Below are 247,533 nucleotides of genomic sequence, written 5' to 3'. Positions count from 1 at the left end.
GAAATTCATGGTGAAGAAGAAGAAGTTTTTAAAAAATAACTGACTGATGCATAACAGCAAAAACTACTAGAGAATCACGATGAAAGTATTTTTGTAAAATTCAGCTTTTGAAGAAAATGAAAAGTAAAATGTATGAAAGTATATTTAAAGGGTCAGGAATAACAAAAATAACAATTATTTAAAACATACTCATTTTAACATGAAAATGGAACCGACTTCAAAGTCGGTATCTTCGTGGTCCAAGATCTAATGTCAATGAAAATGAAATAGGTGAAATAGGGTTGATATTGGTATATTATTTAAATCCGAGTTAGGAATCAGAAATCTAATTCAGGACATTTGTACAAAAAACTAACGGTAAACTAAAGGTAATTTGAAATGTTAATAATTCCAAACTCTGTCATAGAGTGATAATCTTTTTAACATTAAAATGGAACATACTTCAAAGACGTATTTCATTTATTTTAATTTTAACACAAAATTAACCGATTTTCATGAAAATGAAATGAACCAGTCTGGAATCTCTTTCAACCAAAACAAGAATTTTCAAAATTGGTTAATAAATGACGAAGTTATGATATGATATACGCATCTAATTGGAAACCTACTTTTTTTAAGTCGGTTAAAATACATAATATATTGTTCTAACTGGCGCCGCGCGGTTTCACCCGCATGGTTCCCGTTCTCGTAGAAATATGGGGCTAATATATAGCCTATAGCCTTCCTCGGTAAATGGGCTATCTAACACTGAAAGAATTTTTCAAATCTGACCAGTAGTTCCAGAGATTAGCGCGTTCAATCAAACAAACAAACTCTTCAGCTTTTTAATATTAGTATAGATTATATCGCTTTCACAATATTATCTGCTTATCTTATGATTTAGAACCGGAAGTGTTATATTTTTTCGTACCTACTCGTATGTACCTACTTAAACTTATTTTCAGTAATTCCCTACAATCTTCGTTTATCGCATGATTGAACAGTACTTTTCTACTATCAGCGTATTTGAATGATAGCTTGTATCTAATCTTTTAATACTTACTATATGTCTTTTTGGACATCTTAAGATAATATTGCCTCTGTAAGTGTAGGTCAGGAAGTTCAAGAATTCTCTAGATACCGTACACCGTTGAATATGCCCGAAACATTCGCGACTTTGTACACGTGGAAATTAATGTAACTTTCAACCCCTGTTTCACCACTTTAGGGGTTGAATATTTAAAATTCTTGAATTATATTCTACTTTATTTTATAATTTATAAAAGTTTTAAAACTGTAACTCTAAAAATTAAGAACTTTCAATGCTAACTTTCAAACCCTATTTCACCCCATTAAATTTTTATTTTAGGGTCATAAAGTAAAGCAGTGTTTTGCTCCAAGGTCCCATTTACCATTAAACCGTGAAAAGGTAACAGACAGACAGACTTAATTTCGCTTATACAATATTGGTAGGTATAGATTGTACCTACTATGGTTTTATAGCTTAGTCTGAAAACTGATATATTTCTTTGAAGAAATAATGGCAACCCTAATACCACTAATAAAATTTTCCCGACGTTATATCTGGTACTAAATAATTAACACAATTATATTTTAATTTTTATGCTATTCAATACATTAGCGCAGTCTAGCTAAATACGTTGCAAGTGTTAAGAGTTCTGTATCATCATCATGTCATCTGATGTTTGTTGACTGCCTACTGTCCAATAGTGGGCAACCAGTTTTTCCTTATGCCTTTCCTATTAAAATAAAAAAATCCTTCTTCGTCTCATTGCAGGCCTATCTCAATTCTTCCGCTGCGCTCTAAGGTTCTTGAACGTATTGTCCATCAGCAACTTCGACATTTTCATTCTAAATAATATATCCTATATATCAATATATAATCAATCAGTTTTTCAACCCACAGCGACACACACATAGCGACATCAGGCACAATATGGATAACCAACTACTGAGCGTTTTGTCGTTACTTGACTTTAGTAATGCGTTCGACACTGTTCATTTACATATTTTTTTAGGCATAGGTACTGAAGTCAATTATAATTTCCAGCAGTGCTTGGGTTGGGGTTATAAGTTTGTCGTGTCGGTCTCTATATAATCTGTACCATTGTAGCTTTTAAATAAATGGACTGGCTATGTCGCGTTTATTTGGTTTGATAACTAATAAAAATAAGAAAATTCGAAAATATCAGTGTTTTCATTCGAAAGTATCTTTTATGATTCGTGACTTAAAGTTGTTATTCCAAGTAGGTACCTACTTGGAATACTTGGAATAATGGAATCTCGAGGAAGAATCACAGTTGCTCAGTTTGCCTCCCTGGCCTACGATTAACAAGAATAATTCACAAAATTACAGAAAAAGTAACAAAAAACTACGTACATATAACAAAAATGTAAAAAATGAATTTAAATTACTCTCACAAAAATTGTACAAGCTACGATGTAAATCATGATATTGACTATTCATTTTATCTTGAAACTCATCGGAGGTCTTCTTCTTGTTCTTCAACCTAACATAATTATACAAAATTCATATTTTGTATAATTATGTTAGGTTAAGACATAAACTATTATACAAATCGTTGACTGATGATGATGACTGCAGCAAAAAATATTAAAACGATATCATCCCAATGGATCACAAACACAAACCGCGACCCTCTCATAATATCTCTGAACAATACGGCTAAACCACTGAGGATAAACCCATAATCTCTCACAGTCACTGGATGCAAATCACCGTGAACACGCTTAGAAACTGTAAAGAACCTCTTCCTAAAGACCATTCATAACAGATTGATTGAGACTTTCCGTCCTTTATGCCTACATACAACAAAAAAGAGAAAACTGAGTGTCTGTATATTCTAGTATTACTATGAGTGTAGAAGTTTGTGCTTTTATATTACCGGCTTCCAAAAAAGAGGAGGTTCTGTTTTTAACTGTATGTACCTACCTATGTGTTTCCTGAATTAATTTCTTTTAAGCATTTATTTTAATGGATATGTTCTAATTTTTATGACATCGGTATGATCAATAGTCTATTAATTGATTATAAAACACGGCTAAAACTCACGTAATATTAGGTCGGAGTATGCCCGACTAGTTTCGAACCCATACGGGGCCCTCAGTCATGAGCTGGTTCTTGCATCGCGGCACGATCCCAACTCAAATCAATTGTCTAGTTCCGCTCCAGTTAGTCGAAAGGAGGTGTTAGGAGTCCGAGGTACTAGTAAGTATGCAATAGTCAAACAACACTGTATCGAGCCTTCAGAATCCAGCGGCTCCCTGCAACCCGCTTGATGACCTCAGTCCACGTTCATCGGCTCTTCGAAAATTATTCTCATATAATCTCAGTAATTTTAGTTCTTCTGCGGATCTCCTAATTTCTGGTTCGATTACGCAGAGATACTCTAACCATAGCTCGCCCCATCGCCCGCTGGATAACTTTCAGCCTTTTAATGAAATGAATAAAGTTAGCCACCGAGTCTCAGATCCGTATGTCAGTACTGGCAATACGCACTGTTCGAAAAGTTTCATACTTTGTTTTCATGAATATTTGAATGTTTGATACTAAGATTTTTTCTATATTTATAATCTTAGTTACATACAAGGAATCTCGTTATTTCTTTCTAATATTAAAGTCGCAGAAAATCTTACTGTATAGATTTTATTCTATTTGTACTGGTATAGTGTTCAGCTTGTCAAATCTAAAGCCTTCAAACAATCTCTACATCACAGGAAATTTTTATCGCAAAAATCTAAATTCCATGTGGAAAATAGCGCTGGCGATAGCTGCTAAAAATTGGAATACAAAATTTGTAAAAAACATTGTCATACAATAAGTCTCGCTGCGTAAAAAGTTATATGTATTTTAAAAACGGAAACTACTTCCATAAAAATGAACTACGAATAACTATTCAACTGAATAAAACTGTTTCCGGGTAGTTTGTAACATTTCTAGCAATTTATAATCTAACCAACTAAACTTACTAACTAAATCAAATCATTTACTTCAAGCAGACTTGGTAGTTAGTTAACAAGTGCTTTTGTATCTTCTCAATAACCTTCATCGATCTCTCCTCAGAACTCGAAACTCAGAAGTTGTAAAATATTATTAACCGTGAACTGTGAAAACTGTATGTTTTAACTCATTGTTTTTTTTGGCAAGTCCATGATTAATTTAAAAATATCCAAATAAAAATCTTATCACCCATCCATCTAATTTTTCAAACATTAATAATAAAGCGTTAAAGGAGATGATCCAATTCAGGTTCACTCTTGTACCTCGTATCATTAACATATAAAAAATACAAGGATTTTATTACAATCTAAATGAGTGAATAAGTCTAACTAAATAAAAGGAAATAAATAAAATTAAAACGCAAGTGAATTGTGAATAAGTATTTAACTACCTATAAATAAGTATTTAAACTCAGTTATTCTAATATTTGCACTATAATTTTCAGAGTTTACTCCGATTTTTTTTTAATTTGCCGGGCGATTTCAGTCTCTATTAGCCAAACTTCATAATGTTATGAAGTTTGGCTTACGTTGGCTTCCTAATAAATAAAATTAATGAAATTTCTAACAATAGTAAGTGGACGAAATCGATTTTTTATAGTATATTACAAAAAAGGGAATATATGCAGACAAAGCCGAGAAAAACACTAGAGTATTGTAAATGAAGCTACATGGCATTTACCATAAGTGATTCCCCTTTAAATAACAACAGTTTATGGACAAGAATGAAAATAAACTAGGAAAACTTACGTAATATGCAATGCAATATTACATTTATCAAAATACCGCAAACCGTTTTCAAACTGGAGCTACACACGATTGGGTATTTTGTCGAGACCGGAAAGTAAGTAAGTAATTTAACGCTAAGTGAGCTATTTCGGCTGAGAGTACTTTCTAAGAATTTGCGTGAAAACGGAAATTATTTTTATATAAATAATCCATATCTTTAGGATTTAGAATATACCAGGATCTTCATGGTTACATTACCTACCAAAGGTAGTTTTTTGTGTTCTCGACGATTGTATTACATTTAATTTTTTGTATTTATTTCACTTTTTAACATACAATGTGATGTAGTATTAGTTTAACTATATTTCATATTTTTACTTATTTTACCTGGAGGAGACAATTCTGACTGCAGCATCCAATTGTTTTTACCAGAACAGAACAAGTATGCAAACGTCATAAGTTTAAAAGAAAGTGGTTCAAGTTTACAAGATTAACTGAACTGAAGGCGAGCCTACTTTGTCTTTCCGTTACGTTACGTGTGAATGCTCTCTAATAGGTGCAGGGTAAAGGTCAGAGAGATGCTAATCTCGACCTTGCTGATCTGAGATCTCCGCTAACGTCAAACGTATCAAATCTACAACAGGTGTAAACACATTATAGTCATTGTTATCAACGTAAACAACGTAATGGGATTAATTGTATTTGTGTTGACGTGCAGTCTATGGCCTTTGCACGTTCGTAGGTTATCTTCCTAATTAGTTCTTCGCATTAAATTGTGTGAGAGAGCCAGTTTAGCTCTGTGGATAGAACCTCTGCCTACGATTCCGGAAGGTGTGGGTTCAAATCAGGGCATGCACCTCCAACTTTTCAGTTGTGAGCATTTTAAGAAATTAAATAACACGTGTCTCAAAACGGTAAAGGATAAACATCTTGAGGAGACCTGCATACCAGAGAATTTTCTTAATTATCTGCGTGTGTGAAGTCTACCAATCCGCATTGGGCCAGCGTGGTGGACTATTGGCCTAACCCCTCTCATTCTGAGAGGAGACTCGAGCTCAGCAGTGAGCCGAATGTGGATTGATAATGATGATGATTAAATTGTGCCTTGTTGTGAGTTCTTTCTAAGAAATTAATAAACCGTATCTTAGAAGTTTAATTTTTTTTTTTTACAGCGTACTTGGTTTTAATTTCAACTCGAGAGCATTGCCGAGATAAAAACAGATATACAGATAGATAGACAGATTGACATTTCGTATTCAGAGATTTTCTCATTTCCTTAAAAAATTACAAATAACAACAGCCAAGAGACCGACAAGCTTCTGAAAGCCAAACTGTTGTTCGCGTCAAACAACTTTAGTAATTCAACACTCCAGCGATTTCCTGAGTGACGTACTGTTCACGGTGGGTGCCTGTAAACAACAGTTTTCACGAGGAAACACACAAAAGGGAAAGAGATTGATACCTCGAGCAAAAACTTTGGTCAAAAACTTTTTTGTTTCGTTAAACATGTGAATTAGGATGTAATGTGGTTTATATTAAGGTCTAAAAGCCTGTCAGTGCCAGATCTTTGTGATTTAAAAAACAAAAATACCTTGGATACAATATTATGCCAATAAACACAATATCTACTAATTATACAGGGTGCTCGGGAGTATTTCCCAAACCTCTAGGTTTATATTCTTTAAGGAAAATTAATTAACTATGTCAAAGGAACGTGTGTTCTAAAATGAATATTTTCGCAGTAAATAATATTTGTTTTACAAAATGTGTCCCATCATTATAATAATAACGTAGCGAAACTTATTCATTGATAAAATATATCACGAAGTAGCTAACTAGTGGAGTGCCAGTTACAACTATTCTCTCGTCAAAATGTAGTCTAGCATTGTCATCATCGACTTAACTTGTCATTAAATGAAAAAATATTTCTTTTAATTTTACCTAAAGGCGTGGCGTGAAAACATCGAACAGTGCGTGTTGCCAGTGATGACCTATGGTTCCGAGACTTGGTTGCTAACTATGGGCCTCATAAGAAGGCTCAGAGTCACACAACGGGCGATGGAACGAGCTATGTTAGGAGTATCTCTGCGTGATCGAATCAGAAATGAGGAGAGCGCCCGAGCACTCTATATATAGAAGTATATAGATTTATGATAATGTTAGTTTCATGTCATTGAAACGGATGTGTCTTTCGCATTATCTATAACTACTATTTTCCACATCCTTTTTCGTTAGGTAAATGAAAATATTTGATGGATGTAGTGTCATATCTGCATATTTCCGGTACCGAGGTGACCGACCGGAGATGATATTGGTACGAAATCTTTGATAAAGACATAATAACTAAACGAAAATAACTTCAACAAATATAAATATTCACCCGTGCCTTGGCATGTTGAGCCGATTGCCCCGGTCATTGTTATGTACGTCTGATAGTAAAAGAGTTCAACATTATCATCCTAGAGCCGTGATAGCCCAGTGGATATGACCTCTGCCTCCGATTCCGGAGGGTGTGAGTTCGAATTCGGTCCGGGGCATGCACCTCCAATTTTTCAGTTGTGCTTTTTATGAAATTAAATGTCACGTGTCTTAAACGGTGAAGGAAAAACATCGTGAGGAAACCTGCATACTAGAAAATTTTCTTAATTCTCTGCGTGTCTGCCAATCCGCATTGGGCCAGCGTGGTGGACTTTGGCCTAACCCCTCTCATTCTGAGAGAAGACTCGAGCTTAGCAGTGAGCCGAATATGGGTTGATAATGATGATAAGTTTATTATTGTATTTTTTTTTTTTTTATATAATTGGAAAAGAAATTTTATTAAATTAAGAAAATACTCAAATACATTTTAGTCACGTTTAAAAACGCATGGCTACTTTTAAAATACCAAAAGTAAGGTAAGGTAAGGTAACATATTATTATGATCACGTTACGCCAAACGTGTTAAAATAACGCACATGATTGTCCAATATTTTGATTTGTTTATTTTTAAAATGATTTAACACTTCCCGTGATAACAAATATTTGCTTTTGATCGATCGTTTAATTCATTGTAAGTGATTTCTTAGTGTTAGGTATATAGTAGGATTTGTTGTAGGTATATAGGTCTATAGTATAGGCTATGACAATGGTTATATACCGCCACCATAAATCAATGAAAAGATCTCTCAGAGTTTCCCGAGAAGGTAAACTCTTTTCTTCCGAAATTCCTCAGAGCCTGAAGACGAAAGTCTTCGAACAGTGCGTGTTGCCAGTGATGACCTACAGATCCGAAACTTGGTCGCTGTCTATATGGCTCAAAGTCACTCAAGAGGCGATGGAGCGAGCTGTGCTTGGAGTTTCTATGCATAATCGAATCAGAAATGAAGAGAATAAATCTGCAGACGAACCAAAGTCACTGACATAGCTCAACGAGTCGTGATTTGGCAATAGTTCAAACGGCGGGCCACATAGCTCGAAGAGCGAATTTTAAGAAAATAAGTAGCGCCACCTGACTTCATATCCGTCTCAGACTACTATTTCCTACATTAGATATTTAGTTTAAAATTGCAGCGCCCATTTTCAACTGATACTTTATTTAGTTTTAGCTTTTTGGCATATCGATATATTTGCCTTAGGCAGCCATAGACTTTGTGACTTGAGGTCATAAGAGAAACTTAGGAAGTGACTTTGTCGACTATAAATAACTCAAATAATCAATATTAGTATGTACCAATGAAACTCGATAATGTAGGTCAGGTTATCTCCAAACCCTGACTGTATCCCCGACCTGAGGCCTTCGATATTGACCAAGTGAGGCCAAGTTATCAAACGTAATAAATTTCCATTTTGTCTGTTATGCCTTTATATTTTGATTTCATACAAATATTTGATACTAGCGGATGCTCGCGACTTCGTCCGCCCTTAGACCTCTTTAACCCAGCGCTTACAGTAGTATCGCTGTAAAAATGGAGTAACTCCTCCCGTTTTCCCAACATTTTCCTTCACTGCTCTGCTCCTATTCAGCATGATGAAAAGTAAACTATAACCTGTCCAGGAGTATGAAGAATAATTGTACCAAGGTTCGTTAAAATTCGTCGAGTAGTTTTTATTTCTATAACGAACATACAGACAGACAGTCAGACAAAAATTTTACTCATTACACTTTTGACATCATTATCGATCACTAATCAGCCGCTGATAGTTATTTTGGAAATATATTTCATGTACAGAATTGACCTCTCTACAGATTTAATATAAGTATAGAAGATTAAACCTCAGACCAATTACCTTCTATAAACTTGTATCGCAGTCAAATTCGCCAACGAAATTGTCTGTCGTTTTTTGAGGGGGACGAAGTTAACTCACACATCAAAAAATTTAACACCAATAAATATATCCAGTGTCCTTACCATTATACACAACTATAAAATTTTAAATCACACACGTGTAATTTGAACACAGTGAAACATCGAAGACGTTGTTTCTATGAAAACGTTTGATCATGATCTAATAGTTTTGACAGAGGGGTAACCTCTAGCGAGGCAGGTCCTGTAGAAGGTGATTGGTCTGAGACGAAAACGGATAAGTATAATTTTTTAATGTTATTACAATGAGTAAAGCACTCTTAAATAATTAACATAAAATATTTAATTTAAAAAAACTATTAAGTTAATCGTTCAAGTATAACTAAAAACTCTGGAATTCGTCATCATGTAATTTACTGCTCAGTAACAGAATTTATATTTTCATATTTATCTTTAAGTTCCCTCATTTCCCATATCTCACGACCGAGTGGTGCAGTGGGTTTTGAGCCTGCCTTCTGTATCCATGGCCGTGAGTTCGATTTCCTCAACTGAGAAATATCTGTATGATGAGAGTGGGTGTTTACCAGTGCAGTGACTAAACTTACACGACAACCCATGTATAGTCTTCTCATGATGAGTCAATTAGCAAATGGTAAAAACGTAGTAATTTGTATTCAGTACGTCGAAATAGTTTTTCCAAATTCCATCACGTATTAAATAAAACTTGTTACACTTATATTAAACAATCTTTTTTTTATTCGTTACAAGTTAACCCTTGACTATAAATGGTGAAACAATCTAAGATGGAAGAGGACTAACACACACCCTTTTTGGTTTGTACAGTCATCGTATCGCAAGCCATAATGATGATCAAAGCCTCCCACCAGCCACACCTGGATCAACGAAAACCTCAATCAACCCAGCCGGGGATCGAACCCAGGACCTCTGTCTTGTAAATCCACCACGCGTACTATTGCGATTATCAAAATCAACATCATTATCAGCCTATTGAAATGGCCCATTACAGAGCCAGGTCAGGTCTTCTTCCTTACAGAAGAAGGGTTACCAACCACGTTGCTCCAATTCGGATTGGCGTTCTTGGGTGATAAAGGTAAATTAATTAATGACCCCTATCAGATGTTAATGATAATGCCCACGACCTACGGCTTAACGTGCTCTTCGAGGCACGGAGCTATAACATCAGCAACTTAACAACTCTGGGCTGAGAAGTTGATCTGAAAATTTCTTAGAACAAAGAAAACCTCGGATCTCATAGCTTTCATAGTCCCAGAAATCGTACCCAGGACCTCGTGATCCGATAGCTCATAAGTTAACCATTGACCAAGGCCGTGATAGCCTAGTGGTTAACACCTCTACCTTCAATTTGGAGGGCGTAAGATCGAATCCGGCCGGAGCATGCACTTCCAACTTTTCAATTAATTAAAAAATTAAATATCACGTCTCAAACAGTAAAGGAAAAACATCCTAAGGAAACCTGCATACTTATATGAGAATTTTCTTGATTCTCTACATGTGTTAAGTTTGCCAATCCGCATTGGCCCAGCGTGGTGGACTACTGGCCTAAACCCTCTCATTCTGAGAGGAGACTCACGCTTAGCAGTGAGCCGAATGTGGGTTGTTAATGAGATATTGATTTTGATTTATATATCTGTTAAAGTATGTGAATACCTACTAGAAATAAACTATGTATACTTAACATTTAAAGGTAAAAGTAGGTATATTTCTTTCTTTCCTTATTACTAACAACACCCATATCCAAGTACCCGGCGAATCATTAATAAATTATTTTTGTTTTAACTACGTGATATTGTTCACGAACTAATTACTGTACTCTTTTTATTTATACTTTGTACTTGTTCATTAAGATACATACAATAATCCTTTAAATATTGATATTGGCTAAGTAATTAATTATTGTAATTAAGTTTATCGAAATGAGACTAATGTTTTAAACGATCTTTTTGTTATTATAATTGAGGATATTATAATAAAGGCTTGGTCGTTATCTTAGAACTAATTGATAATTCGTACCTATTAGTATTTTCCTATGTACCTACTTTTTGATAAGTACTAGTGTTGTACTGTAGTGTTTGAAAATTAAATGCATACAAGAAAAAACAAACAATTAATGAAAGCCGAAATTGTAAAAACTTCTTCTAAAAATGTTATCAGAGAATGATCCTCTGGTACCAATAATGGAATTCCATAAAATAATTCCCGATTTTAAAAAAAATATATTACTAAGTATTTTTAAACATAATAATTATAGAATAAACATCTCCGAAAGATGCCCCGGGTTGGTAGTAAAATGTACGAAAAGCGGCTTTTGTCGTATCTTGGAGGCTTTTGTCGGGTTTTCCCGAAAGAAATTAAAATTAAAACCAAATATTAAATTTTCATATTTTTATTTTTGCAAAATATTTTATGCTTTTATAAATTATATCCTCATGTGTTATTTATTGGTGATAAGATCTAAAATCTACACTAATATTATAAAGCTATAAAGTTTGTTTGTTTGCTTGTTTGAACACTGTAATCTCAGGATCTTCTGGTCCGATTTAAAAATTATTTCAATGTTATATAGGCCATTTATCGAGGAAGGCTATAGGCTATATTTTATCCCCGATTCCTACGGGACCGCAAACCACGCGGGTGAAACCGCACGGCGTCAGCTAGTGATAGATAATATTCACAGTGGCACATTGCATACAAAATCTAGGGAACCATGATCTAGATGAAGTTTAAGACTGTAGTGTTTGAAAGCCCATGTTATGATGATGATGATGATGATGAAGATGATGATGAAGATGATGGTGACGATGATGATGACGATGATGATGATGCTGATGATGTAACTACACTTTACGGGTACAATACACTGTGTAAAGCACATCATAACTCTAATCTTAAACTCATTCTTGTGATGTTTTGTATAACTAGCAAGTGCGAGTTTCGAATTCACCGCTATCTTTCTCATTCTCTGGTATTGTGTTAAACAGAGAGAGATATAGGTGAATTAGAAACTCGCACTTGCAAGTTTTAAAATATCGTTACAGAATAGCCTAGCTGCTGTAAGCGTCTACATTATGACCATAGGTCGTTGCACTTGCTCTACGAGTATCATTCACCCATCCTTGTCGGAAACTGATAAACATGTCACAACAAACTATCTCAGCTAATGGCGTTCGACAGATTGATAAAATAAGTCTTTTTCATTGAAATATTAAGTATTTTATAAATATTTTATTACTATTAGTGATAGTGATAGCCCAGTGGATATGACCTCTGCCTCCGATTTCGGAGGGCGTGGGTTCGAATCCGGTCCTGGGCATGCACCTCCAACTTTCCAGGTGTGTGCATTTTAGTTAATTAAATATCACTTGTCTCAAACGGTGAAGGAATAACATCGTGAGGAAACCTGCATACCAGAGAATTTTCTTGATTCTCTGCGTGTGTGAAGTCTGCCAATCCGCATTGGGCCAGCGTGGTGGACTATTGGCCTAACCCCTCTCATTCTGAGAGGAGACTCGAGCTCAGCAGTGAGCCGAATATGGGTTGATAACGTTATTACTATTACGTACTATTTTTTAAATAAACAACTCTACAATTATACCTTTAATTCATTTACATATTTCAATTATGACTTTTTCTAGATGTACAGAAAATAAATAGCTGATGTCTTTTAAAATAGGTAGGTCATTTTCAAATTTATATAATTCTGTCTGATGGCCAGAAGCAAGAAGAGCCATTTTTGGAGTTCTTTTTAAATCTTGATCATAATATCTTGTAAAATATACCTCAATCTAAAAACTTTATTAAATCTATTAATAGTCTGATTTGAAAGACAGAATTCTTTGATAAAATACCTTTTATTAATTGAAATTGCTACCTAATATACTTATTGTAATTTCATTAATCAAAGTATTAAAGTTGACAATTTATAAAAACTTTGTAATTTGTTAACACAATGAAAAACATTATAAATATAAAAAAATGACACATCATTTTACTATATTTAGAGATATCGATTAGGTATTCATATTTTAAAATTTATTCAAATGTTTAGCTAAATACGTAAACAACTGATGTACGATTTTAGCAAAGTTTCCTGTTTCCAACGATATGAATAAACTTAACCCTAGTCTAAACATAGTAAAAGATCACGAAAGTTATTCGCGTAAAGGACCGAGAGAAAAAACACATCAATAATACGAATTGACACCGATTTACAACAGGTAGGTATGGACGGACAAAAAATAATGACGTACGTAGACATGTTGACCTGCGTATGCGCACACGTGGATATATTTAAGGAGTGGGAGGTACCGGCTACCATCACACTGTTTCTAGCGCTCAGAGAGAACGCACGCGTGTTGAAATAACAAATAAAATTTATATCGATAAAGATGTTTTCAAACCCGTTCGAAAGGAAGCACTCCGCGCTGAGGCAAGCTTTGGACAAGCTTATACGAGGGGAGACAAGACTCAGTTTTACGAGGAAGACCAAACTTTCGAAGAGTATCAGCAGCAATTCATCCATGTCTTCTTCAAGCAATGATAGTGTGCTCAAGTTTTTTGGGAAACGATGAAAATCGTGGTGTGCAGTGTCTGTGATAATTTGCCATGGCCCGCTCAAGAAAAAGGTTGGTATCTTCTTTAGTCCATACAGTTAGTATTCGAAAGAAGTCTAAAATTATAGATTCTATAAAGTTTGTTACCTTAATCTAATAAAAGGAAAGATAATTTATTCTGGACCCATTAATAGGTATCGTTAATTAACAAAGTAAAATTGAAAAGCTTGTTCATTTACAGGAATCTTAACGAACCTTTAATTAGAACATTTCCTTTGATATCAATTCGTTTTATATTGAAGGAATTATTCTTTATATAAGCGCGTGCTTCAATATTTCCTTACACCAATGAATAAAGTATTGAAGACATATAACATTTTGTGAAACACGAGGCATTTTAGGTCAGATTAATCAATATTGACAAGTGGATGATGAAACAGTAAATCTACACACACACAACTACAAATAGACCGCACAAATACTGTTGTAACATTCCTATTAGATATCATTACTTTTAATACCGTGTCAATTACAATGATTGATACAATCAATGAATGAAACTTATACACCGAAGTTACATTTAAGTAGCCGTAAGACATTTTGTCGATAATTATATTACAATAAAGGTTTATAACCCAATTAGGTAGATATTTAATTTTAAAGTTTGACTCAGTTCATAAAAACGATGCCGGTCACATTGTTGATTATTTTTATTCAGTTATAATTTTTGTAAGAATAATGTTTAAAATAATGATGCCGATCAAAATATTGATTATTCTATTCTTAAACTTGTGTTGAACTTGTTAATTTTTTACTAAACGTACTTATTTAGTGCGCATTTTAAAAGATGACTTTGCGAAGTTTTAGACTTTATCGTAAAGACAAGAAAATATCACATTGCATGCAGGATCATAAAGCTTATCTGATGCATTGATAAATAATAATATATTTTACTTATCCTACTTAAACATGTGTATAAACAGGTTAACTTGAACAATGGTTTTATTTAATTATATTTTCGCTAATCAACTTAAATAAAACAGAATGTATATGTTAATACATACAAAACCGGATGGAAACATTCGTTGGTTTGCAAAAAAAATTATACTTAACATATATTTGCACACAATGTACAATGGACATGTTCGGAAATTTTAATTCAAGTTAATTTCGATTGTGGGGTCAATGTCGAACAATTACTATGCTTTAGTTTTAATATTATATATCTATATAGTCAGCGCCGTCCCGAAGTAAATTTTAAAATGGAGCGAGATCCTATTATGGGGACTCTCCTGTTTGCTCCTAATAATATGGAGATACCTATACCAAATTATGAGTTTAAAGTAAGAATGGAACGCGAAGATCTCGATCATACTCTGGGGTGACCAATTGAAAATCAGGCGCAGTACCGTCTATGGTTGAGTAGGATTATCATTTAGGCGCTCTCTAGGATTTGGCGTCTGGAGCGACTGCTCCGTTCGCCGTATGAACAAGTCGGCCCTGTATATATTTATATGTATTAAATACTGAAGGCGACATTAAAACTTAAATTATGAGTTACTTCCCCATTCACTAAATACCATGGTTAGTTACTGTAAAAGAACTTGATTAATAAGTTCTTATTTGAAACTGCAACTTTATCTGCTACTTGATATAATTGCAGCATTAGCTTCATCTAAAAGTGCTCGTCGCGTTTATAGCTCACGGGTACTTGGCAAATATTTATAACTGCACATTCTAAACCTCTTTTTCTCTTGTCCACAGGTCGAGTCGGGTCATTTGAACTGGTTGCGTGACGTCAATGCCAAGTGTAGTTGTAGGTACATCTATTCGTATCGGTGTTATTAGTCGGCGCATTACAAAAAATGTGATAGACATGAGGTTATCAAATAAAATAATACTTTGATAATATTTTTTGTTGTTTCATTTATCAATAAGTCTTTGAAATATAGATATAGTATTTATTAAAATACAAAAGATTCAACTTAACTATTATAAACAATTTAAACGGCAGAGACGTAAATGGGTGGATGATATTAAGGAGTGGACCAAGAGTAATTAAAGCCAGCTGAAAAATATTTCAAGCAAAAGGAAAAGTTTTCTCCATCTGACCGCCAAACTCCAGTTTGAAGAGTGCACCTGATGATGATGATATTTTCAGACATTCGGTTATTCTTCCCCGCTTTCACCCCCCACAACTTTTAAACGGCTCAACCAATTTTCATCAAACATATCTAAGAACACTCGCACATAAGTCGCCTTTAAAATCTATATTTTAAAAATTTATTATTAAATTTATTTATTAAAATAAAACTAAAATTTTAAAATCGCTTCATCTGTTCGGCAGCTATGGTGCCACAGACATACTGACAGACCCATAGACACGTCAAACTTACTAGTATAACACTCCTCTTTTTGCGTCAGGGGTTAAAAATAGACACATTGTAATAAATTGAAACTAATTGTGAAAAATACTTGCCAAAATTTGGCCGCCCTTGGTAACTGCCCATCACGCAGGCAGCTTTCCCGCGTTGTATTGAGATTGGAATTCTTTGCGCGAGAAAGCTGCCTGCCCGATGGTCGCCTTTTGCTTTCCTGAAGCGTTTGCTAATCTTATACTCTTTGAAATAATATATGTAGTTCCATAATTATAGTATAAATGCGAAAGTGAGTTTGTTTGTTTGGTTTTTACGCTTTCACTCCCAAACTACCAAGCCGATTTTTTAAATTCTTTCACTAATAGAAAGCAACATTATTAGCCAGTAGCATAGGCTATGTTTTATCTCAGTATTCCCATGGGAACAGAAAATACATGGGTGACAAGATGGATGTTTGGTGCTCAAACACGGCCCAAGGATTGAACAGATCTAAATAATATGTTGTACAAATATTTATTATATAAGTACAGTAGATAATTTAAATTTTATCTCAATTTTCTCTGGGGAAAGGAAACTAGGCGAATGATTTCAAAGGGGCTAGGCTAGTTAAATATAAATAAAAAAAACACTAATTCGAAGATACAGCTTTTTATTGTGCTAATTTTAATTATGTCGTTTAGTATTTTTTTTTTCGTACAGTAGGCATTAATTAAATTTCTGAAGTCTGGAAGGGCTTTATTATAAGCTGTTACCGCCAGGCAGGACCATCGATTCTGAACTGATTATTATTAATTTTACGTTCTTATTAATTAAGTAGGTACAAATGATATAAAATAAATAAATGAATATTTCAAATGTGTGTGTATATTCAAATTAGTTATACGACCAATTTTGTCAAAAAATAAAATAACATTATTTCAAATGCTAATATATTTTTTGCTTTGTCGCACACAAGTGAAAAATAACAGAAAGATTAATATATTAATTACTTTACACAAAAAGATATCAGAAGCGACTTAAGCTTTTGACAAATAAGACAAAAACATAAGGAAATCCCACAATTCCAAATCAGAAGCACAAAAACTTCGGTTTGTAATCTTAGGATCTTATTCAAATACTTGGAAAAGTATACTTTTCAGAGATAAACACGAAAATGAAACGTAATACGGTAATAGCTGAGTAACTCGCGTCTGACATTGACTATCTATTCTCTTACCTTAATCTCTAAACTTATCTCTTTCAACAAAGTACTCGATAAAAGAAATCGCAAAGTAAAGACACCCGTCGGCAATAAACTTTATCACAACATTCTTTTTATCTTGATGATATTCTTATCAAAACCTCGTTTACATCGAAAGTTTATAACGAAACAATTATTGAAGTTATATAGCTATAGAACATTCGAGATTGTGGCCTATTTATAAGTGACCTCTTTAATCCAATCTTTACACTAGTATTGCTGTAAAAATAGAGTAACTTCTGCCGTTTTCTCAACATTTCCCTTCACTGCTCAGCTCCTATTGATTGTAGCGTAATGATAAGTATACTCAAACCTGCCTAGAAGTATAAAAAATAATTGTACCAAGTTTCGTTAAACTCCGTTGAGTAGTTTTTGTTTCAATAACGAACATACCACGCGGCGATAGCTTAAAAAATTGAGTAACATCTCCCGTTTTCCCAAATTTTTCCTTCACTGCTCTGCTCCTGTTAATCCTAGCGTGATGAAAAGTATAGTATAACCTGCCCAGGAGTATGAAGAATAATTGTAGCAAGTTTCGTTAAAATCCGTCTTGTAGTTTTTATATGACGAACTTACAGACAGACAGATAAAAATTTTACTGATTGCATTTTTGGCATCAATATCGATCATTATATTGATTAATATATTTCCAAAATAACTATTAGAGGGTGATCCCTCTAATAGTTATTTTGGAAATATATTTCATGTACATAATTGACCTCTCTACAGATTTATTATAAGTAGGTATAGAAGATAGGTAAAGTCCGTGGTAATGTAGAAGGTACTGCACCGATTTTAAAAAGCCAGGCCTTATAACGCGTCATTTGTTAATGTCATAGGCTATTTTTTATCACCGTATTCTGGCGGGAACGAAAACTACACGGGTGAAACCAAGGGGCGTCGACTAGTAATATTATTATTATTCATTACATAGTCGAATGAAGTCGCTTCCGCTGTTTGTTCGCAATAAACCTTTTAAACTATTCAACGGATTTTTTTACAGGGTCAGCAATAATTATATTTAACGGAACGCTAAATAGCTTGGTGGTACGCCATTGCCGCTAGGCTAACTAGCCACGGCTGAAGCCTCTCACCAGGCAGATCTGGACCAATTAAGTAAACCTCTATCGGCCCAACCGGGGTCGAACCTAGGACCTCCGCCTTGTAAATCCACCGCGCATACCTCTGCGCTACGGAGGCCGTCTACTAACAATAATCTTAATATATATTTGCGAAAGGTCGTTCATCACGAAATCACGAAATAACCTCTTTACGTACAAATATGAAATTTGGCAGGGATGTAGTTTACAGTTTGTAGACGCCCATTAAGAACGGATTTTGGAAGAGGGCTGAATTATCTAAAGGCGGACGAAGTTATGGGCGTCACTACATTTCCGTGCGAAGCCGGGGCGGGTCGGTAATCTATACTAATATTATTATAAAGCTAAAGAGTTTGTTTGTTTGATTGATTGAACGCGCTAATCTCAGGAACTACTGGTCCGATTTAAAAAATTCGTTTAGTGTTAGATAGCCCATTTATCGAGGAAGGGTACAGGCTATATATTATCCCCATATTTCTACAGGAACGGGAACCACGCGGGTAAAACCGCGCGGCGGCAACTAGTTATTACTATAAAATGCAAAAGGCTATATTGCGATACACCGTGTGCCAAATAGGTCATCAGAATATTTCCTAAATTATAATTATTATTGGTCATTATTTTGATTGGATTATTAATTAAACTAATTCTGTTGACATTCATCAGCAGATCAATATTGATCATGATGTGGTTTAAATCTGATTATAATAGTATTTACAATGGAAAATTTTAATTGTTTTACAGTTTAACTATTATCTGCATTCTTTACTAGCTATGCAGTAGATACGTGTAGGTATTTACATATGAATATGCATTATTATTAATTCTTAGTAGGTACATATTTGTGTGTGTCTGCGTGATTGAATCAGAAATGAGGAGATCCGCAGAAGAACCAAAGTCATTGACATAGCTCAGCGAGTCGCGAAGCTAAACTGGCAATGGGCAAGCCACATTCGAAGAGCCCATGGGTCCCAAGGTGCTGGAATGGCGACCCCACACTGGAAAACGCAGTGTTGGTCGAACCCCCCACTAGATGGATCGAGGACATCAAGTGGGTTGCTGGATGCTGGCGGCTCGAGACCGTTGTATTTGGAAATCCATCCAAAAGGCCTATGTCCAGCAATGGACGTCCATCGGCTGTTATGATGATGATGATGACTTAGTGTTTTAAGTACTTGTCCTGTCCAATCCTGTATTGAGTATTCGTAGGTTCCAATGAAACTCAAAAACATCAAGCTTTTTTTTTATTCTTTACAAGTTAACCCTTGAGTACAATCTCACCTGGTGGTAAGTGATGATGCAGTCTAAGATGGTAGCGGGCTAACTTGTTAGGAGGAGGATGAGAATCCACACACCTTTCGGCTTCTACACGACATCGCACCGGAACGCTAAATCGCTTGGCGGTACGTCTTTAGCGGTAGGGTGGTAACTAGCCACAGCCGAAGCCTACCACCAGCCAGACCTGAACCAATTAAGAAAATCTCAATCGGCCCAGCCGGGGATCGAACCCAGGACCTCCGTTATGTAAATCCACTGCGCATACCACTGCGCCACGGAGGCCGTCAAAGCCTTAATAATTAATGTTAATCCTACTACTACAATGTTTAAAAAAATAATAACGATTCTCATACTTACCTACCAAAATATATCTATTCAACATATTTTGTACCAGCGGACGCCCGCGCGGAATTCAGTTTTTCGAAAATCTTGCAAAAAAAAAATTTTCCGGATAAAAAGTAGTCTTTGTCTTAATCCAGGGTAGATATATCTATCTTCAGCCAGTTCCGGTGTAAAAATACTGTGAAACACCCATAGTAACTAATGATATTAAACTTATTTCGTGGTTGTTCATTACGAATATGAAACTGGGTCGAAATATCGACATTAAAATCTCGTCGGATTATCGTGGTATGTACCCGTTTAAATAATAGCCATAGAAACGTTCGCGTTTATAATATTAGTAGGTTTGTGCTCCTGAAACGCTCGAATGTCCTCCCCATAAGTGAGGTAAAATAGGTAGGTAGGTAAGGTATTTGCGCGTAACATATTACATACAGTAAGAATTTCTTAATAAAATGTACTCGTATGTATTCTGTGATAAAATCCGCTTTACCTTTTTCCTGGAACCCCAGAAGGTTCTTTATTAACAAACTAGCAGACGCCCCGCGGTTTCACCCGCGTAGTTCCCGTTCCCGTAGGAATACAGAGATAAAAAATACCCTATTGCACTCACAGATAACGTGGCTTTCATTTTATAAAGGATTTTTTTAAATCGGTTCAGTAGATCCAGAGATTACTTTGTTTTTTATTCTCTACAAGTTACCTAGCCCTTGACTACAATCTCACCTGATAGTAAGTGATGATGCAATCTAAGATGGAAGCGGGCGAACTTGTTAGGAGTGGGATTAAATCCACCCACTCCCACCACACCTCCCTATAATTGGTGTGCATAGATATAGTGAGGAAGGGTTAGTCACATAAAGTTGTAAATTACCTACTGCTTACAAGTTGGTTATTTTTATCTAACCGTTAAAACCCCTATATCCTTATAAGGGTTCAATTAGCAGACCTTGCAACCTCTAAGTAATGCTAGGACAAAAAGAAGGTTACAACTTTGTTTAAAAAGGAAATTCTACATATACGTACCTTATAAGGCAGATTTTCTAGTCTACAGAAGTCAACGGGTATTTTGTCTCCGGAAAGGATGCCCTTTATTACCTACCTGTTCAATAGAAGTTAATGTGTTTATTATTTTTTTGTAATTATCGGTATCAACTCATATTCGGCTCTCTGCATAGCTCGAGTCTACTCTCAGAGTGAGAGGGGTTAGGCCAATAGTCCACCACGCTGGCCCAATGGATTGGCAGACTTCACACACTAAGAAAATTCTCTGGTATGCAGGTTTACTCACGTTTTCCTTCACTGTTTGGGACAATATACTCTTAGGTAATATAAGTATTAAATCCAACGATATTTTTTATATGATAGACAGGTTACGTCCCTACAAAATCACCGCAAAAAGTGATCCGAATTAAGCTAATCCACTTAGCGCACGTATGCAAAATAATTTTTGTGTTTACTTACATTATATATGTATTAGCGACGAACTAACTATGGGCCTCATTAGAAGGCTCATCACTCAGCGGGCGATGGAGCTATCTATCTATGCTTGGAGTTTCTCTGCGTGATCGAATCAAAAATGAGGAGATCCGCAGACGAACTAAAGTCACCGACATAGCTCAGCGAGTCGCGAAGCTGAAGTGGCAATGGGCAGGCCACATAGTTCGAAGAGCCGATGGACGTTGGGGTCCCAAGGTGTTAGAATATCGACCCCGCACCGGAAAGAGCAGTGTTGGTCGACCCCCCACTAGGTGGACCGAGGACATCAAGCGGATTGCAGGAAACCGCTGGATGCTGGCGGCTCGAGATCGTTATGCTTGGAGGTCTATGCAAGAGGCCTATGTCCAGCAGTGGACGTCCATCGGCTGAAATGATGATGATATGTATTTAGGTATATATAGTTTTTACACTTCCACACACAACTCGACATTTTCGACAATGTTTGACGACCTCCGCAGTGGTATGCGCGGTGGATTTACTAGATCCTTCCAGAATTTGTCCAGGTCTGGCTGGTGGGGGGCTTCGGCAAAGACGTACCGCCAAGGGATTTAGCGTTCCGGTCGTGTAGAAACCGATGGTTTTTTTTCCTACTACTAACAAGTTAACAACAAATAGAAGCGTATTTTTCTTATTTCGTCGTCATCAACCCATATTCGGCTCACTGCTGAGCTCGAGTCTCCTCTCAAAATGAGAGGGGTTAGGCCAATAGTCCACCACGCTGGCCCAATGCGGATTGGCAGACTTCACACACGCAGAGAATTAAGATAATTCTCTGGTATGCAGGTTTCCTCACGATGTTTTCCTTCACCGTTTGAGACACGTGATATTTAATTTCTTATTTCTTTTTCTTATTTATTACTTGGAATTTTGTATGTCACCAAAAAAAATGTTGTGTATACCACCTGCTTATTCTGTCAACTTTGAAAAATGTTCTGCCTCTAAACGCTACGAAAATCAAATTAGGAACATTAATTAAGTCAAGCGATTTACCAGCCTAAAATCTAAATAATATTTTTGTTAGAATAACAGCACTATTTCCGGTCAAGTGATGATTAAATAACCCAGAGGCCTATGTATGACTGACACAGTAGCCCACAAATTGTTTTGTTTGGTCGAGAGAGTCAATATTGATTTATAGAAATATCTGTGACGCAGACTTGTTTATCTACTCATCGTGAGCTTTAGGACATAAATACACCTGATTATAATACTTATGGCTTTTTTAACCGACTTCAAAAAGGAGGAGGTTCTCAATTCGGTCGGTATTTTTTTTTTTATGTATGTTCACCGATTACTTGAAGACGCCTGGACCGATTTCAAAAACTGTTTTTTTATTTCAATCGGTATACTCCCTATTTGGTCCCATTGCCGTCATGTCAAGATCTGATGATGGAATCCTGGAGAGCCGGTGCTGGATTAATTTCTGACAGGACCACATGAAACAACACTGTCTGCAAAATCTAAATCTATAAGATATTCTCACATGGCTTGAATTAATACATCACCGGCTTAGCACCGCCTTCATACTGATCAGCAGGTAGAACATATTATGATGTTATTTTTCACTTTTTAGTTTAATGGGTACGTTTTTAAGTTTTGAAGTCGGTTGTATTTTTATTATTATTATTTACATCCATCAGGTGAGATTAAATAATAGTGGTAAACAAAAAAAATAAACCTTGGCTGAATTTGTTGTGGGCTCTTCTCGGACCAAGGCGCGTTTGGAACCCTCGTAACTTTAATTTTAAGTTTTCGACTATTATTACCACCACTATTATTAGATAAAAAAAAATATGACATAATCCTGACCTTTCAAAAGTGCTTGTAAACTAAGCCTAATTGAAAAAAAAGAATTTTTTAATTTTGATTGTAGTCAAGGGCTAACTGCCCTTGATGTGTTAGCCCCCTTTCATCTTAGATTGCATCATCACTAACTTGTAAAGAATAAAAAAAACATAGTAGGAACGTACGTTATGTTCATACACATAACTTGAAAATTGTGAAAACTTTCCACAGAGATAATTACACTTACCCAAATAAGAGTGGTTTCTGTATATCATTCATATTTACTATCTGGCGCCTGGGACTAATTATAAGTAAGTTAAATAAAACGCTAATTACGCCTCACTTACTTGTTTGCCGAAAGATAGCCAAGAATATCTTACTTGATAACAAGAACATATGAATAACAAACTCATTGCTAATTATAGAGCATAAGTAATTAATAAAGTTCAGACACGTGCTTTGTCCACCCAGTTTTGTAGATTTTTTAATCAGTTCTAGAGCACGCCCGCTTTCTTTTTACATTATTATGCACGCCATTGACGATCAATTATTCTCACGTTTCTGCAGCACCCACGACTATAACTGATCGTGTATTGGACGCTGCGTGCAAGACGGCTCGACGTATGAAACGTCTTCGCTGACGTTTGCGCTGCAGAAACGTGAAAATAATTGATCGTCAATGGCTGACTTTATAGGCGAGCGCTTGGCTGCAATTGACAGTAAGTAATGATGCATCCTATGGTGGAACGCGCTTGCCTAAAACATGACTATTCACCCACCAACGAAAAGAGTCAAACTAACACCTAAACCCCACCAACCCGCATTCGAGCATCAGGTTGGTCTCCATCTATTCTAATACTATAAAGCTGAAGCGTTTGTTTGTTTGATTGAACGCGCTAATCTCAGGAACTACTGGTCCGGTTTGAAAAATTATTTCAGTGTTAGATAGCCCATTTATTGAGGAAGGCTATATATTATCCCCATAATCATACGGAAACAGGAACCACGCGGTTAAAATCGCGCGCCGTCAGCTAGTATCCTATAAGGAGGGTGGCCTATAATGGGCTGTAAAATAGACAGATATATAATCAGTTTACCTATTTTTAATAGCACAAACACAGACTTGTTTCTGATCTATAGAGTTGGAGCTTAGACCCACCACGTTGATCCAGGCAGTTCAGTGACTTTGTGAGGATGATAAAGTGCCCATAAGGACTGTTATCAAATGTTAAAATGGTAATAATGACCGGAACCAATGGTTAGTTTTAAACGCTCTCCGAGGCAGTTTATGTAATACGAGTATACCTGTGTTTTATAAATACTTGAACAATTAATTGCTTAATATAATAACAAATATTTTTTCCCTATACATATACATATAAATGGTGCCTTTTTAAGTAAAATTTATGCAAAATAACAGTTATTAATAACTGAAAACCATTTTTATTTGTGTGAGAACTGATTTTTTAATAAACGTTGGTCATTATAATGTTTATAATAACAAAGTAAAACTGTGATAATAACCAATATTTTTTTATTTTCAACTTTGTAGGTACTCGTCAATCTTGTGTCTACCGTAAAGTGTAGAAACCGAAAGGGGTGTGGATTTTCATCCTCCTCCTAACAAGTTAGCCTGCTTCCATCTAAGTCTACATCATCACTTACCATCAGGTGAGATTGTAGTCAAGTCTTTTTTTTATTATTAATTACAAGTTATGTAATTAATAAAAAAAAAAAGATAGGTTAGAGCGCTCCACTTTAACTGCTTTCCATCAGGTATAATAGTAGTCAAGCGAACCTTTCTTTCATAAAAAAAAATAAAAAAAAACATTCATAGAGCGCAGATATAGGAGGATGAAGCTATCGCAGGCTACGATTGAAATCCGATAAACCAATCCGAAGACCCTTCCGTATTAGGTTTCGATTAGGATCGATTCATCAATTAAATAAACCTAATAGTGAGTGAAATCGTAAACGTAAAGCCGTTAAAGCTAAATTTGTGAGAGTCGAAGAATATTCAATCTTTACGTTGTCACTTTGAAACTGAATACGACATGCGTTGTAACCTTAATGGATTGGAAATATGAGCGTTATTAACCTTACGATACCTAAATAGTTTTGACGCAGGCATGATAGATGAAAAAAATATAAAACCAGTTCCAAACCACATTTGTTTAACTGCAAATAATATAATTAATTGACCGCATCATTACCTGTAGAAATCTCTAGCAATTGACACAAAATTCTTGATTAGCACATTATATTACGGATATAGATGAAATGCAATTCTATATTAAACAGGACAGATTAAAGGTTATAACTCATTAGTCATAACTCATCTAAAGCGGTTTGTATTCTTTGTATGAAATTCTGACTTTTACATATACCGTGAAAACCATGAATTGTACCGGGATAAAAAGTAGTCTGAGGATTCAACTATCGCCTTTAGGATTCCTAAAATCAATAAGACCTGATGCTGCATCACAAACTGTAGGTGACTTATATTGGCTAGTTGATTATGTTTTGTTAGTAATCGGTATAAGCAAGATGTGTACACTCGAGACACAATATATGCCTGAGGGATTCCCATGACTATGACATTTTTTCATAATAAATGTCTAGACTACCCTCTCTAATATAGTAGGGGAGCCGAAGAGTACTTACTTAGTAGGTAATCACAATCAAAAGGACTATCTTACTTACTGCATTGTTTTAATGATTGATTTACAAACAATTGAAGTCGTTTATAAAAAAATATATTCTTCCACATAAATATCATGCAAACAATAGCATTTTCTTCCAGTGTTTAAAATAATGTCTTCTTACCTAAGCGTTTTATAGCATATAATTACTTTATAATAGTGTTTTTATGGTTGTATGGTTACAAGTAGACAGTTCACCTGATGACAAGTAAAATCATCGCCCATTTATAGAAACACTTTGTAGATCATACAAAGAAAATGAGACATATATGTTAAGCTTTATGTTCATGCAATTTGGCCGGTGGGAGGCTTCGGCTGTGGCTAGTTACCACCCTACCGATAAAGACGTACCGCCAAGCGATTTAGCAAGCAAGATTTAGCGTTCCGGTACGATGTCGTGCAGAAACCGTAAGGGGTGTGAATCCATATCAAACCTTTAAATTCCTTATGTTGCCCAGCAGCAGAAACAAGAATAATGGTTGTTGGTACTTCCCCGGACGTGCTCTATCAGAAATCCTCTTCTACTCCTATTAATGCTAGCCACTCACCATCTGATAAACTCACATGCCTGCAGCGATATCAGCTTGACGTCCGATAAAACTGATCATGTGTTGGTTGCGATTGGCATGTTGTCATGCCGATCAAATTGTTATCGCTCCCAGTTAGCATACCTAATTATGTACTCAATAAATTTCGTAGGTACTCAATAAAATTACGATATAACCTATTTAATTAGTAATTTTACATTAACCTAAACTTATAATTATTATACTAAGGTATCGTCTAATAATTTAATCTAATTTTAACTAACAAATCTAATCTGATTTTAATAAAATCTAATCTAATTTTTATATTTTTTTAATAAAATATTAAAATGACCTTTATACCAACACAATTAATTAGCATTTCACTTGATACTCGTAGTGAAAAAAAATAGACTTAGAGGAAAAAGTTATTCTAAAAATATCTAATTCTAAAGACTCAGACACCTACTATTATTCAGTACAGTGGATGTGACATCTTCTATATTTAGTACATGATTCAGTATTCCATGGGTTCTTTAGACCGCCGTACTGTGAGGTAACCCAACAGTTTAGCAATCGATCATGAACTTGACCTTACCATTTTGCAAGCCGTCCCCCCTATGAGCTATCGAGCGATCACGCCACTCACTTCAACAACGCGGCACCACCCGCACGAAAGTGAAGTGTGAAGTGAATGCAAAGTGTTTAAAAGTGCACGCAATGTTCCCAAATCCGTTCGACAGAAAGCATTCGAGAATAAGACAAGTGTTCGACAGATTTTTGGAAAGTAGAAAAAGTGCGCGCAAGAATGTATTGTCGCGGAAGGACAGTAAGTGCAGCAATTCGTCGAGTTCGTCGTGTTCGTCGGATTCGTCGGTTTCGTCGGGCTCGTCGTGTTCGTCGTCGGTCAGCAGGGGGTTCTTCAGATTCGCTATACGCTCGTGAATGAGCTTCGTCGAATCGTTTCGTTGTCACAAATAGAACGGTGTCCGGTACTCGAAAATTTGGTGAGTGTTGTATTGAATTTAAGCCTATTTTAAAGGCCCACACCTGGGCTATGCCTTTCTCAAATTATATGGAGCTTAGACCCACCGCGGCTTAAAGTGTTCAGCGAGATGTTTAACTTCCCAGTTCTAGGCTGAGAATTTTACCTGAAAATTTCTTAGAAGAAAAGTTTTAGTATCTCATAGTCTAACTCAGGATTCGACTCCAAGATCTCGTAGGCCGAAATCACATAGGTTAATTACTAGACCGCAGAGGCAGTGTTACAATTAGATCGGCGGAACTTTGTGTCTCATATACAGAAAGGGGCCTCCTTAATCCAATCCTCTCGAAATGCGTGCTTATGCTGCTAGATAGTAGATCTATAAACTACCTCCCTGCCAGATCTCATCTTTGTACGTCAAGGTTTTTAAGATTTCGTGATGAATGACCTTTCGCATTTATATAATAAGATACAAAACGTGCTTAGCTATACATAAATCGTTTATAAACTAAACTTAAACTTAATTGTTGTTAAATTATTGACTAACTAATCCGGCTTAATTAATTGAAATAAAATATTGAATGAATGAAATTAATTGAATTGGCGAAATTCGTGAAAAGTTTTGAATTTGTATTATCTTTGTAGATATCACGTAGATAGAAGTAAATAAAACTTGCATTTTTAATTATCTATCTATCCTTACAATCTAGGTTTCAAAATTCGTTTATTAGGCTTAGTATACAAGCACTTTTGAAATGTCAGGATTACACCACAGGTTAAGTTTCTTAGCAACATACACACAACAACCTACCTACAAATAACAAACATAAAGATTGTTATCTTTATGCTACTAGACTAGGATTATCCGCCCTCGCAGTAAAGCTGTCTAAGCTAGCAAATTATATAGCAGTATAAATTCTCAGCCTGAAATTGGTACGTTAGTTCACAGCCCCCTCGGAGAGCACGTTAATGGTAGGCGTCCACTGATCCGCATCGTACAGTATCGGACGCTTCGCGACAAACGGATTTTTAATTTTACCATAGATAAAATCCGATCGATGGAGATCTGTGGACGCCTACCATTAGCTATCGCTCGTTCCTGGTTAATATTATTAATTCTGATCAGTGGCGGATACCCGAAGTCCCAGTAGGCCCGGGCCTAGAGCGGCTAGGTATTAGGGCCCTATTCGTGACAAAAATTTGCTAATGAGCAATGAAAAACAAATATTAACCAATTTTCACCAATTACACTAATTTTGAATTTTATCACTTTCTTTTTATAAACTTCAAACCGTGTATATTTTATTATATTTCAAAGATTATAGCTTATACCTATAATCTTTGAAATATAATAATCATTTATGCATAAACCCTCGGAAAATATTACAAAATCTATTGATTTTGATAGAAGGCAACAAAATGTTTTTTTTTAAGAATCATTACATTTAATGCTTGCTTGCTAGCAGTTAATTTTAATTTCTAGTTATTAGTTTATTTTTATTTTATTATGTACCATTAATGAGAATCCACTGGCTTCCATCAAGATACAGTGAAAGCTAGTTTGGAAGCTATCAAAATTTATTTTGATACAATAATTGAGTAGTTAAAGAAAACCAAATTACTGCGAGTTTAAATTTATTTATTTAAACATACATACACACAGTATATACACACGCACAGTATACACGCATTAATTTGACTTTTTTTTTAATGCAACTGCAATTAAATTGCATCATCAATTCTACATGGGTTCTGACTTCTAAGAGAAGGGCGGTTGGTACTTTGGTGCCTAGTGCGGCCAAGACTTCAAATCCGCCACTGCTTTTGATAATGTTGATAAAGGTTATCACCCTAACACCGCCAATACGCATTGGAGCAGCATGGTGAGTCTCGCTCCATATCCCCTCTCTTATAAAAAGAGTAGAGTAGTAGAATTCACTTTAGTCATAGTTAAAGTCAAAATCAAAGTTCATTTATTTCAATAAGACTTAGTTTACAAACATTTTCGAAACATCGGGAATAATATTATTAGATAATGGTGATACCTAATGATAATAATTGGTCGAACTTGCTCTTCAGTATGGCCTTATTGATTCTGAGATGCCTCACTATAGGTACGACCCAGCGTCAGTTCTAGAAAATAGCAGTGCATTGCTCTACTGGGACCAAACGATTATCACTGACAGGTAAATTGTTGCCAATAGACCTGATATAGTGCTAGTCGATCGGTCGGTACGCCGTGCAATAATTGTTGATATTACTATTCCACATGACGATAATCTGGTTAAAGCCGAATAGGAAAAAGTATCAAAATACTTGGACCTTGCTTACGAGATTATCGCCACGTTGAGTCCTATTATTTTTCGGATTTCCGATTTCCGAAAAGCTTTGACCAACATCTTAAGAAGCTTTCACTTAAATCCAGAGTCGGATACAGAAGGCAGTGATTCTTGAGACAGCGCGTATTGTGAGGAGGTTCCTCACCCTGGAGGTTGCGTTGTAATTAAAGTTACTAGGGTTCCAAACGCGCCTTGATCCGAGAAGAGCTCACAGCAAGCTCAGCCAGGGTTAATTTTTTGTTTATCATTATTCTAAAAGTTTATCTACAACTAAGTACCTACACAATCGCATACGATAACCCAAACTTGGCCATTACTTATTAAAACTTGTACATCATGTCACGTTTACATTATTAGCTCGTGTGGGAATTGCGAAATTATCTTGTTTAAATTTACCAATGATTTTTCAAGTAAAACTCGGCTCTCGTATTTCAACGCGGCTCGCAACGATTTTGTAAGAACGACATTTGCTCAAACCTACTTAGGTATGAGCGAATGTGATTAGATTCAACTGCCTCGGTCCAACGGTTAGCGGGAGGCTTTGGATTCTGGAGTCCTCAGATCAAATCCTGTAGCTCTAAGCGTTCACATTTGGCCAGCGTGGTGGACTAAGGAGGCATTCTGATAGGAGACTCGTGCTCAGTAGCGAGCCAAATATGGGTTATTAATGATGATAAACTCTGGCAAAACAGTATTATTAATATTCGCATGCACTCGTAGTACTTTTTCAATAGGGAAACTATAAAAGCGTATTCCATATACAACTTAAAAAATCCCTTAACATAACTTAAGTCAGCCTTACTCGTACATCCTTTTAATGAAGGTTCTATAGATCATAAATTGACCATAAAAAACTCGTTTTACTTGATACATCGAAATATCTCATTCTTGATATATAAATATATATCGCATCTCCAAGTGGTAATTCAAGTTTTACTTTCATTCATAATTCATAACTATTGGAATATCGTGCGGTTCGGATTCTGTGTCTAATGTGCGAACAGCTTATGGCTACGATTTCAGCAGCTGCACAGTAGATAAAATCTACTTAATAGATGTTTTATTGATGAAATATCTGGGTTAATGCTATTGGTGTACATTCTACTTTCTAAGACGCTTAGTCTTTGTTATAGTAGTAAAGTGTTTGATAGACGAATGTGTGTAACTGAAGCAGCATCAATCAATCATCATGTCAGCTGATGGACGTCCACTGCAGGACATAGGCATTTTGTAGGGACTTCCAAACATCACGACTCTGAGCCGCCTGCATCCAGCGAATCCCTGCGACTAGCTTGTTGTCGTCAGTCCTCCAGATGGAAGATCAATCAACACTGCGATTTCTAGTACGGGGTCGCCATTCCACCTTTGGGACAACGTTTATCGGCTCTTCGAACTATGTGCCCCGCCCATTGCCACTTCAGCTTGGCGACTCGTTGAGCAATTTCGGTGATTTTAGTTCTTCTGCGGATCTCCTCATTTCTGATTCGATCACCCAGAGATACTCCGAGCACAGCTCGGTCCATCGCCTGTGTGACTCTGAGCCTTCTTATGAGACCCATAGTTAGCGACCAAGTCTCGGAACCATAGGTCATCACTGGCAACACGCAGTGTTTGAAGACGTTTGTCTTCAGGCACTAAGGAATTTAAATAAAGAACTATGCTTAGAGAATCTTCGTGATCGAATCGAAAATGAGGTGACCCGCAATGATCCGATGGACGTTGTGGTCCCAAGACGCTGGCATGGCGACCCGCACTAGAAAGCACGACATCAAGCGAGTCGCAGGAATTCGCTGGATGCAGGCGGCTCAAGATCGTAATGTTTAGAAGTCCCTACAAAAAGCCTATACCCAAATGTGGACGTCCATCGGCGATGTTATGATGATGGTGATTAAATTATCTGCCTGTAAATGGTCCGTTTGAATCCACTAGAAATCATAAATTTCATTCTAAGACACTGACGAGTATGTCCAGCAATGAAAGTCCATCGGTTGAGACAGCGAAAGCAACGAAATTGAATAAATTACACTTATTTCTACACTGCACTATAAGTAAGTCAAGAATGGTATCAAAATGTTCTGGAAACATTCACGTATCATTGTTGCCTCAGCGCGCTGTCGAAACAGTGCGTTTCCTGCATACATATTAGACGCATTAAATACGCGTTTATGATTTATGCGTGATAATTTTCAGTAAAAGTCATAGCTGGTCTGATGAGCTACTACCACCCTACTTATATATTTCTGTCGGCAAGCATCAATGCTGTATTCCAGTTTGAAAGGCATGGTTGTCGGCGAAACAGGAAAACTCCTGTCACACAGACCTTCGTGACACAAGGAGTGAAGTCCTGGGTTCTGAGTCCAGGTCTGCCTGGTGGTAGGCTTCGGCCGTGGCTAGTTACCACCCTACCGGCAAAGACGTACCAAGCGATTTAGCGTTCCCGTACGATGTCGTGTAGTAACCGAAAGGGGTGTGGATTTTCATCCTACTCTTAACAAGTCAATTATCATCACTTACAATCAGATGAGATTTTTTATCTTTTACAAGTTAGCCCTTGACTTGTTAAAGAGGACGTGTTTCTAGCGTCCTGTAAAGTAATGTTTAACTGAGCACGGAGTCAACACACGATTATTCATTTTCACGTCAGTCTGTCACTGATGATGATAAATAAATAACCAAGCGACAAGATAACCAAGCGAATATAAAATGGTGAGGTCATAGTCAAGGGCTGACTTGTAAATTAAAAAAAAAAACAAAAAAGCTCAAGAAAAAACTCTCTCAAAAAGTACGTTGTATGTATTTTGAATCCTGTGCCATAGAGACAATAAAAACGAACGGCCATTGAACTCAATAAACGTCATTGAATAAAAAAAAATTGAAAAAAAATCCCAAGAAAAACTCTCAAAAAGTCCATATACTCGTATGTATTCTGAATCCTGTAGCATAGAGACAATAAAAACGTTCGGCCATTGAACTCAATAAACCTAAACATTGCATCGAAAACTGGTCTGGAAATTTCATATGCAATCGCTCGGCTTCGCCTGTCGAAACGGCACTTTCTCATATGTTTCGTTCGCGGCCGCTCGCCCGGACACGCGCCCTTGGCACACGTAACAGTTTCAAATAAAGCCGATTGATGCGCGATTTCGACGTAATAACTTAAATATTATTGCTAAATTAGAAGCAGTCACAGATACGGCTTTGTTTTTAGGGTACCGTAGTTCAGACGGAAACAACGGAGCCGTTAAACGATCACTGTATGTCGGGAATGCGTGCAGGTGTGCAATGAATATGATAACTTTTTTTATTTATTTTTTATTGTTTACAAATTAACCCTTGACTACAATCTCACCTGATGGTAAGTGATGATGTAGTCTTAGATGGAAGCGGGCTAACTTGTAAGGAGGAGGATGAAAATCCACACCCCTTTCGGTTTCTACGCGGCATCGTACTGGAACGCTAAATTGCTTGGCGGTACGTCTTTGCCGGTAGGGTAACTAGCTACGGCCGAAGCCTCCCACCAGCCAGACCTTCGTTTTGTAGATCCACCGCGCATACCACTGCACCACGGAGGCCGTCAAAACTAGAGACTAGCATTGAATATATTGATTAGAGACATTCGGGTATATTAGGTCAATGTTAACTAATTTATACGTAAAAAGCAGGATTGTTTGGATGTTTGCAAAATAAAAATTTCAAAATCTATTAAATATCTTTTATCTATCAGTTTTAGCTTCCTCACATTAAACGTGACATTTTCCAATATTTGAACTATAAATATAAACGCACAAATAACAAAGATATTTGTAATTTTGTTCAAACGCCCATACAAATCTAACGATCTTTATAATCTACGACGTCATTAATTCATGCCATTTTGTATGAGGCGTTTTTCAGGGATCCGTGGCAGTGCCGCAAATCTGACCCTTTAAATCCTTGTAGCTCTGAAAGTAATGATCGCTGATAGCATACTACTAATTTATATACAATTTAATAAACTGTCATCATCCCTATTGTACTGTTTTACGTTCATCGACGAACTTTTAGCTTTTAACACGTCTTATTCGAATTTGAACTTTATGTTTATAGGATGCTAAAATTATAAAGTACTTTTTCGTCACTAACAATGAAGTTGTCATGGAAATAAACGATGTCTCAACGCTGTAACTTAACAAAATGCAGGGGCAGGTGTTGAGCTGAAATTTAAACCTTTACTCAGGTCAGAAAAAATCAAACTTAGAAGTTATATAAGATTTTTTTTTTATTGAAATGACATAACTATTATGTTGGGATATTCTCTCGCTAAACTGTATAAGCAGATACAGTCGTCTATGTTGAAAAAGGTAAGGAAATTCTAGGAAATTAAAATTTATAGGATAATTTCCATTGACATTGAATTATCAAAAAAATTGGCAAGTAAAATAATCTTACACTATGAGCTTGAGAAAATATGTATTGTAGTAAAAGATATAGTCTTTATTTAGGTACACTATCAAGTACCTACAAAGTACGGAACCATCGGCAGGCGCGTCAGACTCGTATGTATCCGGTTTTTTAAGTTAAACTTCTTAGATAGCGCTACGGTGATGAAAATTAACATCTTAATTACAGAGATGCGTATAGGCAATCAAATAAGATTTCCTATTATAATTTTATTTATGTTACTTATGAATTAGCTACATGATTATTTATGAAAAACATATAGAAATCGTCATCTAGAATCTATACCTTTAATACGAATTCTGTACATTTTTTACATTCTGTACATTGAAGATATTTTAAAAACTTTTGTTGATTTTGCATTTGCATTTGCAATTTTGCATTATACAATCGATACTGAAGCCAAAAATATATTTTTTTGATTTTTTGTCTGTCTCTCTGTCTGTCTGTCCATGTGTTTCGGCTTCGGCCGTGGCTAGTTACCACCCTACCGACAAAGACGTACCGCCAAGCGATTTAGCGTTCCGGTACCATGTCGTGTAAAGTAACCTCCTCCTAACAAGTTAGCCCGCTTCCATCTAGATTGCATTATCACTTACCATCAGGTGAGATTGTAGTCAAGGGCTAACTTATACAGAATAAAAAAAATAGCTAAATAAATATCATGGTTAATGTTCAATTAAACATCTGTAACTGATTTGTTTAATTATTAGATATAAATTCTATTTACGTTGGAAATTCAATTATCGGATGATTTGTTGTCTAAAATCTATACTAATATTATAAAGCTGAAGAGTTTGTTTGTTTGATTGAACGCGCTAATCTCAGGAACTACAGGTCCGATTTGAATAATTCTTTCAGTGTAAGATGGCCCATTTATCGAGGAAGGCTGTAGGCTATATATTATCCCCGTATTTTTACGGGAACGGGAACCACGCGGGTAAAACCGCGCGGTGTCAGCTAGTTAATGAGAATAAAATTTCACAACGCTTTCGTTATTGAAATGTATGTATTCAATTCACATTTTAGTGTGGTTGTAAATAATTTTATGTAGAACGTTGCACGCCCTAAACCTAAATTAGGTTAAAATGCTGGCTTCCACAGCACCACAGCTTTAGCTATTTTTATGACATATAAATTTGTTATTCAATAAATTTTCAACCACTTTACTTTATTGATTTTGGATACTCACGTAAACGGTGACTTTTACATGATTTTTCCTTTTATTAGCTTTTATTACCTGGTACACAACAAAATTAAAGTACATAGTTAGGGTAGACACAGATATACACACATGTAACACACGTGTGACATTAATTGTTGATGAGAATGTCCTCTACATTTTTTGTCATATAAACTTTAATGTAAAATTCATAGTTTAGCAGAAAAACGCAATCCAAAAACTTTTTGAGTTTCTGTGTTTGTGCTCCAAGGTATGAGGCGGTCGATGTTCTGGGTTATTGCCCAGCGAAGGTTAAAAAATCTCGAGTCACATTGTAATTCTAGTAGTCATGCTTCCTAGATTTCCTGTCCAAATCGGTTCAGTAGGTGCGGCGTTAAAGAGTAACAAACATCCGAACATACAAACTTTCGCGTTTATAATATTCATCATTATCAACCCATATTCGGCTCACTGCTGAGCTCGAGTCTCCTCTCAGAATGAGAGGGGTCCAATAGTCCACCACGCCGGCCCGGCGCCGGATTTGCAGACTTCACACACGATTGAATTAAGAAAATTCTCTGGTATGGAGGTTTCCTCGCGATGTTTTTCCTTTGCCGTTTGAGACACGTAATATTTAATTTCTTAAAATGCACACAACTGAAAAGTTGGAGGTGCATGCCCGGACTGCTTCGAATCCAGACCCTCCGGAATCGGAGGCAGAAGTCATATCCACTGGGCTATCACGGCTCTTATAATATTAGTAGGATTTAGTTGTTGTTCTAATGTAATTTTAATTAATAGAAAAGTGACGGAGGAACTTGATTAAACAATTTCGAAGTATGTCTTGTATAACAATTAGTCAATTACTTTAAGTTTGTACTTACTCAGCTTTCCTTTTGCTTGCAGGTACATGGAAATCGCTGCTCGATGGGGCCTCCAAGACAATAGAGGGTCAACGACCTTGGTTACACGAATTTTTCATGTGAATTTATATTGTTTTGAATTCTAGCATGAACCAGTCTATAGTTTATTATGTTAATACACGTTAAACGTCCTTGGTTACGCGTTAATTTTTCACGAAAATAAGTATTATAATTATAGACTAAACCAGTGTATTCTCGTAGTTTAGACATGCCTATTACCTACGCTTTAAACTATTGTAAAACATCCTGTAGATTGTATTGTATTAATAAGCATACCTTACCTTAATAAGCATACATGAGACGTGATAGCCCAGTGGATATGACCTCTGCTTCCGATTCCGGAGGGTGTGGGTTCGAATCCGGTCCTGGGCATGCACCTCCAACTTTTCAGTTGTGTGCATTTTAAGAAATTAAATATCACGTGTCTCAAACGGTGAAGGAAAACATCGTGAGGAAACCTGCACATCAGATAATTTTCTTAATTCTCTGCGTGTGTGAAGTCTGCCAATCCGCATTAGGCCAGCGTGGTGGACTATTGGCCTAACCCCTTATTCTTAGAGGAGACTGGAGTTCAGCAGTGAGTCGAATATGGGTTGATAATGATGAATAAGCATACTACAGTCCACACAACTAATGGTTGACTTTAAATTGTAATCCTTGCTAGAAAATATAAATATTTGTAAAGATACACCTAGGCATTAAAATTCAAAGGTTGTTGAGAGACAGGATGTTTTTTTTTTTAAATAAATATATCTCAAGTAAGAAAATAAACATTAATCATATCGATTGATTTAAGCTGGTAAAATAAATGTATACTAAAAGATAGACATCTTTGCTATGGTTAATAACAGGAACTGGCGCACCTTGTCTTTTGCAATCAAGTCCATAGGTTCGATTCCCACACCTGAAAAATATTTGTGTGATGAACATTGATGGATTTATTCCAGTGAGTTGCTGTGGTGTGAAAAAAAGATAAAAAAAATAAAAAACTGATGATTTTTAAGATTCTCTAATTTATTTATTTCTCCTTTTTTATTTTTTTACAATGTTAATTATTCTTAGAAATAATAATTGATACATATTTATTTTATGGGAATAGAACTAAAATCACTGATATATAAATACAAAAAACATTTTTTAAAGATTATAGCATTATTGTTTTAAAACTATAATAACTACTTATAATTACTTAATTTCTTGTTCAAGTAATTGTACCTAATCAGTGATTTGTGTATTGTAAGGTTTTTTAATTGGTTTTCACAATAATATAGGTTGCAGCTTATACGTATATCTATTTTAACACGTGTAACCTGTAAGTGGTATGATTTCCTTGTAAACAGACATAATTGTAACATAAAAACAGTTGTTACGAGTAAATTCAAGATCATGATTAATTATTTAGTTGTAAAATAATCTTGCATAATAATAATTAATTATTAACTAGCGGACACACGCAACTTCGTCCGCGTGGAATTCTGTTTTTCACAAATCCCGCGGGAACCATGGATTTTTCCGGGATGAAAAGTAACCTATGTTTTAATAAGAAATCTATTTCCATTCTTAAATTTCAGCCAAATCGCTTCAGTAGCCACATAGCAAAGAAGGAACAAACATACACACATACACAAACTTTCGCGTTACCTAATAATATTAATGTGATTATAAATTATTATACTCTTATATCAAACAATCAATCATAGTACTGGTCAAAGATGAACCTCTTACAGAAGGTACGTAGATGGAAATAATACCTAGTAGGTATGATTTAAAATTTGGACAATTTTCTCTCCTATTTTAGAGGGATAAAGGGTCATAGATTTAGCATTATGAAGCTATATTAACGACCCGTGATTTGGTCGCTAACTGTAGCCCACATATGAAGACTCAAAGTCGCTCAGCAGACGATGGAGAGAGTATGCTTGGAGTATCTCTGCGTGATCAAATCAGAAATGAGGAGATCCGCAGAAGAACCAAAGTCACTGATGTAGCGCAGCGAATCGCGAAGCTGTAGTTGCAATGGGAGGGCACAGTTCGAAGAGACAATGGACATTGAGGTCCCAAGGTGCTGGAATGGCGACCCCGCACTAGAAAGCGCAGTGTTGGTCGACCTCCCATTAGGTGGGCTGTAGATATCAAGCGGGTTGTAGAGAGCCGCTGAATGCTGGCGACTTGAGACCGTTTTGTTTGAAAATCCATGCAAGAGACATATGTCCAGCCGTGGACTTTGATGATGATGATAATTAACGACCATCTACAGATGCAGGTTCTTTTCTTTATAGGAGAGGAGATATGGATTTTTTTTTATTCTTTACAAGTTAGCTCTTGACTACAATCTCACCTGATGGTAAGTGATGATGCAGTGTAAGATGGAAGTGGACTAACTTGTCAGGAGGAGGATGAAAACCCACACCTCTTTTCGGTTTCTACACGACATCGTATCGGAACGCTAAATCGCTGGGCGGTACGTCTTTATCGGTAGGGTGGTAACTAGCCACGGCCGAATCTTGGATTCACCACGTTGCATCAGTGTGGGTTGACGGGCTTAAAACGATAATGTCAAACTCTTTCACGAAACTCCACCAACTTCTCCAATCCGGGCTGATAGTTTTCGATGAAAATTTAAAAAAGAATAGTTGTTAATGCTGTAAAAGAAGGATAAGTTACTAAATAATAACGGTGAAGGAAAACATCGTGAGAAAACCTGCACACCAGAGAATTTTCTTAATTTTCTGCGTGTGAAGTCTGCCAATCCGCATTGGGCCAGGCGTGGTGGACTATTGGCCTAACCCCTCTCTCATTCTGAGAGGAGACTCGAGCTCAGCAGTGAGTCGAATATGGGTTGATAATCGAATAGTAAATAATATCGAGCCAGTGTACCACTTACGATTGTTGTAAATATTAATTTACTGTTTTCCATACAAAATGTACGTGTAAATATGTGTATAGTTTTAGTTATTAAATACTTAAGTTTAAGCCATTTTCCAGCTTTAATTATAGGTAATTATTATATCAAATAGGTAACACATGTTAAATTTTCAATTATACAATTCCGTTCCATGTGTTATTTTTAATTCAATTATTTTTTACCTCTTCCAAGTTTTTGGCTATTTCACCAGATGGCTGCAACAAATATAAATTTAATCTTAATAGCAAAATATAATCTTCAAATACTTTTTTAAAAGTAATTTAAATTTTTAAATTAAAAGCAGCCAGCCATTTCCTCCATCTTTAATTAGTCGTAAAGACTAGAAATTTCAAAGAAAATTGTAAATGTTCGCTACTTGGTAAAAAAAGTTAGACTACATATTACATTTAAATATTATTTTTTTGACGGCCTCCGTGGCGCAGTGGTATGCCCGATTTACAAGACGGAGGTCCTGGGTTCGTTCCCCGGCTGAGCCGATTGAGGTTTTCTTAATTGGTCCAGGTCTGGCGGGAGGAACAAGTTAGCCCGCTTCCATCTTAGATTGCATCATCACTTACCATCAGGTAAGATTGTAGTCAAGGGCTAACTTGTAAAGAATAAAAAAAAAAAACATTTAAATACATATATGTGTAGTAGATTAGATCGATAGTTATAATAAAATATTTATATTAAGTAGGTAATAACATTGAGTTGTAAACGGTATTTTTGTCAGCAAAGGGTTGGTTGAAATGGATTTTCTCAGCAGAATTTACCGAGTGGAAAATAGTCACAGAGCACTGTGAGTGACGTGTTTCTAATTATAGTTTTCAGTATTCCGTTCGTCCTTTAGGAACCCTTATACAATACTGACTACAATCTATAATTATAATAAATCTGTAGAGAGGTCAATTCTGTACATGAAATATATTATCGAAATAACTATCAGGGGGTGATTAGTGGTCGATACTGATGCCAAAAATGCAATCAGTAAAATTTTTGTCTGTCTGTCTGTCTGTATGTTCTTTATAGAAACAAAAACTACTCGACGGATGTTAACGAAACTTGGTACAATTATTTTTCATACTCCTGGGCAGTTTATAGTATACTTTTCATCACGCTACGATCAATAGAAGCAGAGCAGTGAAGGGAAATGTTGAGAAAACGGGAGAAGATACTCCATTTTTAAACTTCCGTCACCTTCGCGTGGTAGGGTAGGGGTAGGGTAGGGTTAGGTTAGGTTAGGTTAGGGCGTCCGCTAGTACTAAATAATTGAATATTTAGTACTGTTTGACTTTATAGTCTGATCCACATGTGCTCTTTAGTACAAGAAAGTTCTCCATCTCCTATAAAAATGGTTGAGGAGTCTTTCGAATCGGCATTTAATGTAGATGAGTATTTCAATTAATATTTAGGATCAGACTATTAGCCAATGTAAGGTGTAAAGACAGACAGACGTTGGAAAAGTTTGTATGAACGGACGGAGCATTTGGAGTCGTGCTGTGAAATTTCGCGTTTACCAATGCATACTAGACCAGGCGCTGTGAGGAATTGAGTGTGCATAATTCGACCGCGTTCGGTTTACGGTATTGAACTCAGAAATGCATTCAGATTGCGATTCTGCAAGTTCCCAGGAGGTATGTTTGTCCATTCTTCGTCGTCCGTCGAACATTAACACCTTAGAGCGGAGACACACGAGCGGTGCGGCGCCGCAACGTTGTTATGTCGTAGCGATGCCGTAGCAGCGTTGGACAGTCTGTTAATAAAGTAATGTTGTGACGCAAAGACAACTGAGTGGTGCCGCTCCGACGTCGTAACGAATTTACCCCTCCCCGTCTCGTCTCGGTTGTTGCAAGTCCGGTGCAGCGCCGCACCGTCACCGCAACGCATCGTGTGCACTTAACACATTCACTGCGATACGAGGTCAATTAACCTCGTACCACACCACAGTTTTAGTGCGAGGTCAAAAAACCCCGTATTGCGCGGGACGAGGTCAATTAACCTTGTACTAAACCACAAAAGTTTTAGTGCGAGGTCAAAAAACCTCGTATTGTACGGTACGAGGTCAATTAATCTCGTACCACGCCACAAAAAGTTTTAGTACGAGGTCGAAAAACCTCGTATTGTATTGGTAAAGTACTGAAAAATCAGTGCCGCAGCGAACGTAAAAACGCCAAACCGCATTGGAACAGCTCGGTGGATTTAAGATACTATAGGCATATCCTCTCTCTTATAAAGAGAAAGTCCGTGCTTGGGTTTTTGCTTTTTTTATTATTTACAAGTTAGCCCTCGACTACAATCTCACCTGATAGTAAGTAATGATGCAATCTATGATGGTAGCGGGCTAAGTTAAGAGTGGGATGAAAATCCACACCCCTCTCGGTTTCTATACGGCATCGTACCGGTAATGCTAAATCGCTTGGGGTTCATCTTTGCCGGCAGGGTTACTGGCCACTGCTGAAAAATATGCTGATAATCTATGTCTTATAATAAATTTGTAGAGAGGTTAATTCTGTACATGAAATATATTTCCAAAATAACTATCAGGGGATGATTAGTGATCGATACTGATGCCAAAAATGTAATCAGTAAAACTTTTGTCTGTCTGTCTGTATGTTCGTTATAGAAACAAAAAATACTCGACGGATTCTAACCAAAATTGGTGCAATTATTCTTCATACTCCTGGGCAGGTTATAGTGTACTTTTTATCACGCTAAGATCAATAGGAGCAGAGCAGTGAAGGGAAGTGTTGGGAAAACGGGAAAAGTTACTCCATTTTTACAGCGATACTACTGTAAGAGCTGGATTACAGAGGTCTAAGGGCGGACGAAGTCGCGAGCATCCGCTAGTGCTAAATATGTTTTTCAAAAGTCCTTGTAATACCTATACACCTATTTAAGTCGAAGTCCGGACACCCACGGTCAAGACTACAAGTTCATGGTTGCATTGTTAACGACTTCTAATAATATTTAAAAAACAGTGTACTTACGTCTTTGGATTCAAATAACAATACCTAGATATTATTAAGTTTCCCACTTCATTAGTAACATAATCATATACTCGTACCTATACCTACGAAAATACGAACATTTTATACCTTCTTACTCGCATTGTAGCTCCGAATCCTGCAATGGAGCCCGGGCCTTGCAGTGGTAAATTATTAATAGCGATAATGATAAAAATAATTTTCAAAATTGGTTAATAAATGACGAAGTTATGAGTTAACAAACATAAATAATATAATAGTTTAAAAAACAAAAACGCACGCACAAAACCTACAAGTATTTTCGTATTCCTGACAGCAAACCCTTTCATTTGATACCCATATCATGTTGGTGCATTTTAAATAGCCTGTCCACCATCTTGGACGTCCGCCATATTGGATTTAAGTCACGTAACATTTTTTTCGTATTTCTGACAGCAAACCCATTCATTTGATACCCATATCATGGGGGTGCATTTCAAACAGCCAGTCCGCCATCTTGTCATATTGGATTTGCAATGACGTTTTTTAGCCAGTCTTGTATTGTCATCAGAACTCAGAGCGTGAGTAAAATTTCTTTCTAATCGAAAACCGAGAAGTGGGTCAAATTAAGATTTCAAGATTATACATAGTTAGTTATGAGCCGTGATAGCAAAGTGGATATAACCTCTGCCTCCGATTCCGGGGGTGTGGCTACGAATCCGGTCCGGGGCATGCACGTCCAACTATTTAGTTGTGTGCCCTTTAAGAAATTAAAATATCACGTGTCTCAAACGGTGAGGGAAAACATCGTGAGGAAACCTGCATATTTTTCTTAATTCTCTGCGTGAGTGAAGTCTGCCAATCCGCATTGGGTCAGCGTGGTGGACTATTGGCCTAACCCTAAAAGGAGACTCGGGCTCTGTAGTGAGCCGTATATGGGTTGATAATGATGTTGATGATGAAGCTAATTTATGCTTGTTAAAGACATACGTATCGATTCGAGAACTTCTTCCTTTTTTGAAATCGGTTAACAATATTTCTCAAAAATAAGTTTCCTTTTAAGCTACGGAACCTTCTGCGGTACTCAGACTCTCACTTGCCTGGTAATCTTCTTTTACTTTTTGTATCTTTCCTTCAAGAGCAAAGCGTAGGTAGCGTTTAGGTATGCTATTTTACTCGATCAAAGACCTTAACTTCCAGACTGCATAATTCAGTGAATCTTATTTCATTTTCCTTTAGCTTCGTGAAAATCCTCCGTTATTTAGTGTCTCGATACTGTTAAGATTTATGGCATGGAAAATTTAGATTTTAATGAGGTTTTGCACCAGACGTTTAGGATTTCATATTTTTGTTCAATATAATCTAGAAATGATTTCTTGAGGTCTAGGTAGAATAGACTTAGTTGTTATATTTGTATATATCAGCGGACAAGACTAAATTCCACCTCTGATAACGGGGAATGATAACTTACTAACACAGACCGCTTAACTTACTAACACAGTTCTACGCTCTAACTTCAATATTGATAAAGTATAGCGCTTATACTATCAGATGTAAACCAGGATTGTAATTTTTTAATTGGATGTAAACCAGGACTTGGAGGCCGTTGGATCAGCTTCCACCTTCACACAGGAAGTAAAACTATAAGAAATTGTAATTGTTATCAATTGTAAATTATAATACTGCATGACTTTTTCATTTCAAAAGAGCAACTGTTGAGTTTCTTGTCGGTATCTTCTCAGCAGAACCTGCCTTCCGAACCGGTGGTAGAATCTTTACAAATAGTCAACTGACGTGTCAAAAGTGCTTGTAAACTGAGCCTACATGAAATAAATGATTTTTGATTTTGATTTTCATTTGATTAACTAGCGTATGGCAGTAAGGCTGTCACGAGTGTAATTACGGGCTGACAACCGCCAGTGGCAGGGTCAAAAGGCCCTTTTACAGTTATTTGATGTAAAAAATAATAGGAAACTAAAATATGTTAATGGAAACCTCTAAAGCTATGATAAGGAGCCGGATGTAATTTAGAAAGGCTTAGAAAGGTTTTCAGCCCGCCCAATTTCAACCGACGAAAAACGTGTAAAATCAACGCTTAAGTAGTTTTTCAAAAAAAACACATGAAAGAAAAATAATGTCTGAGAAACAAAAATAGTTATGTAAGGTACGCTTTAAATTAATAGACCTCCTTCAAAGTTATCAGTAGGTAGAAAATATTATAATGTTATTTTTAGCTTTTTAGTTTCATTGGTACGTATATGTTCTGAAGTCGGATGTAATTTTTTTTTAAATAATTATCATAACTTGTTACCACTCTTATAGTACAAGATTTTCATTTAGTTGAAAGGGAAATTGAATATTTATTTGTATTAAATAAATATTATTTTATATAAAAAAACTTAATAACGTAAATGCAGTGAGAGCCATGATAGACCTCAGCCTCCGATTCCGCAGGGTGTGGGTTCGAATCTGAGGGCATGCACCTACAACTTTTCAGTTGTGGGCATTTAAAGAAATTAAATATCACGTGTCTCAAACGGTGAAGGAAAACATCGTGAGGAAGTCTGCATACCAGAGAATTCTCTTAATTCTCTGCATGTGTGAAGTTCGCCAATCCGCATTGGGCCAGTGTGGTGGACTATTGGCCTAATCCCTCTCATTCTGAGAGGAGACTCGAGCTCAGCAGTGACCCGAATATGGGTTGATAACGAAACGAACGAAGTCAAGCGCTAGCCTGTCTATATTTATATAAAGCTTATAATTTCTAAGAAAGAAATCCGCGACAATATATTATTATTTATTATCATATATCTATAAGGTAATTAAGAGTATCCACGCAGTTGAAGTCGCAGGCCTCCTATTATAAATATATATATACAAGGTATTGATCGATACTGATGTATAGGTACTTACTCGTAACCTTGCTACGTCAGATTCAACAGAAACCATTAAATCGAAGGCAAGTAGGGTGTGTTATTCATGTATGTATTTACGTAGGACATTCAATGAATCATTCATCTCTCCTTCAATGCGGGAATGTCCACATAAATACCGAAAAGCAATTTGTGACAACATCATGGGAACGACTGATCCATAACTTTTTACGCAGTCATCACCAAGGCTATATGAATGTACGCCTCCATTATGACTTACTAATGAATTATTTTGATGTATAAGTAATCGTAAAATAACTTGTATATTTTGCTTGCAGGTTATTTCCCTTCTCCGTGTGTTGTTTTTTTTAATCCGGAATAATGCTTTCATTATTGCAAGACTGTCGATGGGTTTCTTTTATCGATTGCCAGCGACCTGCCCCGGCTTCGAACGGGTGTTATGTTAATACCAACATGCGAATATGTTAATACACAGCGACGAAATCCAAGACGTCCCCTACCGATAACTTTTATACCTCACTTCTCACATAGTAACCTAGGCAGGAATTCTCCAATAAATCGGTTTATTAACGGATACAACAGTCAGACTGTTGTATTGATATTGATATCTTTCAGGTCACTTTGTTTAGTTTTAAAAGGAAATTGACATCATTTCTGTAAATATTATTATTATTGTTATTTTTATTAATTAATTCTATTATTGCTTATTTTTTTTTTTAACTTGAAGTGACATTTATTTTAAATTTTAACTTTAGCTTATGTAATGACATCCCTTTCTTAAACTCAATTATTTGATTTTGACACTTTAATTAGTATTGTAAACTTTCTTGATTTTGACATTTTAATTATTTTATTATTATTGTAAATTATTTTAGATTTTAGGTTAATCTTTTACTTTAAGTTTTTAACCGGACTCTGCAGTGCTGTGAATGCCTGTAAAAGATGGCTGCAGTAGTTCAAGAATTTTGTAACTGACTTATATATAATGTTGTCTGCTGTCATTGTTGGCATTACAAATAAATAAACATGGGGTAGTGTGAATTGATTAATAATATTATTAATCGACGAGTATACTATAGTCTGCAAGATAACTTTATGGCTCACCTGCACCCGACGACCTCCAAACGGAGCGAAACGTACGACCCGTCAGTGCCTTCGCTAGGAATATATTAAACCTTCCCCTTTTATCACTGTATCTATTGCTGAAATTGCATTAAAATCTGTTGAGTAGTTCAAAAGATCTACACGAACATCCAGCGGAAGCGACTCTATTTTATACTATGTACTTAATGATAATGATGACTAGCAAACCTCCCGCGGATTTACCTACATTACATTGTTCCCATCCCTTGGAAATATAATAAAACTAGCGGACGCCCGCGACTTCGTCCGCGTAAATTTCGATGTCAACTTTACTACTACCCCTACCCTACCCTACCCCTACCCTACCACTACCCCAACCCTACCCTACCCCTACCCTACCCCAAACCTACCCATACCTTACCTACACCCTACCCCATCCTACCCCTACCCTCCCCGTACCCTATCCCTTTCCTACCCCTATCCCACCCGTACCCCTATCTCACGCCTATCCTACCCCTACCCTACCACTTCCCTATCCTACCCGTACCTCTACCCTACTACTACCCTACCTCTACCCCTACCCTACCACTACCCTAAACCCGGCCCTAAACCTACCCTACCACTACCCTAAACCCGGCCCTAAACCTACCCTACCCCTACACTACCCCTACGCTTCCCTACCCGTACCCTACCCTACCCTGTAACTTCTCTATTTTACTCCTACCCTTAGCAAAATCGGTCCAGTCCTTCGAGAGTGGTGGTATGACCAAGAGAAATAGAGACTTCTATGCTAATAATATAAAGAGGTAAAGTTCGTGTGGTTGTAGGAGGTAATCTCTGGATCTACTGGACCGATTTGGAAAATAGTTTTACCAATAGAAAGCTACGTTATTTGCGAGTGTCATAGGCTATGTTTGATCCCCATATTCACACGGGAACGGGAACTACGTAAATGAAAGCGCCGGGCATCATATAGCGGAATTTCTGCGTCTTTTAGAAATTTTGTATTATCTCCGAAACTATTTAAGTAATTAACATACTGTGAAGGGCAAATCTTATCTCCATAATATCCTTGTGATTATTAAATAATTTAGTTTAATAAGGATTAAAGTTTAGTTGTATAAATAATGACGTAAACCTAAGTATATAAAATTAATAATTTTTAAAACACAATAGGTACTATATCTGCTAATATATAGAAGATAGATATATGGTGTCGCGGACTTTTTTGTAGAACTTTTAAAGATACATAAAGTCTCTGTACATTAATTTCAATTTTACACAATAGTTAAGGCAGCGCATGCGAATAAGTCTGTTTAAGAGGATTTTCAGACCGACCTGTATGACAAAAACTGTGATAACTCGGCTAATATATATGATACCAATATAAAATATAGCCTATAGCACTCCCCGATAATGTAGCATCCTACTGGTGAAAGAATTTTTAAAATCGGACCAGTAGTTCCGAAGATTACCCCATTTAAAAAATGTGACAAACTTACAAACTTACAAACTTTACCTCTTTATAATATTAGTATAGATTAGTATAGATATAGCCTATGTCACTTGCTAATAATATAGAGCACAAAACATAAAACACATAAATGTTATATCCGTGATTTAGACATTGGGAAAAGAACTTTTATAGACTTTTATACCCAGAAGTTTCGAAGCCTATTCGTCACCTAAGCAAACAAAAAATCTTACCCCTTTATAATATTACTTTAGATAAGTGTCCGACCGATACTAGTTGTCTCTCTGCTCAATAGAATCCCTGGCCAGTGAAGAAGAACTTGGAATATTTTGGTTTTATTTTCATATTAATCTTTGAAGATAAATTATATTGACGTCACGAATTTTCGAAAGGTGTACGTAACATAAAAAGTTTCGTTTTTTTAGACCGCATAATCCTAATTAAAATATCCTCCATAGAAATCGATTTACGATATAACTTAACATAAATATAAAAAAAACTAATTTGATTTTCGTTCATAAACATAGTGAAGCTGTTTCCGGTTTAATATGGCGTGATATGCCATGCCAGTATTTCAAAATGACTCATGACTTTGTCAATGACTAAAGCAAAAATTATAGATAGCCACCAGGCTAGCGTCTCGTAAGGATTAGTTTATTATAATAGTTTTGAAGTTAAGTATGTATGCTTTTTATTTTATTTATTGCACAAAAATAAACAATTACAAAGAAAATAATAGAAAACATAGAGTGCACGTGTAGAGGCGGTCTTATTGTTTTTAGGAATTTCTGCCAACCTTTGGATAAAGGTAAAACCCACCGGCAAAGACACTATAACAAATCGCTTACAAACGGAGCGCTTGACAAAAATATTAGTTAATAACAATTAGTTTGACGTTTAGTACATCAAGTAATATTGTGATGTCACAAAATGGACGACAGCGTTTTTGACGTTTGGAAAATTTGAATAAAATGCATGATTTTTAAATTAAGTTTTTTATGAAATCTTTAGCTTTATTATATCCTTAATAAATTAATAGCGATATAAATTTCGGACCCTTATTCCATGTACTACACGAAATTAATATTGTTTATATTAAATTTGTCTGTTAAACTTGTCAATGAGTCAACTACCTTATCATTGTTGATTTGTGTTGATTGTCTTTCTTACACAATAGTTTATTTTAAAGGTCTAAACAAGTTTCTCCTAGTCTTTGGCCTTTGAATGAATGCGAGAATGATGGACGGTTAAATTTCAAATATTATTTTATGTCATCTGTTCACGTATTCTCCATGTTTGTTCGTGTTAAACTCAGAATAAAATATTTTATGTTCTTTAAATAACTCAATGGAAAGTGTTTCAAGCAATTCATCGTGATTTATTAAAAAAAAATATAACTTGAATTTCTTTTTATAAGTACGCGTGCAATTATCATTATCATCATCATCATCATCATCATGATCATCATCATAATCATCATCATCATCATCCAAGGATGGACATAGGAGACAAACTCCACGGACCCGTGACTCATTTCTTCCTCTTCATTCGATTTCTTTGTCATCGGAAAGCGCAGTATTGGTCGACCCTCAACTAAGTGGTAGTTGGGGGGTCGACCAACACTGAGAGGTCGTCATTCCACGTGTACGATAACATAATACGAGTGTACTTATAATAAACAGCAATGGTCATGGGAATCGCATTTGAGACAACAATAGTCAATTACTGATTTTAATATAATACCAATTATTATGTTTTTTTTTTATAAAAACAGTTTTGGAGCGCTATTCTATAATGATGTTTTTATAACTCTACAGTTTTTCGAATTCGTGTCTAATTATAGTATGTCTTTTGAGAGAGAGAGATAAATGTAGATAGAGGCGAATTCGAAACTGTTTAGTTGATAAACTTCGTTACAGAATAGTGCTATTGACTTACCTACATCTTTAGGTCGACGATGTCTCTACGATTGTGGAAAAAAGTATGAGAAGTAATATTCTCTCCTGTTAAACTCGCTAAGTCTCTAACATTAAGTGACGAGACAGTCTAAGAGGTTCATTAAGTACTAAGTAGTGAGAATTATTAAGATGCAGTTATCTTTTACTAAATGCTATTTTAGGAGTATATAGTATACATGGCATATCATTTTAACTGACTTCAAAAAAAGGAGGAGGCTATCAATTCGTTGGAATCGATTTTTTTATATATTCGGCGTATAAAGACCCCGTAATAGTGGCTCCATAACTGAGGTATTCGATCATGACTACCCAGAAAAGTGAGCCCATAATATTGCCGGTGGATGGAATTGCCTTAATTTTTTAGGAGTTGGAGATGATGGTCTCTTTCAGGTTATGGACTGTTGTTTCGTTTCAAGATCGTAATGGTGAAGTCAAGTTTTATCCATAGATGTGAATCGAGCCAAAAATCGGTTAGGATATGATTGTAACAAAGCTAAACAGTTTTGTGAATTTCTTAGTCTGGTTTGTTTCTGCGCGTTCGTAAACATTCTAGGCCAAATGGTCGTGTCTAATATTATGGAATATCGATATCTTTACTTCATCAACTATAAAACGAACAGTAACACGACGATCGGTTAAAATAAAATTGACAACTGTCTTAACCATTTGTTATGTAACTATTCTAATTTTAAAATTGTACTTATTTGTTTATTTTATTAGGAAAATCAACGGCTAATACATTAATTTCGTGCTTATAACTATGTACATTATTAGAGTAAGTGAATGCTTAGCTACTTATAGATCTCACAACGTTCACAATTTTTAGTATATGTCATTATATTCGTTAGCTATGTAGTCGTTTCCAATAATTCTGTTACAGTATAATATAAGATTTTTAGTATTTACAACAATATAAAAAACAATTATAAGCTAATTTACATAATTAATAATTAATTTAGAGGTAAACTATATTACGGGTATAATTAAGATTAATAAAAGTCATATGAATATTAAGAAAAAATACAAAATTACTTAATACCTGACCTGGGAGTCGAACCCAAGACCTATCTATTGAAAGCTACAGCATTACCAACTGAGTCAAGCAATGAAAATCTATCGATCACAATCAGAAATGACAATGATTGCTTATATGGATGCACGTGCCACATATTCGTAATACTTGACCAAGACCTTGACAACAATCTCGCATTAAAATACAAGATTCTCCTAAAACCTTAACCGATATATTACCAATTGACATCATTTAGACCTGGGATTTCAAATCTGACCTAATCAATTAACAAGTTAAAGTCTTTTTATAGCCGTTAATAAAGTGGGACCTTAAAATTCTGTTAAGGCTATATTTAAAGTGCTAATTGAAATATTGACATATTTTTCCTATGATAGGCACTTATGAAAAGTTACGATAGGTACTCTATGATGTTTATTAGTTATAAATTACATTTTCTCTCTCATTCAATTCATGAAATAATAATGGATGTAGGTTATGGTGGTAGGTACTCGTAGTAGGATTATTCATGAATAAGAAGACGCCTTGCGGTATCACTGGTGTAGTTCCTGTTCCCGTAACAATCATCATCATCATCATTATCGGCCGATGGACGTCCACAGCTGGACAGGCCTCTTGCATGGACTTCCAAACATAACGTTCTCGAGCCGCCAGCATCCAGCGGTTTTCTGCAACCCGCTTGATGTCTTCGGTCCACCTAGTGGGAGGTCGACCAACACTGCCCTTTCCGGTGCGGGGTCGCCATTCCAGCATCTTGGAACCCCAATGTCCATCGGCTCTTCGAACTATGTGGCCTGCCCATTGCCACTTCAGCTTCGCGACTCGCTGAGCTACGTCAGTGACTTTGGTTTGTCTGCGGATCTCCTCATTTCTGAATATAATTTCATTAAATTTCAAGGGTCATATCCTTTAAACCTGTTCAAAGCCACTACAGTTCAAACTCCATAATTAGTTACCGTAGGTACTTACCTATAGTAGGAACTGACACTGACAGTCTTCCTAAAATGAAACCTAAAGGGGTGAGGATTTTAATCCTACTTCTAACAAGTTAGCCCGCTTCCATCCTAGATCGCATCATCACTTATCATCAGGTGATATTGTGATCAAGGGCTAACTTGTAAAGAATATAAAAAAAATTATGTTTCCGGTTATCTCTGAGCCAGACGTAACCGGAAGTTGTATGATCATCGTTACTGCGAAGTGTTTATAGGCTTTGATTTTCCACTTAACATTGCCTGTAGCCAAATAGCACGTCGACTCTCTTTCTACAAACGCTAACGCTTCGAAAATTTAAAAAATGGTCAAACAGGTCACGTAATCAAGTTATCGATCGGAGGGCCTAGTGGCAGTTTGATACTGTTACTATCGCGTTAACGTAAACGCTGATTTCCATGGAATTGAAACAGCGCCATCTAGTGGTAATTATGTGGTACATTCCATATAAATTCGCGTTTACCTTAACGCGATAGCAACAGTATGAAAATATTGAAAATTCCCACTAGGCACTGTCATTGGCATACTTTTTTTTGAGTTTTCGAAGCGTTAGCATTTGTAGCATTAGCGTTCGCGATTGTAGAAAGAGAATCCACGTGCCACATGGCTACAGCCCTTGCTTACTCCGTAAGAAATCTCACGTCATCCACACAAACGGTTGTTTGGTGTAAAAATATCTATGTATTGACCGTCGCGTGGTCAGAGGAATCTTCCGTTGTCGCAGCTTAACACAAACACTGGGAAAACCCGTCATATTACTGAGTATGCATTTAATTATTGTTACGACTTACGAGTAGGTACCAATAGAACAGTCCACACTACGTAAAACGTAATGCTTTAAAAAAAAAGCATGAAAAAGTGTGTGTCAGATCCTTTGACTATTTAGCCTATGGACCTGTTTCGCACCCAAATTCACTATCAAAAATGTCTGTCGTTTTTTCGGGGGGACGAGGTAAACTTACACATCGAAAATATTTATGTATTCTGTGTTCATACACAACAATAAATTTGACTCGCTATACACAAACGCGTAATTTTTACACAGCTAATAAACACATCGCTAAGACTATCCACAGATTAAATACATAGAATATTGGATTACTTGATCGATTTTTTGCTGTTCCATCAAAAGAATCGATTCTTTTTAGAAATTGTTTATAATACTAATTTGCTAAAATTAAGGTAGAAATACTTACAAATGAAACGTTACTTCATCTTTTACTAAACTACAAGTTTTCGGCCGTTTTTGTGCCATTTAACTACACAAACCGGCATTTTTAGGGAGCTCTTTACACGACGAAAACGATTACAAGAATGAAACATCGATTCTGTAGCAACAGTTTTTATAGACGCGTTAGATCATAGATTTTGATCTTTGCCAGAGGGGTAACGGTTAGCGAGGCAGGTCCTGTTAGTAACTTTCGATCTTCGATCGAACTTTACTGCCCATATTTTTTTCATACCGGGGGCTACACATGAAAAATCGATTTTAAAGAGGAATTTACTCCAATAAACTCCAAAAACAAAGTTAATAATGCTTTTGTGTGTAACAAAGAGGTCGGATTTGAACTTGGACCAGATAAATAATAAAAATAAAATAAAAATCGTTTATTTCACTTTCTAAATTTACATAAATTAGTGCGAGTTTGGAACCTTCTTTTAGGAGTAGTAAAACTACTTCTGTATTAGAAGGCTCCGCTCTTCCATAGCTAGTAGATAAAGGTATAAAGTTCCTTTCACCTTTATCTGGCCATCATTCTCATATTACTGATACCATCTTAAATGGATGGCCACTTATCATTAGATGAGATCGCTTCAGGGACGTAGCTACCGCCGTATAAGCCGTATCAATGATACAGGGTCCCTGGACCCTGTAGTGTGAAAGCAAAAATTTGTAAAATGTAATCTACAATATCACTTAACCTGGTGCTTCCCGAAAAAAAAACTATGAAAAACTGCCTATAGGGTTTAATTTTAGAAATGACAAAAGTCAAAAAAACAATCCCTATTTTTTCCGGATTAAGTTTAAAAGTTGGAAACACCATACATCGTAATATTTACCTACCTATTTTATGCAAGCATTTTTGTTTCTTTTGTGAGAAATTTTACCCATCAAGGGCCCTAAGTTTTAAATTATTTTATTTATTGTCCTTACCCTTGTGAGTTTATGTTAGTAGACGCGTACTGACTTGCCACTAATCGTAATTCGAAGGTTGGCCAAAGGTAAACATTCTTTCTAATTAGTTCAATGTGGTATCAATTAAATTTATATATCAACAACATATTTGTTAGGATATTATGTTGCTTTATTACCTTGTTGTTGACATAATTAGGTAAATAACACTGATAAGAAAAGGTTCCTCGAAATTTTAATGAAAAATAACAGATATTATTTGAATAGAATTATAGTGTCTTCCTACTTCTTTAATGTGATTTGTTTTTTTTTCTCTTTATTACCGACAGATGTACAAATGTTAAATTAATTAAAAATAAAAGCAAAGAACAATGATCAAATGTAATTATTAGTCTAAAGTAGGTAAATCTTTTTGTATTGTTTTATGTCCAGTATGGGTACAACAATAGTCTAACGGGCGGTGATCGAACTGACCTCTTTGAGTTGAGTTGAGTTGAGTCGGCGCTTTAACTGCTAAGCTATTGAGGTTCCCGTTCATTCAATTAGAGCATGCCCCGGACTATTCTAGGACTGAGGACTAAATATAAAACTACACGTACTTAACTATATCTACTGTCAATCAACATCATTAACAACCCATATTCGGCTCACTGTTGAGCACGAATCTCCTCTTAGAATGCGAGCGGTTAAGCCACAGTCTGCCAAGCCCATGGCAGACTTCACACACGTAGAGAATTCAGAAAAATCTTGCAGGATTACTCACCATGTTTTTCCTTCACATGATTTTTAATTTCTTAAAATGCACTTTTTTATGAGGTTACAGGTGCATGCCCCGGACCGGATTCGAAGGCAGAGGCCATATCCACTGAGCTAACACGTCTCAACTATACTGTAGGTACAAGAAAGTCGATAAACTGCGTTACGATCTACGTTGCAGGACGTATCCGGTTTCTGGTATTTTTTATCTGTCATCGTCTTAACCACAATATGACGCAGGTAACTGTTATTGTGTAGATGTATAAGCAGTCGTAAACAATCCGGGTGTATCTATTTATCGTGGTCTAATTGATTTTAACTAACGAACGCCTGCGATTTCGTCCGCGAGTTTTTCATAAATCCCGTCGGAACAATTGATTTTCCCAGGACAAAGTGGCATTATATTGCTCAATAAACTGATGAAGTGCCAGCTGCATTAGAACAGGCTCAGCTGTTCCAATGATTAGCACAAAGAATCATCATCATCCTATCAGCCGATGGACGTCCACTGCAGGTCTTTTGTATGGACTTCCAAACATCACGATACTGAGCCGCCTGCGAATCCCTGCGATTCGCTTGATGTTGTCAATCCATTGGTGGGAGGTCGAATAACACTGCAGGGTCGCCATTCCTGCACCTTGGGACCCCAACGTCTATCTGCTCTTGGAACTATGTAACCCTCCCATTGCCACTTCAGCTTCGCAACTCGTTGACTTTGGTTCTTCTGGCTACTTACTATAGGCTGATGATGATTAATAAATCTCAGTCGCTTCTGAAGCGGTATTGTATAACGATGATTTTATAACTCGCTAGTCATCATCATCGTCATTATCAGCCGATAGACGTCCACTGCTGGACACAAAGCACAATGGTCTCGAGCCGGCAGCATCCAGCGACTTCCTGTAATCCGCTTGATGTCCTTGGTCCACGTAGTGAGGGGTCGACCAACTCTGCGCTTTCCGGTGCGGAGTCGCCATTTCAGCAACCATGGGACCCCAACGTCCCGCGTATGTGGCCCGGCCCGCCCATTGCCACTTCAGCTTCGCGACCCGTTGAGCTATGTCAGTGACTTTTGTTCGTCTGCGGATCTCCTTACTTCTGATTCGATCACGAAGATAAACTCTGAGCATAGCTTTACCTCTTTCACTCTCTATCTAACACGATACCGAAACAGAAAGATAGATATATATTCGAAACTCGCACTTGCGAGTCATCAAGTCATCGTTACTGAATAGCGCTTCGCTACTGATGCGCAGAAGATAATCTTAATTTGGTTTGTTGAGTAATAAAATGAATTGCATCTAGTTATTTTCCTCTATCCGCATTTAAAATTACGTTGTTTACTTAGATCATATATAAATGTAGGTATAGATGTTCTGAGCTTGTTTACGTTACTTAAAGCTACCTACTTCCTAGAGAACACAATTAGCATACTTCTTATTTATACCTATGTATTTAAAAACTGTCATCATCCCTAATGATTTAGTAGTAGGTAGTCTTTATAACTACCCTCAAATTGGTGATTAATCAGCCTAGCCACATTAAGGAACTGTTAGAAGAAATAATTGGAAATAAGTTGAAGGTTGAGTCAACTGTTATTGTTCCGATATTCGTTTCAGTCAATGGTCTTACAGCGAAAAGGTTCGACCAACACCAACACCTTAGAAGAAGCTCGCTTACCTAACTGTTGGATTATGGGCGGATACAGAAGGCAGTGATACTTGAGATATTTGAGAGGAGTAGAGCATTCATAGAGGATGAAATACTATAAATAAACCGATTTCAACACGAACGAAGTCGTGTGAATCTACTTGTCTAACTAAAACAACTTCTTTGGGCAGATACGTAGGGTATGTTATTAATAGGAAGTTAGGAAGCATTTACCGACGAAGGCTGTTCAGAAATTTGTCTAAACCGGCGCAAAAGTTATATTTGGATTTAATAAAGTTGATAGGAAGTCCATTATTACTTGTACCTACCTATTTTAAGCGACAGAGTTATCTATTTAGGATATAGTTTAGAAACAAGTTTTGAAGCGACGAAGGTTTAAAGGTAAACTTGTAGGTGGCAATAGGTATTTTAAATGTGAAAGCTTTGTGTGTTAATTACAACAATATGAAAGAAAGAAAGAAAGATCTTTATAAGAGTATGTTTCCGTGATCGAATCAGAAAGGAGGAGATCCGCAGAAGAACCAAAGTCACCGACATAGCTCAACGAGTTGCGAAACTGAAGTGGCAATGGGCGGGGCACATAGTTCGAAGAGCCGATGGACTTTGGGGTCCCAAAGTGCTGGAATGGCGACCCCCCCACCAGGTGGACTGACGACATCAAGCGAGTCGCAGGGATTCGCTGGATGCAGGTGGCTCAGTATCGTGATGTTTGGAAGTCCTTACAAAAGGCCAATGTCCTTCAGTGGACGTCCATCGGCTGATATGATGATGATGATGATGGTGCCTTACAATATGTGGCATAACCTAGAGAAGGGCCCTAACTCAGCATTTTGCCGCATACTTCCTACACAAAAAAGAAGTATGCAGCACTGATTTTCAGTTAGGACCCAGTTCAGGTGCCGCCACGTACACAGTCCAACATCCTATGTTAACTATTATAAAATAAGAACCAAATTAAAACTAATTAGGTAGATAAGTACATTGATTAAAGTTAAAATGTGCACGACTGATACTACAAGGGCTCGGTTCTGCACTACGTACGTTCGGAACCCTAATAAAAAAACACAGAAAAATAAAAATTTATTTGATTAAACAATTAAATGTAGGTACATCAAAACAAAACAAACAGGGACTTCCGGCTTCCAATTTTATTGATAATTAATACATTTAAATATATAATTACTAAATCGAACCATAATTTTAAAAAATACAGGAAACCACTTAGCTGAGTCACCCTTTTCTTATGTAGGTAAACTTGTCGATGTCGTAGAACATTTTATAGAAAGGTATACTTTATACGTTCGTCCAGGGAAATTGCTACCGCCATGCCTATTCCTACTTATAAGTATTAATTTTTCCCATAAACTTACCTATCATGGTTGAGATTTTTTTCTATGTAGGCTTATCATCATCATAATTTCAGCCAATAGACGTCCACTGCAGGTCATAGGCCTTTTGTAGCGACTTCCAAACATCACGATCCTGAACCGCCTGCATTCAGCGAATCCCTGCGACTCGCGTGATGTCGTCAGACCACATGGGTCGACCAAAACTACGCTTTTTAACGCGGGGTCGCCATTCCAGCGCCTTGGGACTCCAACGTCCATTGCTACTACAAATTTGCGACTCGTTGAGCTAAGTAGTGCAATATTCAGATAATATAAGGGACTTTGATTCTTCTGCGAATCTACTCATTCCTGATTCGATCACGAAGACTTACTCCGAGCATAGCTCGTTTCATCGATTCGATCGATTTTCTTAATCAAAAATTTCAGAGTTTTAAAGTTTTCCGGAAATCTTCAAGTAGAAAGCTAGCTTTTGTATTTTTTTCTAAATTTTCAATCTTATATTAGCTAACTAATAAGAGATATGGGAGATGCAGTTTGCTTAAGATTTTTTTCAAGTTTACATCTTACTTAAGTGCCCCCAATACTCAGATTTCATCTATTCACGGTACACCTCTGTGTTTGGGTCATAGAAATTGATATGTGTACCAAACGAATTGGACCAATAGATTCGCAGATAACAGACAGACTTTAAAATGTGTGAGAATTATGTATATTAGGTAGGTATATAGGTTTCGTTTTTGTACTACGTACGTTCGGATCCCTGAAAATTATGCTTTATGTACGGCTCCATACCAACGCATTGGTTAAAAATTCCCAAGATTTAAAGTAGGTATTCCAAAAATAATTATTATTTAAGCATTTTTAAATAAAATCATAGGTCAGTTTGATAAAATAGACAGTGTAGTTTCATATACCACCACTGCGCCATCTACTAGCTAGTGCCAAAATAATATCACGACTAGAACGCGTTGAGTTGTTAAAAGCGCCATCTAGTACGGCAGTACAAAACAGAAAAAAATAATATGATTTAATCTGAATTTTTTGATTCAAATTTAAACAAGATCTTTATTAACATTAAAAAATTGTTAAAATACTTAACGTTTTTAATTGTAACTGTACCAACGTTCTATGTTTTAAGTCAAAATTGCTAGTGTTGAGTAGTAGTAGTGTTACTAATGCGTTGTTAGATGACACCACAAGTCGTTAACATCGCAGTAACGTTTTGTGTTTTTCAAACTATATAGTCCCTGCTTGGAAAACTTTATTCGAACCGATTTTGATGAAATTTTTGTATTTTTGGATATCATTCTACTTCGTCAGAAGACTGAGTGATCAGAATTCAGATTTCAGACTCAGAGTAAACTGTAAGTGGTAAGTGGTGATCTTAAATATGATTCGTGAATCGTGATCGCGAATTCTGTTGCTGCCGGCTGGCTAAGTGGCTACGCTTTAAGACATATGTATTATGTTATGACTAGTGACTATGAATGACTACATTACATATTAATAAGTTACGAGTATGATTATGATATTTAATGAATACGTTATGCGTCAGTGTTACCAACTCTCCAAAATATTTATCCCTAAAGTTTGTGCAGTGTTACCAACTCTCCCAAATATTTATCCCTAAAGTTTGTGTCAAAAACCCCTAAAATCGCCTAAATTATTGAGTTGTCCCCCTAAAAAATATAAATTCATATTAATATGCTGTAATATGTTTCAAAAGTCTATATTTAATACAGACAAAATATTACGTCTCTATCTGAAGATTCAGATTTTTGAAATCATACATGTTGACAATGAATAAACTTAACAATTCTTTTTATTCGATGAAAATTGCCGCCAGTTGCCTCAGAGTGGTTGTAGAATAATGTATTATATGTCGTTATAAGTCGCTAGGCCAAGAAAGAAATTAAAATTATCATCAATTTAAAAATATTAAAGAGTCAAAAAATCCCTGAAAATACCCCTAAAAATATCCCATTTCACTTATTTGCCCCCTAAATCTGGGGGTTCCCTAAGTTGGGAACCCTGAGTTTGTGTTAAAAACACCTAAAATCGCCTTAATTATTGAGTTGTCCCCCTAAAAAATATAAATTCGTAATAATTTAGAAATAATATGCTGTAATTTGTTTCAAAAATCTATATTTAATACAGACAAAATATTACGTCTCTATCTGAAGATTCAAATTTTTTGAAATCATACATGTTGACAATGAATAAATTTAACATTTTTTTTTATTCGATGAAAATTGTCGCCAGTTGCCTCAGAGTGGTTATAGAATGACGTATTATATGTCGTTATAAGTCGCTAGGTCAAGAAAGAAATTAAAATTATCATCAATTTAAAAATATTAAAGAGTCAAAAAATCCCTGAAAATACCCCTAAAAATTTCAGACTTTGGGGAAAACCCCTAAGTTGGGAACCCTGTTATGCGTATTGCGTACGTACTACGTGTATTTTCTATTTTGTGTAAGGTGTAGTGTATGTCTACAGCCTGTGTAGTAACTACTCATAGTAGACATAAGCATGGCATAAGTAGATATAACATTTTGTTTGGGCGTTAAATAATTAAATACGTCACTGATACTACAGTAGGTATCTATTAATATTATAAAGCTGATGAGTTTGTGTGTTTGTTTGAATGCGCTTATCTCTATATTTGTGTGGATGTTTGTTACTCTTTAACCGCGCAACTACTAAACTGATTTAGCTGAAATTTGAAATGGAACTAGATTTTACTCCTGATAAACACATAGGCTATTTGTGAAAAACTAAATTTCACGCGGATGAAGTCGCGGGCGTCCGCTAGTGCAATATTCAGATCTCCATTCGTATACTATGTACATTGTGTGGATTCAATGGAAGAACCATAGTTAAAGCAGTACAAAAAATACATAATATTTCATTAACTTTCCAGTAGGTATAAAGCGAACACTCCAGTCCGCATTATCCACGAGGCAACTCACCGGAATTGACAGTAGGTAACTGCCGCGCTGCCCCAAAGCAGGATAGCGAGCAATAACAGTCCGCGCGGGGTGCTTTGGAATGAATGGGGTTGAAAAAACAAAACCGGGGAAGAAAGTTCCCCGCAACGTACGCAAGGAGAGGATGCAATGCCTCGTGGCTAGTACTCCCACCCGCATTTTCATCAGGGAGGAAATGACTCTACTATAAAATAGGTACCCAGCCACCAGGTATTTTATTAACTCTTTTATAAAATAAGTATAATGGCCCTACGGGCAAGACCTTGCTGTTAATACCCTGCCGTCTTCTTTTTCATTACTACAATCTCACCTGATGGCAAATGATGCAATCTAAGATGGAAGCGGGCTAACTTGTTAGAAGTAGAATGAAAATCCACACCCCTTTTGGTTTCTACACGACATAGTGCCGGAACGCTAAATAGCTTGGCGGTACGTCTTTGTCGGTAGGGTGGTTACTAGCCACGGCCGAAGCCTCCCACCAGCCGAACTATGCGCGTACAGTCCTTGATAGTCTTGTTTTATGCAGCCTAAAAATTTCGAAGGGTAGAGAAAGCCTCGTAAAAAACACGTAAAAAATACGTAGCGAGTTCTTTCATACTGAAAATATTGTAATTATAGTTAAATCACTACAATCTAATAGAGATGAACATAAAAAAATTCAAAAGGTTTTTATTTCAAAATAAAACAGGTTTTATTAACTATTTACACACTTACAAATAAGGTATGAATGCGAAAACCAGTGGTGTCGGGCGGGATACGCAAGGGCGCCGCGGTAATCGATATAGTCAATACAAAAATAACAAAAAAAACGGTTGTCTGTAAAGTCGGTTTACTGACGATAGTTGAACGTGACAACGTCTTAAGAAAATACTGATGGAATGGTTGCATTTTTCAAAAGAAAATGTCAGTTTTCTTAAAATACTGTTTATTAATTTTAATAGACCAGAATATACTTTATTTCTTGTAAAAAGATGGCAACCCTAGAGCGAGGGAATGACGCATGACGTCATCTTCTTCGAGCGTGCAGCCGGCTCCATCGAATTATAAGACGTTGTCACGTCAAAATAAAAATTCATTAAGAAATGTAGCATAAAAAATGCCTCTTTAAAATCTACTAATGCCAAATTATTTCGGATTCGCTTGGTTAGCCCAGTAGTAGGCTTAAAACGTACGCGCCACTAAATATCTCGTGACGAGAAATTGACAAAATTCAACCAATAGCGGCACAACTTTGCTTTCTCTTTCATTGCATTGGGACGAAAGAAACAGGACTGGGACAACTGGCGACACTAGCCCCTGTAACCAAGTGGCACTCTTTCTACGATCGCAAAGGCTTCGAAAACTAGAAAAACAATTATAGTGAATCGTGGCAAAAAAAAGCGATACTTTACGAGCAAATGTGTTATAAACAAAACTAATTTGTAGTTTTTAATAATTCTTGTAATGCTTTAACCTATACAAGTAAGCAGCGCCTGTATTATTTCCCAGTGCCATATAACCACTGTTTGGTGAAAAACTGGTGGTTTCGACTTGCTGAACATTTCGTTGCGGAAAGTTACTGAACACATGATACGAGGGTATGTGGACAAGTTTTATTGCGTTAGGATAAAAACTTGACGATGCACACAATATTTCTGTAGTCGGATTGAATTTTAAATTTGTAATCTTTGTCGTAAGGTTTGATATTACCTTCAAAGGCAGCGGATCACGAGTTGTCAACTTCTGTGTTTCGTAGACATTGACTATGCCTTCAGCACTACCGGTAGCCAATAACTGACCACAAGCACTAATATCCATACACGACGCGGTCACACATCCATTATCCACAAACTTGTTAATTGCTCTGTAAGTCGATAGATCCCAAATGGTAACTTCCCCACTAATACCATATGAATACAATTTCTCAGAATTGTGATCGAATGCCAGAGACTCAATATTAGTACTAGTTTTTAGTACTTTCAGTAACTCTTTTGATTTCGCACATATTATGTATATCTCACTGAACGTGTCGCTTGCAGCTAAAAGTTTTCCGTTAGGTGATAATCTGAAGCTTGTAGCTCTTTTAATAGCTTGTGGTAGTTGTACTGCTTTAGCTTCAGCTTTAACAAGATTGTAAACGTAGTAGTCATGGCTTGTTTTTGAGGTTATGAAAGCCTCTGTTCCGTCAGGGTCAAACTGAGCAGCTGAGACTCTCCAGCGATTTAATTGGAAGCTGTGGAGCTTGTTTTTGTCTTCACCGCCTATTGAAAATAACGATACAACACCAGATTGGCCTGCTACCAATGCAACACTCAGTTTCGGGTGAAATTCCACTGCAGTTATTAGCCGACCCTCATTTCTGCTTTTAGAATTTATTCTAGGAAAATTATGGATTTCTAAAATCCCCTTTTTTAAACCTCTTGATTTAGTTTTTTTCAAGTGTCCCACAGTTTTTGTCAATTTATTGCTGTCATCCTTTTGGTTTGTAATTTTTGCCCACTTTGGTGTACCAACCAAGACTTCATATTTCTGTTTGAGTTTCTGAGTATAAAGTCCATCACTTTTCACTTTGGTAATAATGTCAGCAGCCAACTGGTGGTCATCTTCATCAACCCATGCTGGTTTTATATCAACATCAATTTCATTTTCTTGGGATGAGATGTTTTCTGTGAACTTTTTTGATTTATTGAAGAGAAGTGATGAGACTCTGAAATTCAGAAAAGTCATAATTAAATGATTTGGAATGCCAAACAACATTCTTTCAAAAGCCTGTCACAATTTTAAAGTAAAGGCTAGACTTACTGATAGTCTAGGTCAAGAGACAAAAGTATTAGTAAGTCTCAGTTTAAGAGAAATTTACTGTAAATATTAACAGTTAGGTTAACCACTGGACCGAAATTGGCCTGGGTTTGGCGTCTGGGTAGGCTGTGAAAAAACATATCTTTTGTCCTTTTAAGAAATATGCAGTAAAATTTCTAAGATCAGAGTTTGGAAGTTGGTGGTGTTACACAGCGCTGGCCCGCCCATAGGGTGAACAGAACAGGTAGAATAACACAAGTGGAGAAGGGGAATGGAATCTGCCATACGATGGACCCGAAACTAGCATGTAAATCCATAGAATGCATAGGTATTTGTCTCATAATTAATTATTTTTGAGCTCTAGCTACATGACAGGCTCCATCATGATGGTGCGAGTACAAAACCCTGTCCAGGAGCACGTTGTATCCATCCGGTGGACATCATACAGTAGATGACATTTTTCAATTGATATATATTTTAATAGATTGATGATAAATACCAAAATAGTGAATAGGTCATTTGAAAGGCATTATAAAAAACATTTTAAAAAAATGCTAGAAGTAATAGATCAGTTCAGAAGTGTGCTAAACCACACATAGATAGAAGTGTACCTGCTAAGGGAGGGTATGCTTAAAGTTATTTGTGATACATTTCAGTTGCAGCATATCATCGTTATGGGAACTGCATGTGTCGTTTATGCAAAAAAACATGTCACAAGTTAATATTTACCTATTCTCTTCTTCGTCTAAGCTAGTATTTTTACGTTTCATTTTTGTTATAGGTTAAATATTATAGGGCTAAAAACAATCTTTAATTATTGTAACGATGATAGTAACGAACTAAAACTCAATAACACAAACTATAATGCACTTGAATTTTTAATCAATTTCCATTTTAACTACAACATTTTAATAATTACAAAAATAAACGTGGTAAAATCAACTTTGAAAACAACATTTTTGACTTGTGAAGTTTTGACTTTTGAGTGATTTTTGATTTTGATTTGAGCATGAGTTTTTTGACCAATGGCAATGGGTCAATCACAAACGACAAATGTAAGGGCCAATGGCGGATAAAATACAAATAGACCATAGATACTCTAGACAAAGATTGCTTCGAACACAGACTCCTAAAGATGGAGTTTGTTTTTTAACATGATTATTAAAAAAGCGTTTCGAAGATTATTCAATATTTGAAGATTATTCATTTGGCATTTATAAATTTAATCGACGAAATGTTTATGAAATTAATAACTTTCTATGAAGAATCTTTAGATTTCAAAACGATAGTACCATGTATTCTCAGACCAAATACCTATGGACTTGTATTGCGTCCAAATTTACCAAAAAAATGTCTGTCGTTTTTTAAAGGGAAACAAGGTAAACTCACAAAAGTATCGAAGAAAAGTTGTAAGTATAGACAAATCCTACTAATACTCTAAAAGCGATAGTCTGTATGGATGTTTGTTACTCTTTAATGCCGCAACTACTGAACCGATTGGACTGAAATTTGGAATGAGAATAGATTTACTCTGGATTAACAAATAGGCTACTTTTCATCTCGGAAAAATCCATGGTTTCCGACGGGTTTGTGAAAAGCTAAATTTCACGCGAATGAAGTCGCGGGCGTCCGCTACTTTAATATATTATGTGTCCTTACACTACACTCAAATATAAAATTGATTCACAAACACACACGCATACAATTTATACACAGTCGTTTAGATTCGTTACACAGAATACTCATTTACTTGATCGATGTTTTGCTGTTCTGTTTGAAGAATCGATTGTTTTTAGCTGATATTTTGATTAGCTGCTCCCTACGGTATTAGCCATTAAAAATATTAATGTTCACGTAATTTAATTTTAAATCCCGATTTCAATAATTGCTCGTAGTTATCAACTCAATAAAAATCAAAATGTAAGTTTATTTCTTTTTTGGCAGCGTTTATTACCCTATAGCTTGGTAATTTATCAAAATATATTTATCTACGCCTCGCGATGTTACCCGCGAAGAATAAGAATAATATACACGTAATTTAATTTTACTACCAACTGCAAAAAAGGAGTAGATTATCATTTCAACGCGCAGGTTTCTCTTGTTATAGCTCCACGCACTCTTTCTCACGGGACTCATTTTGCGATTTCCAGATCTGACAAAAAACCTTCACCTGCTTTGAAATCCCAAACCGGGGCAATTGTTAAAAAATACTATAAATATTGGTAAAAAAACATTACGTAGATAATGCAATGAAACAAAAATATAATTTAATTTGTCAACTCTATAGAAATAAATATAATTGAAATGTCTGTTTATTCTGGCTAATCTCTGGGACGGCTGGACCTACTTTGATGGGACTTTCACTGACACATGCCTAATGTTATAAGGAGTAACATAGACATAGATAATTTATCCCCATATTTCCAAGAGAACGGGGACTAAGCAAGTGAAACCGCGGGGGGTTCGCTATTAGTAAATAAATTAACATAAAAGTTAAAGTCACTAAAAACGATGTTATTACAAATCAATTAAACAATTGAATGTTATTAATTGATTATGAAACACAGCTAAAACTCACGTGATATTCTCACGATTTCTCACTATATACTCACAATTCAAACTGATGATCATGTTTGGATCGTGCCGCGGTGCAAGAACCAGCTCATGACTAAGGGCCCCGTATGGGTTCAAAACTAGTCGGGCATACTCTGACCTAATATCACGTGAGTTTTGGCCGTGTTTCATAATCAATTAATATGAATAACACTCACGTTAGTTTAAATTCTAAAATAGTCGAACGTTAATTCAGTATTTTCTAAAGATAACAAATTGATTTAAAATCAAATACTCATAAGTAAAATATTTTTACGATGAAGGGTCTTTTGACCGTTACCCGTCCTTCTTGGTAAGAATTTTTTCTTTCTTTCTAGTGTTAAATAATAACATACATCTTTTTTTTTTTATTTGATATAATTGAATTAGAAATACAAAAGAAGCTTAACTTCATTTTTTAATAAACTAGATTTTGACCTTTTTTATGCCATTCAACTACACAAATTGGCATTTTTAAGAAGCTTTATAAACGACGAAAACTATTACAATAGTAAAACATCGATTCCAAACAGTTTCCATATCCGTGTTAGATCGTTGATCTTATACTTTGCCAAAGGGGTAGCGTCTAGCAAGGCAGGTCCATAAATAATTAGTCTGCGGTGTGTTCTGTTCATGCTCTTTAATCTATATCGAGTCGGTAAAGCAGTTCGTGAATTGTCAAATTTTAGAGTTTACATTCGATAGTAGATGGCGCAGAACTGGATACTTTTATCGTTTTCTCTCTTGTGGTAGTTTCACTCTATTGTTGGCACTTTTGAGTGAAACAGTAAATTTGACCAATCGGATACAAGACAGCGACAATATTTAGAGGATTTTATTGGTCGTTTTGTGCGTACGAGGTAGCCATAACTTTATTATAACCCAACTGATCGTAAAGCATACAGAGGAACACTCAAAGAAATAGTTTTGACTACCTTTATCGGTTAGTCGTATATCACAGTCGGGGTGATTTCATTTGTCGTACTTTCAGTGTTTCATTTGGATGGCATCGCATTGCGAAAACAAGATATTATTTTTTTGTGTTTCTAGTGTTAATGAAAAACAACATAATCCATAATATTATTAAAAACGACAAGCAAAAGGACTATTGTAAAGTTGGTGATACTCATCTCACTATGAAGATGAAGAAAATATTTTTCATTCTGTGACCTTTTTACATTCTTAAATGTCAATATGGATCTTATTCGAACGAATTGAAATCCAGTAGTGCAAAAGTGATCTCGAAGCAATTTACAGCCTGGCGTGTTAAACAATGGGGCCGAAAAAGGCTCCGCCATAAAAGTATTGAATAGACCCATCGCCGTCCATATACCAGTCATTGATGATTGATGACATCGATACATAAAAAAGACGCGCGAGGATGGTGCAGCGCCTCGGTCATGCAGTGAGGGGCTCGAGCGATGGTCAGCGGGCGGCGCGCGATGCTCGGTGGCAGACCGTCGGGCGGGCCGGCAGGTCGGCTGAGCGCAGCTAGTGATGAGCCGCGATGTCCGGCAAGCCGGCGAGCGTGGCCGCGCCGCGAGCGGGCGTGGCAGGCGCGCCGCGCGTGCTGGTCTACGTGGCGGAGGCGCGCCAGCTAGAGGCGGCCGCCGCGGGCCCCGCGCCGCGCGCCGCGTACGACCGCCACTCCGACCCGCCCGCGTACTACAAGCCCTTCGGTGACTCTGAGCCCAGGATTAACTCGTTCGAATCAGACGCCGCGGCTCAGCGGGAAGACTTCTTCCCCGCCCAGTTGATAAAAGAAAACTGTATACGGACCGACGAGAAAGACAGGCAGAGTGCAGTGAAAAGGGATTGTGATACCCAGTGGAGTAATGATACGTACGTTAGGATACCTTTGCCGCTGGGTGAGTTCGGGTACCAGCGATGTGCCACTAGTGTAGATAATAGTATGCCCATGGTGCCGGTGGTGCATCCAAGCCAGTTCAACGAGAGTGCTGTGCAGAGTGATATGAACTGTGCCGACAGGGAGGTGGTGGGCAAGAGTTTTGTGAACTACCAGTTACTGGAGCAGAGCGTGTCGCACCAGTCCATAGTGAACCAGAGCATCAACATTCTGAACCAGCAGGTGGGAGTGGGCAGGGCTCTGAGCGAGGAGGGGCCGCAGCTGGTGCGCACAGCTGACGGAGTGGTGCTCGCTGTGCTACCTTCTGTGTTATCTCAGTCGGAAGCCGAACTGAGGACTGTGCATAGTGAATTCTCACAAACAATTACTGTGCCATTGGGATGGAGGAGAATTGTTAATGGGACCTCTGTTTTGTATGTTAGGTAAGTGACCTTTATTTACTTGTTGTTGTCATACTTTGTAAGAATCTTTTTAACTGACTTCAAAAAGGAAGAGGTTCTCAATTTGATCAGTATTTTTTATACAAATAATGTGGTCTTCAAATTACTACATAGCTAATATTAATGTTCTTATTAATTTATTTTATGATTTAATTTATCATATCTAATTCATAACAAATCTGTAAAACCATCATTTGATCACAAAGAGAGATACACCCTAACATAGCTTGTTTCATCGCCCACTGTGTGCCCATAGTTAGCGACCAAGTCAAGTTAGACTTGGTCACTTGGATATTCGAGTAGGTCAAGCCAAATGAAGGGTGAACAGAGAGAGTCTTCTGGTGTAGCTACATCATAAATAATCAGTTGTTTTGTTGACCTATGGCATGTTACTATCCTGTGAAACCCAGTTTTTTTATGCATATAGGCTCATGTTTAACCATAATCTAACCTGATGGTAAGTGTAGATACATTCTAAGATGGGACACGCTTGCCTATAGTCAGATCGGGTAGGTATTTTAAACAATGTAAATAAACAAAAACATATGATTCAGGGGTGCTCAACATTTTACTAAAGAATTATTCACGAATATTGTCATGAAATAAAACTTCCTTTGATAGACATTTTTTTTTATATTTTATGTTCCTATAAACTGTTATTTATCGAACAGATAATGTATTTAGGGTTCCGTGGTCAATAAAGAACCCTTATAGTTTTGTTTTTTTATTATGTATAAGCAAGCACCGCTTAGCTGTACGCTTGATTGTAAGCTATGAGGCAGCCTTTGGTAGAACGTGCTTGCCTAGAAGATGCCTATTCACTCTTGACTTGAAGATACCCATACCCATGTCCGTCTGTCCTTCTATCTGTAACTCAATTACTATTAAAAAATTGTAGCTTGACTATGAAAATTATGTACGCTATTATAGGCGTAAATTAAAAACTTGACAAGTAGTTTTTACTCGTTTTCTCGTAGTGTGGGTTATTGTTAGATATACGTTTTTATGTAGAATTTGATGAGTTTGTTAAGACACTACTTTTCAATTTAGGCCTCTATTTGTAAAATATTAAGATTTAAAGTGCTAATTTAATTTCGTACTAAACTAAATAAAATTAAAAACAGTAAACGAACAACAAATAACAATAATAAACAATAACAACGAAACGAGAACAAAACGAAATAACAAAAATTATAAGGGAAGAAAATACGCACAACAAACTGGATTTAGTTAACGAATACTGTGAAGTAGGAGTATTAGTCACAGACAAAAAATAAAGTAGTGTTCTGTGCTGTGAAGTGTGAACTGTCAAATCTTCTTTTGATATGATAATACGATAATACGATTTATAAAATTAATTAAAGCTCTTATTTAATTTTATAAATGCATATTAATACCCATAAAACTCAATCTTTGTTTTTCAAAATGGTTTGTGACTCATGTCTGCTTGGGGTATTTAAGGTTCTTTTTATGTCGTTTGTGTTGTATTTCTGCAAACTCTATTTAATTAACATAGAGGAATTAGACATGGAAATGCATCGCACCCAAATGCGGCAACAAAATTGTCTGTCGTTTTTAGAGGGGGACGAGGTAAACTCACACATCGAAAAAATTTAACAAGAATAAATAATAATTATAATCTGTACACAGAATATTCAATTAATGGATCAATGTTTAGCTGTTCGTTCGTTCGTTAGAAGAATAGAATCGATTTTTCTTTTATATATTGTTTTAATTTATTATTAATTATAATTATGTTTTTGACGACCTCCGTGGCGTAGTGGTATGCGCGGTGGATTTACAAGACGGAGGTCCTGGGTTGGATTCCCGGCTGGGCCGATTGAGGTTTTCTTAATTGGTTCAGGTCTGGCTGGTAGAAGGCTTCGACCGCGAAGGCGTACCGACAAGCGATTTAGCGTTCCGGTACGATGTCGTGTAGAAACTGAAAGGGGTGTGGATTTTCATCCTCCTCCTAACAAGTTAGCCCGCTTCGATCTTAGATTGCATCATCAGTTACTGACTGAACATCAGTTACTGAGTGAGACTGAAATCAAGGGCTACCATGTAAAGAATAACAAAAATAAAATAGAAATATTTTCAAATTAAACGTCACGTCATCTTTTAGTGAATTAGAAGTTGTTGACCGTTTTTCATGCCATTGACTGACTGACTACTTACTACACAAACCGGAATTATTAGGGAGCTTTTTAGACGACGAAAACGATTACAACAATGAAACATCGATACAATCGATAACGCGTTAGATCGTTGGTTGTTTGACAGAGAGGTAACGTCTTGCGGGGCAGGTCTTTCTATAATTGGTCTGTGATAATTAATTTGTTGTATGTGAATCCGGACTCAAAAGGGCTAGAACTCAGAGCCGTAAAGCTTATTATTAAAAATAAAATGTATGTGAATCGAAACGAAAAGTGTCGCTTAAAAGAACCTTTTTGAGTAGTATTATTGTTGTGTAAAAAACCTAAAGTTGTGGACTATAGAAGGTGCCTATTCACTCTTGTTTTGAAGTTACTTAAAAGAAACTTATCACTGCTGTCTGCAGTAGCAATATTATGATTTTAATACCCCTCCTACTTCATTTTCACCCTAACAAAACATTGAAAAGTATGGGTATTGTAAGGTTATTAATTCTATTTTACCCAGGGTTGTTTGTCTTGGGTTGAGTGGAACTCATTGGTTACCTTAGCTCTGCTCTGGTATCTACAAATGGTAGATTCTGATAAGCTAGATTTTTAAATGTTGACTGATTATAGTCCATTTCCCTCTTGGCCTTTTTCACATTTCATTGTATGCTAGGGTTAAATCAGCAGCTCAGGCATCCTTTTAGGTGGCCAATTCAACCCGATGGCTGAAATATATATGTATACAAATGATTGATTAAATAAAAAACCTGTGCATTGAGATTTGTGAAAATTTCACCCCTACAGGCTTAAACAGTGATTGAAACTTTCAAGAAAGTTTTTAATTTATGTTCACTGAAACAATATCTTAGCAATTCATGGATTCACAGTGTGAATGCCGGGTCCATCGCGTGGTAGAGAGATAAACTCAGATCATAGTCCAGGACTTGTGATCTGGATGTAGGTAAAGGGATTCCTTGATTATTGGTCAACACACCCATCCTCGGCTTGTGTTGTTCTCCCTGTCTAGCCAAATTTCGTAAGATCCTATTAGAGCAGCTTTGGATACATATTCTAATATAGAAATTGTTGCAGTTCTAGAGAGGCCAAGGTCTTTAAGCAAGTTATAGAAAGATTTTGCTGGTAATCCTCTAGCTGGTAATCCTACTTCTACAGTGTACAGACTAACTATACAGTAATTTTTTCTAGTTAGTTCATTTGTTAGGTCATAATATTTATTCACTTTTATACTGTGGCACAGAAAACATACAACTGTGGTCCTTCGGAATGTTAGTCTCCTACAGCATAGTACTATATGCTTAGTTTGTTTGGAAAAATGTTTATTCTAAAAATATAATAAAATGTCTAATAATAACACTTGAAAAATGACAAAAATCAATTTTATTTATATCCAAGGACAGACTGCTTTCTGTCTGGCAACTCATGATTTAATACATCGACTATAAGTATAGTTGAAATGTAATGTAATGATAGGGTTAAAAAGAAGATGAAAGCTTACACTGATTTTCTCACAGACAAAGTCACTATATGTATGTAAATTATGCAATAACTAAGTTTTCAATGTGACTGAATTCTACAAAACAATATAAATATGTCAGATAAAACATATTGTGGATTATTTTGGGGGTTGAGTCATCAAAATGTTTTCAACAAAATAAAAAAGGATTATCTACTTAATATCTATTTAAGGTTTTGATTCTATTTTGAAAAATTTTTAAAAATGAAGTTTAAAGAGAGTGAGATTTAGAAAAAAAGTTTTATTAATAAAAAATTAGTGGCTTTATCTCCTAGTCCTAACATTTGCTACTGATCAGAGAAAGGCCAGGAATATGTATCTTTGACTTAGGGTTCATTTACACGAGCGGCAACTGCTACGGACGACCGCAGTCGAATGCAGTCGCCGACCGCTGTCGACCGCCGCTGACAGTCGCCGACTGCAGTCGTCGGTAGCTGCTGCCGCTCGTGTAATTGAACACTAAATAATTTAATGATTAAACCAATAAAGTAAAGTTATACTTTACTTTAGTAGTTAGTAGTAGTAGTTGAAAAGATAAATACTTTTTCAACTCAAGCAAATAAAATATTACCTATTACTCAAATATATACAAATCTATGTATATGTTTGTACATAAAGCGTTCAAATTATTTGTCCAATGGTAATGACAACACTCTGGTCGGCCCGACAAGGCTCGTGACCCCAAAAAGAAACATTTTATAAATTCTTCCCTTTTGAAGCACTGCAATGCAACAGCTAGTTTTCAATAAAAAAAAGTACATAATAATAATAATTAACGTTAATAATATCGATGACTTTTAAATCGATAATGAAGTACCAGGCGAGCATGAAGACGAAAGAGGTTGAGATCGTTGCGTTTACTTTAAATCAATCCGGCGCAAGTGGACAAACCAGTCGGGCAGCTGTACGGACGTTGGTATTGGCGCAAGTGATAAGAGACGTGATTCTTACCGCAGCTATGACAACCGATACTTTAGTGCACATACCTACGCTAGAATGACTTCATTCCTTGTCAGAGTTCATCAGATCACGGAGAATACCCTTTGTGTGATAAAACGTTAAAGAAAATCTTTCGTGTTTCGTAGTTTTCACGGTGATTTAATTAATCCTTGAAGTTAATTAGTAACCTTAGTAAGAGAGAAACATTTCAACAAAATCAATATTATTGCAATGTACGAGTAATCGCTTCACCAGAGTAGCTGTTTAAATTAATAAAGGTTCAGTTCAATACTCCTGTTCTTACCACAATAGCTGATAATGACATATAATTTCTTACTGTATAATTATAAAGATTTATGTAGTTTTGTAATAGTACTTACCTAAATGTAGGTAATAGTACTTACCTACATTTATTTTAGTATTTAATAGAAAAATTAGATGCACTTAAAATGTTTCGCCGTTTCACGAGGCTTAAGAAACAGTTTGTGATTAGTAAGTATTTAGGGGATTAATAACAGTTGAGTGATATTTTTGCATTTTGAATTTACTTTGTGATATCTGACAAAAGGTGATAGACCCTCTCGAATAAATAATGTTAATGTTTTCAGGTGTCACGAAGAGAATCTAGGTAGCGTAGATGTAGTATTTGAAGACTAGCTACAGCTAGCTAGTGAACAGTGTATGAGTAATTTATAATTAGTGTTTGGGGATTTTAATACAGCTGTGTTGTCTACTCGCATTTTCAATATAGAACGAGAGTTGGATTAATGTTAAACTATCGTGGAATCGACTTTAGTTATTGGTATCTGAATTCACGATTGGTATCTGATTGACGAACGTGCTAAAGCACTATAGATACGAACTCCTACAACTTGATGGTAAATGTTGCTGACAGAAGAGGCGTTGGTCGCAGAAAAAAGTCTTAGATGAGGAACATCAGAGAGACGACCGGGATCGCGAGCGCCGGATTATAAGCATTACGAAAAATAAAGAAGAATTTACAAAGCTTACTGACTAACCTTCGCTTGTCGGAGAGGCATTCGAAGAGGGAGATCTGAAAGCAGATGAACACCAATCGTATAAGTAAACTAATCAACCGTCCAAAACGGTCGTCAATTAGTGAAACAACGTCCTCTTAATTAATATTGGTATATTTGATAGCCCTAATACGTTCGCGCTTATAAATTACATTGCTTATTATCACCAGAGCTGTATTTCTTTTGAGTTGTAAAGATTCATGGTTGGCAAGTTTATCCGCCGATGATTCAAGCGCCTTAAACATGCACGTTGATTTATAAAAGAGAAACTGCGAGTACATTTACACAAACATTCGTCCGCCGATTTCCACGCTCAACAGGAACTTGCTAATTTGAACAGATTATCCTCCCACTATTTGATTTTGTGTGGGTTTATTTGGTCCGCTCGTTGCGTTGTTTGGAAAATCAAATCTGGACTTGATTGCTCGAGTCCACGATCAATCTCTATTGTTTAAAAGATAATTTTAAAAATATATCTTTGAGAGCTTAACAATACAAATGGGTGGTTTAAGGCTGCGCTAGCCTATCGTTTTTTATTAGAGTAGTCACTTTGTTATTTATGGTTATCTAAAATATAGATGAAGTGTATTCATTTGACGCCTCTTTGTCTTTTTCTTTGCGATGATGGTTATCATACTTTCGAAATTGCACAAAATAAAATAATATCGGTTTAGTTTATTTCCTATTCATATGATAGATGACATTATTTTTTAAATACTTATTTGAATTATTTTTGTCATAACTACTTTTGCACTAAACATTGCTTTATAATCGTAAAATCGCACGTCTGTTCTAGGCTCTGTACCTGTAGCTTTTAAATCTATGTGAAATGTGAATAGTATGTTTCTCTAAGCTCCCTATCTAATGCTATTACAGTATGTAATACATTTTCATCACATAATTTGACAATTAAGATGACTGTACGATGCTAGATAAATAAATCATTTCAAACCAATCAGTGACAGGTTATAGATGGATTGGACAGCAATTAGTGGAACACACGCGCTACTAAGAGCAAACCGTTAAGCGTTATCTTAATAGTTTTGCATTGTTAAATGTTTTTATTTGAATTGTGCTGCCGGCGCGCATTGGGCACTGCTAGTGAGATTCCATTGTAGGTCGCTGTGCTCATTACAGGGCCTCTTATCTGTCATTGGCAGCACAATGCTTTGCCGAACAATACTGTAATGTAACTGACGCATCTTGGGATTAATTTAATGGTTTGAATGTTAACAAACGAGGTCTTAGATAGCTTATAACAGACTTATGCATAGCATTGTTTATAAATTGTAATACTTAGCCTCTTTGTGTATTTTAACTAGCAGATGCCACGCGGTTTCACCCGCTTTGTTCTTATGGAGTTTCAGAGCCTGTACAAAGCAAACAATAAAAAAATTGCCTCTATATAATATTATTGTAGATTTTATAACTTAAATTTGATTTTTCTTTTGCTTGCATCAGTGTACATTTAAGGTTCAGGATCAATGCTTATTTTCTTGATGTAAGGTTCCCTAAGTACTTTTCTGTCTTTTAATATGTAAGCGAAATTACTTATGTAATGGTGATTTAGTAGCCATGCCGTAAAATCGTAAAAAACAAACAAACTCGTTTTTATATTAACATATATATTCTTTATAAATGTGTTAGTATGACAATTAAATTTTTAGTCTGTTTTATGACGTCTCTATAATATTCCTTGGATCCGATAAATCTTAAAGTTATTTCAAACTTTACCAAAATCAAATAAAGTCTTAACAGATTGTAGTCTCAGGAGATTCTAAGGAATACTTGCCGAGCTTTTATGATCCAGTAATAAAATAAAATATTATTCGTCTTCTTAGACTTATGAATAAAATAATCTACCTAATACTTCTTATGACTAAGCGATATCCTATAATGTGGCCCGGCCATTTCTCAGTCTGTCATCTGTCTTCTAAGTAAGCTTCTGATATTTTGTTTTTGAATTAGGTATTTTTACAGGCTGGTGGATTTTTTATGGCTTCATTTGTATATGGTATTCGAGTACAGTATTTGACCATCGCTTCGTAATTTAAATGGCAAATGAAGAACCAAATTGGGTACTTTAAAATAAAATTTACCAATTAGTGGTTGTATACTTAACTAAGGGATATCCTACAACGTCGGATCGTTTTGTCTTTGCCTTTTATGTAAGCTTTCAATTTTTGGTTTGACTCAGGTATTTTATAGGTTCGTGGTTTTTTTGATTGTTGCGTCATTTATGGCAAGGAATCTGTAACCATCGTTTCGAAATTTAAATAACTACCCAGTGACGTGCACTTCATTGGTGCAAAAATTCCTCTCAGAGGAATTTTTCATTTTGTACAATTCGTGCGTATCGTACCCTGTTTAAATACCTTGTGCATGCCACGGACCTTACCTTTGGTGAAGTTTACCAACTTCTTCCAAACAGCTGTCTGGTGATAAATACTTGCCAGTTATCTTTTCTCTCGTTGACTTCCATTGCACAATTGATTTACGGGTACCTGAAATGGGAGGTCGCATCTTTTTAAAATGGAGGATTTATTTATTAAGCGCTATAGAATTTTTGGAATCTCTTGTGAGGGCACACACAATCTGGACTGCATTCAATAACCACACCGGGGCATCGATTGTTTCGACGTATGCGATGGGCGTCACCCGGCTCTCTGATCCGATTTACAATTCGTTCCGGACTTTCTTTATAACACTCACAATGGTCTGCGTCGGCAATTCCATTGCATTTGTCACCACCCGTCGTGTGAACAATTTCAGTGCTCTTTGTTTTTTGCACAAAGTAAGCGATTGTGATTTTCTTTTTACTAAACACGATGTTCGGCGCAATCTCATTTTTGTCTACTACACCTTTTGTGCATTGTTGCTTAGCTAGGTACATATTTTTTAATTCGTTTAGTTGTGTCCGAAAATGATCTAAAAAGGCTTGTGACGGTCACTATAATTAACATCATCATCTTGTAGATAAACTATCTTCATACAACTTAGTAATAAATGAATTGGATGTGTAAAGTCTTAGAGCTTAATTTGAGGAAAAAAATATATTATAATTTTTATATTGGCGGTATAAAACGTTTGTGTTTTCCTCGTCAATGTTGTTAAAACGAGATCAATAACAATAATATCAAGAACAAACAAATAGTGTAAAGTTTTAATCTCACCAAATACATGTAGTGTATAGTTTCAATTTCACAAGTTAATACATAGCCCTACAATTTTCGGATCCAATGGTATCTAGAATGTCAATATTACACAAATCAACGTTACATTACCATAATTTATCGGATATAATATATACGATTAGACATGTCTTGTATGATATAGGTACATATTGATGCAAGTAGAACATTATGCATTTGGAACGACATAAATCACACGTTGAACTAAAAAAAAAACCACAACCATTTTGGCCTATTGTATTTCCCCGAGAAATATGAGCTTACCTGAGGTCGTTAGAAGTCAGTAAAACTTTACAATGTTCCTAATTTGAGATTTACGGTCCTGGCTCCTGATGAATGGCTATTGTGAAATACAATATCGTGACAATAAAACAAAGGCCGAATAACCTTTGGAATACATTGTTAAAGCGACCTTATTAGTCTTTGGTAGACTTTAATCATAAAAAGATCCGGTTTCACCTGTCGTGTCCATATCCAAGCAAAATAAATTTTACTATTGATGTTCATTCGAATGCAATCACTTAATCGTAATATTATCTTGAATGGCATTGTCGACTACAATTAAGAGAGTTTTAAGTAGTCCTATTTGTACCCGACTGCAAGAAGGGTTATGTTTACTTCCTTGTATTTGCCTCTCCTTGTTGTGGCAGGAATTGTACAACCACTTTAGACTTACTGAGCTATGTCAGTGACTTTGGTTCTTCTGCGGATCTCCTCATTTCTGATTTTCGCTCGCTTAGCTCGCTTCATCGCCCGCTAAGTGACGAAGCCCGCCTTTTTAACAGGGCCACAGTTATCAAACAATTTTCAATATATGCCTTAATAACATATACATTTTTCAGAAAACAAAGTCGTAATCCCATTTAGAGGAGCTTCTTGCTCGTTTTCTAAGAAGGTTGATTGATATTTATGGCTGTTTGATTCTGAAATCTATTCAAGAATACTTATCGTCGAATACAAGTCACTCGTTTTATTTTATTGAATAGATTCTAAAGAGAGACTAGACATTCAATAGAATAAATATTTCTATTCGCAGGTGTCTAGTTTTGTTACATAATTTAATAAGATGGAATAAAAAATATGCTCTCAAGGTTAACAACGCAATTGTGAATGGCTGTTAATACTAAGCACTTTCAAGGTCTAATTTATTAGTTATACTTTTAATTTTTAAAGATATTTGTTAATGAATTATTCATGTGTAAATTTTTTTCGTGTAGATTCAAAATATCTTGATTATCGAAGATAAAATCCATCAATTTAGAAAACAGAAGCATCTCCATCAATTGTAAAATTTAAACATTTTTTACATAATTGTTTTCATTTAACTGCAAATTATTGAAATTAGTTTAGTAATATGATTAGATGCAGATTTCTTGCGAATGTATTGCACTAAATGTAGGTACTATTATGGAAATCTATTACTACCTACTGTTGTGAAACTTGAAGAAACGTAGTTTTTGTCGATAATTCTCACGTGTTGGTAATTATACTATTACGACGATTCATAGAAAAGCATAAAACGATTTACATAAAATTTTGCATTTCTATTCCTCTCTCATTGATTAGAAAAGCGAAAAGCAACGTTCTTTTTGATCACAAAATCTCAAAATCGGCAATAACAATAGGCAATGCCATTCCAGCAAATACTACATCATCTACATCATCTACATCATCGGTTACAATCACGGGTGATTTCAGCCAAGCGCCAACCTCAATCGTTTAAAAACAAGTTTGTACTTTGTATTGGTTAATCCTTATCATTGCTAATCCTACGTTACCAGATGAGTTACATGATCATACGCACATTGACCTCCGTGGCAGCTCAGACGCGGAAATATCACTAGTTACTTACGTAAGCGAGTCGAACATTTTTTATTGCCACATTAAATGAGGCACACCGCCTACGCTGGGTGGATACTGGAGACTTGGAGAGCAAAATGTACGATACAAGCATTACGTTACGGCTATTCGTTCCCCTGCTAATTGCAACATATATTGCGACGAATTTTTAACATGTTAATGACTTTATTGCAAACAAAATTTCGATCATAACTGGTTGTGTTTTATCAAACCAGTTTTGGCTTGAGACGACTATTTCAGTCTGAACAAACGTTTATTTATAGATTCTATGAGTTGTATCTAAAACAAGTGTTTGTTAAAGATATATAAGTATACACCAAATTTTATAATATAAGACCATTATGAATCTATCTCAAAGGAACGCCAAAAATCGAATTGTACAGTTTTCGTCTTAAGCGAATTTAATAGTGAAATGTTTGACTTGTAAAAGTTTTCAAGTTATGTTTCACAGCACTGATGTCTGTGTAATCAGAATATAATTAGTGTTTTAATAATAATTGTGTATTTTGCGAGAATTTGCTTTTGATAATATAGAGTTGTGGAGGTCCTCCTATCGAGGTTTGACACAAAGAGGTCCTACTGTAATAAGGTTTATTTTTTATTTTACCAATGTTATGACACTTTTCCAATTAGGTCTGACTCAACAGAATGTTATATTTTCTATTATCCGTAAAGCCCGCACAAAGAGTTTTTTATAAAAATATCTTTTAATCAACTAAACTGGTCCCCCGAGATATCTTTGAGCGCGCTAAACTCTTAAGTTTATTTGGGGTTTTATTTTTCTTTTTGCATCGACACTGGTATTAAATTCGGATGTGCTGATTGAATCGGCAAGTATGGCTCATATTGTATGGGTTTTATCGATTTCATTACAGAAATTTTCGTTTCTGTACCTATTCTTCATTGTATTGGACGATCCTTTTGTTCAATTATATCAACACCTCCCTGGTTTCCTTAATTCAGTATTTTCGAGTAGGTACGGTACGGTTGGTTATTTTTTAATTTCTATTTTTTTATTATTTATGGTAATTTCCAGATTGCTTACTGCATTTCATAAATACATTTAAGCATAATGCGAATATATTTTTCATTTTCGCTTGCATTCTTAGCTGCCTCGATGGTTCAGTGTTTAGCCCACTTGGTTTCGGATTAGGAAGTTCTGGGTGTGAGCCCTGGGCCAGGCTTTGAAGTTATTAAGTATTTTTTTTTAATTCTCAGATTCAGATTACCTTCTAGTCAAGATATTTCCAATGCAAATTAAGAGCCCGGAGTTGGTGTCTCGGGGAGAACCGTTCTTCTCGGTCATTATCCTTGATATCTGATACATCATCACCTTAAGGCCGCAAATCCGCATTTGAACATGGTTGGTTAATTTAAGCTCTCTATAGACTCTACTATTTGGGGAGAAGCCTAGCCTAGTGGACCATTAAAATAGGCTGCTAGTGAAAGTTATTTTATAATTAAATACATAAGCATTCTACCAGTGAACCACCGATGCACCGAGTGCCGTTATAGCCCAGTAGATATGACCTCTGCCTCCGATTCCGGAGAGTGTGGGCTTGAATCTGGTCCGGGGCATGTCACGTATCTCAAACGGTGAAGGAAAACATCGTGAGGAAACCTTCATACCAGGGATGAAATTTTCTTAATTATCTGCGTGTGTGAAGTCTGCCAATCCGTATTGGGCCAGCGAGGTGGACTATTGGTGTAATCCCTCACATTCTGGCAGGAGACTCGAGCTAAGCAGTGAGCCGAATATGGGTTGATAACGACGAAATAAATACTACAATACTAAATGTCTAAAGTTATTTCGATGCATATGAATCATAAAAACATTTGTTTAAGATTTAGAGGCATGTTGCATGAAACATTCGGGTATAGCCCTCATTAATCATGTAGCATATAACAAAGGCTGATAAATAAACACTCGATAATGTCAAGCTACAATGTGAGATGTCTGCCGGATGCGTACGGAGTCACATGCGCCGCAGACGGGCAGAACAAAACAAAACGTTCCCACAGACGTTGCTAAGGGTCCTGCCAAGGCGAACCTTAACAAAAACGTATTACGAGTATTACTGAACTGGCTTTTTCCCACTGATAGCTGGAGAGCTGGTCGACATTTTTGGGTAGGTATTTAAGGCGAACTGTAACTTGTCCTTTACTATCCTACCACAACTGTAGACCTGACTGGAGGAGTATTGGGGTTAAATCAAATCGGATGCTCTGCAGACTGCTAGAACAAAACAAAACGTTCCCACAGACAGTTCCTAAGAATCTTGCCAAACTTTAACAAAAACGTGTTACGAGTAATACTGAACTGGCATTTCCCCACTGATAGCTGGAGAGCTGGTCGACATTTTTGGAGAGCTACTTGAGGTAACCTATCAACTTTTCCTGTACCTCTATAGTATACTAATATAGACAACACAGAACTGGAAACTTTCCTGATGGAGAGTTCGTTATCAGCCCATATTCGGCTCACTGCTGAGTCCACCACGCTGTCCCAATGCGGATTGGCAGACTTCACACACAAAGAGAATTAAGAAAATTCTCTGGTATGCAGGTTTCCTCACAATGTTTTCCTTCACCTTTTGAGACACGTGATATTTTGTATCTTAAAATGCACACAACTGAGGAGGTGTATGCCCCGGACAGGATTCGAACTAACACCCTCCAGAATCGGAGGCAGAGGTCATAACCACTGGGCTATCACAGCTCTGGGAGTAGAGAGATTAAATCAACCTCTCCAGTGTTTATACCATTCAACTGTAATATTTAAAGTTTTACAAGTTGTTTAAGAAAATAATAGACCAGAATTATTTATTCTTTATTTCTATTCCTATCTTATTACCAAAACAAAACAAAAACTGGAACTAGTTTTCCAGTCAAAGATTACGGGAACTTCATATTGTGTGTACCAACAAATAAAGGGAATTCTTTACACATTGCAATTCGCACTTATTTTGTTTTTATATTTCAAACTCGAGTTTTGTTAGAGAACATCTCTAGCTCAAAATGTGCACCTTGGAGAATCATCAAATAATAATACATAATAGATCAATTACACAAGTATCCTTTTTCTATTTCTATCTCATAAACAACCTAATCGCTAGAGGTTCTTAACTTACAGCAGTCAAAGTCACTTTTGTATGCCATATTTTTCTGAATAAAAACCGTTCGTAAATTAAAATGGCCAATACCGACTGCAAGTGCAAGTGCGTTCCGGAGCGTAGCAGGTGTTTGCTCAAGACCTGAACTTGACTAGGCAACATTTTGTATGCCGTTCTAGTTCTTGGTTTGCGCATTTATTATAATTTTGCAGCGCCTAAGCCACGGGTAACTTGTTTACACAATGTCGACCTTGAAATAAATTGTAATGGATTATTATTATGAAGCGTATCGTTCATCACAAAACATAAGATATTTTTTTTATTAATATTCAAGTATGGATATTCAAGTAGGTACATTGTTGATTGTTGTTATAAAAACACGAAGCTTGTTTAACCGCTTTGAATACTAAACATGCGTAGTAGTTATATGAAGTACCTAATCGGTTGTAATAGACATTTCTGATATAAGTACGAGCAGATATAGGAAAGTAAGTGTTCTCTACGGACATAAATAGATTAAGAGTGTATTTAGAACTTTACGTATTAAAGTCTTGATCGCACCTACAAATCCGTGTGACAACCTAACTAACAGACAGATTAATGATTAAGAATCTTGTGAAATCATAAAATGATGCTATTTCACCAGCCCCTTCAAAAATATACTAATTTTCAGTATTTTAGTTAGTTCTAAAATGTTTTTTTGGGATCTCCTGTGTCCAATTTGCCGATTGCTTTCATATGTCTTTGTTGTTGTGAAATACATTCTGTAGCAGCTACGACTTAATAAAACGACTGTTAATGATATTGATTGATTGTTTTAAAGTACCTAAAGAGGCGATGTTTACCGTTAAATGTAATTTTGATCGTATTTTAATTGAATTTTGTTCACTAAGTTTAGTTGGCCGCAGTTTTATAATAGCTCTTTCATATATGATATAATTAGCAGTCGGAGGCAGGTAACCCATCTAGCTTGCATAGTTCGTGTGCCTCGTGCAGGCCGTTCACCCTTACCTACGATAACTGACGTGTTTATTAGCTATGTAACCGTATTGTGCGGTTATTACTCCATATTTGATATCCTGCCTTAACCATTTGTTAACTTAAAACCTTAAATTATTAACTCTCTTCGATATAATAGAATTGAAAGAGTTTAATGTGAAGACAGCTTCATCTATAGTGTATGATTTTGCACATATCATTCCAGAGCATACTAACTAGAAACTAGATGAGTTTCTAGTTAGTGTGCCCCGGAATGATATTCTATTCAACTTTATCAGTTCGAGGATATACCTGAACCTGAAGTTGAGCTAGATGTTCAACTTCATGTGCTTGTAATATCTCTGGCGACTAGACAAAAAGACGTAGTTTGGCAACAAGTATGAAGTAGACAGTACTTGTTGCAAACTCTACAAATGCCCTACTACTTACAAACATATACTAAGCACCTTGCAGGCAATTCCTAGACAAAAGTGACTCAAGAGCGTAGTGTTTGGAAATACCTGCAAAAGACCATGTTTAGCAGTAGACGTCTAACAGTTGAACGATGAAATTCCAAAGCAAAATTATTCTGAAACACGCCTGGTAATTAACATAATAACTTAGTAAGACTTGTTTGCATTTTAAAGTACAATACTAGTTATAATTATATCTTTAAGCGCATTGTTCTTAGTAACTATTATTATTTTGTTTGCGTCTCACAATTATTAGATTTAATTTATGCGGTATAATGTTACTTGAGGCACTCATTAACATAACTTGCTAAGCATCAAAAATAAATAATGTCTGTTGTACTTTGAGGATCATTTTGTGATTTCAGATTTCAAGTTTTCCATAAAATGAAAACCTCGGCTACTCAAACTCTGCAATAAACATACTTTTTGTATCTGTGTAATGTTTGCCTTATTGATCTTTTTGACAATTTTACAACCTTGAGTAATCTAGCAATTAAGACATGATGTAACTTAATAATACTTTAATAAGACCTATCAATCCACCCTCTCATTGAAACTTAGCTTCATACAGAAAAATGTTGTAGATTAGCGATTTCAATTGTACATGAAAGTAAAATGTGAGCAAATATTTTTTAGATATGTAATGATTTTATTTTTGAAATAAATATAACCCCTTTGATTACTGTGTGATAAGAATAGATCGATTTCTTTCTGCTCTACTAGGGCGACTTGGTGTAATGCGATAATCCTTAAACAGAGCTAATGATATAGGATTATGTCCCCTAACAGATTCTATGTTGCTGGTGTCACTCCAATTGTTTGTTGACGGCATTCAATTTGTAAAGATCTCCCACCTTCCGATCCTCTTGACTTGTTGCCATACCAAGTGGCAATCCCTATACGTTGTCACCCTTATAACGTAAGGCATTTGTTTTAGTAATTCTATTGACTGTTTCCTCTTCCATATTAAATTGATATGTTTCTTATATTTTTTAATGTCATGGAGAAAGCTCTATTTATGAGAGCTGGTTGAATGATAATACTATATCATTCATATTTTTACAGTGACTATTTCTACAGTGTTTTATCGAATGCGTAACCATTTGATTAATAATATACGCATACGCAATAATTTGTTATTGATGCATTGATTGATTATTATTTATTTTATCATAATAAGTACCTATTATTCAATTGGTTCTAATCACTAAAGTGTTTCAAGGTATCAAAAATATTACAGTCACTGTGCAAGTTGTATCGTATAATGGAGTCAATTCGTCGCCTAGAGCGGGATTACATTCGCCCCCTCCTGTTGAAGTGTCAAATTACCTGTTTGTGGTGTACTATCAATTGTTTATTGACGCAACATTTGTGTGGGCCTATTACGTTTCGATCCTGTTGACAGTCTGTCGTGTGAAATGCCATTATTGACTCCCCTGTAAACCTCTTGGCACGTTTTGACTATTCCATTAGTAGCCGGGTTGCCCTCATTTATTCTATAGCTTCCTGTTTGTTGAGTGAGAGCGGAATTTTGAAAACTCCTTTAAGATAATAGACATTTAGCGTGTGTCTTTGTTAAAATTTTATTTCAGTACTTATTGATACACTCTATCAAATGCTCTTTAGGAATCATTATATTTTATAATACTGAAATTAAATGAGTTAATTTATTGCGTCTTAACATAGTTCTATGCTAAACGTGTGTCATGTTTTTAATTTTTTTTATCTGAAAAAGTAATTAACAAATAATTATATTTTTGTACCTAGGCATTCATTTCTACTTAGCGTATAATTAATTAAATTTATGTCCAACCGTTATTTTGTGAAGTCTATATTTGTATGTCTGTTTGTAAAAGCTCTTATTAAATAATGGTCGAGTTTCATTGAATTTTCAATGTTTTAAATATAGATTCGTTTCTCATAAGATACCGTATTTGATGTAGGCGTCGCTAGTTAAGAGTATAATTTTGTTAGAAAAAGAGTATTTTCTATTTGATTACTTGTTTGTGATAATTATGTACATGTGTTGTAACAAGTTAGAAACGTAAACAAAAAACTTAGCGGAGGTAATCAAATCGTCGATGTGAGTCTTAAATTAGTGATGTATGGAGTGGTGGTGCAACCAGTGAGACTAAACCTGAATAAACACGCTGTCTGTATACGGGTTAATGTAAAAAGTGTTAACAGCTCGCACGTTTACAGTTTGCTATGTCTAACTGGATAATGATTAAGTAGAATATTTAATATATATTCATCTGTTTTATGAGTTCATATTATCTTATTTAGCAGTCTATTTTAATGGGGCCAATCTTCTTTAGAGAGGTTATGTGGAGCTAAGACACCATGCTGCTCCAATATTTTCACTGTGGGTAGTAATGTTTGTTTTTCTATTGATCATTATCAGATGTAAAATAAAATGATAAAAGCAATCAACTTGGCCTAACCCCTCTCGTTCCGAGAGGAGACTCGTGCTCAACAGTGAGCTGAAAATGGGTTGATAATGTTGAAATGGTACATACAAGGATCGATTGCTTAGCGTATTCGTCGTCAACTTCCCAATCGAAGCTCACTATTACACCGCCCGACATGGGACATCGTGATTTGAAGTTACATAGGCTAACCATCGAACTTACGAGGTAGTAGTTACCGCATTAGATTCAAACCAAATGCCGTCGGATAATCAAACAAAGCTTATCATTATCATTAGAAAATCCTGTAAAATTGAATTATCTACTACATACTTTAAGTAGTGTTAGCTCCTATTAAAAATAATAATACTTTAACGCAGACATTGTCACGAACATTTGCTAGTATTTAAATGAAATTTACTATTCGTTATACCTAACAATTTATGTTTCACTTGATTCATAATTAAATGTAAACTTTATTACGGTCCTACGTTCTGCCCTCATTTAACAACAAACCAATTATACAATTGGGATAGTTAATATGAAAGTCGCGTGTTTATCATAGAAGGCGATAACGCAATATATAATACATGAATAGAGTAATTATTTTAGTACGATTGCGTATCGAGTCACGAAAGGGTTTCCCGATCTGACTCACCGCGTCCCAACCGCAAACAATAATAAAATGTATAGAACACAAACGAGTCTCACGCCACTACCCATTTACTTGTGGGTTTATTACGAGCTTGGTGGTTTGGTGATTTCTTTACTACTGCTTTCGAGATAAAAGCCCGCAACAGCGAACTTGTAATAACAATATTGCTGACATCTGGCATGAAAACACCAACGAACAAAAACCTCGATCCTATAGCAGTTTAGCATTAGGTACGAGGGTCTCATTTCTATCTGTTGTCAGTGAGTTGTGTGTTGTTTTGGTGATATAGCCTGATCTTATTCTCACAGTTGAGACCAAAGACAGGAGACATGACAGAAGTACATGGGCAGTTATATAGCTTCTGGTCTGACAACGACTTTCAAAAATGCAAAAGACCGGACATTGTGGAAGGAAATTGTGAAGATCGCAACGAAGTCACTGTAGTAATTAAGATGGATACCACTTTAGTAATGAAGAATACGACTATTAAGAGATGTACACTCTATTTGGCAGTCACAGTTACACAGCACCAGAACAAAACCTTAGAAAAAAGTACATAACACAATATATCTAAATAAACAACTTACAAAAAACTGAACATACAACCTCTTCTTTATGGAAAATCGGTTTAAATATTCCATAAAATAACAAACAAAACGTCAAAACTCTTTGAACCCAATCAAGCAGTCTATTCAGACAAAGAGTATTTCCAATACTCTGGATTTGGATGTTTCGTCATCAACCCATATTCGGCTCACTGCTGAGCTCGAGTCTCCTCTCATAATGAGAGGGATTAGGCCAATAGTCCACCACGCTGGCCCAATGCGGATTGGCAGACTTCACACACGCAGAGAATTGAGATAATTCTCTGGTATGCACGTTTCCTCACGATGTTTACCTTCACCGTTTGAGACACGTGATATTTAATTTCTTAAAATGCACACATCTGAAAAGTTGGAGGTGCATGCCCCGGACCGGATTCGAACCCACACCCTCCGGAATCGGAGGCAGAGGTCATATCCACTGGGCTATCACGGCTCTCACGGCTTTGGATGTTTAATAGCCATAAATTAATTGTACCAGTTATACACAAAACAAATGGTTATAACGGGATTTCACGAAGATGTGTGGGCAGAGTCGTTTATTTTATCTCGACTAGCATTATCTTCGACCAAACGCAATTATAAATGATTGAATAATAATAGCTGATGCTGATGGATTATATTTTTATCGTTTGTATCAATCATATGGGTATCGATGTCGTATGAATGTATAATGGCTTTGCGGAAAACAAACTATGGTTAAAGTGAATTGTGTAGCTACCATTTAATAAACAATTCAATCCGCCGCAATGAAACAATAATTAAATAGCTCAGTTAGAATATCATTTAACAGGAATTACCAATTACCATTAATATTTAAGTAAGCGACTCGCGTCCCCCTCGCACAATTTAATAAAGGGTAACTAAACAACAGCGTGCAGCTTTCGAACGCGATCAGTTTTACATAATTTTCCCAAAAAGCATCCAGTGTCGTCGACCCGTTTGTTCCATAAAGGATCTTCGACTTTATTCACCGAGTGGAGTGAACTGATCGAAATAAGGGGCTCATTTAGGTCTGGTGGAGTTATATCGATGCGTCGGTTAGGCGCGCGAGCTACAAATTGAGCTTTTATTTATTCATGCGAGGGGACGATGTTGATATGGGTCGGGGTCGTTCGATAAAGGACGCGAGCCGGCCCATCAAAGACCTCGTACCCGTGTCTAAAGAACCGCCGCGAATATCAATCAGCAAATATGTCACAGGCGCTTTCATAATAATATTGTTGGGAGTCTTTAAGAACTGTATGTTGGCAGGATGGATAGGTTCAGTTTTTGTTCGATCTTTTAGGTTCAGATAAGTTTATAAAATATGTCTCTCATCTTTTCGTTAGTTGCATACCTTAGAGCATTTACAGTAATACATTTGTTCCACTTGTGATATTACTTAATCATCACAAAATCATCAAGTTCAAAACATACTTACTTAACTGTATTGGTAACTGTCAAGCTTTCCATTTTAAAATCAAAATAATATTATTAAATACCTATTTCATTCTCATTTCTGTTATTTACCTAATTTAAATTGGAAATTTATATAGATCCTACTGTTATTTTTATCACTTAATTTATTAATAATTGCTTTAATTGTTATCTGCCGATTTATTTCAAATTACTTACCGTGTCAACTATTCCAAGTGTAATGTGAACTGGCTCAATATTGAGTTAAGGATTGTATTTTACACCAAATCTCTGTTTGATTCCATCGTTTCTTGATCCGCCGTCAATTTATGTATGGCAGTTGGAATTGGCTTTATGCCAAAGTATTTTAGCCATTATACTATGCCTCGCCCATGGAACAAAGGAAATGAGATCAATCACCGCACGTAGCTCGACATCCATTTTATGTACGTCTATTAGGCACACGACAACTGCTTTGATTTCATTTGCAGTTGGCCTTAAATAAAACGAGCCCTCCATAATTTATGTTGTTTAGACTTCGACAGGTTTTATTGACGTCTCAGCTACTATTAGCATTTAATTGGGATCATTAGTTTCTAATGATAAAGGTCCTTTTGCTTTTGACAAAGGTTGCTCTTTTGTAGTCGGGTTTTTTATTGTCAGTCACTTGTACCTACTTGTGTTGTCTTAAGTTTGTATATTTTGTAATCTACATCTCTTAAAAAGTTGTTTTGACAGTATGGTTTACCCTAGCGTATAAAACCACGTGACCAAACTAGTTTAATTAATTAATGACTAGTTTATCTATATCTATACTTTATTTACTTTATTTACTTTAATATTATAAAGAGGTAAAGTTTGTAAGTTTGTCACATTTTTTAAATGGGGTAATCTTCGGAACTACTGGTCCGATTTTAAAAATTCTTTCACCAGTAGAATGCTACATTATTGGGGAGTGCTATAGGCTATATTTTATATTGGTATCATATATATTAGCAGAGTTATCACAGTTTTTATCATACAGGTCGGACTGAAAATCCTCTTAAACAGACTTATTCGCATGCGCTGCCTTAACTATTGTGTAAAATTGAAATTAATGTATGGAGACGTTATGTATCTTTAAAAGTTCTACAAAAAAGTCCGCGACACCATATATCTATCTTCTATATATTAGCAGATATAGTACCTTTTGTGTTTTAAAAATTATTAAATTTATATACTTAGGTTTACGTCATTATTTATACAACTAAACTTTAATCCTTATTAAAATAAATTATTTAATAATCACAAGGATATTATGGAGATAAGATTTGCCCTTTACAGTATGTTAATTACTTAAATAGTTTCGGAGATAATACAAAATTTCTAAAAGACGCAGAAATTCCGCTATATGACGCCCGGCGCTTTCATTTACGTAGTTCCCGTTCCCGTGTGAATATGGAGATCAAACATAGCCTATGACACTCGCAAATAACGTAGCTTTCTATTGGTAAAACAATTTTCCAAATCGGTCCAGTAGATCCAGAGATTACCTCCTACAACCACACGAACTTTACCTCTTTATATTATTAGCATAGAAGTCTCTATTTCTCTTGGTCATACCACCACTTTCGAAAGACTGGACCGATTTTGCTAAGGGTAGGAGTAAGATAGAGAAGTTACAGGGTAGGGTAGGGTACGGGTAGGGAAGTGTAGGGGTAGTGTAGGGGTAGGGTAGGTTTAGGGCCGGGTTTAGGGTAGTGGTAGGGTAGGGGTTGAGGTAGGGTAGTGGTAGGGTAGAGATACGGGTAGGATAAGGAAGTGGTAGGGTAGGGGTAGGATAGGCGTGAGATAGGGGTACGGGTGGAATAGGGGTAGGAAAGGGATAGGGTACGGGGAGGGTAGGGGTAGGATGGGGGTAGGGGTAGGATGGGGGTAGGGTGTAGGTAAGGTAGGGGTAGAGTAGGTTTGGGGTAGGGGTAGGGTAGGGTAGGGTAGGGATAGGGTAGATGTAGGGGTTGAGTAGTGGTTGGGTAGGGGTAGGGTAGGGGTAGCAGTTAAGTTGACATCGACATTTACGCGGACGAAGTCGCGGGCGTCCGCTAGTGTCCTATAATTATACTCAACAGTCGATTTCTAATATATTTCAAAATTTGTTATGTTTTGATGCAGCATCCGTTACAGTTCTATAATATTGTAAATTACACCAATTAATTATAACCCGTAAGTTAATATTATTCTAACGATCGTAAATATGTATTAGAGTAGTAATTTTCCACAGAATTGATGTACCTACAGGCGTAACTTGTAATTTATTCATGCTAATTGTACAGATGTGAGATCAACGCGAAACTGGTTAACAAATAGAGTGCTTTATTAGAGTTAGCGGCTTCAATTAGTTACGAGAATATCACGTTATGTTGAACTGTAAATGTAGGTTCGGCGGTTATTTGTATTAATACTCACATAAGTCTATATTGGCGAGTCCTTTATTATATATTTAGAATAGTAGTTAGAAGTTTTGGTTATAACAGCATAATACAGATCCCAACCACTACATACATTCTGATCAGATAGGCTCTGCGTTCTTAACTTAGTTTAACTTCGAATATCATTCATATTTCATTGATTCATTTCAATTTTATGGAGGTTTAAAAATAAAATTGCGTGAATAAACATTTTACCATAATAGACGCGATATAGTAAGACGTGAAATACGAAATCAGTATTAAAATAAATATTATTTGTAGTATGAAGTGAATCACAAAACAAGCAGGTAGTCCACCTGATGTTAAGTAGTTGATAGAACCATCACGCACGCACGTTTGAATTATGCTCTACAATGCGTACAGCCCTTTCCTCGTCACCATGGAATATGTGTCAAACCTCATGCGCCTCCTTTTTTACTGACAAATTTAAAAATTACGTTTGAGAATCTAGACCCTTGAAACCTCCTACTTTATATGCCACCACAGTCCAAATTTCATAATTGGCTACTTACTGGCTGTTCTTACTTATGGCAGGAGCATAAGTTGAGTAACTTTCAGCTATCATAAAGTTAGGTATATTTGTCTATCGCAGTATCTCTGTCCATATATTTATGAACTTCTTTTAAATTAAAACTAAGTAGTGACAACAGAAATAATAAGCGTATTAAAAACTGAAAAATAAAAAAAAAAACAACAAACTTCTTTACTAGTTTTCACATAGAATCCTACTGATCTTAAAATTTACCAGCGTCGACATCTACATTTTAAAGATTTAATTATAAATACAAATAACAATAAAGAAACATGCTATCTGCCTATTACCATACATATTGTAAACTCCAAACGTACAAAGTCTAATTTCAATGTGCATGTAGTTACTAGGTATCTAACTATCAAGGCCATCAGTCGACGACAGATGTTCGTAATTGGTTAAGCATTTCTTGTTTGCGTCGTTGTCGGCTACATTTTCCTCGAATCGACTGTTTGATTCATCGATCACATTTGGTGTGACTTGTGACTAGTTTTAGCTTTTTAAGTTTTATTTTTACGAAGTTACAGGAAAACATATTTAATAAACTTGGTTGTTAGTAACTAAAAAAATGTCTTTGGTATCTTATTGCTTCATTATATGTCACTTTTGTGGGTATTTTATGAACATTATTCTTATCATTACCCGTATACCTTCACTAAACTGATGTTGAAAAATCAAGTTTACGCAGGTTTTTCAAATATATTGTTACAAACTACAGACAAGAAGCCTTGAACTTGACATTTTAAATTATTATTAATTTACCACCTCCAATAAGTCTTAGGTCTTAGGTTAGGAGTAGGTCGACAATAAGTCTAATAAAGAAACTAAAAATTCTTGAAAAACTTAACCCTCACTGGACAGTTCGGTAAAAATAAAAAGACATTTTAGTACACGCACAACAACGTTGGGCTACATGACACATTTTATTCTTATAGTCATTTATAATAATGAAATATGTCTAAGACTGACATGTAATATTTTATATTACCGATAGTTAACACAAACGCATAACAGATCGATCATACTTATATGTTTAACGAAAAAAAAAAAGATAAAAATGACCGATGTTCGGCGCAAACTAAACGGTATAACAGCGCGTGCAAGGTGTAAAAGGGTTTGCGTGCTAAGTAATTATTATCGGCAGCTGTCTATGTACACGTCCCCCCAAACCTTTCATGCGATTAGGGTTGCTACGTATGCCACATATAGAAAGAAAGATATACAACAAAAAGTGTCAAGTAGACCTCCCTTGTGGAACTCTATACAAACCTCGTTCTTTGCTGCTGTGACTGCACGTGGTTTACCACGTGTTAAATAAGCGCCTCTCAGATGACGCTAAATAAACTCACGAGCGTGAATCTGGGTCAGTCACAAAAATCTTTGTTCCGAGGTGCCTATTGTGTCCGACCTGGATTCAATGCTTGTTCAAATAATTTCCTACTCCATGAATTATAGAAACCTTTACGAATATCATAATGATACTTCAGATCATGTTTGGCTATGTAATTTGTAAACAGATACTTAGTTGTTGTCTTATAAATATAACGTCAATATACGGTAAATAGTTAACGTACGAGTATGCTTAATTCCGCCTAGATTTTATCTATCTTGTGAAAGTTATGTATCACTTTTCCTGTCGATTGTTTACATCTAATAAATCATATTATTATGTTCAATTACAGTTTTACTGATTTTAGATGATTGTTACAATTCCTGATTTGTGTCTCTCAAATTCTCGCAATTAAAAGTCAAATTGTTACCAACACAACACGTGTAAAGAAAGTTTGGTGTAAGGGTGGCAATTGGCAGCCATAAAAGCGATGCAAACGCAAATTTCAACGCACACTGGCCGTCCAACCGCGAACACGCATACGTAGTGCCCAAAGTCGCATAGGCCTCGTAATAAAAAGCAAACAGAATTAAAAAAAGCAAACAAAATCTTTTTTGTGGTCGCGGCTCACCTTTGCCGCGTGTTCCAGACCGTGAACAATCACTGTGAATTATCATGTGAAGCGTTTATGAAAGAGGCTGTTTGTAAAGCGATGCGAGCACCTACTCGTACCTACGAACTACTTTACGGATCAGTGTTGCCAACAGAAGTCTGATACTCTATGTTGACATTGGCACAGTGTTATTATAAACTTTTAACACACAATCGATTAAATCTGCGTTTTCTGCGTTGCGTGGCAGATTTAAATCTTTTATCTTTCAATCGTTTTTAAAAACGTCTACATAAGGACTTGATTTTTTAACTAACTGATACGGGTTGTATTTATAATGTTGTCGTACCCGGCTATACTTAACTATAAGTAACTGTCCTTTGATTTTTAGTAGTAACGTTACTATTTCTTGACTGATTGGATCTTTTAAATTTTGGGAAGTTTTTTTTATATTTCTAGTTTGTAGTATCTGCGTCAGCAATTGGAAATATTTTGACTTCTTTAAAATATTTTTAGTAAATTCAAATTTATAGTAGGTATTGTATTGGTAAAAGACATCAATATGCATTGTGATAAGCAACATGAACGCTATTTTGATGTGTCTTTTGAGTATTTTCACAGCTTTAATTCTACGAGTTGATATAATTGTGTGCAACAAAGCATGAGTTGGCAGCATTGACGTTTCCACTGACATAGCAAGTTATACCATCCTGAAGGGATTGTGTTGTTACTTGTTGTGTGCAAATTAGACGTAATGGCTTTTTATGGCGTGGGAAAAGTATTTTATATTTTTTCCAACCTTTTTTGTGCGTCGATTTCTACTAATCGTAAAGTTTGTTTAAGCAGTGAGATTATTTTATATAAAGAAAGGCAATTACTACATTCATAGGGAGGAACGTATAATGGCTTATCGGTTACTTTCATAGTTAAATGAAAACATTGCACAATTTATAGGTAATCCGGTATTAGTCATCAAATATGTCTGGTTAATTTCTAGTAGAACCACGGAATGCAGTCGGAAATTCCAATACATGTAACGATAAACAAATCAATATTGAAATTAATTTGTAACTAAAAATATCTTGATAGGTAAGGGGATGACAGTTTTAGTTTAGGCGTAGAAATCGCTAGATCTATATAATAATGAAAGGTCACTCACTTATAACGAAATATCGAAAACTCTCTCTCTTCGTACTCTGGTGGAATTTGGAATTTGGTAGCTTTAGATTATAGTTAGTAGAGGTCTTGAGGAACAGATTTTGCGACAGAGACGATTCAGTCGAGGTTTAAGGGTGGAACAGTATATTAGTGTACAAGTTTCTTTAATTTTACTTACTTCTCAAGCACTAGTGCTTGTGTCGACTTTCATTAAGATATTGAAGTTTTATTAGATTATTCCTAGTGGTGTGATTATATTGTGGTGGAAAGATGACTCGCCAAGGAGATCACGGTCCTCAGTCATGAGGGACCGACTGGAGATATGTTTCCTATGAGTAGGTTACCTACTCATAAGAAACAGTATGTTGTACTCTAGCAACATTGTAAAATGTGTTTTCGAAAAGGAGGAAAACCAATTAAGCATTATTGACCGACCACGCAGTCAGTTGATCACGGGACTGAACAGGCACGGTTGACTAGGAGCTTTTCAACCCTTTCAGCAAATACACTCTCAATCGCTTACACGAGTCACTGCCTCACCCCCCTGCCGGCTTACACTGTTTTAATTAACAAACTATTTCCTCCGAATATATCAAATACTAAGTAACGTTGTTGTGTTGTGTTGGATTAAATGAAGCTCAATCTCGAATGAAATTTAGTGGGCTAAGCAATAAGTTGACCTATTTTATACTACGTGGAATAAAAAATTGGCTGTCATTATGAAGTACTGATTAACATGGTAAAGATATTCAAGCTTTATAGAGATTAAATCTTCATCATTGGTAAACACTTGTGAGCTGTAAAAGTTTATGCTGCAAGTCATTCGTTCTTCGAAAATTGAGAATGATTACTCGTCTTTAAATATTCTTAAGGTTGGTACATAAAAATAAATTACGCTGACAACTTTTGAAAAGTAAAATGCTATAAAATCAGACCGGATAAAACTGTCAAGTTCCATTATGATAATACGAGCAGTTCTTTTTGTGTCGGCAAGGAGAAGCCTGGTTGGTTTAATGTCAGTTATTATCGTCCTTTTTATAATAACTTGATAATTTACACTTTATTATCCTTGTAACCGCAGTGACAAGTTTTTGTTGCGTAATTAAAATTATACAGACACATTTCGCTTCAATATAATTTAATCCCAGTACAGTCATTCATTATTCTTTGTTGTCCATCCTTTGTTCGAAGGGTTTTGGTTTAAGTAACCAATGTAGATATATGATTGTATATGTTGCTCAAAAACTTTATAACAAAAACTTGTTGTTTGTCTTTGCTTGTATTTGTTAATTAAACTTGTTAATAAGTGGTGTCAATTATTTTGTTTTTACGTTACAGTATGATTTTGTGACAATCAATAAAAAAACATTGCTATCAACATTAAAAAGCTCGTAGGTAATTTTCTTGGAACAATGCCACGGTAAGGTATTTTCATCAAGATTCAGACATCCAGAAAAGTATTTTTCAACTTAACGTTTATGTTCTACCGATTAAATTCCTTCGGAATATTTATCGTGACTGGTGTATGTGATGTTACACGATTTTCACTAAGTTTGCAAAAAAGATTACCTCCCTGGCATTCGCAATCACGTAATCTTGATTCTCTTGTTTGATTGACCAACTTCGGGCATGTCTGGAATTAAAAAACGATTGCGCAAGAGCTTAATTTATTCTCTTTTGCAAGAAAATTTAGCTTCTTTCGTTCTCTCTTAGATGTTAATCATTATATTTTAAACGTATGCTCTTTCGAGATGCCTTGGCCTCGTAGCGCTCGTTGGCATATTAATAATCATAATTTGTTGTATCTTGAGACTTTAATAAGACATTACTGCGTATTATTTTAATTATAATATTATATTTTTATATTAACTACCTGGAAAATTCATGCATTAAATTCCAGCTATAGCTTTTATATAACTTTTGAAATGTATTTAATAATGTGTAAAGTATAGCCGTCAATATTGCCTTCCAAATTTTAATATCATCATTCTATCGTCATATACAATTGTATCATCATCCTTTTGTAAAGATGTGATGACATAGAAAAGTGACTAATTTGAAAGGGCTTAAATAAATTCAAATGTATGTATGACTAAATGTATCGATCAATTTGTATTAGATAGATAAGAATAAGTCATATATTAAGTGATCGTCATTCCAATCTGTAACCTCGTCGTAAAAGGAAGTAACCGTTAACAAGTTGCAACCGGTGCATCATGATTATTGTTTTGTTTGCATGCTTGGTCTAGACTTTGATCAGACAGTGCATCGTGAACACAATGCTATTATAAATAACATGTCCTTACTTTGAAAGTGGATGGATACTTAAAATTATGGACAGATATGCTAAGATTCTAATACAACGTTGTTTTGAACATTTTTTTAATCAATAATTTATATTTTGAGTAGGCTGTTGTTTGTCTTTCTTACAATGTTCTTTGTTAATAAAGTTTGTGAAGTTTTCCCGTAGTAGTAATGTTGAAACTAGTAAGTTAAGAGATTAATAAAAGAGAAGCATTTGTTTATTTTTCTTGCAATCTACTTTGCTAATAGATTTTTTTTTTAATTCTATTTAATCAATATGTAATTGCTGAAACTAGAAAGTTAAGAAGTTCTTAATAATATAAGGGAGATAAAAACATTATTATGTTATTAATTTATAATACTAATATATCAAGTTAATGAGTGTAACTAATCACAGTGGAATACCTGGCATTTTATCGCCCTACATTAACACTTAATATAGATTTAACCGACCTGTATCGTGCACTAAATTCTCTACTAATCAAATGGTTGTTAATTGAACGACGTTTCAAGGTCGCTACCTCATTTGCTCTAGCTCATTAAGGTAAAACATCTTATATTTTACAGTTTCCAGTTAAAGTAGTTGTTGGTATGGTCTTACAAGCAATCTATACTCGAAATTTACTTAGATGACTTTTTTACACAACAATAATGGCCGACTATGAATCAAAGACAATCAGTAGGGTTGAGAAGTTAACGGCGGGCATCGGAACGATATCAAGTAGGTATCGTTATAACTGAAATACCTAAACTAAAACATCCGTTACTATACAACGTTATCTTAAAAGGGAACGTATAGTAACGTTTGTCGGTTGTGTGCATTTTAAGAAATTAAATATCACGTGTCACAAACGGTGAACGGTGCACGGTTTATGCCTATGGGTACGCGTGGTTAAGAAATGGGGTAATCTTTTTTTATTATTATTATAAATATACTTAAACAATACACATCACTATCTAGCCCCAAAGTAAGCATACAGAGTAGCTTGTGTTATGGGTGCTAAGATAGTTGATATTATAGTATTAATATACAATTATATACTACATATAAATACTTATATACACTCATGTTCATCACACAAATATTTTCCAGTTGTGGGAATCGAACCCACAGCCGTGGATGCAAAAAGCAGCGTCACTACCCACTGCGCCACGCGGCCGTCTCTTTCTTTAATCTTTTGGGGACGTACTAACGTCCAAGATTTGCTTATACTTCAAAAAAGTGTGCACGTATCCACGTACATACTGGGTGTAAGGGACATGATACCGAAAACTGCGTGAAGAGGTTAAATTTAGTTTCCACAACGATATTTTAAATAACAATTACGTGGGAAATGAGAAAATTCAGATTGTGAAAATTTTGAGCACGCAATGTACAGCGAACAATGCGATAACAACGCTCCGCAATCTACTGTGTACGTACGAGTAGGTACGTACGCATCGACAGCAAATCGGCTGGCTACACTTACCTATCTAATACCTATTTTTTATACTTTACAAGTTTTTAACTAGGTACAGGTAATTAACTTACTTTAGGTTGTGTCTCGTTTACGAGACGTTCTGTCGTCATAGTAGGTACAATATTCATGAGTACTGAATTGATTTGATCTAAGCATTTCAAGACTTCTCAGTCAACACACACAAACACACACAATACAAACGACACAATTGTATGAGTATTCGTTACAGAAAATCACTACTAACATAACATAGAACATACACAAAGGTTTTTGAATTTTGGTTTGTTTGTCAACAGACCGCCGAACACGAACTAAAGAAAAAATAGCGTAGCGTCTAGCGAAAGGACCTAAAGTTTCAATATTTTGAAAATACCTATTAACCACGCCGCGCGGCTTAGGTTAGAGAGAGATAGCAATTATTTTCCTCGGCACCGGCGGCGGTCGGCAATACAACGTCGCGCAGTTTGTTTGTGACTTTGTATAGATAGATACCTATTAGTCGTGACCTGCCTATTTGACCTCTTGGAAAACAGCTGATCGCGCGCATTTTGCAAATTAAATTTACATTGCTAGTTTTTGTTAAAATCTTGATTTGACGATTTTTATTAAAAATCGTATTGAGATAATGTTATCCATACCAGTGTTTGAATAATGCTACTATTCGTAAGATATCTTTTACGCTATAGAATAACGTGAGCATATGTATTGTATAACATTTTTATTAAAAAACTATTTTTTAAAATAAAATGATTATAAAATATTTCATTTTCCCATCTTTAAACTAACAACATATCAATTATTAAAGAATCATTCATTATCATTTATCGATAAGTTAACGCTCGATGTTATTTACCCATCCTTGCTTTTCATAGACAATCTAGCGTTACGAAATGTCAAATTGCCGTAATCGTAGTTAAGCTGTGCAAATTAATCTCGTTGTGATTTTGTTTTTCAGAAAATAAATGTGAATAAATCGTAAATTCGGTGTAGTTTTTGGTGTAATTCGTACTGTACGCGTATAATAAAGGATTTAGACACTTTGTTCTTTAGAAATTACGTATAACGTAAGTGAAATATGTGATTTTAGTGACAAGACGGGTTTGTTTTGGTGATTAAACTTCTAAGAAAATATTTGGTATAAACACTTGTATCGTAGGATTCTTTTTGATTACACAGAATTGCGATTGATATGCTAAATAACTATTCCTCTGTATGGGCCAAATTCCTATTTTATTGGTGTTTAGGCCTAATGGAGAGGATGTAAATTTACGCTTTTGAATTTAATGACCGAAAACGCTACTACCTAAGTCTTTGAGTTTTGAAATTGGTTGAGCTTTGAACGTGTTACTTTCTGCTTGTAAAGTCAAAGTCAAAATGAATTTATTTCAATCAAGCTTACTTTTACAGGCTTTACAAGCACTTTTGTCAGGTTATGTTATAAGATAATGGAGATATAAAGTCGAAAAATTTAAATTGTAGTTACAAGGGTTCCAAACGGCGCCTTGGTCCAAAAAAGAGCCCACAACAAACTCAGCTAGATTTTTTTTTATTACCATTTTATAATATTGCGTAAATCTTAAGTAGCCAGTCATAGTCATAGTGCACTTCATTTCCAAGCTTTTTTATCGTGTATTTAATAATCATTTACATTAGAGCTTTTTTATAAGCTTTCGTAAAATCTTTAAACTTTAGAGGCATGTTCGTGGTTAAAATTATTTATAAAGGTTAGGAGCACTGTGCAATTCGTCAAAATAAATATTTTACGCGTGCAAATGGTTCCAGGGCTTATCGTGATAACGAAGCGTTGCAAAAGTTATCTGTGGAGCATCAACATCGTGACACAAAGCGCTCTTTTTGTTTCAGTCCCAGTGGATCGGCGTTGAGTAACCTCTCGCAGCTACGGGAATACTTACAAACATCGGGCACTTGTAAGTGCGGCTTGCCCTGCCCTTTGAGACCGGAGACCGCCTTCAGTTTTGATCCTAAGGTAAACTTGCTGTTCTCATGATTCCAAAATCTTTTAACCTGAATATCCTACTAATATTATTGAAAGCGAAAGTTTGTATGGATGTTTTGTTCTTTAACGTCGCGACTATTTTACTGATTCAGCTGAAATTTGCAATGGAGAGTCGATTTTTGTCGAGATTTGCTAAAAAGTGATTGTAATGATAGTCTCTTTCACGCAAAACTTACTGACTGTATGTGACTGTTATTTGGAAACAATTTGTGGAAACCCTAATTTCACGCAAGTTATTAATTATTAGGATTACTCTATTTGCTTTACCGTTATTTATAATAATCTGTTAACCTGAATATCCTAGAGTAAACTATTTGCTTTTACCGTTTATTCTGAGATCTTTTAAAATAAAATGTTTGTTTAAAATAAAATAATGCTTGTCAATCATTTTAAACCTCACCTATGAAGAGAAAAAAGACAAAGAAGAAGTTAATATATTTTCTTTCAGGATTTGGATAATTGTAATAGTTATTAATCCTGACTATAAAGAATCGTATATTTTAAGTAGGTAATAAAATGGATAAAAATCTCTGGAGAAATCTTATGACGTTTTAGTAAAACATTTTCTCTAAATAACTCTCATGGCGTCGATACGTTTAAGCAACTAATTAGATACGGTTTTCATAAAAATAATTAAGATTATTAAGAAGTAGCTAAATATGTAATTTATGTTTTGTTGTGAAGATTTTACTTGATTACTTAACAAGACTTTCCTAATATTTTGAGTTACATTTAGCGTTCGATTTTACACAAAGACAAATGTTCTTGAATAAATTAAAGTACACGCTAATCTCAAATGCTAATTAAAAAAAATATGATACGAACATTTTCATTACTAATTCTATTACTACATAGCACCCTGACGGAGCCACAGCATTTGCCATCATCATAATAAAATGTAGAAACCAAGAAGAGGCAATTATTTTTGTTAAAGCTATTAATCAGTTGATTTTATCTACATTAGAAACTGGTTCTAGAGTGTGAATGAATGTCATTAAATTAAAAGAACAAAATTATACAACGTTAATATACAAATTTGTATCTAGTTTTGAAATCCCGAACGTTTAAAAAACTATGTGTAATGTAGTGTCTAGACTAGATGGTATGTAAAGTCGTAAAGTACTTGGCTAAATTGAACCAAACAAAATAGAAATACTTGTACTCCTGCATTATTGACTCCGTGTTCTTTAGGGTTCCATAGTCTACAAGGAACCCTTATAGTTTTGGTATATCCGTCTACCCGTATGTCTTAAGTTACCAACTTTCCACCATTACTACCATTACCACTCTTAGTGCAATCGATGGTGAAAAGACTGGTGACTTGCAATAACGGAACCCTTCACTGTGCATGGACTGACACGCACAGTGTAGGGTAGGTTTTTTTTCTCGCTATGTGAATGATTTGGGAGATGCCGGCTACAGATAACAATATTAGTTTTTGTTGTCAATGTCGATCTTCGTCGTGTGCAAATGTGTCATTTATACCCATTAGCGACATGTTTATTGCGTTATTTAAAACAAAAAGCAGAGACGTTATAGTGATGTCGACGATATTGAATTTATTGTTCGTTTCTTTGTGTGTAACTAGCTATGGTTAATGCATGATGTTATAAAATTATACCTCGACGACTCATTCTGACTAGTTTATGAGATGTATAAATATTTGTTATAAAAAATTATCATCATTATCCACTGTTGCTTGTTATAAACTTATTGATGCTGAATTGTTGTTAAATGTTAACTTTATAACCATTTATATTTACAATAGTTAATTGAGAAATATTGTAATCATTTGTAATTTTGTAAGGCAAAGATGAAAAAAAGCAAAACACTGATATAAAATATATAACAAAATGTTAGATGGCTTAACATCAATAAATAATAGGGTTAGATAACATATAAGTACAAATACTATATTCATAACTTAGAGAAATTGAATATTTTGGTAAATAAAAGCAACCTCTCTAAAACATACAAATCCATAAATAAATGTTCTAAAGAAGGTCTTTACGACTTTACAAGCATTCTATTAGAGAAATGTAGAAAAATAAAACATTCTACAGAAACATTTGGTGTAATAATTTCCCATATCTGTTTTTAAGGTAGGCGGTATGTAATGGTCGGTTTATTGGTGATCGCATACAAACGGGTTTGTCGTAACGTTGTGGATATGAGTAATGTGAACAATGCGGTACGATGTGAAAGTAAACATGTTTTGGTCCGTTTACCGCGGGGCGTTCGGTATTGTTTTTATTTTACTTGTAAAAAAACAGGAAAATTAATTTGAAGGAGTAATTGCGCGGCTTGATATCTGCTGTCCTACATCTTTTTATTTTTAGCTGACTATGGTGCAAGAGGATTCGTTAACGTAGAAGCAGAATGCTTGTTTAACTGTCTAGTTTAACGAAAAGTACTTTATCGGATTTATTTTTTATACTCTTTTTATCCGGAGGTCCTGGGTTCGATCTCCAGCTGGGCCGATTAAGGATTTCTTAATTGGTCCAGGTCTGGCTAGTGGGAGTCTTTGGCCGTGGCTAGTTACCACCCTACCGATAAAGACGTACCGCCAAACGATTTAACGTTCTGGTACGATGTCGTGTAGAAACCGAAAGGGGTGTGGATTTTCATCCTCCTCCTAACAACTTAGCCCGCTTCCATCTTAGATTGCATCATCAGTTACCATTAGTATCATCATTGTAGTCCAGGGCTAACTTGTAAAGAATAAAAAAAAAGCTCTATACTTAAATGGCAGTGATAATTATTAGATGACAATGAAACACTACAAGTTGTTTAATCTTTATTAAAATACGTCATTGTCAAAGTACTAAAATTGTGAAGTTGCACGTTAATACCGAAAACACCTCCAAAAATTGTATGAAGTTTCAAATAACGATAAGATTTCATTAACGAACAAGGCCATTTCATAACAGTATTGGTCATAATAAATAATATGACTTATTTGAAGAAATAAATTTATTCTTGTACCTACTAAAATGTCGTTTGCACAACGGAAATCATTACCAAATTTTCACCTTGACGAAAGCCTCCAAAATGAATTTCACAAATAGTTATTGCCAGATATATTATTCAAATATTCTACAGAAAAATTACAATTTTTTTTGTTTAAATTTTTAGATTAAAGTAAAATTCGTTTCAATTTCAATTTGTTTTGGGGTGTAAATTTTATTGTTGTTGGTAGATTGCTTTATTGGCTGTCTAAAAGCATGTCTACTGTTCTAGAGTTAGAGAGATTAGAGACCTTTGAGGACTTTTCTGCAAAATTTAAACCAAAATTCGTTTATTTCAAGTAGAAGTAAGCAATAAACTCAACATGGCTCTTTAAATAAATAAGTCTCTATAATGTTTATTATTATTACTTTAAATAATTATTTCTTCTTCTTCTTGTGTTAAAATGAAAGCCTCTATGTATCTTTGACAATATGATCGTATAAACTGTAAAAAGTGTTTAGATTTTAGACGGTCTCATCGGTGCGTTCTCATTTTCCATAGTGACAGGGTCTCCACGGATTCATTCTGAATAGTTTATTCAGAGCACACCCATTGCCTAATGAATGCGTCGTTATAGCTCGTCCCACTTTGCGTTTACATCATAGATACTTGACGTGTAGAGCCGCTATTAAAAATATTTTCATTCCAACTCTCAAATTTTGGTCTCAGAATCCATAGTCTAGAAGTAGTTTTAATTCTGATAGCCTTCATTAGTTTGTCAATTACTTTAATTGTTTTCTCCTTGTCGTGTTTTGAAAGTTTTGCCTACAGATTTTCAGTAGTATTAGGTTAAGAGTTTCACTTTATTATTATTATTATTTTGGTCTGGTTATCAGGTGAGGTTGTAGTCAAGGGCTAACTTGTAAAGAATAAAATAAATATTAAGTATTAACTTTGTAAACTCAATTTTTTACGAGTATTGTTCAATAATATAGTTACAATCATATGTTAGTTAACAATAGAGGCAATAAAAATCAAATAATTTTATTTGTTGATCTATTAATTGTATTTGTAAGTAGATTGATCAATTTATGAACTTTTTTTAACTAACCATCCTCACGAGACTTACTGGCGCACAAACACGGCACAGTTTTGTCCTATCTGCTATCAATATAATGTTTATATGATCTTTGTGTTTACAGTGAGTTCGCTTCTCAACTCGCGCACGCTTTATTTGCTTTGATAATCTCACCAAAACATGTTTATCCTTCAATTTTTACTGCTACATTGCTTCAGTCGACGTTTTTGTAATATTAGTACGTCCGAAGTGGGTTTCCATATTTCCACTATTGCGTTACCAAGGCAGTGCCACTTTGGATGTTAATATATATTTTCACACCGTCGGAAAGGTATTATAATTTTAACGTGTCTGTCTGCTGCGTTGTAGCTTCTAAGGATTAGGTTAAGGTAAAGATTAACTATGACTCAAAATTGCTAAGCTAAGATAAAGATACAATAAATCAATTCGAAGATTGGCGTTTTCTAGATAGAAAGAATTTCTGATATAAAAATCGATATTCTTGCTAATTTCTGATGACTCTTGTCTGTTGGAGGTTTTCCAAAATGTTCCAATATATTTTGTATTTGTTTAGAAATAGTTTATTGATGATTACTATATCTTGTGTTAAAACAACAATAGAAAAATTAGGTACTAGTTGAAAGACGGGCATGTAAGTTCAGGATCAAATAATTTAAATCGACGCAGAACAAGTTATTGACAGGCGTAGGCACAGTGTCGGTGCCGGTGCGCGCTGAATGTAGTTGGAATTTGCATGCATCTAAAATTCCGTCTCGTTTGGCCGCGCGATTCAATATAGGTGATGCTTACCTAGTCGCTTGCTACGGACAAGTTAATTCTGTCAAAGCTTGCTGCGACCTCCTCGCTTTGCCTTTGTGTGCACTTGAAATGTACAAATTGCACCGTGGCCGGGGGAAGGAGGAGGTCGGTGCACTCGACACCCCCCCTTCACCCGTATTCATCGATTCCTCTTTGTTCGGGGCATTCGTCTTGAGATGCATTCGCTGAGATCTCGATTTCACATTCAGTAACGTTAAATCGATTCATCGGTGTCTCTTTCTATCTTGTCGTTGATGGATAGAATTCTGTAGATGTGACTGCTGAGAGGCACTCCAACGCTATTCAGATTTCAAGCAGGAGTTTTAAGTGTGTTGCAGTTTTATAAATATAAATATGAGCTTGGAATAAAAATATTAAATGATACCTTACAAATACACAACATACTTTTACAAAGTCTTGATGGATATTATGAGATGAAAGATAAGATTAAAATAGCATGAATTTAAATGATCTGTTTTATGGGCTATAAATGTTGAAATAGAGAATAAATAATACAATTGGCTCATTAATGTGGTATCACGGTATATGATATGATAGACATTTACATTTATATTCGAAAATATATAATCTTATGTAGAATAATAAATATAAAGCAACGTGTCACGTATTATGGAAATTTTAATGCTCCACAACTACCGCTAAACGTTTTAATAAGCGGATTTACAACACTATTGTCTGTGCTATTGCTGTTTTAGTTTTGTATTTGATTGTTTCTGGCGTCATATCAGTATTTTTTACCTATCAACTCTTTTTATCTTAGTCTACGCAATTTGAAGAGTACCTTTAGTACCTAGTTTTGAATCTACGCTTCCCTAGCTACTTCAATTCAAAGTTATGGTACAAGTTCTGATGTTGCCATCTAGATAATCGTCTGGCGACTAATCACATGTTTTCTCATACTGATGAAAACATGAAATAATAAGCTTTGTACTTAGATAATTGAGTGTCTTGATCTGCTTTCTCCTAATGCCACTATCGTCTGCAAAATTTCCACTTTTAAATGATACTATACAAGCTCTCGTAATATTATCGTTATATATACTCTACGTTCTGGAAGTTGAATACTGCTTTGAATTGTCATCTTCATTGCCATCGCCATCGTGGCAGACAGTCGTGAGGCAGCCGTTGATTCCGAGTTGTCAGCGATATCATCGCAGCCACACGTTCACAGCTTCGGACGTTTATAGGCCATTACTTTATTATTTATTGCAGCCGATACTAAACCTTATGCAACACTTTGCACTTGAACAAAATACACATCGTAAACAGTTTTTATTTGTCTTGTACTTTTTGTTTTGCGAACGTAGCAACGAATCGTGATGTCTTTACTTCTCAACATTTATAATTTTGCTCCGACGATTGATATCTGTGAAAGGTTCGCCATTGTTGCTATGGCATTTCTTTCTCGGTAAAGGTCTGACGTTTCCGCGTGGTAACGTGTTTTCAAGTGACATTTAACAGATCGATCGAGGTCAATCGTTTTTGGTTCTTCGTCGTGACTGTATATTTACAATGCTTTGTATAAATAAATAATGTCGTGTCAGCCGGTTTATTTTTTATCACGAAATTGATTAATGTGATGAGAAATAAAATAATCTATATCGGCTTATAAATCAGTTTCGTTAATATTGTTTCCAACAATAATTTTGAGCTTAATGTCAAGGAAATTGATCGTTTAGGAATTGTGTAACAGGTTTTATTAATTAAATCAAGTTTCAGTATCGAAATCTGTATAAGTATTGCGAGCTTAGAACTTGTTTTTAACACGTTCTAAATTGCCGATGGCGACTTTCTCAGAGTGTGAGGTGAAAGTAGCGACCGAGTAGAGTACGGTGGACCACACAGCGAGAGACAATTTCCTTTTATAATAGTCCTTACTCGTATTAAAATAAAACCTAAATTAGATTAGGTACTGTGCGGTCCCCTGTATTTTATGATCAGATACAAGCCTAGTTTAAAATAATAATAACGAGGAAGATTGTGTACATTTCAATAAATCATGACCTTTATGTTTAAACTTTCCTTTATCCGTTTAGAACGGCGCATGAATTTGCGCAAAGTAATGCCGCCTTATAAATATAAGAGTAGTAATGTCTGTTACTAGATTCGAGATCGAGTAGGTAACTTCACGAACAGGAAAATCTGAATGGCTATAAAATTATCATTAAGTGAATCTTCTGAATAGATAAAAACATAGACGTTAAAACATTTCTCAACTTGTTGAATTATTAGATACTTGTTGGTTACGTCATTTGTTATGTAATATGATAAATCGTATTTATCTCGTAGCTTTTTTTGTAAGTTTATTCTTGCTTTGGCTTGGCTTTAGCGCTCGTAAAATATTCAAGCATTTGTGAATCTCAGAGCACTGTTTTTCTGAGTATACATTTTTAATTCATGCATATTCATTAAATACTTATTACTTCTATAGTAACCAACGTCGTTTTCAGTATGGCTCCTGAAGCTTTAAAATCAATTTTTTCAATCATTTTAGCGATTCACCTGATGTTAATTGACGAAGGTATCAAAAATGGAATCGCGTTATCCTGGAGGAGGTACTCAGTCTTCAACCCATTGTCGGAATTTTATAGAGCATCATATAAAAATGTTTAACCGAATTGCAAAATGTGTTATATGATACAAATGGCTAACTTGCAAACACGGCCGAAGCCACTAAACAAACCAATCCTGATTCGAGAGAGAGTATAGGCGCGTTTGGAACCGATTTTTTTTCGATTTTATTTCACCATAATAACATAACCTGACGTTTAAAATCTGCTTGTAAACTAAGCCTACGTTTTATTTTTATTAAAATAAATAAAAATAAAACATAGGCTTTAAATTTTTTTTTTCTTAAATTTAAATAAATTTTGAATTTGATTTACAGTTTCCTTTACGCATTCAAAGTAATGTACTTTACGAAATTAGTGAGCACCATAGACTGCATCGGCACTTAACATCATGTACTCGTAAGATCGGATCAACAATGCTTTTTTCGTCAATCAACAACCAATCATTCATTCATTTGTGTCACTGTACCTATGCATGCATATGCACCTATGGAAGTCACTGACCCATAAGACACGGGCTTACCTAGTTTAAGGGCCAGGACGTCATTGTAATTTGTGTACTGAGTTTTTTCAAATAAACTATTCTTATTCTCTTATTCCTAATCATAGTGAGGTTTAAAAGATTCACTATGATTGTACTTGTTTGTAAAAGGTTTTAACCTTCGTCTCAAGTGGACTAGCACAGGGCAAGTTATTGGACTTGCACTTTGAAGGGTTGTTGAGCCACGGTTTTCTATCAGCTTGTTTTGTAAAGTGTTACGTGAATTTAAAAAAAAACAAAAACTGCAGTTCATTAATTTTCAATGGCTTACAAAAGTCCACTGGCATTCGTTCGTTAAATATGCACAACTCGATATTCGACTTGACGTGTGTCGGCGACGTTGCGTTGTGCAATTTGTCCGACTCGTCAAGCGGTGGTCACTAATTAATGGTGACATTTATTTGTGCCAAACTTGTCGCTACTTGTGTATGTGTGTGTGTTCATACAATGAATATACTTTTTTTTTCATGGGCATATTTGTGTGCGGCTTTATGATGGTCTGCCATATAAGTTGATCGGTTTGTTTTTCTCTAAACTATTTGTATACTTGTCACTATTTAACTTATTGAGTTGGTTTTTTTTTTATATATTCTTTACAAGTTATACCTTGACTACAATCTCACCTGATGGTAAGTGATGATGCAGTCTAAGATGGAAGCGGGTTAACTTGTTAGGAGGAGGATGAAATCTACACCCCTTTCGGTTTCTACACGGCATCGTACCGGAACGCTAAATTGCTTGGCGGTACGTCTTTGTCGGTAGGGTGGTAACTAGCCACGGCCGAAGCCCCCCACCGGCCAGACCTGGAAAAATTAAGAAAATCTCAATCTGCCCAGCCGGGGATCGAACCCAGGACCTCCGTTTTGTAAATCCACCGCGCATACTACTGCGCCACGGAGGCCGTCAGTTTGCCATATAAGTTGATCAGTTTGTTTTTCTCTTAACTATTTGTATACTTGTCACTATTTATTACCCACTGGTTATTTATTGGGTGGGTTTACTGATAAATTATACTAGAAAGGTTACTTTATTATGTTTAGCAAGAGAAGCCTTTGGATTTTTTACTCGGTAAGTGGTATGTTCTGGTAACTGTTATTTAACAGTTAAAGTGAATATGTTAACCTTTATTTTATTTCAATGCTAGATAGATAAGGAACAGATTTGAACATTGTCCAATATAAAATACCGTATTCGAATCATAACTAATATAATTTTAATTATAAGCAATGTATAAGACATTGCTTATAATTAAAATTAGGATGTACACAAATGTTTAAGCTTTTTTTCTTTATTTAAAGAGATTTTTCGCTGAGCGAACATGCCTCTCTGTTTATATTTTAATTACTAGCTTCTTATAATTTAAACTTAATTATAATGCAAAAAATTAAAATGGGATTTCTATTTGTGTAAGTCATTGTTTAAGTGTGGTCGATATATTTTTTTTTTTTTACAAATTAGCCCTTGATTACAATCTCACATGATGGTAACTGATGATGCAATCTAAGATGGAAGCAGGCTAACTTGTTAGGAGGAGGATGAAAATCCACACCCCTTTCGGTTTCTACACGACATCGTACCGGAACGCTAAATCGCTTGGCGGTACGTCTTTGTCGGTCATCTCTACGCTGGTTTATGAGGTATAAGCATTATGGGCCACGAAACTAGACCGACTCACTGATTCTCTATGTCAATAAAATGTTGACAAAATACATATTAAGTGGAAAGTGATTATTCAAGGTTATTGGTATTAATATTAGTAGCAGCTTTAACACACTGAGTGTGTCTTTATTTATTGTTTGTTTACTTTATTTCCTTTGCAACAAAGATTTATTTTGTCGCGTTTTTGTTCGTGGCCCTCGGGTAGCTGAATAGTATTTTTAGTATGTTACCTATATCATTACGTTACCACAAATTGCACGGTTAATTGTCTTGTTGTCGAACGATATGTGGTCACAGAAAGTCTGACTTTCCCCCCACGGGTAATCTTAATGTGGGTCGAACGGCGTGCAAACATTGACGCCCACTAAACGTTTAGTTAAAGTACCCGCAATTTGAAAACCGGAGGCTTTTGTGTGATTGTTCACAAAGCGTTGGACGCAATCAATAATGAACATTGTACTTGAGCACAGATGCGAGTACAAATTCATTTATTTCAATAAGACTTATTTATCAAGCTCTGTTGTTTGTATAAGTCATGTTAGTACGTCTGTTTGTAGTGAATCATGGCGAATTCTATTGAGAAGGGTAAATTTGATAGTCCATTATTTACAGGACAGCTGTATAACACTACTAAGCTACGACTAATAGGAGCGGAGAATCCACTAAAAATGCGGCAAAACCGCTTCGTAAACAATTAAAGGTACGCAAAAATCATGTATGACGGAATTGTGTCCCCTTTAAAGGTTCGGAAATCAAGTTTTCCAAGCAGACGAAGTCGCGTGTTTTCTCTAGTTTAAATAAAATAAAACTATACTTGCTGTTAGAGTTCCTCAGGCTAGTCAACGTAGACTGCACCCAGTGGGAAGTTACAGTTTACTATCTGAAGGAGCTCATTGTATATTGCTCCATTCTTCGGGCATCGGTAGATCTCACAATGGTCAATAAACAAAAGGTAGTGTAAGCCGCCTCGGGGCCCTATCGCGCCATCAGATTGGCGGACCATGTCCTGCCAACTGTCTCTATAACAGCGTTCCCCAAAGTGTAAGCTCCCAAGCCCACCTGTGGGCAGAGACGTTCACTTCATGGATGCAAAAATTGCATTGCCTGCCCTGAGGACAGCACTGGTGCACATAGCGCCAGTATTGGTGATAAAATGTTCTATTGTGGTCAAGTTGTACCTATAAAGCCTACTCTATCCACTACAGGTCATGTTCTCTCTGCTTGGGGTAGAAGTGAGAGCTCGATAAAACCAAAAAAAATGTTAAAAATTCAGCATTAGTCATTGTATAACACTTACCCAGAATATTCACTTATCCAGAATATTTTACAAAGACCCAATTGTCAAGTTCGGAATTTCGAACTGGTGGTAGAAGGTACAACTCAAACTTGACGTTGCAAAGGAGCTTGACATAAATTCATTTGATTTGATGTTTTTCTGCACTTTAACTGTAATTAAACTGCACTTCTTCGTACTTTTGAAGCGTTATTAATTTAGATCTTTGTTCTAGCTGCCAATAAAACTGTGTTGGGTGATTCGAGGAGGCTTATAACAGAACATGACTAGCTTCAGTAATACCTTTTCACTCTCTCTCAGTAGCTCTTTTGCCACGTAACATTTTTGTAGGGTCTCTTATTACTTTGGGAAACATTGCTCGATACACAGTTTATTGTTGTGTGTAGTGTTAAGTTGTGTAACGGACACCTGCTGAATGATACCGGGACACCTCTTAAAATGTGTATAAAAAGAAGGTATTTTTGGCTGTTATCAAAGAAAGTACTAGTCCTATGAATATACATTTTGAAAAACATTTGTAAATATTATATAATGATTTATTTATTTTGCTATCATCCGCGAAAATTCGGCGAACCCATGCGACAACGTCACCCAGGTCCGACAAAATACTCTCTACGTACGTTTCACCCCGAAACCGGAGCATCCTCAGGAGATGTTGACTCTACAAAGTGCAATTGCAAAGTCAAGTTGTAAATATTATTTTTGAAAACTTATTTTTAAAGTTTACTAATAAAAGTCATATGAATAATTAATAAATTGCTATCGAAGTACCCACACTTTTTTTTAAACAAGATCCTGAGTTCTGGAACGTGTAATGTTGTTAGAAATTCCAAGTTAGTCTTAGCAACGTTTCGTATTATACGATTTGTTGTTGATTTATACGATTGATTATAACGTTAGCTACGCCTACTTCATTATGGGAAAAAGTGGAGTATCGGTAAACAGTGCAATTAACGCTCCACAAATACATTAACGAGATTACACGAGGAACTATTAGGTAGAGCTTACGAACAAATGTAGGAAATGAAGATATTTAAGATCTATTTTATAATTGTTGTAAGCATGTCCCTGGCAGTGTTGTTCTGTTGTTTTGCTAAGCACACACCATCCAATAAGTTCACGTGCCTGCAGCGCTATCGGCAGGACATCCGATAAAACTGATCGTGTGTTGGTCATGTTCATGACATCATGCAAATGTCATGCAGGCAATTGAACTCATTGGATGGTGAGTGGCTTGCATTATATGTTTTTTGTTTAACTATTACGGCCTTATTACATGGATTAGGATTTAAACGTTAAATTTCTACAAAGTAAAGTGAACTTTAAACAGTAGTGATTATTAGGTCCACTTTGAAGAAAATTGAGGTTTAAATCTAAATCCATGTATATAAATATGGGGGTTAGTGAACCGTTATCATGCTTATTTCGTCTTATACGTATTACGTACTATAAAACAAAGCATTATTTTTGACCTAAAGAACACGTCTCTCCTCTAGCATTATGATGATCCACTGTTTGACACAGATCTCTTCAAAACAAATTATGCTGTATAGTTTTCCTCTCGGCACATAATATCGGTTTTATTGTTATGTAAAACCGTTATATTATTATGTTACACAGGTCAGGTTATAAAAGTCCCTCGAGTCCATTTTTTTATTTTATTCTTTACAAGTTAGCCCTTGATTACAAACTCACCTGATGGTAAGTGATGATGCAGTCTAGACTTGATAGGAGCAGGATGAAAATCCACATCCATTTTTGGTTTCTACACGACATCGTACCGGAACGTTAAATCGCTTGGTAGGGTGGTAACTAGCCACGGCCGAAGCCTCCCACCAGCCAGACCTGGACCAATCAAGAAAATCTCAATCGGCCCAGCCGGGATCGAACCCACGTCCTTCGTCTTGTAAATCCACCGCGCATACCACTGCGCCACGGAGGTCGTCGAAAATTGCCACTTTCGACCATACAATAATATTATAATCCATTCATAACAACAGCGAGTACGATCAAAATCAGGCCTAGATCGATCACACTATTCCAAAGAAGGTTGGCCTTATTCTTCAAGAACCTTTTAACGAGGCACAGCTTATTAAAATCTTGAATGCATAATAGCTAGCTTATAAATAGACGAACGCAGACCTCGTAATTCATAAAGAATTACCTCGACCTCGTAACACTTTGGAAACAATGGCATCTGTTGTAAAATGACCATGTACAGTTAACTAATGTGACAAATGACATGCCTGAGAAGTCAAATGACATGTCTTCAATAACACATACCTTGTGATAAGGATTATTAAATGACGTGAAGACTTCAATTTTTTTTTATTCTTTACAAGTTAGCCCTTGACTTCAATCTCACGTGATGTGTAAGTGATGATGCGTGGAAGCAGGCTAACTTATTGGCCCTTTTCGGTATCTACACGGCATCGTACCGGAACTCTAAATCGCTTGGCGGTACGTCTTTGGCGGTAGGGTGGTAACTAGCCACGGCCGAAGCCGCCCACCAGCCAGACCTGGTTCAATTAAGAAATATCATAGCGTCTTTAGCTGGTACGTACGAGTATGTATTCTGTGTCTTTAGTCGTTTGAAGCTACAGTAAATAGGTACTACGGTTAGCTGTACCCATTGTAGTTATTATTTTACTATAGTTATTCGATAACTGTTATTCGTCTTCATAATGGTAGGAGGACATTATAATTAACTCGTCTATAGTAACAAATTAAGCGGAAAAGTTTGTATGTTTGGTTAAACGTGCTAATCTCTACTACCAATCAGATTGTGAAAGATATTTCTTACTTTTTTTCTTCTTTTTATATATGTCTAATAGCCAGACATAGGCTAAAGGAGGGGGGAATAGGTGGGGAAACTTTGTGTAAAAGACTGTTCTTTAAATTTCGAAGGGTAAGAGTTTTTCACGCCAACTGCTAATCTATACTAATATTACTGAACTGATTTTGAAAATTCTTTTACCAATAGAAAGCTTCACATTCCCGTATTCCCATGGGAACTACACGGGTGAAATCGCGCGGCGTCTGCTAGTATGTAATAAATATGATCAGGATATTATACTTTCCACAATCGTCTGTTGTTGCCGACATTCTCATTGCATGTTTACATTTACATAGGTTTTCTACATAGTTTATAATTAATGTTCGAGATTACATTAGCTGATACGCTATGAGCCGTGGGCGTACAGGGTAAAATGGGGTGACAGTTTGGGGTAATTTACAATAGGGTGGACAATTAATTAATGAAATGCACGTAGCTATCTCTAAATTTATTTCTTCACAGGCGGACGCCTGCGACTTTGCGTGAAATTCTCTAATCTCGTTTTTTTTACATCCCACGGGAGCCATGGATTTTCGGGATAAAAAGTAGCCTTTAAATGCTCAATAACCTTTTCTATCTTCCAGAGGAAGTCCTATTAAAATAGGTCCAGCTGTAGGTACTAGAGATTAGCTCGGACAAATAGACAGACAAAATTTTTATAAATGTCTGTTTGTGTTTTAAGTATTATGTAATTTATTACAAAAACACTGTTATTTTGAAATTTTATTTATATCTATTTATGAACGAATCGTGTCAAACATCGAGTTTACTTTAATTAGGGTTATAGAAGCAAGTAAAGAAAAAAAAGAAAATATGGCCAAGTGTGAATCAGATTTACGCACTGAGGATTCCGTGTTAATATCGTTCACCTATCAAAAATGTCTAACTCTTCAAAAATATGCCAAAATGAAGCAATCTTACTGGCTTTACAAAGTTTTCCCGTTTTTATTATTATTGAAATATTAGCGACTTCGTCCGCGTGGAATTCAGTTATCCGCAAATCCCGCGGGAACCATGGATTTTTCCGAAATGAAAAGTAGACTATGTGTTAATCCAGAGTTAACTCTATTTCCATTCCAAATTTCAGCCAAATCGCTTCAGTAGCCACAGCGTAAAGGAGAAACAAACATACTTGTACACTCTTGTACACTTACACAAACATTTGTAAACATGGATTTACAAGACGGAGGTCCTGGGTTTGATCCCCGGCTGGGCCGATTGAGGTTTTCTTAATTGGTCCAGGTCTGGCTGGTGGGAGGCTTAGGCCGTAGATAGTTACCACCCTACCGACAAAGACCGAAACGTAGAAACCGAAAAGAGTGTGGATTTTCATCCTCCTCCTAACAAGTTAGCCCGCTTCCATCTTAGCATGCATCATCACTTACCATCAGATGAGATTGTAGTCAAGGGGTAACTTGTAAAGAACAAAAAAAAACTTTCTCCTTTATAATATTAGTATGATAGTGTGATGTGATTTAATCTAATCTGATCTAAGATTAAAGTAAAGGTAAACTATTTATAAAAATTTAAACCATCTTATTGGTACACTTACATCGAACGCAATGTATCGCATTTCCTCAGTTAATAGGCAATATACTGATACAATAGCATCAATGGACATCGCAGTACACGCTTCGTCCGTAAGCATGACGCTCTAATGACTTCCACTAATTAATAGATACATTCCCTCGCTGAATAATTCATTGTTCCACGGCTCACGTATCGATGCACTACGCGCAGTCTGTGAATTAGGTTTCTAATCCAATGCACGTGCGACAATTTGATGTTTCCGTTGAGCTAAGTGGATTTTCCGGGCGAAAATTTTGGAAATTCAACAAAATTGATGGATAGTTCCTTGTTGCAGATTTCTCCAAAATTGGTAACGTAGATGCAATCTGTGGAGATCAGTGGTGTGCACAAGGTTTTTGACTAGGGTAGACATTATACGTACAAATGGATTTTTTTTCTCCAATATGGGTTCCTATGGATTTCTTAGGGTTGGCAGTGCATATTGCATGTATGAAGCCCACGTCATCAATCTGTAATAAATGGAGCAATTTAAGGTACCTACCTACCTGGTACCTACCTATCTGGAAATAAATATAAAACAATGGCTGTCTGTTATCTAGTTCAATAAACTTAAAAGTATAATTATATTTGGAACTTAAAAGTCTTAAACTATAATATTTAAAATAATATTAACCGTAGGTGGTTGTACAAAATAAAACAAAAGCTATTTAAAAGTGGGATTTATTCATATTAATTGATTTAAAGTCACGAGCAAATCACCTTTTACTAAGTCACAAACCTCATACTAGCTATGGTACCTAACAAAAATTTTATATTCGAAGGGACACAGATCTACAATAAATTACCATCTGATATAAAAGAAGCCAAATCTATGTTTATTTACCCGCATTTTTAGCAATTATTTATTTAGATTTTTTGTCTTTAAAATTTAAGTCTAATTAGTCTGTACACACATGAATAATTACCAATGAGTTAATTGTATTTCCCATATAAGCGAATTGAATGTAATTCTTTTGAGAAAAATAAAGATCTTAAACCATAAGTTAAAAGCTATTGTTTATAGAGTAAACAGTAATTTAAATTGTAAAATTCTTACGTAATTTTGCAAGGATTATTAAGAGCTTAAAAGTAGAGAAAATGATTGGACCGAGTTGATTAAGGTAAAATTGACAGTTTGCGACTGAAAGCGGGTTGGTAAGGGGGTGAAAATAGGGGGTAAATTGTCATTATACGGAAACAATCAACTTGATGGACGTCACGCCAGGCACGCCTTCGATCTGAACATGACACGCTGCGAATCCCGCAAATTAATAGAAACACACCGTAGTTTAATTATGCATTGTTATCTGTATCGATGCCTCCTAGACTATTAATTAGGTTCCCGAACCAATTTAGTTCATTTGATAATTTGCATAATTATATGCAAATAACTAGCCTGTTTACCTTTTGTAAATAAATGAGTTATTTTTAAATGTAACGAGTGATGTTTTGTTTGGTTGGTTTGATCTATTAACCTTAGCAAAGTTCGTTTTTATGCAATCTAGAACATGGGTTCCCAAAGTTTTAAGATTTATTATAAAGAACCCTATAACAATTTAAAACAAATCTAAGACATGGCAATTTAAATAAGAACAAAAACTTTAATTGGAATCGTTTTAAATGGAAACACAATTTTTTATTTAAAATTTTGATGTGATTGTGAAAAATGGAATTGTGACTACTAATACATCAATCATTTGCTTTCCTATTTAGTATTATGTCCAACAGTAGGATGGGTACGGTGACAGTTGCCTTATGACGTCCATAATACGTACTATTATCGCGAAAGGCAACCAACTTTCAAAAGCGAAACGAACTGTCACCCGCACCATGCTATCCGAAAACACATTCGTTTCCAATCTGTGGTATTAAATTATTTCGCGGATTTTTTTACGGAACCCACTTTAGAAAACGTTGATCTTGAATACACTTTTCTTTTGTATCAAGAAAATGTAAGAATTAAGGTAATTGATGAATTGTAAAGAAATGTCTATTGGTTCAATAACGAGGTCATAAAATAAATTGATTGTTAAATTCGTGCATCGTGAAAAGACAAGAAAGAAATTCTTGTCTTGTCAAGCACAAAGAGCGGCCAATGTTGAAAGTAAATATTTTCAACAATACATATTCTGCTGTAAATTAAAAATCTCCAAGTCTTTGCACAGCCAATATTTTATTGAAAACGTAAAATAAAACGACAGCTCATTAAATACGTACAAGAAAGTGAAGTCCAATAAAGTTCAGCCCAAGCTTCCTGTCAGTTGATTTTAAAAGAATAAGTGGTGCGGCACTTAAATCAGGCTACAAATATACCGACGTTAGTACTCTCGTCATAAGTACGCTTTTCGAATGCACCAGCAATATCATAATGCGACAAAATGCCGCTGCAGTATTTTAATTCTTGTACTTTTGAACTTGCGAATAAAAAGAAGCATTTCCTTTTCTTTGAATTATCGCGTCGCGGTCAATGATCCCGGCTATTTTGTAAGGTTTCCACCGGCCTAGGAACCCTTAAAAGTTTTGTGCATTGCGCGTTTCCTTAAGGGCATTATTCGTGTCCAAATGAAAATTAAACTTGTTGATATTCTTTGTCGATTCACTCTTGACAGAGTGGTCGTGGTCATTTGACGGCCTCCATGGCGCGGTGAGACGTTAGTTCCCAGGCAGGGCCGATTGAGATTTTCTTGATTGGTCTAGTCTGGCTGGTGGAGGCTTCGGCGGTGGCTAGTTACCACCCCACTGACAAAGACGTTCCGCCAAGAGATTCAGCGTTCCTGTACGATGTGTAGAAAACGAAAATTGATGTGGATTTTGTATCCTCCTCCTAACAAGTTAGCCCGCGTCAGTCTTAGACTGCTTCATCACTTATCATCAGGTGAGATTGTAGTCAAGTACTTGTAAATGATAAAAAAAATTAGGGGTGGTGGCAATCCTTGCGATCCGTCGCCATTCCTCCCGTAGTGTAGCTATCTTAGCACATTCGTGGAGCGAGGGTTGTTAATATTATATTGAAAGAATACCTTGTAACTAATAAATCACCACTAATTATAAACAAATACCTATTCTAAACATTGCCCAGAGATTATTTTTATATTTATTTCTCCCTGATTCTATTAAAGTCTATAAAAGGAAAAAGGGTAAAGCGCGGATAATATCGAAGGTGAGGACGAAATTTAAGACAGTTAGATTAGAGGAAGGAAAGTCGGCAACAAAAGAAAAATTAAACAATAACGTGGATTTATTGCATAATAAACCAAAGGCTTTACTTATGTAGACCAATCTATGATACTTTTAATACATTTTGAAGCTAAATTAATGTCAAAGTCTCGGCGGTAAAGGGGCCAACTCATCACTTTTCCGACTAGTTGGTGGGAAACGGGAACATTGGTCTTATTTACTCGTAAAAGATATGGCAAATATCTAAAAAAAAGTCAATTATTCTTTAAAAGAAGAAAAGTTCAGAAATACCTTGCAATATTACGTTTAATGCTAGATTAATTAAAAATAAGTAACATTACATTTTTATGTTTTCTATTCAAGTTTTAAGCTTTTATTGCGGGCTTAGAGCGCGGCGATCGCATCAAGAAATTCCGTAACGAAAATTAACCTAACACCCAAGCTGTGCATCAAGTTAACACATTTCGACGTTATCATATCGACTCAACTGGACAAGTGGTGTGAAACCAAAGCGCAAAACTTATTAAACCAGAGTTTGAATCAAAGAATCAAATTCAACGTTAAGACATTTTTTATATATTTATCCTTTTTTATTTGTTTGTATGTTGATAAAAAAAAAGCTATGCAATAGCTTTACCGCGGCTGTCCCCGAATACAACTTTTTTTTTACAATAAAAATTGACTTGCGATTGACGCATACAATTGCCTTGCATGCCTTCATATCTTCCCACTTTAATCTCATTGCTTTTTCATCAGGCAGATTGAACTCTAGCGTAAACCTATCATCTAGGTAATATATCTCATCAACTATTTGAGCTGTAGTTATGCAATTTGGTATTCTAAATAAATACGGGAATAATATATAGCATATAGCCTTCCTCGATAAATGGGCTTTCTAACACTGAAAGAATTTTTCAAATCGGACCAGTAGCGCGTTCAATCAAACAAACAAATAAACAAACAAACAAACTCTTCAGCTTTATAATATTAGTATAGATTAAGTAGACAAAAGTGGCTCTCTAATTTGGCTGACGCACGTCCGTGCGTCTCGTTTTTAACACACTATGCTTAGATTAAAGGAATGGAAATAAAAACCAGCATTTACATGCCAATTAGACTTTCTTCGTAAAAACAAACAAAAAAAATCTAGGCACGCAAGTTCAGGCACATTTAAAGGGCATATTTGCTCGTAGGTATTCCGCACACAATAACATTGTTGGGTTAAGTAAGTAATTTCAAGGAGCGAATGGCGTAAACCACAAGAGCGTTTAAAGTGAGCCCGCAAACAAACGCCGTGTGCAAGCAATGAGCCTTGTGTCTAAACAAGTGCACATTGCAGTGTTGGCTGATCGTTGCCAGATTTAGTTTGCTTTTAACCCGTTTATTGTTTAAGTTATGTTAATTTAATATTTCGTTTTGCCGTGTTTTATAATTTGGGTGACAATCTCATGAGCATTCTCATGAGAAAATCACCCACTAACTACTAAAAATATAGGGTGTATGCAGCCCAGGTCCAGTCATTGTACCCTAGTGGAAATAAAAGAAAATATTTTTTTTAACTATTTTTGATTATACAAATCTACGAATTTACTTTAATTCTTTCGAATTAATATTTATTATCTCCCAAGAAATGCAACACTAATCCGGGTAATAGTGGCGGATTGATGACATTTTCAATACAGTAATCGATTTGACGTTTGCTGTCAATTGTCATGTCATAGTTGCTATATGGGCGCCATCTTGATTTAACTCAAAAACTTGGGTTTTAATTTTATTTATTTCTTTTTATATTGTTACATTTACTCACTTTAATCAATTTTTATAAGATCCTTGTATTGTTTTAATTTTAATGATACGGGGTACAAGAGTGGACCTGAAATGGACCATCTTCTTTAAAGTAAGAGCACATTTAATGCACATTCTTTTACAAATCCTACACGTTATTTCTACTAGCGTCTGCGACTTCGTGTTATTACAGCTACTAATTTTTGTGAACACGATTGAAACAAACGCCTAAACAAGTGCAGTTGGCTGATCGTTGCCAGATTTAGTTTGCTTTTAACCCGTTTATTGTTCAAGTAATGTTAATTATGTTAATTTAATATTTGATTTTGCCGTGTTTTACATTTTGGGTGATAAACTAAAAGAAGGGCTTTGTAGATGTATTCCTTGCATGTAATGCAATTTTGCTCATAATAAACTATGTGTTTGTATTTTTAATAATTGTGACTTTGTTACCAAACTTTATTAAAAATTAAGAATCAAAAGATGTTTTTCCTTCAACGTTTGAGACACGTGATATTTAATTTCTTAAAATGCGTGCTGAAAATTTAGAGGTTCATGTCCCGGACCGAATTCGTTCTAACGCCCTTTGGGATCGAAAGCAGAGATCGTATTCACTGGGCTATCACGGCTCTTAATATTATATATATTACTAGTATGGATTGATATAAGTGTAAATTCGCATAGTTAGCATTGTGCAAACAGTGGTCGGCGTGAGTTTTGCTTTAATAAACTGTGCAACAGCTGCGTCAGCAATTTGTGTGTGCGCCCATGCACAGTGCACACTGCACAGTGGGCGCTCATCCGTAGTGTGCGCCCAACGAGATCACACCTTCTGTAACGCGCTTTTTTGTGCCTTGTGTATTTACAACCCGGTATTGACGCTGCATGTAGTAGTTACTTGCAGTGATTATACATTAAAAATCCAGAGCAGGAGAACCAAAGTCACTGGCATTGCTCAACGAGTTGCGAAGCTGAAGTGGCAATGGGCGGGGCACATAGTTCGAAGAGCCGATGGACGTTGGGGTCCCAAAGTGCTGCAATGGCGACCCCGCACTAGAAAGCGCAGTGTTGGTGGACCCCTTACCAGGTGGACTGACGGCATCAAACGAGTCGCAGGGATTCGCTGAATGCAGGTGGCAGTTCGCTGAATGGTCTCAGTAACGTGATGTTTGGAAGTCCCTATAAAAGGCCTATGTCCTGCAATGGACGTCCATCGGCTGATATGATGATAGACGTATTAATGTATAGTAGTCAGGGATCCGTAGAACATTTTTTACAACTGATTACTATCAAGTAAATTTTTCGATAAGACGATCAACTTTTATATTTACGAAAATTCTTGATTCTGGTAGCTAACTGAGTTACCAGGAAATAAAATTTTCTGAGCGTTGGACCGAGATAATGTACCACGCAATTTGTAGGACATTGTGGTTGTTAAGTTGTATAACTATTAATTAAGTAACAGTAAAAAAAAAAACAGCTGGTTAGTAACAACTTTTAATAATCTCGTTATTGATACAAGTTGGGAGGAGGGTAGTTCGTAATAGGTAGTCAATATTCATTTATTTCATTTAGGCTTAGTTTACAAGCACTTTCGAAACGTATGGTATTAATATTATTAGATAATAATGGTGATAAAAATTTGTCGAAAACTTAAAATTTAATTTACGAGGGCTCCAATGCTGGATGAGGAAGGAGGAGGATCGTATGTGGTGGCGCGATTTCAGATAGGCATATGCTCAACAGTGGACGGATACCTACAGGCTGATGATCAAACTAATATCTATGTTTAATTATTTTTATAATTTTTGTATGAATCATACATCAACGTAGAGTCGCGCAGTCTGCCTTGGTGTGTAATGATCCATACTAAAATTTTCGCAATCCGCTGCTTCGCATCTCGTCCCAATCTGCTGCGCGAGCCTTACAAGGAGGCTGTTTACTCGTGCAGCCATGCATATGATGCACTTTACTGCGATAATGTACGTAAGGTGGTGAACTGTGTGGTGCGAATTCTGAATAAATGCCAAGTATCTGTTGTGGAAAGTAATCTAGACCTTAGGGTACTTTGATCTCATCTAGAAGTATACGTCATCATCATCATTATCAGCCGATAGACGTCCACTGCTGGACATAGGCTTTTTGCATGGACCTCCAAGCACAACGGTCTCGAGTCGCCAGCATCCAGCGGCTCCCTGCAACCCGCTTGATATCCTCGGTCCACCTAGTCCTAGGGGGTCGACCAACACTGCGCTTTCCGTTGTGGGGTCGCCATTCCTTGGGATTCCAACGTTCAACGGCTCTTCGAACTACGTGGCTTGAGTACTGAACTAAGAAATTAAATATCCACTTGTCTCAAACGTTGAAGGAAAAACATCTTGAGGAAACCTGCATACTTAATTCTCTACGGGCCTAACCCCTCTCATTCTGAGAGTAGACTTCAATAGTGAGCCGAATATGGGTTGATAATTATGATGAAAAATGGTTAAACGGTGGACGGCATTAATACGCATTCAAGTTTTCAAACGGCGCGTACCAGTACATAGCAGCGGGCTATGCTAAAAGTCAGGCAACGAGCGCTAACAACGGCCTAACAACAGTATGAAATGGCTCTGTCAGAAAGGACGTCGCAATTTGTGTGTGCGACGATGCACAGAAACCGCCCATCCGTAATGTATGGCCGGCACGATCACACTTCAAACAGATGCGCCTGTTGACTGCAGATATTGGACTCTGGCCGATCTGTGTGACGAATGGTTGTGTCAGGTGCACGGAATTTGGGCTCGTTCGTGTTAGCCTTTTGAATTCTGCTAAATAAAAATTGAATGCGCCACTATATACCTATGTATGACTAAAAATCCTTTCTGTTTGGAACAGAGATAGATACATTTCATAGTAGGATATAGGCTAGCTTTACATCGAATAACTTGCCCCACTAGCTGACGCAGCGCGGTTTCACCCGCGTGGTTCCCGTTTCCGTAGGAATACGGGGATAATATATATTAGCCTATTAGGCCATAGTCTTCCTCGATAAATGCGCTATCTAACACTGAAACAATTTTTCAAATCGGACCAGTAGTTCCTGATATTAGCGCGTTCAAACAAAAAACAAAAACTTCAGCTTCAGCTTTATGCTATTAGTATACACGTAGATAATAAAAACATACATACAGCCGAACGTAAAACCTCCTCCTTTTTGAAAGTCGGTTAAAGAAGAGAGTTATGTGCACTGTACTGTGCTGCACATTGGATTGGATGGCACAGAGTCTGATACAGTGGGCAGTGATTCTTGAGACGGCGCGTATTGTGAGGATGTTCCACTATCTGGTTACTTGGGCACTCAAAATACCTCGCAATGGGAGGGCGGAATCTTATTTTATAATAGGTTTTTTATTATTATTAAAAAAACAGTATACATGAATAAAAAAAATAGGTTTAATTAACAAAAAAGAATTCAATCAGACTTTCCTGTCCACAGGTTATAAGCAAGCCGTACCAAGTGGCCGCCGGTGCCGAGCTGACAAAATTGTGCAACCACAAGCGGAAACTGCTGGCGTCGCTGCAGTCGCGCGTCCAGTCGCCCGTCACGCCGCCCCCGCAGCCTGGCGACCAGAAGAAAGGTAAACATTGACACTTGTATCCACTAATTAGTGTTGCGGCCTTATAGAGTAAGATCACAGGGCCTCCAGACATTACTTATTTTCTGAGTAACGAAATGGATGGGATAAAGCTAACTTTACTTACATTCTGACGCTTCTTACAGAGACTTAAGTCTCTTTGTAAGCAGACTGACCACCAATCCTACGGGCCAAACTTCCTACAGATACAATTAAATTGTATTGAGAAATAGTGTCCCCAGTCGTCAGACACTTTTTTTGAACCTTTCGAAAATACAGTTAATTATTAAATTTAAATAATATCTGGCTTATAAAGTATGGTATAAATATTGGTAATGATAAACATTAACTTTGTAAGAAATATATTATTCATTTGACGTAGAAAAACATGTAAGTGCCTCATAATCTTAATAAACAACACCGGAAACTTATTTCCTGAAAAGACAAAGTAACCATGTCATATCCAGATACGTATAAGCGAATAAATTGTCTGTCACTGTAATCCATTCCATGAGCAGTAGAGCGAAAGGTAAGTCTGTTGACCCAAAAACGTCGGGATGTACTGAATTCGCGACTATTTATCAATCAACTGTCGAAACATATTCCATTAGTTTACCTACTAACATTTATAGAAAAAGGTCACCGTCGCTGTTCCAGAACTTTCTTTTATTGATGACTCCAGTATTTGGGTTACATGAATTGTTTCTGTCTACTATTATACCCTTCTTATATTGTGTGACAAATGAAACTGCCTTGCGCAACCCCTTTCTTTAATATACAATTATGGTCTTTTTTTTTGTAACATCAGTAATATGACATTCTAATGAATATGATTGCATATCTGAGTAGATCTGTAATCCGTTTGTTGTTGTTGATTTTATGCCCTAAATACTCGACTAATAAACATGAAAGATGGCATAAGTACGTTTTTTCATGTCTATACAAATGATCATAGGAAAGAAAAGTACATGGTTGTATATTTATTTATGAAATATAAATAAATGAAAAGGTATTTAGTTATATCATAGAATAATCTGATCTGCCCGAATTGATTTATTTGTTGAAGATTCATTTATGAGACCGCAGAACTTACTGAGGTGTTAGAGCGCAAAAACTCTACCAGAGTCGAACTCGAAGGCTTTAACGTGGAGCATTTTCCGTGAGACTCGGACCTTGGCTTAAAAGCGGCGGCGTTGAGACCGAAGGGGTGTGTGGTCTGAGCTAAGATCAGATCTGATGCCGCAGAAACCTTGGTTGGAATCTACGTCCTGGTGAAGGGAAATCAATGGCGCATCTCAACTGAGAAATGTACGGTACATCTCTTGTACGGGATTGCCATTCGTGAATCCAAAATTCCAGGGATCAGAATGAAGGTCCGGGATAGATTTCCTTTAATGTACTGTAGTATAGTATTACTAAAGAGGAATTGTGTTTTAAAGAAGCGTTTTTAAATTCAGCGAATAACATTCATATTCATATCATTGCAATAGGATTTCTAGTGAACAGTTTTCACATAATCGCTTACGCGGCCTCTCCCCGTCCCTCGGCGAACCATTAACGTTTGAATTAAAAGCCTTTATGTGGCTCGAGTGACTTCGTTATGAAAGCATTTTCAGTTGAGCGTGTCTGCACAGCTTACACTCATTGTATGTACTAGTAACATGTAGCGAATACAAATAAAAACAGTTTTATTTATATACTGGCTTTTGCATTATTGTCGTGTCTACTACTGGCTTTTCGTTTAGCAGGAAAGGTAAAAGGGAAAATTCACAGATGTAAAATTACTGTTAATTAGATTCGCTAAAACTCAAAAAACGGCTTGTCTGATTTTCATATTTAGATTAGGTTTAATTTGGTTAACTCTAATACATGGAACTTTAGCAAAAATATCAGTAATTTGTTAAGTATGGATATTTTGATGTCTATGAATACTGAATAAGAAAAAGAGGCGTAGATGAGTGAGCACAATTTACAATGATAATTGAAAGTGGTAGAAGAAGCATTATTTGTAATGTATAATAAAAGCTAGCTGCTGAGTTTCTTGACGATAAGTAGGATCAACCGAACCGGTGGTAGACCTCACTAAAAACAGACTTGATGTTTTAAAAGTGCTTGTAAACAAAACCTACTTGTCGATGTAAATATAGTTCGCAGGACACGCTAGGTACTCGATCGTGCTTTAGATCTCTACGATATTGAGGCCTGAGACCCTGAGGCATGGGTTTTAAGCCTCATGCATCTATATTTCCCGTCCTGATTGAAACACAGCATTGTTGCTTAGCGGAAAATATAAGCATGGCTTTAGTACTTTATCAGACAAGTTTCATCACAAATGTACACATTACTAAAAAGTAGTTACGAGGAGCTACTACGTTAAACTTATAATTCACCATTAATTTCTACGAGCGCATAAGAGAAAACCTATAATTTTCTATATTGACTACCATAATCTATATCGTGTTGCCCAACGAAGGGGAAGCGGTGGAGGAGGAAGTTGCCTTTCTAGATATTAAATGAGTCAGTGCCTTGGATACGTGTCTTCATTAGAGAAAGCTCGATGCTCACTATTATACTAAAGCAATTACTCGTTGACCTAGTTTGAAAGTTAACTCATGTATTACAATATTGTTCTACCTCAGCTGCAGTCTTAATAGAAATTGCTAATATTAATTAATTTTTGTTTTGTTACGGGATTGCCGAAGAGGTTATACATTTTTCGAGCGTATGCTACGTAATCGTACTTGCGTTCGAAAAATACCGTTTGTTTTTTCTTTTTTTTTTTTTTCTTTCTTTCTTTGGAAAGTTCTGCAGCTTAAACGGTTAGTCAGATTTCAACATAATATTATGAGGTGCATATACATATTTGTAGTATATTCGTCGCAGTTGTAGGACCGTTACAGGGTATATTATTTTGCGGAGTTTTAATCACTTATAGCAATAGAATTTTTTGAAATGAACATTATTATTAACTGACTACCATAACTCAAAAATCAATTAGTCCTGTCAAATTAGACAAATAGATTGTAAATGTAGTCTCAAAAGTCTTATAACATCACGTCACGTAAAGTGACCTAAAATATCCAAAGTATACGTCGCAAATACACTAAAATTTTATAAAAAATATGTCAACTATTTGTTCATTGTCTTAGTCAACCTCTTAAATGTATATTAGGATGCTTTAACTGCCTTGATCTGCATCCAAAGACGGTAATGATACCTACTACAAACAAGCGTGTAATGAAAACTTTTATGCAATATTTGTATACCGCTGTGTGTAAAGGAGCGGCGCGTTTTGCATGCACGCTAAATCCCATCGGGCTAACACTCGTGTAATTGGATGAAACAGGACGAGTCGGGAGTTTGCACTGGGACGTCACTATGCTTAAGTTAATACTGTTATACTCGTATTATGTACTCCTATTGGATATGTTCTCTGTTCTGCTGATCTTATTATGTTATAATTATGTTTAAGTTAGAATTCGTTTAATAATAATTGTGACAGACGTATACACCAGACTTTTGAGGTTTATGAGGTGTTATTACGAGTAGGTTCGGCTCAGTCGTGCGAGTGTTATATTATATTTCCGAATTTCTTCTATTTACGCAGTCACGTTTTTTTATATTTTTAATAGTATAGTTTTCATTTTATTGCAACACGAGTAAAATATTTTATTTATATTAAAAACATAGTTTTTGACCAGTGGTAGGATGCTGTAACTGCCTTTAACGAAGCAAATCTTACCGACTACTTTTTACAAACAAGCTTAGGTACATAATGAAGTAATGAACGCTATTATGCAATATTTGTATACCGCTGAGTGTAAAGGAGCGGCGCGTTTTGCATGCACGCTAAATCCCATCGGGCTAACACTCGTGTAATTGGATGAAACAGGTCGAGTCGGGAGTTTGCACTGGGACGTCACTATGCTTAAGTTAATACTGTTATACTCGTATTATGTACTCCTATTGGATATGTTCTCTGTTCTGCTGATCTTAAGTTAGAATTCGTTTAATAATAAATTTGACGAGACTTTTGCGGAGTAGGTTCGTCCAATGGTGCGAGTGTTATACGATTTTTGATATTTTAAATAGTTCGTTCGTTCGTTATCAACCCATATTCGGCTCACTGCTGAGCTCGAGTCTTCTCTCAGAATGAGAGGGGTTAGGCCAGTAGTCCACCACGATGGCTCAATGCGGATTGGATGCACGCTAAATCTCACTTGCGTAATTGGATGAAACTGGACGAGTCGAAAGTTTGCAATGGGTCGTCACTATGCTTAAGTTAATACTTTTGTTGTACTCTTTGTTCTACTAATATTATATTATCACTACACACATCACATTATTGTTACAGTTAGTTTTTTCACTGCCCAGTACTCACATCCCTAAGCGTGGATGCAGACTTGACGGTAGGTAACTAAACTTGATAGTGTGTGAATAGAAACGACTGCATTGGTAAATTAAGACAATTAGGCAGATATTGTACAGCAGCTACAGCATTGAAAAAACTGATTCAAAATAAAAACTTGGTCACCCTAGGGATTTTTTCAAACTATTCAAATTAGTGTTAGATAATTAGGTGGTGTATTTTATTTACGTTTTATTCATTAATTTCGGGACACCCTGTATAAAAGCGGAAGGTCACTCATCACTATATATCGAAATCGTTTGACGTACAAAGATGAAACTTGGCAGGGATGTAGTATACCTATAGTTAGTAGACGGGTTTTGTGAAAGGCTCGGATTAAGGAAGTTTAAGGCCTGACGAAGTCGCGGGCGTCCGTTAGTTAATATTTTATTATTTTATAAACAACGCATGGTTATTTTTTAATTCACGCCGCGACAGTTCAATCACACTTTCGTCATAGCTAATCTCATTGGTTTCGCGTTCGGATAATTCGATAATGCGGGTAGAGCGCGGATATTGCACAGGGAATCGCGTCCGTACGGCGGATTGAAGGTCCGTTTATATCTACAGACATTTAGCGTGCCAGACACGTGTCGTGGCAGACAAAATAATATTCTTCTATACAGTGTTTATTAACGTATTTATATCAAGTCTGTCAACGTCTGCGCGGCCGCGTTACGATAGATATAAATACGTCAATAAACTCTGTATATAAGAATATTATTGTTTGACATTGTTGAAAGCACTTCGGGAACACTGAGAGTGTTAACAGCTATTGTTGAAGCTACCTACTCTACATAGCCGTGATAGCCTAGTGGATATGACCTCTGCCTCCGATATCGGATGGTGTGGGTTCGAATCCGGTCCGGGGTATGCACCTCCAACTTTTCTGTTGTGTTCATTTTAAGAAATTAAATATCACGTGTCTCAAACAGTGAAGGAATAACATCCTGAGGAAACCTGCATACCAGTGTCATTTTTTCTTAATTCTCTGCGTGTGTGAAGTCTGTCAATCCGCATTGGTGGGCCAGCGTGGTGGGCTATAGGCCTAACCCTTCTTATTCTTATAGGAGACTTGAGCTCAGCAGTGAGCCGAATATGGGTTGATAATGATGACCTACTCTAAACTTCGTTTTTTTAGAATTGCAAAATTTTGTAAACAAATATGGCCGTATTCATCACTGACATTAGTTGTGACGTCATCCTAGGGATGGGCCGTTGATGAACTATATCGAGAATTAACTACTACTAATCGAATTTTATATCAATTGTAAAAAATTCACTTTACTTAAAAACTCACTTCTAAGTTGGCAACACTAATCACACAGTCAAAATACGCGCGATATTAACTATCTACCTTTTTCTGTTACATATTAATTAATACCTATCAAATAACATTTTTTTCACTTGTAACTGTTTGTTATAAATTAAAAGAGTACTAAAAAATTTAGGCAGTACTTGTTAACGCATTATCTTTTTTTAACATATAAGTACGTAACTAACTAAACAGCGCTATGAAAAAATTACTTTATTCAAATTACTCAATTACGATATCGATACTGAACGGAATACATTCGATATTTACAATCGGTAAATCGTTCATTTTTAATCTGTGGTGACAATTTTACTTGGCACAACCTTAGAGAGACGAAACGTCAAATTAACATTTAAATGTAATCTGTGTGCATAATTTCGAGTGTAATTTCGTTTATTTCTAAAAATTTTGATTATACCCTGTGTAAATTAAAAAAATGTTACGTTTGTATGATTCTCCATAGGTGGATTGTAAAGAACAAAGTGTTTGTGCGTGTTTTAATAGTTTGATGGTTCTGAAAACTGTTATGAAAGTTTGGCATCGACAAAAGGGTTTGTTTATTTACCAAATAGCGCAATTCAATCTGGACATGGTATACAAATAGGTCAACTATGTTTACATGTTTACATTTAACAGATGTATAGGCAGCCATGAAAGCTAGAAAAACTACTATTAACGAACTACCATACCATAGTAACACCGTGTTTCCATCACAGGTAATCCCATAGGGTACGCATTCCGATAATTGGATGAACCGTGACGACAGATGTACGGAGGGCTTATTCGCACGTAGGTTTATAATGTTCATGTACTAAACTGACTAACAGTGGAATACATGGAATACAAAGTTGTAGGGGCACGTTGCAGCGAGTGAATGATCCTCTGGGGGTGCCCCTACAACGTCTATGAATTCCACTGTTAGAATGGTCATTAATTTGTTTGTCTATGTCTGTCATTAAATGCCTGTTTCTGACGCATGCCGACACATTTCACATTGAGGGCACCGTACCGACTCTAGCCATTCTGGGGTGTGATTCCGCTATTTTATACTCGTCGATGTAATGTTCGCCTATAACAAGTTTTACTAGAATTTGCTATGGGATGCCAAAAATAAATTGTCACTAACAACATAGTTGCTATGAAAATGACCGGTGTCACATCGCTGTAATTTTACAGAATACAGGGGCTTCTGGCCTATTCTCTTATTTTGAGTAGATATACAAGAAAATTACCAACTACCTATTATTCCGGTCCGGTGCAGGCACCTCCAAGTTTTCAGTTAAGTATGTGCATTTTAAGAAATCAAATATCACGTATCTCAAACGGTGAAGGAAAAGCATCGTGAGGGGTTCCCTTAAATCAGAGAATATTCTTAAATATCTACGCGTGTGAAGTCTGACAATCTACATTGGGCTAGTGTGGTGGACTAAGGCCTAACCCCTCTCATTCTAAGAGTAGACTCGTGCTCAACAGTAAGCCGAATGTGGGTTGTCAATGATGATGATGAAGATGATGACTTTAATACAAACTATTCGGAATTTCTGAGTTGATGATGTGCTATGACCCCGAAAGCGAATTCGCTTCAAAAAAATGTTTAGCTATAGTCTGGCAAGTTCGTTGATGACACTTCCACGATATGCGGGCGACGGGGGGAAAGTATGCGCGGGTGTGAAATCATGCGTGCGGGGAATTTAGGTGCATCAGTCGTCGGTTTTTCATTCATCGCTACATGCCCAACGGCCCGTGATCGGGAGTGTTACGAACGAAGTCGCTAAGCTATAGATAAAACATAATTATAGGCTATTCATATTTTATGCGTCAGTCATAAAGTAATAAATAATTTATATACTATTCCATTTAAAACGATTCGCGCTTTGAGTAGAGCTACCCATTGGATTCGCCATAGAGTGATCCCATTGGATTCGCATCCGGATAATTGGATGAAGAGGAACGAGCGCGGATATTGTGCAGGAAGGCTCATTCGCGCGACGGATGCGGCCCTCGGATGAGATCTCGCGGAGTGAGCCAACTTTGTTTTCCTTAGGGCCGGCGTATATCTGACGTGGAGAACGCCCGTTATATATTCCGCTTACGGTGGTTTGGCTTATGATGGAGTGGTAAAGTGTATCTACAGAACAGTGGCGTGCACAAGGCTTTTAACTGGGGTATGCACTTTAAGAGCCGAGATAGCCCAGTGGATATGATCTCTGCCTCCGATTCCGGAGGGTGTGGGTTCGAATCCGATCCGGGGCATGCACCTCCAACTTTTCATTTGTGTGCATTTTTAAATATCACGTGTCTCAAACGGTGAAGGAAAAACATCGTGAGGAAACCCGCATACCTGGGGAGGAGACTCGAGCTCAGCAGTGAGCCGAATATGGGTTGATAACGAAATGCACTATAGGTACAAATTGCACAAAATCGAATCTTCCTCCTCCAAGGTACGCAATGAGTCCTCAGAGTATGCATTGCGTTTATGCGTCTATGAAGCGCACGCCACTGCTACAGACAGACTCATTTAACAGTGAATCTGAAGAAGTGAGCAGAGCAGAAATATGTTTATAAATTATCACCTGTTACAGAAACGGTTTTTTTGGCAACTAGTTTCGCCTCCTAGACCTGCTTACTGACGTTTCAGTATTTTACACACACACACGTATTTTTTTTTCAATTCTTTACAAGTTAGCTCTTGACTACAATCTCACCTGATGATAAGTGATGATGTAATCTTAGATGGAAGCGAGCTAAGTTGTTAGGAGGAGGATGAAAATCCACACCCCTTTCGGTTTATACACGGCATCGTACCGGAACGCTAAATCGCTTGGTGGTACGTCTTTGCCGGTAGGGTGGTAACTAGCCACGGCCAAAGCCTCCCACCAGATTAAGAAAACCCATCCAGAATCATAACGCCTTAGGAAAAAATAATATTATCATCTGTAACTTATTTAATATGTACAGATGTTAAATTACAATCGATTTACAATTAGTATCAGAAAGAAATTCAAATAAATGCCATATTTTTCTGATTAAAATTCAGTTCTCTAACTTATTTAATACCTTCGTATCTAATAATATACTCGTACTTTGATGTGTAAAACGTGGGAAGTGCTGGGGGCTAGGTAAATTGCCGTCTATTTATAAAAGTAAGGCAACACTGAGAGGTAGCTAGAAAGATGAGTTGCCTCTAACAAAGAGGGTAGGTCTCTTTGTTGATAAGTGGCAGGTTCGTAGACGCGTGAATAGATTGGCAACACCGCCTACTAGACATCATACAGATGTGCCGATTTATAACTACCAACTCAAGTTGGCAACCGTGTTGGTTTTTTTTTTTATATATTCTTTACAAGTTAGCCCTTGACTACAATCTCACCTGATGGTAAGTGATGATGCAATCTAAGATTGGCTTGGCTAAATTCTGAGGAGGAGGATGAAAATCCACACCTCTTTCGGTTTCGGTACGGCATCGTACCGAAACGCTAAATCGCTTGGCGGTACGTCTTTGCCGGTAGGGTGGTAACTAGCCACGGCCGAAGCCTCCCACCAGCCAGACCTGGACAAATTAAGAAAATCTCAATCTGCCCAGCCGGGGATTGAACCCAGGACCTCCGTTTTGTAATCCACCGCGCATACCACTACGCCACGGAGGCCGTTGGTATTCAGATGTTAGAAAAAGTCTTAACTGTATCAAAACTTTTTATCTAGATTTGTATGTTACGCTAGCTATTATAACGCTATACTATTATACATAGTAATATAATAGATAATATTTATAAATATAATGAATAATTATTGTTACACGAAAGTTGATATAACAAGTAGTTGATGAGCTACGAGTAACTACTCGTACCTTATGTTAATCGAAAATCCATCTATAACAACAATACTTCACAGGGCAGTTAAACTGAGGCATACCTATTTGTAATATCGGTACGTAATAGAGCCTAACCTATTTGAAAATCTTGTGATCATCAATGCCCTTAGATTGGCAATTGTTGGCGACAGAACTAAGCGTGACGGTAGGTAGTGCATCGCTAAAAATGAACCCTTATTACATCTCAGACGAATAACAAGTCGAATATAATGCACTGAGTGCACTCGCAGCTAGTTAAATTGTCTATTTACAAAAGTGAAGCGACAGTGGATAGTGGAAGACGGGAAGAGTTGTTCCTTCACAAAGAGGGTAGAATCTCTTTGTTGTTAAGTGGCGGGCGGGTGTAGCGGCGTGAATAGGCGGGCAACTACTCGGTCCGCGCGGGAGTAACAACCTGCATTGCACCCCCGCACCCCCGCACCCCCGCGCCGCCCTTGCATCCCACGTCCACCCCGCGCTCGTAACTCCACCACCCTTGTTTTTGCTCACTTATGCTAATTTCTCTACATTGTCACCGTTTACTATTAGGACTTTAATAGCCTGCCTGTATTGGGTTCGTGAGGTTAAAATGTATGAGTATGTTCATACTGAATCATGCTGACGCCTTTCGCGTTTGCATACCTACTTAAGTTAACCTTTTTACTACTTAAGCCGTGGCTAGTTACCACCCGACCAGCCAGCAAAGACGTAACGCCAATGCTGACGTCTTTAATGTTCGCACACTTAAGTTGTCCTTGTTCACCATATTGCTCGCAGCCTCATAAACGTTCTTGGGTACCTACCTTATAGTCAAATTGATTTGTCTACATTGTAAATGACTTCTTAGGACTTTAAATAGCATTGCTAAATTGGGTTCGCGCGATTAAAATTTTACATTTTAACCTATACAGTACTAGCTGACGCCGCGCGGTTTTAAATCGGTCCAGTTACCTATAAATAATATAACTAGTGTATATCGTTATCAACCCATATTCGCCTTACTGCTGAGCTCGAGTCTCCTCTCACAATGAGATGGTTTAGGCCAATGGTCCTCCACGCTGGCCCAGTGCGGATTGGTAGACTTCACACACGCAGAGAATTAAGAAAATTCACTGGTATGCAGGTTTCCTCACGATGGTTTTCTTCACCGTTGGGACACGTAATTTAATTTCTTAAAGTATAATTAAATAATATAAAATACGTATCCAATAATTCAATCCAATAATATAAAATGCTAATGTCCTTTGTGGAAAACGTTCAATATACAATTAAGTTATATAAAATAAATCTTTTGTCTTATTTTAGTTAAAGATACGAGTATATTCCCATATCTGCTCGAAATGAAAACAGTTATTTTGTAAAGGATTAAAGTCAATAAATCTCCCCAAGTAATAGAGTTACACAGTTGAAAGTCAACGACTCGTCTGACTTGACTCGTAAACCGAGCGCATTACCCCTCACTAATAAAACGTCGCGTTGTTTTCGAAAGGCTTTAATGGCCGAGCAGTGAAAACTCATGAAAAGAGTTAACGGTTGGAAAATTTTAAAGGAAACTTCATATATAGCTTGTAATATTGCTCCATTTAATTCCTATATGATGTCGAATGCCAAAATAGTTTAAAATCCTTTGCGAACCTTCTAGTTACTCGTATTTAGGTTTATGTAACAAACAATAACAATTGACACAAAAATCGTGAATTCAAAATTATTAAAATCTTCATCTCAGGGTATAACAGTCTCTCATGTGAAAGATGTTATTTAAGTTTATAAAATCTTTACCCAAAGCGCCGTTTCATTGCAATTTAAACAGAACTTAAAACGTGATTTTGTTCCGTAGTCGAGAGCTATTAAAATTTTTACTTATTCACTAGTGTTGGCCTCTCTCATTGGGGAATTTGTAAAAGTGACAGCACAATTTTTAGACGTGTCAATTGAGTTTAGAGATTCCAATCGAATTAGCGCCGGAGTAACCGGGAAATTCCCCACGTTAATCGGAAAACCAGGTATAACAACGTGCAACGTAATCTCTTTAGAGAGGAAAGCCTCCCCCATTGGGACACGAGTAGGCTGTTACGTGTTTATACTAACTTGTAACTTCACTATTTATGCAACATAAACGGGTAAGTTTTTATTGCTTTTTTTTTTTCATACACGCGATATCGTTTCAAGTACTCCACTAAGCCCCTTTCTCGGGAGTTTTCCCGTTTCTTTTATGTTGCACGGATATTATGTCAACAGATTCGAAAGGCTCAAGAGTCACTCCATTATATAACTCGCTTGTACAAAGGTTGTGCGTAGGCATGACATTGGTATGGGGAATTTTATTTTTATCTCAAAATGATGTTTAAAACATTTTGATTTATTTATCTGATATATAAAAATCTCGTATCACAGTCGTCGCACTCCTCCAAAACGACCGATTTTATTATGTTTTTTATTTACATATTTGGTAGGTAGATAAGTATTTTTCATCCTCCTACCCTCACTCTCATTTCTATAAACGCCATTTTTTAAAACAAAAATATATGTCAGAGCAACGTGTGCCATCCACTAATTTATTCATAAAAGTTTTTTAGATAACAACAACATCAATAATATTTTCTGAAAGATACGATAGGCTTTAGTTTCATACAATTATCATCATATATGCTACCTAAATACGAGTAGCTGAAAGTAATATGCTTATCAGAAGTTATTCAGGCCTGTCAAATCGTAATGACGGAAATCAATAGATTGGACGATAATAATTGATTAGAACGCGATGTGAAAGCGGAACTTGATTGACCAAAGTTAATTTGCTATTGGTCCCGATTGTTCAGGCCTTATAACAAAATCACTTTAAAGTAAAGTATGGTACCTTAACAATAATAAAGGATTGTAAAGGTATCATATTTCAATTAGATATGTATTTTTAACATATAATATGTTAAATAGAAACGAGTACCTATAAATGTATAATTCTGACATGTATAATATAAGTCAGAGATAACATAAGCTCCAAACTTGTTATAATATCCAGAATGAGGAAAAAAATAAGAAATTAAAATACTTAAAAATTACACAAAATCGATAAATGAAAACATGAATGACATGGAAAGCATAATTCCGAGATATCGTAAGCTCCCAAAACCCTTCCCTATTATCCTAAATGAAGGAACAAATTGAGAAAGAAATAAAATTAAACAGCCAAAGGGCTTAAAAACCTACTTTTTACTAATGATAAAGAATGAATTCAATTTATTGTTCGACATACAAAAGTTTAAAAGTATAAACGAAATATTCTCTGAATATTACAAACAGCGAAACTCTACAAAAGCAATTCGTCGAAACGAAATAAAACGGAAAAAGGTAAATTACGTAACAGAAACGTCTCTATAACAAAGAATCAAAAAATTTTACGCAGAAAATAGACCTTGGAGGCCACAATGGAAATCTCAACTTTGGAGTGTACAAATGAGGAAATACGAGACTACCCCGAAATTGTTCTGTTACTAATTACCATAATGGTTGTTTCCCGTCCCACTGAGCATGTTCTAAACTTTCCAGTATTTAACCGAAATATGTTGATATGCTAATTCAGAATTCATTTGATATATTAAATCTGCTACTTATGCCAATGACCTTGAACAATAACTTGACTGGAAATTAATATTGACGGGAATTTAACAGTTATTTTAATATAAACATCGAAAGAAAATGTTAGACCAATTCTCTGATCCACATATCATTAATACATATTATTAAATTCAGAATATTATTTCGATCTTTACCTTACAGTTTATCATTTACATGAGAATTGAAATCTCTGAAATCTGTGAAGAGAAGAAAGAAAGGTAAAATTTGAAGTTTTTCTTTACTTGATGAAGTAATTTGGTAGTACAACCAATAAACTGTACTAGAACACTATAAAACACAGCGTGACCTATAAAGAGAAGTCTTTGAAGAAAAGGAATGAATAAAAAAAAACAAAGCCCATAAAATTACGCCTCGTCCAAATTCTTACTGCCCATAAAAGCGTGTCAAGAATGGTTCGTAAAAACCTTAAGTCGCTAAGCTTAATGCGATAAAAATCCCATTAAAATAGATTAACATTGGAGTGGGCAAGTCGGGAAGCCTGCCGCAGGCTTGTGTAATTACCATAAAGGCAGCTTACGCGAACAAATATTGGCTAATCGAGAAAACGCTGTAGAAAAATACACCCCACTCCTTATTCAGATCACATTAAAGCAGTTCAAATTGCCTATAAATGGTAGCATAATTTCCTTAAAATCTCACTTTAGTACGATAAAAAGACCATTTTAAATAGAGTTAAACAAACTTAGAAAAACGCTGCTGAACGTTTACCAAAGTAGACTTTTGCCATTTAGAAAAACATAGAGAAACTGCAGTGATTACGCAATCACATAATCTATGAAATGTTACAAATCCTGAAACAACGACAGCCGCCAATATTCCTTAAAGTTTTAAAAACGTCAAGTAAAATGCGTCAGCACCCCAAAAGTTCGGTTAACAATCCCCTAAAATAATTAACATGACCGTTGCGCAAAAAGAAAGTAACCTCGACTTGATAAAACACCATTAATATAGATTAACATTCGAGTGGGACGAAGTGGGAAACTGGGATACTGGATAGGATAGGCTGCCGCAGGATTGCGTAATTACCGTAAAGGAAGTAGGCCGTTTAGGCAAACAAAAACGTTGGCGACTCGATCAGCGGTAGAACAAAGGCGTAATTTGAAACAATCGGTGCAGGGTAGTGGGCGCACCCCGCCGACTATTGATCTGGCTCGCGCCCCCGCCCTGGCGCCTCGCAGACCACCCCGTTCCCCCGGCACACAACTCGTATTTTAATTGCAAATCTGCCAGATAATGCGCAAATAGATAACGCTATTATACCTCGGCTCGCTTACTATTTAGCGCTATCGAATTACAAAATTTACAAACGATGTTTTTTAAATTGTGTTCATTAGGCTTTGTGACCTCTGTATTTATGTTGTAGATGGATACTTTGACGTTGTTTCTGAAAACGGCAATTTCTGTGGCATCCTCTGCAGATTATTTTTGCATATTTTCGGCTTCTCATTACCGTAGTTTTTTTTGGTCTCTATATAAATATCAGATATTTCAATAAAACATGAAAGTATTCGATATGTTAACTTCACTTTATTGATATTCTATAAATGTTTTAATTATGTATCTAATTTGTTGCAATTACATCATTAACACTTCCACGTAACTAATAGGCAATTGTCTCTAAAGAGTATATTCAAAGTCTATTATCGTCGCGTAACAATGCCGCCGCTGAACCTTTTTGCCTCACTGAGGTATGATAATTTTGATTTACACTTACATTGGTATTTACTGGCTGTGTTACCTATTTAATATTTATGTAGTGTGCTTAAATAAGTAAAATAGTAAAAATTACAAATTAATAGATTGAAAAAGAAGATTTAGTTCCTGTAGAAATCTGTTCCTTTGGTTAACTATATGTGTTCATTCAGCTTTCTTAAACATTAACTCTAATTGTAATTACTTTTAAAACAGGTATTTTATGAATAATAAATGCTGATCTCAGGCTATCATCAGTTTAAATATTCATCAATTCACCATGCATCACTTGAAGAATATATAGTGTTTAATGATTCTGAAGTCTTTGTCAAATATGTACCATTCAAAGATACGACATATTACTCATGATCATTGTAATTTATTGTTTTGGTAAATAAAGATTTTTTTTAGGGATTTTTTAAAATAATAATAAATTTTTATTTCCAAACGTAATGCTGAGGCTATTCATCTAAACAATTCGCCTCAAAGGGCTTTTTGTGGCTATTAGAGCGGTGAGGGCGTTGTTTGATTGAAAGAGGGATATTACATTACGTCATGATGGCGAATTTTCACTGCGGTCGTTGTATTTGTGGAGGGAACTTATCGCGAATTTGTATTTATGAAATGGTGGTTTATATTACACTAAATGGCGTATTAACAAACATCACTTTTTGAAGAAGATTTCTTTTGCATTGTGACTATTTTGTGACATAAGTTTTTGTAATTAACTAGCGGATGCCCGCAATTTTGATTGCCCTTAGACGTCCTTAATCCGGCTCTGTTGCAAAATTCGTTTTAGCTAATATCTACTAACTATACTACTACCTCCCTGCCAGATGTCATTGTTGAACGTTTTCAGGCGGTTTTCGATATTTCGTGATGATTGAACGTTCGCTGTTAGGTATATATTTAGGTCGCCTGTTATTTGGTTATTCGCCGTGCCATGCTGTTCTAATCGGAGATATTAAATTTATTGCGTACAGAACCTAGGATATGTAGCTTATAGCCTTCCTTAATCAATGAGCTATCCATCACTGAGAGTAGCGCATTAACCAAAATAAGAAAAAAATTTAAAACATCTCTTCAGCTTTATAAACATCAAGTTAATAAATAAATGACAGTAAAAATGTCCTTGAAAGTGGTAAATTTTGGGAATCACTGAAAAAGTTTCTGGTTTGTTTCGTGCCGAACAATTAACCTTTCTTTGATTTCTGTAGGAAATACGAATATACAATTTATTGTTTATTTGTTTGTCCGTTATTTATTCTTATACTATTCATCATTCATCATCATCATTATCATCATCATCATCACCATTATCAACATCATCATCATCATTATCATCTTCATCATCATCAGCTTTGCTATCAAATGTCACTGACTATCGATAACGTGCTCTCCGAGGCACAGATATGTACCAACACATTCATCTAATTGAGTAGAAACTACATGTTTCTGAATTTTAAACACAATTATCGCATATCAACTAGTCTTTTAAAATGTCATGCGACTTTATGACAGCCTTTGTAATTTGAAGGACACCGCCGAGTACGCAAACATCTCATTGTCTAAATTGATAGGACGTCTAGAGATCGCCGTAATGTCACGCGGTCGCTCGCCCCCGACCTTTCTCTGATCCTCTACTGAGAAAAGTGAAATGGACCTCGTGAAAGTGGCGCAGTTCTTAAGATAATGTATTCGAGATAAGAGAGTTTTCTAGTTATTTGAGGATAGTGTCATGAATTTTAACTAACCCTTTTGTAATTTTTGTTATATTGCTTGAATTCGAATGTCTACCTTATTATTGTAACCTCATATATTATCTCTATGTAACAAATTTGATTCAGAAAATGTTCCACAGTTAGCCTTGAAAGGGTTCTAGATCTAGACAGACAAACAAACGAGTTACTGTCTGTTACCTATTCACGGTCTGGTAGCTTTTAGTATAGAAGTATGGATTTTCGATTTATTAATTCGTTCCTTGCTACATTTGCTGGTATCTGATCGAGATAAAGTTTAACGATCCTAAGTAACTTTGGCGATATTGTGATGCAAGTACCATGGTCTTATAAAGAGCAGAAACTAAACAGGTAGTTGGTAATGTTTACTTTAAATTATTATTATTTATTTTAATACATGTGTCGTTAAACTTTACAGTACCAAACACTGAGGCTGCAAAGAAGAAAATGAAGAAACGGCCCGGTTTCGTGCCCGCTATGAGCGTGTCGCAAATGATGGTGCAAAGGGAGAGACCCCTCAACGAGTTCAAGGTGTGTATTACGTATTCATAGCGGCGATAAGACTTGAACCCTTGCCAAAAACAGCCTGCGACACCACACTTTTATTATCCACATCAAATATAGCAATGATTTTTAACCGACTTTGCAAGGATGGTTAAGTAGATTCAGACCTACAATCTCGAACAAACATTACCTCTTTATGATATTGTAGTACCTATATAATAATTTTATAGTTTCTATAGATAGGATTTCTATTCGATTGACGTGGAATTAATAGTTGTAATTATTATGTTTTCAGCCCGATAATGACCAAAGGCGAACGGCATCGCCAGGAGCGATGCAACAACGTGCAGGCAATGTGCAATCTTGTCTTCCTTACTCGCAACAGAACATGCTCAACGTTGTACATGATGATATTAAACAAGAAACACTCGTACAAAGAAGCTCGCATTATCTTACCGTTAGTAGTGGTTGGATAACGCAGCAACCAGAAATGGAATCTAACCCGAAGCCAAATACGTCTATATCCGGCCCTGTACATAATACTATCAACGTCGGTCAACCCGTGTTAGGGACAAACGGACAAGTAATAGGCGTCAATACGGGATACAATAAACAAATTACAAATATTAAAAGTGCAATGAACACTCCCCAACAAATTATTATGGAAGAAAATAAGGAAGAGGAAAAAGATACACATATGATTAAACAGCAACATAGAGAAGAGTCACAGATATTCTGCGGTCTCAATCAACCGCTAACACCAGAAGTTATGCAAAAGATTAACGAGCAACAGCAAATATTCATACAACGTAATCAGAAACAAATAGAAGTTATGAAGGGTTATAAAACACAAACGAATGACCAAATCAATCAAAATAAACCTATTCAAAATCAATATGTTCCTCAAGGTCAATTAGTAATTCAAAATGGAGCTGTTGTCAAAACAAACTCTGCCAAAACACCGCCATGGCAAGTTAAAAGAAATGATTCCAATCCTTCAAACCCACTCATGTGTCCTAGCCCGAAATTACACAGGTTGGACAATATAGACTACGATGACACGAGTAATGTATTTGAAGACTCTTCATCTTCGTCAGGTTCTTTCAACAATAATGAGCAGATGATGAATCAGTCGATGTGCTCACGGGTGCCACCACTTCCTCAACATTATAATATGATGGGACAGCAATGGCCCGGCGTGGACATGAATAAGAAAAAGATGAAGTGTAATAAAGCACCAAAGAAAAAAGCTATTCTAAATGAAAATAAACCAATAACTTTTGGAAATAACGGAATTAGACAAGTACAGGATAAATCAAAACCTTGCGATGAAATCGTAAGGAATAATGTCCCATCATTCATGGACGATCCTAATGGTTATTTAGCACAGCAAACAGTTTTGCTAAACAACACAATATCTAGACAAGTAGGAATGAATAATCAATATGATGTAAATCAATTTGACAATTCAAGTGCACAGTGTAATTCAATGAACCAATCTGATAAACACTGTAAGCCGATGGCAAAACCCGGCGATAACGTAAACGTATTCAGAAGCAATGTCGTTCCAAATCCGTCGCCTTCACCAAATAATACACCTGACAGCAGTCTCGTTCCTGACAAATGTCATGAAAATAACATGCCACAATGTTGTAAAGGTTGTAATGTACCCTACAAAGGGAACTGCATTAATACGATGGAAAATCAAATGCGAGCTAAGTTTTTGAGACAACATCCCAATGTATATGGAAGAGAATTAGAAAGTGGGATACCTACCACATCTAGTCCGAAACATGTCTTTGATGATAATCCTGTTACATCATCTACGTATATTGAGCGAAATATCATGATGAATGATAACTGTGGGCCGATACAAGCGGGTATCGTCAGTACGAGTAATGTATCACCTAATGAAACGATGCAGCAACCAGAGCCCTCACCGACTCCCTCTAATAGCTCCCGGAGTACAGACACGCCTCACAGTAGCGGAAGTAATTCACAGCTTCAAAATAATTGTACATTCCCCATACAGAGTCCTGTTTATTCCAATCCCGGTTCTAGTAGAGATAATTATAGTAGCAATCCATCGACTCCAGGAAGTAATCACACATATCCCTACAATTCGCCCGGACCGCCCAACAGCCAATCGGTGTCTGGCAATCAAGTGATGCATTTTATATCAAATCACAATGTTAATAAAAATTTAATGGAAGTAGACAACATATCAATGGTCGGAGTGAAGCCTGGATTGAGAAATTCTCAAGAAGTCTTCAGAATGGAACCTAAAAAGAGAATAGAAAATACCATGCCTGGCTATTGTCCACCGCCTCATTTAGGAGGTGGACCAGCCCATTCTCTCATACAAGCATGTTACATTCAAACGTTTGTAACGACCATGGCCAGCGGATTTTCTGTCACTAGAGACACCGTAACGTCTGTTCTAGCTGGTAAAGCGAGCACGGCAACGACGTCGATCAACGCAGCTCAAGCTAATTTTATAAGGCCACCTCCACCGCCCAGTGTCAACTTAGCTACTAGCTACGCTATACCGAACAACCAGCCTGACCCTTTCATCAATTCTGTTAACCTACCAACCAGTTATCCGCTACACATTGCGGGCACAACTGCGCAAAACATGATATCAAAATCTCCGTTGGAAATGGTGCAGAGCGTTATAAGTAATATACCATCAAAACCTGAAACGAGTTACTCGCAACCAACGTCATTGCCACAGAGACGCGCGTGTTCCACGCCAGGGCAAATCCTCATTTCTTCCACAGGCCAAATACTGGTCTCTAGTAATCAAATGCCGCCGCCGCCCCCAAAGAACACAACAGCGATGTCACCAATGGGGTCTGGTGTTGTAACCAGTGGAACTTCGTCTGTGAGTCAAGTCGTACCGGCCGTTGGCGGAGTTCAACCGATTGTAAACCAACCTACTGTAGTGGTTAACTCTATGCCAACTCCTTTCGTCATACAGCCTCCAATGATGGCTGTGGATGGGCAGGTCGTACAACATAATACTGTGTTACCTCAAATCGTCACTAGTGGAATCGTTCCCGGACAACAAACGAACGAGAATCAGCGACAGATTGAAGTCAAAAGCGGACAGGGATTCGTTCAAGGCGTGGCAATGTTGTCACCAGAGAGTATGAAGAAAAGAAATAAGAAGAAAAAGAAGAGTCCGACGCCTAACATAACGAGTGTCCTTCAAATTGCGGCACCTCAGCAAAACCCTAATAATATAATGGTGCATCATTCTTCTCCGCAACATAATTCTAGTCCACAGTTTTCTCCTCGCGGTTTCCAATTATCACCAACGAATAATATATCACCGACACCGATGTTGCAAGCTCTAACTATAGTTCCCGGCAAGTCTGGTACACCGGCGCACATAGTGATGAATGGACAAGGAAACACAAACAACTTTGCTTCACAGCAAATAATCACAAATACGTCACCATCACAACAAATCAATTTGCTGCAACCTGTAAATTTGATTAACAATGCCAATAACGTTATGTCAAACTTCCCTTTCCAACAGTTTATTTTACCGAATCTCGGTGGGATGGTAATGACAGCTGACGGTACGGCTTTGATTCAGGATAATTCTACTGGAATGCCCATGCAGCTTCAACTACAAACTGTCAACGGCCAGAATGTCTTAACACCGGTTCAAAATTCTGGATTATTTACCACAGGAACCAACAGTGGTGTAGTTATCAGAGCACAAAATCAGCAAGGCAAGATAATACAATCGCAGCACAGCCCCGGAGCTCAATTTTTATCTCCGAATAGCCAAGTAATGATGAACAGTCCCAACTTCAATGGTCAGTTGAGTCCTCTGCTGACCAATCTCAGTCCCCCAAACGTTTTCAACACGAGTCCTCAAATGAGATCGGGAAACGTTCAAACTCAGGAATTCATTCAGACAAATCAAATGGGTCAAACGCTAATGGTGCCACTGTCCCCCAAACAAGTCCCCATATCCGCTACGAACAACAGAACAAATTCCACATTCGTGCAAAACACGACAATAGTTCAACAGCAAACGACATTAGTTTCCAACTCGCATAACCCTCAGAACATAAACATGCAAAGTGGGAACTCGAGATTGAGTATAGATCCGAATATCTTGCTCAATCAGAAACCAGTTGCCAATCCTAAAAGGTTCAATCAATTGATCGGGGAGAGCAGCCAAATGGATTTCAAGGATGACAAGGTTGTGTCATTCGATCACGGGGTAAAGAATGATAAACCAGATGCTTCAGAGGAGTATGCTCGTCTGATGCAAGAACTGGGTGGTGTACGGCATTCAGTGTCGACTCAGACGCTGGGCCAACGTGGGGGGAAGTCTCCGAACACGGCGGGGGGGTCGCCTCCCGACACTACGACTCATAGTCCTCTCGGCGCGCTGGATGCGGCCCCGAGTCCTCGTATTTATGCCGCGGCTTCAAATTACGCTGATACTACCACCAAATCACCGGAGCCAGCGGATATACATTCTTCGGTGAGTGTTATATTATATTTGTAGTAAGCTGATGGAATTAATTTTTATTTATTACAGAGTTGGTTGATGATTGAACTGAGCATAGGAAAGTTTTCTTAGACTACACTGCCTCGTTTATCCAGAGATTGCATTTTGTACCTGTCTTCGAATCCTGGGTCAGGGTGTGAAATATGTAAATGATTTTCGGTCTTCCGAAAAGTTCACAGTAGACAATCCTAGGCAAAACATTTTTTTATGAACTAGAAACTACTTCTTTTATCTAAAGGTAAATTAGATAAAATACGCAAGAACCTTGAACTACGGTCAATGAAATAAAGCTCGAAATTTCACAGGGCATTATATTTATCTGTATAAATAAATTCTCTCTATACTAAATTGTTTGCATTTATGATGATTTGATGGGGTTTGCAATTAATATTCTAATAGTAGTTAATATACATAATATACTTTTCCAGGCGATGGTCCAGTGCGTGTCGAGCAGCGAGCAGGACATGGCAGAGTCCCGAGAGCGCACTTGGCCGACGCCTAGAAGTGACATTAGCTCTGATTCTGAACAAAGTAAGCATTTCAATCGATTTCTCCACTACACTTTCTCTTGATTACATTCCCGACCACGTCCTTCCATTTGCAATTTCCAATCGATCATTTCATACAATTACAACGTTTCTATATAGTTTTCATTTACTTTTGTTAGTCTTCTCTATGTGCCCAAACCACCAAACCACCTTTCTCGTTTTTTATCACTACATCTTGTTTTATTTTGCGTTACAGACATTCTCTTTTAAAAGGACCTTTTAACTTAAAATTAAGATTAAAAATAAAATTGTATAATCGCTCAATATTATGAAAAATAACCTAATATTCAGCATGTTTAATAATTTCAGATATGCTGTCAAATATACAGCTCATGCGGATGACTCGCACCCACAATTCCGTTGAATCGAGCGAAATACAATACAACCAAAGCATGAGTTCCTCTGGCAATAGCCAACATGTTCTGCCCATGACGTCGACCCTTTACGACCGACCACAAAGTTATAAGAGGAAAAACGATTTCGGAGATGGATCAACTTACAGGAATGACAAAATCATGAGATCCAATTACGGCATGGTCCATGGATTGCCGAAGGACTACGATAACATATCCATGGGTCAAGAGAAACAGCAAAGGCGTTTCTCGCCTTCGGGAAGTAATTCTGAAAGTTCATCTATTCAGAAAGTGTTTGACAGGCATTTAGGGTCCGATAATGGTGAGTAGGTAATTAATCAAAGCGATTTTCTCCACCCAGTGTGCAAGCAATAGGCCAATGAGGTTGTAGATAGATGACGTGATATCATCTGTTGATAATCTGATTGGTTTGTTTCTTCACACCAACGCCTCGCACAACTGTACTAGCTGCACATTGTTTACTATCATTTGAAATTTTAAGGAAGTACACAATCATAATTTTAAAAACATACACAATAATTGCAACTTTCGTTTACTGATGAAACTTAAATTTATGTTGGTCAACTCGAATTATTAATGAACTTGTTCAAGAGATGTTTGACAATGTACAGCCATTTTGAGAAAACTTTTAATAATTTTAAATGATAAAAAAGTTTCAGAGCTGATTTAACTTGTTTCAATTTATAAAACATCTAATAGACTGTTAATTTTAAGAGATTTTGGTTGATAACACGATGCTACGGTGTATTAAAATTTATGACCTCATGTACTATTACATTATGTTGTATACATTATAGGCTTTGAAATCAAGGCCATAGACTTAGCTACTTAGCAGCTACTTAGTTTATGGCCTTATGAATACGAATGTGGCTTCAATACGGTTCTGAAATTTTTATATCAAGCATTATTTAAAATTATTGGAGGTTATTTCATTTTCTAATTATCTTCAAACTTACGATGCTTTTTCTGTAGCTTAAATGCAAATAAATGTGGGACCGCTATTCATCGGCTTGAACTGACAACACTGTGTGTATATGTTTCCATAAATTTAATGTTCGCTCTATTTCCGATAGTAATAATAATACAGGACATAACTAAATACTGTATTTACATGGCAGTTCATTCAGAAAACTATGCTGCAACTATAAATGTGATAGTATCCGCAGCAGATCCTTCAGCTAAAATTCTTGACGCTATCAAAAAATACTCTTCTCAAATTGCTTAAGTCTCTATCACTTCAGAATTTTGAGAACCGCGGCAAAATTATTACAATTTTAGAAATATAGGATACGATTTTTTTCCTTCTTCAAAATTGTGCACTGTCCCTTAAAACCACTTCAATGCTTGAATCTACTAATATGTACAGAATGCTAAGTCTCTGCGATATTCAAATCTTGATTGCATAAAAAATGCATTTCTTGATGTAAATTCGATTACAACTATAGATTTTGCGTTAAGAACTGTTTCTTTGAAAAGATGATTTGAATATTATTGAGGAGCAGTCCAGAACCATCTCACGCTTGAGTCACTTGCTAACAAAATTCTAAATTTATTCTAATGTTGTGTCTTGTATTGGTTTTGGATTGTCTATACGCAGCAAAACGTCGCAAGCAAACGCAGGTTTACAGCTTTCGGCAAAACCACAGGCGGTGCCACAAACATGTATAATTATTTTGTGTTTACACACAACTTGAGTTAGGGCTTATTTGGTTTAGTTTTTAAGTGCTTCGTATAATCGTAAACTCAAGGTCACGGTGTGGCAATGAACCATTTCTGGACAAAATTAGCTAATAGGTTGTTATGCGCTATCCAATCACTGTGCTCAGTGGTTTCACCTCTTAGATCATGTTCCCGTGGGAATATTGGGATACAAATTAGCCAATATGCTATTTCTGACTTAAATCTGTCTCAGAGTCAAATTTCATCGACATTCGTTCAGCCGTTCTTAAATTATTGAATCTCCAATATTCAAACTTTCGCATTTATAACATTTATTGAAATAGATACCAAAAACAATAATTACCCTAAAACGATTTAGAAAAGTATAAACCACTCTAAGGTTGACGGCGTTTTCGCCTACTTATTAATTAATTATCACCAGGCCAAGATCTTGTCGCATATTCTACAGTGGCAAGCAATACCAAGTAATGTTTGGAAATGCAATGGCAGGCCTTGATTAGCTTTATTTATACCTTTAAACGTTGTTGTCACTGCGTGTAGCTGTGGTCTTGCTATAAGCTGCCGTTTATGCGACAAGGTTTTGTTCATGTGGTAAATTTGATGACAATTTCGTGTGTTACGTGCAACGAGTACGGTACTTATGTATATTGTGGTATATTTCAGCTTCTACATAATGCGATATTATTGGTCATTGGTTTTCTTTTGGTTGGGTTAATACAAGATACAGCTGTTCATTAAGGTGTACTGGAAACTAATCAGATAGCGAGGCGCGCTCGCGATGGCTTTCTGTCGCTTTCCATTGCACCATTGAAGTAACAATAAAATTGGCTCACACATTGGGATACATTACTAACGCATCATTGTAAAGCCATCATTCTATCTGTCCATCATTGTAAGTAAAGCACCTTTTTTCATGTTACCTGTGTAACCCTTTTTTTACTGGCAGATGGGCAAAATATCCTTTCAAGAGCCTTTGCACAAGATATTTACACATGCACGCGAAACTTTAACTGTCTTTTTCTTAACGTATGTAAAATAAAACATGAAACGTCTACGCTTTTTAGTTTTTCCTCTGAAATTGTGAAAATGTCTTAATCTTACCCCTACTTTGATACCGACCACTCCGAATGTGATTTTCGAGAGAAAAAATAAGTTGTATTGTATTTAAAAAAAATGTCTAGATTTCTTTCTTAACTTACATTAAAATTGCTACTATTTTAAACCAGTTTCTACCGTTACACACATTTCCCTATAATTTGAATTTACAATTCATTAAAGATATTCATCATTTATTTATAACTGCATTGGCTGATAAACAATATTCATACACTAAATCCAAGTCATACTCAAAATACGATTAATTCGTCAAGAATATAATATTGATAATAATCTTAACAAAGTGATATTTTCCCACTGTCAGCAGCTTTTATAATCTAAGATAATTTCAACATAGATAATCTTAAATTGTGTTTGTTAATAGTGTGCCTAATCCACTTACCGCAAAACGGCTTACATTAAAAAGTGTCATTGCCCTATTTTTAGCTTATGCAATACTATTCAATTGAAATAAATTGTATCATAAAATTTCGAGTCATTTAGGTCTTTTGAGATTTTTTTAAAAATTTTTACAAATAATAATAATATACTGCTCTTATGAAGAATGGTAATTCATGATAATTGTTTATTAAAATTCACTTAAGGTGCTAATTAAATTGTCAACATAACCCTATCCAAACTCAACATTTATGATATTTTATAAGTATTTTCAGCTAACCGCATTTTTATACAATTCCACTATTTCTATAGCCAGATTTCTATCCTCAATTTTAGAATTTGTAACTGCACTAGTGATGTTATGAATTTTGATAAAAACTATCATGACTTATCTGAAGGATTTTGATTTTAAAACATTAGTGAAGATCAAGATTCCAGTCAAAAAATTATATGTACACTAAAGAGTACACTTAAGTAATAAATGTTGCCATTTGCAGTAATAGAGTTTTTTTCATGGTATATAAATCTTCGCTGTCGCCTTAGTTTTAAAAATAATGGTGAAGGGAACGGTGATGGATGCACAATTGCACACTGTTACATTGGGAAGTTAAAAGTGACTTCGATCGGTAGATTCGAAGAGCGAGGACGAGTCGGACGACAAATCGCAGGACGGGTCGAGCGATAAGTCGCTGCGGAGGCTCGAAGTCGGTGATCTGGTTTGGGGTCCGGTCAAAGGTTACGCGTCGTGGCCCGGCAAGTTGGAGGCGAGGGTGTCTGAGACTAAGTGGATTGTGCGCTGGTTCGGGGACAGATCTCCGGGGGAAGTGGAACATTCGAGACTGCTGACGCTGTGCGAAGGACTGGAAGCTCATCACGCTGCGAGAATGCGTCACAGGAAGTGAGTCGACATTTTTTGAAACGGATTGTCTGAGATCCGAATCTTGATTTATGAGGCTTTGTATCGTCTAGCACTAACATGCGACCAACGAGATAATCTTGTAAAGATAAGTAGACAAATTTCAACCAATGGCGATGCCTGAAATACAGCTATCTCTTTCATTGCAATGGGACGTTAGAGATGGGACATCGATCTCCTATTAAAAAGTGGATGCACAATCAGCGACCAAAAAACGTCCTCACTCAATGAGTGAGAGGCAAACACAACTTCTTGGCACTCAATTCAAGTAGACGCATTTGCAAATTCATCCTTAAACTCAATTCTAAAGGTTGAATTGGCTCTGAATTTGGGATTTTATTGAATATTGGATTATATTTAAAGGCCTTTAGGTATAATTTTTTTTACCAATAATCTAAAACTGTCAAAGCAAAATTGGCACGTTTTCAAGTGAAATTTTCTACATGATTGTGCGTCCTTTTATTATTGTAAGAGGTCAATGAGATGGGACTGGGATAACTCCGCCGCCATTACTCGATATTTTGTTTATTTCTCTTTACTTGGTCTCATGTTAGCAATTCTAGTGAAAAGTGTTTTCTAGTTTCTTCTAAGAGGGAGAACTACTTGTCCAACTACTTTTTTTATTCTTCGTGAGTCGGGCAAAGGAGATTTCCAAAATTGGACCCACTTTTAAAAACGATACAGAAATCAAAATGTACTAAAAATTTTGTATATTTTACCAGATTCCATTAGAATCTTAGCCGAAATTATATTCACCAAGATGGAAAATAAGCTGATTTCATTATTTTCACACCGATTCTAGTAATGAAAATATGTACGAGTATATCCTCTTTATGCAAATTTTACTGATTGTCAGTTGTCTTTGCCAACGCGGGCTGTCAATGTCAAAGTCAATCAATGAATGAGATGTCATTGTCAAATCTTCTGTTTATCAAACACTGACAGTTTTCGTAGGGATTTGACATGAAATATTGTCGTATGTATTTTGACTAAATGTGTCAAGTTAGTGTCAAATCCTTATTAAAACTGTAATTTTGTAAATATTGTAGTTTTCCCTACGATACTATAAGTTTCATTTTACAAAATGTACTGCATACTCACAAATGTTCCTTTCTACCCAAATTCAATTATATAAAAGAATTTAACGATTTAAATTTTGTAAAATGTTAAACATTTAATCATCCTATCCATGTTATCTAAGAAATTAACCCAACCCAAAGAAATATAATTTATTTTTTTAATTATCTGTTAAAATGGTATTTTTAAATGGTCTGTGTATTCTGTTATACAATTACTGTAGAATTTAAGTATGATTTACAAACAGAAGTTTACTTTTTGCAGACAATCATAATTAATATTTAATATTTTATTTTTTTATTCGCTTTCTTAATAACAATTCTCCATTATTATTTAACAATAATAGTAACATTCCGGGTCTTTATGATAATTGCAAAAATGAATCTTAATTGATTGAATATCCTGAAAGACATCGTAAATTTCCATTGATAATTTTGATCTACCCTCAGAAATCAGAGTCAAAACTTTTTTTCTATTTAACAGTCACATTTACACCGATGCGCGATTCTTTATTATTGCGAATTATTTAATGAATGCGTTCGTCCCAACGTAACAAAAGAGAGGCCGATATTTTCGATCCGCCGCTATTGGTCTTCATATGTTTTTCTCTCGTCACAAGATTGTCGTAGACACATCCTAGGCCTATTATGATTTGAGTATATCTCAACAAACTCATTTGTCTTGAAACACTTTGTCAACGATTAATATATTTCCACAGGAGCAGAAAACTGAACACACTCCTGGAGAATGCGATACAGGAAGCTATGGCAGAGCTGGACAAACAGACGGAACCAAACGAGCCGGAGGAAGGTGCGGATGACGTCACCGACATCACTGACACCCCGAGGCGGAACAAGACGCACAAACTCAAGAAACACAAGAAGAACTCGGCTAAAGTCGACGGAACTCGACTTCGGAGCTCTCGATGACAATAACGTAATAAATTATAGGTAACTAACAGAAATACAGTGTAGACTCCATGTAACGTCATTCGATTTAACGACAAACTCGCTAAAGCGTCGACATCATTTGAATGGTTTAGCTACAATCTAACTGTGGGTGTAATGCATTTTATAGAGCAGTACACTCACTCTCGATAACGACAACAATTTAAGTAATAAAAAGTACCTTTTAAGTTGTCAAAATTAGTGAAAACTACGCAGCTGAGTACGTTCTTTTGTCGCTTTATCCTAACCCGTAATAAACTCGCCTCTTTTTTTTGCATGATGCCATCATGCAAAAAAAAAACTTTCAAAGAAATTCGTTCTTTTGTTCACAAAGGGATTGCGTAGTAGGTCAACTGTTGTATACAAGCTGTATAATAAGTAGACGTCACGGATATAATACGTTATTAAATTCTCAGTTGTTCACAAACTTTGAAACTGTAAACATGGCTAGTAAAAGAAAATCACTGCGTGTTGACGAAAAAGTTTTACTCATTGCGCATGAACTTTTTCTTTTCATTCTGATTTTTTCTCTTTCCATTTAACGACTACTCTCTATAACGCCATAAAATGTACAGTCCCCTTTAGTGTCGTTATATAGAGTTTACACTGTACTTATACAGGGTGATTCGGTCTTTAGTGCGGATATTTTTTTTCGTGGTTCTGTATCATTAATAGAATATAAATCTACAAACAGTTCGATACATTTTATGTAATTTTTTTTTTTAATTTATGTCTCTAAAATAACAAAATAATGTACATATTATTACTAAACAAGATATATTCAGCTTAAAAGTGATCTGGTGACGTCCTTTAGGTATCAAACGAAAATAAAATAAACGCACAATAGGGTGACCCTAAAATTCTGTTCAAAAGTAAATAACTTTAGCTAACGATAATTTTGTTATTTTTGAGTTAAAAAAAAAAAGAAAAAATACGTGATCATTAAATTTTGTTTATGTACAAAATATAAAAATATCCGCACTAAAAAAAATTTCTTCCTGTATAGTAAACGGTTTGTAAGTTGACCTATGCGCGGTAACACAGTTTTGGGTGTTAGCGACTGTATCACTAGTAACCATAGCAACACGTTGACGTCATTACAATCGCGTACGAAATTGCTATTTATTTGACATATTTAATGTTCCGGGCAACCACGGAGCGGAACACGCGTTCAAACACTTTTGTTTATAATTGTACCTACATAGACAAGTGTCGTCTTGGTTCAACTTACTTTCCGGGACTATACCTATTTGGAAAGAGACAACTTAGTTGTATCATGCTAATCGACTATGCTTCGCCAAGGAAATAAAATCATTCATTAGTATACTACGCACAGACTGCTGAAAAGTAATTAGGTGACTTCAATAGGCTAGTTGACACTTTTTTTTAAATGGTCTTACATAGTTCATTATCGTTCTACTAGACTGAAAAAAAATCATATTTTTTTCAAGACGTGATTACATGAAAATTTTAATTTTTAAATGTGTTTTTGACAATACGAGCTAAAACGCCTCCATAAAATCAAAAATTGAATTGAATTGAGCTAAAACGCCTGTCGGCCATGACAGTCTATATTTCAACTGTTTCGTGACGTCACTGTAATAAATCCCATACAAATGGAGCGTTTGACTAAAATATTAGTTAACAATTAGTTCGACGTTTAGTACATCGAGTGTGTTAGTGACGTCACAAAATGGACGACAGCGTTTTTGACGTTTGAAAAATTTAATAAAACACGTGATATTTAAATTAAGTTTTTTTATGAAATCCTTAACTTTTATTAATTGTTATCGAATTTATTAATTGATATTTCGGACCCTTATTCCATGTACTACACGAAATTAATATTGTTTATATTAAATTTGATATGAATCGACTATCCTATTGTAGATTTTTCTTCTATTTCTGTAGGCCTAAGAAACGCATTAGTGGCGCTAATATGCGGCCAAGTGAAGAGAAATTGACAAAATTATAACAATCTATTTACATTAAAAGATAAAAGAAGGCAATTGTCTCTCTCTCTTTTACATTGTCTCTTTTACATTATTATTTTTGAATGGTTTTTATTGTGTGTTGGCTTTGACATGATACAATTATGTTTGTGTTCTTACACAGAGTACTAAATGAGCCGTTTGTTAAAACATTTAGAATAAACAACTGCTTAAATCGAGGCAGGAACCTCATACTAACACAGAGTTGAACAGAGTTGTTCAAATTTTACTAAAATTTTTCAATAAAGCATCGATTCGCGGAGGAGTATCTTATAATAAACATATTAATCGTTTTTCGGGCATCTACATGTTATTATAAGTCGTATAATATTGCCTTGCACAAACCACGGCGGGCCGCTGTATGGTTAGATATTATTTTCAAAGAACAGTAACATTATACACTCCCACATGCTAAGTATAGACACAAACATACTAGACGGAGAGCCAGCGACCGCCAGATCTTCGTCATTTTATAAAAGCTTGTCAGCTCACGCTCCTACCATAGATGAATACCGTAACCAACCATGGAGTTTGGATCGTGGTGGCTTTGGCAGCAAGTTTCAATTATCCAAAATTCGTCGACCACCTAAGTGTAAAGAATTTTTTTTATATTTTTAATGGCATTATATGAATGGTAACCCCATTCGCCAGACACTTGGCTTCGTGGTAACCCCTCGCTAAAGACCCTTGAAGTTTCAAATTAAATAGTGTTTTTCGAAGGATTGCCGTGAAGCTAAATGACTGGCGACTGGGAATATAATTTCTCATATTTTGCCGAGGAAAACATGAAATAATTACATTTTACACTTAGACGGTTGAGGGTCTGGATCCTTATAACCCGCTACCTCCCAAAGCCACCACAGTCCAAACTCCATAATTGGCTACCGTACTTACTTATGGTAGGAATATGAGTTGACAAACTTATAGCTTTTATAAAATGACGAAGGTGGGGTTCACGAGCTCTTAGACTATATAAATTACTCTTCGGTATTGATAATATTTGGCTTGAAAAACAATAATTGTGGGTTTTTAGGGAATTTGTATAATTTCTCTTTGTTAAAAGTGTCGTGTTTTGAAATGAAATAGATAAATTTAAATTTTGATTTTGCAATGCGGTCCGCATTGGTGCGTGCGAGAGAGTAATGGCAAGTTTTATGATGACATTGACTGGCAATCACGTTTCTGGCACATACTGCCATTGGCGTAAGTGACTGACTCAGCCAGTGACTTGTGCAAATGATTACAACCGATTTACAAAAGTGCCAGTAACGCCATCGACGCCATTGACTGGTAATGACGTCGCTGGCACATACTGGCATTGACGTAAAAGTCTGACCCAGCCAGTGACTTGTACAAATGATTACAACCGATTTACAAAAGTACCAATAACGCCATCGATTAAATTAACTAGCAATCACGTCGCTGGCACACACTGGCATTGGCGTAAATGTCTGGCCCAGCCAGTGACTGGCGCAAACGCCATCGCGAGTTACTGTCGTTATCTAAAATTGCCAATATCTAACAGTAATAATATTATGTACAAATAAAATAAGTCTGGTGTCGTTTATTCAAAGGAACTCTTAAACATAGATATTCCATTAAAATATTTAACGGGATTGGTTTTTCTAACTTAAATTATAATAATATCAATAGTGAACGAAGCCTATTAAAAATATCGGTAGCTGTGTACACGTAATCTATATTGTTAGTAACTGTTGAATAAATAATATTAATAATAATATTTCGTCGTTAAGTCCGAGAGTTCTAATCTTATTGTAAATATTTTTTAAACTACCCATAGTCCAGAAATATAAATTATGCAATTATTTAAAAAAAACGACGCCCTCGGGTCGGAAAATTAATATTGAATATCTAGATATCGCATCAGTAAATGTCAAATGTCTGCCCATTACTTCAGCATAATATGACTTTTGTTGTTAAGTAATATATCCCTTGTTTTGTTTGTTTAAAACAGGTTGTTGTCTAGATATATAAACCTAAAAGCCAAATAGTCCAAACACCTGGGCAAAAATGCTATTAAAAAAAAATTGATACTGTAAAAGTTTTTCTGAAACAAAATACTCCGTCTAAGGCGATTATTCAGAATCCTGGCATTCGTATACATCTGGCATTCGTAGACATCTGGCAACCATAGACTCCTGGCAACCGTAGACATAATTAATTCTCTTAGTTAATGATGTTGATGTTTTTTATTTATTAGATCTACTGTAATAGATCTGGGTTATAGTCGATGACTTGGTTGATATAAACGTTAATGGGCATACTAAATACTACGATTTGTTTGACTTAATGCGCCATAGATTTGGCAGTGTGTATTCTAACATATAAATCTTTTATCGAAATTTCAATTGTATTTATGTGTAAAATATGTATATTCCGGCGTTTTACAATAAAAATATAGGAAACTGATGGAAATTTTAGCAGCTAGTTTTAGTAGATGTGATTGAATCACTAAGATCGTGTCCGTAGTGACTGGCAACATTTTGTGTGTAACTGGCAACATTTTGTGTGTAACTGTATTTTTTGGGGTTTGCTAATTGTCAATTGATCAAAATAGTGCCGAAGCTAAAAATTTGAAAATTGAATAAAGCTGTGGCGTCATTGGTCAAAAAACGCGGTGCTTCATTAAGCTATGTAACGACGTCATTATAGTACGGCCGCTTAGAGTTTGTATTTTTGACAGGTCATGATCGAACAAACATATTCAATAAGAATTATTTCGCTATTTTGTCTCATCACTACTATACTGTGAAACTAGCTATCGATCACGACCTGTCAAAAGTGCAAACTCTGAGCGACCGGACTTTAGGAATAGCAATTGTAAAAAAACTGACAGTACACAGAACTGTAATAAAGTCATGACCGTACTAGCGTTTTGCAGTGTTTCGTGATTTTATATACAAGTTGGGCATATTGTTGTGAACGGTTTGTACGGACTCGACCTAACATATTATTTAGATTAAGATGATCTGGCTAAGCTTTATTTATGTCGGATTAAAATAGGGCGTAAATATTCAGAGATTCTATACGAAGAAGTATATAATATTACGTATTATTGTTTTTTATAATATAGATCACCAAAATTGCTGTTTCTTCACATAGTGGCAGAAACAGGATTATATTAGGTAAACGATATCGTTTAGCTGTGTGTTCTGATTAATAATTAATTTCTTTTTTTTTACATTTTAAAAAGATTAAGCAGCTCGCGTTTTGTATCTTAACTTACCTCCGGAGGTTCTATTGCTCGTTTGTAGTGTTTTTCAGATAGCATGGGTACGGTGACGGTCGCCTGTATGACGTTCATAATACGTACTATTATCGTGAATCGCGGCAAACTTTCAAGAGTGAAACGAACTGTCACCCGCACCATCCTACATGACACAAACTGTAGGTGATATTAAAATAATCGGGGCCATTTTAGGGATAAAGTCGAAATTTTCTGGACCATATCGGTGACAGCAAAAATTAAAGGTCCGTGTCACGGGCACAGATGTTGACCTCTGGAGCCATATTGTACGTTTTATCACAATTTTCAATTGCAATTTTGTACAATTTTTGAACGGCATGTATAAAAATATAATGAGTGTGCTATACTATGAATATCCTGTACATTTTTTTTACGTTGTTTGTTTTTTAAAATAATAAATATAATATGATTTCTAGTCAAAATATTGAGCATATTAAATTGTAGATAAACGCGGATGAGATATAATTGACAATAAAACGGGCCTGGCGACATATTTTTAACATAATAAATGCAGTATTTATTTTTTAATTTGGGACAGTACTGTACTTGTTTGCGGTAATATTTAAATTGTAGATATTTTTTTTTTGTTAATAATTTTAAAGACTCAATAGATATAAGTAATTAAGTCTGTAGTAATGTCAATTTGTTAAAAGTATCGTAGTAGCGACTAGCGATGGTGATTAATGCTATTTTACGTTAATTACAATAACAGACTGTTTTTCTGTACATGAATATTAAATTTAGCAATTTTTTTTTTGTATTTAAGTTGCACATGATGTATCAGATGTGTAAGTACAAGCGAAATAGACAAGGAAATTATTGGTGGCCCCACGAGCCAGTTCATAACGAGCTTACAATAATTGTTTTGCAATGCTTACAATATTATAATTTAAATGCTATTTTTAACAAATTCATGCAATTAAACCATCACTAGTAGCAACATTGTATATCAAAAATTCATAAATGTAAAGCATATCATGTTCTGTGCTTATTGGGCGAAACACAATATTCTAGCAAGTTTTGCTATGGGTTATACATCGCTGTATGGCCTGCCCTTAAGTACTCGAGCCTTATGTTTAGCAACTATTTTGCAGTGTAACTCACTTAAAATTTAATATATTAATATGTTTTTTTTATTCAATTATACAGGCGGATAAGAATAAATTAATTAAATTCGACATATTGCTTTTAGAAATAATTAAACTGATACATTAAAGTCAACTTTATTTTCTAACAAGAAAATGGAAACTAACAGCTGATGGAATTATTCGCCTTAAATAAAATAAAATTAATTATCTCTTGCTATGCACATTTTGCATTTTAATTATTAAACCAATTAAAGGCTTATACCATATAAAGGTGACATACCAATCTAATTGTAAAATAGTTTTTTTTTTCACAGGTAGGATATATGTTTTGTTAAAAAAGGTTTATATTTTAATTTAACACACTTTATTCATCACAAATAATATAAATGTAATAATTAATACCAATAACTTAGGGCCTACATGCATTAGTAGATATTATATTGTTTTTCAGGATATTTGGAAGTGTAACAAAGTATACTCCGTCCGTTATGATATTTTGTTTTATATAGGTATTCCTGTCAATTTGCATTTCTTACACCTATAATGTCATTTGCTGCGTTCTGAAAAAAGTATATTTTTATGACAAATGTAAACAAATTATATACATTTTATGTTTTTTATAAATTAGTATTATTGAACAGTCCTTATATAAACTTTCTTTAAAATTATTTAAATAAAAATTTAATTCGACAGACTAATATTGTATTACCTAATTATTATCTGAATTAATTATATTATATACTCACTTAAGACTAATAAATCGTCAACAGTCCGAGAACCCGTTCTCCTAATTCACTATGTTATGAACTATGTATGTTACATATGTATATGTATGTATGTTCTCCAGTCATTCTTTAACTCTTTAACCTTGTCTATTGTTTTAACCTTCTATAATCATACATTACTTTCTTAATAAAAAAATCTGTCAAAAAGAAAATCATCATTACGGACTGAGTATACTCGTCATCGAAGTTGAACAAACAAAATGTTATGTAATTAATTGTGATAAATATAAATAAAGAAGGGATTATATGCGAACATTCGAAAATTAATCTTTTAAGTATATACCATAAGATATTAAACAAATCATCACAAGTTTGTACCTCGAGATATAATTTGTTTATTTATAAAACACTTAGTCCACTTAGTGGGGAGCAAAAGATTTTGTCTTACAAAAAATAATGTATAATTGATGATTTTGATTATTTTACAAACTGTTTCCAGCGTGTAATAACATGATATGAGCGCCATCTATTATTAAATGTTTGAACTGACCTGAAACTGAAACTGAAGCTGGACTAAAAAAATCTATAACAGCAAAATAAAATTTTAAAACTATATACAAACAACAAATAAATAAATATAAATTTTATTATTTTTTAAACATATAAATATAAGATTTTAACAAAATGACATTTAACAGTATGAGTATATTTAGTATAAAATTTGATTTTACATATTTGACCGTTTTTTAATTTTGTACTATTAATAATCATATTATTTTGTTAAAATGAATTGTTGGTATATAAATTGCAATTTCGGTAATTTTAATTATATAAGTGTCAGATAGTAAAATAATAATATGTCATTTAACTTATCTTTTGTAAGGCAGAAATTAAAGACTTCACTTCCCATAAGTGGGTACAATGTATTTTAATTTAATAAATCGAACATTTATGAAATGCTTTTTTAATCACAATAATAATATAATAATAATAATTATATAATAAATAAATAGGTAATGAATGTTTTTTCTAAATATCGTAGCTAGATTTATTAGATCATGTCACGCATGAATAAATTTTGATAGTGAATTTGTTATTGACGATCATTGTTAGATAATGTCTATGTGTACAATTAATTTATGTGATCTTTGAAAATATCTTATATCAAGGATTTATTGAATAGCTTAGGCCGGATGCATACTTTTAACACGCCACTCTATTCGCCACGCAACGTATTGTGAGACAAGTCGACCCTCAACACTATTTTTATCACTGATTAAAATAAGTATTCTCAAACACTCTGACGTACCCCGACCCCTTAAAGAACTTACGCAGATTGAAGGGGTCTTTAAGTTCTTCGTTTTGTGTTCTACCACTTGCTATTTGCGCAGTGGTATAACAAATGCAAAATTGGTCGGATAATAATTTTTCCACTTGGATTGTTCTCTAATCTTTAGTGGCGCCATCTATTTTTTCCCAAATTAATTAACAACCCATATTGGGCTCACTGTTAAGCACGAGTCTTCTCTTAGGTTATGCCTTAGTCCACTACGCTAGCCAAATGCGGATTGGCAGACTTCACGCACACGGAAAATTAAGAAAATTCTCATGTATTCAATTCAGGTTTTCTCACGATGTACTTATTTCCATCATTTTTTTTGTTTTTCCCAAATTTTTAATTACATTTCATGTAATGAAATTATTATAATTATTATTTGATTTATCTCAAAATGTCTTGCGTAGTATAGAAACGGCATGTTAAAAATATAATTCGGCTTTTACTGTTTTTATATTTACGTATTTTACGGCCGAGCAACGTAAGGCTTACTTAACGTTTGAGCACACCTTAAAATATTGATGGCTTATTACAGTAGAATCTTTATTTAAATTTTAAGTAGTGATCAAATGTTAAAAAGCTTTTAAGTATTCGGATGCTTAATATAGGGATTCCACTTAATTTTTCCTATAAAATAGATATGTCCCAAGATATCGTATTAAATGTTAAATGGATATTGTTTATTGATATCGGATGGACAGCGATCCCCCAAGACGGTATTATGTAAATAATTCTTATAACTGTAGTTATGTATAGTATTCTATTTCATGGAAATTAATGTTTTATAGATTAATAAAGTGTACAACATAAGATTATTTATTTGTTTTGCTGTGTACATATTTTTTTTTTCAATAAAATGTACCTGTTTTTAATTTATGATTTGATTTTTTATTCGTCTCCCTTTAGGACATGATTTCAGGAAAACAGATTACACCCTACATGCTATAGGCATCTATACTTATAATAAAACTGTACCAGGTCAAATTCTGTTCATTGAAGATGTTTTGAAAAGTTTTGTTGGAGGGCATTATAGGTAATTATAATCGATACTGAAGTCAAAAATATTCTTTTTCGATATTTTGTCTATTTGTTGGTCGTTGAAACTACTGAATGAATTCAAATTAAACTTGGCACGGTTTTCTGACGGAAAAGGTTATAGGATACTTTTTATTGCGAAAATAAAATAAGAAGGAGTTTGTATGGAAAGTCCTTCATTTTTAGAGATACCAGTTTTAAAAATTAGTTCATAAATCTTTTAAAAAATACGAAATATAATGTGATTCAAAAAATATTAAAATATTACCCCTAAAGTGGTGAAATAGGGCTTGAAAGTTTATATTGATTTCCACGCGGACGAAGTCGCGGGCGACCGCTACGATACTACAGCCGTCCTTGATGAATACTGTTTACCAACAAACAAATTAAAAATGAGGGTACAAATCGCTAGTCAATTCACAGTTCACATACAATTAGTTTTAAAATAATGAAAATAAATTTGATTAATAAGCTTAGAACAACTAGATATGGTAAATAAATTTTGAATAACATTTTAGAAACAAACCATACATAATTTAAAATAAATAAGTTTCTACCTTCATTTTCAATTTCTTTGTTAGTAAACAGTATTCATCAAGACAGGCTGTAGTATAGATAAAATAAAAATTCAATATGAATAGATGAAACATTAAAAAAAATACGCAGGCAGGTCATCTCCCCTCACGAAAATCCTAGGAGAGATCTTGTTTTCTCGGTCTTGTTATTCCAGCCCCTTTCGGGGTACTTAACGATTATGGGAAGTTTTTGTAAGTATTACAACCATGTAACAATAGATGGCGCGCATGATTTAAGTATGAAGTATTGCAACACACAACACGTGCCTGAAAACAAATACTTATCATAAAAAAAATACGTGTGGCACTCGGGGGGTAAAGCTATTGCATTTTTTATCAACATATTATGCAATAAATTATAATTATTTATTTATTTTATTTATGCAGTATTGTTTTCTTTAGAAAATAATAAATAAATAAATAAAAAAGATCTTTACGTTGAGCTGGAATCGATCTCTGTTCTCTGTTCCCCTTAGTTTTACACCACTTGTCCAGTCCAATATGATAACGTCGAATTGTGTAATCTTGATGTACCTACTGCTTGGGTGTTAGGTTTATTTTCGTTACGGAATTTCATGATACAGTCGTCGCGCTCAAGGCCCGCGATGAAAGCTATGCAATAGCTTAAAAAGTAAAATGACGACGATAAAACTTCTTAAATTGGCTCAGGTTAGGGTTACCGGCAAAGACGTACCATCTAGCGATTTAGCGTTCCGGTACGATGCCGCATAGAAAGCGTCGGAGGTACGAGTAGATATGGGTCATCATCATCATCATTATCGACCCATAATCGGCTCACTGCTGAGCTCGAGTCTACTCTCAGAATGAGAGGGGTTAGGCCAATAGTCCACCACGCTGGCAGACTTCACACGCGCAGAGAATTAGGTACTTACCAACTATTATTACTTATGTTTTAATGGGTACCTACATACCTAACTACGCAACTAATGTATTAATCGATGCAGTTAGCACATAACAAAGAGTATAATAAGTATATGGGAAAAGAGAGCCCTCTTGAAGATTTTCGGTGGCTTAAATTGAAGCGCCAACTGCGGTTTGGAGTAAACTTATAGGTACTACTAAAACAGCGGCAATTTTATTTAAATGGAGATTTTTAATCGAGGTTTAATAAAACTCAAAAAATATTAAAAAAAACGAATTGAGGAAAACAAATAAAAAAAAACAAAAAAAAATATATATTGTGATGTAATCCATTCCCCCACCCGGGCTCGAACCCATGACTACACCTATTCATACGTAACTTTCTTGGAATCCGTTCGACCATGTTCACCACTGGACCAGATGACAGTTCATGACCATGTTGAAATTAATATACGCTTACTTTGTTATACTCAATAACTTACAATCGCAACCAACACAATTTAATTCATGATCATACTGTAAAAACTGTTTAAATAATATTCACGGGCAATCGGACAAAACTGAGGAGTCAAAATATTTTTATTTAAAAAAATAATTGCAGAATAAATATAGAAAAGTATATGAAGTCGTAACTAATTTGCAGACATTATTTGCTATCAAACGCATTAAGGACTGGAAAATGACTTGGAAGAAAAACGCCACTGCTCCATGTTTTGCCTCCCCATGAATATCACATACTATAAATATTTTGTTCCCGGACATAATATAAAGATTATTACTTCATATCATCTTAGCCATTTAGCTAATATTGTTGCGTAGTTGCCATTTGTTACTTAAAAACTAACCAAACACTCTATGTTAACTTATGCGTCACATATTTTATTAAATGAAGAAGTTTGATTTGCAAAACGATTTAAATATATATTTCATGTAGTGGTCTATGAGATTATTACAGAGGTACTATTTTTTTCATTATCGTTAAAATTATTAAATATTACGAAATGGTTGCAAATATTGATACTGGGCACACTAAGATTAGCGATGGAATTGCTGCCATCTGTTGAGATATTTTTACCAACTTAGTCGAAAAGTTGTTTCACTACTAGATCTAGATGGCCTGTAAGTCAACAAATTGCTCAGAATGTATGGAACTGTCCCCCCCCTGGCACATAATAATGGCAGCAAATTAATTTGTTTACCTAATCCAGTGCAATGAGAAATTATGGGAATGTGATAATAACGATAGCAGCGCCATTATCTAGCTTATATTAGTTGTACTTAGTAGGAATAATAATTTGGCAGCTTGCCAGTCATTGAGTATTAATTACCTACTATAGTAGGCAATACCAGGCAATACATAGAAACTTACTGGGATCTAAGTAGGCTATGACTGTATTATATAATTAACCGACTTCAAAAAAAAGGAGGAGGTTTTTCAATTTGACCGTATATATTTTTTGATTTATTTATTTTGCTATCATCCGCGAAAAGTCGACGAACCCTTTGCAATTGCACGTTGTAGAGTCGACATTTCCTGAGGATGCTCCGGTTTCGGGGTGAAACGTACGTAGAGAGTATTTTGTCGGACCTGGGTGACGTTGTCGCATGGGTTCGTCGTCTTTTCGCGGATGATAGCAAAATAAATAAATCATTAGGTATATAATCATGATGAACTTTCGCAAAGTAACGCCTGCTTCTATCCAATATGACTGTATTGTTTTTCGTAAAAATGACAATAAATAATAATAATAATAATAATAAAATTCTTTATTTAGCTGAGTACATACAACTGAGAAAAAAAAAACATACAAATTAAGTAAACAAAAAAAAAATCGATTTTATTTAATTTTATTGGACTGCTTTTGTTCTACAAATATTTTCACTAAACTAATGAAGCTATAGCGTGCACAAGGGTTTCAACCAGGGTATGTATGAACTATAACTGCCTCGTTGGTCCAGTGGTATAACCACTATATTGGCTTAAACTATAGTGGCTTCGGATATTGAAGACTAGACTGCAATGCACTTAGACTGCAACATCACTTACCATCAGGTGAGATTGTAGTCAAGGGCTAATTTGTAAAGAATAAAAAAAAAGTCCTGGTTTCAAATGTTGGGAAGGGCTCAGAGATTGAGTTTTATTTTCTTTCTTATTCTTTTTGTTAGCCCTTGACATCTCACCTAATGGTAAGTGATGATGTAAAATAAGATGGAAGCGGGCTAACTTGTTGGGAGGACGATCCACACCCCTTTCGGTCTTTACACGACATCGTACCGGAACGCTAAATCGCTTGGCGGTACGTCTTTGTCGGTAGGGTGGTACGACCACGGTCGAAGCATCCCACCAGCCAGACTTAGACCTGTTAAGAAAACTTTTATCGGCCCAGCTGGGGATTACTGTATGTATCTAATTGTATAAAATCTTTAAAATTAGATGTCACCAGCACCTCGTCTCGTTCCTGAACAAAGGTGGCTAATTGTCTTAATTTTATTTAGCCTACAAATAATGCCTAAATATTGTCTACAATGTCGTGTTGTATGTTCAGAAAGTGTAACAACTATTTATACATAAATAAGTATATAATTTAAGTAAGTTCGGATCACTTTTTGCGGTGATTTTGTAGGCACGTAAGGTAACTTATTTATGTCATCATAATTTTTTTCATCATTATCAACCCATATTCGGCTCACTGCTGAGCTCGAGTCTGTTCTCAGAATGAGAGGGGTTAAGTCCACCACGCTGGCCCAATGCGAATTGACAGACTTCACACACGTAGTCCTCACGATGTTTTTCCTTCACCGTTTGAAACACGTGATATTCAATTTCTTAAAATGCACACAACTGCAAAGTTGGAATTGCATGCCCTGGATCGGATTCGAACCCATACCCTCCGTAATCGGAGGCAGAGGTCATATCCATTGAGCTATCACGGCTTTCTTATTTATGTATCTATAGTTTAGTCCAATTAGTTTCAGTAATAGTTATACCTACCGTTAAGTACACTTATCTAAAACCATGTCAGAAAAACCAATTGTCCAACCAAAAACCGCATCTAAATCGGTTTATCCGTCTAAGATGATCCGTCCTCAAGATGACACATCATTCAATCTAATAATAACTCCTCTATTGCGTAGCCTTTTGAAATTGTTTTAAAAATATGTTAGCTTAAAAATTGCGTATTCTATAAAAATCGGTTTTTACTTTAGATCTGGGATAATTTTATGCGGTTTTTAACTTACTTTGACCTGTCCACGATAAACTTTACACGTAAAATACGTAGCTCAAACGATAGTAGGTGGGTATAAAATAAAAAATATATTCTGATGAAGCAGTAGTCTTGTATTTGAAGTGGTAACAGACATTAGTTTGAAATTATTTCATTTGGCAAACAGATATTTGCTGAAAATCATAGAAAAATGGCTAAAATATTTGTACTTTTCGCTATTTTCATCGCCGTGGCCGTTACCGTCCAATCAAAGTCATTAAGGTAAGCATTGCATTTTTTTAATTATGTTGTAGCATAATTTTACATTATCGGAGGTATTATAATCGGAGGTAGAGGTCATTAGATCAAAACAACCGTAAATAAACAAATGCACTTCAGGTTCGCATGTCTAGAACTGACTGCCCAATACGTGGCTCTGCCTTTTAAACACCCTGTTTCACTTTTTACTCACAAAAATAGAATAAAATAAATATCTAGGGGGCTCCAAATGAACAATAACAAAAGTGATTTTATGCTATTTGTAGTGGAAATTAGTGTAGTGGTATTTTTTTGCAGTGGAAATGACCTCTGCCTCCAATTCCGGAGGGTGTGGGTTCGAATCCGGTCCGGGGCATGCACCTCCAACTTTCAGTGTGTGCATTTTAAGAAATTAAATATCACGTATCTCAAACGATGAAAACATCGTGAGGAAACCTGCATACCAGAGAGTTTTCTTAATTCTCTGCGTGTGTGAAGTCTGCCAATCGGCATTGGGCCAGCGTGGTGGACTATTGGCCTAACCCCTCTCATTCTGAGAGGAGACTCGAGCTCAGCAGTGAGCCGAATATGAGTTGATAATGATATCTACCTACTAATATTAAAAACAGGTCTTTGTGGTATTGTAGAGAGTAAACTCCGGGTCAACCGAACCGATTCTGAAAATTTCGTTACCACTACAATATAGAAAGCCACGTTATTTGTAAGTGTCAATAAGCTATATTTAATACCCACATTCTCCCAGAAATGGGAACTACGCGGTATAAGTTTGCCGGTTAAGGCAAAACGTAGGTAATTCTAATTACTTAGGTAGCTATATTCAAATCATTGTCAATTTGTAAATGTTTTTTTCTTTTAATGCAAATAATGATTGATTGATTCATTTCAGGAAAGCAGAGGAACCGTGTCATGACTGCGATGAAGTAAGTTCTTGTACTTTTACACTGCTTTTTGCATCAAGCTAAGTTTCATCTACTTGTGATTGTGAGAGTATACTTGGATATTAGGTGCCGTATGAAATTAACTACTTGCCGTAAAAGATTAACTCGAACAGATACCTACAAACTAACAGAATTTTGGTTCTGGTAAAAAGACACCCTTTTTTCATTGACACACCTTGCTGATAACTCTTTAAAATTTAACAATACCTACTTAATATTATAAATTTTTTATATTGGTCACCTCCTTCGGACCGTGGTCATAGCCTAAACGGCTTTGAAACATAAGGTCCCGAGATCATAAGGGATTTATATAGGAGGGAGATGGTTTTGTAGGATGTAGTTATAATAGGAGTATTATGAAAATAAATATGTTTACACTTACAGGTACACACACGAGCGAAGAGAGGCAACGGTAACGCACCGAACGTTATAAATGCTGTATCAGGCCTCATGTTTAACATTCTGGTAAGTTAATTTTATTTTATACTTCTTTATTGTCTTTTTAGGTATGATACTTAACTATGTCCCCGATCCCAACGCCTATTGTAGATCCAAGTGCCGGAAAAATGTCCTTTACGATCCAGACGATGACATAATGACCGACAACGCTTCCTAGGCAAAACAAACACAAGCTACACAGCGTCTTCGTTGGCGAAGACGAGGTCCCCGATCAGTGGCGTAGCTTGCCTTGGAGGGGCCCTGTATAAAAATTAGTTTTGGGGCCCAATAGACGAGCGGCAAATCCCGAAAATCTCTTTAACATTTTTTTCATTTTCCGAGAAGCACCAGATTAAGTGAGATTGTGCATTTTTTAAGTACTAATTTTTGCTTTCAAACTTGGGGCCCGTATCATTGATACATTTGATACGGCGGTAGTTACGCCCCTGTCCCCGATATCGTCCCCGTGACGTCATCCGGACGTTGGCTTCTTAACTTAACTTAACTCAATATTGAGTTTATGTCACACTGATAAGTTATATTAAGTTTAGTAAAAAATGTATATTTATATTTAAATAAAATAAATAAAAATAACTCACGATCTCAGGGGCGTCCGGACTGATACACTCAGACCAAAACACCCTTCCAGAACAGCCCTTTAAGCCGAGGTCCGTGTCTCAGTGGAGACGGCCTTTAAGAGTCGTTCCGTCTATCTCTTCTGCTTTTACCTTGGGCCCCATCAGGCGATGCTTTAGGTCCCATTAAGGTGCCTAGTTACGGCACTTAAACACAATCAGAAAAAAAATACCCAATAGAGTTTGAACATTTGTGGTGGTAGATAGCACGTGACACGGGTCAAGTACAGATCCCTAATACTCTCAGACCAATTATAGAAGGACCTGTATCGCACTCATAGTCACGAACAAAATTGTCTGTCATTTTCTGAGGAAAACGAGCTTAGATTTTGTATATATCTTATACTAAACTAGAAGTTTCTGCCCGTTTTTTACACAATTCACTTACACAAAAAGGTATTTTTACGGAGCTCTTTAACCGACGAACACGATTACAACTATTTAACATCGATTCTATAGAGATAGTTTTTATAATCGCATTAGATCGTTGATCATACTTTGGCAGAAAAGTAAGTTCTAGTGAGGCAGGTGCTATACAATAATTGGTCTGAGCTAATACTTGAAGTATGAACTTATATTTTCCTCGGTTTACTTAGGGTGACCACCCACTGACAATTTAAAAAAAAATTTTTTTTTAAAAATTGGAAACGTTTACAATTTAGTTGGACAACTTTATTTTATAGAATAGCAGCCGTCGACATTCAGACGCGGTGTTGCTAGCGCGGTGCGTGTACGTGAAAATGCGGAAAAAAGCGCTCTAATTGCTCGTTTGATAAAAAAAAAGAAAACAAAAGAAATCTTTTTGGGTGCATCCTATTTTAAGTAACAGATTAGACTGTGGACGGCATCATACCTTACATTTTAAACTCGGATGTTATCCAGATATTTTTTTTTCATACTACAGAATGAGTATTTCCTCTTTTGATAGGTATTTAATAGCACGCTTAAGTCTCACTTAAATAAATTCTTTAGACCCTACGACACCCAATTTGGTTTCCTACATGGTTTGTCTACTGAGAGTGCTGTTTTGGGGCTGAAGCATGCTGTCACATACTATGCCAGGAGGAAGACTCCGATTTACGCGTGTTTTCTAAGGCTGTTTGACTTGTCTAAGGCATTTGACTAATGCGGGGCGGCACCAACAGCATTCTTGCAATGATTGCGAGCAGGTTGGACTGTAAATATGTGAATTACTGCTGTTCCGTGTCAAATGGATTGGAGCGCCAGTGACACACATGTTACGACTACAATTTACTTACGTTTGCTATAGTTTAGTAGTTTTTAAGTTACATTAATAATCTACTTTTTTACTAACATATCTATGAGCCTATTGAAGCTTGAAATAAATTATTATTATTATTATTATACATGATTTTGTACAGCTCAAGGACCCTCCAGAGCCACGAATGAGGCACCGAATCGAATGCCTTTTTATAGTCAATCCAGGCTACGGCAAAATCCTGAGATACAGGTTTATCAAACTTAAATCATAGTCCTCAGCACCATTGTAAAAGGACTTATTTTAACAATAAATTTCATTTCATTAGGTACTCTTTTATTTTTGGCGTGTTGGTGTTTTTCAGTTGTTTGAGGTTGGCAACATTGAGCCGTACTAACGAGCGTCGAGCAGTCGGCCCTATGCTATGAGTCGGCCTCGGCCGATAGTTGGACAACTTTTTAATTGTGTGTCCAATTTATTAGTTGGACGATTTAGTTGGACAGATGTGCGGGCTCCCATACAACGCTGTACCTGTTCTATACTCGGCCGATTTAGTAGGCCAACTAAAAGTTGTAAGTGGGCTCTTAGTATGATGAGTTTTATCATCACAATCAATACATTGCTTGAAGTACAACGATGAAGGCACGTAGGTAGTTTATTTTTAGTCCGCTAAAACAGATTTCGGGACCGAAAGCGCCGGATTAAGGAGGTCTAAGGGCAGACGAAGTCTCAGACGTACGCTAGTTGACTTTTAATAGCCATGTTACTCCATTTCAGTAAAATAACTTATTTTCTTTCTAGGACACAAATTGGAAGTACATTGCACAGATTAATGCCCAAAATGCTGCTGCACAAAGCGCTGCTCAGATGCCGATGGGTGGACCGGGAAACGGTGGCCAAGGATCCCAAGGAAATCAAGGATACCAGGGACCGCAAGGAAATCAAGGATACCCAGGAAATCAGGGACCTCAAGGAAATCAAGGATACCCAGGAAACGGTGGATATCAAGGAAATCGTAGAAACCAAAGGAATTTCGACTATTACTCGTAGGTACTACGTAGGTCACTAATAAATGGCAATGGTTATGCGTAATGGTATAATATTGCTTATCCAGATATAACTGCTAAACAAGTTTGCATAAATATATAGAAATATTAAATCTAAACGACCTTAACAACTAGAAAAGAAGTTGATAAAGCGAAACCTTTTTATTCATCACCCTACATTTTTTCCATCTATCACGTGTTGCATTATGCTGCCCACTCACCATCCAACAAATTAACGTGCCTGCAGCGCTAACTACAGGACGTCCGATAAAACTGATTGTGTGTTGGTCGCGATCTGCATTGCATGATATCATGCACATCGCGACCAACACACGTCCTCCTTGAGCTTGGATTGGAAACTTAAGTTGGATACAGATAAAGTAATTATTAATTAATTACATTTCTGTCCAAGTATCAATAATAACTATGAGCTTAATCAAATCTTAACTCAAATATTAATCTATGTGCGATCGATGTGGATGTTCTGAGGTTCTCTGTCTACGCTCCTTGACTTCAGTGACTAGTGTAGTAGAGGCAGCTTGAGTGGTCAGCGCCGACATATAAAATATAAATATATAAATTATTATTTTTGTATTTTTTAATTCTATGGTTTGAACCGAAATAAAAATTTATTTATTGATTATTAAGTAATACGAGTAGGTATGTATAATTCTTCAAGCTCTGCTCCCGGAGAATTGGAATTATTACAAATTAGTATTTATATATTAGTGTTATCTGTTTTTATATTTTAATATGTTAATATTAAAAAAACAAGCTGTAATAAAGCAGAGAAAAATAATCATTGCATAATATTATGATTTACTTGAAGGTAACTTTGAATGCAACATTTTAAAGTTCTTTATCAATCAATGTATTTAATCGAGGTTTATTATTATTGTAATTAACAATGTAAGTTATTAACATATAATTTATTTTTAACTGTTTGTTGTTCTGTGTTGATGTGTATAATATACTAAAGTATAATAAATGAGTAAGAACTGAATGTCTGTGTGTTTAATAAAATTACCAACACTTGAGATGCAGCAGGCTGGTCTTATTCGACAATAACTCAACAAAAAAACATACATACAGAACCTCCGCCTTTTTGGAAGTCGGTTAAAAACATGATGTATATCTACTCTATACAGGGTGTCCCGTAAATTAGTACGACATGCTTTAAAGGCTGATCACTGACATCAAGGCCAACTAAAATAACGAAATATATGTCAACCGAATTTTTACAGTTTTCAAGTTAAAAAAATACAAAAATCCCTACCTTCACTGCAATTTAGTCGTACCATGTGCTGAAAAAATACTCAAACGTTGATTTTGCACTTGCTAAGGAAATTTTAATTTTTTTCTACTACTAAATATTATTTTTTCTATAAAATGGGCCTAATTACTTTACAACTAGCTTAAAATTATGTTCATTTAATAAGGATTCCAAAAATATTAGACATTAGTACATTATTTTTAGAACGTGGCTATTTTTACTCTGAAATGGGTGGACTTGGTAACAATCGTTACTTATTAAAATTTGTTACTGCTACCTTTTTTTTTTATTCTTTCCAAGTTAGCCCTTGATTACAATCTCACCTGATGGTAAGTGACGATGCAATCTAAGATGGAAGCGGGTTAACTTGATATGAGGGGGATGAAACTCCACACACACAAAGTCCCCTTTTTCTACACGACATCGTACCGGAACGCTAAATCGCTTGGCGGTATGTCTTTGTCGGTAGGGTCTTAATCTCCCACCAGCTAGACCTGGACCAATTAAGAAAACCTTAATCGACCCAGCTGGGGATCGAACCCAGGACCTCCGTCTTGTACATCCGCCGCGCATACCACTGCGCCACGAAGGCTGTCAAAAACTTACTTCATGTATCACTGTTAATGTAATTGTAAAATGTAGTACTTACATAAACGAATGGAAGAGCTGCTTATGTCCCAGCAGAGTCGTCAGGGTCAGAGTGGTCCTAAATCGCCGAACTAACACCTAACGTCATCTAGAAGTAGGAAGGTAATTACGTATAGTATGACGCAAACTTTATGACGTTATGGAAATATGCTCTACTAGCTGACGCCGCGCGGTTTTACCCGCGTGGTTGCCGTTCCTGTATGAAAAGGGATAATCTACAGCCTATAGCCCTCCTCGATAAATGGGCTATCTAACGCTGGAAGAATTTTTCAAATCGGACCAGTAGTTCCTGAGATTAGCGCGTTTAATCAAACAAACAAACAAACTCTTCAGCTTTATAATATTATCGGACTACAGGGGCCTCTTAAGTGTCACTAAATCTGGAGCGTCACGGAGATAAAAACAGGAAATACTGTTAGAGATTTTCGGGAATTTCTACGTGTCTATTGCCCCTACCTCCCCCTAACTAATTTTGATACAGGGTCCCTGCAAGGCAAGCTACACCGCTGCATGGTTCCAAACATACAGTTTGGTGAAAGACGAATGGACGGACTAGGGAGTCTTAGTAACAGCACAGAAAACATATGTACAAGTACAGAAGATTCAATCACAATATTTTTTTTTTGGTTAATAATATTACAAACGACGAACGGGCGAGGCACGTCGCGCAGCGTGTGCAAAAACGTCCGGTCTGAACGGCGACACTCGCCTGTTTAAGTCACCCCAGGGTGACGCGACCATGTACCTGTACGTATGCGCTAAAACACAAAGTGCGCCAGACCTGGTACTGTTACCAGGTTTTTTTTTTATTCTTTACAAGTTAGCCCTTGACTACAATCTCACCTGATTGTAAGTGATGATGTAGTCTAAGACGAAAGCGGGCTAACTTGTTAGGAGGAGGATGAAAATCCACACACCTTTTCGGTTTCTACACGACATCGTACCGGAACGCTAAATCGCTTGGCAGTACGTATTTGCCAGTAGGGTGGTAACTAGCCACGGCGTAAGCCTCCCACCAGCCAGACCTGGACCAATTAAGAAAACCTCAAAACCCAGGACCTCCGTCTTGTAAATCTATCGCGCATACCACTACGCAACAGAGGTCGTCAAAACAAAACGTTTTGGGTAAGTACCTACGGAACCCTAAAAACACGTTGGGATGAGAAGTTGATAATGTTTTAATTTCACGTCAGTTTTAACCTACTCTTTATCTGGGATAATTTTATGCGGTTTTTAGCTTACTTTGACCTTTACATGATAAACTTAATACGTAAAATACGTAGCTCGCTATGATAGTGGGTATAAAACTAATATATACTCAGATGAAAATGTTAGTCTTGTATTTGAGGTGATAACAGACATTTGTTCGAAATTAATAAATATTTAATTGTGAAAATCATAGAGAAATGGCTAAAATATTTGTGATGTTCGCTATTTTAATCGCCGTGGCCGTTACCGTTCAATCAAAGTCAATAAGGTAAGCATTGCATATTTATTGCTTTTACCTTTTTTGTAAAATTTTAAAAAATTCACAATGTCCTTTAATTTGAATAACCTACCTTATTTCATCAGTCCAGTCCCAGCGATACTAATTTTAGTAAAAATAAAAAAATGTGAGAATAAAAATAAAAAAATGGCTCTTTAAGTTTAAATTCTGTAAAATTGCCAAAATATTGTATTTGTAAATTTTTGTAATCTTGTTTTTATACAAATAAATGATTGATTAATTAATTTTATTGTAATTTAACGTTTTGGGCTAACCCCTCTCTTAATTCTTAGAGGAGACTCGAGCTCAGTAGTAAGCCGAATATGGGTTGATAACGATTGTAATTTAACACAATTAAAATTTTTTTCAGCAAAGCAGAGGAAGCTTGTCATGACTGCGATGAAGTAAGTTCTTGTATTATTCTCATACTGCTTTTTATATTTATTTGCATGAATATGTGTTTACGTGAAGGATATGGTTTTATTCAAGCTATAATAAAAAACTTACTATAGATTAGAATACTCAAGTACCTAGCGTTTGAAAATGCTGTTAGTAATTCAAATATTACTATTTATGTTAGGCTTTAGTACCTAGATAGTTCTAGATTCTAATAAACTCGAACAGATACGAAAAAAATACCATTTAGATCATGTTAAAAAGGCATAAACTTATTCGTACCTAGCTAATACTCCTACTTTATCTTTAAACTTTTATCTCTATTCGTTCCTACTCTTTAAAAAATGGACAATCAATTGGTATTAAAGTTTGATCAGGCCAAAAATAATAATAACCCAACAATTTTACGATTAGAATGAGGTAAGAGTAACCAGGCGAGGTCGTTATTGGACCATTGGTTATGAGACTTCGGATTACAAAGTCCCGGATTCGAGTCCAGGGTCGAGTTATAAAATATTGAGCTTTTTTCTAGGAAATTTTTAGTAAAAAATTTCATAAATCAAAAAATAACTCGACGGTAAAGCGGCCAGATTCATCACCAAGGGGTTCGAACCCCGCCTCGTTGGTCTATTGTCGTACCCTCTCCAAATATAGTCTTTAACGACTAGTTGGAGGGGAATGGGAATATTAGTCATATAAAAAAAAGATATGGGAATATTCTTTAAAAAGAAAAAAAAATGTTCATAAAAGAATTTAACATCATCGGCGTACCACCAACTCGAATAGGAGCAGCGTGATGGGTCTAAGGCCCATATAACCTCAATTATCAGGGAGGCCCTGTAGGAGGCTGTTAAGATAGGTATTGATAGGATAGGTATTGATGAAGATGTTAATTTACTTACAGGCCCACAAACGAGCGAAAAGAGCCAACGGTAATGCACCGAACATTATAAATGCTGTATCAGGCCTCATGTCTACTATTCTGGTAAGTTACTTTTATTTTATACTAGCGGACGTCCGAAAAATCACGATCCTGTAAAAAATATATAAATAACTTTAATTGATTAAAAAAATTTTAATAAAAAAAATTCAACCGACTTCAAAAATATATAACATACTGACTAAACTAAAAAGCGAAAAATAACATAATACTAAGTTCTATATATCATATTATGTTCTAATTGATGATCAGTTTGAAGGCGGTGCTAGCCCGATGATGTATTTCTCCAGGATCCCATCATCAGATCCTGAAATGGTGACAATGGGACCACCTCAGGAGTATACCCTTTCAAACAAAAAAAGAATTATTCAAATCGGTCCAGGCGTCTTCGAGTAACATACATACAAAAAAAAAAAAAACATACAGACGAATTGAGAACCTCCTCCTTTCATCCGAATCATTACACAAGAAGTACATAAGACAAAAGAAAATCTTTATAACATTGCAATTGTGCATCAAGAACAATAACTATTAATAAAAATTAATTCGATATTTTTTTTTAATTCTTTACCATTTAGCCCTTGACCAGAGTAAACTGTGCCTTGACTACAATCTCACCTGATGGTAAATGATGATGCAATCTAAGATAGAAGCGGGCTAACTTATTAAGAGGAAGGTGAAAAGCACACCTCTTTCGGTTTTATACACGACATCGTACCGGAATGCTAAATCACTTTGTGGTAGGTACTGCTTCAGTGAAACAGTGTTTCAGCTGAAGCAGTTATTATCGTTACCAGTGCAGTTATTATCGTCCATCACTGGATCTAGAACCTTACACGCTTAGTTAGTCATTAACGTCAATATCATGAGCTCAGTTAACTGAGAACATGACTATCCCTTATTACTATCCCAAAGAAAACTTTAACTACTTTATACTTTGACCTTTGTTAGTCTCGTACCTACGCACCATGATCCGAATTTTTTAACATTAGTGATCTAACATTCAGCTATTATAATATCACCAAGGTCTAATAACTCTTAGATCATAACAACAGTTATCGATTTGATTTCTGAAACTAAAATCTTCAATTATTAACCTCATGCTATAAATACTGGCCGTGTTACTAAAATAACAACTATTACCATTATAACTTTATTACCAATTCATTAAAATAACTTTATTTCCCTTCTAGGACACAAATTGGAAGTACATTTCACAGATTAATGCCCAGAAAATAGCTGCACAAAGCGGTGCTCAGATGCCGATGGGTGGACCGGGAAACGGTGGTGGCAATGGTGGCATGCCTAACAATTACAATGATTACGGTGGCCAAGGACCCCAAGGAAATCAAGGACCCCAAGGTTACCAAGGACCCCAAGGTAACCAAGGACCCCAAGGAAATCAAGGACCCCAAGGGAATCAAGGATACCAAGGAAATCAAGGACCCCAAGGAAACCAAGGGTCTCAAGGATACCAAGGATACCAAGGAAATCAAGGACCCCAAGGAAATCAAGGACCTCAAGGAAATCAAGGATACCAAGGACCCCAAGGAAATCAAGGAAATCAAGGACCCCAAGGAAATCAAGGGCCCCAAGGAAACCAAGGGCCCCAAGGAAACCAAGGGCCCCAAGGAAATCAAGGATACCAAGGAAATCAAGGATCCCAAGGAAATCAAGGACCCCAAGGAAACCAAGGATACCAAGGAAATCAAGGGCCTCAAGGAAATCAAGGAAATCAAGGGCCTCAAGGATACCAAGGATATCAAGGAAATCAAGGACCCCAAGGAAACCAAGGGCCTCAAGGATACCAAGGAAATCAAGGGCCTCAAGGAAATCAAGGATTCCAAGGAAATCGTGGATACCAAGGATACCAAGGAAACCGTGGATACCAAGGATACCAAGGATACCAAGGAAACCGTGGAAACCAATGGAATCAAAGAGGGAACGATTATGACTACTACTCTTACTACTAAGAGACGATGACTACGTGTATGGTCAACTATTATTGTCTAATGTTGACCTCTAGTTGTTCATAGTTAAAATTAAAATCGGTCGAGCCGTTTCGTAGGATACCCACAAACACCGTGACACGAGATTTTTATTATTGGACTAGCTGACGTTGCGCGGGGCTCACCCGCGTAGTTCCCGTTCCCGTAGGAATATGGGAATAATATATACACTATAGCCTTCCTCGATAAATATCTAACAGCGAATTAATTTTTCAAATCGGGCCAGTAGTTCCTGAGATTAGCGCGTTCAAGGAAACAAACAAACAATCAAACTCTTCAGCTTTAACATATTAGTATAAATTAAAAAGAGACACTTTTAAACAGTATTAACATTATATATTCAAGTGGTTAAAGTTTGAGAAAATATTTTGATGCTCTTAAGTCTAGCTCTCTAGTCTCATTTGAAAATGTTAAGTTTAACTACAAGCAATGTTTTTGGTCATTGTTGTAATTGGCAATGTCAGTGTAAATCTGTAAATGCAAAAAATAACCTAATAGCCCAGTGTATATGACTTCCTTCGATTCAGAGGGCAAAGGTTTGAATCCGGACCGGGGTATGCACCTTTAACTTTTCAGTTATGTGCATTTTAAGAAATGAAATATTACGTGTCTCAAACGGTGAAGGATAAACAACGTACCTACCTGCAATCCTCATTCGGCCGAGTATGGGTTGTTAATCATGATGTTACACATCTTTACTGAAGTATACCTAATAAATTATTATAAATTACTGACTGTTTGTTTATTTATTTGAAATTACCATGAAATGGGGTTACAAAAAACAGTAGAACATAAATCAATCGACGACTTATGACTCGCTGTAACAGGTACGTCATAGTATACTTACTTTTGCGGTTACTACGCATTTCCCTTCCAAGTTCCACCACACAGGTATACAGGGGCTATTTGTTTACGACCTTTGGATTGCCTATTTGCTTTGCATACGACTTCTCACTTCCAATGTTAATAAGACCCGTGAGAGGTGTATATTTTTAACTACCAACAAACTTTTGATTTTTCCAATCTTCACTAGTTGGCGCAAGGGTTGCCGCGAATCGCCCTGTCCCTTAACAAACTGAGTGTAAACGTAAGTAAGCATGGCGCAAAATACATTACGTAAACGAGATTTAAGCACCCCGAATGAGAAAACATTTTCCAAGGGTCGTTTATTCTGATTTCGCACACATTTCGCATTATCAGGAATTGCGAGTTAAATTCCCTTCTACAAACAACAATCGGAAAAATCGCTCACTGAATGTTTCTTATTTCTGCCCCATCCCAGTCCCTAGTCACTTAGCATCGTGAATGTAGGGCTGCCTGTCGGCCATTTTTACTTTGCCCAATCCTGCCTTTTCTACATTCAAAACGTCCCAGGGGCTCACACTTTCCTACTCGTGACGTATTCATGTATTTCCGAGAATTTTTTCACGAAGTTAGATATTTGAATACAATGGAAACTATGTACTTACCTGTACTTATCGTTAAATTCTTTTAGAATCGTTACATAATAAAAAATCTAGTCGGAATCGGAAGTTGCTTCCGATGGATGTTCTCTTAGATTTTTTAAAGTATTCAACGGAATTTAGTTTTAGTTTTCAGCAATAGATACTTAAGAGGAGGTTTTATTTGTATAATAAGTATATACATATTATATAAGTACCAAAATATATCAGGTATTAAAAAAGCGTCGGTACAGCGGCTGTCGGGACTTACTTTTCGCACCGGTTGGCAGCGGTCGAATTGAAAAAAAAATGTACCAGGTAAAGTTGCTCATCTAGCTTAAGAACATGTTCTTATAATAGGGATTCCAAAGTTGTATAACATTATTTTCAATAACTTCGTCACAACTGCTATTTTCGTTCCTAAAGGGGTTGATTATGTAAACATCGTTACCTATTCAAATTTGTTCCTAAGCTGAGGTCAGGAACTATCAGTGAGAGCTTAGGCAGCCCTAGCAAAGTATAAACAAGCGTCATTCCTCTTCCTTACGCGTCGGACCAAGTGAAAAGAATGACAAACGAGTTAAAAGAATAATGGAAAGTAAATGAAAACAGCAAAATCTCTTTTGTCAACGTACTTTCTTTCGCTGTTGACGTTCGCAAGCGCCTTCGCCGCCTAACTTATAATGACTTGTTCCGACACTCGCTCTATAGCCTCTATACTTTGCATCGGCAGTGGGGATGATGACTAGGTTTGAATATATTGATTTTTATTGTACATTCGGGTAAATAGGGTCAATGTTAACTAATTTATACTTATAAAGAAAAGATTGTCTGGATATTTGCAAAATAAATGAAATTATAAAATTTCAAAATCAATTAAAAACCTTTTATCGTAATGAGATGAAAATTCATACAGTTTTAGCTTCCTTACATTAAATGTGACATTTTTTAATAAATGGACTATAAACATAAACGCACAAATAACAAAGATATTAGTAATTTTGTTTGAACGCACATATAAATCTAACGATCATTACATTACCTACGACGTCATTAGTTCGTGCCATTTTGTATGGGGCATTTTTTAGGGATCCGCGGCAGCGCCGCAAATCTGACTCTTTAAATCCCTGTAGCTCCGAAAGTAATGATCGCAGATACCCTGTTCCTTTTACAAAATTGCTTTACTATTAGCATAATCTTAATTTATATACAATTTAAAAAACTGTCATCATCCCTGTTCTATTCTATGAACATACAACCTCGCTGACAATGTTGCAGAGACTAAACACACACGTCACCCACCTATAGGTCTTTTGTAACGTAGATTCGTTTGTATCTACAGACACAGTGCATTACAGACAAGTAGCGTGGCAGACACGCACAGACACCGTCTATTCATACTGCCCAGCTGGTAGCTAGAGACACTTAGTCCTTTTCATGAAAGAAGTCCCCCAGACGGTCTTATTGTCATTTGTGTAAGGCGCTGTCAATTTTAGTTCAGGTTTCATGAAAAGGACTCTACAGACACAAACTGCACAGACAAAATATTCTTTCTGCGAATACTGGCCGGGCGCGGACCGTATCTGTGAACGCCTGCGCGGCCGCGTTACTATAGATATAAATACGTTAATAAACACTGTATAGAAGAATATTATTTTGTCTGCCACGGCACGTGTCTGACACGCTAAATGTCTGTAGATATAAACGGACCTAATAGTAGAGGAGCCGAAGAGGGGATTTTTGCAGTTACTCGAGCGCGGCAGATAAACATAAGGGACTATACCTTACACTTTGTCGAGTACCTCCACCGAGTATGAGCCCTTAATATTGGTGGGTTAGTCAAGGGCTAACTTACAAAGATTTTTTTTTATTTATTTTTTATTCTTTAACAAGTTAGCCCTTGACTAAAATCTCACCTGATGGTAAGTGATGATACAATATAAGATAGAAGCGGGCTAATTTGTTAGGAGGAGGATGAAAATCCACACCCCACCGTTTGGCTTGGCTTGGTACGTCTTTGCCGGTAGGGTGGTAACTAGCCACGGTCGAAGCCTCCCGCCAGCCAAACCTGGGCCAATTAAGAAAATCTCAATCTGTTCAGCCAGGGATCGAACCCAGGACCTCTGTTTTGTAAATCCACCGCGCATACCACTGCGCCATGGAGGCCGTCATAAGATTTAAAAAAAAGCTGGAGTGCTAAAATGTATCTCCAAATTCGTCCATCCCAACCGCGACCAAATAGTAAGTAGGGAAAAGGCCTTAAATAGAAAGCGGTATCATATCGGGATCGGGCGATTTATTCAAATGCCGTATAAATATTCAAGAGTGAATTAACTGGCGGCGACTGTCGCGCTCAATATTTTCGCGAACTTGACAGCTTTGGTTAATACAGTTGGAGGTGGATTTATCACTAGGTATTGCTGGAAATGATTATCTTTTTGTTATTTCTTTACAAGTTAGCCCTTGACTAATCTCGCTCGGAAGTGATGATGCAATCTAAGATGGAAGCGGGCTAATTAAAAAAAAACTTGTTAGGAGTAGGATGAAAATCCACACCCCTTTGGGTTTCTGAACGCTAAACCGGTTGGCAGTACGTCTTTGTCGGGGATCGAACCCAGGACCTCCGTGTTGTAAATCCACCGCGCATACCACTGTTCCATGGAGGTCGTAAAAATTCAACTATATCATGGTTATTATCAAATGAGTTTGATTACAAGTATCTAACGGTTTCTACGTCTTTGCCGTTGGATGGTACTGCAGATAAGTCATCATCTCATCAACATTATCAACCCATATTCGCCTCACTGCTGAGCTCGAGTCTCCTCTCAGTGTAAGAGGGGTTAGGCCAATAGTCCACCACGGCCCAATGCGGATTGGCAGACTTCACACACGTAGATTAGAAAATTCTCAGGTGTGCGGGTTTCCTCACTATGTATGTAGTCGACCGTTTGTGACCCGTGATATTTTTTTTAATGTACATAGCTGTAATGTTGGATTTCCGGATTGGACCGGATTCGTACCCCCCCCCCCCCCCCCCCAAGGTATTAGCCTCTCGATAAATGGGCTATCTAACACTGACAGAATTGTTCAAATCGGATCAATAGTTCCTGAGATTACCGCGTTCAGACAAACAAACAAATAAATATAATATTAGTATAGATTTAATTGAATTATAAAATTTCATATCTGCGAATTCGTAAATTTATGAATATAAATTCGCAGCAAATAAAGCGAATAATAAAATAATTATTGATAATATTTCTCCATAATATACATTTATCCCGTCGCTAAGTTATTACTCTATTCAGGTCGCCGCTCTTGATGCTCGTATGTAGGTATACCTCACTGAGTTTTTCGTTTACAGACATTTTATTGGTCGACTGTATTCATTATTTATTATTGGGTGACTTTTTGTACAATTACCTACGTATTTGTATCGTTTAGTCTCAGGTCAACGATTATTACTATTATTGAGCATTTCGTTCCATCGCCCTTCCCAACCAACTAGTGGTTGAGGCCTGCAACTACACTCCCAACCTTAACGCTAACTTCAAGCAGAGGCGTTCCAAAAACGTCCTTTACGATCCAGACGATGACATGACGATCGACAATGCTTCCCGGGCAACACAATCACAAGCTACACAGCGTCTTCGCCAGCGAAGACGAGGTCCCCGATATCTAACGTCACCCGGACGTGGGTTTTCTAACTCACGATACGGGGGCGTCCGGACTGATTCACTCAGATCACGGTTACACCCTCCCGAATGGCCCTCTAAGCCGAGGTCCAAGTCTCATAGAAGACGCCCTTAGAGAGCCGTTCCATCCTCTATCTTTATTTCAGGCTTCGGGTCTCATCAGGCGATGCTTCTGCGCTCGCCCAAACCCCCCGGTGACGCCGTAGTGGTCCCACATGGAGCCATCGGCACTTACTTAACACGAAAAAAAAAATTCCATCGCCCGCTGTGTGACTCTGAGTTTTCTAATGAGGCCCATAGTTAGCGATCAAGTCTCGGCTATGGGTAGGAGTATCTGCGTGATCGAATCAGAAATGAGGAGATCCACAGAAGAACTAAAGTCACCGTCATTGCTCAACGTGTCGCGAAGCTGAAGTGGCAATGGGCGGGGCACATAGTTCGTAGAGCCGATGGGAATGGGGTCCCCGCACCGGAAAGCGCAGTTGGTCGACCATTAGGTGGACCGAGGACATCAAGCGGGTTGCAGGAAGCAGCTGAATCCTGGCGGCTCTAGACCATTTTGGAAGAATGCAAGAAGCCTATGTCCAGCCGTGGACGTCCATCGACTGTTAATGATGATGATGATGAGATGATGATGATGTGTAATAATGTTAACCAGTGCAATCAACCCGAGTCAATAACACGGGCAAATTGGTACCTAATAAACAACTAAGTAAATTGATACCCACTATAAGAAACATCTTGAACAGAGAGCCCAGAAAACTTAATTTAACTTTATCAATTTTCGTTTGATCATTTATTTCAGAGATGGACGATATAATTAAAAGGGATATCGCAATCGAGTTGTGACACAAACGCTATAATGGCGGATCAATTAAAAGTTGAACTCGAGGCGGGATCGAATCATTAGTATTGCTCTGTCGGAGAACGACAATCGAACCAAAATTCGCTATCACTGCGGGCTTATAGCGAACTTTACCTTGTTTGATAATAGCGTTTCAATATAAACGTACAACTTGGTTATATTTAGGCCCCGAGCAGACTGAGAGACTTTATAACAATCAAAATCAAAGAAATGAATGATTTAGATTATAAAAAATAACGAAAGCGCACTGACCAAATAAAAGCCTCCCACTCAGCTAGAAAAAAAAAGGGTGGTTATCAGATGTTCATTAAATTACTAGAACAGACAGGTTGCTTTGGGATGCTTTTTTTATTCTTTACAAGTTAGCCCTTGACTACAATCTCACCTGATGGTAAGTGATGATGCAATCTAAGATGGAAGCAGGCTAACTTGTTAGGAGTAAGATGAAATCCACACGCATTTCGGTTTCTACACGACTTCGTACCGGAACGCTAAATTGCTTGGTGGGACGTCTTTGTCAGCAGGGACCAATTAAGAAAACCTCAATCGGCGCAGCCGGGGATCGAACCCAGGACCTCCATCTTGTAAATCCACCGCGCATACCACTGCGCCACGGAGGCCGTTAAAATGACGCTATGCTAATTATGCTAGACGATAAAACACCACCAACCTCTCAACTCCGAAACCAACTCTATGAAGCTTTACATCTACATCAACTCTGGCATAGCAACGAACAGCGCCCCCCTAATGATAATCAAAATAATTGTAAACTTAATCATGTTGGACTAACCACTCAACGTGGAGTAAAAAATAATTATAATGTTGCGAATTCCAACAATTACCTCGAATCCTACATACGAAAACCGAAAAATAAAAAATATGAATAAACAAAAAGTGGTTGTAGAGGCCAAGACAAAGGGCGGCGAAGGAAGGAAGACGAAGAACCTCTCAACTTCAGACTTCTACTGAGGAACTCTGGGATAAAAGGAAATCTTAATATTTCCCAAAACTCAAATCTTATGATCTAAAGTAGCATAGACTAATCACTGGATTGGATTAGTAGATAGACCGACATGACTAATTGATTTTTGGAAATGGAATAAAAGTAGAAACTGGCATTCCGCCAATCTAAATGAAATTTATTATGACTTGCCGCCATCGGTGCATGGTGCAGCCTAAGCTACTTATCTCCCTCATGCAGTCGAAGCAAATCCCCAAACATTGGCATTTTCAAATATATCTAACCTACCCAAGTATACGGCCAAATCGAAGGTTTTGTTAGAAATGTTTGATGGGATTTTGTTTTTTTTATTCTTTACAAGATAGCCCTTGACTACAATCTCACCTGATTGTAAGTGATGATGCAGTCTAAGATGGAAGCGGGCTAACAAATGTTAGGAGGAGGATGAAAATCCACACCCCTTTTCGGTTTCTACACGACATCGTACCGGAACGCTAAATCGCTTGGGTGATGGGTAGAGTAAATGATTTTATAACACATTTGCTCGTAAAGTATCGCTTATTTCACCAATTTTAATATCGAACGCACATGTGCCGTAATGTAATATAAAACCTTTATCATCCGTCTAAAAACGAACGGCACTTTTTTAAATCTTGGCAAAGAGTTTTATGTTAGAAAAGTACATTCCATTTATCTGTATCAGAAACACAAAAATATTAATTTACTTTATTAGTAATACTGGCTGTTTTTAGTGCATTTTTTTGAAAAAAACTGTTTGTGCTGTTCGGCGCACTTCGTTATCTGTGCAAAAATTACAAGCGTGTCAAATCAATGTCAGGCAAAGATGCAAATTAATTTTCAGAAAGTGTGTAAATGTAGAAACTCCTAATTTTACGGGGTCGAAGTCACGGGTATCAGCTAGTAGGTATTTCACACTTTTAAAAATTGTCGGCTACGTTCGTTATATCAAACCAAATACTAATTTAGGGGTGTTATTTGCTGCCACGTCTAGATGCCTAAGCGTTTTATCTTCACAGCGCAGCCCAGGGCAGGCCAGACCGCAGTGCAAACTTGAACTCATTTCCCAACGTTATTTTACAAAAGCTAGCAAATTATAAAATAGGCGAGTTTTGAGATATTTTGAGATTGGAGATAATTTCAAGTTGAATTAGCAAATAAATAAACAAATTAAATTAATTCAAAAAGCAATATAATTGATAATTCAAATAATATTCATTAAAAAATCAAATGAAAAATTAAATTTATTTATTTCCAGTAGGCATACAAACCTTTTTAAAAAGACGTCATTGACTAACGACTCTACTGCCGCTTATGAAAGATTCTTTCGAAAACTAGATCACAATTGTCTCGGCAGTGGTTTTTTTTAAATACAAGTTAAAATTAAAAAAAAACAATGCTATGAAGGGTGTAAGGATCTGGCGAAGTCACCATAATCCGAACTCCATGAACTGCTTCCGCACTTTCCTACGTTGGGAGCATGGAATAATGAATACCTACTCTGGAATATATTTCTGTCATTTTAAGTTTTGGATATTCCGTACCCGGAGGCGTGTCCTAAACGAATACAACTATAGTGTAGTGTTTTTTTGTATTCTGAAGTGTAAAAATGTGTTTTTCTGTATTTTGGGGTAAAAATATAGCACACTAACAAACGCTTTACATAATTGGAAAAATGTGGTTTTGTCTGAAAATAAGAAATATGTTATTCGTAAGTGTTTAAAAAGATGTTTATTCATTCTATATCTACTTATTATTTTAATGACACAAATATAAAGCAAAATTCTTTAAAAAATCGCATTTGTCACTGGTGATTTTTTGTTATTTCGAGTAAATCTTATTTATATTAAAAGAAAATAGACTTTAATAGATGTCATTTACTGGTATAGATACTCTTTAATTAGTTCTTAACTAGTTTATTGCAAGGCAACAGTGCTATAGTACTAACTAAAGTTTACTCTATGTAACCATTATTAAAGTCTATTTTCTTATAATACAAACACATTAGCGTACGTTTTCATATATAAGGATACGTTACCTCCCTTGGTCTATCTACTGCTAAAGCGTTAGCTTTAGTGTTCTATATTCTATAGATAGGAGCATAGGCTAACTTTATGCCTTCACAAAATGAGGTATGTCTATTGTCTAGTTATATGATCGCAAGCTATTTTTCTATTATTTAAGTAGCTTACAGAAAAGTAACAATGGGAAAATAGATAAAACACAAATTTTCGGCTTATCCGCCGCGAGTGATTTATTCAAACGGCCAATAAATATTCAAGAGTAATTAACCGCCCGCAGCCTCCGCGCAATACAGGCGGTATATTTTTCAGAACAAGACCATTTTGAGTTGTGTAATCGAAAAAGGTGTGCTAGCAACCTCTAAGAGTAGGTACCTACCGCTGAATCTATAATTTCTGCCTCCCCAAATTTATTTTCACTTTACTAGACACTCTTCCAAAATTCTTTTTAGTGCCTGAAGACGAAAGTCTTCGAACAGTGCGTGTTGCTGTGATGACCTACGGATCTGAGACTTGATCGATAACTATGGGCTTTATAAGAAAGCTCACACAGCGGGCGATGGAACGAGCTATTCTAGGAGTGTCTCTTGCGTGATCGAATCAGATATGTAGATATCCGCAGAAGTCGCGATGTTGAAGTGGCAATAGGCAGGGCATATAGTTCGAAGACTAAGGACATCAAGCGGTTTGCAGGGAGCCGCTGGATGATGGTCCGAAATCGTGATGATTGGAAGTTAATACAAGAGGCGATGGTTCCTAACAACCCGATTCCTATCGGGTTAAATTTTAAACATCCACGAGTTTTACGGACGTTAATAATAATTTAACGTAGTCAGCCAAAAAACACATTCAGACTAAAAACACATGAACGGGTCTAGAACTAGAAAATTTCAGTCTTCGCTACTGATAGGAATCCATTGGCTGATAATGATTATGATGATGAGATACTCTTTAAGGTAGTCTTTAAGAGTGTTTTTCGAAGGTTAGCCACGAAACAAAGCGATTTACTACCATAATTTTTTAAGTTATGCCAAAAAAATTTCAAAACAGTGCACTGTACAGTCGGGGAACCCCGCCAAGAAAAATAGACCGAAAGAAGCAGAGAGTAAGAGAGGGAAATGCTGCGTGACGTGTAACGCGTAACGCTTTTTCTTGCGTGACGGTTTCTGTCAGTACGCTATACTGTAAGCCGCGTAAAGTATCACCTTACTTAGTCTGCTTCGTCACTTAGTTCGTGTCACATCAGGGGTGTGATTCCGCTATTTTATACTCGTGAATTCGCCTATAACAAGTTTTATTAGAATTTGAACTTTATTTCTATGGGATGCCAAAAATAAATGTCATTATCAACGAAGTTGTCATGGAAATGAGCGATGTCTCTGTAATTTGCAAAATTACAGAGACATCGCTCTAATTTGAATGCAAATCTCGTGAGATTGCAGTCAAGTAACTCATTATTGAATAACGAGGTAACTGCTGTAAAGCGTTGAGGAGTTCACGCGTCTGTGTTTCGGCTCCATCATCAGACCGACTCCTGATCTCCATCAAAAATTTAAATGCTTTAAAATATTTGATGAAAAAGTTAACCAACGCACTAGTCGTCTCTTTGATTTTCGAAAGTACACCTCGATTTCTTCAGGATGCCATAATCAGATCCTCCATGATTTCAAAAAAAGAATTTTCATAATCAGTCTACAAATGATGGAAATATCGCTGAACATAACAAAAAACATACATACAGCCGACGCCGAACTTCCTCCTATTCGGACAATTAAATGTCAGCTAGCCGCACCGACTTATGATACTGTTGGCAAAATGATAACATTATCATAATAAAATCCACAGCGAATAAAATAAAGTTAATATAATTTGCATACAAACCACTATTAACTCTCGACCGCAGAGTTATTGCTTTATTGGAACTCGTTGGCTCGGATGTTTATGCTCCAGTGCGACGAACAGGCGACTTTGTTGTATTTTTATTGTTTTTTTTTTTAATATGTTTTAGAATTTAAACTATCGTGAGTGTTATTCATATTAATTGAGTATGAAACAACGGCTAAAACTCACGTGATATTAGGTCGGAGTATGCCCGACTAGTTTCGAACCCATACGGGCCCTTAGTCATGGCAGCTGGTTCTTGCATCGTGGCACGATCCAAACTGCATACTCCGACCTATCACGTGAGTTTTAGCCGTTGTTTCATAATCAATTAATATGTTTTTTTTTAAATTACTCATTATTCTTTTAACTATTACTATAGACCCTTATTTTTAAAAATCTTCAATTATTTGTAACTTTTGCAATTGTTTATGTGCGGGTCTGAAATTTATACACATTTTTCTAGAGGTATATGTCGAGTCGAATGAGCTGAGCTACCACACGTATTTTCATTCGCGGTATCAGTATTAATCATATATTTAGAGATAAGGCCGCCGTTACACAATTGTTTCTATTTTTACTTGGTTTGTTTTTGTAAAATTTTGTTATTTTGTTTTTGGTGTAATAAAGTGTTTTATTATTATTATTATTATTAATCACTGTGTCCCAGATGTTGATCGTACTATAACAAGACATTTAAGAATTCTGTGGCCACACCACATGGCTCATGCCTACCGACTCCAGACTACCGTAGAGCTATAGGAATTTGCTTAAAGGTTAGGTTCAATACTGAACTTTCTTGCCTCCGTGGCACAGTGGTATGAGCGATGGATTTTCAAGATGCAGGTCCCGGGTTCGATCCCGGGACCGATTGAGGCTTCGACTGTGACTAGTTACCACTCTACCGGCAAAGGCGTACCGCCAAGCGATTTAGCGTCCCGGTACGATGACATGTTGAAACTGAAAGAGGTAGGACTTTTATCTACTCCCTAAAAAGTTAGCTCGCTTCCAGTTTGCATCACTAGTCAAGGGCTAACTTGTAAAGAAAAAAAGAAGAACTCAGGTCTACATATTCGGCATTCCTATATTATACCTGCAATCAGACTACACTGGACACCTTACTACCTAATACTGTGAAGTGATGTGAACTATTCTAGTTCACTGAGACGCTTGTTGCCTCAATACATTATTAATTCCGTCCGACCGGTGCTCCTCTAACCTAATATGTCAAACAGTTCCGATACAAGATCATCCGAAGGGATCTCCTACATCCAAGCCTCGTGATAGCCCCTTGAGTATTTAGTTGCTAATAAAGTAGTAATCACGTGTAGTGAATATTAAGAACAGACGTAGATATAGATAGATAGGTAGATATAGATGGTAGCCACTGCAGATAAAAAAGGAGGAATTTGGCGTTCTTCCAGTGTATGTGTAACATCAAAATCCCTTATTTCTCTGTCTATGAGCCTAAGTTTACAAAGAGTTCGACTATTTATAGAGACTACCTTTATTTTGTAAGGCAGGTTGATTTAACGACCGCTCTGGCGTAGTTGATTGTCTTGTTTTAATTTGACAGGTCTATTCCAGCTCAGGTCCATTTAGGAATTCATATATTCTAAATTATAAAAAAATTAAATATATAAAATTCATTTAAATCAAGTTTACTTTTACTGGCACTTTTGAAACGTCAAGGTTGACTATTTGTGAAGAATCTACCACCGGTTCGGAAGATAAGTTCTCCCGAGAAGAGCCGGCAAGAAACTCAAAAGCTCTATAAAAAAACATACATGTGGTCTGCCTATTGTCACTTCAGCTTCGCGACTTGCTGAACTATGTCAGTGACTTTGGTTCGTCTGCGGATCTCCTTATTTAACACATTGCTTAAACTTAATGCATTGACAGGTCTAAAATTAATCGAACTGGGAAAAAAATTTAGACCAATCACAAGCGTTACCAACTGCGTTATAGAGGTCATTCATCATCATCATCATATCAGCCGATGGACGACCACTGCAGGACATAGGCCTTTTGTAGGGACTTCCGAATCCCCGCGACTCGCTTGTCGACCAACCAGTCCACCTGGCGGGGGGTCGACCAACACTGCGTTTACATAGATCATTCACTTTAACGAACAAAAATCGTAGCTTCTAATAAAGCAAATTACATCAAGCTTCTAATAAATCAGTTTGATATACCTACCATAGTACCTTCCTACAAGCTACACCCATATTGTACACCCAATTATTTAGTAGTTTCAAATGAAGTCCTTACGTAGCAAACTATTAGCATTCAGATCGGTTGAGATGGTGATTCAATGATCGACTGAGCGTTAGCATTACTTGAATAGATTATAAGGGTCGGTGAGGGTAAGCATTCAATCAATAGTTCAATGAACAGTTTCGGCCACTTCCCAACTTCAGTCAAAGCTGTACGTATATCTATTGACTTACATAATGTAACAAATATGCAGTAGTAGCATTTTCTGACAGCTTTATATAGGGTTATGGCTACAGGTGTTTGCTCGAACCGAAGTGGTGAGTCAGTCAGTAGTAAGTAATAAGGAACTTACGAAGTTATATGAACATCAAAGCTAGTAGAAATTGCGTTTCCAAAAACCTATACGCGCGTATAAAACGCTAGTCTGCGGAAAGCGCTCTAAGATTTTAAACGGTGTCTAATATTACCTTGATCTTGTAATATTAAAAAAGCTATATCAGCAAATTGCACTCGTTGTGCAGACACAGAGGGCGCTAATGTCGCCGGAAACATTCATCATTTATGATATCGAAATTTTGCCGGCTTCGTCCGCGACTCGACGGGACGGGTCGGTGGAAAATAAAACATTTTCCTTGTGGACAGATCGATAGGACCGACAGTTTTCGCAATAGTTTTCGCTCAGGAACTACTGGTCCGATTTGAAAAATTCCTTTAGTCATAGATAGCCCATTTATCGAGGAAAGCTATTGGCTATATATTATCCCTGTATTCCTACGGGTACGAGAACCACGCGGGTGAAACCGCGCGGCGTCAGCTAGTAATCAGATAAACTTCTCGCAATTGAATCGACCTGTCCGTTAATATTATATCCATTAGTTATCCCTTTACCTTAGATTTCATCACATCTATCTAATATATAGGTACAAAAGCGAAAGTTAGTCTGTATAAATAAGAATATATTTTAATCCTCCGCAACTAATGAATCAATCTATTCGATTAGGCTACGTTAAATTATCTACGTAGTACGAGAAATGTCAAAGAAAATCCATAGTTGTCCATGCGGGAAGTGAAAAACAGGATTTCCACCAAGTTATAAATAAAATCCCAATCCAGCTGGCACAGTATTAGCAGATAAGCAGTTGTTTATTTTTCTGTCATTAAATTAATTCCGTCAACAAGCTCCGATTGGGTCTACGTGTTCATGTTTATGCAAGGACACAGGGCCTCCTGTAATTACCTCCTTGTTTGTAGATGGTCGTATTATGGATTGGATCCTGCATCTTAGTAAGTAATTGCCGACCAATGGAATTGAATGGTGTTTGAGTATACAACGCCAATCGCTTTAGCCGTATCTACCTACTTGATATTAGAATGTACGCAGATTCATTAACAAAAATGGATAAAATGAAAGTAGGTATTTAGTAGTAGGGGTTCCGGAACAAACTACGTATATTCATGACCATTCTGACTAAACTTTGTGTATTATATTCATGGCGAGTCGGACAAATTTATGAACGTAGAATCTCTCAGGTTCTCTGGTCATGAGACGTTATCCTTGTAAATGTATGTCATTTCCTAGACTTGTCCGACTAAATTTGTCCGACAAGATTACTTACCACTTGATTTGAAATACCTCTCTTTTTATTTTATTGTGTGTGTGTGTGTTGCCAATGATGACCTATGGTTCCAATACTTGGTCGCTAACTATGAGTGTCATAAGAAAGCTCAGAGTCACAAAGCGGGCGATGGAACGAGCTATGTTAGGAGTATCTCTGCGTGATCGAATCAGAAATGAGGAGATCCGCAGAAGAACCAAAGTCACTGACATAGCTCAGCGGCTTGCGAAGCTGAAGTGGCAATGGGCGGGGCACATAGTTCGAAGAGCCGATGGACGTTGGGGTCCCAAAGTGCTGGAATGTCGACCTCGTATTAGAAAACGCAGTGTTGGTCGACCCCCCATCTGGTGGACTGACGATATCAAGCGAGTCGGAGGGATTCGCTGGATGCAGGCGGCTCAGTAAGTGATGTTTGGAAGTCCTTATAAAAGGCCTATGTCCTGCAGTGGACGTCCGTCGGCTGATATGATGATGATAATGAGATTTTATTCTGAAAAAATCAGCGCTTAAATACCTGATGAAGTTTATTTAACGGTTTTCTAAGTTACGTTCACTGGTATATTTCGATTTTTTTAATTTTCCATCGCGCGTGATTATAACCAAGCGCCAGCCTTTTTATCTTGAGAAATTCTTTATTTTCAAAGCAGTGTATCTTTGTTGTGTTATATCGACGTAGCACATACGAGGAGTGTAGCGTAATGTCTTAAGAAAGCCGTAAATGTTTCTCGTACAAGTGAAATTTACCACTTGAGCGGTCTGGGAGCGGTTGTGCACTGCACTCGATCTGAATCCGATAAAATTGTAAACGTATCGATATATGACTATAGTCGTAAACACCGTTTTGCATAATTGCGCGTAAATTAGTCCAAATTTGATAGTCTTTAGACATTCATTATTTCATCATCGTTATAATCATTATCATCATCACATCAGTGGACGGTCACTGCCACTCCACTGACTCCACTACAAATAATTCTGATAATTCTAAACCGCTTCCTCCCGTGATATCCTGCTTTTCGCTAGATGTAGACTATCCGTCACTTAATATGGTCAATAATACAATTATTATTACTGATACTTTGTAAGTAACTAGCGGGCGCCCGCGATTTCGTCCGCACGAAATTCGATGTAAACTTTCAACCTCTATTTTATCCCCTTGGGGTAGAATTGATCAAAATCTTTTCTTAGTAGATGCCTACGTCATAACATCTACCTGCATGCCAAATTTCAGCCCGATCCGTTCAGTGGTTTGGGCTTTGCGTCCCTTTGAGTTTTATATATTTAGATTGCGAATAGATAATTAAAAATAAATTTACCTCAAACATATGACCTTAGCTTCCGATTCCGGAGGGTGTGGGTTCAAATCCGGTCTGGGGCATCCACCTCCAACTTTTCAGTTATGAGTATTTTAAGAAATTAAATATAACGTACCTATCTCAAACGGTAAAGGAAAAAAAAAACATCGTGAGGAAACCTGCATACCAGAAAATTTTCTTAATTCTTTGCGTGTGTGAAGTCTGCCAAGCAGTGAGCCAATTTTTTTTTTTGTTTTTTTATAAATATACTTAAACAATACACATCACTATCTAGCCCCAAAGTAAGTATTTAGAGTAGCTTGTGTACCTATGTAAGGGTATACCATGTATGTAGGTATACCCTATTTAAATTTGGCGCGTCTATCGACTGTCTGTGATCAGTGACATTGACAGATGACACTATATTATATTTGTCAAATGTCATCTGTCACTTTTAAGAGGGAAAAAAGCGTAAAGTTTTTCGGTCGTTAGAGGTTATTTCTTTTTATTTCGAAACTATTTAATTACACCAAGACAAATAAGGAACATTTAATGTCGTTTTTCTGTTTTCAGGTGAGTTAATGTGTTCATAAATATTGCGTATTAGTCTAATCATTGTAATAATACTAAGGAATAAATAATTCTGTTTTCAGAGCAACACATAGTTTCATTTGTCTAATATAATACTATCGTCTTATAAAACGACATTATTGAAGACGAAAAATGGAAAAGTTACGATTCACGTTTGCAGTATTAGCAGCATCGGATAGCAAATCTAATATAATTTGCATAACTTCAATCGAAACACCTGATGGACATGTATTTGACATTCCCGACGATTTGAAGCCTGCGAGCAAGCACACTGCTATAACTACAACAGATATTTTCACCAAAATCAAGAATTCTCTAAAAAAGAGACATCAGTCAAGGAAAATATGGATCCCCTTAACCCAAGACTTGAGAACAATTTACCTGGATGATGGTGATAATGTACAATTTGGGGATCAGTATTTAAACGAAATTACACAAGAATCGAAGCTTTCAGATAATAATACAGAGATAGGTAATGAAAATAAAAATTTAGGAAAATTAGCAGAAAGATTTTTACTCGAGAAGTTTTCAGGAAAAACATCAAATGTTAACCAATGGGTCGGTGAATTTGAGAGTGAATGTCTACGTTTTGATATAATAAAGGATGCAGAAAAAATCGAGACTTTAAAGCATTTACTTGAATGTAGGTGTCTGGATTGGTATACTAGTATGTTAATAAAATTTTCAATAAACGCAGGATGGGATACATGGAAAACTAATTTCTGTGAAACATATGGTAACCCGGGTTGGTCACAAATTAAATATGCATTTACATTTAAGTTTCAAGGAGGTTCGTTACTGGATTATGCCACAAAAAAAGAAAGATTATTACTAGAAATAAATAAAGAAATTGACACACAGACATTGATTAATCTTATTGTTATGGGTCTACCGGATTATATAATGTTCAAAATGAACAGGGAATCTATAACATCCACTGCAAATCTTTTCAATGAAATTGGTAAACATGAACAAACAGTCAATAAAAACAATTACAATAAATTCAAGAGAAATATTTTAGAAAATAAAGTAAAGAGTGATAAAATTAAGCCTTGTAAATTATGTGAAAAGCTTAATAAAGGTACCCGTTTCCACTTAGAAGAAAAATGCTGGTTTAAACAACAAACTGATAACCACGAGAACAGGAGACACTATAGTAAGAATGTAAATAACAACATATTAGATGTTGAATTAAATGATAATGAGCCAAAAAACGATTATTAACACCATTAATTAAAGTGAAACTAACATTAGAGGATAAACTAGACATATTGGGCATATATGATTCCGGCTCTAATGTTTCATTAATAAATTCTGAATTATTGAGAATAACGAAGAAAAAAAGAAAATACAATAATACAAACCTAATAACAATTAATGGTGTTAAAAAGACAAAAGGTTCAACAACAATCAAGATTAAAATATTCAATAAAGAGAAAAAAATTGAGGTTTATATTGTAGATGGAAAAGACTTCAAATATGATTTTCTTATTGGACTTGATATTATAAAAGAGTTTAATTTAATCCAGAATGAAAATTTGGAAATCAAACAGAAATCTAAAGACAATTCTACAATTGACGAACCATGCTTAGTAAACAATAGTAATGAAAATGGATATAAAAAGGTATTCAATACTGTGAATTTCAATGAACATATCAAAGAACAAGAATTTACAATGGATTTGAGTCATTTAAATAGTCAACAAAAATCAGAAATAAATAAACTGATTGATAAATATAAATCATGCTTTGCAAAGGATAAGTATGATATTGGCACAGTAAAAGATTATGAAGCACGCATTGATCTACTTGTGGACAAATACTTTAGTAAAAGACCGTACAGATGTTCAATACAAGACAGGTTAGAGATAGAAAATCAAGTAAGACAATTGCTTGAAAGAAATCTTATAGAAGAATCATACAGTCCATTTGCAGCACCAGTAACCTTAGCTTTCAAAAAAGAAGACAACAAAAAAACTAGATTGTGTATTGATTTCAGAGAGTTAAATAAAGTGGTGATACCGCAAGCTCAACCATTTCCTTTGATTGAGGACTTAGTAACAAAAACCAGAAATTGTAAGTACTTCTCAACTTTGGATATAAACTCAGCATTTTGGTCTATTCCCTTGCGAATTGAGGATAGAAAGAAAGTTGCATTTGTTACTAATGAAGGTCATTACCAATGGACATGCTTACCGTTCGGTTTGAAAACTTCTCCAGCCATATTCCAAAGAATATTGAGCAACATACTTAGAAAACACAAATTAACAGATTTTGCAGTAAATTTCATTGACGATATTTTGTTATTTTCAAAATCATATGAAGACCACATAAATCACTTATCACAGCTTTTAGAAGCAATACAAAAGGAAGGTTTTCGGCTTAAGTTTACAAAATGTCGATTTGCAACAAATTCAGTAAAGTATCTTGGACATATAATACAAGATAACACAGTAAGACCAGTAAGAGACAATCTTGTTTCAATTAGGGATTTCCCAACACCAAAGAATCAGAAAAATATTAGACAACTTCTAGGGAAAATAAATTTCTACCATGAGTACATACCTAATGGTTCAATAATTTTAGAGCCTCTACATAATCTACTAAGGAAAAATCAAAAGTTCATTTGGTCAATAGAATGTCAAGAATCCTTTGAGAAGATAAAACAACTACTATGCTCACAACCAATTTTGGAAATTTTTGATCAAGACTTGCCAATAAACATATACACGGATGCATCATTACAAGGCATTGGAGCTGTGTTGAAGCAGATCCAGTTAAACGGTAAAGAAAAACCTGTAGCATATTTCTCGAAAAAATTAAATGAATCCCAAAAGAAAAAGAAAGCTATATACTTAGAATGCTTAGCTATTAAAGAAGCAATAAGATACTGGCAGTACTGGTTGATAGGCAAACATTTCAGAGTGTATTCCGACCACAAACCATTGGAAAACTTAAATATAAAATCAAGAACAGATGAAGAGCTAGGAGAATTATCCTATTATTTATCACAATATGACTTTGAAATAAAATATGCACCAGGAAAAGAAAACTTAGAGGCAGATTGTTTGAGCAGAAACCCTGTATTAGAAGCGAATAAAGATATACATGAACAATTAAAAATAATAAACTTAATATCTTTGAGTGATATATTAACAGATCAAGAGAAAAATGAGAATATTCAAAAATATAAGAACAATTTAACATATAAAAATAATATATATTATAAACGAATAAAAAACCAAGAAAAAATACTACTGTCAGAAGAATTCAGTATAAAGTTTATGAAATTAATACATGACAATATGTGTCATATAGGTATAAAACAAATGCAAAATAAAATAGGAAAGTTTTATACGGCAAAGAATTTAACTAGAAATATTACTGCTTTATGTAAAAAGTGTGAAATATGTATTAAGAATAAGACAAGAGGACAAGCTAAATATGGTTTAATGTCATGCTTAGGCCCTCCCACAAAACCATTTGAAATTGTCTCGATAGATACGATTGGAGGATTTGGTGGGACTCGTTCAACGAAAAGATATTTACACCTTTTAGTCGACCATTTCACTCGATATGGTTATATAGTAACCTCAAAGACACAGAGTGCAAATGATTTTATAAAACTTGTCAACAAGGTACCTAATTGTAGTGAAATAAGGATGGTGCTTAGTGACCAACATCCTGGAATTAATTCAAAAGAATTTAAAATGTTTTTAAATGAAAAATCAATCGCTCTGATATTCACTGCAGTAAATTCACCGTTTTCTAATGGACTTAACGAAAGACTAAACCAAACACTTGTAAATAAAATAAGATGCAAGATAAATGAAAAACAAAATACTAAAGCATGGACGACTATTGCTCATAATTGTTTGGATAAATATAATAATACGGAACATTCAATAACGGGTTTTGCACCAAAATACCTATTGGATGGCACTGACGTTTCACTCATACCAGATGAACTTAAACTAGAAAAACAATCAGGTGACTGGATTAAAGACAGGAAAATTGCATTAGAAAGAACAATTAAGTCACATCAATATAATAAAATGATATTTGATAAAAATAGAACAAACTATAATTTTAAAATAGGGGATATGGTATATGTTGAAAATGGTCATAAGCTAAATAGAAGAAAGTTGGATGAAGTGAGGATTGGTCCATTTAAAATTGAAGAAAAACTATCAGAATCTATGTACAAGATTAATACAGGTCATAGAAGGTCAGAGTCAAGCCTGTTTCATGTTACAAAGCTTGTTCCTGTCCCCATACCAGGTGAAAGTGAGGATTGAAGCATTAATGTTGGAGAAGAAGAGGATCTTCGGGAATGTACTTACCTAAGGGGGGGAGATGTAAGGGTATACCATGTATGTAGGTATACCCTATTTAAATTTGGCGCGTCTATCGACTGTCTGTGATCAGTGACATTGACAGATGACACTATATTATATTTGTCAAATGTCATCTGTCACTTTTAAGAGGGAAAAAAGCGTAAAGTTTTTCGGTCGTTAGAGGTTATTTCTTTTTATTTCGAAACTATTTAATTACACCAAGACAAATAAGGAACATTTAATGTCGTTTTTCTGTTTTCAGGTGAGTTAATGTGTTCATAAATATTGCGTATTAGTCTAATCATTGTAATAATACTAAGGAATAAATAATTCTGTTTTCAGAGCAACACATAGTTTCATTTGTCTAATATAATACTATCGTCTTATACCTATTTAATTTATAGCAATTATATACTACATATAAATACTTATATAATGTATAAATACACACAGACACTGGAAAACACTCATGCTCATCAGACAAATATTTTCCAGTTGTGGGAATCGAACCCCTGGATGCAGAAAGCAGGGTCACTACCCACTGCGCCACGCGGCCGTCAATTATGGGTTGATAATGATTAATTCCCCGTATCAAGTTCTAATTAAACTTTTGCAATATTATACGTATTTTTTCAAATCGGAAACAGTGTACAAGCCTATTTTACCGTGCATATAGAATCCTTACAAATATTTTATGAAACTAGTCTCTCTTGTTCGACCTAGGCTGTAGGTAGGAGGCTGCTTAATGCCCGACTGCGCGACGCAACGAACAAGTACCTACCTAATGTATTCCTTACTTATGTAAAGACTATGTATACAACATTTGGTTGTAGAGAGCTCTCTGAGGAACTGGGTATACCAACACCACCAATATCCTTGAAACTTGAAATTTTTCTTGCAAGAAAATTTTTCTTTTTTTTTGTTGGGCTGAGCCAGGAATTGAACCCTGAACCATATCATCCGTAACTACAAATCATGGATGGGATCAATGAGGCAATTTAAAGCACACTAATATTATATAGCCGAAATGGCAAAGTGGCACGTCGATTCTCTTTCTACGATCGCTAACGCTTCGTTAACTAGAAAAATGTATGGAAATGACAGATCACGTGACCTATCGATAGCAAATGTCATTCCCATACATCTTTCTAGTTTTCGAAGCGTCAGCGATCGTAGTAAGAGAATCGACGTACCACTTGGCTAGGGGAGCAGGTGTACCCTCGTACAAAAATATATGGGGGTGATAATATAATGTATAATTATAGATCTGGTAAAATAATTGGCTTAATGAAAGTATGTTTTTTGAAGAAAATTTCATTTTTGTCATCACTCTTCTCAGGCAAAATGTTCGTCGATGTACCAAAGCGGCGAAGTAACATTTGTAGCTGTATTTTTTTTTTGTATTATTTTTTTCTGTTGCTTAACAAACAAGAAAACGTTAAGTTAGGATGGGTCTGGGTCGGGGATGGGCAATCCCTTTTGTGTGTAAGTGTGGGTACCTGTTTATTATTCTATTACGTATAAATTCCGTACAAAAATATATGTTCATAAATTATGAAAAAATGCGAAATATAATGAATTTCCAGAATAATTTAAATTCAATCCCTAAAGTGGTGACATAGGGGTTGAAAGTTTACATTGACTGCCTCGTGGACAAAGTCGCGGGCGTCCGCTAGTAAAAATATAAATTTAATAAAAACACACATTTTCATCTCGAAAAAATCTATGGATTCCATGGTTCATAGAGTTGCGGGCGATCACTCGTAAATAATAAAATAAATTAATCACTTGAATCTATACTAATATTATAAAGCTGAAGAGTTTGTTTGTTTGTTTGTTTGATTGAACGCGCTAATCTCAGGAACTACTGAACCGATTTGAAAAATTCTTTTAGTGTTAGATAGCCCATTTATCGAGGAAGGCTATAGGCTATATATTATCCCCATATTCCTACGGGAACGGAAACCACGCGGGTGAAACCGCGCCGCGTCAGCTAGTACATCATAAAATTCAATAGATACTAGTACCAATAAAATTATTGTCTAAATGTACTAAAAAAGTTCTACATCTCCAATATTATTGTATCGTTCATAGTCCAAAATTCTGTATTTCAGAGCGTAGGGAATAAAGAAAATAAATAAAAACTCGTAGTTTATATGAATACAGCCTGAAGCAACGTCCTCCAGCTGTTTTGGTCAAATTCACGTGGAGTCATTTTATTTTCATTTTTACGACGAAACTTTGTACGTTACAGCCAGAATATTTACCTATTGGTCGTGTAGCAGTGTAGCATGTTCTCTTGTTTTATTTTTATTCCTTTGTGTTTATATCAGTGTGTCAACCTGTTTTTAGGCAGCGTATATTAAAGGTGTGTTTAGAACTGACAGCTGTGATATTTTAAGTAGGTTCGTTATCGCCGTTTAGTGTTGGAAATAGTAGTCTGTGATGGATATGACGTCGCTCGATCTCGTGTTGGCTTCAGTGTGCACGTGGCGTTCGAGCCGTCCACATCTCTTGTTGTGTAATTCTTTATGGGTTACTTGGGATAGGCGGGGAGAGTGACTTGAGTGGAAAAGGGGAGTGTTTGTTAACAGTCAAAGGTACCTTTAACCCTACACACAACTGTAGTTGTTCACAAGTGCGTGACTCCACTCAAGGTCATTCTCTGCCATTCTAGGGTCTTATTTTGGTTACAGTTTGATTTGTTAATTAAGTTGTCCTGACAAGTGTTGTGAATCATAACCTTTGTTCGACATTAGTTTTCTTATATTTGTAATCACTTTTGAGTCCTATAATAGGTTTATTTTAGTAATTTTTAACGTAACCATGATTTAAGTTAATAGGTGTTGTAGTTTCTTTGCACAATGGGAATCAAGAGTAACTCCATATCAGTAGTAAAATAACGTGCTTGCTCACTGCTGCAAGTCCGTATAGTGTTACGGAGAACCCTATTACTACAGACATAAGGCTCATAACATACCCATCACTCACCCATATAGTTGTTTACCATCTTAGTTGCTTACAATCTTTTGTTATTGTTTTTGTCGAATTTCGTGGAATTCACACCCGTGGAGGCATTCCCAGAATGGTCTAGAATCATTTTCACAGGTAAAAAAATACGCGACGGACGTGACGCTCGGAGCAGTTTAACTTCGGAACGAAGTGGAGTAACATCAAGTGATACCAGCGATACAAGTGAACGATAGTAAACTCGGCTACGATTTTGGATAACGAATTGCGTACGTTTGGAAGACACGTGTATTGATGCTCGGATTAAGGAGTGGAATAAAGTCTCATACGAGTCATCAAGTGTTTCATTTCAAATCTTCGAACATAACAATAGGTATAGTCGGATGCAATTTTTATGGCATCTCCGAAATAAGATGTGGGTGACCCTATTCGTAGGTCATACAGAAATGCGTGCGAGGTGCCCTGCCGCCTCGTCACTGCGTAACGGGTGATACCTAAAATCTTGTACTGCGCAGCTTAACGCACGATGTTCGGATACGTCATAAAGATTGCATCTGACTATACATATGTATAAAAGTATTAGAAAAAAAAAATATCTCAATTTTTTAAACTCACAAAGGCGTACTGTAAAATAGAAATGGATTTCAAGAATCGAAAATCTAATTTCAGCCGAGAAAAATCTCTTAGGAAAATGCAAAAGTCAGTTATAAGTTTGTGAGAGTTTATCCGGACTTTAAAGTAGGTTTCCTTAAAGTTATTATTATCAGTGAGAGAAGCGTCAATAGCTGACGCGGCCTAGTTATGAGTTGAGTATGAGCAACTTTAACTCAAGCTCATATTTGGATGGGTGAATGTGATTTATTTTTAGTATTAAAACTAGCTGACGCCCGCGACTTCGCTTGCGTGGAAACGCTTTCAACCTCTATTTCACTCCTTTTTGGCTTCAGTATCGATTAATCGATTATATTATGCCCTCCAACTAAAATTTTCAAAATATCTTCAATGTACAGAATTTTACCTGTTACAGTTTTATTATAAGTATAGCCCACTTCCTTATAGGCGACGGATATAGAGCTTTGAATCACCATGCTGCTCTAATGCGAGTTGGCGGACTTAGCGCGATAATGTATTACTTTATCTCTATCAGATGTTGAAGTTAATGACTGAAATCGACGGCTTAACGTGCTCTCCGAGGCACGCGAGTGTATCTATCACCACCAAGTTTCCAACTCCCAACTGAAAATTTGTACTGAAAATGTCTAGGAAAAAGAATCAGTATTTAATTTCCCATTTACTATTGTATTTTCTTTCTGCATGCTAGCAATTTTATTTTTTATTGAATGACTAGCGGACGCCTGCGACTTCGTCCGTGTGGAATTCAGTTTCGCAATCTCTCGCAGGAACCATGGATTTTTCCGGGATGAAAAGTATCCTATGTGTTAATCCAGATCTATCTCTACTTCAAATCTCAGGTGATTCAGTTCAGTAACCGAGGCCTGAAAGAGTCACAAATATTCATACCATCAAAATCATCAGGTTTGCGCAAATCTCAGGGATCCATGGATTTTTTCGGGATAAAAAGTAGCCTAAGTGTTAATCCAGAGTAAAATCTATTTTCATTCCAAATTCAGCCAAATCGCTTTAGTAGTAGCGGCGTTAAAGAGTAACAAAAATCCAAAAAAACATACATACATACAAACTTTTGCGTTTATAATATTAATAGGCTAGAATAAAGTAGTCTTTGAATACGATCTCATTTGATGTTAAGTGACAACACTGACTGATGAAAGCTGGCTTAAGGCTGGCTTTTAAAAAACACACAGCAATATCACTCCAGCTTACGTAGTCATCATGACTCGGCTTTCGCATTCGGTTACAAAAATACCCAATGATATTAAATACTGTTAGATTTGTTACTAGCCCATGAAAAATTAGGCGCTCAAAAGAGGAAATTTATACACAACTCAATGTTGTGGTCAACAACGAACGTTATTTAAACAAATAATACCTAAATATCGTCTACAATGTCGAGTTGTGTGTTCAGGAAGTGTAAAAACTATATATACATAAATATATAATGGAATGGGGATGATGACTAGGTTTGGATATATTGATTTTTATGATACATTCGAGTAAATAGGGTCAATGTTAAAAAAATTATACATAAAAAGCGAATATTGTCTGGATATTTGCAAAATAAATGAGATTATAAAATTTTCAAAATCTATTAAAAATATTTTATCGTAATTAGAAGAAAATTCATACAGTTTTAGCTTGCTTACATTAAATGTCACATTTTTTAATATGTGAACTATAAACATAAACGCACAAATAACAAAGATATTAGTAATTTTGTTTGAACGCACATACAAATCTAACGATCATTGCCTACGACGTCATTAGTTTGTGCCATTTTGTATGGAGCGCTTTTCAGGGATCCGCGGCAGCGCCGCAAATCTGACCGTTTAAATCCCTGTAGCTCCGAAAGTAATGATCGCAGTTAACCTGTTCCTTTTACAAAATTGCTTTACTATTAGCATACTCTTAATTTATGTACAATTTGAAAAAAGTGTCATGATCCCTATTAAAGACAAAATTGTGCATGTGTGCACTCAGTGTTGTAGCTCAATTATTCGGATCACTTTTTGCGGTGATTTTGTAGGGAACCGATCTATAGTATAAAATTGTCATTGAAAATACCCCTAAGTCCGCCCGTGATGGATTCCGGCACAGAGTGAACTAGGGTAAAGCAAACAACATGACGTGACATGTGAGAGTAAACATGGGATATTATTTTTCAATCCGGCATATTGCAGGCGACAAGTCCTCTATACCCTTAGCGAGAGATTTGTACTCTCGGAAACGTAGAGCCCTTATTGAGTATCGTAACTTTATATACCTTTCTGTAGCACCTGTTAAATACACTTATTGATTATTTTTTTATACGTAAAGTTACTAATAGAAGTCTATTTTGTACGAGTTATATGTATATACCTACCTACATATATATTTAGTAAATATTCCGCAATGAGTGTAATATTTGAGGTCTGTAAGTTGTTTTAAATCATGAACATGATGTTGGGAACGGGTTGACATAAGAAGTAGATTTAAAGAGCAAAACAAGATTATTGAATGGAACCCATTTGGTTTATCAATACCCACTAAGAATGTTACCAATAAATCCTCGAGTGGCAGAGCATGACTGGTGGGAGGCTTCAGTTACCACCCTACCGACAAAGACGTACTGCCAAGCGATTTAGCGTTCCAGTACGATGTTGTGTAGAAATCGAAAGGTGTGTGGATTTCTTCCTCCATCCTCTTCCTAACAAGTTAGTCCGCTTCTCTCATCACTTACCACCAGGCGTGGTTGTAGTCAAGGGCTAACTTGTAAAGAATAAAAATAACAATAACCTTAAGCGGACTTGTGACCGAAGGAATAAAGGCGCCTTTTAAAACTTGTTAACACTCCCCTTCTCCACTCAAGTCATTCTCAGCGCCTATACGAAAATAATCTATGAAGGAATATATAATATCAAAAGGTGTGGACGGATCTAACGTCACAACCAGAATGAGCTAGGCCGCCCGAGCGGTTTACCACTCCCTCCCCACCTAACTCATGGAACACTTCGTTTTAACTCAAATGACGTCACCATAAGCAGAAAAAACTTCAAATTCAAATCATGACGACACGAACCGACCTATCGAATGACTTACTCGCGTCGACATATATTTAGCCAGGAGTGTCCAACGTGAAATTGAATAATTTTAATTTGGACATTTTTCTGCTTATGGTTACGTCACTTGACTTATTAATGATTTTCAAAAGTAACAATCAGAATTGTTAAAACTGCCATCAGAGTATTAGATAGATTATAAAAATATGTTTTTCGATCGAATAGGCGGTTGTTAACAGTTACAAAACTTGAGAAAATTATCAGCAAATGTGCTTGTTATTGATCTGCTTAAGGTATTTAGGAATATCCAAGTCTGTGGTGCGAAATGGAACCATCTATTTATTGGTTCAAACTGTGGGTAGGAATTCCTTAAACATATAGTATGTCCGTTCTCATCTACTTAAAGTTCTGAAGAGTTCTGCGGATAGCTTACATACAAATATTTTGTAACAAGTTCTAGCTAGTCAAGCTTTAGTTAGTTTACACTTCAATAGCAATGCGATCGAATTGAAACTTTAAAACAAAGTGTGTAGGTTTGTTTTACGCTGACATAACAATTTCGATACTCGAAAACGACGAGAGAGAGAGTGCAACTCTTATGCTAAGGGTGGCAATGGACGAATGATCCATATTTGCATGTTTATTCTGGAACCATATTGAAACGGGTATGTAGAGGGAAATAACTCTTCGTTCGTCTTTCTCGATGTAAGGAGGTTGTTATCTTCCTCATGATTTGTGAGTTATGAATGAAAAACTTGTGTAACTTGATTGGATCCGTTTGAGAACTCCGTTTAGTGAAATATCTGTAAGATATTTATTTTTCTCCAAAAATATATCTACGTCTAATAAAAATTTATACAATAGATCGTTTACGTCCCTACCAAATCATCGCAAAAAGTGATCCGAATAATAGGCTACAAAACTGAGCGCACACAATTTTGTCTTTAATTCTATTATTTATTTTTGTATATATAGTTTTTACAATTCCTGAACACACAACTCGATATTGTAGACGATATTTAGGTATTTTATGTTTAAATAACATTATTTAAACAAATAATTGTTGTTGACCAAAACTAACATTTATAATTGAGATGTAGAAATTTTTTTTTTGAGCGCCTCATTTTTCACGATATAATAACACATCTAACAGTATTTAACATCATTGTCTACGTCAAATAAATATCAAATACGTAAGAAAACTGTCAGTTTGACAACAATAATGAAATGAATTTGCTGTCAAACAGATCCGATTAAGTTAAGCAAACACCCAAGCGTTGACTTTAGTTTCTATATTCTGTTCAAATACCCCCACTTTTAAACTTTTAAATTTATAATTTTTAATTAAGTTTAAATTAGTTTGTGTTTTAGTATTGTGTGTGTAATAAAATGTTTTAATTATAGTAAATCAATGACCGCAGTTATTCAATCTACATAACAGCTATGAATTTGGAATTCCTTTGGAATTTACGGGAAAACCTTTATATAATCAGGAATTCCAATAAACTGATATACCTATATTTAATGAATATATATTTTTATAACTTTATCAGTCATAGGTTAAGTAAGAGACTATATTTGTACTTCTACACTATAATAATTTGTCAACAGCTTCGCTTGTGTCACCACGTCAGACGTATTATTACAGAGCTATCACACTAGCGGATTGCGAGCGTTTTTTGCGAGCGGGACACGCCGCGCATTTGCAGCGAATTCGTTGCGGACGCACAATATTGTACTTACTACCACGTACAAACGCCAGTCCGTCCCAAAGTTGTCAAACGTACGATTTAAATCGTATTTGTACGACTTTTTTGGCTCTAGTACGATGGTACGATCGAGTAATCAAAATCGTACGCAAAATTTACGATCTTTTCAAATCAGGCCCATCATCATAACGAACTAAAATTATTAACTAGTCGACGAAAAATTAACTTGCGATGATTTGTTGGTTTGGAAAGAAAAATACAAACAATTTAAACAATAGTATTTTAGCCAGAAATCTGTTTTTTTTTAATTTTTTAATAAACAAAACAGCAGTGTTTCCTCGTCAGAATCCACTTACTGACTGAATGTATATAAGTACGTCGTTAATCCGCAACAAAACCGCGACGAAAACGTTACGAATCCGCGACGCCTCCGCGACGTCTGCGACAGCCGCGACGTGTTCGCGACGCATTCGCTGCGCGTCCGCTCCGCTTTGCAACCGCTGGTTATCCGCTAGTATGATAAGGCCGTTATTTTCAATCTATACTATTTGATAAAGAGGCAATGTTTGTGTTATTGTAGCGGGTAATCTCTAGATCTACTGAGGCCTTAGTCACGTGACACGTCATTCTCTTTTTTTTTACAAACGATAACGCTCCGAAAGCTTACTAAATTATTAAGAAATGTCAACTACCTACTGTGATATCTAGTAGGCACCGGATGACATTTGTTACATATAATCTCAATGACGTATGGTACATATAGGTACGAACTATATGTACCATACGTCAAAGATATTGAATTAGCCTGCAGTTGACATTGTGAGTTTGGCTTTACGGGATACAAAAAAAGGGTTTTATTGATTTGATGTTACTTACATTAGGTTGCTAACATACGTCAATGTTAATGCATTGGCTGGCTGCGTAGATGACTGCCATTTTGGTTCCAACAAACTTGCCGGGACTTATAACCTTCGTAGGTACATGTTTCATAATATATAAATGCGAAAGGCCGATATCACGATATCTCAAAAACCGCTTGACGTATAAAGTTGAAATTTGGTAGGGAGGTAGTTCGTAGGTAGTAGACGTCCACTAAAAACGGATTGTGCGATTAAGAAGGTCTAGAGAAGGATTAAGAAGATATAGCTTTATAGTGAAAAAATCTCCAAAAACACAAACAGACAACTTCAACCTATTTAACGGTATAGGTATTTTCCGAACAATATACAGATAAGGAATATAAATAAACTGGGAACTTCTGAATCTGAATTATTATTATAACTATAACATGGTCGTTAATAATCAATTAATTTCAATATTTTAAACGAATAATAATATATTTTGCGTGACATAGAATTCAATATGTTTGCTCCGTGTTTATTACTGTTATATATTTTAGGCTCCAGTAATGCCCTAGGTGAGTTGAAGCAATACTTCTAGTACCACCAAAATGTCGGTAAATACATTGAAGCGTGTTTGGCGAAACCAACTGATTTTAACAGTCATCCTTAAAAAACATTTTTCATCTTCATACCCCCTCCGAATCTCCTCCGTCATATCTATGGCTGTATGGGAAGGACCATAGTGAAAAAGGAAAAAAGGATGACCCAAGAAATGGTGGATAGAGGATATACAAGCGATAGCAGCAGACAAATGGATAAGGAAAGCTAAAGACAGAGGTCGGGAAAAAGCTGGAGGAGACATTTACCCAAAAAGGAGTTCCAATCAATGGAATGGATGATAGCAAAACACTTAAACTAAATACATGATTTGTAGATATCAAGTTATTTTTTTTTGTAATATTGTTAAATAGCGGACGCCCGCGACATCGTCCGCGTGGAATTTAGTTTTTCACAAATCCCTCGGGAGCTATGGCTTTTTCCGGTATAAAAAGTAGCCTATGTGTAATCCAGACTATAACCTATCTCTACTTCAATTTCAGATGATTCGGTTCAGTAACCGAGTCGTGAAAGAGTTACAAACATTCATACCATCAAAATCATCAGGAATTCGCAGATCTCCTTTCAGTGGTTTTTTCAGGATTAAACCTATGTATTAGCCTATGTGTTATTCCAGAATAAAATCTATATCCATTTTAAATTTCAGCCAAATCGCTTTAGCAGTAGCGACTTTGAAGAATAATAAACATCAAACATTTATCCGTACAAACTTTCGCGTTTATAATATTAGTAGGATTTGTGTATACTTTGTTATTTGTAAAATTAAATATAGTTTTATACGAGTAACTAGAATCATGAGAAAAAGTTAGCTTTAGTTTTATTCTATTTCGTTTATTTTATTCTGTATTGTTCTGTGGCTAGAAACAATGTTTTTATACTATCATGGGCTAGAACTGGGTTATTATTATTAATGTTAATTAATATATTACATTAATAAATATTATTCTAAAGTCATTCCAGTTGCCAAAACTACATTTTTGTTTAAGATTTTTACCACCGCACTGTTGGTGTAAAATGTTTTCATCAAACCTGATCATCCTTTTAATTGATTTCAGCACCTTTTAACTGCGACTTCTACTATACATTGTGCGGTTGGTGGAATGATTGGAATGATGGTAATGAATGGATATTTTATGGTAAGTCATTTTATGATGAAATGGCCCAGAGCAGTTATTAAAAAAATATTTCATACATTCCCAGAACACCTTCAGTATTTTATACATTGACTAGGCAATGTATAAAATACCAAATATTCAGATTACCAGTAACATATTATAGATAGATACTCGGTTTAATAACATCACATTAATATTAGTATTTCCATTTTTAGTTTTTGAATTATTATTTTTATTTCTGTGTGTTGTAATAATTTTTATTCTTGGTTTCTTTTCCTTTTCTGTTATTTCTTTCTATTATCTGTTATTTTCTTGGTTTTGTTTTTTCTTTAATTTGTTAAATTAATAATAGTTAAAATAAGCATGTTGTGACTACATATAAGTAGATTTACAATTATACCTCTATTATTTTAGTTCTTTTTAATATATGTATTTGTATTTAATTGTAATTTGTTGGTGTCCAAATTAAAATAAATAAATAAATAAATAAATGAAAGAAAAACTCAGTATATCATAACGTATTTCCAGGTAGAGAAATTTACGCTCATGCAATAACTGACGACGTGTCGTCGACAGCTCGCTTGATCTCTCCCTTTTACGACAATGATTTCGTGGAGGATAGCTGTTTATCCTTGACATACGCGATAGAAACACAGTAAGTTGTACAAGTTAACCCTAGAGTGGGCGCGCTATGAGCATTTTGCCGTACTCATAAAAAAAACGTTAATAATTCGTAAATCATTCGTCCGTTAAAGGAAGTCCCACAATAGCCCCAGAGTGGTTTCAAGATTGTAAATTGAAAAATACCATCCATGCCTCTCATCCACATATATCTAATAAAACTACTTCACAATTATCATTTTAAACATATACATAGAAATCCTTTTTTTTTATTCTTTACAAGTTAACCCTTGACTACAATCTCACCTGATATGATGATGCAGTCTAAGATGGAAGCGGGCTAACTTGGTAGGAGGAGGATGAAAATCCACACACACACTTCTACACGGCATCGTACCGAAACGCTAAATCGCTTGGCGGTACGTCTTTGCCGGTAGGGTGGTAACTAGCCACGGCCGAAGCCTCTCACCAGCCAGACCTGGACAAATTAAGAAAATCTCAATCTGCCCAGCCGGGGATTGAACCCAGGACCTCCGTCTTATAAATCCATCGCGCATACCACTGCGCCACGGAGGCCAGAATACCATGCCTCTCATCTACATATATCTAATAAAACTACTTCACAATTATCATTTTTAAACATATAAATAGAAATCTGTGAACAAGAGGGGTATTTAAATCTCATTCAATTAATATGAATAACAGTCACGACAGTGGCAGTTCTAATACTTACTTATTGTTTATAGCGCTCTACTCAGAGTCTACCAAGTACCAAAATCGCTTGGTGTGTCCAAATTATTCAGGTTAAACGAAGAGGATAGAAGAAATTATATTATGTTTGAAATAGAAGCTGACGCAGTATCATCGGAATTTTTTAATTCTGTCTCGAGGTTTCACCCATTTGCAGATGAATTCCAGGTACTTACATAAATAATAGGTACTTCCATAAATAATAGATTTGACGACCTCCGTGGCGCAGTGGTATGCGCGGTGGATTTACAAAACGGAGGTCCTGGGTTCGATCCCCAGCTGGGCCGGTTGAGGTTTTCTTAATTGGTCTAGGTCTGGCTGGTGGGAGGCTATGGCCGTGGCTAGTTACCACCCTACCGACAAAGACGCACCGCCAAGCGATTTAGCGTTCCGGTACGATGTCGTGTAGAAACCGAAGGGGCTGTGGATTTTCATCCTCCTCCTTACAAGTTAACCCGCTTCTAACTTAGATTGCATCATCACTTACCATCAGGTGATTATTGTAGTCAAGGGCTAACTTGTAAAGAATATAAAAAAAATATATATATTCACTCTTATTTATTTATATTATTACTTTAATTACAATTTTAACCCTTAATTATTTACGATCTCAGAGATCTCTACAAGGTTTAAAATTATTCTTATTAGAAATATACGAACACATTTTGCACGATATTATTTTTAATTAAAATACCTAAATATTTTATTACTCAGATCGTAATCGAAGCTTACGTACAAAACTTCGAACTTATATTCATATTTCAAGTTGAAATCCTTCAAGGAATGAAGTGCATTGCAGCAGCCAATGCAGCCTCTTCACCACCGGGTAAGATCCTTTTAAAAACTATAACTACATTTATAAACATATACTAATTTTCACAAATGTAAATCTAAATATATAGGTAAAACTCAAAGGTGACTGACTGACATAGTGATCTACTAACGCACAGCCCAAACCACTGGATGGAACGGCAAATAGATGTTATGACGTAGGAAGGAATAAATTAAAGAAAAATTCACATATTATTATACATATTGCAAATAGGTTGCCTGTTAAAATTGCCACTGGATAGATAGATAAGACTGACTGACATAGTGATCTATCAACGCACAGCCCAAACCACTGGACGGATCGGGCTGAAATTTGGCATGCAGGTCGATGTTATGACGTAGGCATTCGCTAAAAAAGGATTTTGATCAATTCTACCTCCAAGGGAATAAAATAGAGGATGAAAGTTTGTATGAAATTTTGTTAATTATGCGGCGATTTGGCTGACATTAAAATAGATTTTACTCAGTATTAACACATAGGCTAGTGTCGATTATATTATAACTAGCGGACGCCCGCGATTGGAATTCAGTTTTTCACAAATTCCAAGGGGAATTTTTCCGTGATGAAAAGTATCCTGTGTGTTAATATAGAGTGGAATCTATTTCCATTACAAATTTCAGTCAAATCGCCGCATAATTGACAAAAATTTCATCCCGTATTTTATCCCCTTGGAGGTAGAATTGATCAAAATACTTTTTTAGCAGATGCCTACGTCATAACATCTACCTGCATGCCAAATTACAGCCCGATCCGTCCAGTGGGCTGTGCGTTGATAGATCGCTCCTATCTATCTATCCAGTCGCAATTTTAACAGGCAACAATATTAAACATATTGCTAATAGGTTGCCTGTTAATTTTTCTATCATTTATTCCTTATTCCAAATAAATAACAGTTGAGTATACGGATCTCGTACTACAAGTATTTTACATTACTTTTAGCTTTATTTTTACTAAAGTAAAATTACTATAAAACCTGTTTGTTTTACTTACTTTATAGGTGCTACAAAATATTACGTGCACGGAAACAATGACTTGCCAACAGCAACTACAACAATATCAACAACGCTATCACCGCCTACAACAAAACAGTTATTGACAACAATCTCGCCTACTACAACGGCACCACTAGCAACAACGAACTTTCCGGCAAGTATAACACCACGGATTACCTATAGACGGACGCGTATTTTGGACTATATTCTATGAAATCAAATTCCGAAAAAGATGGCGCCTGGAGACGAGCTGCCATTGGTTCTTCGAAAAATAATAAAATTTTACGACTGTGTCTAGGGATGTGCACTCTACTTTTAAATTATGGATACTTGCAATATGAAGTTACGATTTTTTTTTTTAATTTATTAGAACAAAAAATATTTTTAAAAGATTTTTGTAATTTATTTATGAGTTTTAGTATTAAATTAATTAATTTTATTTTTAAATATTTTCATTCGAGCACTGACTTTGTAAAAAACGATAACTGGGTATTGAATCTGAATTGAAATATAAAAACAGAATAGCCTTGTCAATTTAAGCCATTTAGGTCAAAACTTTTTCTCCGTCTCCTAAAAATATGGCTGATTCGGAATCGCATGTAGGTAGTTTTGAAAAAATTGAAGAGCCGCTCGCAAAAATTGCAAAAGTTATGAACAATTAACTGAAAATAACTTAACTTACTTTAACTACGATCACAAGAATAAATATATTTAGGTTATTTATCAGTAATTGTAAATTAAGCGGTGAGGTCATTGATTTATCTTGATTTTTAATTAGTTGTGCGACATAAATTAGGTCTGTTAAATATTTTAACATTAAATAAAGTTATGTAAATCGTACCATTACTTTTAGAATGAAAACTTAACTGTCTATCAAACGAACTCGTAGATAATGAGAACCTAATACAATTTAAGATTTTAGTAAGGCACGTTGAAATAAACCGAATTAAGTTTCTTGCAAGAACAGCAAATAATTTAGAGGTAAGTAGGAAAATATAAAATTTTCTTGTTACTTTCGGAATTTACCTACGCAGCTTTCTATTACCGCCTTCTTTGGGACAAAATGAAAATTGACACAATTTTTCCTGCTGAGCTGAGTCGGCGTCTCTTACTACCAAATAATGCAAGATTGAAAAAAATAGGCATATTACAACTTACCTACGTATTTACTGTTTTGTACGTAATTGTGAGGAGGTGTGCTCAGGAAAAAAACAGGACAAGCTAAAATATACAATAGCCAGGATCTGTGGAACATTTTTACAATTAATAACTATCAAGTTTATTTTCCGTCAGTAGATTCATCTTGATGCGACGCTCAACTCTGTTATTTACGAAAATTCTTGATTCTGGCAATAAAAATTTCTGAGCGTCACGGAGTTTCCGAACGCTGCCCAGGCGATGTATACCTACTAGACTACAAGCCCTTGAACAAAAATTACATGTGAATTACAGTACTCACCACTTTACCGTTAAGAAATGACGGCATAGTGCTTAGAGTTATTTTCTGATATAGTAACAGCTTTCTAAGCGTTATTCACGTTGGTTCATTTCACAGGTAATTTTTGTTCAAGGGCTTGTAGTCTATATTGCATTCCAATAGAATATGTCACAATCATACCATAAATTAATCAAGTAGGAAACCTATATTATATTGATACTATAAATTAATCAAGGTTTATCACAAATTAATAATATCTATCAAAGCAAACACTAGTGCGTACTCATTATCAGTGACCTAAATTGGTATATTTGTATAGGGGTTGTATCGAAGCGCGGAGCTTAATAGAGGACCGCCAGTTTCCAATGATTTGGTCCCATTAAAAGCTACTACGTCTGTTCGAATTACACAGGGCATTGCGTTGATAACCAATGGCCGGATTTCGGGTCTTTGGTAAATAGAAGCAACTAGGTTTAAAGTTTGTCGACCACTCTACTAAATGGACCTCTATTTATAGGCTCGACTCTGGTTTACGTTCTGATTTGTCTGTTCTGATAATAGTGCCTTTGTACTGTGATACTTATCGGGCTTAGTACAAGCCATTGTTTGTGAACCATGTTAAGTCATATACCCTAATGTATGAGCACAGTATATCCCATACGTTGAATACATTATCTTGTAAGTAAACGCATCATAGGCAGAGATCCTAACCTTGGGTTGGGTATGCACTTCCAACTTTTTCTGTGCATTTTAAGAAGTTAAATATCACGTGTCTCAAGCGGTGAAGTAAAACGTCGTGAGGAAACCTACATACCAGAGAATTTCCTTGATTCTCTGCGTGTGTGAAGTCTGCCAATACGCATTAGGCCAGCGTGGCTATTGGCCTAACTCCTCTCATTGTGAGAGGAGACTCGAGCTCAATAGTAAGCCAAATATGGGTTGATTGATGGGTTTAAGTCACGAGGTTATTGGAAAACTAATAATTGTATGGTGATGACATCCGTTATCGACAGGTCAGGTGTTCAACTTATCAATCGGATTTGTAATTCCCATATTTGTTTTAGTTGTTAGAAACGTTAGCGTTCGTAGAAAGAGAATCTATGTGTAACATGGCTAGAAGCCCAGTATCGGGCTAACAAATATTGAGCATTTAATTCTTCCAAGTTTCAGTAAAAAATCTCAGACCATGAGAGGTGTTATGCACTTTAGACCGTGATAATGATGACGGACATTCATGTTTAATAATGATCATTATAGAGTTAATCATTATATACCCGCCAATCATCATTGGAGCAGGTTTGTTGGTCTAAGATCCATACCCCTATTTGGAAGTCATGGCTAAAAAGAGTAAAAACGAAGTGTCAGAAAAAAGAGCTGGCTCATTTTTGCGCAAAGGATCAGCCTTGCTGTCCAGCGCGGAAATGCAGCCACTATTCTTGCTACCATTCCACGTGAGCATGATTTGTATAGTTAGCTTAAGATTCCTTTTTTTTCTTTCTCAATAAAAACACTGGCTATTTTAATCCGAATGTGATTAAGAACTTGCCTGTGTTTTACAAATCAGTTACGTATCTATAGGTTATACTTTCATAGTTTCCTATTCAAAAACTAATAATCTTATAATACCTTTCATGTATGTACCTTTTATTCACATTTCGTAGTCTATGATATTAATTAGTTAAGCTTTTGAACCGATGATTTTGTGTGTATTATGCGATAGAACGGTCCGTTTCATGTTCCCGCAGAGATTACGCGCTTAATCTAGCGAATCATGGCCGTCGCTAGTCAGCTTTTGAAGCCTAATAATATCTGCGTCATATTTATGAAATACTATCTGGTCCACGCAGATTTACTCGGGAATAAGTTATAAATCGACGGCCTCCGTGGCGCAATGGTATGCACGGTGGATTTACAAGAATTGATCCAGGTCTGGCTGGTGGGAGGCTTCGGCCGTGGCCACCCTACCGACAAAGACGTACCGTCAAGTGATTTAGCGTTCCGGTACGATGTCGTGTAGAAACCGAAAGGGGTGTGGATTTTCATCCTCCTCCTAACAAGTTAGCCCGATTTCATCTTAGACTGCATCATCACTTACAATCAGGTGAGATTGTAGTCAAGGGCTAACTTGTAAATAATAATAAAAAAGGTACATGGCCAATTTCGTTTTGCAAATTTTGACATTCGAGATTTAGGTCAAGCGCAAACCGGCTATAAATAAAAAAAGGGACTCAGCGAAACGTGTTGCATTATTTATGACTACATTTAAGGTAAGATATTTGCGATCCCCATATCCCTAATCCCTCAAAGTAGGGGATATTCCCCTTTATTTCACATTGTTACTCGCGGATCAAGTAGCGAGCAATCGTGGCAATTTATTAACCTGTCCAGCCTATCCCCAATGCCGTACAAAATGAATCGACTTACATGAACTTGAGTTTTTCTTTTTTAACCAACATCTTTTCCTTTAAAACATGTTGTCTAAATTATGTTAAACCTTTTATTTCACTCAAGAAATTTTCAGTATCAGTAATACTATTCTGTAATGATGTTTTCTTTAACTCACAAATGCGAGTTTCGAATTAATCTCTTTCTCATTCTACAGTATCGTGTTAGACAGAGAGAGATAGAAACTCGCACTAAAGTGTTTTTCAGATAGCATGGGTACGGTGACAGTCGCTTGTATAACGTTCATAATACGTACTATCATCGTGAATCGCGGCAAACCTTCAAAAATGAAACGAACTTTCACCCGCACCATTCTACCTACTTGAAACGAACAGTAGCGAGTTATGAGCGCTGATGTTCGAAAATTGGAAGGTTTTGGTGTAGGTACAGTGCTTCGACGAACGACAGCTTTAACAAGTCCCGATTATTAACATTAATGCTTGAATACCAAGGATGTTGTATCTTGAGTAACATCCTGAGTTACAGACAACAGTATATAGTTAGAGAATCGTTGCGCCCATCTACTCTGCTTCTGCCTTCGCGTCCCATCAGGCGATGCTTCTGCGCTCGCCCACACCCCCCGGTTCGCCGCTGAGGTCCCTTACGGAGCCTACGGTATTTACACAATCGGAAAAAAAATGAAAATACAAGTATGTATACCCAGAACATCAGAAAATACAGCAATCCGTCAAATTGAGTTGTGTAGGTGTTATTGGTAGGTATTAGCAAAATGGGTCTATTTACCCACGTCATCGATATAAATCATTAGATGGGCCGCTCTATATTAAAGAACGCACAGTGTTATGTCAATACTTTAATAGGAGCAGGCGCACATTTAATCTTAGTACGCAACAAGCGCATACTGTGAGTGGACGTGACTTTGAAAAAAATATTTGACTGTTTTCTTGTCCCCTTAATTATGTTCTTCCCTTAATTATGCCGTCTACCTACGATCGATGACCCACGTAATATTATTTTCTGCCTATTGATATTGGTTATTTTTATTAATTGCTATCGTTTTGTTTACTTGTAAATCTTTGCAAACCTTTCTGAATACGATGATGTACAGTTAATGAAGGTATAATATGCATATTCGTTCTAAGTGGAGCTCAGAAAGCAACAGTCAATAATCAAGATTTTAGGATTATCAGTCTTATGTCTCATTAACCGCAGAGCTATAGAATCTTAGCATTCACGTACTTAAGGACATGCAATAAACGAATTTATCACACTATCACATCAGATCACACAAATTTTATAAAGGCAAAAGTTTGTGTGTAAGTGTGTAAGTATGTCTGCTCCTCTTTTACGCTGCGGCTACAGAAGCAATTTGGATGATTGGAAATAGATTTTACTCTGGATTAACACATAGACTACTTTTCATCTCAGAAAAATCCATGGTTCCCGCGGGATTTGTGAATAACTGAATTCCACGCGGACGAAGTCGCGGGCGTCCGCTATTATTTGTATATTTAAGAACGTTCCAGCGAGTTGTCGTTATAACTTGTGGAATATAAATGGTCTCCGCTATATTAACATTGGTTGTTCGGCACAACCGGTACCCGTTGCAATTTTTCACCACTCCGTCGCCCCCAATTCATGAGACGAACAATATCAATATGAGCTTGTAGGTATAACGGAACTTTGAAAAATTGAAAAGAACGATCCGTATTGCGGCAAAATGCTATGAAAGATTATGAAATTAAATAACAAAATATTAAAATTAAATAAAATTATTATTGTTTTAATTATAGTACAGAAATGGTCTAATGCATAATTATATTGTTAGCCTGTGTTTTGTCAGCAAATTAATAAATCAACTGGCGTGTTACCAGTGATGACCTACAGATTATTAGAAGGCTCAAAGTTACCCAACGGGCGATGGAGCAAGCTATGCGAATTTCTCTGCGTGATCGAATCAGGAATGAGGAGATCCGTAGACGAATTAAAGTCACTGACATAGCTCAGCGGGTTTCGCGACCCGCTGAGCTATGTCAGTGACTTTAATTCGTGGAGTGGCAATGGACAGGTCACATAGTTAGAAGAGCCGATGGTCGTTAGTATCCTAAGGTGCTGGAATGGCGACCCCGCACCGGAAAGCACAGTGTTGGTCGATCCCTCAATAGGTGGACCGAGGATATAAAGCGGGTTGCAGGGAGGCTCGAGACCGTCGTGCTTGGAAGTCCATGCAAGAGGCCTATGTCCAGCAGTGGACATCAATCGGCTGATGATGATGATGATGAAATTAATAAAAAAAATGTTCAAAATATTGAAATTTCCTCGTCACTCATGACTTTAGTTAGCTATTTGAAAAAATCAGAAATTAATAGTTAAAAATAATAAAAATAGTTTTAAATAGCTTAGAACAATCTCAGTTATATTACATTTTAAACAATATCCTAAATCAAACTAAAGGGTCTGTATGCCACGAAGTTGGCGACTGGAGACATCATTTCTCATGATATCCCGTAGAAGCTGAGGAAACGCACCCTTGAAACCTACTGCCATAACTGTACCAAAAATATATGACTTGTGCATTACCATGTAAGGTACGGTTATTCAGTCCATGTTTTGGTAGGAAGCTATTTTAAAATAAACCCAATCGAAAAAAAATATATCAGATGCTTTGCACTTGTAATAAATTATCGTCTTCAGCAATGAATTTGATCTGCACGATAGGAGATACCGATCCAATATACCACTATACCGATCTAATAGTTAAACAGTGTCCGTTTATTGATCGCACGCTCCGATGCGGTGACCCATTCATCTTATCTCAATGCTAACAAGATCATTGAAACGTTTCGGCGTCTTAGTCTATGGTCTCTCTATATACGTGTATGCTACATAGGAGGTTTAGGGGCGGTCAGTGACTCGAAAACATGACTTGACCCCTGATACATCGTATTTCGCTTCGTTTGCGAGGTATAATTATAATTAGTACTGAGTTACCGATATTTATTATCATTAATAAGAAATCTATACTAATATTATAAAGCTGAAGAGGTTGTTTGTTTACTTGAACGTGCTAATCTCAGGAACTAATGGTCCGATTTGGAAAATTCTTTCAGTTTTAGATAGCCCATTTATCGAGGAAGGCTATATATTATCCACATATTGCTGCAAATTCATATTTAATAATCAATTACTTATAAGAAAAGGAATTTTCCAAATTAAAGAATCAAATTACAAGCTAAGCTATACTTATAATATAAAACGAAATCTCTGAAAAAGTTAAAATATTGTAAAAAAACACGCAGGAAAAAACTGCGTACAAGTATAAAAAACCTAAAGTAAAGGAAAAACAAAACATTTTAAAACTATTTCGAAAGCTGAGCTTAATTCGACAGAACAATAAGCTTAGTTTACACGGCGCCTTTGTCTTGGTACTATACAGGGTGTTCACATTCGGGTCACGTGCTGGCAGAAACTTGTGATGATCTCCCGTTGCCGCTGTTTGAACTTAACCGTTTTATTTTATGAGTTGTTCTAATTGGGACTTGCGAGACGTGAGGTTGTTTATCCGAGTTGTAGTCTTTACTTTGAAGTAACACCTGTGCTGACTAAATGTAAAGACAGCTTTATATTTTATTAGCCGATACTCGCGACTTTGTCTACGGAAGTCTAAGTCGTGGTATATTACGAATAGGTACCTTACAGAGTTACGAGCGTTCGCATCAGATCAATTTTGGTAGCAATTTTGTTCAAAATTAATTACTTGTCACGAATATTGCTTACTTGGGTAAGAATTAATATAATATTTGTAAAAACGCTGACGCAAATAATGCATTACTTTAGAACAAATTTCACTAAGTACTATAAAAACGATTATATGTATCGTCAGTTGATATATGTATCGTCGTCTGACGATACATATAAGCTTTTGACGGAAGTTTCAAAGGCAAAATGATTTTTCCGTTTATGCCACACTTTTATCATTAGTACTTCGCTCCTAATAGCGTAGCGTAATCTTATAATATAGCCTAATAATGACACAAATAATGCCGTTTTCTCTTAGTTAAAGAATTGTCAAAACAAAATCGGTTTAGTATATGCAGTGATTACCTTAAAACACAGAAATTACACCTCCTTACCTAAGTACCTACCTATAGCTAAAGAGGTACAGGTAGTTTGTTTTTTTTGTGTGTAGTTGGTAGTTGGTTGGTTTTAAACAATCTACTTAAATTAGGGTAAGTTTTTAAATAATAATAATCTATATCGCCAATGATTAACTGTGTTGCTAATTGTGAAATTCGAGAACTCAATAATTTTAATACTTGTAGAAAGAAGGTTCTTAAAATATAAAAATAGTTAAGAATTTTTTTTAGACAATTAGAAATTTTCAGTTAATGGAGGACTCTGGCTATTCTTTGTCGAGAAAACATCCACGGTTTCTCGAGATTTGCGAAAAATTGATGGTTATGATGGTATGAATGTTTGCTACTGTTTCACGCCACGATTACTGTACCGAATTAGCTATATTGGAGATAGATTATAGCTTGGATTAACACAAAAGCTACTTTTTGCCCCGGATAAATTAAGACATCTACTTATTACTACTAGTAACACCGCGGGCGCAGCTAAAAAAATACTTCATTTATACCTTACGGCATATAGAGCTTAAGAAATGTACAAACGTGTTTGAATTTTAGGACGTCATACAGTTTGAAAAACTGTTTAAGTAATATTCTTCTTCTTCTTCGGCCTCGCCTTTTCCCGTTTATACGGAGTCGGCTTTCCCAATCATGTGGCGCCATTTTGTACGCTCCTTTGCGTCATCGTCTGTCATCTTCGTTAACCACGTTGTTGGTGGTCTTCCCTTCCCCCACTTCTTAGTATCCATGGAAAGGCACTTTTTTACGACATGGTCATCTGGTCTTCGCATCACATGACCGTACCATCTCAGCCTGGACTCTTTTGCTTTTTCAGCTATTTCTGCGACCTTGAAGCTCCCTCTTATGTGTTCATTGCGCACCTTGTCTTTCTGTTTAAGTAATATTAAAGACATATAATCATTTGTCAGCACTTACGTCTAGAACACTTTCATCCATTATTGGTTATTGAATACTGGTAGCAGTTTATATAATATCAAGCCAAATTGAAAGCTTCGCTGATGTCACAATTCCCTAAATGACCTGGATTTTATTCACGAAACTTCTCCATTAAAATCTTTGATGACATACTGGTAGTTACGTCAGAGTTCACGTATTAAATAAGTTACGACGTCTGTGGCCTAGATGAAAAGATAAAAGTTTTGATGAAAAAACTTTTATTCGACTTAGTGTTCATAAAAATTCTGTTGAGTGTCAAATCCAATGCCCAAAACGTATTTTACTTACACGCTTTTCTTTTAACTTGTCCTGCTATAGCTATGGTATAATTTCTCACCCCTAAAGTCTATAGAACATTGTCTTCTGTGTGACACTTTTTTTGAAAAAAAAATAAGCACGCTTGACGTACGTCACTTTAACGGCATCGTAGCATAATGGCGTCTACAGATTCGCATCGTACGTATCGCATCGAACGGATTTTAGTATTCTTTGTATAGAAAGTCATACAAGTGCGTCCACAGATCCGCATTGAACGGATTTTATCTACCGTAAAATTAAAAATCGGTTTGATGCGATGCGTCCGATACGTAGATGTCGTACAGTGGACGCCTACCATGATACTGTATGCAAACAGTTTTTCATAAAGAGATTATTTCACTGGATGAGTAAAATAGATACAATTATATACGATTATAAGATACAAGTCGTGCCCTGCGGTTTCTCTCTCATAAAACTATTAAGCGAATAGTCTAATGTTTTATTGCTAATTATAATTATCAGCATATACGCGCGGCACAGGGCCAGGCCTCCCTCCTCATAGGAGAGGGTATATGGGGCTTAGACCCACCAAGCTGCTCCAATGCGAGTGTGCGGGCTTTGGGTGATAATTATTAATTTCATTACCACTCAGATGTTAATAATAATCTATACTAATCTTATAAAGCTGAAGAGTTTGTTTGTTTGTTTGATTAAACGCGCTAATCACAGGAACTACTGGTCTGATTCGAAAAAATCTTTCAGTATTAGATAGCCCATTTATCGAGGAAGTCTATAGGCTATATATATTATCCTCGTATTCCTACGGGAACGGAAACCACGCAGGTGAAACCGCGCGGCGCCAGCTAGTGACCGAGATATGGCTAATCATGCTCTTCGAAGCACCGTGGTCTGGCACCACCAATTTCTTACCTTCGGGCTGAGAATTTCTTAGGCGAAAGAAAAACTCAGTATCTTATAACCTGACCCAGGGTACGAACCTAGGACCATGTGATCGAAAACCACATAGGCTAACCACAGGAGCAACGAGGCAGTCAATTTTATTGTCAATAGTTTTCTTTAATTAAAGGACTTAAGAACTTTAAAATAGATTAGTGCGTTCAACCATATTTTAAGAAATTAAATATCAAGTGTCTCAATCGGTGAAGGAAAACATCGTGAGGAAACCTGCATACCAGAAAATTATCTTAATTCTCTGCATGTGTGAAGTCTGCCAATCCGCATTGTGCCAGCGTGGTGGACTATTGGCCTAACCCCTCTCATTCTGAGAGGAGACTCGAACTCAGCAGTGAGCCGAATATGGGTTGATGACGACGACTTATTGCTTAACTCTAGTAAAGGAGGTTTTCCACACATCACCTTTATCAGCCAATGGACGTCCACAGCTGATTATAGGCCTTTTGTAAAGACTTCCAAATACCACAGTCGTAAGCCGCATGCCTTCAGCGCTTCCCCGTTACCCGCTTGATGTCACCGGTGAAGATCAACTACAGCGATTTCGGTGCGGGGGTATATAAAACCTCTTTTCTACCTCGGGGGTTAAAAATCAAGTGTGCGGTCAGCTTTATCAAAACAGCCGTCGGAGCGGTGGTCGGGCGGCAGAGAGCCACATGTGCGGCCGGCTTGTTTTATTTGCTCCGATGCAGCAGGAGGGTTGAAACCGCAGGGGCTTAATATGACCATAGCCTGCGCATAATGGCACTTTATAGATGCAAAAATGCACTGCCTGTCTCGGAAATTCATAATAACAAGCCATGATTAATTTCAGATTGCATACTTTGTATGTTTAGTGTCTTATTTTAAACATTGTACGCCGTTGGAATGGCGACCTCGCACTATAAAGCGCAGTGTTGGTCGACCCCCCACCAGGTGGACTGACGACACCAAGCAAGTCGCAGGGATTCGCTGGATGCAGGTGGCTCAGTATCGTGATGTTTGGAAGTATCTACTAAAGTCCTATGTCCTGCAATGGACGTCCATCTGCTGATAATTATGATGATGATGATGACGCCATAAATATTGAATATATAACCACATAGAGAGTCATGATAGCCCAGTGGATATGACCTCTGCCTCCGATTCCGGAGGTTGTGGGTTCAAATCCGGTCCGGGGCATGCATCTTTTCATGCATCATGAGGTTTTCTCACGATGTTTTTCCTTCACCGTTTATACACGTGATATTTAATGTCTTAAAATGCACACAACTGAAACGTTGAAGGTGAATGCCTCGGACTGGATTCGAACCTACACCCTCCGCAATCGGAGGCAGAGGTCATATCCACTGGGCTGTCACGGCCCCTATTCACAAAAAATGAGAAAACTCGTAATCTGAACAAACCACAAAGTCGGAATTTCTTTAATAGTAACGATCATTACAATGTTATTTATATCGTTACAATGTCGACAGATTTAATATGGGTACAACACAACACAGATACTTTAATTAAAAAAAATACTGCTAGCAAATTGCTGAAATCATTGAAACTGAAGCACAAAGAATATTAATATCGCCATGTATTGTATAAAGGAATCATTTAGATGCAAGCAAGCGGTATCCTCTTTGAGTTGCTTTTGTTTCTATAAAAAGCTGGTCAGTACGTAAGGCGGAAAATTGTACGAGTCCACGACATATGTAGAATAAACTAGAGCTTGCAATAGCCACACATACCTCATTTTATGAAGGGTGAATGTTTGTCAGCTTTTGCTTCTACCATAGATATACACCAATTATGAAGTTTTGGCTTTGGAAGATAGCAGATTTTAAGGGTCCAGATCCTAAATTATCCAATAACATTTTTTGATTAATTTCCACGGGATATCATAAAGAACCATGTCTCCAATTATCAGACCCTTAACTCGGTGCCGGATTAAGGTAATTTGGTGACTTAAGCCATCTTCCGTGAGTTCGCTATCCTTAAGTGATTTACAAATAATTAATTTTAAAAAAATATTATGTTCCGTAGATATGTATTAATTATTTAAAACGCGGAGACGGGACGCCTTAAACCATTGCTTAAATAGCAAAGATAATCCAAATACCTTAACTTTGCGTACGTACCTTAACTTTAAAACCTTTGTGGGTTGTCAACTATTGGTTAGAGAATTTTAAAATTTTCTCTAAAATAAATTAACGGTGTTTTCCGGAGGGTTGCCGCGAAACTAAGCAACTAGCGATTAGATATATAATTTATATATATACCGAGAAAAAAAAATCCTCTTATTACTAAACGGTTGAGGGGTCTGGACCCTTAAAACCTGCTACTTACCAAGCAAGCTATCACGGTCCAAACAGCCTTCATACAATTAGGTTTGTCTAGCTATCGCAGGCGTCTAGTCCATAGCGTACAGTCGCGGGAAAGATGGAAAAGAAAAGACACATCTCGTTTGTGCTGAATTATTCACTACAGTGGATTCTTGCTCACAGAATTCTTGTGAAAAAAGAAATGCTTTTAATGGTACCAGTATACAGAAAATCCCTTTAGTTTCCGTGGTGGTTTTGAGGATAAAAATTAATATCTCTATATTTTCAAGTCTACCAGGTTTTTGTCCATGCCAACGAAAAAACTTGTATAGTGAATACCGAGAAATTTAGTTCCGACAATTTCGAAAAAACTATTATTTTCATATAACATTTCCCCTATTATGTTCTTAAACTGTGGCAAGTTTCATTTGAATTCATTGACTAGTTTCAGCGTGTTGCCCGAATAATAAAAAAACACGGACAGACAGACAAAACAAAAAAAACGAAAAAAAATATTTTTAGCTTCAGTATTGATTATATAATGCTCCCCAACAGAAAATTTCAAAATATCTTTAATGTACAGAATGTACAGAATTCGTATTATAAGCATAGATTCTAGATGGCGCTAGTAGTATTCTATACCACGGCAACGTTTGGTGTTGCAAATGGTATAAGTGAAATTTCAAATTGCAAATAAATGTATAGAATTCGAGCAGTTTTATTATATGTATAGAATATAGATGTAGAATATAGGTATAGAATATATAGAATATAGATATAGAATATAGATGTAGAATATAGATATAGACTATAGATATAGATATATATTAGTGGTAGTTGTTTAATTAGTAATAAGGTTTTCGAGTCAGCTGAACAGAATCAGGTCGTATGTACAAATATACAATAAACAAACATATACCAACCAGGCGCGCCTGCAATATGTTCGGATTAAAAAATAATATCGTCGTGTTTGCCGTCACATGTCACTGTCACGCTATAGTGACTGTTTGCGTTGTCCCCAACCGTCCCAAAACACACTGCTGTACGAGTATTATATGGGCAAGATATTTATGATACTATGGGCTATCGTGGAACGCAATATCATTCAGCATTTCGTCGTTGCAAAACGAAAATCGTCATCTTCCCAAGACCGTCCCAAAACACAAGGCTAGACGAGTTTTTTACGAGTTTAAGCTATATCGTTCGCTATCAACTTATATTCGGGTCACTGCTGAGCTCAAGTCTCCTCTTAGAATGAGAGGGGTTAAGCCAATAGTCCACCACACTGGCCCAATGCGGATTAGCAGACTTCACACACGCAGAGATTTAGGAAAATTCTCAGGTATGCAGGTTTCTTCACGATGTTTTCCTTCACCGATTGAGACACGTGATATTTAATTTCTTAAAATTCACACAACTGAAAAGTTGGAGGTGCATGCTCTGGACCGGAATCGAACTCACACCCTCCAGAATCAGAGGTCATATCCAGTGGGCTATCACAGCTCTTGAGCAATATATTCACGATAATAGGAGCTATTATGGAACGGAATATCATTCAGCATTTTGTCGTTGCAAAACCAAAATCGTCGTTTACCCAAATCCGTCCCAAAATACACTGCTAGACGCGTTATTTAGTTAGTTACAAGTTAGTTAGAGTATATAGACAAGATATGTATGATACTGGGGGCTATTTGGAATGCAATATCATTCAGCATTTCGTCGTTGCAATACCAAATCCGTCGCTTCCCCAAGACCGTCCAAAAACACAAGGCTAGACGAGGATTTTAGAGGCAATATATTCATGATAATAGGGAACGTAATAACATTAAGTATTTTAAATCTCAGAGCTGTGAAATATAGAGATACGAAATCTTTCTTGTATAATATAAATTCAGATATAGAAATCCAAATCCCCTTTCCCTCAAGAAGGAAGTCCTGACTTTGTAGAGGTGTATAGGCTGATACTGATTAAAGAAATAAACAAGTCAATAATTCAAAAAATAAAAAAGTCCGACTGCGTAATCTGTTCGCACCTAGTCATCCGCCTCGCGTATTTTGTATAGCGATTAATAAATAACGTTTTTCTAATAGTAGGTTTTTAAAATATGGATATATACTATTTGAAATTCTCTTGATGTGCCCTTGACTTTGATACTCATATCGCAATAATAATAAAAAAAAAAAACAACCTCGAGTATAAAGCTTCTCACAGTTGTGTTGTTTTTTTTTAACTTCACCTATCTAAGAACACTTGGGTTATTAAGATAAATCTAACGATATCTTAATTACGTAAATCCGTTCAGCGGTTTGGAAGATATGCGGTAATAAATAATATTACAAACATATACATACACAAACGCGAAAAACATAACCCTTCGGCAGTCGGGTAAAAAAATAGATATTTTTAATACCAATCCATAATTAATTAAATGCAAGCTTGATATACCTAATTGAAGAAATAGGTAGGAAGTAGGTATCCACATTACACTTCTATACGGTAGGTACGCTACTCAGCTCGTTGATACTCTACGTTGCTCTACGTTCCTCTACGCCGTTCTACGTTTCTCTACGCCACTCTCTGGACTGTAGTACGGTGTACGCTACTCTCAAGCTTAGCCTAAACGGGAATGATTGTCGTATTTAAAACATTTTGAGCGTGGTGGGTCGAAGCTCTAAATTCCACCGCCTCTCTTATACGGAGAGATGATGATGATGATGATTTACTCTAATACACGTAATGTTTGTGCCCTTAAGCCAGGCACATTAAGCTTAACATCTATGCCTCAGTAGGCCTAGTATGCGATCAACGATTTATTTCGTGATGAGAAGACAAATGTCGACCAATAGCGGTCCAACCGGAAATATCGCTCTAGACGAAATAGATGGCGCTGGGACAACTCCGCCACTATTTATTGACCTTTGTCAATATCTCTTCACGACATAATATGTCGTTGGATGCATTTTACAAAAAGGAGGAGGTTCTATGTTCGGCTTTATGTATGATTTTTTTTGTAAGATATGTTGCGTGTTATGACGGCCTCCGTGGCACAGTGGTATGCGCGGTGGATTTACAAAAAGGAGGTCCTGGGTTCGATCCCCGGCTGGGCAGATTGAAATTTTCTTAATTGGTCCAGGTTTGGCTGGTAGGAGGCTTCGGCCGTGGCTAGTTAACCACCCTACCGACAAATACGTGCCGCCAAGCGATTTAGCGTTCCAGTATGATGTCGTGTAGAAACCGAAAGGAGTGTGAATTTTCATCCTCCTCCTAACAAGTAAGCCCGTTTCCATCTTAGACTGCATCATCACTTACCATCGGGTGAGATTGTAGTCAAGGGCTAACTTGTAAATATTAAAAAAAAGTGTAAGCCCTGCGAAGCGTTACTATATTGGCAATGGTTTTCCATTGGGAATATGATCTGCTTAGCCCGCCAATCATTACTTTAAAAAAATACGTCGACAAATACACCCTGTTTAATAAAAACGGTGTATCTAAAGGGAATCCCCTCGTACGACGAGATTGTCCCCATTGTTAGCCGACAAGGAGTTTGCAGCGCGGCTCAATGTGTCGGCTTAGCGGCTACCTGAGATTGGACTTTATCCCTCCTCGGTATTCAGCGCGCGTGGAGATGTGATCCGCTGGGACCGATGGGATGGGATCTTGATCAATTAGCCACGTCTTGTAAAATATTGTTAACTAGCGGACGCCCACGACTTCGTCCGCGTGGAATTCAGTTTTTCACAAATCGCACGGTAATCATGGATTTTTCCGGGATGAAAAGTAGCCTGTTAATCCAGAGTAAAATCTATTTCCTTTTTAAATTTCAGCTAAATCGCTTCAGTAATCGCAGCGTAAAAGAGGAACAAACACACTTACACACTTTCACGCTTACACACTTCCACACAAACTTTCGCCTTTATAATATTAGTGTGTTGTGACTAGCAGACACCTGTGATTTCATCGGCGACAAAATAGAACATTACTTGTTTTTTATTACACGATTCACATTACTTGTTTCTGATATATCTAAGACTTGACTATTGCCGACTCTTTCAATAATTATCGCCGTATTTCAATGAACTTGCATAATACACGAGAGAGGATCAAATATCTCAACAAGTTATTTGATCCTCTCTCGTGAATCACTCTAGCCTCTAGCTATGAAAATCCGTTCACTAGTCTTTGAGTTTGTTAACAAATAAACAGTCAAATAGACGCATAAATGTAAATAACAAATACATATATTGTAAATAGCATATTAACAAGTTTGTTTATTATTCCTCGGAAGCAGTAAACACGTTTTTCCTGAATGCTACAAATGTAAGGAAAACAATGCATTTTCAAATTATGTAGGTAGTTAATAGGTGTACGTATCAAAATAAAAGCTTCTTCCATATAAATGTCAGATCAGTAGTTTTGAGATAATCGCGCACATACAAACACTCAAAATAAACACCCTATTTTCTAGAAGTCAGTTAAAAATGCACAATTTACACCCCTCATCTGTATTTCCATTAAGAAGATGATCTTCAGCGGGGAGAACAAATCTGTGAGGGTCTGTCTTGAGCCGTTGACGTGAGCCGGCGAAGTTACGATATAATAAATGTTAAGGCGAATGGTACGAGATAAACGCACCCGGCGACATTAGCGCCCCCTGGCGACGCAGCAGTAATGTTTCACCGCCCTATTGCTCAAATTTATAACGGCGGTACAACGATTTTTCTAGTCCCATTAACTAGGAGGTTTTATATTTGGAGGGGACTTTATGGGTGCAAATTTAAGATTCGTGTTTTTTTAGTGCGCTGTAAGTGGTTGTAATTTAAAAAAAAATGGATAAATAATAATAATTATCATAACTTCCTCGTTTAGTTTAGCTTAGATTAAGATCTTGGATACTAATAAATATAAGTTATTTTCCATAGGCTACCTACAAGTACCTAATTGCTACGAAGCGATAAGGTCCGCTAATTATTTGTTTTTTCTTTACAAGTTAGCCCTTGACTACAATCTCACGTGATGAAGTGATGATGCAGTCTAAGATGGAAGCAGGCCACCTTGTTAGAAGGAGGATGAAAATTCACACCCCTTTTCGGTTTCTACACGACATCGTACCGGAACGCTAAATCGCTTGGCGGTACGTTTTTGTCGGTAGGGTGATAACGCGCGAACTATAGGTATTAAATAAAATATTAAAAAAAGATATAGGTCTGCATTACTCGATCTAAATTCAAATCATTCATAACAATCAACTATCTATAGCTTGGCAAATTCGTTCGTAACACTCCTGATGGTACGCGCGGGCCGGGTGGCATGAATGAAACACCCACGGCTGATGCAACTCACTTCCCCACACGCACGATTTCACACCCGCGCAGTCTTTCCGTCGCCCACTTATCATGGGAGTGTCATCAACTTGCTAGACTATAGCAATCTAGGACAATAAGGACTTACATTAAACTCCCAATGTCAGTGGAGGCGAGGCATCGTCAAATATCTGGACCGAGTGATTTATGATGATGCATGCGACGCTATGGAGTCGTGTACAGCCACCGACTCGCAGCACATGATTAATGGGGGCATCACTTAAACTACGCTCACTTTAACCCCGTTTTAAGTCTTTACAGTAAGTAGTTTAGAAGTTCCGTTTGTGGAGTTTCGTATCGTTATCAACCCATATTCGGTTCACTGCTTAGCTCGAGTCTCCTCCAATAATCCAATAATCCACCACCCTGGAACAATGCGCATTGGCAGACTTCACACACGCAGAGAATTCAGATTCTCTGGTATGCATGTTTCCTCACGATGATTTCCTTCACCGTTTGAGACGCGTGATATTTAATTTCTCAAAATGCACACAGCTGAAAAGTATGAGGTGCATGCCCCAGACCGAATTCGAACACCCTCCGGAATCGGAGGCAGAGATATCATGGATCATTTCATGGATTTTATATTATTTATTTATTTGTAATCAATTGTTCGGATGCATCGCACTGTGGAACGTAGGCACTGTTAATTTTGTGATCCTACTGAATCTAAGAGTAAGCGTGGTTAAAACTAAGTAGTAAACATTATAAACTTCATCACTCCGCATCGTAAGGATCGAACGAATCTACTGTAAAATTAAAAATCCGTTTAATGACACAGATCTGCATTGTATAGTATCAACATGCAATGTCATGCAACAAACGGATTTTAGTATTCTTTGTATAGAAAGTCACACAAGTGCGTCCACTGATCCGAATCGTACGGATACAGCGGATTTTATCTACCGTAAAAAAGGAAATCCGTTTTATTATTTACGGATCGCATGAAATTACTATAAAATTAAAAATTCGTATAATGCGATGTGTCCGATACTTACCACGGCGATATGTGGACATGTGGCAACGTACCGGAACACTTAATCGCTTGGCGGCTTAACTTTGCCGGTCTATCCAAGGCTAAAATCCTTAATTGACCTGATGAGAATCGAACCCAGGTCCTCTTTGTTAAAAACCACGGCATTACCTGTGCTAGAGACGTCGACAAAATGATGCTACCAGTATGTTATTTGACATCCATTTTTCCGGCTATTAAAGGCAATACTAACCTTTGCTAAATTTGTATGTACCTCATACAAATTTAAATTATACCTATCGGTATTATAATGATAGGCGTCCACATAATTATCCGCATCGTACGTATTGGACGCATAGCACCAAACGGAAGTTCTCATTCTTTGTAATGAAAATTATACAAGTGCGTCCACTGATGGCACGAATCTATTGTAAATTAAAAATCCGTTAAATGCGATGCGTCCAATACGTACGATGTGGATATGTGGACGCCTATCATAAAAGGACAAAAAAATCTATAAACACAGTATTAAGTCTAATATGAGAAAAAGTTTCATTATTCGCCACCTTGCAACTTCCTGTCATACGTAGCAAGAGACATTTCAGCAATACAATTGCGACTAGATATTGCACTTAGTTTATTTAAATGGCGATCTAAGGGAAAGAAGGAATCCACTTCAGTGTGAATTCCATGGATTGTACTAAAGATATTATGGGTAGAAATGAGAAATGTAATTAAGGCCAGGTGTAATTAAGGTAATGATTTACGCCTCTTTGACCCAGCTGCGTAATTGCGAATATCTAACTTTATGCGGGTACTTTTTTTATTTTTTTTATTACTTACAAGTTAGCCCTTGACTACAATCTCACCTGATGGTAAGTGATGATGCAGTCTAAGGTGGAAGCGGACTAACTTGTTAGGAGGAGGATGAAAATCCACACCCCTTTCGGTTTCTACACGGCATCGTACCGGAACGCTAAATCGCTTGACGGTACGTCTTTGCCGGTAGGGTGGTAACTAGCCACGGCCGAAGCCTCCCACCAGCAAGACCTGGACAAATTAAGAAAATCTCAATCTGCCCAGCCGGGGATCGAACCCAGGACCTCCGTCTTGTAAATCCACCGCGCATACCACTGCGCCACGGAGGCCGTCAAAGTACTACTCCCATTGCCTTTTTTGTCAGCATGTGGTTTTCAATAGAGGTCCTGATGGGTTCGATTTTTTTTATTCTTTACAAGTTAGCCTTTAACTATAATCTCACCTGATGGTGTGCGTTTTCATTTGAGGCCCCACTCGAGTAGGTATATTTGCAGACATTCGGTTGTTCTTCCCCACTTTCAAGCCCCAGAACTTTTAAACTGCTCAACCGATTTTCATTAAACTTGTCTAAGAACATTTGTCCGTAAGTCCTTTGATACAAAAAAAAAAAACTAAATTATAATTATCGCTTCATCCGATCGGCAGCTATGGTGCCACAGACAGACTGACAGACAGACACACAGACAGACACGTCAAACATAAAATCAAAAAAGTGATGATGGAATCTAATATGGAAGCGGGCTAACTTTCTTTTTGTTTTACTTTATGACGCTTTTATTTTATTTTATATTATTTATTTATTTGTAATCAACAGCGTAACAGTGGGCACATAATTATTGGGCTTAAAATATTTATTATTTCACTAAGAATTAACTCATTCACTTATGTGAAACTTACAGGCTAGTACATTTCAGTTTGAGCGTACAAGAAATAGTAAAACGTAGTAATAATAGTAGTGCTAACAAATAAACTATAAACAATAATGTAATAAAAAGCTTATGTAATTATTGGATTACATAAGCTTAAAACTAAGGCCACAAAGATTACAGAATATACATATAATACAAAGTTACAATACAATTTCGGGTATATTAACATTAAAAGATAAAAATGTTCTATAAAATCTTAACAACATTTTGTGAGTGTGTGTAAGCGTGTTTGTGTGAAGAGGATGTAAATTGCTTTTTTAACGTCTGTTAAAAAAACTCTCGTGCGAATAAGGGCTAACAGGTAAAACGCAACTATTGTGTTAAGCTTGTACTTTCTTCGTAACGAAGCGCTTGTAATGAAAGTTGCTAACACTGCTTAGAAGTTGTAACATAAATTAAACTTGTTTCTTTGTTGTCGAGGCCCTGTTGTTTAAAAATTCCAATTAATTAAAACAACTTTGCGCAATGATTCTTATAAACTTAACGCTTGTTCAATTAAATATAAATGTATTTTCTTCTGAATACCTCTGTTCTATGGCCGTGAGCCGTGATAGCCCAGTGGATATACCTCTGTCTTCGATTCGGAGGGCATAGGTTAGAATCCAGCCCGGGGCATGCACCTCCAACTTTTCAGAATTAAATATCACGTGTATCTTGCATAACTGGGAATTTTCTTAATTCTCTGCGTGTGTAAAGCCTGCCAATACGCATTGGGCCAGCGTGGTGGACTATTGGCCAAACCACTCACATTCTAAGAAGAGACTCGTGCTCAACTGTGAGCTGAAAATTAGTTGATGATGACATTTGTTCTACCATTTTGAACAATATTTTAATTAATTAAAGTCCAATATTATTTTAGTCCAGTGGCCTATGTGGATTCCGATCACAAGGACTTGGGTTCAATTCCTGGGTTAGGCAACATAATAGATACTGAGTTTTTCTCTCTTCTAAGAAATTTTCAGTAGGTAAATATTCCTAGATTTGCAAGTTGGTAGTGTCACATATTAATGTATTTTTGTATATTTAATAAATATGAGAGTTGAATCAATAACCAACAAGTTAAAAGAAAGCAGAAAGGCCACGTCGTACGTAGACCTGACGACTATGTGGTAAAAATGCCTTTCCTTTGCCACGGGTAAAGAGGTAGGGGCAGACCTCTGACTACGGTTCAATGGCATCTGAAAGATCTGGGACTCTCTGACGAAGACGCTTAACATTTCTGATGAAGACGCCGATTGATTGGCGAAGCAGACCCCGTGTAACGGGTATAAGTGAGGTGAAATTTAGTAAGTATGAGAATAGATTTTAAAGTATTTTTCACCTTTTACCCCCATTTTTTAAATACAATTTTTGTATGTAACTTATAACAAAATACAGCCATGCTGTTTGATCGTTAAAATTATCATGCTGGAAGTAATATGAGATATAGAGAGAGAAATGTATGTCTAGTTAAACAATAGACTTGGAGTAATTTCGCAGACTCTTAAATGAAGTCTTAAAATCTCAATCCGACAGGCAGCGAGCGTTGCAAGAGGAATAGCAGCTTAACAAGCGCTTTCCGCCGCTTTTATCGATGTATAAAATGTATACACGACAGTTGTAAAATTTTGCACGTCCCGCAAATCGCGGACTCGCTGGAGAGGAAAATTTCACTCGTAGACACCGTTTAGAGCGATGCCTTATTAGTGCATTGCGATCCGTTGCGACGTAGCAGCGTCGGCTTTGCGTCTTTTTCCATATATTTTAAATAACATGCCAAATTAAAACTCAGAACTCATCTATCGGCGTGAACACGGAACACACCTATCTTACCTACGAGATAATACAGTTTTAAAAACAATAATTACGTGCATTATATACGAAGCTGTGATCTTATTTTTCAAGGGCTTTCGAAAGTCGCGGGAGTATGATACATAATATAGGTTAGCAATATATAATATTATGTTCGATGTGCTCAGAAATTCAGGGCTGCTTATTCGTTTCGATTTTGATCTAGTTGACCTCTCACGTGTCATGATTGTTTCCTTCAGATATATGTACTCGTAGTTCAGCGCTTGTAGATACCTCTAGTTACTCAAAGATTTGTTTTGTACAAAATTTGACATCTTTTCTTTAAGTGTACGTTTTGAGGCGATCAGTATTCTTTATATGAAACTCAACACACACATACGAGTATAGGATACGTAACGACTCCGTATGTACAATATACGTACAATACGATAAGTAACCGCTCCATACCCGCCCGTTTCAACGAACGACGGACGGTGCTCATTTATTGTCTAAGCATTGTTGAGACTGTCTGCATGCATGTGACGTCCTCTTTGCGTCGTGCGTCAACGTAACGCAGGTACGGCATGCAATGCGTTGATACATTGCGATGACGCAATGTAATGCACTGATTAGGCATTGTCCTAACGTTTCCCAACGCCGCGCTACGACGCCTGTGTATACTATATAGGCCCTCGTAAAATTCTCCGAAGAGGCTTGTTGTTGAGCTAAAACAATCCGTGTTTTAAGTCTTTTGATATCTTGAATTTTATTTATTTTTCGTTTATATGGTTGTGTATTGTTTATTTTTAGCAATGAAACCAAATTCAATCTCACTAGCTCGGATAAGTTTTCTTCATACCAAGATATAAGCGAGCTAAAGTTCATTTTATAAACTTGCGAGATGAGTGAATTTGAATTAATAACATGGATGAAGCATGTATATTGTACGTTCAAGTTAGTGCTTAACTTTTTATATTTTGTTAGAATATTATATTCTCTGATGGTTGTCTGTAAGAGAAAAAAAAGACATTGTTAACGATGACTCCACTAAATGATCTTAAATATTCAATATTGTTATACTAGATAAAAAAATGTTTTTTTTCATATATTTTTTTGGATACGTGATTGAGACATGAAATGTTTAGTTTTTATTTCAACTGTTATAACATGTCACTATAACAAATCCCTTAAACAGAGCGTTTGATAAAAATATTAGTTAACAATTAGTTTGACGTTTAGTACATCAAGTAGCTTTGTGACGTCACAAGATGGACGACAGCGTTTATGACGTTTGGAAAGGTTGAAAAAATACATGATTTCAAGAAATCCCTAACTTATAATACCAACACATTAGCATACGTCTTCATATATGAGGTATAAGCGCGCCGCAATCTAAGATGAAAGCGGGCTTGTTAGGAGTAAGATAAAAATCCACACCCCTTTCTTTCGGTTTCTACACGACATTGTACCGGAACGCTAAATCGCTTAGCGGTTCGTCTTTGCCGGTAGGTTGATAACTAGCCACGGCCGAAGCCTCCCACCAGCCAGACCTGGACCAACTAAGAAAAACCTCAATCGGCCCAGCCGGAAATCGAAGCCAGGTCCTTCGTCTTGTAAATCCACTGCGCCACGCAGACCGTCATAAATAAACTGCCCCGTCCCTTGGTATTTCTATTTTCTGTTAGCACAGCCCTGGCAGGAGAGTCCTGTGTATTTATGCTACCTAAGCGAAACAGAGTCAGGCAGTCCGTAGCACAGAAAGCAATAAGTTCACGGGTCATAGTGCACGCAGCGAGCCGTAGCGAATGGGGAAATTTAAAATTACTGACCGGAATTGCGCAGGGTAAAGACGCCCACTGTTAAAAATATACCCTATCACCAACGCAGTCCGAAAAGGAAAGTTTTGAGATACCTGAATGAGCAATTTATATATTGATAGCATAGCATAACATAGCATCAATGCCCAAGATACTAAATGTTGATTTTTTTTATTTATTTTATGGCTTTGGATACAAGTCCAAGGGCCAAAATGTTGATTGTACTCGAATATCATGGGAATCTATTAGATTTCGTAATTTAAGTGATACGAAGAATAAATATTTATGTTGATTTCTAGAAAAAACTATAGATTTTCAAGACAGCTTATTCAGCTCCCGGAATTTGTCAGAAAATATGTATTTTTTTATTCCGATGCTTCTTATTTTTGATTGAGAACAAAATTAATTCAATACAATTTTGTAACCCTCTCATTTTTTTACGTTACGCTGAATTCATAAAATTTTCGAAATGCACACTTTTGACGTCCTGCGCCTTCACTATTTTGGTTTTTAGTATTAACCTATTAAAATAAACATAAAATCAATTGACAAAATGTCATTTACCTACTGTGTGTGTGTGTCCTAAGCACGGAATGACATTTTTACATAGAATCTCAATTTCGAATATGCCAACTAGCATACATCAAAGTTAGTGAATTCGACTGTAGGTTGTGTATTTAAATTTATTCAGTTGTTTTTTTTGCTTACTTCTACCTTATTTACGTAGCGTTGCGTATCTATATTAAATCTTAAAAATAGAAAAACTAAAACAGACAATCGATAGTGAGGTCAAGGAAACTTCGTCTTGGACCATTACATACAATAGACATGACAAAATCAAAGGCGCCTGAAAGCGAGCGTATCAAAACAAACACATTATCCCTTATTTATGTTTTTTCTACAACTATTTGCTTTTTTCTTCAACATTTTTACGTATAACTTCAAGATTTACACAAATATTGTCTAAATATCCAATACACATATACTTCGTAGCTTTAAATTCTTAAATGTCTTACTTTTTACGAGTGTCTTTTGTATAGACGCGGATATAAACTAGTAATAATGTATGTCTCAAACGGTGAAGGAAAATCATCGTGAGGAGGACCTGCATACCTGAGAATTTCAATAATTCTCTGCATGTGTGAAGTCTGCCAATCCGCATTGGGCCGGTGTGGTGGACTATTTGGCCTAACCCCTCTCATTCTGAGAGGAGACTCGAGCTCAGCAGTGAGTCGAATATGAGTTGAGAATGATGATGAATGTATGTATACAGTCTCAGAAGTTTGAGAAGAAGAAATTTATGGGGTTGAAGAAGGTTAAGTATATATTTTATTGTACTACACCATAAAGTCCCCAAGCCAATGAAATGCGAAGTGTAAACTGTAGAATATTTTATATTTACATTTGTGTTTCTAAGGAATTTGAACGTCAGAAAAGTGATAGATTTTCGTATTAGACAGTAATTAATTTTAAAACTGAAAAAATTTTTAAGAATTTCTTCTGTTAACTTTCTTAACAGCTTTTATACGTACAATTTGAAGTGTAAACTAGGTACGAGTAAGTCTAAGCAATTTACATAAATTTTGTCTCCACTGAATAATATTAACACATTTTTTTAAATTACATTATAATTTATTAATTAAATTACTTGCAAAAGTATTATAGGTTTAGAATTATTATATAACTAGTACAGTTTTTAGAGAGTCAACTTATGAGAGAAGAATGTAAATTCTATACAAAGAACATCCCATATACGAGCATGTATCTAAACCTAAGCCATATGTGCCGTCACTCAACTGTGCCTAGTCGCTTCTTTACAGCGGCTACACAAAGAAATTGTGTCACTACGAACTTGTGTGCCGGTAGTGACCTAGAATTGTAAGACGTACCCATGTCAGTGGCGTACCGATGTGGGGCAAAGGGGGCATCTGCCCCGGGGGGTATACGGAAGGCGGCGGCGGCAAGCGCCATGATTTTGACAATTTATGTAAATAACCAGCCAAGCGCGAGTCGAACTCGCGCATGAATGTTTCCGAACTAAGTATCATCTGTCAGTCAATAGACGTCCACCGCAGGACATATGCCTTTTGTAGGAACATCCAAACATCACGATACTGAGCCGCCTGCATCCAGTGAATCCCTGAGACTCGTTTGATGTCGTCAGTTCACCTGGTGGGGAGTCGACCAACGCTGCGCTGTCTGGTGCCGGCTGCCATTCTAGCACCTTTCTTTCTTTCATTCTAGGCTCTTTGAACTATATGCCCCGCCCATTGCCTCAGCTTCGCGTCACGTTGAGTTATGTTGGTGACTTTGGTTCTTCTGCGGATCTCCTCATTTCTGATTCGATTACGTAGAGATACTCCGAGCATAGCTCGTTCCATCGCCCGCTGTGTGACTCTGAGCCTTCTTATGAGGCCCATAGTTAGCGACCAAGTCTCGGAACCATAGGTCATCACTGGCAACACGCACTGTTCGAAGACGAATCGTAGACATCATTACGCACCTCAACTTTTACAACACCTCTCTGTCTCACAGATACACTTCAACCACAGACAACAAAGAAATAGTGAGTAACGCGGTAATATAGGAAAACCTTAAAACCGTGTTACACTTACAGTGGAATTCATAGACATTGTGGGGGCGCCCCCAGGTGATCGTTAACCCACCCCAGTGTCGAATGTAAACTCTATGCGTATGAGAATTCGACACTCAGCGGGTCAATGGTCCCCTGGGGATGCCCCTACAACGTCTTTGAATTCCACTATTAGTGGCCATACTTCTCATAGATTTGCACTTCTTCCGAAGCAGTGCTAGTTTATCTTGAATTTATTATAAGTTTATACGTCATAAATCAGAACCTATGAATAAATTATATTAGTATTAAAGTAATAATTAAAATACGCGACGTAAACGCACGCTACGCCCCTGTCCCATATTACTTTGTTTCTTCAGTATGTGATGTATCTTCGTCTGTTGGTGGACTTTAAGTTATTAAAGTGGTTTTACCACATATATACCGAGTGTAGAATAATTCAGTGTTTTTTGTTCGGACTGTTGACTGAGCGAGTACTTGGCGGGCAAGATGGTTATTAATGAGAAAAGTTACCATCATGCTAAAATCAAGAAGATTGATGAGAATGTAGGAAGGTCTGGCCAATGGTCTGGTCTCTTGCGCCAATATCGCCATACCATAGGCCATATTTGATGGCACTGTGAGTGAGCGTTCTGATTCCACAGCCGTGAGTTCGATTCCCACGACTGGAAAATATTTGTGTGATGAGCATGAGGCAATTAAAGTGTCTGAGTGTTTTTATACATTATTTAGGTATATGCATTTAATATACTCGTATATGGTGAAATAAGCTATCTTAGTATCCATATCACAGTCTATACGCTTACTTTGGGGCTAATTAGTGATGTGTGTATAGTTAACCCAAAGATTTTACACTATTAGATATGTCACCGTCAAAACTGAGGCGAACAAAGGTGGCTAATTATCTTCATTGCATTCAGTAAACAACGAACTATATTTAAACAAATAATATCTAAATATTGTCTAAAATGTCAAGTCGTGTGTTCAGTAAGTGTATAAACTATATATTCATAAATGTAATGTAAGTAAACACAATTTCTAGTGTAACGTTCTCAACTCGAAATTGTAGACGAATACATATGGTCCAGTTAGGTTGGTCCAATTTTGAGAAGGAGGTGAACCACCGAATCCAGCTCGGCTAGGCCGCATTCGGGAAAATTCGCGATATCTTTTCATTCGAAATTCCACAGTGCCTGAAGACAAAAGTCTTCGAACAGTGCGTATTGCCAGTAATGACCTATGATTCCAAGTATCGTGATGTTTAGAATTCCCTAGAAAAGGCCTATGTCCTGCAGTGGACGTCCATCTGCTGACATGATGAAGTAAACACAAAAATATGCATGTGTGCGCTCAGTGGTGTAGCTAAACTTGGATCATTTATTGCGTAGATTTTGTAGGCACGTAACATATCTATAGTATTAAATATCGTTGTGTTAACCACTGGACTAACGAGGCAGTATAATAAAGGACATATTCTACCAATATACCAGTATGTAAAAGCAACGTTGTTGGTCTGTTGTATGCCAAACTCAGACCAATTATTGTATAGGACCTGCCTCGCTAGACGTTACTTTTCTGTCAAAGTATATGATCAACGATCTAATGCGATTATAAAAGCTGTCTCTATAGAATCGATGTTAAATAGTTGTAATCGTGTTCGTCGGTTAAAGAGCTCCGTAAAAATACCTTTTTGTGTAATTGAATTGTGTAAAAATCAGGCAAAAACTTCTAGTATAATATAAGATATATACAAATTCTAAGCTCGTTTTCCTCAGAAAATGACAGACAATTATGTTCGTGACTATGAGTGCGATACAGGTCCTTCTATAATTGGTCTGAGATGCCAAAGTAATGTGGAAGGTGCGTTAGAAGCCATCAATCTGGCGGCCGACGCGGCCACGCTCGCGATGCCAAACGAATGGTCATCGCTGTGAAGACGTATGGCCGCCATACATCACGGTGACGTAATGCCTGTCCGTTGAATTTGTCCACCGAAGACCTTTGGTTACGTAACCTGGGTACAATTTCAAATTGAGTGTAATAAGAATTGTTAAGGTTGACTTGAATGAAATAAAATCCTGAAGTTATTGATTTACTTATCTTAATATATGTGCACATCTTCCAAACAAATACTGATTTGCGGCGATTTTAATGTTGATATTTTAACAGAAAACACAAAATCTATTAGATTTCTTAACTTATTCAAATGTTTTGATTTGACGCATGCTTTTAACGAACCTACTAGGATAACCGCAACTTCAGGTACCTGTCTAGATAATATATTTTATAATTGTGTGCTTGAGAAAAAGAAGATAATAAATAAATTAAGCTCTGATCATAGTGGTCAAATAATTACTATCTTAAATAATAAACCCAATAACAATCAATGGGTAAAGTGTAGGCCAATATCTGAAAGTAAATTAAAGCGATTTAAAAACACAATTATTTCTAAAATTCCAAGTCTTGCATTTGAAAATAATCATCCAGACATGCTCTTTGGTACACTTTTCAAGTCAATAGACAGAGAGTTTAGTAAAATTTTTAACTTTAAACGCATTAATGCTAGCCAAAAATTAAAGTTTAGCGAATGGGCTACTGTAGGCATCTATAAAAGTAGAGATAAATTGTACGAGTTGTACGAGGAAAAACAATATAATCAAACGCGAACTTATTTAGATTACGTAAAAAGTTACTCAAAAATTTTTAAACGTGTTTGTATTCTTGCGAAATCGTTACACATCAAACAGAAAATAATTGAGTCTGAGAACAAGATACAAACCACCTGGAACATAATTAATAGAGAATCAGGAAAAATCAAACCGCGGGATATGAGTTTTGAATTAATTGTCAATGACAAAAAGGTAAACACTGATATCGAGGTTGTTAATGCCTTTGAAGATTTTTTCCAGAATGTTCCTATCTTGTTAACTGATTCACTAGATTCGTCTGCTACGGAAGCCCAGAGACTATTAAGAGGCAATGTTAAAGAGTGCAACGTTCTTTTTGAATTTCACCACATAACTGTATCAGACATTAAAGGATCTTTCAATTATTTAAAATTAAAAAGAACCGGAGATCTGTGGGGCATGTCAGTGAAAGTAATATCTAATATAATTGATATCATTGCTCCCCACTTAGCTATTATTTTTAATGAATGTGTGGACTTAGGTATTTTTCCGAACCTAATGAAGCATGGCAAATTGATACCACTTTTTAAATCAGGAGACAAATCAGATCTTAATAATTATAGACCGATTACAATATTGCCAACACTTAGCAAGGTCTTTGAAAAAATCATATTAAATCAACTTTTATGTCATTTTAATTTAAATAACTTGCTTCATCCTGAACAGTATGGTTTTACAAAAGGTCGCAATACAACTGATGCAGGGGCTAAACTTTTAAAACATATTTATGAAGCATGGGAAGGTTCTAAGAATGCTATTGGTGTGTTCTGTGATCTGTCCAAGGCGTTCGATTGTGTTGACCATAACACGCTTCTACTCAAGTTAAGCCACTATGGCATCAAAAGTGTTGCACTCGATCTCATTGCCTCTTATCTCAGTGATAGAACACAGAAGGTATGCATAAATGATACAAAGTCGCACGGTTCCACTACCATAATGGGCGTCCCACAGGGTTCAATTCTGGGTCCTTTTCTATTTTTAGTGTACATAAACGATTTACCATACCATGTCAGCGGCATATGTGAGATTGTACTGTTTGCTGATGATACATCCTTAATTTTTAAGTCCGACAGAAATAAAGATAACTCTGACGACGTAAACAGTGCCATATCGCATGTGTCGCATTGGTTTACTGCAAATAATCTACTTTTGAATGCTAAGAAAACAAAATGTATTGAGTTTTCATTGCCAAATGTTATAAAACTAGATAAGTCTATAATGATCGATGGTGAAACATTAGAAATGGAGAGTTCCACAGTTTTCCTGGGAGTGACCTTGGATTGTAAACTTCAGTGGGGTGCTCATATAGAAAAACTGTCTGGTAAACTTAGCTCAGCGGCATTTGCCGTGAGAAAAATAAGACAGTTTACTGATGTCGATACAGCTAGGCTTGTTTATTTTGCGTACTTTCACAGCGTAATGTCTTACGGTATTTTATTATGGGGCAAGGCTGCCGATATACAATCTATATTTGTACTTCAAAAAAGAGCAATTCGAGCAATATATCAATTAAAATCACGCGAGTCCCTTCGTCAAAAGTTTAAAAAAATAGGTATACTAACAGTAGCCTGTCAATATATATATAACTGTATAATATATGTAAGACAAAATATTAATTTGTACAAACGAAAAGGAGATCTAAACCCACGTCTTACTAGACACGGGCATAAGTTAGTTATTTCTGCATATCGTCTCCAAAGAGTAAAAAAATCTTTTGTAGGTTTGGGTGTACTCTTCTATAATAAGATCCCCAAGACTGTGATGGACCTGCCAATGCATAGCTTTAAGCAATGTGTTAAAAAACATTTACTTAGTCGAGGGTACTACAACATTGATGAGTTCCTTAATGATAAAAATGCTTGGAGGCCGTTGGATCAGCTTCCACCTTCACACAGGAAGTAAAACTATAACAAATGTAAACAGTAATTGTTATCAATTGTAAATTATAATACTGTATGACTTTTTCAAAAGAGCAACTGTTGAGTTTCTTGCCGGTATCTTCTCAGCAGGACCTGCCTTCCGAACCGGTGGTAGAATCTTTACAAATAGTCAACTGACGTGTCAAAAGTGCTTGTAAACTGAGCCTACTTGAAATAAATGATTTTTGATTTGATTTGATTTGATTTGATATATAAATCTCGTGTCACAATGTTTGTCCTCAATGAACTCCTAAACTACTAAACCGATTTTAAATTTGATTTGCATTGCGTGTGCATTTTGATCCAACTTAAAAGATAGGATAGTTTACATCTCAATTTATAGTCACAATATTATTTTATTGCAAATTATTTGTCTCTATATATACTATGCACAAAAATTAAGGGAGCAGAAAAAAAATCCAAATTTTTGGGGGATTTTCAACAGGCTGTAACTTATACAAAAATGGTCGTACAGCAAAAAAATAAAAAGCAAATTGTAGCTCTAAGTGTTTAGTTTTTGGATCTGAGTTTGAAAATTTTTTTTTGAAAATATTTTTCGAGTAATCATAAGAAAACAACCGAAAAAAAAATTTTCGAAATTTTTTTGGTTTTTTTTTTAATCTACGGACGTGGAAAAAATTTTTTCGACTCAACCTCCATATGGACCGGATAGCTTGTTTATTCAGATTTAATTACGTTTTTTTTAAATCTCGATACGAGCATTTCTCGCTGAGATATCGATGTTTGAATGGAAAAAGATTATTTTGTCTTTGATTACCAATATCTCAGCAACCAATGATCGCACAGAAATTTTGAGGTTGGTTTCAAAAATTTGAATAAACTCTCTACAAGGATTGGCAATTGAATTTTGAAAAAAAATTTTTTTTTCAATCATTACATGAATTTGAAAAAGCATCCAAAAAAGGGCTTTTTGTCGTTTTTTGGAAAATCAAGCGCCCAATCAAAAATATTGCGGAAACCACTGACGTTAAGTGTGCCTTTTACTGTTCAATATACCCACAAAAACCCTACAAAGTTTCAATTCAATCCAGCCAACCGTTTTTTTTTCCCACTTGATCGAATTTTTGAAAAAATTAAAGGAGCAAGAATTTCGCTCTGAAATGTCATAATTTACGCTTTTGTGCTTGCGCACGTGTATGTGTGTGTTCCACAGTATTTTGTGACTCCAAACTCACTCTCCGAAGATGTATGTGTGTGTGTGTGTGTGTGTGTGTGTGGAAGTGACGAACCACAGGGTCTCAATCTCTGATAAAACCACACACATACACGTGCGCAAGCACAAAAGCGTAAATTGTGACATTTTCAGAGCGAAATTCTTGCTCCTTTAATTTTTTCAAAAATTCGATCAAGTGGGAAAAAAAAACGGTTGGCTGGATTGAATTGAAACTTTGTAGGGTTTTTGTAGGTATATTGAACAGTAAAAAGCACACTTAACGTCAGTGGTTTCCGCAATATTTTTGATTGGGCGCTTGATTTTCCAAAAAACGACAAAAAGCCCTTTTTTGGATGCTTTTTCAAATTCATGTAATGATTGAAAAAAAAATTTTTTTTCAAAATTCAATTGCCAATCCTTGTAGAGAGTTTATTCAAATTTTTGAAACCAACCTCAAAATTTCTGTGCGATCATTGGTTGCTGAGATATTGGTAATCAAAGACAAAATAATCTTTTTCCATTCAAACATCGATATCTCAGCGAGAAATGCTCGTATCGAGATTTAAAAAAAAACGTAATTAAATCTGAATAAACAAGCTATCCGGTCCATATGGAAGTTGAGTCGAAAAAATTTTTTCCACGTCCGTAGATTAAAAAAAAACCAAAAAAATTTCGAAAATTTTTTTTTCGGTGGTTTTCTTATGATTACTCGAAAAATATTTTCAAAAAAAAATTTTCAAACTCAGATCCAAAAACTAAACACTTAGAGCTACAATTTGCTTTTTATTTTTTTGCTGTACGACCATTTTTGTATAAGTTACAGCCTGTTGAAAATCCCCCAAAAATTTGGATTTTTTTTCTGCTCCCTTAATTTTTGTGCATAGTATATATAAAAGAAAGTCGTGTTAGTTACTTCACTTATAACTCGAGAACGGCTGAACCGATTTAGCTGAAAATTGGCAGGGAGGTAGTTTAAAGCCAGGAGAAGGACATAGGATACTTTTTTTTGTAGGGGTAGGGTAGGGGTAGGGTAGGGGTAGGGAAGGGGTAGGGTAGGGGTAGGGTAGGGGCAGGGTAGGGTTAGAGTAGGGATAGGGTAGGGGTAGGGTAGGGGTAGGGTAGGGTAGTGGTAGGGTAGGTTTATGGTATAGGGATAGGGTAGGGTAGTTGTAGGGTAGGGGTAGAGTAGAGGTAAGGTAGGGGTAAGGGTAGGAGTAGGGTAGTGTAAGGTAGGGATAGGGAAGAAGTGCAAATAAATAAATTAATAAGTCAAAGCGAAGCTTGAGCGGGTCCGCTATTATATTATAAGAAGTTGAATCAGTCAAAAGTCAAAATTCATTTATTTCAATTAGGCTTAGTTTACAAGCACTTTTGAAAGGTCTAGATTATGTCACAATTTAATTTAATCTAATGGTGGTAATAATAGTCGAAAACTTAAAACTAAAGTTACGAGGGTTATAAACGCGCCTTGGTCCGAGAAAAAGTGTCCATCACAGAAGTGGCAATTTACCAGTCTTTACCAGCAAATAA

General features: G+C 36.2%; 5 protein-coding genes and 2 long non-coding RNA genes across 9 annotated transcripts; 6 read left to right on the top strand and 1 right to left on the bottom strand.

Annotated features, from left to right (window-relative positions):
• Positions 1-13,237: 13,237 nt before the first annotated feature.
• Positions 13,238-15,537, top strand: LOC112050626 (uncharacterized). Its single transcript, XR_002887171.2, has 2 exons — positions 13,238-13,696; positions 15,389-15,537. It is a non-coding gene; the product is annotated as an uncharacterized LOC112050626 (long non-coding RNA).
• Positions 15,538-27,127: 11,590 nt separating this feature from the next.
• Positions 27,128-37,057, top strand: LOC128198595 (uncharacterized). The gene is made up of 2 exons (XR_008251335.1): positions 27,128-27,480; positions 36,303-37,057. It is a non-coding gene; the product is annotated as an uncharacterized LOC128198595 (long non-coding RNA).
• A 24,113-nt stretch (positions 37,058-61,170) lies between these two features.
• On the bottom strand, positions 61,171-64,351 carry LOC112054764 (U3 small nucleolar RNA-associated protein 18 homolog). Its single transcript, XM_024094654.2, has 2 exons — positions 64,025-64,351; positions 61,171-63,203 (listed from the first exon to the last, which is right to left on the bottom strand). The coding sequence occupies exons 1-2, from the start codon at positions 64,063-64,065 to the stop codon at positions 61,946-61,948; spliced, it is 1,299 nt and encodes a 432-aa protein (XP_023950422.2). The 5' UTR covers positions 64,066-64,351; the 3' UTR covers positions 61,171-61,945.
• Positions 64,352-65,683: 1,332 nt separating this feature from the next.
• On the top strand, positions 65,684-162,318 carry LOC112054766 (uncharacterized). 3 transcript variants are annotated; one of them, XR_002887470.2, is made up of 9 exons: positions 65,685-68,176; positions 100,249-100,372; positions 124,179-124,320; positions 141,376-141,488; positions 141,757-145,971; positions 146,427-146,529; positions 146,856-147,221; positions 149,264-149,492; positions 150,725-150,865. XR_002887470.2 is itself a non-coding variant. In XM_024094656.2 (9 exons), exons 1-9 carry the CDS (start codon positions 67,395-67,397, stop codon positions 153,014-153,016), a joined length of 6,324 nt encoding a protein of 2,107 aa, XP_023950424.2. In that variant the 5' UTR covers positions 65,711-67,394; the 3' UTR covers positions 153,017-162,318. The 3 variants fall into 3 exon arrangements, 2 of the variants coding, with proteins under 2 accessions (XP_023950425.2, XP_023950424.2); XM_024094656.2 differs by lacking the exon at positions 149,264-149,492 and adding an exon at positions 152,806-162,318 and having other exon boundaries at positions 65,711-68,176; positions 150,725-150,992; XM_024094657.2 differs by lacking the exons at positions 149,264-149,492; positions 150,725-150,865 and adding an exon at positions 152,806-152,960 and having other exon boundaries at positions 65,684-68,176.
• Positions 162,319-167,283: 4,965 nt separating this feature from the next.
• LOC112054765 (N66 matrix protein-like) lies at positions 167,284-172,592 on the top strand. The gene is made up of 4 exons (XM_052884679.1): positions 167,284-167,422; positions 168,306-168,339; positions 168,742-168,822; positions 171,451-172,592. The coding sequence occupies exons 1-4, from the start codon at positions 167,352-167,354 to the stop codon at positions 171,697-171,699; spliced, it is 435 nt and encodes a 144-aa protein (XP_052740639.1). The 5' UTR covers positions 167,284-167,351; the 3' UTR covers positions 171,700-172,592.
• Positions 172,593-174,970: 2,378 nt separating this feature from the next.
• Positions 174,971-179,159, top strand: LOC128198578 (collagen alpha-1(VI) chain-like). The gene is made up of 4 exons (XM_052884697.1): positions 174,971-175,093; positions 175,473-175,506; positions 176,403-176,483; positions 177,632-179,159. Exons 1-4 carry the CDS (start codon positions 175,023-175,025, stop codon positions 178,409-178,411), a joined length of 966 nt encoding a protein of 321 aa, XP_052740657.1. The 5' UTR covers positions 174,971-175,022; the 3' UTR covers positions 178,412-179,159.
• A 15,636-nt stretch (positions 179,160-194,795) lies between these two features.
• LOC128198572 (uncharacterized) lies at positions 194,796-199,733 on the top strand. Its single transcript, XM_052884677.1, has 2 exons — positions 194,796-195,031; positions 195,112-199,733. The coding sequence occupies exon 2, from the start codon at positions 195,182-195,184 to the stop codon at positions 196,271-196,273; it is 1,092 nt and encodes a 363-aa protein (XP_052740637.1). The 5' UTR covers positions 194,796-195,031; positions 195,112-195,181; the 3' UTR covers positions 196,274-199,733.
• Positions 199,734-247,533: the final 47,800 nt, after the last annotated feature.

Source organism: Bicyclus anynana, chromosome 12 (genome assembly GCF_947172395.1).
Source record: "Bicyclus anynana chromosome 12, ilBicAnyn1.1, whole genome shotgun sequence".
Classification (NCBI taxonomy): Eukaryota; Metazoa; Arthropoda; class Insecta; order Lepidoptera; family Nymphalidae; genus Bicyclus; species Bicyclus anynana.
Note: the sequence above shows the minus strand (reverse complement) of the source record. Positions and strands in the feature narration are given on the sequence as shown.

Excerpts from the sequence above, each read along its gene's own strand:
- LOC112054764 (XM_024094654.2), bottom strand. The coding sequence starts at position 64,065 with ATGAAACGTAAAAATACTAGCTTAGACGAAGAAGAGAATAG. Across the intron at positions 63,204-64,024 it reads TTAGACGAAGAAGAGAATAG|AGTCTCATCACTTCTCTTCA; the intron begins GTAAATATTAAC and ends TCTGAATTTCAG.
- LOC128198578 (XM_052884697.1), top strand. The coding sequence starts at position 175,023 with ATGGCTAAAATATTTGTGATGTTCGCTATTTTAATCGCCGTGGCCGTT. Across the intron at positions 175,507-176,402 it reads CTTGTCATGACTGCGATGAA|GCCCACAAACGAGCGAAAAG; the intron begins GTAAGTTCTTGT and ends ATTTACTTACAG. Across the intron at positions 176,484-177,631 it reads GCCTCATGTCTACTATTCTG|GACACAAATTGGAAGTACAT; the intron begins GTAAGTTACTTT and ends TTTCCCTTCTAG.
- LOC128198572 (XM_052884677.1), top strand. The coding sequence starts at position 195,182 with ATGGAAAAGTTACGATTCACGTTTGCAGTATTAGCAGCATCGGATAGC.
- LOC112054765 (XM_052884679.1), top strand. The coding sequence starts at position 167,352 with ATGGCTAAAATATTTGTACTTTTCGCTATTTTCATCGCCGTGGCCGTT. Across the intron at positions 168,340-168,741 it reads CGTGTCATGACTGCGATGAA|GTACACACACGAGCGAAGAG; the intron begins GTAAGTTCTTGT and ends TTACACTTACAG. Across the intron at positions 168,823-171,450 it reads GCCTCATGTTTAACATTCTG|GACACAAATTGGAAGTACAT; the intron begins GTAAGTTAATTT and ends TTTTCTTTCTAG.
- LOC112054766 (XM_024094656.2), top strand. The coding sequence starts at position 67,395 with ATGTCCGGCAAGCCGGCGAGCGTGGCCGCGCCGCGAGCGGGCGTGGCA. Across the intron at positions 100,373-124,178 it reads CCTTCAGTTTTGATCCTAAG|GTTATAAGCAAGCCGTACCA; the intron begins GTAAACTTGCTG and ends TCCTGTCCACAG. Across the intron at positions 146,530-146,855 it reads TAGCTCTGATTCTGAACAAA|ATATGCTGTCAAATATACAG; the intron begins GTAAGCATTTCA and ends TAATAATTTCAG.